The sequence below is a fragment of the Lutra lutra genome, chromosome 9, assembly GCF_902655055.1.
Source record: "Lutra lutra chromosome 9, mLutLut1.2, whole genome shotgun sequence".
In the NCBI taxonomy this organism is placed as follows: Eukaryota; Metazoa; Chordata; class Mammalia; order Carnivora; family Mustelidae; genus Lutra; species Lutra lutra.
In genome coordinates, this window is record NC_062286.1 from 130,072,289 (window position 1) to 130,358,881 (window position 286,593).

At 47.8% G+C, this 286,593-nt stretch overlaps 5 protein-coding genes and 1 long non-coding RNA gene across 10 annotated transcripts; 2 read left to right on the forward strand and 4 right to left on the reverse strand.

Moving 5' to 3' along the window:
* Window positions 1-52,805: 52,805 nt before the first annotated feature.
* On the reverse strand, window positions 52,806-56,878 carry LOC125109904 (thyrotropin-releasing hormone receptor-like). Its single transcript, XM_047746991.1, has 2 exons — window positions 56,147-56,878; window positions 52,806-53,120 (listed from the first exon to the last, which is right to left on the reverse strand). Exons 1-2 carry the CDS (start codon window positions 56,876-56,878, stop codon window positions 52,806-52,808), a joined length of 1,047 nt encoding a protein of 348 aa, XP_047602947.1.
* A 7,340-nt stretch (window positions 56,879-64,218) lies between these two features.
* OCSTAMP (osteoclast stimulatory transmembrane protein) lies at window positions 64,219-70,175 on the reverse strand. 3 transcript variants are annotated; one of them, XM_047747053.1, is made up of 4 exons: window positions 70,050-70,175; window positions 68,000-68,050; window positions 66,425-67,427; window positions 64,219-65,118 (listed from the first exon to the last, which is right to left on the reverse strand). In XM_047747053.1, exons 1-4 carry the CDS (start codon window positions 70,091-70,093, stop codon window positions 64,663-64,665), a joined length of 1,554 nt encoding a protein of 517 aa, XP_047603009.1. In that variant the 5' UTR covers window positions 70,094-70,175; the 3' UTR covers window positions 64,219-64,662. The 3 variants fall into 3 exon arrangements, 1 of the variants encoding a protein (XP_047603009.1); XR_007130391.1 differs by lacking the exons at window positions 64,219-65,118; window positions 70,050-70,175 and adding an exon at window positions 69,105-69,667 and having other exon boundaries at window positions 67,353-68,050; XR_007130390.1 differs by lacking the exons at window positions 64,219-65,118; window positions 70,050-70,175 and adding an exon at window positions 68,924-69,667 and having other exon boundaries at window positions 67,353-68,050.
* Window positions 70,176-77,244: 7,069 nt separating this feature from the next.
* Window positions 77,245-145,684, reverse strand: SLC13A3 (solute carrier family 13 member 3). 3 transcript variants are annotated; one of them, XM_047745666.1, is made up of 13 exons: window positions 145,515-145,684; window positions 118,910-119,175; window positions 117,808-117,971; window positions 111,060-111,126; window positions 107,876-108,058; window positions 105,381-105,506; window positions 101,695-101,790; window positions 100,614-100,718; window positions 96,613-96,710; window positions 91,633-91,745; window positions 83,992-84,153; window positions 81,469-81,606; window positions 77,245-78,353 (listed from the first exon to the last, which is right to left on the reverse strand). In XM_047745666.1, exons 1-13 carry the CDS (start codon window positions 145,623-145,625, stop codon window positions 78,177-78,179), a joined length of 1,806 nt encoding a protein of 601 aa, XP_047601622.1. In that variant the 5' UTR covers window positions 145,626-145,684; the 3' UTR covers window positions 77,245-78,176. The 3 variants fall into 3 exon arrangements, with proteins under 3 accessions (XP_047601622.1, XP_047601623.1, XP_047601624.1); XM_047745667.1 differs by lacking the exon at window positions 145,515-145,684 and adding an exon at window positions 137,568-137,588; XM_047745668.1 differs by lacking the exon at window positions 145,515-145,684 and adding an exon at window positions 125,876-125,896.
* A 10,413-nt stretch (window positions 145,685-156,097) lies between these two features.
* Window positions 156,098-158,810, reverse strand: TP53RK (TP53 regulating kinase). Its single transcript, XM_047746846.1, has 2 exons — window positions 158,469-158,810; window positions 156,098-156,687 (listed from the first exon to the last, which is right to left on the reverse strand). The coding sequence occupies exons 1-2, from the start codon at window positions 158,785-158,787 to the stop codon at window positions 156,209-156,211; spliced, it is 798 nt and encodes a 265-aa protein (XP_047602802.1). The 5' UTR covers window positions 158,788-158,810; the 3' UTR covers window positions 156,098-156,208.
* Window positions 158,811-165,647: 6,837 nt separating this feature from the next.
* Window positions 165,648-182,056, forward strand: SLC2A10 (solute carrier family 2 member 10). Its single transcript, XM_047746622.1, has 5 exons — window positions 165,648-165,764; window positions 173,381-174,640; window positions 175,337-175,459; window positions 177,694-177,829; window positions 179,894-182,056. Exons 1-5 carry the CDS (start codon window positions 165,761-165,763, stop codon window positions 179,970-179,972), a joined length of 1,602 nt encoding a protein of 533 aa, XP_047602578.1. The 5' UTR covers window positions 165,648-165,760; the 3' UTR covers window positions 179,973-182,056.
* Window positions 182,057-254,395: 72,339 nt separating this feature from the next.
* LOC125108233 (uncharacterized) lies at window positions 254,396-279,002 on the forward strand. The gene is made up of 3 exons (XR_007129843.1): window positions 254,396-254,490; window positions 271,364-271,474; window positions 278,835-279,002. It is a non-coding gene; the product is annotated as an uncharacterized LOC125108233 (long non-coding RNA).
* Window positions 279,003-286,593: the final 7,591 nt, after the last annotated feature.

Genomic DNA, 286,593 nt, shown 5'->3' on the forward strand with positions numbered 1-286,593 from the left:
GGGCATGCTCCTACTACAGACACCCAAGCCACATGGAACCCAGTCTCCTCAAACCCTCATGCCTGTTTCAAAGACAACAGCGCAAACATGATCATGGATCCCAAATTTGGGATACTTCTTTGACCAGAGAACTATTTTTAAAAGGTGATTTGTGGGCAGAACTGTGAAAGGACACTGCTCTGAGGCTTCCTCTTTCTTTAGTGTTAATACATAACTTACCGGCCATTCTAGGTAGAGTCTGAAAGCGAAAGGGAATGTTACAAAGGATGCCAGAGTAACTAAAGCAAACTAGGGCCCATAGTCACTGTGTGTAGAGCCAAATACTGGGTCTAAATTCTCTGATACTCAAAGCATTGAGAAGGGCATTTTCTTTTCCTCTATTCAGGGCTTTTAAAAGCAAAAGTGAGGTCTTCTTTGAAGTGAGGCAGTGATCCTGGATGATGGTGAGAGAGGGGACAAATATTCTAGGCTCAGTTAATTGACACATGGGGAGCAGGTAAAAGCCATCACAACACACACCCCAACTTCTCAGAGGAACCTGGGTCCCAGAGGTGTTAAGACATGAGCTCTTTGCATGGGCTTTAGTACAGAGGAGAAAAGAATATGCAAATGATTTTTTTACCCATCATTATTGTGCTAGAGTCCTCTTGCCATATCCCTCTTGTTAAAGAGGTAAATACTCTTCTCTGTCTATAGCCACACCTTCTAAAACACCTTTGACATAGGTCAGGATCCTGAAAAAGTAGAATCTGATATCTGAGATTTGCATGTAACAAGTTTTGGTGTTCTTTTGGGAACAAATGTGAAGAGTGAGAGAAAACTGGGTTGGGTCAAGGGAGAGACTGAACTACAGTGCTGTTGCAACAGAGGGTTCATCCAATCCTATAGGGAGTTTTAGGACTGACAAGACCCTTCGGAGTTCTGAATTGAGGCAAAGGAGCAGGACCTTTGTACCTCTGTCCTTACATGGCCTCTGGCTACAGCCAGGAGGGGTGTAACTTTGGGCCACATAGCGGTCTTCAGGCAAGGGCAATGTCCAAAGAGTGACTCGTCTGTGAGCCATAAGCTCACAGCGGGACAAGCAAGGGTCTTAGTCCTAAAGGGGTATCCGGGTGATGGTCCACGGCATCCACTATAACCTCCCTTCAAAGCTTAGCTTTCTCTCTTAGATTCAGATATGGATTTTTTTTAAAGCTGATTTTTGTTGTTTTTAAATTTTATTTTACTAAGACAACAGTGCAATGGATTGATACATGGATTGCTGAACTGCATAACCAATTTCAATGAGCAAACATGAATAAAGTAATAATTCAACAAGCACAAGTATTACAGAGGTTTTAACACCTGATTATGGAAGAGTCCTTTTAAAGATGTTTGTTGAACAGCAACAAGGAAACTGGGTAATAAAACAAACCTCAAATAATGAAGAAGTTTATGTCTAAATGGGGAGAGATGCTGTGATCTTAAACAGCAATGTAGAAACCACCAGCATTTCAAATCACACAGAAGTTCACACACACACACACACACAGTTCAATAGAGAGTTCAGATGTAGCAAAATATAATTTTCTTCCTAAGTTTTATAATAGAATCTTGAAAGAAATCACTGTTCATTAGCTGATGCCTAAAAAGGAAGGCGAGAATGTGACGGGGAATATTATTTCTGCTGTGAGTTGAAACTAAATTCAAAGAATGGAGAGTAGATCGCACGTAGGTAGGCTGTAATCAGCTTGTAATGTGAACTGGAAACCCAGAAGTGAGTTTAAAATCTCTATTTCTGAGAATCATTCATAAGAATCACGAATAACATCTGGGTATTTAGTTTCCTGGGTTAAAACCTGCTCCACGAAGGTGACCTTAGTAAGTTTCCATTTACAAGAGTTGAAGCATAAATTTGACTTCAAGACAGTATAACCTGAGTTGTGATCACTCATGTAAAATATAAGAAAATACTCTTTCCTTGAATCACATTTTCAAAAATATATATATTGATACATAATCAAATGCCAATCTATAAAGTTTTAGAAAAGAAAACATAAGAAATGACCACAGGGATGCCTGGGTGGCTCAGTCAGTTAAGTGTCTGCCTTCAGCTCAGGTCGTGATCCCAGGGTCCAGGGATGGAGCCCCATGAGGCTCCCTGCCCAGTGGGGACCCTGTTTCTCCCTCTGCCTTTCTGTCCCACCCCCGCTTGCACACCCTCAAATAAATAAATAATTTTGTTAAAGAAAAGAAATGACCCCAATCTCACCACTCTGTGAGAACTGAATTACCCTTTAGTTCTTACCTTAAAATTATCAACTGAACACTTAGTAAGATCTAACCGTTATCAGATGATAGCCACGTTAGTTTATTGTAGGCACAAGCCAATGCCCCGGTCCATTTAGCTGGCTCCCAGGACTTTGGCACTTAAGGTACCATACAGGACACACAGAGTGGCAGAATGAGAAGCTTAGCAACTCCTCCCCCCAGAAGCACTGGTAAAACTGAACAAAATTGTGAAACAGCCATTTCAGGACGCTGGTCGTTGATCAAGGGCATACAACAAATTGAGACGGTATTTCTCCAAGGAAACTACTGAACTATGGGTACGGACAGTGAGATTCTTGGTGTTTTATCCCAGCGGTCAGGCCAGAAGTCTCAGGGCAAGTTAGAAAATGAGACACTTTGCTGCTGGAGAGGACTGACTTAATTCCGAAACTCAGCTTTCGGAAACTGTAGCAATTTTGGTGCAACTGAGTGATGGAGGTCAATGTTGCAGTTAGCCTGACCTTGTGATCCTTGTTGAGGCCAGCAACAAACTAGCAAACTAGCCAAGATTTTAATCAGAAATCCAAGAAGGGGGCCCCTGGGTGGCTCAGCGGGTTAAAGCCTCTGCCTTCAGCTCAGTTCATGATCCCACAGTCCTGGGATCGGGTCACGTGTCGGACTCTCTGCTCAGCCTCTGCCTTCTTCTCTCTCTGCCTCTCTGCCTTCTTGTGATCTCTGTCTGTCAAATAAATAAATAAAATCTTAAAAAAAAAAAAGAAATCCAAGAAGGGAGATAGATATAATTAGCCCCGGTAAGTTCCCTATATCCCTGATGATCCAGAATTCTGGGCACGGGGTGTGCACACGCTTAGGAAAGGAGGAAACTTGACTATCTACCTTTTCCTGGTAGGCCTTACGCAGGCACAGAGGAGACATGGTGTACCACGGAAAATAAAATCTGGAGCCTACCTGTAAACAGACTGAACTTTGAATTCAATACCCAACCCTCACGTAGGTTCATTGGCAAAAGGTAGAAGACAGAGTGGCTGGAAATGTTGGATCACAATCTCTGATCCACCATTGGCTAACTACCAATCCACGCTGAAACAGGAACGGAGCCAGGTTTATGAATGAAATCAAGAATAATTGTTTAAAATGACGAGCAGGGGGCTCCCCGGTGGCTCAGTCGGTTAAGCATCCAACTCTTGATTTTGGCTCAGGTCATGATCTCAGGGTCAGGAGATCAAACCCCTTGCCAGGCTCTGTGCTCAGTGGGGAGTCTGCTTGAGATTCTCTCTCTCCCTCTGTCCCTTCCCCTCAAACAAATAAAGAAATCTAAAAACAAACAAACAAACAAATAAAATGATGAGCAGAGACAGCAGTGGTTGTATACCATGGGGGAGACAGACTCCGAAGAATTGGTTCCCACAAGGCACCACACAACAAAACCAGCAACAATATTGCCCTCGTGTGGTAGAAATCGGAATTCCAGAGTTGCGGCAGTATTTATCCTGTTAAGGAGGGAAAAAAAAATAGAGGCCACATAAAAAACCCAGATATTGTGGCTCACAGTGAGAAAAGCAGCCAACAGAAATTCTGAAATTTTGCAGGGGCCCAGATGCTGGACTTACAGACAAAGACTTCAAAAACGGTTTTTGTATTATGTTCAAAGAACTAAAGGAAACCACGGCAGGTATGACGACGATTCAAATAAAGATGATTATTACAGAGAAAGAATTTATGAAAACTGGAAGTTCTGGAGTTTAGAAGCACTGTAACTAAAAGGATTATTTCACTAGAGGGGCCCCACAGCAGATCTGAGCTGGCAGAAGAGAATTTGGCAGAAAGCAAACTTGAAGATGTGTCGATAGAAATTACCCAATTTGAAGAAGAGAAAGCACAAGAATGACTAAACATGAACAGAGCATCAAAGACCTATGGAGTGCCAGCAAGCATACCAGTATATGGGACACCTGGATGGCTCAGTTGGTTAAGCCTCTGCCTTCGGCTCAGGTCATGATCCCAGGGTCCTGGGTTTGAGTCCCGCATCGGGCTCGTTGCTCAGCAGGGAGCCTGCTTCTCTCCCTGCTTCTGCCTGCCACTCTGCCTGCTTGTGCTCTCTCTCTCTGACAAATAAACAAATAAAATATTAAAAAAAAAAAAAAGCAAACCAATATATGCCTAGTAGAAGTCTTGGAAGGAGAGGAGAGAGAGAAAGAGAAAGAAAAAGTATTTGAATAGTGGCCAGAAAGATCTCAAATCTGGGGAAAAACAGTAATCTACATATCCTAGAAGGTCAACAAATTCCAAACAGGGAGAGTAGAGAATTCCACAACTACATCCGTCAGGATCAAACTGTTGAGAGTCTGTGAGAAAACCTTTTTTTTTTTTCAAGATTTTATTTATTTATTTGGCACAGAGAGAGAGAGGGAGGGAGAGATCACAAGAGAAGCAGGCTCCCCACTGAGCAAGGAATCACGAAATCAGAAAGAGAAAAATGACCCATCATGTACAAGAGAACAACAGTATAAAAGGCAGCTGACTTCAAAAACAATGGAGGACAGAGGCAGCAGGATGATACTTCCAAAGTGCTGAGGGAAAGAGACCAAGCCTGTGCAGCAAGACTCCTATTATTTCTGGTAAATATTCAGATATGCTAGATTATTTTTCTCCCGTGCTTTTAATTATTTTTCTTTAATCCTGAGGCTTCTAGTTGTAAATAACAGTGCTTATATTTGCCTTAATTTTAATGTTCTTTTAAATCCAATCTGGATTTTCCTAAATTCTTCATGGACTTGCCATTTAACTATTTTGTCTTTGCCTTTATTATTCCATTTATCCCATCGACTATATTCATTCCCAGTAGTTCTACTTTATTTTTAAAATTATTTTTCTGATCCTGCTTCAAGTTAGCAATATTTTATCCATTATTTTTAAATTTTTATTATTTTATTTTTTTTAAGATTTTTTTTAAAAATTTATTTGACAGACAGAGATCACAAGTAGGCAGAGACACAGGCAGAGAGAGGAAGGGAAGCAGGCTCCCCACTGAGCAGAGAGTCCGATGCAGGGCTCAATCCCAGGACTCTGGGATCATGACCTGAGCCGAAGGCAGAGGCCTTAACCCACTGAGCCACCCAGGTGCCCTATCCATTATTTTTAAAATATTTTATTTATTTATTTGACAGAGTGAGAGCACAAGCAGGTGGAGTGGTGGAGGGAGAGAGAGAAACAGGCTCCTCCCTAAGCAGGGGCTCGATCTGAGGACCCTGGGATCATGACTAGAGCCAAAGGCAGACATTTAACTGATTGAGCCACCTGGGTCTCCCCGCTTATCCATCATTTTGAGACAAGAGTAGCATTACCCACAGTCTGGATGCAGGCAAGTAACAGGATGCTAATTACACTTTTTGTAGGTGGTAGAGTCTCAAATTTACCAAATGTTCCTCTAGCAACTGAATAAATCCAAATAAAAAAAAAACAGTAATAAAACTTTGTATCTGGATGCCTGGAACGGTCAGTCAGTTAAGCATCTGCCTTCAGCTCAGGTCATGATCCTAGGGTCCTGGGGTCAAGTCCCACATTGGGCTCCTCACTCAGCGGGGAGCCTGCTTCTCCTGTTCCCCCTGCTTGTGCTCTCTCTCACTCTCTCTGACAATTAAATAAAATCTTAAAAAAAAAAAAAAAACCTAAAAATCTTTGTATCTGTTTGGCAAAAATATAAAATATTTGTGGAACCTGAGGTTGGAAAAATCATGATAGCAATGATAAATACGTGTATGAGAGTTTAGAGTACAAACAGACTAGAACTTGAGTTTTGTGCTTTAATATGTGGCAAGTATACAACTGAGATCCCTCTTTAAAAAGGTCTAATTCTAGAACTTTAAATATAGTATTCCAGTGGTTAAGTCCACAAAGACCTACATACGAGGTAGTGGATCACTCCTTATATTAACAAATGGACACAATGTGAATTCCAGGTAGTAAATCAATGGGTAAGTCTAATGGGCACTCTAACTCTTAGCATTGATGTAACATTAAAATCAATGTGCTATATTTATATTACACCATGTATCAAATCACTAAGGTCTGTGTTAAACAAAAAATTTGAGAGTAAAATCCCAATTAACACTTTCTCTATTAAGTGTAAAAAATTTTTTTTCAAGATTTTATTTATTTGACAGAGAGAGACACAGTGAGAGAGAGAACACAAGCAGGGGAAGTGGGAGAGGGAGAAGCAGGCTTCCTGCTGAGCAGGGAACCCGATGTCAGGCTCGATGACCCAAGCTGAAGGCAAATGCTTAACAACCGAGCCACCCAGGCACCCCAAGTGTAAAATTTTTTTGAGTGTAGGGGCACCAGGGTGGCTCAGTCAGTTAGGGATCTGACTCTTGATTTCAGCTCAGGTCATGATCTCAGGGTCCCGGGATGGAGCCCCACATTGGGCTCTGTACTCAGTGGGGAGTCTGCTTGAGGATTCTCTCTCTCCCTCTCCTTCTGCTTCTCCCCCACACTCTCCCTCATAAATAAATAAATAAATAAGTTAGTTTTTGGAGTATAAAAATTTTAATGGATAGTTCTTTTTTTTTTTTAAAGGAAATGTTCTCTTTTTAAAAAAGATTTTATTTATTTGACAGACAGAGATCACAAGTAGGCAGAGAGGCAGGCAGAGAGAAAGGAGGAAGCAGGTTCCTGCTGAGCAGAGCCCAATGCGGGGCTCGAACCCAGGACCCCGAGATCATGACCCGAGCCACCCAGGTGCCCCAATGGGTAATTCTTACAGAAAAAAAACCTTAAAAGTTTAAAGAATAATGTCTGTGCCTTTTTAGTAAATACTGGTGCTGTTTTTAAATGAGACCTTCAAAATGCATAGTTGCACCACTCCCTCTTCACCCCCACACATTTCCAAACCTGCAATCACCATATCCTTGTATCTTACACACACACACACACACACACACACACACACACACACACACACACACATCTCATTGTGATTTATACTGTGATGTGAGAGTCTAATCTTCTTTTCTTCTCTTATTGTCTCCCCATCAGCCTGCCAACCAACACTGGATTTTTCTCCTGAATTTAACGAATGCAAGAGTGCTTTCAGACAGAGCTCACACTTGACCGCACAGCAAAGACTTTCCACTGGAAGGCAGAACCATTAGTGTGAGGACTGTGGAATGACAGTCATTTCTCCCCCTTTATGGGACATAAGAAAATTCATATGGTAGAGAAACCACACAAATAGGATGCATACACGAAGGCCTTTTTGGTACCATTCATCATTTTCTTTTCACCAAAATGTCCATGCATTTGAGCCACTCTTTGAAGGTCATGATTGTGGAAATACTTTTTACCAGAGCTTCAAAGTTTATACAACATCAGAAAAATCATACGGGACCCAAACTACAAAAATGTGATGCATGTAATAAGGCCTTTCTATTTTACTCTATTTACTCCTTTTTGAAAATCAGAGGGTTCACACGAGACGAAAACCCTTTCCGTGTGATGAATACAGAAGGGCCTTTAGCCAACCAGCGACCTTGAAATGACATAAAAGAATTCATAAACTTTGAATGCAAATGTATAGATACCTTGGACAAAGTTTCAAAGCGGACTGAACACTGGGCAGGTTCTACTGAACCAACACCAAACAAAGGTGATAAATGTGAAAAATGCTTTAAGTTTTACTCACAATCTAACAGACATCAGAGAACTCATACTGGACAGAAACCCTTCAAACAATCTATGTGGAGAAGTCCTGAGATGGCATTAAAAAAGTCACATTGGAGAGAAAGTTTTTCATTGTCAAGTGTGTGGATGATTTTAGCACTAACTATGATTGTACCCAGCATGAAAGAACTCATACTGGTGAAAAGCAATAGGGATGTAGCCAGTGTGACAAGACCTTCAGAATGGCATCTAATTTCAGCAGTCATAAAAGAACTCACTTAGAAGGGAAGCCTTTGTATTCAGTGTAAAAAACCTTTTGAAAGGTCTTACCTCGTTCAACGTCAGAAAACTCAAAGGAAATAGATTTTCTAAAATCATGATAATACTGCAAAGGTCTCTAGGTGCCACATCTTTACTAAACACCAGAGGATTCACCCAGAAAGACTCTATAAATAGCTAAATAGCTTTCCACACTGAATCCTCAACTTTTGTTCATCAGAATTCATACTGAAAAATCCTAGAATATAAAACTCATGTAGGAAATTTAAGAACCTTTTCCGCAAGGAAAGAGCATTTGTATGATTACAGATGTATTTTCTGTCTTCCTTTGACCATGATTCTTTGAAGATATCCACCATAAAAATGAGCAGATTCAGCCTAGAATTTGAAATAAGCCAAGACTTTATCATCTCCCCTATATTGAGATTAGGAAGCAAAGGAGAATACTGTAATCAGAAAAATACTTTATTGAGCTTTTTCATTGAAGATAATAAATTAGATCATGAAAACTTTTTAGAAATAGAGGCAATATGGTAAATGATAAAAAGATTGTGTGGAAAACTATACACCTAATCCAAGTAGACATAAATAAATTATGTGAACTCTGTTTCTGGGATTAAAACTATCCAAAGAAAATTCCTAGGGGCACGTGGGTGGCTCAGCTCATGATCTCAGGGTCCTGGGATCTGCCAGATTTCGGATCCACACTTAGTGGGGAGTCTGCTTGTCCCTTTCCCTCTGCCCCTTCCCTCACTCATGCTCTCTGTCTCGCAAACAAATAAATAAAATATTTTTTAGAACTTGCTCTAGGAGCCCTTGAGTGGCTTAGTCAGTTAAGTGTCTACCTTTGGCTCAGGTCATGATCCTGGGGTCCTGGGATTCAGCTCCGCATGGGTCTCCCTGCTCAGTGGGGGGGCTGCTTCTTCCTTTCCCTCCACTGCTCCCCCTGCTTGTGCTCTCTTGCTAAATAAGTAAAATCTTAAAAAAAAAAAATTGCTCTAGTGGGAAGAGTTCACCTGAGCTTTAGGAAGAACGGATTCAGATTCTAGTTCTGTTACAAAGAACTGGGAACCTACACCGGGTCACTATATATATATGTGTGTGTGTGTGTGTGTGTGTGTGTGTGTGTGTGTGTGTGTGTGTGTGCATATATATATATGCACACACACATACATACATATATGTATATTCTGGGGGGAAAAAGTAACATCAAGTAGTTTTGCTCTGCCTTCCAAACACCAGGACCAAGATCATAGTATGAGACGTGGAAGAACTATAGAGAAGTACAGAGAAGTATCCTTCCAGGTTGGTGGGTAAAATTCTAAGAATCAAACTCAATTTTTCAATGTTTCCAACTCCAGCATCTGGCCATTTCCTCTTCATCCCCTTCCTTCCTCACTTCCCATATTTTAATCATGCATTTAAAAATTGAAAGCCTATTCCTTTCAGGTATACATGTTCTTAGCTGCTGAAGTTATACCCATCAGTGGGTAAGACAGAAGAGAAGACAGAAAAATTCTACTCCCTCATGGAGTATGCATTCTGGTGAGGAAGACAAACCAACTACAAACTTACAGGTGGTCAGAAGGTTGGGACCATGGATTAATATTTGGCTTGTGACCATGTTACATAATCAGTTAATGCCTGCATTTGACAAGGTAGAGGGAGGTCACTCAATGAGAGCCAAACAGGACCATGTGCTACCCCTTTAGCTCAGAATGGGGAGAAACTGGTTGGATTAATTTCCAAAGCTGGGTTGGACAACAATGCCAGGTGGAATCGGCTGCACATTTTCTGAGATTTGAGACTCTGATTACTACTTCTGAGGGAGGGATGCTCAAGGCATGCGTTATCTTGTGAAATTCGGGGACAAAAATCATCTGAAGTATGCATCCCATATATGAGTAGAAGGACTGCTGAAAATGACAGGTCAATGGCCCATGTTCAGTGCAGTTTGGCAAAGTACAGGGAACCAAACATTGCTAATGAGGAATAAGAGTTTAAATATATCACATAAGCCACTGGGTGTATCATGTATTGTAACATCAGTAAATCATTGTATATGTAAGTATACATTTACCTGTGTCCAGAATTTATCATCACGTAGATCAGTGGCTGATGTCTGTAACATGACTGTGGTGGTGGGTACACAACCCTACACATATAATAACATTGTATAGAATTCACACACACACACACACACACACAGCAAACTGGGGGAATCTGAGAAGAATGGGGGAGTTTTATCAATGTTAATATCCTGGTTTTGATAATATACTATCATTTTGCTAGTATATTTGATAATATACTATCATTTTGCAAGATGTTATCATGGGAAACTGGGTAAATGGCATATGGAATCTCTATTATTTCTTACGATGGCATGCGAATCTACAATTATCTCAATAAAAACGTCGATTATTTTTTTTTAAGAAGTCAGACCCAAAAGAAAGTCTTTTTTCTTTTTTCCCTGTGGTCTCAGGTTACACCTGCAGAATCATGATATGTTTGCATCATGCTTATGAAAAAGAAAAAAAAAATGTGAAAGAGCCTAATGCCTTCATTTTAAAGAGGAGAAAACAGGTGCACCAAGTAAGTACTTACCCAAGCCCCTAAATCTGTTAATGTTAAGGAGCTTGTCATCATTTCTGCCTTTCTGTGTTTATAATGGAACATTTTGTGGCAACTGCCAAGCCCTCCAGCCCTGGGTTCAAACAACTTTGGGATCTAACCCATCAGGACCACAACAGTCCAGCCACGTGATCTTAGAAAAATAATGTTTGAACTTTATAATTAGAATGAGAACAATCGTACCAACACCAACAGGATTTCAAGATGCTGAAATAAAATAATTCATGCTAGTACAGGGGACAGATGGTGGGAGGCTCTTAAAAGAATGCCTCTTTATTGGCAGGTAAAGTGCCAGACCCCAGACCCGAAGGCTTTGTAATAGAAAGACATAAAAGGTACAGTTCTTGCTCTATGAACAAAGCCTAGAAAGAGAGAAAAATATAAAAAAATAACCACAGAAGCAGGGAGTGTGAGAACTATGTGGGTGTAGGGGATGTGGTGGTTGACGAGCCTGCCAAGTAAACTGGGGCCAGGTGCAAAGCTAGGTGTCTGAACTGCTCAGGGTTCTGCCCTGGAGGGTCGTGCCAAAGAGCCTAGTGGGAGGCTGGGAAGCTGAAGCCCCCTGGGGACCCTCACCGCTAGGAGGCCTGGGGCAAATGGCCTCTTTCTCAGAATCCTCCCTTTCCTCATCTCCAAGATAACAAAAGAATGGAATGGAATGGAATGGAATGGAATGGAATGGAATGGAATGGAATGGAATGGAATGGAATGGAATGGAATGGAATCTGTAAGTCCTAGATGGGTTTTGAGTGGGGGGAAACTCAAGGTACTGGCAAGACTGTGTTCTTTCTGGAGGCTTGAGGGAGGACTGGTTTCCTCACCCTTCCTTAGCCCTTGACCCCACTTTCATTACCTGATGCTCCCGCCTCCTTCTTACAAGGACCCTTTTTTTGAAAAAGATATTATTTTATTTATTTGACAGACAGATCTCAAGTAGGCAGAGAGGCAGGCAGAGAGAGAGGAGGAAGCAGGCTCCCCGCTGAGCAGAGAGCCCAATGCGGGGCTTGATCCCAGGACCCCGGAATCATGACCTGAGCCGAAGGCACAGGCCTTAACCCACTGAGCCACCCAGGCACTCTTACAAGGACCCTTTTGATTACATCAGCTCTACCTGGACATTCCAGGCTATGTGTACCCCATCGCCCCCTGAAGGCACCTAAATGCTTTGCCGCCTCCTTGCAGCTGCTTCATGTGAGTGGGGGGCACCAGGTGAGATTCCCCATCTCAAAGATTCAAGTGGGAAGTGCGTCACAAGCCCTCCTGTGGCGTGTGTAATATGACATCAGGACTGGGGTACGGTAGGCATGCATAAAGAGCACTTGGGAATTTTCAGCCTCAACCCTGACAGACGCTCTTGCCCTCCCTATTCCTTCTTGTTTCTACTAGACTCGGGACCAAAACTGCTGAGAGCTCTGCAGGCAGTTACTGGCCTTGATTGGGAAATGAGAAGATTCTGGGTGTGATGACCTGGGTTCTACATAAGTGGGCTCAGGTGGGTGCCAGGCTTGCTGGCTGTGTTGGGGCTGACGTCTCTGAGAGGGTGAGTTTGTGCTCTGTTCCACTAGGACGTGGAGGGGATTTTGTTCAGGGCAGATCTGGGAAGCAGAGCCACACACTTTGGAACATGGGCAGAGGCCCCATAAACCCCCAAATCCCAGCTACCGCAGCACCCCGTGTGGGCTCCTTGTAGAGCCCAGGAGAAGAGAGGAACCTGCATGTCAAGGTTGGGAGGCTGGTGTATATTCCTGGTTTCCTCTGTGTAGTCGAGGTGATAGTGATTTGGGGTGGGGATGGAGGTTGGGGTGTCTGGTTTCATATACTTCTACCCTCAATTTGAAGGTGTGACTTCTTGGGAGTCTGCTTTCTCCTGAGAAGAAGAGGAGGAGGAGGAGGAGAAAAATGGCCCTTTCATTTCTAAAGGTGATATCACAGGTGAATCACTTACTTCTTATTTTCTTCCTAAATTATGAGTTTACATGGCCTAAAAACACTTTGCTAATTGGGGCTACAGGGAGACTTTGTTCCAGATCTTGACCCTATCTTCTGGTTTTCTGGAACCTTGGGCATTCTTTAATTTGTAGATGTATCCCCCCAGTCTCTGCCTTTATCTTTACCTTGTGATCTCCCTGGGTCTCCTCATTGGTCTGTCTCTGGGTCCAAATTTCCCCTTTCGTAAAGGCCCACCCTAATCTCATTTTAACTTAATTACTTCTATAAAATCCTTATTTTATTTCTTTTGTTCTTTTTAAAAAGATTTTATTTATTTACTTGACACACAGAGATCACAAGTAGGCAGAGAGGTAGGCAGAGAGAGAGGAGGAAGCAGGCTCTCCGCTGAGCAGAGAGCCCGATGCGGGGCTCGATCCTAGGACCCTGGGATCATGACCTGAGCTGAAGGCAGAGGCTTAACTCACTGAGCCACCCAGGCACCCCAAAAAACCTTATTTTCAAATAAGATCACATTCTGAGGCACTGGGAATTAGAACTTCAAAGTAACTTTTTGGGAGGGAACTGTTAGGAATCCATAACAGACAGATATAAAAAGTTATCAAGCTGATTTCTTCTGGGAGAGAAGTTCTCATTTGTCTTGTGGTTACTGGTCATTTGACTTTTCAAATCCAAATTGATAACTGCCTTTGTTTTTGAAGGATACCTTTACTGGGTATAGAACTCTGGGTGTGTGACCTCAACTAAATGCTCAGTCACCCTGTTCTCCTGGGGCACTGGAATAGTCTGGAATCCTACATTCCTACCAAAGAAAGTAGGGTTTCTTAGTGACCTCTGAAGCTTCTGTCCAACTCAGAATCCCAAGACTGTTCTCCCAAGTCTGAACCGGTGCAGGCACACTTCCAGTGTCTGCCAAGGACCCAGGGGAAATTCTCCCACAGGTGCTTAGGGCTCCTTCTCCAGCACTCTGTCCTCCCAATCCCAGCTGTGTTAGAAGGAAGCTCCAAACTCTGACATCCTCTCCCCCCATCCAGAAAGACCACTGCTTGGATTCGATGTCCCTGCACTGTGGCTCTAGAAATACCATCAAGGAGAATGCCAGGATAACACGCTTTTCTTCTGTTAAGGGTCACAGCCTTGGATAGGTTGCTTTCCAGTGTGTAAGAATAGTGGCTTCTCTATCTAGCTTTGCAAGTTCTTTGACAGTGAGAGGGCAACTTGAAGTCATTACTCCATCATGGCTAGAACCAAAAATGCTCTCTCCTTTAAAGTACAGCCCAAATTGACTTCACTTTTGCAGGTATCCCTCGATGCCTCAGCTCCTATAATCACAATCCTTATCAGTCCACACTGCATGGCATGAACAAGTGATTGTATTAATCAGGGTTCTCCAATAGGAGATCTATATGACTTATTATGTAACTCGTGTGATTGTGAAGGCTGAGAATGTCCCAGATCTGCAGTCAGCAAGCTGGAGATGCAGGACAGCCGATGGTGTCAGTTCTAGCCCAAGTAAGAAAGCCCAAGAACCAGGAAAGTCAATGGGTAAGTTCCAGTCTGAAGTCTGTCAGGCTTGAGACTCAAGACTCTGTTGAAGACTGAAGACCGGCAAAGACCAATGTGCCAGCCCAACACTTAGCGCAAGGAGTATCCTCACTGTTCACCTGGGCGGGATTCTAAGGCTTCAGTCATAATCCCACGGATGGCAGCCTCCCCCGGCTGACTCCTCTGCCAAGCACATACACCAAATGTATTTCTTTTGTTGTTCTTTTTTTTCATGAGGATAGGCAATTTTGCCTCCCCAAACTCTTCAAGGACAAAGTAGACTTCTTACAGTTTCTACTTCCCATTATAGCTTGTGGCCACACATTTTTAAACATACTTGTATACTGTCTCCCTCTTATGCCCAACTTGAAAGATACCTACGGAGAGCCACATGGAAGCATTTATAAAGTATAAATTTTTATTTCAGGAGTCCGTCCAATTGAGAGATGTGGCTGTGACCTTTTCTCCGGAGCAGTGGGCTTACCTGAGCTCTGAAGAGAGACAATTGTATACGGATGTGATGCTGGATAACCTTGATTACCTAGTGTCTTTGGGTAAGGAGATCTTTCCTCATTAGCTTAAAACTGCCAGTGGGAGAATTTTTTCCTTCTGTGTGCATATCTACAAAGACCCTGAAAATGCTTGACTGAATTCCTCAGCAAAGGACTGGAGCTATGTGATGCTAGGAAAGGACACTTTCATCTTCTGATGAGTCAGGCTTTCTATTCTCCACCATCTTCCAAACCATTGAACTTTCCTTAAGTGCCATGCTTCTCAGGCTATTGTGTGCCTAAGAAACAGCTGGGGAATGGCTAAAAAAGGTAGATAGTCCTTTTTAAAAAAAAATACAAATAGTATTCTGGAGGTAGCCGAGAGATTTTTAAGTTGGTAATGAGACTCCTTATCACCAAAAGTGTGGGTCTAAATTCTGCAAGAATCACAGCATGATCAAAGTCCTTTATTTCTCTTAGGACACTGGACTTATAAGGCAGAAGTGGTATCCGCTTTGAGGCAAGGGGAGGACCTTTGGATGGTGGAAAAAGAGGTGACAAGTGCTCCATGCCCAGGTAACTGACCGGCACCAAGCAGGTGGAAGCCATTATGGCTCACACCCCAACTGGTCCGAGTAACCTGGACCCCCAAGGTGACAGGAGAGGAACTCTTCCACAGGCTTCCAAAGAACTCTCATGTCTCCCCACCCCATCCGCCATGTTCATCACTCTCCCTGAAATCCTTTGTTCAGTCTTAGAACGCCAAATGGTGTGGTGGTAAAATAATGAAGCTTAAGTTACCACGTGAAGCGACAGAAGGATAAAGAGCTGAACTGGTCAAGTAACTTATCAGTGACTGGAATGAATGAATGGCTTAGCTGGGGAAAGTGTCATGAAAAGCCCTTTTCCCCCCAAGAAAGAGTTCGGGAGTAGGATTTTTTTTCTCTCTCTCTAGATTAAGATAATTGTTTAATCAGATGTACCGTAACCAGAAAAACGATCAAATCCACCTTCTGATGAAGAGTGAGGACATGCCCCCCACCCCGCCCTGCTGCCCCTGACTCCAGTACAGAAACCAGAAACTGCCAGATTGCAAGATCATCTAGGAATTTCAGACAAATGGGCTTGGTTTCAGGGCACGACACAGAAGGCAGCTCACTAACAGGCTCCTGAAAGTGAAGGGACAGAAAGTTAAAAGCTGAGACAGATGATGAGGATTTGGCTTGGAACATGATTAGATCTGAAGATTGGAGTAAGATCCGCAAATGCACATAAGATGTTGTTGGCATTTTTGGGAAATGGGTCTGAAGCCCACTCAGAGCTTTTATAAGATTGTTCCCAAGAATTCTAAGTAACACTGGGACTTCTTATTCTTTTTTTTTTTTTAAACTTAGCAGTTTATTTTTTTTAAAGATTTTATTTATTTATTTGACAGAGAGCGATCACAAGTAGGCAGAAACAGAGAGAGAGAGGGAAACAGGCTCCCCGCTGAGTAGAGAGCCCGATGAGGGGCTCGATTCCAGGACCCTGAGATCATGACCTGAGCCAAAGGCAGAGGCTTAACCTGCTGAGCCACCTAGGTGTCCTGGGCCTTCTTATTCTTAAAAAATGTAATGACCTGGCCCAAACTCCTCTCCCACCCCAAACTAGTTCATCGATCCACAGCAGTCTTCTCCAAACTCTGATTCCGCTGATGTATTTGTCTTTCTTTCTTACCTGTTCATGTTCTGTGCACTTCCAATAGTTTTCTCTCAGGTTGTAGTCCCTTTAAGATTGACTCCAGTATTATTTCCTACTCTCCACTGCCTGGTTTTAGAAAAGCAATCTGTTTGCTTTCTGTTTTGTTTTTACCACTTACATACACCTATGCCTATTTAAGAAAAACAGTTCAGACTGTTTAGGGCTGGCAGTCAGGTAGAGAATTCAGTCAATCCCATTGTTCACTTTATAGCCAATGATCACTGTTGCTATATTCAAGAATCCCCCATTATGTTGCATTTCCTTCCTCTGTAACCTGTGATCTCTTTCTTCTTCCTACCCACAGCCAGTCTGCTATATTTCCTATGCTAAATTTGCACATATTAGTTATAAAATACAGTTTCAAATATAAAGCATTTTAATTTAAATGGCATGCTGTGAAAAATCTTATTTTCCATTTATCTCTGTCTCTGAGGTCTTTACAAGTTATATATACAGACACATATGTGTGTCTGTCTCTTGTAGTGCAATATGGTGTTTTATACTATGGGTCCACCATATTTAACTTAGGAATCTTTTTCTCTAACAATAGGTAAGTCTCTACAACTCTTTCTGACCATATTTTATCAGATTTATCCCTGAGTATTTAATATTTTTTGATGCTATTGTAAACAGTGTTTTTAAAATCTTTTTCAGTATGGATTTTATTGAAGTTATAGGATCAAAGAAACTCCTACACGTAACTCAAAGAATTAAACAATACTCTTAGGCTGACTCTGTCATCTTCCTTTTCTCTATCTACCCCTGATTTATTCTTCCCAGAGAAACCACTTAACTCCAATAAGAAACAGCTGAAAGGGATGTCTGCTGGCTCAGTTAGTGGAGCATGAGACTCTTGATCTTGGGGGCATGAGTTCGAGCCCCACGTTGGGTACAGAGATTACTTAGAAATCTTGGGGTAGGGGAGCCTGGGTGGCTCAGTGGGTTAAAGCCTCTGCCTTCAGCTCAGGTCATGGTCCCAGGCTAGGGATGAAGCCCCGCATGGCATCAGGCTCTCTGCTCATCGGGGAGTCTGCTTCCCCCTCTCTCTCTGCCTGCTTCTCTGCCTACTTGTGATCTCTGTCTGTCAAATAATTAAAATCTTAAAAAAAAAAATCTTGGGGGGAAAAAAAGCTGAGTAATCTTTTTTTTTTTTTTAGATCTATTTTTTACTGTTTTTTCCTTATCTAGTTTAGATCTTGACTGACTCCGCCCACTGTACATACATTCCTCTCCTATCCCCACGACATTCTGTATGATCATTTCTTGTTACATGGGTATTCAGTGTTTACATAACTGTGCCTGACTTTATATGACTAGCCTCCCTCACGGTTGAGGCAAGCAGTCTTGAACAACTTAGTAGTTTTTCCTGGGTTTCATAACACCTTCAGCTTTTTTCAGTTCTTCTCTAAAGGTCCTCAATCCATCTTTCAAAATTCTGGAAAAACTAAAAAGCCTCTGTTATACTACATATATCAGGTGTCTGTCTAGTAATTCTCTGTGAGCCCTCACTCCTGGACTCTCCATTTCTAAACCGTCTGTTGATTTCATGCAATTCTCTCCACCCATCTCCCTCTTCAACATCGCTGTATTTTTTTTTTAGCAGCTTTATGGACACTCTTCATGTAATAAAACAATTTTCCCCCTCAACAACAGTTAGCATCTCTCCTCTTGCCACTATATAAGGACATCCCTTCCTTTCCATTTATCTTCTCTCCACCTCACCCTTCAGACACGGCTGTTCATCAAGCTTAATTTTACATTATCATCCCTGATAACATCTGCATCCTATTCTGTAATAACCATACTCCCTTCAAATATGAAAACCATAAACAGCATTTACACCATTACGGTTACATTATGGTCACTGAATGGCTATGATTGGATGTCTTTGTCTTTGGCTCCAAAATTTTTATGTACATAATACTCAGAGGGAAACACTGAAGTGAAGTCTACTTTCTTACAGCATATTTAAGTAGGGTTCACTTTTTTCTACTTTTACCATCTATTCAAAATCCTGCAGAATTTTTATTTCTACTTGAAGGATGCCTTTCTTGCAGTTTCAGTGATTCTTTGTTTGCTTAGGGTAAGAAACCTGCATTGCCTTTGCATCTTTGTCAAAAAATCAGTTGTCTACTCTTAATCGCATGAAACAAACAGAGGTTTACAAGGGGGTGGGGGGGGAAGGATAGCGTGGCTGGGTTATGGACATTGGGGAGGGTATGTGCTATGGTGAGTGCTATGAAATGTGTAAGCCTGACGATTCACAGACCTGTACCCCTGGGGTAAAAAATACATTATATGTTAATAAAAAAATCAGTTGTCTATATTCATGTTCATGTTATTCCCTTACTACCCTTCTAGTGGCTGTAGAATCTGCAGTTAGATTACCTCTTTCATTCCTGACATTAGTAATTTGTCTTTTTTTTTTTTTTTTCTGATGAGTCTGGTTAAGTTGGTCAATTTTCTTTTCCTTTTAAAAAATATTAAGTAATCTCTACACCTATGGCTCAAACTCATCACTCCAAGATCAAGAGTTGTATGCCCCATGGGGCACCTGGGTGGCTCAGTGGGTTAAAGCCTCTGCCTTCAACTCAGGACATGATCCCAGGGTCCTGGGATTGAGCCCCAAATTGGGCTCTTTGCTCAGCAGGGAGCCTGTTTCCCACCCCTCACCTCCTGGCCTCTCTGCCTACTTGTGATCTCTGTCAAATAAATAAATAAAATCTTAAAAAAAAAAAAAAAGAGTCACATGCCCCTTCTTTTTGTTTTACTGTTTTTGTCTGTATTGGTTTCTTGTTTTCTATTTCATTGATTTCTTCTTTGATTTTTTTTTTTTTTTTAATCTGACAGAGAGAGAGAGAGAGATCACAGGTAGGCAGAGAGGCAGGCAGAGAGAGGAGGAAGCAGGCTCACCGCCGAGCAGAGAGCCCGATGCGGGGCTCAATCCCAGGACCCTGAGATCATGACCTGAGCCGAAGGCAGAAGCTTAACCCACTGAGCCACCCAGGTGCCCCTTCTTCTTTGATTTTTATTATTTCCTTCTACTTTGGTTTAATTTACTCTTTTTAAAATTTTTTTTAAAAATATTTATTTACTTATTTATTTATTTGACAGAGAGAGCACAGGTAGGCAGAACGGCAGGGAGAGGGAGAAGCAGGTTCTCCACTGAGCAGGGAGCCTGTTGCGGGGCTCGATCCCAGGACTCTGGGATCATTACCCAAACTGACGGCAGCCACCCAACCGAGTCACCCAGGTGCCCCTCTTTTTAAAATTTTCTTAAAGCGAAAGCTGAAGTCATGGATTTGAGACCTTCTTCTAATATAGGTACTTAGTCCTATGAATTTTACCCAAATACTGCTTTAGAGGTATCTCACAAATTCTTATATACCGTGTCTTCATTTTCCTTCAGTACAAATACTTAATTTCTCTTTTCATTTGTTTGAGTAGTTAGAAGTATATTACTTAGTTTGAAAGTACCGGGGAATTTTGCAAGGATATTTCTGTTAAGTTCTAGTTTAATTCTATTGTAGTGAGAGAACGTACTATGCATAGCTTGAGTCTTTTTAAGTTTGTTGAGACTTGTTTTTATGGCCAGCATGTGGTCCAACTTGGGAAATATTTCCTTGTGCACTTGAGAATGTATATTCTGTTGACGGGGGTGTTCCATAAACAGCAATTAGATCTAGTTGGTTGACAGTGTTGTCCAAACCTATCCTATATTTGCTGGTATTCTGCTTACTCCTTTAATCAATTGTTGAGACAGGGTTTTGAAATCTCTAATTATAATTTTGAGTTTCTCTACTTCCCCTTGATGTTCTTTTTGCATCCTGTATTTTGAAACTCTGTAGGTACATAAACATTTAAGGTTGCTTTGCTCTTCATCGACTACTTTATCATTATGAAATATTTTTATTCCTGGACATTTTTATTGCTCTGAGATGGGTTTTGTCTGCTACTGGTATAGCCAGCTACTCAAGCTTTCTTTTGATTGGTAGCAGGGTGTACATATTTTCCATCCTTTTCCTTTTAAACTATTTGTGCCATTAAATATTTAAAGTGAGTTTCTTTAGAGAATATATAATTCAGTTTTCCTTATCCAATCTTGATAATCTCTACTTTTTTTAAATAGGGGTGTTTATCCCAGTAGATTTGAGTGAGAGAGGAGGGAAGATTTTGTCCCTTCATGATAGCTGGCGAAGTCTGGTGACATTTTTGGTGGAGACAATTGAGGATGGGAGTGTGCTACTGGCCTTTAGGGAGTAGAGGCTAGAAATGCTTTTAAATATCCAATGTGCTCAAGACAGTCTGTACACCAAGAATTATCTGGTGTAAATTGTCAGTAATGCCAGTTTGAGAAACCTGGTTTATTGCCATTTACAGTTTGTTTGTATTTTTTTTTAAAGATTTGTTTATTAGAGAGTGTGAGTGCGAGCTTGTGCACACACACACACACCTCAGAGGGGTAGTGGTGGGGAGGAGCAGAGGGAGAAGGAGAGAGAATCCCAAGCAATTGCCCCACTGAGCTCAGAGCCCAACATGGGCCTTGATCTCACAACCTGGAGATCATGATCTCAGCTGAAATCAAGAGTGGGATGCTTGACCGACTGAGCCACCCAGGCATCCCAACTGCCATTTATATTTAATGTGATTTAAAAAAAATTTTTTTTTTTTTTTAAGATTTTGTTGAGAGAGAGAATGAGCAGGGGGAAGGGGCAGAGGGCGAGGGAGAAGCAGACTCCACAGCCAAGGAGGGAGCCAGACATGGGGCTCAATCCTCGGACCCTGGGATCATGACCCGAGCCGAAGGCAGACGCTTCACTGACTGAGCCACCCAGGTGCCTCATTTAATGTGATTCACATATGTTCAAACATATCTTGTTACTGATTTGTTGCTTCTGCTCTTTATTGCCCTTTGTCCCCTTTATTGCCCTCTTCTGAGTTGAGTATTTTTTCAGAATTCTACTTTATCATCTTTGTTGGCCCATTAGCTATAACTCCTTGCTCTATGTTAGTAGTTGCATTAGAGTTTGAGTTTATGGTATCCATCTTTTTTTTTTTTAAAGATTTTATTTATTTGTCAGAGAGAGGGAGAGAGAGCAAGCACAGGCAGACAGAATGGCAGGCAGAGGCAGAGGGAGAAGCAGGCTCCCTGATGAGCAAGGAGCCCGATGTGGGACTCGATCCCAGGACGCTGGGATCATGACCTGAGCCGAAGGCAGCTGCTTAACCAACTGAGCCACCCAGGCGTCCCAATGGTATCCATCTTTAATACAGTAGTTCTACTTCCATTTATCTCCATCAGCCTTTATGCTGTTGGGACACATTTTACTTTTAGTTTGTCATAAGCCCCACAATATGCTGTTGTTTGTGTTAATCAGCCATACTTTTTTAGAGAGACTTAATAATTTAAAAAAACTTACATATTTACCACGTAGTTACAATTTCTGATGTTCTTTGTTTCTTTGTGTAGATCCAAATGTCCAGCTGGTATTCTTTTCTTTAAAATTTTTAAAATTTAAACTTTTAACTTGTCGTGTAGTTCACTGGAAATGAATTCTTTCAGCTTCTGCATTTCTGGAATTTTTTTTCTTTTTTTGTCTACATTTTGGAAAGGTTTTTGCTGGGCCTAAGAATTCTGGTTGAGGGGCACCTGGGTGGCTCAGTCGGTTAAGCATCTGCCTTCGGCTCTGGTCATGATCTCGGGGCCCTGGGATCCAGCCCCATGTGAAATTCCCTGTTCAGCATGGAGCCCCATCTGAGACTCACCAACACTCAGCAGGGAGTCTGCTTCTTCCTCTCCCTCTGCTCCCTGCTCACGTTCTCTCAAATAAATAACATCTTAAAAAAAATTCTGGTTGATAGGGTTTGTTTTCCTCCTAGGATATTAATTTTTGCATCTATATAATTTTTTAAAGATTTTATTTATTTATTTGAGAGAGAGAGAGAGAGAGAGAGAGATCACAAGTAGGCAGAGAGGCAGGCAGAGAGAGAGGGGGAAGCAGGCTCCCCGCTGAGCAGAGAGCCTGATGTGGGGCTTGATCCCAGGACCCTGAGATCATAACCTGAGCCGAAGGCAGAGGCTTAATCCGCTGAGCCACCCAGGTGCCCCTATATAATTTTTTTTTTTTGCTTGAAGTGTTCCCAGTGGGAAGTCTGAGGCCCTTCTTATCTTTGTTCAATGTGCAGAACGTCTTTTTCAACTTTTCTTAAAAAATAGTTTTCTCTTCATTGCTGATTTTGAGCAGTTTGATTGTCATGCACCTTGGTGCACTTCCCTTCATGTGTCTTGTGTTTGGGTTTGCGGGGCTTCTTAGATCTGTGGGTTTATTGTTTTCATTTTGTTTGGAAAGGTTTTGGTCATTTTTCTTTTTAATTTTTTTTTCTAGTCTTTCCTTCTCCTTCTCCCAGAGATTCCAGCCGTGCATGTACTAAAGCCGTCTGAAGTTTGCTAAATCCTCTCAACCTCACCAAGGGACGGTGAGACTTCTCTTTCAATCCTCCTCCAGTTTTTGAGTTCTACATTCCATTTCTTTAGCTCATCTCCTCTGAGTTCTCCAACCAGGCTCTCCACGTTATTGTTTTGTCTTTGGTTGGGCAATTTTGGTTTTGACTGTACAATTTTGCTATAAACGTGAACTATTAAGTTTGTTTGTTTTATTATTTAAAGATTTTATTTATTTATTTGACAGAGCAAGACAGCGAGAGAGGGAACATAATCAGGGGAAGTGGGAGAGGGAGAAGCAGGCTTCCTGCTGAGCAGGGAGCCTGATGCGGGGCTCCATCCCAGGATCATGGGATCATGACTTGAGAGCTGAAGGCAGACGCTTAATAGTCATCCCTATTAAGTTTATTTAAACATTATATGTTCAAAGCAATTATTTCTACTTTGTTCTTTTTAATTACAACTTGATTCTGTCTTATGTTATAATGACATTTATCCTTTAGAAAATATTACTCATCTATTTTTCAACTATTCCTCTGTATTCATACATTTTCAATCACTTCAGTAGCCTCTCAAGATCTAGAATGAGTGGGATAACAGAAACCCATGCTAGTTCTCTGTATTATCAGTGGTAAAAAATTTTGAATTTCTTAACCTATATAATACTTCCTATGTTCTATAGAAATGCTCAAATTTTTTTCCTAGCTATTAACTGATCTTAATTTAGATTTCTTTATTATATAAAAAAAAGGTTAGTACTTATAACCCCAAAGTTTGACAAAAAAGGTAAGCTGGACAGAACAGGGGGTTATCAAAATACAATGATGTGCTCAACCAGTATAAAGCTTGAGTATGGTGTGTGTGTGTGTGTGTGTGTGTGTGTGTGTGTGTGTGTGTGTATCACAAAATGCGACTCCTCTTACTTTGAAGAATCTAAGCCTAGAATATATTTCAAAAAATTAGCAAGACATATATATAAGCTATTCTTGGCAATAACCAAAATACAAGTAGAATAACTCAAATATCCAAGTAGAACACTGGCCCAGTCAATAACGACCGTAAATTCACACAGTAAAATATATAATATATGAAAAATATATATATCGGTATTACTGATATATAAGAATATATATACTGATATGTATCAGTAAAATTGATAAACCAGATTTTTATTTACTGACATAAAGACCCCCAGTTTTATTGTTTAAAGGAAAACATTTAAAGTATAATCACTTCCACAACTTGCTAGATCTATACAGAGCTATTTTAAAGAACCTTAATGAAAATCAATCTTTGGTCCCTGTTTAGAATTTCATGTGATGCTTTTTAGATTCTTCAAGCTTATTCTGTTTTGGTAATTAAAATTTTAACTACTTTTTAACTCTTATTTGATTTTTCTTTACAGTCACAAATACAAGCATTTCAAGTTTACAGAAATTTTTCATGGGCCGCATGTTGATCACTTAAAGTCTTGTACTGGTACACGTCTCTCATTCCTCCACCCCAACATCCCGTCCTACCTCTCTGAAGTCCCCAGTCACTGAGATGTCCTCTCCTCCTGTACCCCATATACTAATGGTCTTGATGTTTGTTGTCACGCCTGGATTTAATTTTATCTTCCTCCTATTGTTTTCCTACTAGCATGTCAGCCAGCATTGGTGAATTACGATGCCCTTAATGAATCTGAGAGTATCATCAGACAAACCTCTCACCATGCTAAATATAAGAAAATTTGTATTTTTGTCCAGCGTTATGAATGTGAGGACTGCAGCATGGCTTTCAACCATATCTCCCATCTCACTGGACATCAGAGAATTCACAAGGTAGAGAAAGCCCATAGACCGGGTCAAACCACAAAGGCCTTTAGGCATGGCCCATCATTTACAACACTCCAAAGCATTTATATTCTAGATAAATACTTGGAGTGTAACCAGTGTGGCAAAACCTTTACCAGCGCTTCGAAGTTTATTCAACACCAGAACGTGCACAGCGGACTGAAGCCATATAGATGTGGTGTGTGTCAGAAGGCCTTCAGGTTTCTCTCCTCCTTTCAGACCCACCAGAGATTTCACGCCGGAAAGAGACCCTCCCTGATTCTCCATCACAAGCCTCCCACTCAAAAGAAACTCTTCACCTGTAAGTCTTGTGGGAGGGCCTTTGACACTTTCTCAGAAAAGATGCAACACCAAAAGATTCATGTTAGGAAGAAATATTACACATGTAATGACTGTAAAAAGGACTTCAGTCCATACTCGAAATTTATCCTACATCAAAGAGTTCATACTGGAGAGAGACCGTATACATGTAATGAATGTGGAAAATCCTACAAAAGCAGCTCAAATCTTAAAAAGCATCAGAAAATTCATACTGGAGAGAGGCCCTTTTCATGTAAAGAGTGTAAAAAGACCTTTACCCAGCACATAGATCTTCAACGTCATCAACACGTCCATACTGGAGAGAAACATTACATGTGCAGCAGTTGCAAAAAGACCTTTGTCCGTTTCTCAGATCTAACTGAACATCGAAGGACTCATACCGGAGAGAGGCCATACCAGTGTGATGTTTGTAAAAAAACTTTTAAATATCACTCAAACCTTAGCAAACATCAGAAAATTCATTCTGAAGAGAAGCCTTTCACGTGTGACGAATGCCAAAAGACCTTTCGCTATTGCTCAGACTTTCAACGACATAAAAACATTCACACCAAGGAGAAAGTCTATCAGTGCGATGAATGTCAGAAGGTTTTTAACAATAATTCAAATCTTAATAAACACAAGAAAATCCATACCGGAGAGAAACCTTTTGTATGTGATCAATGTGGAAAGGCTTTTAGCTTAAACTCAAAACTTACTCGACATCAGAAAACTCATGATAAAAAGAAACCTTAAAAATCCAGAAGATGCAGAAAGGCATTCAGAAAGCACTTACCTTTGGTTAGAATTTGAAATTGAACCCAAAGAGATCAATGCGGAAAGGTTTTTAGTCAAAGCCCAATTCTGTTTAAAATATTTGCGAAACAGAGATACGTATATGGTGAAGAAACAGGGAGATGTGATTAGAAATGTCTTTTATATGTTGCATTGACTGGATTCTTTGAGCAAAAATGACTAAATGCGTTCCACTGGAACTTGAAATTGGATAAGGCTGTTCCTATCGTGAGAAGTAGGCTAAGAGATGGACCGAAAAGAACAATTGTGTTGTCGTCTCTTCATATTCTATTTTCACTGGATGAATAAAAAGCCTCTTTTCAACGGAGGCAGGTCTCTAAAGATGTCAAATTTTGTAGGGAGATGAGGCAACGCGAATCCAAGCAAAAATAAGGAAAACAAAAGCCTTCTCTTTGGAATTAGAACTATTAGAAAAGAAGAAAATTTGCTAGGGGACAGTGAACAACGAAAAACTAATCATGATTAAAGAAGCTAAAGGATGAAGAGTTAAGAGGTAGACAGGAGAAACCTGGAGGACACTGGTTGTGGGGTGGGGGATGGGTGATGGCTTCTGCTATTAGTCCAAATGGATAGGACTCTAGAACACCCAGCTTCCCTGAACAGTCAGCACCATCCTTAGATGTATCTAGAAAATCAAAGGAAGGGGACAAATGCACCAATTCTAGTTAGATTCAGGACACAGAGAGTCTATGACTCGTAGTGTTGTTTGAAATAAGTTGATTTCCTGTATGCTTTACTGAATAAATGCTAAGTCTTCTTGTATATGCAAACACTGGTGTGTAATGTTGAATCCCTTTAGACCTTGGGTCAGAAATCTAATTACACTTCTCTGAATCTGTTCCTATCACCATTGGTGGCAAATTTGCCACGTTCAGCCAAGTGGGACAGGTGTGGTCTAACAAGTCTGTTTAAGGACTGGCCCCAATCCACAGAAAGTGATGGGAAGACAACATTCAGTTTCTTCTTTGGGGGAATCATGCTCACTTCTCTCTCCTTCCCAGCTATTATGGTGGCTGCCACAGAGCTAAACCATTGTGATCCCTAGATGTGTCCCCTCCTTGTCTCACGTGTTTATCTCTAAGAAAGTGACCTATATATAGCTTACCTTTTTGCAAATAAGACCCTTTATAGTTTTATAGGTTAAGTTATATATAAGCTGGAAATGCAACTGAATTAAGTTTTAAAATGAGTACAGAAATGTTACAGAAGCAGTGGTTATTAAGATAAAGAGAAAAAAAATTGTGCACTGGACTCCTTACTCTTAATTTTGGTTCTTAAAAATCTGGGGTAGAGTTGAAATTAAACAGGAACTTTGTGGGTTCCAAATCTATTAAGATTTCCAACATAGCTCCTACCAGGATCAAATTGCTAATTCTAAGATCTGTATTAGAGGGGCGCCTGGGTGGCTCAGTGGGTTAAGCCTCTGCCTTCGGCTCTGGTCATGATCTCAGGGTCCTGGGATCAAGCCCCACATCGGGCTCTCTGCTCAGCAAGGAGCCTGCTTCCCCCTCTCTCTCTGCCTGCCTCTCTGTGATCTTGGTCTGTAAAATAAACTCTTTGGAACAACAACAACAAAAAAAAACTTAAAAAAAAATAAAATCTGTATTAGAAGAAAAGAAAGCTTAATAGAACAGACTAGAACAGCTTGTTCTGATAAGTCTAGTACTCCAAATCTGCCATCTCTAGACTCAATAGAAACCTAGATCTCAATAAAAAAAATTCTTAACATATATTCTTTGGGTCTGTTGCCATGTTTCCTAGGGGCTACCACTAATTATAAGCCACAATTCTGCAATTATATGAAAAGGAAAAAATATGGGACGCCTGGGTGGCTCAGTTGGTTAAGCAGCTGCCTTCGGCTCAGGTCATGATCCCAGCGTCCTGGGATCGAGTCCCACATCGGGCTCCTTGCTCAGCAGGGAGCCTGCTTCTCCCTCTGCCTCTGCCTGCCACTCTGTCTGCCTGTGCTCGCTCTCTCCCTCTCTCTCTCTGACAAATAAATAAATAAAATCTTTAAAAAAAAGAAAAGAAAAGAAAAGGAAAAAATAAAACACTAGCCATTATGCAAAAGTTACCCTATTCAAGACATTACAGAGTTCCAAGCACAAATTTTTTTTTTCTGTTTATTTCCAATTGGATTTTAGTATCAAAACCATGGGATATTTACATCATTTAAGTAACTAGAGTTACGATAAAAAAGGGAGAGAGAAGATATAAATGCTTATATTTAGTTTAAAATGTCATCTGAACACTAACAGTGTATATATAACTAATGTTTTTGTTTTTAGTCACTAAATCCTTATTTACATTGAGTTTTCATTTCATGCATTTGAGGATATAATCTAGGTTTGTGGGTTGACTTGGGTTTAAGTACTAACCCCCAAGTGCTGGGGGTTTCTCCATTATGCTCCCACAACTACCACACTCATGACACTTCTGAGACCAGCTGTAGAGGGTTTCACATTCCACACCACGTAACTCTGTGATACGAGCCCAGTGTCCTATAATTTAACTCAATTCTGATGCTATTTACCTGAATATAGTGTCAGATCCTAAGGGTTATAGGCTCAGTCCCACAAGACTGACCCCTCCATGCCAATCACAAATCCAGGTGTCACCTGTGCTGACCCATCAGCTATAAATCAGAGGTCCGTGGCCCCCTTCTAGAGTTTGATTAATTTGGTAGAGCAGATCACAAAACCCAGGAAAAGTTTACCTGCTGCTTACCAGTTTATTACCACCCCCCCCCCAAAACCATAAAGGTTACAGATGGGCATCCTACTGGACAAGAGGTGTATATGCGAGAAGGGGTATGGGGCTTCCATGTCCTTTCTGGGTGGGGGGTCCCACTCTTCCAGAACCCCCAGACCTGGAAGGTCTCCAATCCCCAAACGATTGTGATTTTTAAGGAGGCTTCACTCTGTAGGCAGATGGATCATTAACTCCATTTTCAGCCCCCCTCCCCTCGCTGGAGAATGGGGGGTGAGGCTGAAAATTCCAAGCTTTACCCATGGCTTAGTCTTTCTGGTGACTATCCCCCAACCAGGAGCCCACCAAGAGTCCCCTCATTAAAAGAAAAGATCCCACTGTCAGCTCTAAGACTCTAAGGGATTTAGGAGCTCTGTGCCAGGAACTGGGAGCAGAAATCGATATATATCTTTTCTATTCTCTCCAACACTGGTATCAGCAAATGCGACCTTATCTGGGGATAAAACCTTGGCAGATATAACCAAGATGAGGTCAAAAGCCAATCAAGGATGTCCTCATGAGAGTAAATGCAAAATAATTGCTATTGGATGATGTTTTAACTTTATGAAAGATTGAATTATCTCTGTGAAGACCATTCAAATGCCACAGAACGCAAAACTGAAGCACACAGCACAGTGTCATCTGTGTGCATGATACAAGCAACATTGGATATTTGCATGAAATCAGTGGCTACCTCTCAGTTTGGGGATTTTGGGTGGGGGAGGTGTAAAGCAATTTAAAAACTACCAAACTAGATGATCATGGGCTATAAGAGTATTAGTGTAATACCCTCATCGACAGGAAATCTGCCAGCTCCTCAGTCTGTCTCTACTATACATTTTGAGGAAATAACCACAGGACGGGGCTGTGGTTCAACTGGTGGACATAAAGCCTTTGCGAGGTAGACTTGGGTCCCAACTCCATCTGTCTCCTGACCATTACTGAAGTCCCTACTCTGACATACGGCAGTGTTTGGGAACTCAAAGAATGAGCATTATATCGGAGCCAACATCTAATGGCCCTTGGGAGTCTGAGTATTTCCATTTCTCCAGGGCACGGCTACCGCTGGTAAATAACCAGAGCTCCCTCTGGAAAGGCCTGGGGGAAGACTCACACTGTGCTCCTATGGGTACACTGCAGGCCCTTATTCAACGGTCCTCCCTGAAGCTACTTGGGTCTAGGAATGGACTTAGGTTTGGGAACTGAGGAAGGTGCCATGAGTCTCCACTATAATCACTCATCAGGTTTCTGTCCAGGAGACCCAGACATTTTCCATTTATATATCAAGCTAGACCTTAGAAGGCTGCCTGCCCATTCTTGGGTCTCCATGGTCCATTAGCCATCACTAGCAGGCCCAATTCCTCTGATGACCATTCTGCCCTAAGGCATGTTATGAACACCATCCTCTGTGTCTCTAAGGGTTGGGTGCTGACACACTACAGGATCCTACTATCTCCATCCTGACAATCTGTTTCCTGGGGCCACTTCTGGCACCAAATAGGGAATCAGTCCTGTGAGGAAGCCATGCATTCAAAAGGAATGAAAGAAAATGGGATGAAGAGATTCTTTACAGGTGTGGGAAGAGCTGGGGGAAGCTGACAAGGATGGTTGGGGGCACACAGGGCCAGCAACAGGGGGAAGTGTCCACCAACCCTAACCTGAAGAGGACAGGGTTGTGTGATGACTTTGTAATGCGTCATGTTGGCTTGGATGAGCTAGACTCCCTAGACTTCCCTTCCCTGTACATCTCCTGGGACATCTCGGGCACCCCAAGAATATAGTTTTAAAGTGAAAGATAATAAAATCCATTCTCAATAGCAACCAAGGCTTTGAAAGAACTATGAGTAAGTTTCAAGAAAAAAGTCTCAAGAAAAAGAGCAACACACACATACACGCATACACACATGTAAATTTACACACATGTATACATTCGTGCACACCTGTGGGAGTATACATATGCCAATTTTATATGCCAATTTTACCACTTGAATAAACCGCTTCATCTTCCCTGGGGCAGAATGTACAATGCGGCAGAGTCGCTCAGAATGGGCTTCGGGAAAAATCCCATTCATGGAAATGAGGATTTGAAGGAAAAACATCTCCTACTAATTTAACAGCAATCCTCCCTAACTGCATATATATATCCAACGTAATTCTAATTGGCATTACAGCGGCCTTTTTTTTTCCCTCTCAGAATTTGGTAATCGAATTTAAAGAACACTTCCATGAACATATGTGTTAGAAAAAAAAAAAGAAACAGAAACCCGTCAGTGGACATCTTCAAACCACTGATAGAACAGAAGTGGACAGATACCAGGGAACGCCAGTACCCGGGAGACCAGCTCTTTCTGGATTTGAACACCATCAGCGTTCTCTTTACCACTCAGCTCGGCTTAGCTCTGCATTTTTTTCCCTACCGCAATTGCTCCTTTCTTGACTTGGTTGCAGGAAGCTTCAAGATCACTTATTAGCTGTCCTGCATCTGTCTCCCATCACGAAGGTCCCACAAGGGCTTTCGTGAGCTTGGCTTTATCAAATGCTTACCTGTGGCATTCTCCCCCAGTGGGGCCTGGAGGCTGGAGGACCGACAAGTTCTCTCCGTTTGTGTCTCTGCACGTAAAGGAATCAGAGTCTGTCACTAAGAGGCAAAGGAGTCAGGGAAGACAAAACCAACCTGTCTAATCTGAGCGTTGAAAACACCGTAAATTGAGAGATCATGAATTAATTATGGTAGGAACAACTGAAGATGCTGATTTGGAATGAGATAAGCTTACATCCTCACACCTCGTCACATACCCTGTCAAGTAACAGTGTGAAGACTTGACTAGTTTCACTTAAATAATGTTTCATCATTTTTTAAAAGATTTATTTATTTATTTATTTATCTGAGAGAGAGGGAGAGAGCGTGAGTGGAGAGAGGTCAGTGGGAGAAGCAGACTCCCTGCCGAGCAGGGAGCCCAATGCGGGACTCTATCCTGGGGTTCCAGGATCATGACCTGAGCCCAAGGCAGTCGCTTAACCAACTGAGCCACCCAGGTGCCCAAATGTTTCATTATTTTAAAAGGGAGGCACCCTGGGCGTAAAGTCTGAATTGCGGCATGTTTTTGTAACTCACACCGGATGTTCCACCATGAGGATTAAACACACTTGACTTCTCTCCCGTGTGAATTCTCTGATGTTGTAATAAGGGCTGATATATGGCAGAAAAATGTCTCACATTAATTGCGTTGATAAGATTTCACTCGTCTGTGCATTTTTATAAGGCTTTAGCATTCTGTAAATTATTTGATGTGTTGCTTTGCGGGTCATTATTTCTTTGGAATTTACCCCTTATAAGTCTTCTGATGTAAAAGGAAGTTTGGCTTGTGGTACAATGTCCTCTTGCATTTATTACATCCGTAGGGTTTTTCCCCGTGTGTGTTCTCTGATGGTGAGCAAGGGCTGATGTCCTGCAGCAGGTTCTCCCACATTTAACACATGGCGTACAATCTCTTCCACATAGCTTTCTGATGTCCAACAAGGTGTTTTTGCTGATGGCATCCCATGTTCGTAACACTCAAAGATATTCTCCTTTGTGTGTGTTTTCTTATGTTCATTGTGGTCTAACTTCACCAGAAATGTTCCACATTTATTAAACACTGTTTCTCTTCTAAGTTCTCTGATGTATAGTGAGGGGATTTTTCGTGGTAGAGAAAGGTCCCACAGTCATTACTTATGTCCGCTCTCTCTCCTCTGTGAGTTATCTGATATGCAATGAGGCCCAATTTAGTATATAGAAATTTTCCACATTGACTGCATTCATAGTGTTTCTCCCCTGTATGACTTCTCTGATTTCAACTAGGGTGGGCTTCTTAGAAAAGGTTTTATGGGGCGCCTGGGTGGCTCAGTGGGTTAAAGCCTCTGCCTTCAGCTCAGGTCGTGATCCCAGGGTCCTGGGATAGAGCCCTGCATCGGGTTCTCTGCTCCGCAGGGAGCCTGTTTCCTCCTCTCTCTCTGCCTAGTTGTGATTTCTCTCTGTCAAATAAATAAAATATTTTTTAAAAAGAAGAAGAGGTTTTGCTACAGCCACTGTATTCATTTGATTTCCTTTCTGCACACACCCTCTTCTGTGTAATGAGCTACCCTTCTGAAGAAGGTTTTCCTACATGTATGAGAGTCTAGAGGTTGTTTCAAAGTCTGAATGTTCTGGTGTAGAATAAAGTCTTTCATTTTGATTTCTGGTTTTCCTAACCGGATCATATGTGTGGCTTGTTTTTGTTTTTGTTTGTTTGTTTTTAATTCCAGAATGACTTTTCTCATGCTTAGAATAGTGTGGTGGTTTCCTATATCCACTGTGTTCATCAGGAATCTTTCAAAAATAGCTTTTCAGGGGCACCTGGGTGGCTCAGTTGCTTGGGTGTCTGCCTTCCGCTTGGGTCATGATCTCGGGGTCCTGGGTTCAAGTTCCATATCGGGCTCCTTGCTTAGCCTCTCCCTCTGCCCCTCCCCACCACTTGTATTCTCTTTCCCTCTGTCTCAAATAAGTAAGTAAATAATAAAAACAAACACTTTAAAAATTTTTTTAAAATAGCTTTTCATCACAACAATTACTTCTGAAGTAGTTTTTTTTTGTTTTTTTTTTTTTGAAGATTTTATTTATTTGACAGAGATCACAAGTAGGCAGAGACAGAGAGAGGGGGAAAGCAGGCTCCCCGCCGAGCAGAGAGCCCAATGCGGGGCTCGATGCCAGGACCCTTGGATCATGACCTGAGCCGAAGGCAGAGGCTTTAACCCACTGAGCCACCCAGGCACCCCCTGAATTAGTTTTCAAACTGGTTCCACAGGGATCATATTTGTAGGATATTTTTCTTGAGGGAACGATATTCATGCTCAGATTAAATGTTTTCCCAAATACATTACTTCTTTCTACAATTAGTGTTTCATTGTTGAGGCATAAAATTTGCCTCAAATGCTGCTTTGGATTTCCTTGTCTTTCTCTAAGACATCACCAACTTCTAGGAAAGAGCACAATTAACAGTAACCTGTAAGCCCTTACACACCGGCTAGGAAATGAGAGTTCCGCCTGGCTTGCAGTGAGGGATTCGACCTCAGGCCCAGCCTCCCAGAAGTAAGGACATTTCAAGGGCAAAATCTACTCTGTGGTTGATTTAAGGGAAAACGAAACCAAAAACCAAAACAAAACCAAGCTCCCACTCAACGCCCCCCAGCCTGTTTAATAGGCTGAAGGGAAGAGGAAACTACCTTTGACACTGAACAAGTAAGACGGTCCCAGGGAACAGTGAGCACAGAGCGAACTGTGGGGGAGGCTGACAGAGGCCTGAGTAAGACAGACAGGCGTCAAGGAAGCACTTAGAGAAGACAGGGAGACAGGGCGACAGGGAGACCCGGAGACCCGGAGAGACAGTCAGTAGAGCAGAGCAACAAAAAACAGGCGTGAATCTGAAATTCTGGCAGTGGCACGGGAACTCTGGAATTTGCACAAACAAAATTTGCACAGAGGCTGAGCAGGGTGGGGACTACGGTGAGGCAGGCATGACTTCTAAAGCACCTGCATGACCCTGAGAGCAAGAGGCTTTTTACACTGGTGTCTGAGATGCCTTGTTTGCCTCATCGTAGTCCCTACCCTCGTGGGGCCGAGAATGGAAAATGAAACCCCAATTTCTCCGTTAAAGGATGGAGCAGAAAATGGAAGGTAATTAGTCAGATCGTGTACGTCAAGCTAGATTTCTTTTTCTTTTTCTTTTTCTTTTTGAGGCAGGGTGGAGAGGCAGAGGGACAGAATCTTAAGCAGACCCTGCGCTGAGCGTGGAGCCCAATGTGGGGCTCGATCTCATGACCCTGAGATCATGACCTGAGCTGAGATCAAGAGTTGGAAGCTTCACCAATGGGGCCACCTGGGCGTCCCAAGATTTCTTTCTCTTAAGATGGATCTATGAATGTCTGAATGTACAACAAGTCTATGACAATGGTCGCTTGGGGGGGGCGTTGGAGGGGTCAGGCAGGCAACAGAGAATGCCACAGAAATAATGCGCAAGGTACGGTGAAGGAGGGACTGGGTTCTGGGGGTAGGTAACTTAGTGGTGATAATCTTTATAAACTTTTCAATTAAAGAGAAGAGGACATTTATTCAGGGATGATGTTTTATGTATCTGTAGCATGATAATGATTTCATTCTCAATTACCTCCCAAGGTCTGGGGCCTATAAAAAGAGATTCCTGAGAAACATTACAAAGATGTCCACTATGATCAGTAATGCCCTTGGAACTCTCCTTTCTCCTGGTTTCCACCTGCTCAGTGATCAGTTACTCACCTGGATAGTTCTGACCTGAGAATTCCTTCACTATCCACGGTTTTTCTCCTTGCCCCAGTTTGAAGATCATGTCTGGTTTGCTAACATGATACCCTGTTAATGGGAAATAACACAGAACTTGGACCAAGCTCTTTGGACTTCAGGGACTCCGAAGCATGCAAAGAGAACCGTTTCAGACGCTGCATGACGAGGATACCCAGCCATGTGTCAATAAAGCCAGAACATTTGGAAGAAGAGCAGGAAGGGCGGGGGTACACACATACACACTTCTACTGCCTAAATCATCTTTCTTCCTGAGGCTCAAGGCTAAATAATTAATTTCAACATGTTTCTGGGACACAGAGCAAACTCATGTTCTCGGGAGTTAAACAGGGAAGCTGTACTCACCTAGTGAGACCAGCTCCCTGTAGTTTTCCAGAATCACATCCCTGTACAGGAGCCCCCGAGCAGGATGCAGATGCTGCCTCTCCTCCTGGGGGAAGTCCACAGTCAGGTGCTTGAATGAAACCGATGTCTGAAAAAATATATTTAATCCAAGGTGAACAGAAGCCCATGGGATCCTTGGGGTGCTCCCTACCCTTCACTTTGGAGACCACTGTTGTGAATAATGGAAATCCACAGATATTTGTTAGCAAGAGCTAGAGTTTTATGATATAATTTGTATTTTAGAAGCAATGTTCTAGAGTGCAGGGGTCAGCAAACTAGTCTGTGGGCCAAATCCAGCCCATTGGGAGCCAAATTTGGCCATGCCCATTGGTCGACACATTACCAACCTGCCTTCACACCACAGCAACTATGTTGCGTGGATGTCACAGAGACCACGTGGCCCTCTGAAACAATGTTTGCTGTCCCCAACCCTAGAAAAATGGCAAATGGTTTAAAGGTCAAATTAGAAGGGAAGAAAGCTAGGACCACACTGTGAGTCATGTCCATGGGTAATGCTAGTGGGGGTGGGAAAGAGGGAAGACACCCTTCAGGATGAGGAGCAAGGGGCGTTGACCACTACCTGGTTGTAGGAAATGTAACATCCAGATTATTTTGCTGAGATTAGGAAGACAAAACCAGGAAAGAACTAACCATAGAAAGCTACTGCACTGCTATTTAGGATGCAATGCTCGGGTCTGTGGAGCATACAAGTAGAGATGTCCAGCTGGCAGGTGGATATTTGGTTCTGAGCTCAGAAGACAGAAAAGACAAGAGTGGTGAGCAAAAGTCACAGAGGAAGGCACAAATAACACAGAAAACCTCTATGAACCAACATGGAGTGATTTTGGGGCTATATTGTTAAGTGAAGACAGCAAAGAGTGGAAGAATATCTATAGTATGCTGCCTTTAATATAAGAAAGAAGGGGATGGGGCGCCTAGGTGGCTCAGTGGGTTAAAGCCTCTCCCTTTGGCTCGGGTGATGGTCCCAGGGTCCTGGGATGGAGCCCTGCATCGGGCTCTCTGCTCAGCGAGGAACCTGCTTCTCCCTCTCTATCTGCCTGCCTCTCTGACTACTTGTGATCTCTGTCAGATAAATAAATAAATAAATAATCTTTTAAAAAAAAGAAAGAAAGAAGGGGATATAAGAAAATGTACAGCTGACCCTTGCACAACGTGGGAATTAGGGGCACTCATCCCCTGCACAATCGAAAATCCAAGTGTAACTTTGGACACCCCCCTCCAGAACTTAACTACCAAGAGCCCACTGTTGATCCTGATTCTTACTGATGACATAAACAGCTTATTAACACACACTTCGTATATGTATTTTATACTGTATCCTTGAATAAAGTAAACTAAGCTAGAGAAAAGAAAATGTTATTAAGAAACATAAGGAAGAGAAAATACATTTACAGTACTGTGCTGTATTTATAAAAAAAAAAAATCTGCCTATAAGTGGGTCCACCCAGTTCAAACCCATGTTGTTCCAAGGTCAACTGTACATGAAGCCACTCGTGTGTAAGAAAGAAACATAGAAAGATAAGCCAAAAACCACAAGATAAGGTAACCAGTTGGTTTCCTTCTGGAGATAGGTGAGAACCGATGGGGAGAAGGATAGGGGGAGGTGACACTTTTCTAAGTATATCTTTCCATATAGTTCTGATTCTTACAACTATGGTAATGTCAAACATCCCCCCCCCCAAGAATAAGCAGAATCAACCAGGATATGGAAGAATACAAAATACAGAATATTCTAATATAGATTTAAAATCCCATATAAACAGTAACTGATGAGCCTAACTGTAATAAAATTAAGTAACTACAGTGAAGGGGATGAGAAAGAAAATAAGCCGCCTTGGATAAGAGGGTTTTGATTACATTGCGTACGGCTGAAGAACTGTACACGGTGACACTGTAGTTGGGAAAGTCATTTTCCACATGGGGTGCAGATCAGCGATTCTTTTTTTTTATATAGATTTTATTTATTTATTTGATAGAGAGAGAGAGAGCACAAGTAGGCAGAGCAGCAGGCAGAGGGAGAGGGAGAAGCAGGCTCTCCGCTGAGCAGGGAGCCTGATACAGGCCTCAATCTTAGGACCCTGCAATCAAGACCTGAGCCAAGGGCAGTTGCTTAACTGACTGAGCCACCCAGGCACCTCGTGGATTAATGATTCTTTAACAACCTCACGTATAAACTTGAATGAACAAATAAGTTAATATAATGTAGATTGTGACAGCCAGGTTTCTCTCTGTCAGACAAAGAGGTTATAAATAAGAAAAAGAAAAGGCTGGAGTGACCCCAACAAAACAACTGGCCAGTGAAGTGTTAAAGTCAGGAGAAACATAGAAAGACTGTCCAAGATTGCAAGGGGCTAAGGGGATGTGACAACTAAATGCGAGGCGGGGGGGTCCCTCAGTTGGATCCCTGAGCTGAAAAGGAAATTCCTGGGACAACTGGCAAAATTTCAGTGAGAGGGAAAGGAGCAGTGTATTAATGTAAATTCCCTGGTTTTGATTGCTGTGTTGTGGTTTTCAAAGATCAGGAGAAGCACAGTGAAGGGTATGTATACTTTGTGTATGATTTTTCTAATTCTTTTGTGAGTCTAAAACTATTTCAAAATAAAGCAGCAAGAAATGGAGTGTCTTTTCTCTGCTTCTGTAGATACTCATATACTATTTACACCTTAGGATCGCTGTGTGCATTACTTCAGTCTTTCCTTCTCTGGCTTGATCTTTATACGGATCTTTATACAGATACACATATCAGACATTTTTTTTTTAAGCGCAGAGCTTGAACTCATGACCCTGAGACCAAAACCCAAGCTGAGATCAAGAGTCAGACATTTAACCAACTGAACCACCCAGGTGCCCCCCATCAGAAATTTTTAAAATTTTTTTATTTTTTTAAAAGATTTTACTTATTTATTTGACAGAGAGACACAGTGAGAGAGGGAACACAAGCAGAGGGAGAGGGAGAAGCAGGCTCTCTGCTGAGCAGGGAGCCTGATGCGGGGCTCGATCCCAGGACCCTGTAATCATGACCTGAGCCGAAGGCAGACTTAACGACTGAACCACCCAGGATCCCCTGATCAGATAATTTAATCACGCCTTTCCTCCTGTCATCATGGACTTGTTTCCTACACATAAACTAGAAGTAGTCACATTATCCATATTATTTCTTCCAGGAATTACTTCTTCCAAAGAAGTTATAAACTTCCTGAGGATAAGCAGTATCTTATAATTATCGTTATAACATTGGACATAGAGGGTCTTCATGACTACAAGGAATAACTGGCAAAATACTTAGAAGCAAAAGGCCGGTGAGAGAGTGAGGCAGACAGGCGGGAAGCCATCACTAGGGAGTCCTTCACTCACTAATGCAGACCCAGTTGCACTGAGCAGTGTAATGCCCAAAGTAAGAGCACTGAATCTGTTCACTCCATGAGAAATGGAATGCTGTGTTAACAAAAGGAAAAGAAACCCAATTTTCCTGGCGACTCAGGTCAACTCTGTAAGCCCCTGGGTAAGGGGGATAATTATCCATTCAGAGCAGAGGATCGTTCCCAGATTCACACAAGAAAGACCACGCACAAAATAATGACCAACTCTGCTCTCAGTCACATGGGGCAACAGACACTGGACAGAGAGAGGAGGAGAGTGTGCCCACACCTGTCGAGGCTAGCAGTGTTACCCGTAAGATAGGCACCCAGGTAGGGCCCAGACCCTACAGGTCAGGCAGAGGGAGAGGCCCTACAATGCTCAGTGAGCTCACAGCCCAGGGGACAAGCGCCCAGGTGCAGGATGGGGCTGCTTGAGGGTAAGGTCACTGTGAGGATAAAAAGGGTCCAGAGTCAGGGAGCCGGCCAAGTAGTGGAAACCGGTTAACGCAGGAGTGTGGAACTGGGGGCGTGCCCGGGGATGCAAATTATCATCCCTCTGCAGTGGTTCTGGGCATGGGTGACGCCTCCCACTAGGGGCGCTCTGCTCACCCGTGGAGGTGTCTGTGGCTGGCAAAGTTCTCTGGGAGGCTGTTGGTATTTGCTGGAGGAAGAGGGACAACGGCTGTTAGGCCTCCTGCTGGACAGCGCCATACAGGAAAGAAATGCTCCAAGTCTTGTACCACTGTCTCTGATCCTAAACATCTTACCGATGGAAAATCGATTTATAATGATCTGAGCATAGGGGAGCCTGGGTGACTCAGCCAGCTGAGCTAGGAATCCTGATTTCAGCTCAGGTCATGATCTCAGGGTTGCGGGATCGAGCTCCAAGTCTGCTTGATTCTCTCTCCCTCTGCCCCTCCCTCGCTCACGCTGAATAAATAAATAAATAAAACCTTAAAAAACAACAACAACGATCTGAGCATATTACCTTACTCCATTTTACATTTGAACATACAGGATTTTTACACATGTTTTTATGTACTCAAGTTTTTCCTGCCACACAGTCCTGGGTACCTGGAGGGAACACTGTATTTAGTTCTGGCTGGAACTTCAGGGATTTCCACTTCTTTTGAAAAATATCACTAATGGCCATCCTGCTCACGGGACTTGAATCATGAAACATCACACCCATGTCTGTGGGAATTTTTAACTGTCACATTCACAGTGACTCTCCCTATAGGTATAAATGTCAGACTACCTCTCTGATTTAGTATAGTTGTATCTGAGCGTTCTTTATTAAAATACATACTAACTCCTTTTTTTTAAGATTTTATTTATTTATTTGACAGACAGAGATCACAAGTAGGCAGAGAGGCAGGCAGAGAGAGAGGGGGAAGCAGGCTCCCTGCTGAGCAGAGAGCCTGATGTGGGGCTTGATCCCAGGACCCTGGGATCATGACCTGAGCTGAAGGCAGGGGCTTAACCCACTGAGCCACCCAGGCGCCCCATACTACATATCCTTTTAAAATTAATTAATTAATTCAGTTAATTCACTTTTCTTCCTCTATACCAGAGAATTTTATTGACATTTAAAAATCATGTAAATAGGTCCTATTACTTATGATTTCCAAAATTAAGTTGAAGGGAAGATGGGTTTTAGCTAGGATGTCTAGGAAACAGAGCTAAGGTGCTGTCTCTTATTTGCGGGGGAGAGGGGGGCTCCAGCCAAAGCAGTGAGGGTGGAAAGAAAGGATGTAAACAACGAGGGGTGACAGGCGGTTCCATTCCACCCACTACTTCCCTACAAGCCCCAGAGAGGCAGCAGGTCTCTGATCAGGACCATTCAGCCAATGCGTGCAACCTCTCCACAGGGACCACTTGGATACTACGTGGGGAAGTGATAGGGGAGAGGGCTTAGTGGTCCGCTTTCTTTCATTCCCCACTTTCCTTCAGTCAAGGTTCACCCCAAGGTGAGTTAACATGCCCACACTTCCGGGTTGCACTGTCTGTCTGGTTCCATGATGTCGTCCCCCAGGAAGCCACATACCCCAACTCATGTGTTGTTTTATCCAGGTCTGCAGGAGGGGCAGCCCAGCACGGGTGGGGTACTGATGCAGAGATAAAGGAGGTGGGTGAACATGAGGTCTGTGTCCTAAGAGCCATTACAGAAAGTATCCTAGGTCTGATGGCGGTGAGAACCCCCCTCACCATGCTTTGTGCTGTCTGTGTAATGTCTACTTCACCAGCTTCCGAGCTCCCCGAGGACAGGGACAGGATCTCTTTTCTGTGTCAAGAGCATCGTGCATAGTGTTTGGCATGCACTGGCTTGATAAATATATAGCTGTTGAATGGAAGGTTCACAGCAGTAGGAATTTAAAAAAAAGAAAACTGGTCATGATACAAATAGCCTTATTGGTCATACCAAGGATGGAAAGAGCCTGGGAGTGGTGTGGAACCACAGGTCATTTCTGTATTAAGAGACAGGACTAGACTGGCATCTTAGGGGGCTCACTCAGCATGAACAACAGTCTTCAAGTAGGGAGGGGAAGGAGGCTGGCAAACGGAGATAGTTATGATAATCCAGGAGAGAAAAACTGAGCCAGGGGAAGTGGGGATAGAGGACAAAGAACAAATTCAAGGGGCGCCTGGGTGGCTCAGTCAGTTAAGCATCTGCCTCTGGCTCAGGTCATAATCCTGGGGCCCTGGGATCAAGTCCCATGTCGGGGGTGGGGGGGGAATCCCTGCTCAGCGGGGAGCCTGCTTCTCCTTCTACCCTCCCCTCTGCTCATTCTCTCTCTCCCTCTAATAAATAAACAGAATCTTAAAAAAAAAAAAAGAAAGAAAGAAAATTCAAGAAACGTTTACAAGACATTGCCAAGACTTGATAAGTGGATATGGGAGGTGAGGAAAAGGAGAGCTTGAGCCGGGCCTCATTATCTGGCTTGTCTAACAGGCCAGATAGTAGCGGCATTGATAGAGAATGAAGAGGAAGAAGCAAACTGAAAAGACTGGAAACAGTATTTCCATTTTGAACATGAGGACTCCAGAGGCCTTCTGGACGAGCTTACAGATGCTCAGTGAGTCTCAAGCTGAGGTTCTTGGAGGCAGAGAAAGACTTCAGAGCATAAAGAGCTGCATGTCAAAACCACAACAAGGATGAAAAAAACCCAGGAAGAAGAATGGCCTAATAGTGTAGGGAAGAAGAATCTATAAAAGATACAAAAAGAGCCAAGAAGAGAACCATGTGGGTGATACCAGAAATCATCAGAAATGCATGTTAGGGAGGGGATGGTCATACTGTCAAATGCAACAGGGAGTTCAGTAAAGCACGGACTGGAAAACACCCACCGGGTTTGGAAATATTTAGGCTACTGCTAACTTTTTCCAGAACAGATCCACGGGGGTGGTGGGACAGACCCAAGATTGCATGAAATGAGCTCAAATGAGACCAGCAAGTGAGGAAGTTTTACCCACAGGACAGAACACCAAATTATTCCCTCTACAATCTGTTTTGAAAGTAGAGCTGAGAACAATAGAGGACACTATTTGAGAAATGGGCGATCCATTTATCCCTGGATTGTGGAGGATCATCTAGATGGTGTCTACTCAGAGGACAATGAATTGCTCCAATCCAATCACTGAGCTTTGCCTGGGTATCGAAGTCAGGGAAACCCACTGTATTTCTTTCACAGATGTTCTTGGCAAGACTGGCTCCTGTGTCATTTAGTCAAACTTCACCTAGGAAAATGTTTAGATATAAATGACAGGAAAACTTAAATAGCTAAAGTAAGACCTATATCATATTGTCTGGACCTTTCTGAGTAAATCTGTAGGAACACATGAGTGCTGTATATTTATGCCAACTTTTTCAGGAGTGATCTGATACTCTTTTCTCTGATGCTTTATTTGACATATTTCTACTATTTCATTTGAATGCACACATTACTATAAATGTCTTTGAAATCCATTGTAAAATGTGGGAAGTCAATACCTAAAAATCTTACCTGGGATTTGTTCATTTTTGGATACTCTTGAGAAAGGGCCAGGAGTAGGGCTATCAGAGCTGGGTAAGGAAAAAGAGGAATAGAATCATGAGAAGTCTGGCTAATCAATAGTTCTTAAGATCACCTATCAAGAAAATGGTTTTAGGGGCACCTGGGTGGCTCAGTGGGTTAAAGCCTCTGCCATCGGCTTAGGTCATGATCCCAGGGTCCTGGGATTGAGCCCCACCTTGGGCTCTCTGCTCAGCAGGGAGCCTGCTTCCCTTCCCCTCTCTCTGCCTGCCTCTCTGCCTACTTGTGATCTCTGTCTGTCAAATAAATGAATAAAGTCTTAAAAAAAAAAAAAAGAAAATGGTTTTTAGACCAATCGGGTGAGGGAATATCCAGTCGTCCATTTATAATTCTGAAGCGATCACTGAGAACTTTTCTTACTGAGTGAATATAAATAATTTTTTTAATGGAAACTTAGGCCTTGGAAAAAAAATAAAAATAATCTGAGCACAGTAATATATTGGATCAGTAAAATTCAGTATATACAAAGTTTAGAACACTATTCCAGGATTAAAAGTAATATTAGGATTTCAATACTCATTGGTATGGGAAATGCTGAAATTATATCATTTACCTATTTTCCTACTAGTATTTTTTAGCCACTTGAGAGCAGAGAATCCAGGAGAAGCTCAGAGAGGACTGCGAGTGCTTTAAGATGTTTGTCTTTTTGTCTGGCCTCCCTCAGATGCAGTTCCACCAGAGGATCATTTGCTAAGAAACTTGTTTTAACTTAAATGTGCCAGAGGACAGAGCCCTGACCTGGAAACCAACACATGAATTCAGTTCTTGTTTATCACCAGCAAACTGCATAACTGGCGAAGATATTTACCTCCTGAGTCCTAATTTTAAAATAAGGCAAAATTACATAGTTTTAAAAGAAAACGTTCTCCTGACCTCTGCTGTGTGATTCTAGAAGGGGGAATATTCGATGAATTCCAGGTGCTGTGGTAGACTTGGTTTGAGTAGCTCAGAATAGACAGAAAGAGTAGCCACTATAGGGAATGGCACACATGAACTTGGAAAGTGATGAGAAATCATTTCCTTAGCTATGGCTGGTGCCCCTTCCCTCCAACCCACAACCCCACAAATCTGGGAAGTGTCTTTTCCTGTCCCATTTGCACTCTGCCCTTTCCCTTCAATTGCAAGCTCACGGTCGTTCTTTTGAAAGTTGGACTTTCAAGTTCAAAGCCTTGCTGAGCTACAATATCCATACTGTAGCTAACTATGACTATGATATTATCACCCAGACTTTGCTCACCCTGGAGAGGAAAATTCTGGCCAGTTCCTTTCAAAGACTCTTCTGCTTCCACACTGAAATCCTAGGGAGAGATTTTCATTCAGGGATACATTCTTCCAGGTGGGATTTCTGTTCCTGGTGACTGCTGCTTTTTACTCACTCGACGGTTTTGTTTCAATCTGAGCCTGAAGCCATATTTCCATTAGCTGGAACCTATGCTTGGAGTCCCCAAAGGTCAAGTGCCTGGTGAACTGGACGTTTTCTAGAATCTGATCAGGGCTGCTGAAAAGGGAGAGACTACTTCAGGAGCAGGAAGAGCCTAGAAACCTCAATTATGCCTTGCGACCTAAGGAAAGCAAGTCAAAAGGTCTGTCCAAATATATGGCATAATTGCTTCTTAAGGCACATACAGGACAAGTCACTGTGCCAGAGAAAACCCAATGGGAGCAGGTAGAGGGGAAGGCATATTACAAAGATCATGAGACCAGGAGTAAAACAGACCTAGTTTGAAATCTCAACCCATTCACTTAGCTTTCTGCAAATGAGGTTTTTAAATGTGCTCCAACAGCGGAAGTAATGCTGACCCCACAAGCTGGTTGGGAAGATTGAGTGAAACGTCTAAAAATCTTTGCAAAAGGATAGCAGGGAATACTTATCCAGAACATACTATATATTCGACTTGACCTTCCGATCATTTTACCTTGGAACAACCCTTGCGTGGCAAATAGGATTACTATGCTCATTTTACAAGCAGAGAAAACAGGATTAGTCTAATAACGTGCCCAGGGATGCAGTGCTATTTTGTGACAGGACCTGATCTGAACCCAAACATCACGCTCTTAAAGCCTAATGCAATGCTGCGGACATCTCCGCCCCGACCCTCAAGTCCCTCACTGAACTCTCTCGTCCAGTCAGTTCTGCACCCTGGCACTTCCCCTCAACTGTAGCTCGCATCCTCCCAACAAATACTTAATGTAAAATAACTTACATAATAATAATAGTGTTTATTTCTCATAAGGAATATTTGTTCCCTTTCCTGCTGCCCTCTAGCACTTTTCGACTCCGCCCGGCAGGCTGCACGTCCAAGTGCATCCACGAAAGTTCTGCAATCAGACTTGTGCCATTTGGACGCACAAACCTTACACCCTCACAAAGCACCTTCTTCAGGCAAAAAAAAGGCTGCAGAGAGCGCCAGCCCTCAGGCCGGCGGGTCTGGAGGCCAGCCTGGCTCTCGCCCCTCTTCTCCCGGACCAGCTCCACCCCACCCTTCCTTCCGACCCCAGAAGGCCCGGAGCCCCCTGCCAGTCCTTCCTCTAACTCGCGGTTGCCCCCGCCGCTGCGCTTCCACTTTGCACCAAATACCGGTGGGCGCGGACCCCGAGCAACTGCACACTGCAGTACACGCCCCCGGAAGAACCTTGAGAACCGAACTGAGCGCCCAGGTAGAGCGCGGCACATGCGCAGAAGCAGCCTCCGGGCCGCCCTTCCCAGGGTTCCCCAAGGGGCGGTGCCGCCTTTTGGAACTACATTCCCCATCAGGCGCCGCGGCCCCGCCGCGGGATGAGGAATGCTTCGAGGAGTGTCTGCTTTGATGACCGCGTCTGATGGATCGCTGTGAATCACTAATACGAAAAGAAAAGTTGCCTGTTAACTTCATCGAAGACTATAGCTAAGAAGCGAAGTTTACAGACTATGAAATGTCCACCAACTGTTAATGATCCCCAAATCTTCATCTTCGTCCCAAACTTCTCTTATGAGCACCAGAGTCGTTTATCTTATTCTTTCTGTTTTCCCCTCTGAGCATCAGAAAACACAGTGGGCAATAACCCTGAGAACTCTCTAAATGTGAGAAAGCCTTCTTTACATCTGAGATCTCGTAGGGGAGCACTCAAAAGAATGTAACCAGTGGGGCGCCTGGGTGGCTCAGTCATTAAGCGTCTGCCTTCAGCTTGGGTCATGATCCAGGGTCATGATCCCAGTGTCCTGGGATGGAGACCCATATCGGGCTCTCTGCTTGGCCGGAAGCCTGCTTCTCCCCCCTCCCACTCCTCCGCTTGTGTTCCCTCTCTCGCTGTGTCTCTGTCAAATAAATAAATAAGAATGTAACTACTACAGAAAAGCCTTTACCTATGTGGGTAGATCTATATAATAAATAAAATATCAAAAAAAAAAAAAAAAAAGAATGTAACCACTACAAGAAAGCCTTTACCTGTTCGGGTAGATCTATAAAAACATGTTGAATGTGTGAAAGCATTGTGGAATTCAAACATTACCTACCCAAGAATTCATGCTGAAAGGAAATTTATCAGTGGGGAGTGTAGTAATAAAAAGATGTATGATATGCTCTTAAATAAGATAGGCAATCACATATATAAAGCATAATTTTATCTTTTATAGAGACATGTTTAAAGATGCACATTTAAGTAGGTATTAATTTAGATAAAATTTAGAAAGATATGCTCCAAAATTAACAATGTAATCCATGGATATGAGATTATTTAGGAGGAAGAGGGACTTTCCTTTGTGCATACATATAATTTTTCTTTTCTTTTTTTTTTTTTTTTAGATTTTATTTATTTATTTGACAGACAGAGATCACAAGTAGGCAAAGAGGCAGGCAGAGAGAGAGGAAGGGAAGCAGGCTCTCTGCTGAGCACAAAGCCCGATGCGGGACTCGATCCCTGGACCCTGGGATCATGACCTGAGCTGAAGGAAGAGGCCTTAACCCACTGAGCCACCCAGAGGTCCCATTCTTTCTTTTTTTTTTTTTTAAGATCTTATTTATTTGACAGAGAGAGACACAGCGAGAGAGGGAACACAAGCACGGGGAGTGGGAGAGGGAGAAGCAGGCTTCCCGCAGAGCAGGGAGCCTGACGGTGGCGGGGGGGGGGGGGGGGGGGGGGGGGGGGGGGGGGGGGGGGGGGGGCCTCGATCCCAGGACCCTGGCATCATGACCTGAGCCAAAGACAGATACTTAATGACCAGGCACCCCCTATATAAGTTTTCTATGTATAAGTAAAATGGATGATTTTTCCATTTTGGGTATGAAAGACAGACAAAATGAAAAGGAAATATAAAGGCATTCTTGGCCTACTAATTTGAAAGTCAAATATGTGAGAGAGAATGGAATACACACACGCATATAAATAGATCTTCATTGAGATAAGCGCTGGAATTGAAAATATTAAATGTTCACCACTTATACGTACAGGTTGATAAGGAATTTTTATTTGTGACATTAAGTGTTTTTGTTTTCAAAAATTTCCTTAATGTCTCAGTAACTTCTGTCTGTCCTCAAATCATTCTTTCAGCCATCTTGGTGCCTGTATAAGCTTGTGTAAAAAAGGTACCACCACAGAGTATCTTCAACAACAGAAATGTATTGTCTCTCAGTTCTGGAAGCTAGAAGTCTGAAATCAAGGTGTCAGCAGTGTTGGTTTTTACCCTGGGCACTGTGAGGGAAATCTCTTCCATGCTTCTCTCCAAGCTGTGTCTTGGCTTGTAGATGGCATTCTTTCTGTGTTTTCCTGACCTTCCCCCTTCACGTGTCTGTCTCTGGGTCCAAATTCTCCCACTTCATTTTTTTTGTAAAGACATAGTCATATTTGATTAAGGTTCACCCAAGTGACTTCATCTTAGCTTAGTCATCTGTTAAAAACCCTGTTTCCAATAAGGTCGTATTGACAGATACTGGAGGTTAAAAACTTCAACATCTTTTAATGGGATATAATGACCATCCAGCAGTTTTTCTGACAGCTCTAGTAGAATGAAATGAAATATGACCTCGTATTTACTTTGATGTGTGTATGGGCATCTCTCTTGAGTCTTATTTGGGCAATACGACACCAGTGGGTCTTGGGAGAGTAGAAATCCATGAACTGAATTTCTGGCATCGTGGCATCTTGGGCTGATTCTGGCATGTGGGTAGCGCTCCAGCTATGAAAGATTTGTTGCAGGAATGGTTTAAAAAAGAAAGGGGAAAATATTGCAAGGAGGAGGAAAACAGGGAAAGTGATGAGAAGGGGATAGGGTCTGAGTTCTATGGCTTCTCGTGTCCTCAGCTCTAGGGACTCAGCCAGCATAGAGCTCAGCGCCTAGTCCCCAGAGATGATTAATTAGCCAGGATAGTCGAGGGGGAGGAGGAGAAGAAAAGGGGAGAGGATCCAAGGGATCCGGAGGAAAGCTGAGAGATTGGGAGGGTAGGGAAGGGGGAAGGAGAGAGAGCGGGATAGAGCGGGGCTGGAGGAGAGGAAGACAGTATGTCCCAAAGTTGGTCCGGGAAGCAGATATTGGATCATACAGGTTTCTCTATGGCCACTAAGTGGCAGTATTAGCAAGGACTGCTAATTAGCAATGACCACGGTCACTGACTACCAGAGTGAACTTCCTTGCTGCTGTTATCTTGGTTATCTCATCTTCGAGGACATCTGTTGGTTTTCTTGGTCCTCCTCACATCCATACTACCTTCTTCTGAGAACAGTACTTCAATTTTCCTCGGTGGAACTACCACACTTCTATTAAGGTATGCCACATACACTTGCATAGGCACACTGCACAAACCCAGAGGAATCATACACTTAGATTTCTGAGTTGTACCTGCTGAAATTGAGCAGTGCCAAACCTAACAACTGTCAATGGCAGCCATTGAACGATGGTCCAGTGAGTTGCCTGTCCCATTCCTGGCCTCAGTGGAGCAGAGTCTTTCTGATATGGAAGACCTGAAGCCCTTGCCCATTAATTGCTGTTATGTAGATCTCTGGAGTTATCCTGATTCTGGTTCTTACCAACTCCAGCAAATTCCTTTTGAATGTAGCTATTCAGAAATACTTTGTGTTGCCAACAAAGAAACCCAATAAGTCACAATCCACTCCTCAGGCTTTCCTCAGACTGGAAGCCAAATCACAGGAAAGGGTCTTGAGTGTTAAAATGAAAGCTGGTCTTTGTTCCTTATCCAGCATTTATTCACCCAGCAATGACTTCTGGAGACCTGCTGTGTGCCAGGCACTGTTCTAGGCTCTGGGAAACAACAGTGAAAAGCCTGACACGGCCCCTGCCTTCATAAGATCTGCTTATTTAGAATCTGGTGAGGAAGACCACAATTTTTATTAGCCACAACTAGCTATAGCATTGCAAAGAGCTATAGAATTCCAAATTGTAAGGAGTGCTGGGAGGGAAAGGAATGGAACGCTGTGTGGAAGATATTTTTAAGTAAATAGCATTTATTTTAGGCTTGCGAAGTGCAAGCACTTTCCATGCCTCCGAACGATCACCAGAACAATGCTGCAGTTTAAATCCCACTGTAGGTCCTATTTCACAGATGTGAAAACAAAACCTACACAAATAGAAAGATATAATATTAATAATTTGTAAATACAAATATAAATAAGGGTTTTGCCAGGACCCGGGACTTTACATACTAAAAGTGAGGGCAGTCCTGGGCAAACACAGACCAGCTGTCGTTCTAAGGAATAACTCGGCTAAGGTCACACTTTAGGGAGCGGTGGGCTGACTACTGACTCCAGATCTAATTTGACTCCAAAGTTCACATACATAGTGACCATCCCAAGGGTGCCCTCGGATGTGAGCAGTCTCTGGAGAAACGGGGGCGAGCTGGAGAGGCTAAGGGCAGGTCAGCGGGAGGGGGAGGCAATGGTCCAGCAAGAGATGGGAATGGAGATGAAAGGAGGCTTTCTCCCATCAGTAAGTGCATGGATAGGAAGGGAGAAGGGAGAAGAAGTGGGATGACTCAAGGGTTTTGGCTCAGGAGTGGGGAGGATGTGATCTGGGGGGAGAAGGACAATGATTCAGATTGGCCCTAGTGGGTGTATCATCGAGGTGGAAACGGTGGTGTACAGCTGGAGAAGAGTCTCAGAATTGGGGAATCCTCTTGGCTTAGCTTGTCAGAGCCCAGAGACCAGCTGGAAATGAAAGCCTCCGGATCAGCCAGGCTTTCTGGGTTGCAAGCAACAGACACTGACTCAGACCAGCATAACCAAAAAGATGGACGTTTTAATGAGGATTTCGGGAGACTCCTTGAACCAAGTTAGAATACAGGACGGAAATAGGGCAGACTGGGTGGCAGGAATGAACTACATCTTGGGGGATGCCACTGCCACCACTGCCCCCAGACAGCGGATGTCATGCTGCTGTGGCTGCTTCCACTGCCGCTGAACAATGGACACCACCCTTGCTGTTGCTAGCATAAATAAAATACTCCTGCCTTCCTCCTCCCCCCTTCCCCCTCCCCCGTGCATTTGTATCAGTTGCTGAAGATTCAAGTTCTGGGCCTCTGATTAACTGAATCCAATTCACATGGCCCACGCGCATCCCAGGCAGCAGAGGAAAAGAAAAGCAAGTGTCTGATTTTTCAGATTTCCTTAGTGGGAGAAGGCATCCTGCCTTCTTCTTCTTCTTCTTTTTTTTTTTTTTTTTTAAGATTTTATTTATTTATTTGACAGAGATCACAAGTAGGCAGAGAGGCAGGCAGAGAGAGAGAGAGGAGGAAGCAGGCTCCCTGCTGAGCAGAGAGCCTGATACGGGGCTCCATCCCAGGACCCTGGGATCATGACCTGAGCCGAAGGCAGAGGCTTTAACCCACTGAGCCATCCAGGCACCCCGGCATCCTGCCTTCTAGCAAGATTTACACATGGGTGATTTCCCATGTCCAGAAAGGATATTCAGAAATCAAGGAATCAAAGTGAATGAATGATAATAAAATGTCTAATGCAATTTCTGCAGCTGTCATATGCACCCATGCCATTGTATAAATGAGGTTCAAAGAAAAGTCCTGTAATGTGCAGAGTTGTCCAGAAGTGGCCCCCAAAAGTTCTCACAGGGTTGCCTGGGCATTGAGCCCTCTGTGTCATGGAGGGGGAGTGCCTCCTTCTTAGTTTCCGTGAGACTGGGGGCTCTCTCCACAGCAGAAGAGGCTGTACCTTTGCATGGTTCCCAGTGTCCCCAAAGGCAGGTGCAGTGCCCAGACAACCCCTGCGAAGCACAGGCATCCCCAACCTCTTCTGCCTGGTGCCCAGGCAGTTTGTTGCTTCCCTTCATTGATGAGGCTGCTTTCACATGCTCCCCCATAAAAAGGGAGAGTGACAGGTGTGGGATCCCACCCCTGGAACACAGACTACACCACAGTCCAGTAAATCACTCGTGTCCTCGTTCCCTTCTGTGAGATAACAGTGGGATGGGGCACCTGTGCATTTTCTTCTCACCCTGACCCTCAACTTGAACTTTACTACCAACACAATCAATCTTACTTTAACCCATTCTGTGAGATGTCTGAATTTCTCCTGAGTCTGACGAGTGGAGACCCCAAAGGGACCACCTTGCCCTAGCAATTCTTTGCCAAGGTCTTAGAGCAGTTGGGGCTACCTAGAAAACCCTTGTCCGCCCCACCCTAGTTTCCATTTTGGCCCTGTCTCCCTATCTGCCAATGCTATCTTCTTTGTTCTTTGTTCTTCGGTACTTTAATGCCTTCTCTCTCTCTTTTTTAGAAGGTTTTATTTATTTATTGAGAGCTAGAGAGCGCGAGCAGAAGCAGAAGGAGCTGGGGAGTGGCAGAAGGAGAGGGAGAAGCAAGGAGTCTGATGTAGGACTCAATCCTAGGAACTTGATCCCAGGACCCTGAGATCATGACCTAGCAGAAGGCAGATGCTTAACCAACTGAACCAGCCAGGCGCCCTAAATCCTTCTTCTTAGAGGAAAGGCTTTTAAGAACTTCCCATTCACACTGAAGTTTCAGGTTAACTCCTTCTCCCAAGGAAATGTGCATATCTGGGAAAGACAGTGCTTAACCACTTCAAATAAGCACAACGGTGGATTGGTGATATTTGTAGAGAAAAAAATATAAGAATTTTTTTGTGGTGGGGGGGGAGGGAATGTCCTAGACTCCTTTCAATGAAAACATGGAGACCCTGCCTGCAGGTAAGGCTGGTTCCAGGAGTCTTTTTGCGGTCCTCCCTCCCTGCACTATGAGGTTGGGTGGTCCTAGAAGCCTGGACCCAGGCCACAGGTCCAGAGGGCTCACATCTAGTTTAGACAAGGCAAGTGCGTCCAGCACCCACCTGCCTTCCTCATCGGTTGCATCAGCCAGGATCCCAGTGCTGGGCTGGACGTGTCGTCCCTCCCTCCCCCGTTAGAATGGGAGCTCCTGAGAGTGGGGGCCCTGTCGGCATCACCTCTGTAGTATCTGAAATGCCCCGCAGGCTGCCCTGTATGTAGCAGGGTCTCAACAGAGTCACATGTCACCATCAGCATCCGGGGGGAGGCACCATCTGGTGCTGATGCTGGCAAGACAAAAAAACAAAAAAAAACAAAAAAAACCACTCCCCGAATCTTTAGGAAGAGTGCACCCAGATTCCCAAGAGATCCCTGGTGAATGCCCCTGACCTACTCAATCTGCAAAGGTGCATCCCAGGCTGCCCTTAGGCCACAGGGTGCTTTTGTGTAAAATATAAAGAGGTTCTCCCTCTTAGATTTGTATAGTTATTAAGCTGGAAAATTGTTTTACCAAATATACAGGTCTAGGCTGTGATGTTAATGGTGACCCCCTAGGGTTGTGCAGTGCACAACCTGCACACCTCTACTAAACAGCCCTGGACACCACTCCCTCTTCAGTAGAGATAAAGTAGTGGGCCTTGCCCTCAGGGGCCAGGATCCCCCTCCGGGTCTGGACATCGTGCTCCCTGGTTGCTTCTAAGAGCCCGGCCTGATCTGGGAACAATCTTTGATGACACTGTAGTACACAGGGGTGGCCTCCTGGGGCGGGAGCTGGGGACCGGCCCGCTGGCACTGAAACAGACTGTGGAAGGCCTCCCAGAAGCGCTGGGACATAAGGGCGTAGATGACGGGGTTGACTGCGCTGTTCAGGTAGACGCAAAGGCGGCAGAAGAGCAGGAAGCCAGGGCTGAGGTAGGGCGGGCTCAGGAAGGAATTCACCACCACCAGGGTGCGGTAAGGCAGCCACAGCAGAGCGAAAACCAGCACCAACACAGCCAGCATCTTGGTGACCTACCAGGTAAGACAGGAAATAGAGGGACGTGTGGGTGGGCACCGAGGGAGAATCCCGGGTTCCCTGCCTCTCTGCGGGCTTGGGAGGGGAAGAGGCCAAAAGAGCATCTGGGCCTTTGCGATTGGTGCCCTCATGCATCCCCCCGCCCCCCTCCATGATGCCTGTCCCATCCCCAGCTAGGACACTGCTGTGCCTCCTTCCAGACCCCACTCAAGCCATTTTCAGTAAGGGACACTCCCCCCAATACCCCCAATCCACCCTTGAAGCCCTTGGATGGGTCGCCGTTTTTAGTAGCAGTAAATTCTCGAATCCACTGCCTTTATGGGGGGGGGGGGACTTGAAGATTAAAGGAGTGAATACAGATAAAGAAAGCAGAACGGGGCCTGGCAGCCACTAAGTGGGATTGGAGCTGCGAACACAACCTCTACTACTACCATGACAAGTGCACAGAGTTCAGAGCCAGGAACAGCCAGGTTACGGTCCTGGTTCTACTCCTAACCAGCTGTTTAACTGGGACATACCTCTCTGTCCAGCTCAACCCCTTCTCCGCAACATCCCTGACCACGAACTCGCTGGTGGTGCTTTCAATGCCCCCCACTCCCCACTCCCCCTCCAGACTCTCCTTCCTGGCTTTGCCTTTGACTGCCAGTCTTGTCCCCCTCCCCCACCTCTCAGCACCCCCCCTTCATTCTTGGCCAGCACTTCCCTAACAGTGGAGCTGAAGCAAAGCCTCCTAGAGGTGGTACCCCAGGGAAGAGGTTTCAAAAGATGCTCTAAATTCCAGAATGGAAAGACCACCAGGGAGCATCAGTCAATGGGAGACAGTGACACACCCAGGCCCGCCCACACCCACCCCTGGAGTCCTCAGTGACTCTTCCCAAGACCAAATCTTGGGTGGCAAAAGGTCACTTACTAGAGCTTAAATTGCTCCAGCACTCTGGGCGCGCCGCACTGGTTCTGCCTAGAAACCCCTGGATACATGGAATCGGCTCTCAGGAATACTGGAGAGATGACTTTCTCATCAAGGAGGAAGCTAGCTTGGAATGTTCCTGCCTAAGATTGCTTCTCAGAGTCCAGGAGTATAAGTGACTCCTCCAAAGAGGCCTCGGCCCGCCTCAATCTATAAGCTTCAGTGCTGTAATATTCTCCAGGAACCAGAAACCTTAGGAATTCCCAAATCAGTCTTGACTCCTGATTTCACTAAATTCAGATTTAACTCTATTCCATTTTAGGTTCATTTGGGTGATTCCTACTAGATAGCAGGGGGCGGGCTTTGGAGCCAGTCTGCCTTGGGTTCAGACCTTGGTTCTGGCACTTACCGTTCCTGTCACCTGGAACAACTCCTCTGTGACTCAGTTTCCTCATCTGTCAAACTGAGATGATAACCGCACATACATCTTGGAGTAGTTACAGACACTCAATATACTAACTTGTATAAGACCAGTGCCTGGCACAGAGCAGATTCTTGATAATCATTGACTACTACTATCAGCAGTAGTATTTTCCACTTTGTTCTCCTAGACATTCTGCTTTCATTCAGTGCCTCTCGCCTGTTGCTGTTGTACACGGCATTCTGCAAGGGCTCTCTTGGGCTTCAAAGAATGCTGTCTTTAGACTGCCCACAGTAAAAAAAAACACTGATGCTCAAAAAAAAAAAAAAAAACAGTAATAAGAGGTACCCTACACTGAATACTTATTAAGTGCCAGGTTCATAATACCCACTACCATCCACGGAGGTGGATGGGCACTATAATGACAATGACTTTACAGAGTTGAAAATCAAGGCTCAGAGAGGTGAAGTGACTTACCCAAGGCCACACAGCAAGATGTTAACAAAGCTGGGCCCTAGAAAGACCCAGGTCGGGAAGACTATTTTCACTAGCCGAAGTTTCACCTAAAGCACAGGCCAGGTGGGGGCTTGAACCCAACCCTTTTAGGCTGAGCCGGAGAGTGGTAAACAGAGAAGTAAATAAGTGGTGGGAAGGTGGGAGGGGCATTTGTCTGGAGGGGAAGGTGATGCTGGGCGTACAGCCAGAGAGTTCCTGTTCCATACTGGCTCAGCCTGGGTCCAGTCCCCTTTCCTCTAAAACCCACCTTGAGCTAACATGCTTGCAAGGAGGAGCTGTTTGAGGCAGCTGGAAGAGCCCCCCAACAGTGCACCCACCCCAGGAGGAAGGGAGATGGTGCAGATGGTCCTTGCCTGTCTCAGCAGTGACTCAGCAGGGGCGAGGTGTCCTCCTCCCTCCCCCGCCCGCTGAAGGTGTGGGTGGCAGGCTGAGGATAAAGACCAGCTGGGCTCTGGGAGCCCTCCTTCCACCTGCATTCCTTGAATCCCCTTGCAAGACCACACTGCTGGAGTGTGGGTGGAGGATATAAGGAGTCCTGGACACTTCCCTCCATGTGTCACCTTTTCACTCCCTTGTCCCCTCTGAGCCTGTTCCTTTATCCATTAAGATAGGCGTGAGACCTCCTGGATGGGTTCAATAGCAGGAATGATCAAAGGACCAGGCATACCACGGAAAGTGCTCCCTAAGGGCTGGGTCTCTCTTGACCGCATCCCAACCCATCCCCCTCTTATGCTGGCTGGTTCTCAGAGATCATGCAGGCAGTTTTAGGGTCAGATAGGGTAAAGGCTTAGGAAAGTCACTTCCCCTCTCTGAGTCTCAGTCTCCAGATCATTAGGAGAGTACCACCCTGGGTGTGGCCACTGGTCGTGAATGTTTAAAAAAAACAACCAGTCTTAACTGAACATTTAGTTTGTGACATGGCTTCACAGAGGCTAAAGGCTTCACATGGTTAATCCCATTTCTCAGGACACTCCAATGTGGTGGGCGCTGTCATTACCCCATATAGCGGAGGAGGAAACTGAGGCTCAGAAAGGCAAAGTGGTAGCTCCAAAATCAAGCCTAGTAAGTGGCAGGACAGGGATTGACACTTGAGGAGTTTGACTCCAAAAGGGCCCAAGCTTCCCTCTGTCCATCTGCTGGCAGGGCATAGCGGTCCCAATGAAGACTGAGGTCCCCACCTGCTTCCGGGAGTTGAGGGCGCCTCTCTTGCCCCTGGAGGAGTAGCGCTGGTGGCCAGAGGGGCGACCCTGGTGCGCTGAGCCCGAGTGTCCCCGGTCTTCAGACGGCAGCGGCCCCACAAAGAGGATGCGCGCTATGAGCAGGTAGAACGCGGTGGCCAGGCCCAAGGGCAGCGCATAGAAGAGCGCAAAGTCCAGGAAGTAGATGGGCAGGTATAGAGAGCGTGACACGCGGTAGCCACACTGCACCTGCACGCCGTCGGCGTACGCCGTCTCGCTTGTGTCCACCAGGAAGAGCCAGAGGACGCAGTAGGCGCTGATGCCCAGCCACACCGATGCGGCGATGCGCTTGGCCCTTGCCACCGTGCACAGAGTTTGGGCGCGCAGCGGGTGGCAGATGGCGAGGTAGCGCTCCACGGTGAACGCGGTGATGGAGCCTGTGGACGCGTTGATGCCCACGTACTGCAGGTAGGTGATGCCCAGGCAGCCTGCGTGGCCGAAGATCCAAACCCGGGTGGACGCCCCCTCCGCTATGGTGGGCACTCCCGCCGCCAGGAGCACCAGCAGGTCAGCGGCAGCCAGGCTCACCAAATAACAGTTGGTGGGTGTGACCATTTGGCGGCTCCGGAGCACCACCAGGACCACCATGGCGCTGCCTGCCACGCCGACAGCGCACACGAGGGGCACCAGGGTCAAGGTCACCACCAGTACAGCCAGCGGAGGCCGGGGCATGGTGCCCAGGCCCGAAGCGTTCGCGCGCTCAGGGTGCTGGGTGCGGTTCTCCATGCGCGTGGCTCCGAAGGCTCTGAAGGCAGTGGCGAGCTGGGGGAATTACCCCAGCTGCAAAGGTGCCCTCCGGGGATCTGGAGACGCTCTCCGTGCCGGAAGTTGGGGGTCCGGCAGCTGCCTCCTGCCGAACAGGTTTCTCCAGCTCCGTGCAGGGTCTCACTGTCGCCGCTCAGGACGCTGGGGACTTGGAGGAATCAGGAGCAGGAACCGGGAGATAGGCGCGTGCTGCTCAGTTTCCAAGACGCCTTTTAAGTCTAAGTTGGCGCGATATTACCCGGGGTGAAGTTTACTGCAGGGGCGCGTTGCAGACTGGAGCGTGGCGCTCCCGGAGTGCACGGGGATCCCAGATGCCGCCCCCTACGGACCGACTGCTGGCGTCCTCTCAGGTCTTACCTCCGCTCTCTAAGTTCGCGGGGCTCAGGACTCTGATCTGAGGCGTCCGGTCAAGGAAGCGCGGTGAGGTGTGGGGTCTCCGCCTCGCTAGCTTTTCCCTTTGCTCTGCTTTCGGGGACCACCCCAGGCGGGCTCCTCCGCGGAGTTAGCGTGTTACTCCACTGATACCGCTTGGCTGATTCTGGTTGACCGGGTCCTGCACCCGTTCTTTCCCACTGGCTCTTGCACGGCACCCTGGGCACTTGGGGTCGGGGTGGGGGGATGCAGGGTGAGGTGGGGAAGGGATGCTAAAGGCAGCAGTGGTATGGGCGCCCTGCTCGCATGCCTCTTTCTCTCCTCTGCAGGGGCGGCTCCGCGGGGCAGTGGGGGAGGAGTCGGCCAGCCGCCGGCTTCTGTACTCAATCCAGAAATCCTATCTTGCTTTCACTGGCAAAAACCTCAGCCCTGCTATTGACAAATGGCTAGCGGAGCCGAGGGCCAGAGCTGCGGGGAAACGGAAGATATCTTCCCATCTAGACTTGGGTTGGTCCTGTCTCCTAAACTCTCGTCTCCTTGCTACTTTCCACATTCTCTTGCTAACCTTTGTCAGTCTTCTTTTCTTCCTCCTGCAGAAGATCTGGAAATTGGACATTCTTGGCGGGTGTGCCCCGCCCCCAGAAGGATCTCTCCCATCCTAAGACTGTGCCGGGGGCACTTGCCAGTCAGGGGCAAGACTGTGCCTTGTGAATCTTTCTAGCTCCGAGTCTGATAACAGAGGAGACACATCATAGTAGTTGAGTGAAGGAAAGAACTTGTTTCTTCACTAAAGAAAGCTTCTAGAGAAGGTGGGACCCACTGAGCTTCATAAAAAGCATAAGAGCTGCTTTCTAGGGAGCCCAGCTCTGTACCTGAACAGAGCAGACCCCGTGGAGTTGTTTGCTGCTTCCGGTCCATCGATTATGCTCTATAAAAATGATTTTTCATCTGTGAGATGGGCTAATAATAATAGAACCCATCTCAGAGTGTCCTTGGGAGGCTTACATGAGGGACAAAGGAAAAAATCCATGCCAAGCGCTTAGCTGTGCTCCACTGGGCAGGGGGGAATGTATCAGTGATGACAGATGATTAACATGTTTCCTTCCCACACCCCCCCTTATGGATGAGCCCAAACTCTCAGTCTACAGATCTGATAAATGGCCAAGAAATGAATGATGGGGAACTTGGCAGGGCCGTATCTTGGGGGCACCAGCCAGGGTCCAGGATGTCCCCGATTGTCAGTCTTCATAATGAACGATGATAGTGTATATGAAGCAGCTTTTGCCTGGTGAGGCTCTGTGTGCTTTACACGGACTAATTCATTTTATACTGGCAACATCCTCTGGGGAACATTATTACTAGATTCCCAGCTTTACAGATGAAGACACCGAGGCCTAGAGCAGTGAAACGATTTGCTCAAGGATACATAGGTTAGTATGGTGGGAGGCTACCAGCAGTTTAGCCCAGTAGTGTGGCCATGGAGTCCCCATTCTTACACATCCCACGCACATACTATATGACCTCTCTGCCCTATACTGTTCTCTGGGATCTCCAGCAAGAACAATAGCAAAGCAGCCTACTCAGAGCCAAACACCCTGCTATATTCACTACCTTTACTTCCCCCAGCCCTGGCTAGGCAGGTACTATTAGTCCCATTTTATAGATGAGGAAACTGAGGTCCAGAGAGGAAGGATTTCCAATGCGATGCAGTCAGGGACCAAGCAGGAAACAGAACTCCAAAACTCTCCTTGTCCCCACCCCAACCCCAGCCGTCCCTTACTCAGCTCTTTCCAAGGAACCAAATGTCAGTTAAGCCCCAGGGTTCTTCCTCCCCTGTCCAGGGAGAGGCGGTCCTCCCTGAGCGTGGTCCAGAGCAATCCTTTTAGCCATATTAACTGCAAAGTAGCTCCATGGGCTTCTCTCCCTCTAAGCCTGCCAGCTCAGCTCTCTCTCCTGCCTAACTGAGCTGTTCAGTTGCCAGCAGCAAAGGGCAATACTTGGCAGTGAACTAAGTACATCTCAAGTGGCATTCTTTATTTTCCCATACCCTACCTCATCTCTAGTCTTCTTCATCTTACTAAAGGCATCTTAGTAATGCCACTGGTTGCTAAAACATCCACCCAGTTGTTCAAACCAAATATTCAGGAATTATGTCTCTTCCTCACTGCTGACATCCCATACTTACAGAAGTTCCTCAGTTCTACCCCAAAATGTACCTCAAATTAATGCACCTTTCACCATATGCCCTGGACCAGCACTTTCCTCCATCCCGAACCTCTTGATAGGACAACTGCAGTTGCTTCCCTGGTTCTCTGCTCCATTCTTGCTCCTGACTCTATGGCCCATTCCTCATACACTATCAAGTGATCTCTTAAAAATGCAAGCCACTCTCCTGCTGACAGCCTTCAATGGCATTGCTTTGCACTTAAAATGAATTCCAACTCCTTCTGCAAGCCCTAGAATGCCCTGTAGGATGCGGCCCCTCCCCACCTCTCCCTCTTACTCACGATGCCTCAGACAGAGCCCCCAACCTTCTGTCTGGCTAACAATGGCGCAATGGTTGGATAGTGTCCCCTCAAAGGAAGCAGGATGGGTGACTTTGGCCCCAGGTCTCCTGGGAGTCATCGCAGGTGTACCCGGGAGCCCTCTGCTGCCAGACGGTGGCCATGCTATCACCAGGAGGAAACCCTTTCCCTCTCCGGTCATCACTGCGGGAGGAAGCCCCCCTGAGGACTGGGCATTGGGTCTGTGGGCGGGCAGCTTCATGGAGCACTTCCAACAGCTGGCTTCCTCCAGATGGCGAGTGAAGGGACAGGCTGGGGTGCCACCAAGTCACCCAGTCCTCAGCCAGAGAGCTGAGATTTGCCTATCACTCTGGCTGACTCAAACAACATTGCCACGCTATAGAGATTATTGGCATTGCTCCTTCCCCTGCTTCCTGGAGGAGCATCCCAAGAATGCAAGCAGTAGATCGCGTCCTCCACCGGGTCCTCCCCAGCTGACCTCAGAGTGGCTCCTACTCTTTGAAAGCCGAAGGCTCCTCCTGGCTCCTCAAGCTGCCCGCAGCAGAGCGTGTTTTCCAAGCGCTCCAGGGAGGTGGCCCATGTGCTCTTTTGCAATGTGACTTCCAGTCAAGAGGTGGGGTCCTTGAGTCTGGGCGGGTTCTGTGAGTCCTTTGGTGGAGGTGATGCTGACCAGGTCCAGGGGTGACTCCTAAGTGGCCTGGCGGCATCTGCTTCCCATTTCTCAGAGCCCCAGGTTGCTGGGGGACATTCAAGCTGCTCTGTCCAGACCACGTAAGGAGCACTGTGGCCCCCAACACTGAGTGGAGAGGCCGTTGTGGATGGCCAGTGCAGTTGAGCCTTCAAAGGTCCCCAGCCCCGGTCCCCCTCTGCCTGCACTGATACAAGAGACTGCACACGAGAACCACCCGGCAAAGCCCAGTCAACCCATGGAACGGTGCAAAATAGTAATAAGAGGTCACCCTCCAATCCTTCTATGTGGGCGTCTCCAACATGGCAGCTTGCTTCATCCAAGCATGCAAGCTGAGATGGTAAGAGAGCCCGTTACCAAGATGGGAGTAGCAGTTTCAGGAACCTGATCACAGAAATGACACCCCCTCATTTTCGCATAGTCTGTGAGCTGGGAGGACGTTCAAGGGGAGACTCACACAAGGGTATGGATGTCAGGATCCAGTGGGAGTCATTGGGGGCCATCTTGGATGTCTGTCTGTCAAACCAGCTAGCATGCACCTAAAGGCTACAACCTCATAAATAAGTTAATAAGTAAGTTCCCACATAATTCAGGAAGTTCTACATCTAGTCAAGGAAGCTGTTTGATGTACACCAAGAAGCATGGCCAAGGATGTCCACGGCAGCATTGTTTACCATAACAAAAATCGGAAACCACCTGAACATCTATCTATCTACCAGAGGGGGGAAATTCTAAACAATTCATGACATATCAATGCTGTCCAACAATTAGAAAGAACGAGGTAGCGCGGAGACATATCGCTGAATGAAGAGACAGGCAGCGGAACTGTACATTTCACATTGCATCACCCAGAACAACACACAGCTTTACACATGTCTATGTTCTATTTACACATACTTACATGTGTAGACAGATATCCAAAGGGCACCCACCCAGCAGATAACAGCGGTTGTGTCTGTGGGCTAGGGAGGCAGATACGTGTGCAGTGGTCAAAGGAGACATTACTCTTATTTGTTAAGACCATAGGCTCTGGAAGCCAGACCACCTGGATTTAAGTTCTGGCTCTGCAGCTGATTGGCTGTGTGACCTCAGGCAAAACACTTAACCTCTCTGAATCTCCATTTTGTCACTCTAAAAGGAGAAGCATAATACCATCTATCTCATATACTTTTGTGAGGTTTATTTTTTTTTAAAGATTTGTTTATTTCTCATATAGTGAGAAATAGAGTACAAGCAGGGGGAGGGGCAGAGGGGGAAAGAGAGAGAGAGAGAGACTCTCAAGCAGACTCTAATGCTGGGCTCGATCCCAGAACCCTGAGATCATGACCTGAGCTGAAACCAAGAGTCAGGTGCTTAAACGACTGCCACACCCAGATGCCTCCTTCTGTGAGGTTTCAATAACATGATGTACATAGAGCTTTCCACGGAGTTTGGGGCACATCTAAAGGTGCGTAGAGCCAGCCCGCACCAGCTCCCGAGAGCCAGTTGTGGGCATCTCTGCCCCGCTCCCAGCGCCCTCCCAGCACATCACAAGCACCCAACAAACACTAGCTATTATTATCTTCTCTGCTCTAATTTTTGTAAGGACGAGGATTCACGGGTTCCTTGTGCAATTTAAGAAAATGTGTGGGTGACTCACCATCTAAACAAGCCACAGGGCAGCTTTGTGGGAACGGGAGCTGGAGTGGGACTGGGTGTCAGGTGAGGCCGATGATGGCCCTCAGGGAGGGGCGCAAACACCCTTTGCGGAGTGGGCGGAGAGGTGGTGGGACTGTGGGTCAGCTCCCTGCGGCTCGTGACTCACAGGCACGGGCTGCTCAAGTTGAAACACTTGCCTGGGAATATATGTCCTCCTGCTCTGTGGCTTTCCCTTTGGCCACCAATCTGGCCCACAGCAGGCTGCTTCCAGTACCTAACCATTCCCTTCTGCAAGCCCCAGATCTTCAGGAAGGAGCCGAGGACAGAGAGCACTCAGTCCTACCTCCAGGGACCTGGACTTGGATCGGATTTTTCCTGAGGGTTTACTCGGTACCAGGCACTGCTTCAGGTACCAGAAATACTGTGGAGGACCAGACACAGAGTGTGGAGCTCACACTCTTGCGGGACGATATATGAAACTGACAGCAAGTAACAAAGAGATAGCTAAAATCTAGAAATGCATACATAAGCTAATAAAGGATATGGATAAGAGTATTTACAGAGGCGAGATAACAATTCGAAATGATAGATTGGGGTCAGCAAACATTTTAGTTAAAGAGCCAGATAGTAAATATTTCAGATTTTAGGGGGCCGCGCAGTCCCTGTCTCAAATCTGCCATCAGCGGAAGCAGCCAGAGACAATACTTAAACTAACGGGTGTGGGGCAACGTTCCAATAAAGTTCTGCTCACAAAACCAGGCAGCAGGCCAGATTTGGCTCACAGATTGTAGCTTGTCCGCTCCTGTGATGGAATGAAACTGTCTGGGATGGGACCATATGAGGTGGAGTGGTCAGGGAACGCTTCTCTGAGGTGACAGTTGAGCTAATCCCCGAAGGACGCATGCCAAGACTTGAAAGAAGTGTGTTCCAGGATGTGGGGACAGCAAGAGCAGTGTCCTGAGGTACAAACCAGCCCGGAGTGTCTGAGGAGTTTAAACCCATGCAGCCCGGGCATAGTGAGGGAGGGAGAGATTGGCTTGAGCTGGGCTTTGTGACCCACGGCACATCATTGTCCATCAGGGTCCTGGCAGGAAAGAGATGGGAGTCTTAAAGGGGAAATGAAAGAGAGTTTAATGAAGGTGCAGAGGGGTAGGCTTGGTAAAGGGAAGGACGGTGAGGATCTCAGAGACGAACACGAAGCTGTACCGTTCCAGAACCCAGAGGCATCTACAACCACCGTGGGGGGCGGGCACCCAGCTAGACCGCAGCTGTGGCTGCCCGTGATGGAGGGTGGCCTCTGCCAAGTAGCCCAGAGGGGCTGCAGGAGCAAATATCCTGACATCTCTCTCCTCTCCCACTTTGAAGATTTTATTTATTTATTTGTCAGAGAAAGAGAGAGAGAGAGAGCGAGTGCACACAAGCAGGGGGAGCGGCAGGCACAGCAGGCAGAGGGAGAAGCAGGGTCCCTGACAAGCAAGGAGCCCGATACGGGACTCAATCCCAGGACCCTGAGATCATGACCTAAGCCGAAGGCAGTGGCCTAACCAACTGAGCCACCCAAGCGTCCCTCCTCTCGCACTTTGGATCGCTAGCCAGTACCTCCCATTGGCTGAGCCCAACTAGAACTCAGAGGCCGGGGGGGCCAGGGTGATACAGTTCACGGAGGTAAGAATTCCTGGGCTAGAGCAGGGCAGAGAATGATCTGGAGGGGACAACAGGGAATACCAAGCCCACAGGGCAGAGAGCTGCGGTTTTACTAGAATTTCGATGGGGAGGCAGTTGCTGGATAAAATATGGACGGCTTTGTCCCATTTGAATTTCAGATAAGCGACAAATACGGGTTTAGAATAAGTTTGTTTAGTATAAGAATGTCCCAAGGGTGTACTTAGACTAAATCCGTATTTGTTATTTATCTGAAATTCAAACGGAATCGGGTGTCATGTATTTTTATTTGCTAACTCTTGGCAACCCTGGATGGGAAAGCCCCAGCGGAATTTGAAACAAAAGAGTAACATAATCGAATTTAGGATTTAATAAATACTCCGTTTATAAAATCAAGAAAATTTTAGATGGCTAAATGTAAGAGGATTTTGGGGGATGTATGAGTAAGTTCCAGGAGCATTTAGATACATTCACTAAGTAAAGTTTCCATACACTAGGGAAAGCAGTGTATGCAGAAGAGAGCCCAGGCTGACCCCCAGCTTCCTGGGGGGAGGGGGGAACCTCGGGCTGTCTCTGCCCTTGCTGGTCTTCACTGTGCAGAGGCCTTTACTGCTTCTTCAAGCCTGCTGTGCCCAGTATCACATTCCTTCCTTTCCACAGCCACACATGGAAAGTAGGTCACGTGGGTGGTTTTTAGGTCAGTCACTATGCAGGTGTAGAAACGGGGGCTCAGAGAGGTGAAGTCATTTACCCGAGGTCACATAGAAGGCAGCAGGAGGACCAAGGTCTGTGCGGCTCCCAGACTCTTAACCCTCTGCCGCGTGCTCTCGGTTCCTTCCAGTGGCCAGCGTGTGGTTGGCCTGTCTATCCAAGCTGGGTGCGTGCTGGTAGACCGGGGTCTGAGAGCTGGAAGGAGGCCCCAGGGGCAGCCGCTGGCCTCCGTGCCTCTCATATCTGCGCTGGAGCCGGGCGTGCAGGTGGTGGACTCTCCTTGCCTCCTGGGCAGAGAAGAAGGAGGCGGCGATGGTGTGCCGCAGGCGCCGGGCATAGGTCTCCAGCAGGACGGTGGCTCCAGCCACCAGCTGCAGGGCCCCGGCAGTCAGGCAGGCAGTAGTGTGGGGGCTCTGGGCGGGCAGCAGCGGGCAGCCCGGGGAGGTGAAGCGGAGCTCCCACTGGAAGGAGTTGTGAGCGGAGAGGTAGAGGCTCTCCGGAGGTGGCTGGTTGAAGAGGAAGAAGATGAAACCAAGGACTGTGTATGTGGCCTTCAAAGAGGAGAAAAAGGCCAGGTCAACAGACGGACACTGCGGCCATTCCCTGTCCCCCACCCCCTGAGGCCGCCTGCCCCCTCTGCAAAACGGGCACAGAAGTAGCCCAGCCTCCGGCCTCCTGGGCACTGATGAGCCGCACACGACATCAGGAACCAGAAGCAGACTTTCTGGCAAACAAAAAGCACGGTGCAAATGCTATTTTTATTATCACGTTTGGAACAGAACGCTTTAGAGAAAACAAATGGGTGCTGTGGGTATTTTCTCTTTGCTAAGCCCTTAGCGAATACTTTAGATGTCTTTCTCATCACATATGCACGCTCCTCTGAGGTTGAGCCCAGAATGCCTCACTGAAAAGATGGGCAGCCTAAAGTCACACAACGATGTGTCCAGGCCAGGGGGGTCTGTCCCAGCCAAGGCAGGTCCCAATATCCCGCTTCTAAGAATTAGGCTCTGCTCTTCCCTCAGGGTGTACAGTAGCAGGTGTGGGGAGGCAGGGAGGTCAGAGGTTGACCATTCAAACTTTGGAGCTAGACCTTTTCGGTTGGATCCTTGGTTCTGGCCAGGGCCCGCTTCTCCACCGGGCTCCGCTCAAGGGGGCTCATGGAAGTATTTTATTTTCTTTTAAAATCAGAATAAAGAAACAAACTTAAAAGTTGAAGAATACGTTTCATACAGTCCCTGATGCAACTATCAGCTTCCGTCAACTTCTCTGGCACAGCCACGGGCCTCTATGTAGACAAAAGACACGGCTGTGTTCTAAGAAAACTCAGTTTACGAAACTAGGAAGCCCGCGGGGTTTGGCGCAGGGGCCACAGTTGGCAAACTCCTGATCTAGATCTTTCGTAAGCCCTCTTCCCCTCTGATGCATTCAGCCGTGAGTTGTTCAGCGTGGTGACGTGACTGGACCTCTCCTGGGTGCTTTCACAGGGGACCACATGTTAAGACTCACAATAAGCCGGGAGGCTGAGGAGGGGCCGTCCAGTTCATACAAGTGGGGAAAATGAAGCTAGGACACCTTGCCACTTAGGAAAAGAGTGACCTGGGGGGTCAAATTCTTTTCAAGCCATTGGGTATCTAGGTCCTCATCTGCCACAGGGGTGAGAATGGGAACCACTGCACTGATAGGTACTGGGAACGAAATGAGCCTGTCTGCCAATGCCCCAGGGTTCCCCTAGCTTCTCCAAGGACTGGGACTTAGAGGCAAATAATATTAAATTGCAAATTAAGCGGTTAACACACCCCGCCCCTTACTACAAGGAAATGACTCTACTCCCGGCACCGGCACTGGCACTGCACTTACGTCATACTCAACCGTGAGCGTGATGGGCACGGCAGGCAGTTTCTGAGCCCAGTCCACGGCCGCCTGAGCCAGCAGAAAGGCCACGTGGTCTGTGGCCACCATCACAGCTGTGACCATCAGGAACAGCGAGAGCAGCCCCAACCTCAGGAGACAACTCAGCAGCTCCCCCTGGGACAGCCTCGGCCGGGCGGCCCAGAGCAGCCAGGCTGGTGGGGAGGCCACCAAGTACGTGGCCTGGGTCTCCGCCAGCTGCCAAGCCAGCTGCCGGGTCACGTAGTTGTTGTCAAACCGCAGATCGGTCAGGTAGCGATGGAGATACCAGCCCGAGTCCACCAGGAGGCCCATCATAAAGAGCCCGGCAACCACCTGCTGGGTCCCGAACACGGCTGCCCGAGCCAGGGACTCCAGGCTGGAGAAGTCCTCCAGCACCTGCCGGGTGACCCTGAGCATATGAAGCCGGAACACAGAGCCATTGCCCTGGGCCTGCAGGGTCAAGCCGTGGCTGCCCACGTGCCTGGCAGGGCCCAGAGCCCTGGACGCTGCGTGAAGCTGTCGAGTGGTATTGAGAAGACTCTCCAGGGAGCCCTCTGTGACGCATCTCAGCACCTGTCCCGCTGCACCCATGTTGGCTAAGACGTTGGGCACCACGGCGACACCCAGGGTGGCTGTGCTCCAGGAGAGAAGCAGGCGGCGGCCCTGCTCCGTGCCCAGGGTAGGGATGTTGAGTGCAAACAGGCAGCGGGCCGGGGGCACCAGGCCCAGCACTAGGAAGACCAGGAGGCCCCAGACGGTGGCCACTGTGGCGGAGGGTCCCGGAGGGTAAAGCAGCGAGGACACCAGCCAGTGGTGGGTCAGACCCGCGGCAGCGACAGCCAGGGAACTGCACAGCAGGAGCTGGGTCAGCAGGTGGCCACAGCTGGTTGGGACCGGCTGAGAGAAGGCGACCCAGGCAGCCTGCAGGGGGTGGAGGGCCTTGGAGAGCAGCAAGTGCCAGGACTTGCACCTGCACACAAGGAGATGGGGGGGGCACTTTCAGGAGGATGAGGGGTTGGATGTTGGCTCAATGCCCCTGATCCTCAAAACCCTTCCGTTGCTAACGGGCTGCTTAGCCCCAGCGGTTGGCACTCTTCCCCCGTGGGTCAGCCCCAGCAGCTCACCCCAAACCCACAGGACCCAAGCTGAGCTAGTCAGAAGCTGCCCCAGGATCAGCCTCCCTGGGCTCATTAGGAAAGAGCCCAGTTCCGGGGGATGTGAGGATGGATGTTGGGCCTGCCTGTGTCCATATTTCCAGGTTTGGGAGGATGCCTCGCCCCGGAGAATGAAAGAATTGTGGAGAGAGGGAGAAGTACAGACGAGGGAGAATAAGAAAGAGACAAAATTTGGGAGAGAGAGAGACACCGTTTCCCCTGAATTCACAGTCTTGGCTGGCTTCCTGTGTGACCCTGGACATTCCTTCTCTGTGGACCTCAGGGTCTCCTCTCTGATTCAGAGGCGTGGGGAGTGGATCTGCTGAACACTCAGGAACTTTTCTAGTCTGTTGTCCTTGTATTTATTAAACAACTACTATATGCTCACCATTGGAGAAACAGGAACGAATGGGAACGAGAATCCCTGTCCTCCTTGAACCTGCGTGAAAGAGGGATGGCAGAGGAATTAGTGAGAAGAGGTTGGGTTCTGGATACGTTCTGTTGGAGGAGCCAACACAACAGTCAGTCTGATTGGCTGCGGGAGTGAGAGGAAGTGGGAGGTCAAGGATGACCTTGAGGTTTGGTGCATGTGCCACTGAGTCCCCCCAGGTGTCATCCGAGATGGGAAATAAATGACATGTAAAATCATTGATTTATAGATGACGTTAAAGCCACGGGGCAGGAGGAGACTCCTTGGGACACTGTGTTGGTGGGGAGGAGAGACACTGGAGGGCAGAGCCCTCGCCCCAGGCTGGGAGTCAAGAAGGAGGCTGGGGAAGCCAGGCCAGTACAATGCTCCAGCAAGAGGGGAGCGGCCACGTATGTCAAAGGCTGCTGAAGGTCAACGAGCTGAGGACCAAGCAATGACTATTGGATTTACTCACGGGGAGGTCCCCTGGGGACTGCCCAAGGGCAGCTTGGTGGCACCTCGGGCCAAAACCTAACTAGAGGGGGCCCGGGAGAGATTGGAAGGAGTAGAATGTGAGACATGAGTGAGCCAAGTCATGTTTGCAGTAAAGGTGTGCAGACAGGGTGCCACGGCCACTGGTCGGGTGGGACCCTAAATTTGCAGGTGGGAAAGCCAATCAAGAGGGGGGTGCGGATGAAGGGGAGGCCCCCTGGAGTGATCTTTCATGCAGAGGCAGCGGGTAAGATGGGCAGCGCAAAAGGGGGGAGTGTGATGGGCAAAGTGTGGGTGCCTATGTCTCCCACGATGCACGACAGAGCCGTGGTTTTTCTGACGCACGACAGAGCCATGGTGAAGGCACAGGCTCCAGACCGCCTGGGTTCAAATCTCTGCTTCACCACTCACCATCTGTGCGACCTTGGTCAAGTTGCTTAATCTCTCTGTACCTCAGTTTTCTTGTTTCTGTAAGACATGTAACTCCTGTCTGTAACAGGAGGGAATAGAAGAAGCCCCTCGGAGGGTTGCTCTATGTCTGGGAGAGAATGAGGAGCAGGTCAGAGGTTATCTGTCACGAAAGCGTCAATACCTCAAGGGGAGGGATGTGGTCTCTTTTGCTCACTGATGTAGCCCAAGTGCTTGGAAGAGAGTCCGGCATGTAGCTCCCTAAATACTTGTAGGCTGTGGTAGGATTGCTTCTGTTTGCTCAGGGCGGCGGGAAAGCGAGGTCGGCAGATGGAGAGCGAGCTGGAGGAAGCAGTAGAACCTTGAAGAGGGAGGAGAGGTTGGAAAATAGTTGTGCAGGAGGTTGGAAGAGTTCATGAACCAGGCCAATGCCATCCGAGCTGGGCAGCACCAAGGACCCATTTGTGATCAGAGATGATGAATTATGGCCTTTCTGGCCCCTGAGGGCATTTTTGTTTAGGATGGAAACCTCTACCTATTGTATAATGAGTATTTGGGACACGGTAGCCGTTAAAAGAATAGCAAAGAATACAGCGGATAGGGGAAGGGAAACCATCTGTAAGCCATACTGGAGGCCAAGGCTGTGGGGAGTGTTGGGAATGACAGGGAAAGCCACTGCCATCTGCTAAGTGCTTACTCTGAACCCAGTATGATGGCAAGCCCTGTGTGTGCATTTTCTCATTCAATTTTTTTTTTTAAGATTTTTAAAATTTGTTATAGAGAGAGAGAGCACAAGCAGGGGGAGCGGCAGGGAGAGGGAGAAGCGACCTCCCCTGCAGAGCAGGGAGCCTGATGTGGGGCTCGATCCCTAGACCTTGGGATCGTGACCCGAGCTGAAGGGAGATGCTTAATGACTGAACCACCCAGGCGTCCCTCGGTTCAACTATCTTGTAGGCATTGTTACTACTCTCATTCACAGATGGGGAAACTGAGGCTCAAAGAGGTGGCGTTTACCCAAGGTCACATAGCTGGGGAATGGCAGAGTTTGAGGCTAGGCTCATACCCATGGTGGCTGACCACTGACCGCTTTCTTGCCTGTGGTCCCAGGGTCCAGGGTCTACAGACCTACCTGGTCCTGGCGAGGTGCTCAGCTGTCTCCCACAGGGCCCTCATGTTTCCTGAATGGCCGTGGATCTGGATCAGAGCAGGCAGGCTCGAGCAGTGCTGGCAGGTGGAGAGGAAGTGAGGCAAACTGTATTCTCTAGAACTTGGGGAAAACCCTGTTGCTTCTGCTTTTTGGCCCTTAATTAAGCCCTCCTGGTGGCTTTGCCCTGCCCCCCTGGGCCCACCTCCCGGGGGTTGGGCAAGCTGCCTCACCACCTTCCGGCGGCAGGCAGGGGTGGGTGGGAGTGTGGGAGGAAAGAGCCTTTTCCAAGCAGTTAATCTGTGATCCTGAGAGCAGGAAGGGAGAATGTTCCCATTTCACAGAGGAAGAAACTGAGGCTCATAAAGCCCTCCTGCTTATTAGTGGTAGTGTCAGGGCTAGAACTCTGCTTGGCTTCCCCTCACTCTCCCCTTCCACAGTTGTGTGCCCCAAGAGGAGGCTGATCCCCAACTCTGAGCGGTGGGAATGCACAGGAGATCATTGGACCTCCGCTCTTTCAAGCATAGTGGCTCTGGTCCCCTCTCTAGCTGGCTTTTTGTCATTAGCTCTGTCCCTCCTTACCTGTGTGACCTTGAGGAGGCGAGCCCATCAGTTTCCTCCTTTTAAAAGAGAGGAATGATAATAACAGTTAACATTTATGGCACACTTGACCAGTATCAGACATGCTTCTCAACAGCTCTGTTTGAATTCCCTGAATGTTTATTTCCAACAACCGTTTGTGGTAGGTATTGCTACTTCCACTCTTCAGTGCAGAAAACTGAGACCCAGAGAATTAACTAGAGCCATGATTTATAGCCAACAGTCGTGCCCCAAAGTGGACTGGTCAGTCGCTGGGCTCTACTGGTGCGGAGGGAAGGGTTCACAAGGCTCGTGTTACCTTCCCATGCATCTGGCACTGCAAACAGCAGGCGCTTAATAAGTGTGAGGTCCCTGCGTGCGCGCTCTGATGCAGTCATCGCCTGGCAGGGAACACCTCTGGGCTGTTGGAAAGCCGGTCCCTATCTGGAAGCAGACACTACACCCCAGCATCTCTGTGCTCTCTCACTGCCAGTAAGCTGCCTCCTCCGGGAGCCTTCTGCTGTGCTCCCAGGCCTCCACCCTGCAGGACGGATGGCCCAGCAAGGAAGGGAACACTTAGGTGGTGTTCCAGACTCCCCATCCTTTCCCTTTTAAGGACATGTTGCCTGGGTCACTTGCTCAGGCCTGAAGGAGGGTATTCTGTGGCCCAGAGAGGGGAAGTGACATTCTCACAGTCACACAATCCAATGAGACACACCTATGACCCTCAGAGGGCCTGATATCCTTTCCCAGATCCCAAACCCCTCCAGGAAGCCAGGTCAGACACCGAGTCTGCAGAGAACTGAGCACCCAGAGTAGACGGGGAGCAGGAAACCTGGGCGCCTGCAGAGGCCAGCCAGTTAAGGCAAAGAGCAGAGCAGACCACACAGAAACAGCATGAAGTGCCACGTGGAGACCCCCTCGAAAAGGACAGCTTCTACTCTGCTCTGGGTGAGAGTTGAAGCCCCTCGAAAAGAGGTCCAACATTACCAGACCTTCCAGTTTTTCCAAAGATGCCAATCATTCCCTTTTTAATGTAAAAGTTGCCAAGTTTTTAAAGCCCCCATTTTAAAAAAAGACCTCTGGGCAGGCCAATCGGAACAAGTCTGTGGGCCAAAGCCAGTACGAGGCCAACTTCCAGCCTCTGCGGGAATCCTTGGTAGGGCTGGTGCTAGGGAGCTGGCTAGCTGCCCCTCTGAACCTCGGGGGCTCTGGGCCGGGGGGAGTACATCTGTACGTGAACGCCAGCTTTGCCACTTACTATGCTGTGTGACCTTGGACGAGACACTGTCCTTCTCTGAACTTGTGTGGGCTCTGCTCTCACGAAAAGACTAATACCTGCCTCTTAGGATTGTTTGAGGATTCAGTGGAATAAGTTAGGTAGAGCACCCAGTAACTACATAAATACCCCTGCTCCGCTTTCTCCCACCCGGGCTGACAGCTCTGCCTAAGGGAGCCGCTGGTAGCTCAGGCCTGAGCCTCTGGTGAATGTGTAAGATTTGGGAGTTCAGTGGCACAGGAAGGGAAAGGGCAGAAGATTATTTTTGGCTTTTCTCAGCACATTTAGACAGTTGCCTCTGCCTACACAAAGCTGGCCTGGCTTCAAATCCACCACATCCGGAAGGGTCTTCTGAATCATCCAAAATAGCATCAGCTTTTTGAGGGGAATTTCTGGGTGGAGGATTCAGAACCATAAGACAGCATAGGAAGAGGAAGTGGTAAGCCTTCAGATCTAGGATCAGCTTCAGATAATGTTGGAGTCATTGAATTTTACAGCCTGTGGGCACAGAATATTGCCACCATCCACTCAGCCTGGGAATATGGAGAGGTGGCTAAAACCTTGCCAAAAAGATAATGCTATCCAGTAGAAACAGAATATGAGCTATATATATTAAATACGAGCTATATAATTAAAAATTTTCTAGTAGCTGACTAAAAAAGGAAGTTTATTTTTATAAAATTTTTATTCAACTTTCAGTAAGAGTTTTATTCAGCCTGATATATCCCAAACATTATCCACTCAAAACATAATCAATATAAAATTTATTAAGGGGATATAGTACCTTCATTTTTTTGTACTCAGTTTTAAAAACCTGGTGTTTTTAAAACGGAAGAGAGTCAGTGTAAGGCATTAAAGAGGGGTGGAGACTGTGGCAAACAAGAGTGTTCACCTATCAGTTTGCGTTTTCCCACCACCACTACTCAACTACAAACAATTGTTGCCAGGTAATGATAGGGACCCCTGTTGCCAGACTTTCTGGTCTTTTCTTTTCCAAGAGAAGCACAAATCAAGGTTTTGGTGTTTTTAAGTCTTTTTTTAAAAGATTTTATTTGACAGAGAGAGAGATCGCAAGTAGGCAGAGAGGCAGGTAGAGAGAGAGAGGGAAGCGGGCTCCCCACTGAGTAGAGAGCCTGATGTGGGACTCCATCCCAGGACCCTGAGACCATGACCTGAGTCGAAGGCAGAGGCTCAACCCGCTGGGTCACCCAGGCACCCCAACAAATCGAGGTTTTAATGTGAAATTTTCTGAATTTAAAAATATTAGAAATCAATTAATAGTTTATTTTTTTTATTAAAGATTTTTATTTATTTGACAGAGATCACAAGTAGGCAGAGAGGCAGGCAGAGAGAGGAGGAGGAGGCAGGCTCCCCACTGAGCAGAGAGCCTGATGTGAGGCTCCATCCCAGGGCCCTGGGATCATGACCTGAGCTGAAGGCAGAGGCTTTAACCACTGAGCCACCCAGGCGCCTCCAATTAATAGTTTAAAACTCATGAAAGGTAGCCCCCAAATCCTGACTGTGCCCTGGATGCTAACCGGGGACCACTAGGTTACAAACTCCAGCTGGGTCTAAACCTTCCCTGCCATGTTTCCTCACTTTGCCCCTCTAGACCCAGTCTCAACTCTTCTCCTCCCCTGACCCCTGGGGTTAGACCTGGCTCGGCAGCCTCAAAGGACTCTCCTACATTCTGGCTTCTGTGGATGCGATGGTTAGTTTTCTGTGTCAATGTGGCTGGGTTGCAACCTCCAGCTGTTTGGTCAAACATTATTCTGGACGTTTCTGTGAGGGTGTTTTTGAATGAGAGTTTCATTTAGATTAATGGAGTTTGAGTGAATCAGATTGTTGCCTCATTATGTGGTGGGCCTCATCCAATCAGTTGAGGGTGCAGATAGAACAAAAGATTGACTTCCCCTGAGCAAGAGGGAATACTGCCAGCAGATTGCCTTTGGACTCTTGCCTGGGTATACATATGTATATATTCCATCCTGCTCGTTCTGTTTCTCTGGAGAACCCTTACTGATAAGTTTGGGTTTGGTCATGGAGTGTGCCAGCAAGAGAGCTGAGGGAAGGTGTAGAGAAAAAGGGCAATTTCCCTCTTTCAAATCATCAAAGGCTGTCTGTGCCCCAGGAGTAAAGGTGCCAGCCCCATGTGGGCTTCTGTCCCTCAAAGCCTCGGCTGGGAGGTTCTCCTCCCTCCCACCACCGAGGACTCACATGGTTTCCCGCATGGTTTCCCTCATGGTTTCCCTGGCCCTCTGCCTGCACCTTGGACCTAGACCATTACTAAGAGGTCCTCAGATTGACTAGTCTGTGTGCTTACTATTGCCTTCTGAGACCCTGACTGTGCACTCTTATCTCTCCAAAGTCCAAAATCTAAAGGACCTGCTAAGATCTGTTATGGGTAGAGCCAGGAGTCCAAAGTGGTTCATAGAACTCCTCTTTCAGTGGCTTTTATTCACCTTGTTTTTCATCTATCATCAGTGCTTCCGTCCTGCTGCCCACTTGACTCTATAATTTCCTGATCTATGTGCCAGAATACGTACCTGTGTATCCAAACCTTCCACGTGCCTGTTGTTCGTCACTTCTGCGGGTTGCTGTTTCCCACAGTGCGCTGCCCCATGTTTCACTTCAGTACCATCACCCCACCCCCCGCCATGAAGGTCACCTAGGTGGCCTCCAGCTCCTAGGTACTGCCAACAGCAGTGGCCCGAATATCCTCCTACATCACCTCCGTTGGGACCATGGGACAATGGGATATGAACCCAGAAGTAGGAAAAGTGGGCCACAGGGAATGCAGGTAGCAAGTTCCCCGAATTACTGCCGTGTCGCTTGCCGGGCTGATGGTAGGAGGTTATAGTTATAGTCTCCTCCCGTTCCACCATCACTTCTTGTCCCCTTGCTTAGTTTCCGTTGGTCGGATTGGCGTGTTGTGGCATCTTGGTGGAACTTGCATTTGTCTGATTACGGGTAGGTTCAAGCATCTTTTTACTGAGCTCTGGCCATCTCAACACCCTGCTTCAAAATGGCACAGCCATATCTCACCCTCACCCTGCTCGCAGGTGTCACGGTGGGAGTCTTCCAAAGACAGTGGCCAAGCCTCTTTCCCTCTCCGTATGCGGATGCTACTCTCCTCACGAAGGAGTGGAACCTAGTTCCCTCCCCTTGGACCAGGCCAACTTTTGACTTGATTTGATCAATAGAGTGTGACAGGGTTGAATTCTTAAACTCCCAAGCCCAGACCTTCAGGAATCATGTAGCTTCTGTTTTTTGCCCTTCTGAGAAGCCCACTGTCGGGCTCAGAGGTCTGGGCTGACAGGTTCCATGGTCTGGTCTGGAGGCTCCATGGTCATCGTGACATTTAAACTCCAGCGGAACTCCTGGCTGAGTGGCCCTGGCCACACCATGTAGAGCAGAGAAAAAACCATCCCTGCAGAGCTCTGTCTAAATGCAGAAACATGGTGCGCTGGGGTGGCTCAGTGGGTAAGATGTCTGACTCTCGATTTCAGCTCAGGTCATGATCTCAGGGTCGTGAGATCGAGCCCTGTCAGGCTCTGCGCTGGGCGTGGAGCCTGCTAAAGAGCCTCTCTCCCTCCTCTCCCTCTCCCTCTGTATCCCCTCCCCTGCTCAAAGTCTCTCTCTCAAAAAAATTTTAAAATGCAGAAACATAGGCCAATAAGTTGCTGTGTTCTATATAGCCACAGGAACTCAAACAGGTGTTTTGCTTTGTGTTTGTTCTTTCTGACTTCTGGGTGTTCCTCTTGTATTCCAGACCAGAGTCTCATGTATATTTCCAATGAAATACCACCCCTGCCACCCACCTTCCTCCCAAGCCACCATGAGCCCATGACTGACTCCTTCTGGTCTCAGTCTAATGCCACCTCCTCAGAGAATTCCTCCCTGACCACCCTGGTTGAAGTGGCTTCTGAGTCAGTTTGTCACATTGTCCAGTTTCATCTTTTTCTTAGCCCATATCATGACCCAGAGTCATCTTATTTACCTGTCCTCTGCCTGTTTCCTCAGCCAGCACGTAAGTTCCATGTGGACGGGGTCAGTGAATGAGCACATAGTCAGGTTTTAAATAAATATTGTTGAATGAATAAGAAGTGAGCGAAGAAATGAATAGGACAGACTCCGGATCAGAGAGCAAGATTGCTTTCTTATAAATTCTGGTATAGACTCATTTATTGAATATTTACTGAACACCTGGTATGGGCCAGAAACCATTCTAGGTACCAGAGTTATGGCACTCAACAAAATAAAGTTTGTATTCTGACAAGCTGGTATTCTAGAGGGAGAGAAAGTTAATAAAGAATAGAATACAAATCTAGGGACCTGGCTAAACACTCAGAAGAAGAGCAGAGTAAGGAGATGGAGAGTAGTGACGGCAAGATTTTACACCAGATGGTCAGGGAAGAGCCTCTGGGGAGGTGACATTTAGGGAGGTGACATTTGAGCACAGACCTGAATAAAGTGAGGAAACAAGCACATAATTGGAAGTGAAGTGTTCTTGGTAGAGGAAACAGCATGTGCAAAGGCCCTGAGGCAAGGTGGTTTAAGCACATGGCTGGAGTGGAGAGGAGAGAGCAGTAAAGAAGTCAAGTCAGGGAGGTCAATTCCATGGAACCCCCAACTCAGGAATTTGGGGCCCTAAAGCTCTCTTATGCCCAGAAGGCAAATAATCTATAGGCCCAGTGTTGATTAACACTCTTTATTTTATTACATTTTCAATCAGAAGTATTTGAAATCATGATTCATCTGGTTACAAGTCCCATGGGTTTCTCTGTGAATGGACTTCTCCCGTCCCCTGTTCTCCAAGAGAGCATCTCCCAAGCCCTCTGGGCTGCAACTGTGACTTGATTACTAAAGTACTCACATGGAAAGAGGTAGAGCCCATCCTCCAATGTGGGGGCCTCTCCTCTCTCATCCCCGCTGCTCCCAGGGAAACATCCATGACTCACTCGTGCCGTACTGAGTCTCTGGCTGCTGCTTGGGGATCATGGTCCCTCAGATGTGTAGGAAGGGAGACACGAGGCTTCCAGAAGCCCCATGGGCACCTGTCTGGTGCCAGGCTAGCGCTGGGCCAATCCCTTCACTTCTTGAGTGCCCGTTGGGCCTGATACTGTGCCCTTCACTGGGGATACCCACGTGCTTCTGCTGGAAACGAGGAGGGATCAAATCATCTAGAAAACCCCCCACCAGCCACTGGCTCAGGAGAATCTCGGTTGACCTCTGCAGAAGAGGGTAGGATATTTTGCCTGCCTGAGAAATTTTACCCTGGCCTTTGATGAGGCCCCAGTGTATCTTCTTTTTTTTTTTTTCTCATTCCTGAAAAACGTGGCCTTTGCTAATTAAACACATTTACCCCTCTGGGGATGGATAAGAAAGGAAAGACCAGCTGCTGGAATCAGGAGTAGCGGGCAGTGACAAAGGGCAGTGACAAAGGCCCCCGTGGGCCACACGTAGGAGAGTCCTCTCTGGAAGGACAGTAGGGCTTGGCCTGACCCCAGAATTACAGTGAAACTGATTCAGATTAGAAAGAAAAATCCTAAAAAGCTTGGGTAGAGATGTCAGTTGGGGGTTTCTAGAATGCCCCTGGTGTGCCAGGGCCCCCAGAAGCACAGCAAGGGGGGTTGGCGCAGCCTCCCTGTCCTCAAGAGGCCATCTGTCCCTCCCCTGTCTCCAGGGACTGAAAGGTGTACTGGCAGGGCTCACGTTCAAACAACGGGCACAGAATGGGCACCGACTGAGCAGGACACACCACGGCTGTGAACACCTGGAACACTGCGGCCCCAAAAGCCTTCCTCTCTGAGGAAGGTGACCTTTAAAGGCAAGATGACCTCTCCGGAGGGTAACCTAAGGTAGGCCGTGGGGGGTGTTAGTGGTGCCCATAGGAATCAATGCCCCCCCATTCCAACAGTTTAAGACAAATGCCATATTCCAGATTTGCTTCCTGTTGCTGGGATAGGGCTCTCTTGCATTCTAGCCATATAACAGCTCAGAAATAAAGGCACTTATTTCTCTGGCAGCGGATCTGGGAGATGTCTGGGCCCTGACCTCCATGAAAGAGAAAGAGACCGTGTCCTAGATAATGAGCCTGTGGGCCCAAGTGGACCACTGGAGGTCACCCTTGCTTGCTGCATACTGAATCACAGAAAAGAACTGCTCAAGATCATCCTTGTAGAGTCCTAGCAGCAGGTGATGGCAGAAGCCTTCTGAGAGGGCCCAGCTCGAAGAGAGTCCTGGAGGGGAACTCAAAGGGTCCGAAATGTGTTGTTGGCCAAGGCGGATGGCAGTGCCGTGATGTTGGCTGAGTGGATGTCGGCCCAGTCTGGGAAGACACCCAGCTGGAAGATGGTCTGTGCCCAAGTATTCATGGCCAAGCTGAGCAGTAGGACACCCATGAGGTTCATCAGGAGGCCTGTCCGTACCTGAAACAGAGCCCAGATGAAGAGAGGGATCAGCTCAGAGCCCATTGTACAGGTGGGAAAACCCACACTCAGAGTCAGGAACGCATTCACTCAAGATCTCCCAGCTGGGAAGTGATGGTGCCAGGACAGGGATCCAGGCTGCTGGATGCCCAAGACCCTCCCACCCTGACGCTACCCTAGCCAGCCCCTCAGGTGCCATCCCTATGACACCCTCGAAGGGTGATTATTATTACTTCCACTTTACAGAAGAGGAACATGGGGCTCAGAGAAGTTGGCTTATCCATATCACACAGCTTGAAAATAATCTGGTTTGATCAATAACACACATATACACTCACACACAACACACACACACACTCATACATGCTCACACCTATCCACCTTCCATGTCTACTGAAGGCTATACTTCTTTGTTGGGAAGAATCTGTCTCAAGGACATTTTGACCTTTTTAAGTAGCTAGAACAAGTCTGCCCACTTGCTTTTTCCCCCGAGCTAACCTCTTGTGCCATTCATTCCAACCCGGGGCTGAAAATCTCTGTTTCTCATCCAGGATTTCCCGTCGTTCAACTTTAGCATTACTCAGCTGTGAACTGTGCGGTGAGGGAGTCATTCACTCTCTTTTCAGTCTCCCTCTTTAAAATCTATTCCTCCCAGAGAAAGGCTCCCTTAGGTGCTATCGTGCCCTTACTGCTTCTCTCTTCCTTGCCAATTGCCCTCTTGAGCAAGCAGGGCTTCAGAACTTTCTCTAGGCAAATCGTTTTCAGGGTGAATGTAATTATCTTGCTTTTTTGTCTTTGCCTTTATTTTTAGACTTACCTTCTATGGCATGCAGTACCAGTTTTCCATATCCAGATGTGTCAGAAATTCTTCTCTTAAAATAGTCTTACTTAAAGTGTTTTTAAAAATGTAAGTTGAGGGGCAACTGGGTGGCTCGGTCGGTTAAGTGTCTGCCTTTGGCTCGGGTCATGATTCCAGAGTCCTGAGACCAAGCCCCACATCGGGCTCCCTGCTCAGCAAGGAGCCTGCTTCTCCCTCTCCCTCTCCCTCTGCCTGCTGCTCCCCCTACTTGTGCTCTCTGTCAAATAAATAAATAAAAATCTTAAAAAAAAAAAAAAACAAGTTGATTTAGGAGAACCGTTATATACATATTGCACAGATGGCTCACGGAAAGGGCATCAGTGGTGAAGGGAGTGACAAGGTGACAAGGTCCAATGGCGTTATGTTGTCCTGCCTCTGCTCTCGGAAGGTCTTCAAGCCCTGGCAACATTGGAGAATTGGAAGGGGACTGGCCAAATCTTGGGGTGGCTGGGAGGAGGGCTAGGCTCCTGGGAGCCTGGCTCCAAGTGCCTGCTCTGTCCCACATTCATCACGGTGGACAACCTAGGCCATCCCTCTCAGGAGCAGAGCCTGCAGGTGGGCACGCGGCTCCAGACAGGTGGGCGGCTCTGACAGGTGTGCCCCTTTGTGCCCCCTTGTGCCCCTCGGATGTCTCTCCATTTCTCTCATGGTCTCCTCGTTCTCAGGGATGGCTGTTAGGTCTGGTCTCTGCCCTCTGGCCCCTTTCCCTAAGCCTCTCTGTTTCACACTCTGCCCCCCTCCACCCTGCCGCCAGAGTGACCTCAGAAAGGCAGGAGTCAAACCTCGTCCCCACAAAGTCGGGAAGCAGAAGTGACAACATTCTAGAAAGGCTCCCTCATGGCTGTTTTCCTGCCGGTCCCGTTTACTCATCTTCCATACTTGGCCTCTGAAATAGTTGAAGAAGCTCTGTTCCCATTTCAAGGGGGAAGCAAGAAAGTGAATCATTCTCTGAGTTCTGTCCTAACCCCCAAACACCTGATAACATCCAAGAAGAGCCAGATCCCAGACACATGCCAGGACATCAGCTCCCAGCAAAGCCCCCGCTGATGCTGGCCTCCGGGCCACACCTCCAGTGATTTGCGGAAGAGCATCTAGGGTCCCCGACTCTCCCTCTGATGGGACCCAACGGAGGATTCTTAAAGGCACAAAGATGTTCCAATGTAAACTCCAACCCCAAGCAACGATGAGACTCGTTCTCTTGTCTCTGAGTCTCTCTGTCACTCCATCTGTGATTCTGTCTGCCACTCGTGCTATTCAATAAACTCTGTTTTCACTTTCTCTGGCTCACGTTTGATTTCTGTCCTGCATGAAGCCAGGGGTCCCTTGGCTGGTCCTGTGGGAAGTTCCCCTGGGTTCCCGGACCCAACCTGCCTGCATCAACGACCCCACTCAAATCCCTCCAGAGTCCTCCACTGTGGGCTGCGTAAGGTTCGGTCTGTGCCCTGCCCCTCGGCACGCCTCCCCCAGCCCTCTGGCCTCATCCTCCCAACTGGGCTCCAGACACCCCAGCCTCCTCCTTCTCTCTTGTTTGCTCTATGACCTCTTTCTGACCCTTGCCTAGCCCCTCTCCTCCCTTCCCCTCCTAGCCCCTCTCCTCCCTTCCCCTCTCCTTGCCTAGCCCCTCTCCTCCCTTCCCCTCCCGGTTTATCCTGCCGGAGTCTCTGCGTCTGGAGAGACTGGACCCGGAATTGGTTTAAGCATATCACCCTCCTCCCTTGTACCAGTTTAGGATTTGCATTCCCTGAGTGTTCCCAGGCTGCCAGTGGAGGGGAAGTGGCAGCGGGAGGCGGGAGGGAGGGAAGGAGGAGAGGGGTCAGCAGGGGAGCGAGGGGAGAGGAAACACACTGGTGGATCTCCCTACCACCCCCGCCAAGACACCACCCTGGCTTCGGCCTTGCCCCCCGGGGGTGCAGCCTGCTTCCCCTCTCTCCTACAGATTCCAGGCACGGAGCAGTTGGATGAACAAGTAAGAAAAGAGAGCAGTGGCCCGAGAGAGAAGGAAGTCCCTTGTCCCCGAAGCAGACTCTGGAAAGTCATCATTCAGACAGTGTTTCCTGAAATTGTCTAAGCATAAGAATCGACCCAGAGTGTTTGCTGAAATGAACCTAGATATTCCTGGTCCCACTCCAGATGACTTATTCAGAGACTGGAGGGGCAGGTGGAGGAGCGGGAGCCCGGGTCCCCGCCACGGCGTCTCGCCCAGCCCCTGCCGGCCACCCCCATCTCAGGCCTCTGCTAGGATGAACCCCGACTCACCATGTCTTTGACCAGCAGGTGTCCGGAGGCGAAGGCAATGGAGTTGGGGGGCGTCGAGACCGGGAGCATGAAGGCGTAGGAGCAGCCAACCGTGCCGGGGATCATCAAATACAGGGGGTGCACTCTCAGACGGATGGCCTGGTCCAGGTGCAGTGGGGCGAGGGGACGACCACGACAGGGCGGCAGAGAGGAGCCACCACAACAGATGGAGATGGTCGAAAGCCACAAACACAGAGACGGAAAGAGACGTTATGACAAAGGTGTAGCAGCAGAGACCAATCACAGCGGACAAGGAGACGGGTTTAGAGACACACAGACAGACATGCAGCCAGAAACGCAGATCCACGGACAAGAGCAGAGACAGACAAGAAGAGAACCCAAACCAAGGGACACACGGAAAAGATATTCCCCCAGGTTAGTGACATTCTGGGGGCTGCAAGCTTGGGCTGGGGAGATTTTTCTAGAACCTTCCCCACACTGAGAGCACATCGTCAGACTGGGAGGACTTGCTAAGACCCAGCTTGCTGGCCCCACTTCCCCCAGAGTTTCTGATTCAGCAGGTCTGGGGCGGCCCAAGGAGCCTGCATTCCTCACAAGTTTCTAGCTGAGGTTGCTGCCAAGAACCACAGCTCTAACACACCCGGTCCCCTGCCTGGTCCTTCCCTCAGCCGAACAGTCCCCACAGCCAGACCCTAGCCACCTTTAGTGGGGGCCTCATCAGTTTTTGGAGGCACAGAGAGGTCGAGATAGCATCGACTGATAAGAATTTCCCAACTTCTAAGACTCAAATGCGTCTGTGTGTTGGCCTCATTCTGTGGCTGGCTCGTCACCTTGCCCAAACGACATATTCATCTACAATGCCTGTTGGTCTCCTCTCTACTATCGTATTTAAGATAGGGCATTTTTTGGCCCCTCGAGGGAATTTTGATAACCCAAAGCATATACATTTTTCTCAAAAAGGGCTAAATTCACCCCCTGACATGCAAAACGTTTTTGGTTTGGGTGATAAGGACCGTTTAGGACACTGTGTCATTCACTAGTGTCTTCTCCAGCAAAAGTTGCCCCAACAGATCTGGCTGGGTCCACCCTTCTCCTCCCCGTCACCCCACTGCACCCCCATCTCTCTCAATCATCGGATCCCTCAGATCCGGGGGAGTCTACGGGTGGGGGTGTGAAATGGCGAGCTCACTCTGGAGGACAATTTCCCCACATCTAACAGAATTAGAGAAGCACATGCTTTTCAATCCAGGCGTCATGTCTATGCATGGATTTAGATGGAATCAAAGGTTCCCAGACAAGGAAAGGTCAAGGGTGCCATTGTGGGATCACAACAAAAGCTGGAAGCGACCTATGTGTCCCTCTGTAGAGATCTTCGATAGACCCACCGCTATCCACTCGCACCAGAATATCCTCCAGTCACTGAAAAAGGGTGAAGTACATCTCTGTGTGTAACACAGTGTGAGCACCATTACAAATTCATGCAAAAATAAGCCAACTAAAACCCAAAACAAGGCAGCTCAGAGACGTGTGTCTGGTCTATCACCAGCAACACATGAAGCGTGTAGTCGCCACACTGATTTAATAAGATCAGTTCTGGAGTCTATTAAGAGAATCATATGGCTTGGTCTTCTTTAATCTATTTAAATAGAAAACTCTGCTGATTGCTTGTAGCGTTCACCGGTTTTGAAATTCCGAACACAAACTCGATTTGATCATGACACATCGTTCTAGTCCCATGGTCCTGGATTTATTTTGCTATTTGCATCTTTGTTTACGTGGGAGATGGGGTTGTGACTTCCCCCACTGCCTTGGCTGTCCTTCTTTGGTTTTGGTGTCTGGGTTTTGTTCACCTTATCCCTGGATTGAACGACTTTCTCCATTATTCTGTGCTCTGAAGTACTGTGAGTAAGGTGGGAGCTAGTTGTCTTTGCAGGCTTGCTAGTTCTCTCCTAGTTGACCCTCCGAGGACAGGCTGGTGATTTTTAGGGCAGCGGTTCTCAACGGGGGACGGTTTTGTTTCCCCTACCAGGGGACATTTGCCAATGTCTGGAGACATTTTTGATTGTCACGATTTAGGTCAGTGCTACTGCTACCTCATGGATAGAGGCAACCATGCTGCTGAGCGGTTCACCACCTACAGGACAGCCCCCCACACAACAGACCATTCTTTGGCCCCAAATGCCAACAGTGCTGAGAAACCCTTCTTTTGAGGGAGCTTAGAACTTCGCCTACCGTTAGAATTTCTTCTGTGGTTATTTGTCTGCTCAGATTTCCTACTTCGTCTTAACTCACATTTGAAAATTTATATTTTCCTAGAAAAGTCTCTAAGGAAGAAAAGTTGGTACGCTTCTTAAGTATTTACTCTGTGCCTTTCTTAAAGAAGAAAAAAGAATCAGGGTCTGACACCTGCATGCATTTTGGAAGAGAACAAAGGCCTCTGTAGCTGGGATGGAGCTCCTCGTGGCAGGGGACAGATTTCTGAAGTTACCCCCAACACACACACTCCTGCCCCAAGACTCTCACCAGCTCTGCCAGCACTGGCAGGAAGATGATGATCGTGGCCGTGTTGCTGGCAAACTCAGTGAAGAAGGCGATGACGACGGTGATGAGCAGCACAGCCAGGGCGGGGGGCACGTTCTCCAGGGGGTGCAGCTGCCCACCGATCCATGCAGACAGCCCTGACTCCTGCGGGGCATGTGGAACATCTGTTCACACCCTCGCGCAGCCACAGCCACCATCCCCGAGGGCTGGGTCTGGGAGGGAGGTTAGGATGGACCCCCGTGGTGACAACAGTGACTACCATGGACACTGAGACTCAGAGAGGGTCAGCGACAGGTCCAAGTCTACACCTTCCAGCCGACAGACATCAGTCTCTCTGCTTCTTGAGCTGCTCTCTACTCCAACTCTAGGACCTAACTCCTGGATCCCCAAATAATCCATTTGTCTCTAGCCCCCTGCTAAGCTCCAACTGAAGTGAGAGGGGAAAACAGGACCCTCCGTGGATGGTGATGAATGACAAAAATATTAACACGATCATGTATGCAAAACATTCATTAGTAGTCTGATCATTATGTAATGATATATGCAAGATATCCCATCTACCATCTATAAAACCTGTATCAGATATATGTTAAACGCAGCCCTAACAAAATAATTACCCAATAGAGATATTTGTGAGTAATAAGGCCAATCATTACGATGATAACATAATATTGTATTATTACTCATTTTAGCATAAGAATCATCATCCCTGAGGCTTTACAGTTTGCTTGGTACCTGCACGCCATCTCCTTGTAAACCCCTCCCAGCCTTCCTGGAAGGTAGACATTTGTCTCTGTGTCGCAGACAAGGAAACTGAGCCTGGTGAGTTTTTGTGACTTGCCTACGGTCCCCAAAAGTCATAATCTGAGATGTCTTTCACATTCAAGGGCATGTACTCCTCTCTCTCTCTTTCTCTCTCTTTTTTTTTTTTTTAAGATTGTATGTATTTATTTGAGAAAGAGAAAGAGCGAGCAAGAAAGAGAGAATGCAAGCATGGGTGGGGGGCAGGGGGAGGTGGAGAGGCAGAAGGAGAAGCAGACTCTCCGCTGAGTGTGGAGCCCAGCATGGGGCTCGATCCCAGGACCCCGGGATCATGACCTGAGCTGAAGGCAGATGCTTAACCGACTGAGCCACCCGGGCTCCCCAGGGCTATGTAATTCTGTAAGCAAACATGGTCCTGCAAAGTTCCCTATCACTTGGGCACCATCCTCTGGACACAGCAGTCTGTCATGAAGAATGGTGATGGCCAGAGCCGATAACACCCTCCAGGACAGAGAGAGGACAGGTTAGATCGTCCCCTCCCTGGCTCCGGACTCCAACTCTGCCCTCAGTGTTGCAGAATTACCATCGTGCCCTCTCCGCTGACTTCTGCAGGAGTTACTCTACGTAGGAGTATTTAAATCAAGTGTGTGCTTACCATAGCCGTTTTAGCAACCCAGTATCCTTTGATATCATACACTTGGGTTTTTCAAAGAAACTGTATACATTTCTTTTATACTTGATGGAAAATTTACTGCTTATCTAGAACTTAAAATTTCATAATGGATTCTAGAACACAGCATACTGTTTTTATGTTTTTACATAAATAAAATACTACACTTGGGGGCACCTGGGTGGCTCAGTGGGTTAAAGCCTCTGCCTTCGCCTCAGGTCATGATCCCAGGGTCCTGGGATCGAGACCTGCATCAGCCTCGCTGCTTGGCAGGAAGGCCGCCTCCCTCCCCCACTACCCCCTGCTTATGTTCCCTCTCTCGCTGTGCCTCCCTCTGTCAAATAAATAAATAAAATCTTAAAAAAAAATACCACACTTGTGCCCAGAATTGACTTAAAAGTTATCTCCAAGGAATGAATAATAAATGCTTAAAGATATTTTTCCCTAGAAGATTCTTTGTAAAATTTAGATGCTGCTTTTTGTCTGATAGCCTAGAAATGATGGCACATAGCAGAGTCAATGCCCCAGACCTTCCCTGACCAGGGAACCCTTCAAGGGGAAAACGGGGCCACTGGTTTTTCCCAGAGGCCACAGGTCTGGCTAAGAGACTGATGGCAGTTGTGTGTGATTTAAGGGAGAGAGGCTGGAGAGAAGGAATATTAATGACTTGGATGAATGAGAAGCCAACTCTGGGTGGCAGGCTTCCAACCAACGTCCCAACACACTCGGGTCCTTGGCTCAGCTTCTGCAACCACAGGGAGGTCTGGCAGCTTCAGGGGAGAGAACCCCTGGATGCCTGGGGTTCTCTTGGGGACTCCCAAGGGCTTCCCCTGCCCTTTCCCATTCCCTTAGGTATTAGAAACCCCATTTCCTTAGAAACACATGGTCCCACATTGTTCCAGGGACTCTAGAACCAGCAACAGGCAAGGTGAGACGCCATGTGGCCAGAGGATGAAGAGAAAGGGCCCCAAAGTCAGCTTAGGATTATTCCTCATGTTAATCCTTCCTAGCTGTGTCATCCTGGACAAGTAACTTAACCTCTCTGTGCCTCAGTTTCCTCATTTGTAAATGCAAATATAACAGTGCCTATCTCAGAAGGTTATTATTGGGAGAAAAGGAGCAAATCTACAAAAGCAGCTGGAAAATGACCCAGTACGTGGTGAACCCCCAACATGTGCCAGCCATCATTACAAGTCAAGATGCCAGAGTTGGAAAAACACTCAGAAATTGCCCAGTGTGTTGGTTGTCAAACTGTGTTTCTTATGGCCCTCAAAGATGTCAAGAAATGCCTGAGGCCCCACTGCAGGATGGGAGGGGAGAGGCTTGACAACTTTAAGAGCCTCATCAAACACAGTAGGCTCGGCTGTGTGTATACAACTCTGTAATAATTCCTAGGGAGAGAGCCAGTGAATTTGGTTCAAGGAAAGAAAAACGAGAGGACTTCATGTGCATGTGTGAACATTCAGACCACCGTACTGCTTATAAGCTCTGTGACTTTGGACAAATTGAGGAACATCTCTGTTCCTTGGTTTCTTCGGGGAGTTGTGGTCAGGATGAAACAAATGCATGCAAAACATAGTAAGCACGGAACAGGATTCACTATTCTTATCTGACAAGCACTTCATATAGAGTTTACTCTGCACTGGGCACTATTCTAAAGACTTGGCTAATATAACTTATTTTATCCCTGTAACAACTCCATGAGGTGAGTTGTAAAATTATCTCCCATTTTATGGCTGAAGAAACTGAGGCAAAAGAGGTGGTGGCTGGCCTGAATAAATGAAATGACTTGTCCTAGGGTTAGAATTTTGAGCTTATAATCTAGCTCTTACTTCATTAGGCTACCTTTCCAATAAAATGATAATGGCAATCATCATCACCATCATCATCACCACCATAATCACCATCACCATCATCATCACCACCATAATCACCATCACCATAACCATCATCATCTTCATCATCACCATCACCACCATCACCACCATCACCACCTTCATCATCACCATCATCATCATCACCATCACCACCATCACCATCATCACCTTCATTATCATCACCATCATCATCATCACCACTATGATCACCACCATCACCATCATCACCATCACCACCATCACCATCACCATCATCACCACCACCACCACCATCACCACCGTCACCATCACCATCACCACCACCACCACCACCATCATCACCATCATCATCATCACCACCACCACCACCATCCTCACTGAGGTCACTCTCCAGCAGGAAATGAGGGATGGGGAAAATAGATATGTTTCTACTTGCCTACAGGCCTTGCTCCCTTCTGACTTACTCTCAAGTTCCTATAACCTGAATACATATTCATAGAAAAGTTTATTTGTATGGTGATTAAATGGGATATATGTGAAGGTGCAGAAGAAGACCAATTTTTCAACCCCTGATATAGGAAAACTATAATAACAATAACAGTAGTGAGGTTGAAGGTGGCTCTGGTTTTAGCACTGGTGTGTATCTGCCCTGTGCTGGGCACGTTCCATGCCTCACATCATCAACACTCCAAACAGCCCATCTCACAGGTCATGTCCAACAAATGTTCATTGAGCATGTTGCGAACAAGGACTCTTCTCGATGTTGGAATAGGAATGACTAAGACAGATGTAATGTAAGCCCTCACAGAGCTTACATTCTGGTAAGAGAGACACCAACAAGCAAACACATGATCAGGAAATTTGGGGGAAGGAAACAGGAAGGAAAAAATGGGAGAGTGGCTACAGGGGAAGCTACTTAGACATGGTGCCAGGGAGGACCCCTGAGTTGGTGACCTTGGAGCTGACCTGAAGGGCCAGGGCTCAAGATCTTGGGGAAGAGCATTAGGCAGAAAGAAAGAAGATGCAAAGGTCCAGGGGTGCAAATGAGTCTAGTGTGGCTGACATTAAGGGGCCAGTAGGATTGGAGGGGAGCCAATGAGGGAAGAGAGGTAGGCACCGATACCAAGGAGGTAGGCAGGGTCCAGGCCATGCTGGGCCCTGTGTATAGGCCAAGGAAGCCTTTAGACTCAAGTCTAAATATATGGGGAGTCATGGGCAGTTTTATAGGGAGAGAAAATGCACTGAGGACACTAAGTGGGTTTAAGTGAGTTGCCAAGCTCAGAAAAAGCCCTGGGAACAGCTTCCAGCCCTTCCGAACCAGCACTGGGGAGTCCACATATTCAGCCTCATGCTGGACCCCATCCAAGGACCTGGAAGCCCCAGGAGGCCTGGCAGTGGCCTGGGGAGGGCACTGGGCAGAGGCCAGGAAGCAGGGTGTGCCATGAGCGCTCTGGTCCCTCCTGGGGCAGGCTGTGCTGGCCTGGGGAGGGACCGGTACCAGCAGGGGTTGGGTGAGGAGGGCAGCTGCCTGACAAAGCCCTTGTTGAACAGAAACCCCAGCAGCGGTGTAGGGCTGGGCCAGGAGCCAGACCGGCTTCCCAGCGTGCCCAGCTGTCCTGCTGCCTAGCCTCCACTGAGAGCTGAGACTTTTCCCACCACATCCTGAACTCAGAGAAGCCTCTGGGGTATAGAACCATCTCCTCTATCCCCTGCCTCAGGGACAAGCAAGGTTCACACCACCTGGATAAGTGGCACCCTCTCCACTGAGCTGCTCAGGCAAGACTCTCCATGTCATCCCTGATTCTGATTTCCCTTCCCCCCCGCCCATTGCCTCCAGATTCAATTATAATAACCAACCACATCGGCTGTGTTCCAAGTGCTCCACATGCATTGGCTCATTTCATAACTGTAACAAGTCTATGACTTGACACCATGAGCATTCCTGTTTTGCAGATGAGAAAACCAAACCACACAGCAAAGAGGTCCAAGACCCACAACTCCAACCCAGACAGTCTGGTTCGACAGCCCGTGCTTTTTACCATTGCATTGTGCGGCCTCTTCAGGACCTGGATAATAGGTCATTTCCTTTGGGAAGCCTTCCCTGATACATCCCCATTAGAAGGCAGGAGTGAGAAAAGTCAGACGGGCAGGAGTTCAAATCCCAGCTCTGCTACCTATGAGCTGTGTTACTTAGGATCAGTCAATTAACCTCTCTGGTCCTTGGGATTCTTAAAATGGAGACAAAGAGAGTATTGTTGCTCAACCATCCTTTTGCTCCCTTTGAAGTCTATACTATTGGACTTGTATGTGTTATTTGTTGAGGGAAAAATGAGTAAAATAAAAATATATGTCCTAAAAAGGAGTCACTGTGTCAAGAACCTGAATGTGCCACCCAGATCACTTTCAGTGAAGGCTTTGTGGGTGACCTGATATAATGGCTTAGCACTCCAAACTCTGAAGGCCTGCTTGTCCCAGCGCAGGGAGCCAGGGCCCGTGAACAGCAGCGGGCCTCCACTGTCAGCCCGAGGGGCTGTCTCAGACCTTGTCTTGCCCAAGGTCACACTCACTCATGGGGCAGCTCAAAAGCAGGGATGCCGGGGGATGGCCTGGCCATCTCAGCCCAGGCCGGATGTCTCCGAAGGGCCAGCTCAGCTCCTTGCTCCCTGTGGGGTTGGTGGAGGTGTCGTGGGGTCTGCTCACGGTTGTGCTGCCCCACCCTGCCCTCCCCCTGTCCACAGCTGGGAACCTCGGGGGCACCACCTAACACCCCTCTTCACTTGCCTGCATTGCAGAGTCTGCTCCTTGGAGGGGGAACCCACAAGAGCCACAGGACGAGGGTTTAGAGAGAGTGCCCGGGGAGTTCTGCGTGCTCCCCATGTGCGAGGTGTTATGCCAGCTGTTACGTTCTCTAATTACTTTCAACAAGCCCGAAGAGTAGAAACATTGATCCAGTTCATAGATGAGAAAGCTGGTGCCCAGTGAGGTTTAGAAACTTGCCCCAAGTGCCCCAGCGAGGAGTGGTAGAGCTGGGATTTGAATCCAGACTCTTGGACTCTCAAGCCTGGGGCTCTTACTAGCATACACTTTGCGGATGTCTTATATCCTATCCACGTCGGAACCTGAAAATTAGAACTGAATTAAAGAAAGAAAGCGATCTGAGAGGGAATCTCAGGTCTCCTTTACCTTAATTACAGATTAACCCTTAATCGACTGTGGTTTTAAATGCCTTGGCTTACAAGGAGAGGTGGAGCCCAGCATCGTGAACTGGGGCGTTCAAATCCTGTCTCTGACAATCTCCTGGCTTCACAAACATAGGCAAGCTATTCAGCTTCGAGTTACCTCCAGTTACCTCCGTTCCCTCATCTTTGAAGTGCGGACGCAACCGCATCTACTTCATTGTGTGGACAAGAAGAATCGAACCCCCATTTGCAAAGCACTTCACGTGATGCCTGCACTTGGGAAGTTCTTGAAAACGAGCCGTTAGAAGGCTGGACTCTGAGAGCTGACGACTGGAGTTGGAACCCCAGCTCCTGAGCAGAGTGCAATCATACAACCTTCAGGGAATTGCTTAACTAACTTCTCCTTGCCTCAGTTTTCCTATCTGTAAAATGGGGACACAAATACTACCCAGCCCCTATGGTCAACGTGAGCATTTGAAGGGGTAACAGCGAGGCTGCCCCTGCTCTGAGCAGGGCCTTCTGACCCTGCACCTGCACTGCGCAGCCTCCTGAAATTCTGTGCTCTGCTCCCCTCGCTCTAGTACCAGCCCTGCCTCTGAGCTCGCAGAGCTGTCTAGAACAGTATTCATAATCATACTAACTAATATGAACAACTTCTAACATTTATATCATGATGGTTACCAGCATAGGCCGTGGCATTAAACTACCGGGATTCGAATCCCACGTGCATAGCTGTGTGACCTTAGGCAAATCACTTTACTTCTCTGTGCCTCAGTTTCTTAGTCTGTAGAATGGGGATAACAATGGCATTCTTGCCAAGCCTTCCCAATAGGCTTATTGGGAAGTTTAAATGAGGTAATGCATGTAAAGCATGAGGAACAGTGCCTGGCCCCAGGGGGAGACCAAGGCGGGGTTATTCCTCTGTGCCCAGGGGACACTGCCAGCCATGAGAGTAGGAGTAGTTGGTAGTACTGTGCTCATCGTGGGCTCCTAGAGCATCTGGATCAGACCTTGCTCCTTTCCTCCACGGCACCAGGTGCTGAGGTTGGAGCCATGATGATCCCAGTGTGGCAGCTGGGGAATCTGGTGGCCGGCCGTGTGCTCTGACCTGGGCAGCCAGGACAGGGGGACCCCTCCCCAGGCTTGCAGCTCTTACCTCACAGCCTTTGGCCATGGCGAAGCCCCCTCCTAGGAGAAGAATGATGTTCCAAGGCACCGTGTCCTGAACCTTTTTCCACGTCAGCAAGGGTTCTGTCTCTTCATTGGAAGCTGGGTGGAGAGAAGGCACTTAGCCTGAAGAGGGGACACGGGTACCCCCCAGGGGCAGAGGAGGACCCAAAACACACCCAGGACACTCATTCTGGGGAAGGGTCACCAGCCCCTGCAGCCCCATCTTTGTGGGGACATCTGAGGGGTGGGTCTCCCGGAAGCCACAGTCTGGCTCCAGCATCTGATGTTGGAGCTTCAGGGGAAAACCCCTCGAGCATCACGAGGGGCTTCCACTCCACTCAGAATGAAAATAATTGTCATGGCTCCCAGAGTGTGAGAACCTCCTGGAACCGGGCACCCCACCTCCGCGCAGGACATCCTTTCAATATCCCAAAACCCCTTCTGGGGCAGCTTTCATCCTCATTTATAATAGAAAAGGCTCTCTTTGTCATTGAATGTGTACAGAGAGGGAAAAAGTGGAAGGAAATTCAGGAAAAGAGAAACACGGAGTGTCTTTGGTTCATGGGATTGTGGGAGGATTTTATTTCCTCAAAAGCAACAGTATCTGCAAGTAACGGTTAGAATGGGATGCAGCAAATGTCCATAAGGGGGGAGGGGGTGGACACTCCAGGCTCTGCCAGCCTCTGTGGAACCAGGAGACCACATAGGGTGGGAGCAGCTACAGAAAGGACATACGTGAGCAGACATGGCTCCCAGGGTACCCTGCTGACCAAGGTGGGGTTGCATTTGGCCTGAGGGCTGGTTTTCTACCCCCGTGTTTGGGAGCATAGGCCTGGAGACAGACCCTGCTTGGGTGTTGGCTCACAGCATGCCCTTGAACGTGACCTTGCCTGTCTGAGCCCCCATATCCTCAGCCGACCTGTGGCGCAGAAACATCCCCTGGAGGGTCCCCTGAACACTGATGAGGGGACGAGAGCTGGTGGTGGAGAAGGACATGGTCCTGTTCGGCTCAGAGCCAGATCCCCGCGTCACTACCTGGCACCCGGCCTGTACTCCAAAATGCTTGTCTGCTAATGTGATGTAAGATGTGTCGCCCGATGCCTGTAGCAGGGTGAATGCGCTTGAAATGGAACCATCCCTGCAGGCGGCCATCAGGGAGGCCGAGAGGACAGGTCTGGCTCATGCCCAGTGGCGCTCTCCTCCCCAGGACAATTCCTGGTCACACAACCACTGACACTTTGTTTCTCCTTCTCAGCTTTTTCCAAATTTCGTTTTCTAAGATGAAAGCTGGAAGACGTCGGATGGCTCAGCTCTCCGCCTTTAGGCAAGAAAGTATTATTTCATTAAAGAGGCCAGGCAAGGTCTGAAAAAGTAAAGGGACTTGCCGCACATAGGAGAAGGCCCTGACCGTGGGTTTAACATCAGGCAGATTAAATGAGCAACGTGGTGAGCACTGATGACGCCACCTGCCCCATGACAGGCACGGATTGTGCCCTCACTTGGATTGTCTTCACGATGTTCCCATCCGACCACGCCCTTGCGGCTGTTTCCTAAAAGCACAGCGTCTCACTATGGGAATCTCATACTTCTAGCCCTGCTTTGTGCCAACGAGCTGTCTGAAGCAGTGGCTGGAAAGCACAGGCTCTGAAGTTGAACTAGATTCGAATCCAAGCTCTGCCCTTCGGCTGTGGGGTGTAAGCTAGTGACTACTTCCCTGAGCCTCGGTGTCCTTATCTGTAAAAGGGAGTAATTGTAGTTCCTCAGAGACCCACTGGGGAGAGGAAACGGGCCCCTGGGGGCAAAGGGATCAGCTCTGGGTGTGGGCCAGAGCAAGCCCTTGGTTATTCATCTCACAAATATATATTGAGGACCTACCAAGTGTCAAGCACTCCTCTAGGCACTGTGGATTCAGAAGTGGCCAAAACAGACACAATCCCTCCTCCTGGAGAACTTAACGTTTCCAATAAGGGAGGCAGGGGAGAAACCAATAAATATATAATGTCAGGAAATATAATGTGTTGGGAAGGAAAGAAAATAGGGTAGAAGGGTGGAGAGTGACAAGGCAGGGATGCTTTTCTGGGTAGTGTAGTCAGGGAAGGCTTCTCTGGGGAGGTGACATTGGATGGAGTCTGCGTACAGTGATGGGAGTGAGCCACAGGACATCAGGAGGAAGAGCTTGGTGGACAGAGAGGAAATGGAAGTTATCACTGTCCTCGTCCCCACCATCCCGCCACAGACACACTGCCCACTAAAGAGGAAGCATTGCCTCGATACTTGGTGAGTGACATAAAGGGACAGAAATGCAAGTGTGACTTCCACCCAGAGAAGAACAGAAGACAGAGAGTACAGTAAGAAAATCAAGGTTGGCCTGGATGCCTGGGTTTTACCCCTGTCTCTGTTTAGCTAGCTGTGTGACCTTGATCAAGTCACTTTCTCTCCGTGGAAACTGGCCACTCTCTCAGGCTCCGTGTAAGTCCTGCTGGCTGAGTGCGAGAACGCATCATTTCAGCCCCGACCTCGCGGGCCCATGGATGGCCGAAGGACAGGTGGTGCTCCCGGAGGCCACCCTCTCCCCATCCATCAGGCAACACCTGAAACTCCAGCCCAAAGAGCTCTCGGCTGAAGTGGCGAGCTGCACCCCACGGGCAGACCAGACCCAGCTCCCAGATGTGTTCTCGCGCGCCTGCTGCTGGCCCACACAGGGTTTCTCAATTCAGATTCGTGGCCACCACTTAAAATCAGTGAGATTGCATACAATTTTTTTTGTTTGTTTCTCTTGAAAAACCAGCAAATCTGGCAAAACTAGCCTTGCTCTCCTGCACGGTGACACTCGGTGGAAACTGAGTCACAGCTGCCCTTTTGTATACAGGCTTTTGGCTTGCCAGTTTTCCACAGACCCCACGACGCGAGGGGGTTGCCTTGATGCGAAGGCTCTTGCCAGTCACGAGCCCTCTCAGCTGCTGTTTTCCTCGAACAGACATTGTTCTGTTTCCACAAGGCAAAAGGAAAGCCGGGTGGGGAGGGTCGTGTGTCACAAAACACATTTTCCTGCGCCCAGTCTGCTGCACCCAACACTCTTCCTTCCCTGTGGGCATTTGAGTTTGCAACTTCTGTTCTACGAAACTACTCAAGCCAGGGATGAAGAATGTCTAAGGGACATGTTCGTTCTCGAAGTGGGAAAGCAACCTAGGAACAGACAGCCTAGGAACTCACCAGGGTCACCCAGCAAGTCAGTAACACAGCTGGGATACCGGACACGGACAGCACAGGCCCTCCCCACAGCCCCGGTGGAGAGGAAACCCCCGGCTTTCCAGGTGACGGAACCACGGACAGGACTCGATCAAGGGCAGCCGATCCCCAGGCTGGCCGGGCATCTACAAGGTGGCCTGGTGGGAGGGCTGCCCAAATACCACGCCAGACCAAGCAGATTCTCCCTCTCAGCAGTACCATGGGAAGTAGAGAGACAGCAGGTGCACAGACATATAGCAAAAGATCAAGGGACAGAGGGCAAGGGAGGCTGTTGGGCTACAGGGGGGGCCGGGAGCTGGCCGGAAGTGATGGGGTAGCGGGCAGCCACTGTGGGAGGTGAGCCAGGAGAAGGTGGGCATTACAACAGAGAGGACACGCTAAGGGAGCCCAAGTTCTAAAAAAAAAAGCAGCAACTATAAAGAGGCCAAAGCTTAGAAGTGGTAGAAAGTATGGAGAGGCTGGGACATGGTCCCCGGTGCACGTGATGAAGGCCAGCGGGAAGCCAGACAGAGGAGCAGAGATAGGTCCTGCCCGGGCTACGGAGTCTTTGCCCACAGCTCCTTGGACCTAGGGTTCACTCAATGGCCATAACCGCTCCTGGAGCCCTGTGATACCGTCTCCCTGCTGACCCTCGTGTTCTGCCCCATGCTCAGACCCCCTCCTCCACTGCAGAGCTAACCTGCCTGTGACTTGAGATGAGGATCCCATTTCTGACTCCTGGTATGGAGCTCATCCCACTGTCCCAGCTGGAGCACAGGCTCTGTCCCCAGGAGTAGGGGGCCATGCCTTGTCCTGACAGACACCTGCTGGGAGCCCAGTGGGGGCACAAGCTGGCCATTGAAGGCCAGACTGCAGAGGTGTGGTTGGGAGGGCTCAGTGATCCTTTTAAACTGACCTGGGATGCCGCCCCTAGGCTGTTTGTGCCTCGGTCCCCACTGCTTCCTATCAGGTTCAACCTGGCTGGAGATTTGCACGTCTGACCCTTTAGGCACTGGAGTCAGAATTGCAACTCCTGTCTTGGACCCAGGGGCCACACGGTTTTTCTATAAAAGCATTAGCTGGTAAATATTTTGGGTTTTGTGAGCCAAGGGGCAAAACTGAGGCTAGCATGTAGGTACTGATGTGACTATATAAATAAATGCCCACAAATTTCTTATTGAAGAAATACACTTTATTTGTGGACACGGAAATCTGAGATTCATGGACTGTTCCTGTATCATGAGATATTTCTCTTTTGATTCTTTTCAACCATTAAAAAATGTAAAAGCGGGGCACCTGGGTGGCTCAGTGGGTTAGAGCCTCTGCCTTCGGCTCAGGTCATGATCCCAGGGTCCTGGGATCGAGCCCCACATCGGGCTCTCTGCTCAGCGGGGAGCCTGCTTCCTCCTCTCTCTCTCTCTGCCTGCCTCTCTGCCTACTTGTGATCTCTGTCTGTCAAATAAATAAATAAAATCTTTTAAAAAAAAGTGTAAAAGCTACCCTTTGCTCACGGGCGGTACCAGGAGACAGCCAGCTGGATTTGGCCGACTCTGGTTGCTAACCCCAGCCCGGACTGTCACCTCCGGCAGCCCCAAGTGCCCAGACCAGGTAAGGCCTCAGACAGAGAAAAGGGAAGAAGCGGGACCACGTGGTTAGTGTGGTGGGGTTCGGGTCCCAGGCGTGGGCCCTGAGTCACAGCCTCACCGAGCCCACTGAGACCCCAGCCTTGACACCTTACCTTTAAAGTCAAACCACCACTTGAAAGAGGGCCTTTGGGATGGGAAGACGAACAAGATGATGACAATGGCCACTCCGGTAACAGCATCAGAAACAAACCTATAACGACAAGGCCCCAAAGCACATGACCCAGGGCATCGCAGCTGGCCGGCTGCAGGTTTGGCAGATTTGCAAATGAGGATTTGTTGGGTGGGAATTAGGCGCTTGCTGGGAAGAGGGCATTGTTGGAGGTCACGGGATACCAGAATATTATCCTGCCTGCACTCAGCCTGGATCCAACAGGCCAGATGCTGAAGTCCTCTCTGCCCACGGCTCCCTGAGGCTCTTTGAGGTCACTGGAGACAAAGGCTTATCCTCCTCGGAAGACACACGGAACCACAGAGGGAAGAATTCTGAGTGCCACCAGATATGGGATCTGTGGAACTCCCGCGGATCGCCAGAACCAGGGCTGCTCTAAGAGTCTGTCTGCATTTGTTCAACTTCTGCTTGCCTTCCTCCTGGGATGGGCAGCTTACTACTCAGAGATGCAGCCCATTTGCACCAGCACAACGCAGACGGAGGCCGCCTCACAGCCCCTCAAAATCTAATTACCGCCTCTCAAGGATCCACTGTGTGCCTTGTGGACACATTAAGCTCACAGAAGTCTCAGTAACAGCCTTCTGGGGCAGACAGCTTCCATCTCAGATGAGGATTCTGAGTCTCAATGAGCAGAAGCAACTTGCTCAAGGCCAGGCCACGGTCCATGCAGGAGACGGGCACTGAACCCAGATTTGTCTGGCTCCCAGCTTAATGAAGCATAGAGCCAGATGTCCACAAAAGCCCTTTCAGCCCACACACTGGGGAAGAAGAGCATTCAAAAGGCCAAGACACTGGAAAAGATGGTCAGTATCACCGTATCAGAGAAACAGAAACCCCAGGCTAACGGATTATCGTTTGTCTGCTAACAGGCAAGACTTGAAAGGGCGATGATAGTACTTAATGGGGACATTGGAAAACATACTGGTGGTGTGAAAAGAAACTGGTTTAACCCTCGGGAGGGCAGCTGGCCACATGTTTCCATCCTTTACACGTGAATGCCTCTCGATTCAGTTATTGTACTTCTAGGAAGGTATCCTCAGGAAAACCGGGCTCTTGTACACAGATTATATGTAATATAGGGATATCCCTGTAAAACAGGGATATTCCACATGGATCAGAAGGAAGAAATGGGAGCTTTTTAGTACAGACATGTGTAAATAACTTGTGTACAATAATATCTATATAATAGTATATTGAGAATGAAATACCCTGCATCTGTTTTTTAAAGATAAAAGATAATATCAATCTTTACGGCATTGACATAGAAGTACAACCAAGATATTTTGTAAATCAAAAGAAAAGTTTTTATTTGGAGTATCAGACACAATCCAAAAGGAATTGATTAAATAGATTAAGATGCTATCATTCTGTAGAATACTATGGAGCGTTTAAAAAGAATGAAGTAGGTCAGGAATAGTAAGTTGTCCGTGATTATTATCATACTGTCTAATTTTTGTAACATGTATATATATATGTGTGTGTGTGTGTATGTATCTATCAGATCTGTTAGACAACAAACTTCTAATTGTGACTTTTACTATTTCAATTCAGCATTATTTGAATTTTTTATGAGTATGCATAACTTTTCTAATTAAACAAAAAAGAAAAAGGCAGATTATAAATAGTGTCTACTGTCATCACATTTCTGTTAAAAAAATCTTCTGTTTAGATAGGTTTCTTTTTAGCTAGTTTACGTGTATTTTTACAGTTAGCTTTATTGAAATATAATTAACATGCAATAAAATGCACCCACTTAAAGGATATGGGTTACATTTTGGCTAGTGTAGACAGGCCTGTAATCACCCATGGGACTGAGATGTAGGACAGTTCCCGGACAGGCATTTTTAAGTCAGGAAAGATGTGTCATCAGAATTGGAAACTGAGTTTCTAGGTGATTTTCACTTTCTTTGTCTTGTTGGAATGTTTACAACACCCACTTTTCACTTGAAAAAAAAAATAAGTTATCTTCATTTTGGAAAAATAAGACAATGGTAGTAAGAGCCACTCCTCTTGGCTCCATGAAATGACGTTGCTTCTTTCTCATAGTAACCTGCATGAGATCAGAACCTTACATCGTCCCTTTTACTGGGGGGAGACTGAGGCTCCAAGAGTCACTGTGCTCTGAGAGTACAGAACTGTATGTGTCTCCCATTATATTTCTACTGGATGGAGCTGATGGAAATCACCAGATCTCACTGAAGCCAGAGGACGTATTTCCCATCTAATCATGTTCTGGCACACCAGAATCTGACATGGTCACCCACTTGCTCTTTCTTAAAAGGCTCCCCAATCTTGGTCTTCGGTCATTTGTTGCTCCCTATCTTCTGCCTACCTCACAGCCTGCTTCTTCCATTTCTCCCCTCTACCCAGCTCCCAGATGTATGGGGAGTCTTCCGCACTCTCCCTTGCAATATTTGAAAGACCTATTTGACTTGACAAGTCTAATGCAAGCCCAGAATCGAATTGTTGATAACCACCCACTGCCCAGCCTCCTAAAGAATGTTCTTCTCCAACCAACCACCATCCATGCAGGTGCTCCGTCCCTCGTGCCCCCAAATCTACCGGGTAGCAGGTGCTATCATTTCTAACTTTCAAACAGACCTTGACGGCTGCCTGTCCAATGCTACCACTCTGACGCATGCCAGCAAGGCCTTTCCCCTAGACCATTGGGCTCAGTGAATGCTCTTGACTTTGCAGGCCATATGGTCTGTGTCCTGCCTCAATTTTGATGTTGCAATAGGAAAGCAGCTATAGATGATTCATAAATGAACAGGTGTGGCTGAGTTCCCATGAAACTTTATTTGCAGACACGGACTTTTGAATTTCATATAATTTTCATGTGTCACAAATATTATTTGTCTTTTGATTTTTAGCCATTTAAAAAGATCAAAGCCAATCAAAAACAAGTGCTGGGCCAGATTTGGCCCAGGAGTCTTAGGTTACCAGCCCTGTCCTAGATGACAGGGGGCCATCTAGATGGTGTTAGAGCTCCTACCTGTTTCCCCCAATCTATCCCCTAATAAGTAGAGCTAATATTTTATTGAGTTCTTCCCATGTGCTCTTCTAATCACTCGACATGAACTAACTAACTGATCCTTGGACCAATCCAGAGACAATACCATTTAACAGATGAGAAAACAGAGGCACAGAGCCTCCCACACAGAAAAGAGCAAATGTTTTACGTGTCCAACAAGACTCTCCAGGATCTGGGTCTCTCCTGCCCTTTCGGCCATGTCTTCCTGACCCTCCTCCCTTCCTGCAGAGCCTCGGTCACACTGGGCTTCTTTTGGTTCTCCAAAGGTGCTAAATTGAGTTCCTGCCTCCTGCTCTCAGGAGACCTTGGAGCAGATCTCCAGTGCTTCTCTCTACTTTTCTCAGCTTTACTTCCTCCCAGAATCACCCGAAGTCTATGCCTCCGCCCGTTCTTCCATAATATATCCCTCTTGCTCTTTCTTTCTTTGCACTCATTACCAATCTGCAGGGTTTTGTTGTTGAACTAATTGCTTTTGTCTGTGTCCCCAGCATCTAGCACAATGTGGAGCACCTAAGAGGCATTCAGTAAATGTTGACCGATTGAACGATAAAACTAATAGTGAATGAATGAATGAACGGATGGATGGATGGATGGATGAACGAATGATGTGCTCAGGGGTGTACCATTTGCAACTGCAAGAGCTGGCATGAACCTAGTTTTGCTTCATTCCAAAGGCAAAGCTCCTAACACATGAGAACCCAAAATGTTTTATCATCTGAACCTAAACTTTTTTGAGGATAAAGGAAGGAGCTATTTATAGCCCCACGGGACCAAGGGTGTATACCCAGCCCAGCCCCTCCAGCTTCACGGCCTCTCCAGCTCCAGATGGCCCATCCCAAAATTTTCCCTATTGGGCTCCACCCCCCCACCCCCAGTTCCCCGAGTCTCACCCAGGGGTGAAGAAGCTGGCCCAGCCAGGGATGAACTTCGGATCCCGGGAGAAGAGGAGGATGGCGAACATGCAGAAAAGGGTGAACACGGCCTGTTCAGCAAACCTGTGGCACAGACAGGCAGGCCGTGCTGATGGTGGGCTCTGGGGGGGACCACAGCGTGAGAAGGCCTGGGGCAGTTGCCTCCTGGCTGTGACCCTGCCCAGGGCCTGCCTCTGAGAAGCTTCGAGAAGTAATCTACTCCCCAGAGTGAGGAGAAGGGGATCCTGGAGTGTAAGGGATTCCTGTCCAGGGGTTGCCACATTCCTCCAGGCTCCTTCTGGAGCATCGGTCACCACCTTCCCCCCAGGTTATTTATATCATGCCCACCTGGAATTTCCCAAGGTCTTAAGGAGAATCACCAGAGAGAAAGAAAAAGCAAAGCAGAGGCGCAGTCAGAAAAGCAGGAATAAAAGGAAGCAGCCAGACAGACACAGAGGTAGGCAAGAGAGAGAGGAAGAGTTGTACATGCAGAAGAAGATGGTGCACAGAGGGGGAAGACAGACAGGGAGAGGGGCAGACACACAGAATCCCCAAATGTTGGAGTAAATATCTACCCAATGTGCCCATTCCACAGACTGGGGAGCAGAGCCCAGAGAGGGTTGGTGCTTTGCCCAGGTCTACATAGATAGGAGTTAGTGGCAAGGCCAGCTCTTGGGTGCAGACCTCCTGACTCCTAGTATCTTCACCAAATGGGAACTGTACACTGAAAAAGTCCCGAGAGCTGCCCAAGGTAGTGCTAGGTATCCCGTGTGCCAAGGGGGAAAGAGTGCATTAGCTGGAAGGACAGGAGTTCCCACACACACACACCAACTCTACCCTGAGGGGCTTCCTGGTCCTCAGGGTGTTTCCCCCAGCATCAGGCCAAGAGGCTGACTGTGTAAGTCACCCCCCTACCCTCCATCTCCAGGCTTCTAGGCTGTCGTCCTGAAATTCCCCCTGACATCAGCCTCCAGGGGTCCAAGGGTCAGGCCAGGAGATAGGTCTCCTGAAAGTCTATGCTGGGCTCTCTCTCCACCCCAGGAACCCCCGTACCACGCACTTGATGGGCCCCAGGTTCTGGAATTCCTCCCGAATCACAGCGCGAGCCCTGTCTTCTGCATCAGTCTTGATCTCAGATTTCTTCTTCCTCCATCCCCTGAAACAGACAGGAGGGAGGTGAGGAGGGGCCGCTGCAAATATGACTAACTCCTTAACTCCTCCCCCGGACCCCCACCACCTGGCCAAGCCTCATTATCTCTGTTCTGGAGACTTCTACAGTCTGCTGCTGAGTGGCTCCCTGACTGTGTCTTCCCTTTCGAAAATCTGTTCTTCCCACCAAAAGCCTTGGTGGTCTTTTAAAAACATGAGTCTGATCCTAAGACCCCCAGGCTTATAATTCTTTAGAGGGTCAAACAGGTACCTGAATAAACTAATAGAACAAAATAGGAGGTCCAGAAATAGACTGGAGACTTAGTCTATGATCAAGTCAGTGTCTCAGACTAGTGTGGAAAAGATGAGCTATTCAGTCGGTCATGTCGAACATATAGATCAATGGGATGGAGTTGGGAATCCAGAAATAAATCCAGACTTCCCTGTTCAGTTGGGTTTTGGCAAGGGTACCGAGATCATTCAAAGCAGGAAGGAACAGTCTTTTAACCTATGATGGTAGGACAACTGGATAGCTACATGCAAAAGAATGAATGGGAACCCCTACCTCAAACCATATAAAATTTTTTTTTTAACTCAAAATGGATCAGACCTAAATATAAGGGCTTGATGTATAAAACTCTTAGAAGAAAACACAGGGGTGAATTTTTCTGACCTTGGATTAGGCAACTATTTCTTAGAATCAAAATCTCAAGCAACTAAAGATAGATAAATCAAACTTTGTCACATTTTAAAACTTTTGTGTGTCCATAAATAGCACTGGACAGCTACGTAGCCATCGGGAACCAAAAAAATGAAGCTGGATCCAAACCTCACATCATATCCTAAGGACAAACTCCAAACAGGTAAAAGATCTCAGTGGAAAAACAAAACAAAACAAAAAACCCTAGATAAAAATATGCTATATTTTTTTTTACAACTCCTGTAATGGGAAAATCTTTTTAACTGTACTTGAAAATTCAGAAGCCCTGTGAGAAGGATTGAGACTAAGCACTAATCTTATATATATATAAAAAGTACTAGAAATCAATAAGACCAAGATCAATACTCCATTTGAAAAATGTACAAAGGATATAAACACAGTTTAACAAGCTACAAGAAAAAAACACCAGTGGCTTTTATGTAGATAGGGGAGATTTCATGTTGCCCCTCAGTATGAAAAGTTGCTCCAAATGACTTTTAGTAAAATGAATGCAAATTATTTTTCTCTTCTCAGATTGGCAAAAAATCCACTGCTGCAGGGAAGCAGACACTCAGATCCATTATAAAGGGGAGAACAAATTCATACAAGTCCTAGGGAGGATTATCAAATATCTATTAAAAGGAAAAGGGGTTTATTCTCTGACCCCAGTGGAAATTTACCTTACAAAAATATGTGCAAATATATGAATTCATATCTGTCTGGGAAACTAGTCACTAGAAAATATACTCTACCTGCCTGTATTTATTTCAGGGAACTCTCAAGATTACACAGGAAACCTGTTTTGGGGGAAGTATTGGGTGAATGGGTAAATGAAAGCATGGTTGGGAAGAAGAATTCTCACTGTATACTTTTTGCATCATTTTGATTTTTAAACCAAGTATATGTGTTGCTTATCCAAATTAAAATAATGACAACAACAAAAGAATATATTTAAAAAAAAATCCTCACAATGACTCTTGTGTATAAAGATCAAATTCCGCTAAGACCCTCAATGATCTAGCCCAGGGTTTTTCAACCTTGGAACTATTAACCTATTGGGGCAGGATCTTTCTCTGTTGTGGGCCGGGATCATTCCTTGCTGCAGGAGGCTGAATGTTTAGAAGCATCCCTGACATTCACTCTTTAGATGACAGTAGTAATTCCTCAGTTGTGACAACCACCATGTCTACAGATACTGCTGAACATCCCCTGGGACAAAATCATTCCCAGGTGAAAACTCTTGCCTCATTCCCTGGCCTCATCTCCCACAAATCTCCCTTATCCCCTGAACTTGGTCACTTGAACCTTTCAGAAGGTTTCAGAAGGCAGAACAACCCTTGCTACCTCCAGCCTCAGGACCTTTGCACTTACTGTTCTATCTGCTTAGAATGCTCTTCATCATGCCCATTTCCTCTGCTCTCTTTACTGACTTAAGTCTATTCACTCTTCAGATCCCAGTTCAAAAGTCCCTTCCCCAAGGAAGCTCTCCTGACCTCCCATTTAGGTGGGAGCCCTCTAGGGCACATCATCAAATCTCACTGTCTTTTCCTTCACAGCACTTGCAAATGGCATTGGCCTGAAACGTCTCTGTTACCCAGAAACACATCTGTCACTGAACTTCCCTCCACCTGCATTTCCTCCATCCTCTCGTGGCTGAGATCTGCAGAAGCTTATTAGATTGAAACAGGTAGACTGGAAGACAGGCTCTATTTCCGGCTCAGTCCTGGGCAGTTGACACACTGTGTCTTGTTCAGCATTCACTTTAGCTGTAGCTACTTTTTAGCCCCAACCTGCAAGGGAGGGCATGAAGCCCCTTGGAGGGAGGTTACCAAATTGCTCAAGATCACATGGAAGCGTGATTTGAATTCTGGCCCGTCTGAGTCCAAGGTCAGGACTTGCTTCTCTGGGTGAATGTGGGCTTTGAACCCTGAGTTTCTGCTCTGAGGAATTCTGGAAAGCATGTGAGTCAAGCAACACCATGATCAGAGCCTTTCTAGTCTCAACATCTCTTTGGTCCAGAGTAACTTTGACTGGTTTCATTTTACAGATGAGCAAATGAAGGTCCAGAGAGAGGTGAGGGGATGACAGCCCTGGGCTGTCACTCCTATGTTAGGACGTCCCCAACTCCAGGTGTTTGTAACCTACCTTCACAAACACCCCCATATCCACATACCTGGCTCATATTTGCTTCATACTTTCCTCCAAATAGATGCATCATTCTAATTTAAGAAATGTATGTAAACAGAAAACTTTATATCGCCCCATAAATGGAAAACAAGAATCACTTGCCATGAAAAAAACTAATCGTAAAAATAAAAACACAAAAGCAAAGTAATTATCACACTCTGATTAGACACCATTGTTGGCTCACATCTCTGGAACTGACGCTTGCTCTGTGTTTAAAAAGCTGATTTGGGGAAGTTGGAGGGGTAGTACGGCTCTTCTACTACCCAACTGAGACTTGCTGTATTCTATGAGAGTTGATAAAGGATTCTTTTTCTCACTCTCTTCATCAATGTTATTTAATAGCTTGTCCTCATTGCCACCCCCAGTAACCTCCTGTACCAGCACCCCATCCAATGGGAGACAGTGTTTTTCCCTCTCCTCTGGTAGGAATGTTTATCTTACTCAAAGGACAGGGCTGTCAGTAATTACCAGTGATGGGTGATATTAACGGAGGGCCTGGGCGTCTCAGGGAGGTCCCACCACCCATAACGCTCACATCCCTGGGAGGTGAGGTCTACTCTAGTCACCGCGTGAGAAGGTAACATGAAATTATCAGGGCAATCCTTGGGTTCTGTAGGAGGAAACTCCATTTGAGAAGAAAACGCTCTACCCAACGAGGAGGAAGCCAAATTCCCGTTGGGCTCAAAGCTCAAAGTAAGCATGAGGGGTACCTCAGGGTCATTCCCCCGTACAGGAAGGAGATCCACAGCCAGCCCACCAACAGGAACAGCACCATGAGAGGGAAGGCGAAAATGAACCAGGAGCCGAAATTCACCACATCGCACTGTGGGAAGAAACTGGAGAAGGGGTGGGGGGCGGAGATGAGAGCCAGCCAAGGTCAGCCATGCCCATGTATACTGTATACATACAGGGAGCTATTTCTTAGCTAGAACACCGAGGTTTATATACAGAAACTAGTGTGTACTTAATATTAGCAGTGGGATTGAAGGCATTTCAAGTTTTTTCCCTACATTTTTCTGAATGTTCTGTAATGTACCTACATAATCAGAGTAAAGTAATAAAATGTATTTGGGGAGTGAAGGCCAAGGGGGGGCACTCAGGACAGCCATTCCCCCACCTCCCCACGCTCCTGGCTAGAGAATCAGAACCCGTATCACTTGGCATTCATTTTAAATCCCCCTCTTTCTAGACCAGAAGGTCCAAGCTTGGGCAATTAAATATTGCGTGTGGTTTGCATATGATTTACATGTAATTGACTCAAAATCCTTTGCATTTGATATTTTTACTTATACCTCCAGCATTTTTTCCTTAATATCTTTTCAAGTTGGAACAAAGTCCTGCTTGCATCAGGGTGGGCAGGCAGCCTGAAAACCCTCTAATAGCACCTGCCCCTCTCTCTGCCCCATTCCTCCCTATCCCCCAACTTGGCATCTGCCCGGAAAGCCCCAGAGCCTACATCTTTTCTGTTCAGCCATGCTCCAGCTTCACCCTCCTGGCCAAGTGGCCCTTTGCTGGCACTACCTTCAAACTGAGGACACTAAGGGGCCAAACCCAGGTTGTCCCCATGTCTCAAGCAAGACCATCTTGGGTTCTGGTTTTTCAGTCCTTCAGCAAAAAACACAACAAAGATGAAAGGACAATAAAGGTGTGCAGTGGGCTTAAGTCAGTTGGGGAAATACTGATGCCTGGCCCCCATCCGCGTCTCCTGAATCAGGATCTCTGCCCCAGAGACCCCGGGCAGATTTTTCTCACCCTCCCGGCTGACTCTAACATGCTCCCATGACTGAGGATCACTGGCTTTTCGCATCAACTTGGAAAATCAAAAGATTTTAGAACCTGAGAATACAGTGGGGGGGTTAAGATTTCAAAATCGGCTCAGGAGATAAGACTCAGATGTACTTAGAATTTCTCATGAAAATCACTTTGATTAAAAGTGATAGCGAGGGGCACCTGGGTGACTCAGAGGGTTAAGCCTCTGCCTTTGGCTCAGGTCATGATCTCAGGGTCCTGAGATCGAGCCCCATATCGGGCTCTCTGCTCAGCAGGGAGCGTGCTTCCCCCCTCTCTCTGCCTGCCTCTCTGCTTACTTGTGATCTCTCTCTCTGTCAAATAAATAAATAAAATCTTAAAAAAAAAAAAGTGATAGCGAACCAGCTCTCGGGATGACCAGCTTTCCTCCATCATCCTAGGAAGTCCTCCATTCTTTGGTTGACTAACAGGTAAAGAAGTTGGCCAGCACCTGGGGCCATATTGCATAGTAAATACTCCTGTTGCATTTGTTTGCCCAGTGCTTACATACGCATTCGTGTGGACTAAGTGCACATATGGTACATTTTCACTGCAAAGGAATCTTAGAATCCCCACCTCTCAGAATCCTGGCAACTGAAAATCTTAGGAACAGAATCTTGAAATACTGGAATTGTTTATATCTTCAAACTAAGAGGTTTGGGATAATGGAATTGACAAGTCATGCTGTCCGAGAGTCTTTCCCTTTTATTCTTCTGCCCTGATGGACGGACTCCCAGACACTGTTTGAACAGCATCAACACTGGGGAGACTTGAGCTCCTGGCAGAGCCCACCCCACAGCTGGCCTAGGCACCTGGTTGCAAAGCTTCTCCGGGACCTCACAGCCACAGACCAAAGCTGCTATCTGGGGTTTGTTTTTAGAGATGTCACATCATGGCATCCTTTGCTCCCAGCTCTCTACTGACTCCCCATCTCACCACACTGGCAGGAAAAGCTGGGGTCCTGACACCTTACCTTATCTCCTCCCACACTTCCTTTGCCTTCGGTGCCCCAGCCTCTCTGGTCTTTGTGCTGCTCGCCGTTGAACAGGCTATCCCCTATCCGGAATGCTCTTCCCTCCTGTGCTCGCACAGCTTCTAGGTCTCAGATGCCACCCTATTAGAGAGGTCCCCACATCCTTGACCAGCCTATATAAAATAGCACCCACTCCTGTCCTTTCCACATCACGATGTTTTGTTTCATTTGGTAACTTATCACACCAACATATTATATAACCCGTTTCCTTTATGGCTTTTCTCCCCCACCAAAATGGAACTTTGCTGGGTTTATACCCTGCTGGGGCCCCAGAGCCTGGCCAAGGGAAGGTATCCAGTAAGGGTTTCCCCAGCGTGGAAGGGAGAGGGTGAGGGGTGGGAGGAGGACGAAGCCCAGGGCTGGGTGGAGCACACCTGCTTTTACCTTTTGAGCTGGCCTAGCAGGATGAGGTTGGGGGCCGTGCCCGTGAGGGTGGCAGTGCCCCCAATGCTGGCCGAGTAGGGGATGGAGATGAGGAAGCCCTTCCAGATGTTTCTGCGATATTCCTCCTCCTTCTCGCAGTCTGCTAGAAGGTCCAATGGAGCCTCGGCCTCAGGGCAGTCTTTGCTTTAAATAAACCCAGAGAGAAGCCGTTCAGAACACATTCAGAATTCCTGGCCTCATGGGGAAACACACCAGGTGGGCTGGGAGAACTAAGGGGTCTTCCTGGAAGGCAGCTCAGCGCCAGCATCGAAAGCCTCTAAAGATGTGCAAACTTTCAGTTCAGGGGCTCTGGGCAGGTGCCTCGGGCGTGGGTGTGAGTTTGCATCCGACTAACTATGGTTTTTATTGAAAACAACCTGAATCCCCATCAAAAAGGGCTTGGCTGGATAAAAATGATCCTCTTTTTAGAGGGAACACCAACACGGCTATTAAAAAACGATGATCTAGGGGCACCTGGGTGGCTCAGTGGGTTAAAGCCTCTGCCTTCGGCTCAGGTCATGATCCCAGGGTCTTGGGATTGAGCCCCGCATCGGGCTCTCTGCTTCGGCGGGGAGCCTGCCTCCCCCTCTCTCTCTGCCTGCCTCTCTGCCTGCTTGTGATCTCTATCAAATAAATAAATAAAATCTTAAAAAAAAACAAAAACAAAATGATGATCTAGACAGATGTTCATTAAGATGAGAGAGGCCCATTAGGTAAAGGGAAAAAGGGTCAGTAACTGTGCTACTTAATTTTTTTATTTAAAAAATATTCACATATTTTATGAACAGATGAGTATGAAGAAAAACTTAGAATGGTACACATAAAGTTGTTTTGGTGCCTTTCTTGGGGGTGGAAATATGGATTTTTTTTTCCTTCTTTTTTTTTTTCTTTGTATTTTCTGGGTCTTTCTGGGGCAGTTTAAAGAGTATGGGGGAAGAATGAAATTAAGAATTAAGTCTATAATTAAAAGCTAATGACATTGCTGTAAATTTATTGAGGTGAAAAAATGTTCCCTACATTCCATTAAGAGAGACAGCAGGTTACATAAGAGCATATACAGCATTATCAAAGTTTTTATTTTACAAATGCATTTATGTACACAGAGAGGTATCCAGAAATTGTCTAGAATAGTATTCACTTAACTGTTTTGGGAGTGAGATGCTGGGTACATTTTTCTTTTTATTTAAGAGTATTCTTTTAAATTGTGCAATTATAAAATTTTTGTAAGTGAATGAAATTAAGAATTGGCCCTGTATAACAAATTAATTTTTTTTTTTTAGGGAATCAAAGATACTTCAAATATCTTCTGGCCTTAATTGCTCCATGAGCAGCCCCTTATCTGGAAGGCAACTGGGATATGATTTGGGGTCTAAAAGGAAGACAAGGACTGAAGTCACTGCCTGACTTCTCTGGCAGGAAATGTGGGCTCCCCTAGACCCGAGGCCCCAACCAGACTGAGCATCACAATGAGGATGAGAGAGCAGAAGGGGCCTGAGGGCTCATCTAGTGCAAGCCCCTCTTTGTTTAGTTGGGGAAACTGAGGCCCAGAGAGGAGACTTTCATTCCAATGGACATAGAATCTCCAACCAATGGCTGGGGTTTGCATTCAGTGGACATGGAGTTCTAGAGAATGAGGACTGGGTCTTTTCCACTAGATTCAGCACAAGCTCTGTGTGGCCAGATGGCCCAAATAGAGTTCTGTGTTGTGCAGTAGTGAGTGGCTGAGCCAATCCCAGACACCATATCTCAAAACCGGACTAAAAGCACCCAGATAGAGTGCCAGGAAGGAGCAGAGACCGTGGAATAAGACAATCAGACATAAGATCATGTCCTTCCTCTGCTAAAAGCCTTCACTGGATCCCATGTCATTCAAAGTCAAAGCTACCTCATTGGCTTCTGAGGTCCCTCATGCTCTGTCCCTCCACCACCACCTTGTACCATACAAGCAATTTCTCTGACCCCAATTCCTCCCATCCACTCACTCAACTCCAACCATACTGGCTTCCTGGCTGCTCTGGACTCTCAGGACCTTTGCACCTGCTGGCTCCTCTGCAGAAAACACCCTTCCCAAAGATCCCCCCAGACCCTTTACCTCCTAAACACCTACAGGTGTTTGCTTAAGGGGGACCTTCTTAGACAGGCTTTTCCTGACCACTGATTTTAAAACTGCCTTCTCACACCCCACAGGCCCCTTCCTTAGCCTTCTTTCCTGCTCTGTTCTCCTGCATAGCTCTCACCAACCATCAGACATATGGTGAATTTTACTCTGTTTGTTTTCTTGTCACTGAGACGTAAACTCCACACGGGCTGGATTTTTGTGGGTTGCTGCACCCGTGGCAGTGCCTGGCTCATCGCAAGCTATGTGTAAGTATTTGCTGAATGAATAAAACAGAACTGATGCTCCAGCAATGCCTTGAGCAGGTGACTTGACTTGCTGCTGTTTCATCACCCAAGGGAACAATGCCCTGAAAAACCAGCACTCCCACCTGGGCAAGTAGGGCCCGGCATGCCCCCTGCCGCTCAACATTATCTCATCACACCTCAAAATCACCCTCTGGGGTGGGTTCCGATATCGTGTCCAGTTGGTGGGGGAAACTAACAGAGGCTCAGAGCGACCGAGTGACTTGTCCAAATCACACAGCCGGTAAGCGGCAGAGCCAGATTCAAAGTCAGGTCTGCAGGGCTCCAAACCCCAAGATCTTAACCAGCTACCAAATACAACGGACACCAGCCACTAAACGTGGAGTCAGTGTGAAGATGCTTCCTAAGCCACACAAGTGTGAAGGGCTATGATGGTCCCCTTAGGATGCTGTTGTCTTTAGAGGCTCTGGATGCCTGTCTGCGTGCCTTCTCCTCCTTGACTGTCATGCAGTTTGAGCACTCCTGTTCCTCTGGACCCTCCTTTCAGGTCCCTTAACAGAGGGACTTCATGTGCTCCCCTGCCCTTGCTATCCACATGTGCATTTTTTAAGAAGGCTGGGTACGTCCATGCCCAAGCCAAAGGGATGGGTGGTAGACACCTGGGCATTAGGTCATTTGGAGAAAAATCTGGGGGTTGGGGAGGATTGCTTGCAGAACTGGATTCTTGTTCGTCATCTCCTTGGGTCAAGCACTGACTCCTCCATCAATGATACCAGGAACTCACTCTTCTGGGCTGGCCAGAAATTGCATCTCCGTGGGCACGGGGTGCAGGCCATTCTTGCGCACAGCAGCTAGGAGGAAAGAGCATAATGTCTTTAGTGTAACGTAACGGGATGGAGGGGAGTGTTCCTATCTTCGGGTTTAGATAAATCCCTTCATCTCGCTGCACCTCAGCTCCTTCATTCAGAAAATGGAAGTAACAATTCTCCTAGGGTTGTCAGGAGGATCAAGGGGTTAACCCATTTGCTACCAAAGGAATGCTGGCATTCCCCCTCTCCCCCCCGGCCCGCACAACCAAAACTGTATGTGGAAACTTAATCCCCAGTGTGATGGTATTAGGAGGTGGGGAAATTTGGGAGGTGATTGGATCAGAAGTGCAGAGCCCTCATGAATGGGATTTGTGCCCTTATATAAAAAGATGCCTCACACATCAGGGAAATACAAATGAAAACCACAACGAGATACCACCTCACGCCAGTCAGAATGGCTAAAATTAATAAGTCAGGAAAGGACAGATGCTGGCGAGGATGTGGAGAAAGGGGAACCCTCCTACACTGTTGGTGGGAATGCAAGCTGGTGCAACCACTCTGGAAAACAGCATGGAGATTCCTCAGAAAGTTGACAATAGAGCTACCCTATGACCCAGCAATTGCACTACTGGGTATTTACCCTAAAGATACAAACATAGTGATCCGAAGGGGCACGTGCACCCAAATGTTTATAGCAGCAATGTCCACAATAGCCAAACTATGGAAAGAACCTAGATGTCCATCAACGGATGAATGGATAAAGAAGACATGGTGTATATATATATACAATGGAATACTATGCAGTCATCAAAAGAAATGAAATCTTGCCATTTGCGACGTCGTGGATGGAACTAGAGGGTATTATGCTGAGAGAAATAAGTCAATCGGAGAAAGACAATTATCATATGATCTCTCTGATATGAGGAAGTTGAGAGGCAATGTGGGGGGTTTGGGGGGTAGGAAAAGAATAAATGAAACAAGATGGAATCAGGAGGGATACAAACCATAAGAGACTCTTAATCTCACAAAACAAAATGAGGGTTGCCGGGGGTAGAGGGGTGGGGAGAGGATGGTGGGGTTATGGACATTGGGGAAGGTATGTGCTATGGTGAGTGCTATGAAGTGTGTAAACCTGGTGATTCACAGACCTGTACCCCTGGGGCTAATAATACATTATATGTTAATTTTTAAAAATGTGTATTACCAAAAAAAAAAAAAAAGCCTCACAAAGCTTCCTTACCCTGCCTACCATGGGTGGACACAGCAAGAAGGCCATCTATGAGCCGAGAAACAGTTCCTCACCAGACAGCAAATTTGCTGGCACCTTGATCTTGGAATTCCCAGACTCTAGAACTATAAAATACAAATGCCCAATCTATGCCATGTTTGTTACAGCAGACTGAATGCATTAAGGCACCATTCAAAGCAGGGACTGGCAAATTTCTTCGGTAAGAGACCAGATAGTAAATTAGTCTTTGGGGCCTAGGGTCTCCGTCCTACTCGACTCTGCCATGAAAACAGCCAGAGCCAACAGAGAAATGAATACGTGCGGCTAAGCCTTTATTCTTGGACACTGAAATCTGAATTTCATATAATTTTCACGTGTCACAACATATCCTTCTTTTGATTTATTCAACCATTTAAAAATATAAAAACTATGCTTAGCTCACAGGCGGCACAAAAAAGCACGCAGCTGGCTAGATTCGGTGGGCCACCGTTTGCCAGAATCGCCACTGAAAGAATTTAACAGGTCTCTGAACACCGGCAAGGATTTCGTCAATATGGGTTCCTCTCGAGAAAGAAGAAAGCGACCCCGTGACGTCTGGAACTGGCTGGACCCCGATAGGCCGTGTTGTTCTCTTTCTGGACCTAAATGATTTTACACGTCACCAACATCAGACAGAGCTGCTCTGCGAGAGACTGAAAAATTGAGACATAGCAAGGACCCATCATAATCTTGTCTTAGCCCAAAGCCACTTGCCACCCACACATTGCCAATTGAGTGGCTGCTACCACTCTCCTGCCAGTTGAGTGGCTGCTACCTCTTTACTCGTAGAATTAATTGCCCCTGATTTCTGACATCATTCGACCTAGAGCAAGCTTCCTCAGTCCCCCACAAATGCCTCAGCCCAAAGCCCAAAGCCCGTGAGAGGTCCTTTCTAACAACTGACTGAGGTCATCGTGGCCGCCAGGGGCGAGTGTCCTCTCTCTGGGCAAATAATAATAAACCCCACCTGTGTAACCCCAGGTGTGTGTTTGGGAGGAAGGGTCCGGACACCAGCCACAACTCTTTCCCTGTCTCAGCAGGTGGCTTGGGGAGGAAGTCTGTCCCCTCTCCACTCTGGGCTGCTCCTTCCCTGTTGGTACCTAGAGGGAGCGGGAGCCATGGTTGCCCTCTGGTCCGCTGACCACCTGCAGAGGTCGGAGGGTTAAATGCAGACCAGCTCCCTGTGGTGATAAGACCCTACACGTTGGTGTAGCTGAAGTTTCCTTCAAGCCCGAGTTGAGGAGGGATTTATGACCTGTCTTCCTGATGGACTCCCACCTCTTTGGGGGTTGTATCAGTCATTCCCGTAACCTTAAACAACCTCCACTTTGGGGGGGAGGGGTCTTGTTCACTCAGAACACCGTCCGGCACATGGTAGGTGTTCAGTCAATATGTGGAATTAATGAATCTATGAATGAATGGATCAGTTATGCCACTGTTCTAAAACTCAGCTTCCTTGTACATAAAATGGGGGGAGGGGGCGCCTGCATGGCTCAGTTTCCTCCTCCGTAAAATGGGCACGATGACAAGGCCACCCCTGCAGAGCTGTAGTAGGAGGATTTAACGAGAACACATATGCGGCACTGGAGAAGCCACCACCCATGGCACCTCAGTCCCTCGGGCAGTGCAGGGAGCCGGGCTGGCTGAAGAGACGGAAGGGAAACATCAGGAAGGCTCTCCAAGACGGAGGGCCCTCCCCTACCTCCCACTGGGTCTTGTCCAGCGAGCCCTACCCGGTCCCAGGCTCCATTCTGCTCTGGCATGGTGCTTACAAGCCCAGATTCTAGATTCAGACAGAGCTCAGCAACTAACCACGTTGCTTTGGGCAAATCCTTTTGCCTCCCAGAGCCTCAGTGTCCTCATCTATACAATGGGGATCACCTACTTCCTAGCACCGTTATGAAGATTAAATGAACTGACGGGTGTGAAAAATAGAGCACTGCACCTGGCATACGGTGGGTCTTCAGGACTTAGAGCTCACATTGTCATCATTGTTGCTGTGGCTGTCCCTTATGGACTCAGAGCCCCCAGGAGCCTCCCCACTAACAGTCCCCACTCTCCCCACACCTGTCTTCACGTCCTCCCATCAGGACGGAGCACAGAGACTGCATGCAAGGACACATCTCTCTCTTGCACTGGAATTAGCCTTGTTTTTAGGTCTTAGGGCTGATCATTGATCAATCCCTGCTCTCTGATCCCACCGCTTGCAAAAGTAGCCAAGTCCCTTTCCCTTCCTGGGTCTCAGATTTTTCATCTTTATAATGAGGGAAATGGCTTCAAACTTTTTTTTCCTTTTTTTTTTTTTTTGGGTCTCTAGACTCTTTGAAAAAGACTCTTAGGTACAACACAGAATCCCAGAGGTTAAGAGTTCAGGTCTGAAGTCAGCCAGCCTAGATTCAACATACCAGAGCCGCTGTTTTGAAACTGTGACCTTGGAGTGACCTTGGAGGCTACTTTATCCTCTTTTTTTTTTTTTCCTTTTCTAATTTCTCCGTCAGTTTCCAATCTTCTGAGTGAGGTCAATGCTGGCTCCTCCTGCGGATGTAAGGCCCTGTGACGAGGCCCGCGTGAAGGACATGCTCAGCAAACATCTGTGATTACCACACAGAAACCCAGTGGATAAAACGGGGCAAGTGGGGAAGCTGGGGTAGACGTGGGAGAAGGCGCAGATTCTTCGTGGCTTGTCACCGCTCCAGGGGGACAGTGACAGGGTTCTCTGGAAGCCCCAAGACTCTGGGGAAACAGTCTGAAAACGACCGAAGCCAACTCTGGCTTGTGGGCTCAATCCGGCCCACGGCCACACGACCGAGAATGATTTTTACGGTTTTAAATGGCCGGAGAAGGTCAGTAGAGGCAGAATACTTCATGGTATAAAAATTACATGCAATTTTAATTCCAGAACCCATGAACTACATCTCATAGGCGCCCAGCCGTGCCCACTTACTTACATCTCCTTGTGCATGCTTTCTCTCTGCAAGGGCACAGTTTGAGCAGAGGTGATGGTGTGGCCAAGAAAGTCTAAAATATTTCCCATCTGGTCACTTACAGAAACCGTTTTCTGACCCCGGCTTTAGAACATCTCCCCCCCCCTACCAAAAAAAGAACATCTCTTCCCTCCCATGTGGAAGACTTTGGCCTTGCGTAGGTCCTGGCTCTGCTGCTTTACCAACGATGTAAATGATTCTGGTCCTATCACTTTCCCTCGTTGAACCTCACCTGTAAAGTACTTACCATCATTTCTAGCTTTCAGGGCTGACATGAAAATAAAATCAGCAAGAGCCCTGACTGCAAGGTAGGCAAATACACGTACCCCAATATGCGAGATTAACTTAGACGGTATGTGGATTGATATTCAGATTTTTTAACATATATACTAATTTTAACACATATTCAAAAAAACAGAACTAGCATTCAAAGCCCGTGGTTTCATAAAGCATGTTTGTTGTGTTATTTGGGGTAAATGATCCAGAGCTCCTGGGGCACATCTGCCATCTATCCCTCAACATGTGGCTTCCCAGGTAGCATCTCTGGCTCCCACATCCTGTTCATGTTCCAGCCAGCAGGAGTAGAGGGCAGGAAGGGCGGGACCCAGAAGCGGCTCACACCACTCCTACTCATATACCACTGACCACACCTCGTCACAGGACCACATCTAATTGCAAGGGAAGCGGGGAAATTCAGCTTTTCCTCTCCAAAGCCATGTGCCCATGTGGGGGTTCTGTTACTAAAAGGACAAAGAAAGACTCAATATTGGGGATAAACTAGAGATTTCTGCCCACATAGGAACCAACTGAAAGCTTCCTTTTTAAATACATCTATATAAATAGGGGTGCCTGGGTGGCTGAGTCAGTTAAGTGTCCTACTCTTGGTTTTGGCTCCGGTGGTGATCCTCAGGGTCATGAGATCAAGGCCCGCTTGGGCTCCGTGTTGAACGTAGAGCCTGCTTGAGATTCTGCCTCCCTGTCTCTCTGTCCCTCCTCCTGTTCGCCTGTGTGCACGCTCGCTCTTTCTCAAACATACATACGTAAATGCATTTATGTAAATAAAAAGAAAGATGTTTTAAAGTAGACAGACTGTGGAGGCCTCTGCTCTGCCACCATAAGGGAAAGTTGGGGAATCACAGAGATGCCAGTGAAAAGTCCTGATGTCTTCTTGCCTCTGAATCAATCCTGGAAATGCCTTTCTCTGCCTTCTTGATGTCTGAGGAAAACCCTTGTTTTTCAAGCCACCTGCAGACAGACCCTCCTTGTCTACATTCCCATGAACGCAGCCAGTCCCATGGGTAAGAGAGAGTGCTGCAAAGTTGGGCCATTCATCTGCTGTGTGACTTGGGGAAGTCACTTCCCCTCTCTGAGCCCTTGCTTAGTCATCCAAGAATGCCAGTTGTATTTTGTTTGGTTTAGAACAGTTTCTGAGGTTCAGGAGAAGCAAATCCTTCAGCTGATTGTCGCTGTACTTGTACGAGGCCCCTCTTTTGTTCTCTTTCTTTCTTTTTTTAGTCCCTTTGGTTCCCATTCCTACTCCCATCCTTCGCAGAGCAACCACACTGATGCGTTTAATCTGTAGATTTTGGTTTGATTACGTTCTTGCAAAATGGTCACCTGCGTGAATTTTGAGTTCACATCATGGTATTGTCTTCTAGATCTCACTTTGGATTTTTTCCCCCAATCATGACTATGTTTTGTGAGACCCATTTCTAGAACTATGTTCCTCTAATTCTTTACTCCTAAAGCAGCACGGTGCTCAACAGTGCACACTTGACCTTCCCCTTGACTGGTGATGGCTCTCATGCAGCTACTTACCACACCACAGAGAATGCACGTGAACACTTTCACACCCATCTCCTCGTGGACCTCTGTCAGAATGCCTTTGGCATTTGTATCCAGGAGCCAAACTGCCGAGTTACAGTGGATGTGCACTTTTTTTTTTTAAGGGCATGCGCACATTTAATTTGATTAAATATTTGCAGATTTCCCTTAAGAAAGGCTGACCCAGTACATCGCTCTCTGGCAGAACACAAGGGTTTCCGTGGCCCCACGCCTGCTGACATACAGCATTGTCCAGTTTTATTATCTTTGCCAAGCTCACTGAAGTAAATCTCATTTCAATTTGCCTTTCTCTGGTATTAGTGACATTGAACATCTCTTCAAATGCTCTAAAACCCAGTGAAAGTGTAATATCTACTTCATGAGGCTGTTCTGAGAGGTCAAAGAGATAATGCAGGCAAAGTGTTGAACTCATCACTCAGTACATAGTCAACACTCAATAAATGCAAATCTTTTAAAAACCAAGGTATCAAGATTTGACTTAGCTAATTCTCAGTTATTATTATTTAAGCACTTGGCACATGGGAGATGCTGATGTGTATTCCCTTCACTTCCTCTGAATCCTTTGGACGTCCTGCTCCCACTTCTCCACATTGGTGGGGCTGCCCCAGTCCCTTTGCACAGCCTCACCTGCATTCTCGTCACTCTGCCAGTTGAGGTCCTTCTCAGCCTCATTCTGGCTGAAGAGGCTTTTCAGGATGGCGCTGGCAATGGGCAGCATCATGGCGGTGGAAGCCGTGTTGCTCAGCCACATGGACAAGAAGGAGGTGGTCACCATCATCCCCAGAATGAGCCTGGGAACAGAGAGAGTTAGAGGTACATCCAGAACGGGGGCCCAGAAGGTCCTCTTGTCCCACTTTGCCACCCCTGGGGAATCCAGCCCACTGGTTTCACAGACGGAAAGTTAAGACCCAGAGAGGATAAGCCAGTGACCGAGCGGAGACCAGATTCACTCACCAGTCTTATTTCAGGTCTAAGGAAACAGATTCCACACATTTAAGTGAACTGGCCACAGGTACCCAAGGTAAAATAGTCCAAAGATACCCCAACCCTGAAATTTTCTCTCCCTTGCCCCACACCACAGTCCTTGATGGCAACAAATGGCAAAGAAAAAAAAAAAGATTTAAAGAACAGTGAAACCCTATTTTAAAGGCCACTTAATCCTCTTAGAATGAAAGTTCAAATCGTCAGGGAGCCCGAGTCCCTGCAGGAATGGCCCCAGCCTCCCTTTCTCTCCAGGGCCATCTTGCCACCCACTCCCCACCCGCCTGGGCTATTAAATAGCAAACTAGAATGATAATGACCAGGATTTCTCACACTTTACAGGTCCAAGCTATTACAGCTTCATTTTACAGGCAAAGAGAGAGAAGTTAAGTCATTTCCTTGAGCAGGAAAGGTGGGGTTTGGTCCCAGCAGTCTGAGTCACCGTGCGAAGAGGCCCTCTCTAGAACTACAGGACACTAGTCCCTGGGGGCTAAGCCTGGGATAAGAATTTTACCTGGCTCCCCAGGTGATTCTTATGTACTTTTAAGAACTGCCCAAGAGGCTGGCACTGTGTCTGGCACACAGAAGGGGCTCACAACATATCCAGGGAAAGAATGAGTAAATGGAAGGCGGGACATGATGAGCTTGTGGGCCTGGGGGACAGGACCAGGAAGAGTGAGTTTGGGCTCCAAGAGACGCTTCCCCTCTGCCTCCTCACCTTTGGGCTGGACTCATGACCTGGCCTTACCTGGCTGGCTGGACCCCAACGAGCATGAGGACCTTGAGGGCGATCCTTCGGTGCAGGTTCCACTCCTCAATGGCACTGGCCATGATCAGCCCGCTGAGGAAGAGGAAGTTGGTGTCCAGGAAGTACTGGGGGCAGACCTTGTTGGAGGGCAGGATGCCCAAGAAGGGAAAGAGGATGATGGGCAGCAGGGCCGTCACTGAGAGGGGCAGGGCCTCTGTGCACCAGTACACCGCCATGAGCAGGATGACAAATAGGCAGCTGCCTTCCTGCGGGGGAAGAGGGGGGGAGATGCAGCTCAGAAGGGTCGGTGGAGCTCTGGGTGACAGTGGGAGAAGAGATCCTGGGGCAGTGCTCTTCAAGGCATGTTCCACAAGGAAGCTGGGGAAAGGGTGAGTGCCCAAAGCGTTGACCTTGAGGAGATGACATTCACCTGTCTGACCCGCATTTTGCTTGACTCTGCAATGGCGAAGCTACACTGTCCATTTTATAGGACTGTTTGAGGACTACATGAAATGTGCCCTTGGTTTACAAGTAGACCCTGTGATGAGCATGAGGCGGAAAATAGTTTACTTGATAGAGGATTGCAGAAAGTTCTGGAAGGGCAACTGAGAAGCAAAACAGAAGGAAGCCAATACAGACAGTGTATTCATGAGATTATCCTTGTGGGCAGTTGGGGCTCAATCCTGATGGGGGACTCTAGAATTGATCTCCTGGGAAACAAGGAAGCTGGCTTTTTACCTGCCAACTCTTGGCCATTACTGGTTGAAGGCTGTTCCTGGGAGCATTAACCACCCCCCACCGAACTTCTGGCCTGCCCCGAGTACAGTGAGCCAACATCCTGGTGCTGAGCATCTGAGGTTCAGCAGGAGGCTACTGGCAGGCGTAGGATGGTGAGTGCCAATGGAGACATGGGGATACCACCAGCAGCGGCTGCCACATCCACACGCAGCACTTAACACAATGCTCAACACAGAGCGCACACTGTGTAGACAGGAATGATTAAAAGCGGTATGTATGGGGCTATTAAATACTGGGAACTGTGTAATCCTCACAAAATCCCAGAGGAGTGAGTGTCCCCATTTTATGGAGTAGTCAACTGAGATGCAAGGAGGTCACTAGCAAGACAATGACTGTGCAGAGCAAGTTAATCTGCCTCCAGAGCCATCGCTCTTCATCGAACCCCCGCCCCCAGCTGTCACCAGCGGAATACCAGAACCTATGATACATTGACAGTGCAATGTAAAGATCCAGAACAGCTCAGTGGTTGCCAGGACTCGAGCAGGAGGTGTGTGTGTTGGGGAAGAGGAGCTGCAAAGGAGTTCAAGGGAACGTTTTGGGGTGATGGAAATGTTCTAGAAACAAGAGTGCAGCGATGATGATGCCTTCATTTCTGATTCATCAGTGTTTCATTGGATCCATCATCAATAAGGTCTTATTATTATTCATATGGTCACTGTTAGAATAAAATACTTACTGTCCTGACCTTGTTTTCTTATGTTCTCTCAAGGCCATGACCTTGCATGTTCCAGGAGACACAGACTGTTCCTTGAATTTGACTTTAGTAGGTTTGGTTGACTTTACTCAGTGTGCACAGGACATTGAACTGAATTCCATCCTAACAAGAACCGTCCTAATACAACACACCCTCAGCTACACAGTCAGGCATCATCTACACGCAGACACTAGGAAGAGTTAATCCATTAACAGAGGGGTAAGGGCAGGATCCCGCGGACCGATGACTTTGGCAACAATCTAAGCAGAGATTACCAGTGACTAGGGTCCGAGGGAGTGGTGGAGGTAGTGAGAGGTGGTCTAATTCGGGGTCTATTTCCAAGGGAAAGCCTGACGGCTTTGCCGAGGATCTGTTGGGACGTGTAAGGCAGAGAGAGCAACCAGGAGGGATTCCAAGTATTGGCCTCAGGAGGGGGAAGAATGAGGTTGCCATTTACTGAGCCGGGGCGACTGTGGGATATACCCACACCGATCTGCGTAGCTCAAAAACACATCCTGTTTTCTCAACAACCTGGCTGGGAGTTGAAACCAGGAAAATGAGTGAGACGTAGCCACTGCCCTTTAGCCAGGGAATCTGACCATGCCAATAATAGAACAGTCCTCTGCGGCTAGTTCTTCCCAAACTCAAGTGACCCTCGCAGACTCTGCCTACCAAGTCTCCCACAAGCAGAGTATGTTGGTGAATGTTTAACAACTGGAAAGCTCTGTGTGTGTGTATGTGTAGAAATTCTTTTTTTTTTTAAGATTTTATTTATTTGTTAGAGGGAGAGCACAAGCAGGGGGAGGGGTAGAGGGAGAAGCAGGCTGCCTGCTGAGCAGGAAGCTCGATGTGGAACTTGATCCCAGGACCCCCGGGGATCGTGACCTGTGTCAAAGGCAAAGATAAGCTTAACCTCTTAACTGAATGAGCCACCCAAGTGCCCCTGTGTGTAGAAATTCTTGATTACTATTTTGTTTAGCTAAGAAATCACTCATGTCCATTGACAAATGAATTTAGTTTTACTATGAATGTTGGTTTATATTTTTATTTACATTGATTAAGACAAGAGGGAAACAAGGAAAGTAAGTCAGAAATTCACTTGTTCACCAATGATGTGAGCGCCTTCTTTACTGAATCAAATGATAGTTTTCAAATACTGGAAAAATACGCCCTCATTTTGGGGGGTTATTCACAATGTAACTGCTGTAGACACAACACATTTTATGTTTAATCTGCACTGTTAACATTTTTTATCACTTTCTTAAATTTAAACAAGAAAGGGGCTCCTGGATGGCTCAGTCGGTTAAGTGTCCAACTCTTGATTTTGACTCAGATCATGATCTCAGGGTTGCAAGATGGAGCCCCACATCGGGATTGCACTGAACATGGAGCCTGCTTAGGATTGTCTTTCTCCCTCTGCCCCTTCCTCAACCCTTTATCTCAAAAAAAAAAAAAAATCTAGACAAGCAACCAAACAATAAGCTAAGCCCTGATTTGCGGTGTTTGCCAACTTCTAGGTGTAAATACTTCCACGTGGTTGATTTCAAGCTATCAAGTGGCATCATGAACACAGAGTTGGCACGAGATGGGCAGTACACACTCCTGCACAGCATTTCCTCCATACATACTGATATAAATAGAGCGGATACAGATAATCTCAAGATCCTAGATAATCATAAAATAATAAGCAACTGGTGAGCTTTGAGTATCTATTACCTTTGTTTTAATATATTGAATCACATGTTTGTATAATTTCATTTTAAATATCTCTGTTTACAACTGGCTAGCAAAATTTATGAAAACTTGACAATCAGATCTCGAGAGCTAGGATACACACTCCAGTACCCTGTTGCAAGCGTCCAGACAGAACATCCATGCAAACCATTCCCCAACCCCCCAAAGAATCTGGGTCACATTCTGTTGTAAACCTGACATTCTTCAACCTGTGCTTGTGTATCATGTTCCATAATGCAACTTTCTTTTAAAAATATACAATTATTTTCTGCCAAATCTTGCTTCTGGTTCAGGAAAATATGCCACATCTATCTTGTTTTCTATATACTACCTGCCAGACCAAGTTATCCTGGTTTAGAAGATAGAAGTCTGTCTTAGCTTAGGCTGCTATCACTGAAAACCATGGGCTTAATGGTTGAAACAACAGACATTTACTTCCTATAATCCCAGAAGCTGGGAAATTGAAGATCAAGGTGCCAACAGATTTGGGTTCTGGTGACAGCTCTCCTCCCAGCTTACAAATACCATCTTCTCACTATGTCCTCCTCACCTGGTCCTTACTCAGTGTATACATGGGGAAAGCTCGTTTTCTCCAAAGGCTATACTCCCATCATGGGGTCCCACCCTCATAAACTGATCTAATCTTACAGTTTCAAAAGGACAGTAAAGGGGTTGTACGAACAACTTGATACCAATAAATTTGATGACTTAGAGGAAACAGAAAAACTCCTCGGAAAACATAACTTATTCAACTATCAGAAAAAGAAAGAAAAGCTGAATATTTCAGTGTCTATTAAAGAAACAGAATCAGGGCGCCTGGGTGGCTCAGTTGGTTAAGCAACTGCCTTCAGCTCAGGTCATGATCCTGGAGTTCTGGGATCAAGTCCCACATTGGGCTCTCAGCTCCATGAGCAGTCTGCTTCTCCCTCTGACCTTCTCCCCTTTCATGCTCTCTCTCACTGTCTCTCTCTCAAATAAATAAATAAAATCTTAAAAAAAAAAAAAAAGAAATAGAATCAATCATCAAAAGCCATCCTGCAAAAAAAGAACCTCTAAGGCCTGCTAACTTCAATGGTAATTCTACCAAACATTTAAGGAATAAATAATACATATTCTACACAAGCTCTTCCAGGGAATGGAGAAAGAGGGAATACTTCCCAATTCATTCATGAGGTCAGGGTAACCCTGTGACTGACTTATCCTGAAGAAGGCATCAAAAGGAATAATAATGGTTGAGCATTGCTGGGACATGCAAAGTCATCTGGAAAACCAGTTTCCTTGTCTCTCCTGCCTCTCATCCCTATGCAAAAGAAATACAGGCACAAGGACAACCAAAACCACCAGTTTCTCATGTATTAACTCATCCAGTGACAGGTACTATCACTATCACTACTTCATCTAAGTTATAGGGGAAGGATGTCCCCCATCAAATACATGTTAGAGCAACAGCAGGAGAGAAAAATAAACATGACCTTTCAAAAACTAGCTTTATGAGCTATAATTTACATACAATCAATTGCATCCATTAATAAGTACACAGTTTGAGGTTTGACAAATGTACACACCCATGTCACATCCCAATCAAGAAAGTGAATGTCACCCCAGAAAGTTCCCTTTTTGCCCCTTCCAGGTCAAATCTCAGGCCCCTTCTAAAACATTGCTGTGATTTCCATCACTAGAGATCAATTTTGCCTGTCCTTGGACTTAAATGGAATCATATAGGATGTACTTTTGTACTTTTTTGTTCGGGACAACGCCTGCGAGATTCATGCACGTGGTTGTGTATATCTACAGTTCATTCTTTGTTTGTGCTGAGTAGTATTCCCTCCTGTGACTGTACCACCGTTTGTCTGTGCCTCCTCCTGCTGATGGACATTTGGATTGTTTCCAGTTTGGAGCAATTATGACTAAAGCTGCTGTGAACATCCAAATGCCTCTGCTTTGGGGGTGACACCTGTAAGTCCTTTTGTACCTTATATGACACATTATATAATGGGGGTGGGGGAAGGATGTTACTGATAAATTCTGGCTGTAAGGGGTTGCCTTTCAAAGGCTCCGAGTCCCAGGCCTGTTTTCTTGCTCTCCCTCTTCCTCTCCTTCCCTCTCCTGTTCTCTCTCTGTTTCACTCTCTCTTCCCTCTATTCACTCCCACTCTCTCTCTCTTCCCTCCCTTGGTGTTCTTGCCAAGATGTCAACATCAGTCCTTTGAGGAGGAAAAACTCCACGTATGGCCCATGTCAGCTGGGGAGGTGACCCGAGGCAAATGGAAGGAATTGGGAAGTTGATCCTTGGCTGGCAGGGGGGCTTTGCCAGTAAGTGGGTCAAGAGTGTGTTTCATTACCTTGCTGGGTTAGTTAGGGATGGGAGCCGGGCCAAGGTGACCCCAAATAGCTTCCCTGCCCTGGCTGGGCTTCCTGTGGGCAAATGGATCCAGAACTGCCAGCTGGATGCCGGACATCTGGTGGGGAATTAATAAGTATTACTGCCCCTCACCCCCCACCTCTGCCAGACCTTGAGAACAGAACTGATCCCCAGAGAGCCAAGTCTCTTGGGAGGCTTGGAGGCAAGGAACTGGGGCCCATGCACAATAAGTGGTGGGCTCTCAGAGATCAAGCAGGCTGAGCCAGTTCCCACCTCCAGGCCTTTGCACCTGCTGTCCCCTCTGCCTGCCCCCTCGACCCTGATCTCGATCCAGCTGGCTCCTGCTTGCTGTTTGGCCCTCATCTCAAAGGTCGCCTCTTTGGGGAGTGACCTGACCATGTGATCTGACCATGTGATCAATTGTGGTCTGATTTCCATTGTCTGGCCTTGTTTTTGTCAAGCAGTTCTCAATAGCTCAAGTATTTCTTGTTTGTTGCTTTATTATTTCCTTCCCCCCACCAGACCATAAGCTCCATACAAACATGACCCTTGTCTTTATTTGTTCACCTCTGCCTCCAGGGCCTCAGTGGATATTTGTTGAATGAATAAATACATGATGTAAATCAGGCAGCACAAACTCAAGTACGGGGGACCATTTAATGAGTGAAGCGGGTTGGCTGAAGAAAAAGATCACATCGCTTTCTCCCATCTGATTGGCACTTTGAGCAGTGCCATTATTTTAGTAGCAGGGAAATGCCCAGGCTTGATAATAAATCACAGTTGGGACTGGGCCTCCAAGTCAGGAATGCAATAGGGAGGAGTGGGAACTGTGGCGAAAAAGGGGAGGGTATTGGCCCCTCTAAGAACAGCAACTCCTGCTCAGCTTCTAGTTGTTGCCATGAGAACATGAGCCCCACAATGCCTGATTTCTGATTTTTCAAAAAGCATCTCGACACTGTGCTTTTATTGGAACATCTCACAGTTTTGAAAGATTTGCTCATTAAGAAGAAAATGTCGGCAAAAAACCCACATCGTCAAACACTACCAAACCCATGATCATTGGGTTATGATCTTTAGTCTAAATGGTTTTAATCAGTGTAAAAGTCCAGAAAAGTACTCACACAAACACAATTCTGAATCTAATTCAGGTTGTTCACAGATTACTAGGGATTGTGGGATGCTCTATTTAAATCTCTGCTCCATTTTTAAATTCTTATTTTACAGGTATAGAAACTGAGGTCTGCAGAGGGGCAGTGATATCTTGAGGACGACACAGAGCATGAGAGCTGATCTCCCTGCACTCAGGCCTGGTTACCATTTAAATGGTGGGCCAGGGGGGACCCACAATTTGACCCCAGCCCCCAGCACATCTGCCTCACCTCTGCCTCCCGGGTGAACTCAGACCAGCCACCTGGCCCCGTGGAGGAGGGTCGGTCTGCCTGTCAGCAAATGGAGACTTCCCTTGATCCCTCAAGGGCAGATTAGGGTAGAAGCATGGAGTCACATGATCCCAGGGCCCTGTTCCTTTGAATTTTAACTTCAGGAGTTTAGAGGTAGGGGCAGGTGTCTGGTCCTGCCGAGACTCATTTTCTAGGTCATCTCAGAGTCAGCAATTTGCCTCTTTGCCACTTGGTTCTGTCTCAAGACTCCGCTTCAGGAGATGGGATCTTGCTGGGGGAACCCAGGGTAGATGGAATCACGGCTTCCGGTGAAATTTCTCGCAGCTGCCCAGGCCCTCACCTCTGCCACTGAAAGCTGGTACCATTCGGCTGAAACCTCCAGGAGTGGATAAGCCTAAAGGAGGCTGCTCCCCAAGGAGACAGGTGTCAGAAGCTCTTGCTAGTCCTATCAAGGTTGACACAGAGGCCAGATTTGGGACGAACTTGATATGGAGGGGGTTGAGCGATACTGAAATGGAAAGGAAAAAAGTGCCAAGGGAATCTCCAGGACTGGGCTGTCTGCATACAGAGCTCCCGGTCACACATAGCCATATACGTGCAAATTCATTAAAATGGAATGAAATTTGGAATTCCAGGTTCTCGGTCAAGAGAGCCACATTTCAAGTGCTCAGTAGCTCCTTGAGACTAGTGTCTACCCTCTCTGGATAGAGCAGATACAACACTTCATCATCACAGAATGTTCTGGTGGACGGAGCTGCTCATTTGGCTTAAGGGCCCAGAAGTCAGGGTGTGGTGGCTCTGTTTCGGAATCCAAAGGCAGGCCACTGAGTGAACACTCTGAGCGTGAGATCTGTTCACTTGCAAACTGAGAAGAAGAGAATGAGGGGCGCCTGGGTGGCTCAGTTGTTAAGCCTCTGCCTTCCGCTCAGGTCATGATCCCAGGGTCCTGGGATCGAGCCCTGCATTGGGCTCCCTGCTCGGCGGGAAGCCTGCTTCTCCTTCTCCCACTCTCCATGCTTGTGCTCCCTCTCCCACTGTGTCTCTCTGTCAAATAAATAACTAAAATCTCTTAAAAAAAAAAAAAAAAGGAAAAGAACACAGTGACCCTGGGATGTTACCTCACCGAGGACCCCATTAGAACGAGTGTGCTCAAGAGCACTTTGAACATGCACTTGACAGGCAGGCTGTTGAGGGAATGAGATTATGAATACACATCTATTTCTTCATTATTATGCCCTACTTTCCAAATTTCAACCACAAATACAATATTTTTTCCTTAACGAAGACATTCTCTGAATATACAAGAAATCTATCTGTACAACTCCAGGGTTGCACTTTCCTTCTCTAAGGATTACTAGATAGTTCATGGTCATAGAGCAGACATTTGAGGCCAGCCTGCTTTCTTCCTCCTCATAGCTCACCTGAAGTTTTGTTTTTTTGTTTTTTTTTTTTTATTTGACAGAGAGAAATCACAAGTAAGCAGAGAGGCAGGCAGAGAGTGAGGAGGAAGCAGGCTCCCTGCTGAGCAGAAAGCCCGATGTGGGGCTCGAACCCAGGACCTGGGATCATGACCTGAGCCGAAGGCAGCGGCCCAACCCACTGAGCCACCCAGGCACCCCTCACCTGAAGTTTTTGCCCCCATATCCGTAAGATTTTTTGTTTAACCCTCCAGTCTATTAACGCCACCATGGAATATATATATATCTCAATGTTGACGGGTCTCTAAGTTTTTTTCTGGGAAACAGAAAATCTGCATATGTTCTAATTTAGTTTCAAAGAAGTCTTCTGCTATTAAAGATTCGAATGGAGACAGTCCCCAACTTTCAATGGTTTGACTTAATGATTTTTCTCCATGAGAATGGCGCAAAAGCAACACGGCAGAAACCATGCTTCAAATTTTGAATTGTGATCTTTTCCCAGGCCAGAGATACTCGGTGTGATGCCCTCTCATGACCTCTCTCGATACTGGGCAGCAGCCTCGGGCACAACTTGCGATCAGCCCCTCAACCACAGGTGCGCACGCAACCATCGTGCCCCGTGCAACCATTCTGCTTTCCACCACAACACTGCACTAGAGGACTCTGCCCCACTGCCGGCTAATGTGAGCGTCCCGAGCACTGTTTAAGGCTGGTGAGGCTGAGCTGTGACGTTCGGTAGGTTAGGTGCCATAAATGCACTGGTGACTCACGAAATGTCCAACTCACCCTGGATTTGTCGGGATGTGACCCTGTCAGAAGTGGAAGAAGAGCTGTACTGTTTTCTGTTCTATTTGTTCTGTTCCTTCATCTTGAGCAACACCAATTACACAGAAATTGGATCTCCTTTGCCATCCATGCTGATCATTTCCCCCTCATCCTTTCTTACTTTCTTTCCCATCTCATTTTGCTCTATCTCCGTCAGCCTGTACAGCATGTCCTAGAGCACATCTCTGATTATGTTTTTATTTTATATTTTATGGTTTTTTTCTGATTATATTTTTGATCTTTCTCCATCTTGCTACTTCTAATGTGGCTTCTCTAATAGAGCAGCTTTGTTTCTTCCACCGGCTTCCAGAACACTGTTTTTTTGTTTGTTTGTTTTTGTTTTTTCACGTCCTTCTGCTTTCCACGGTCTCTTCTTTGGCCCTTTTATTTCACATCTTGAGATTTATTTTAGGAAGGCCATCATTTCTTGAATTTTTTTTCATATTTCACAGAGAAATGTCTGTCCAATAGTTTCTCCTAGTTGATAACACAGATCTTCTTTGTCTACTTTGTAGTTGATATTCTCTGACTTCTTATTTCTCATATTGCCTTTTCACAGGTCCCATGCGGGCTCCTCATCACAGAACAGGGGCCATCCTTCTCAGGCGAGTTCTTTGTGAGAGACCAGTGCAGGGAGAAGGACGGGAGGGGAAGTTGAGACAGCAGAGGGGTCTAAGCATCAGCACTGCTGATTTTCCCAGAGCCCTGTCTCACCGGCACTGCCCTGAACTATGTCTCCACTCTAACCAGTGGGCCCAGTACGGAGACTAAGTGTGAAGACACAAGAACACCACGATGCTTTGGTTTCTCTATGAGCTTCGCATCTCTTTGGCTGAGAGACCGAGAACCATTCCAACCATACGGTGGGTCACTATCCGTCCTTGCCCTTCTGCCTGCCACCTAAACACCTGCTTTGGGCCAAGGAGCTTTGAGCCTCCTCATCCAGCTCGTCCGAACTCAGTATTGTCACATGTGTCTCGGGGACTCGCACGCCTCGGGCTTGGCCAGCATTTCAAAGGGCTCAGAGAGTAGAAAAATCCTTTGGGAGAGTCTGTGCCCAGCCCAGGAATGGCAGAGGCTTGTGTCACTCCTGGTCTCATGCCGTGTGGTCCAAACCCCACCACCGGCATCCGCGCCATCTGCACACCCCTGGGGAGGCGTTGTGGTCTGGCATCTTTCCTCAGGATGGCGCGTGCCTCTCCTGTTGCTGCTCTCTGTCGCTGTTTTCAGACTGCTTCAGAAAGGTGAATGGAATAGAAAAGTCTGGATCTCATCAACTTAAACCACGAGTGCCTTCCACCGAGGGATTTTGTATCAGAAAGGACTATCTTGCCTTTTGTTTGCCTGTCTTTGCACGCACAGGGGCAGTAGTGTGGGTGCTGGAACAAGGCAGCCCTGAATTAGAAATGCAATCCTTCCACACTCAGGCTGTGTGATCCCGGTATTCAGCTGGCCTTGGCCTCGGTTTCCTCATCTGCAGGAGGCACATCATAACAGCACTTGCCTCGCAGAGTGATGTTTTTTGTGTGTGATAACGAGTGTCCCCAGTGAGAGTTATGTGAGAATATGCCATTAATTATGAGCTGTCATTATGTTTTATGCAAGTTCAATTTCTGGAAGTTAGACTTCAAAAAGACTGTTCTTAATTCTTTAAAAAAAAAAAAAATCTTAAAATACGCAAGCTAGAATGAACCCGAGATCATTTAATCCAGTGGTTCTCCACAGGGGATGATTTTGTCCCCTGGAGGACATTTGTCTGGGGACTCTGGGGTTATCATGATGGGGAGACTACTACTGGTGTCTAGTGGGTAGAGGCCAGGACGCTGCTAAACCACTCACAGTGCACAGGATGGCCCCACAACAAAGGATTATTTGTTCCTAGTGGCATTAACGTCGATAGAAACCCTGGTCTATGCTAACCCCTCATACAACGGTTGTCCGAGAAGGAAAGTGGCTTGCCTGGGGTCACACAGCGAGTAAGAGGTGAGGACTTGTCTTACCTTGTTTCATTGAAAGACTGTTGTGCCTGGAGCTTTACCAGGCAGAGGAGATGGGAGCAGGGCTGGACAGGGGTGAGGCAAGTACCCCTCGCTGACAGTGAGCCCAGCTTCAACTCTGCTCCCTGGCTGCCTCTCCAGGCTCCCGCTAGTCCTGGCCCTGGGTGGGAGCAAGAATGCGGACCGGGGGTGTTGGGGTTGGCCACCACAGTCCCTGACCCTGACCTACTCATGCCAATCCAACCTAGGCATTTCTTACAGGAAGGCTTATAATCCCTCCCACCGAGGAAATTCCAGCTTCTCAGGTTAGCTAGTCTGTTACTACAGGGAGTAAAGTCTGCAGACAAAATGCACAGAGATGAGGGGAGAAAGAAGAAAATGCCATGTCAGGAGGTTAATTTTTGAGCTGGGGAATGATTTCCAGACAGACACAAGGCCACTTTTTTCCACTGCCCCCTTGCTTGCCCCCTTCACTCAGCAAATGTCCTCTGAGGCCAGGGGCAGGCGCTGTGCAGAAACTGTATCCTCCCCTCCCCTGCCTACATCCCCCCTACACCCCATCTCCCCACTGAATCACAGCAGACATTTTCGTCGGGACACTGCGGCATGGCCAGGCTCTCAGCGGGCACTGGTGGTGGCTCCATGCCAGGCAGAGAGCGGGTTGGCCAGCCCTTCAGGGAGCAGGCCTGGGGCCAGCTGCCCACGGTGGTGTCCTCCAGCTGCCCACGAAAGGCCCCCTCCCCAGGGGTGTGCAGGGCTGAGTGTGGGAAGCCCTGAACACTAGCCAGGCAGAAGCCGTGCCTTAAACCTCTCTGTATTCTCTCATGACCTCCAGTCCAGCACCTACGCCTCGAACAGAAACCCCGGAGCCACCGAGCGCCGGAAGCTTCGTGGCTCAGGCGCTCGCTCCTAGTGGGAAAGACCTCAAGCAGGCTGCCTCCCCTCTCAGAGCCCCGCTTTTCTCACCCATAACAGGAGAGGAATGATGTCACTGTCACCAGGGTGGGACAACACGTGGAAGATGGCCAGTCCCCGGGAGGCAGAAGCGGTTGGGATCAGCAGAACAAGCAGTGGCCAGGGAGCTAGGACATGGGGGCTGAAATCTGGGCCTGACCCCCAAAACCAGAAGACCCTCTGAGTTATGCTGCTGGCATCCTGAGCCAGAGGGCCTGGGTTCAAATCCTGCCTCCACTGCTTCCTGGAGGAAATGACTTAACTCCACACCTCGGTCTCATCTGGAAAATGGGGCTGATGCTGATGACAAGAATTTCAACCCCTGAGTTACTGCTACAAGGATTAAGTACATTCATGCAGCCAGAGTGCCGGGAGCGATGCCCAGCGGAGTCAGCGATTTACAAAGCGTTACCCACTACCTACAAGCTCTGTGCTTCGAGACGCTTTCATGCCCTCTTTGCTTTTCTTTTTACTTTCTTGGCCTTTGAAATGGGACACTTCATCCTGAGGATTGTGAGGTACTTCAGGTCTGCCATGTAAGGATGAAGGCAGTGATTCTAGAGGGCACACAGATATGGACCCCAAAGGGAAGGGAGTGTGGTGCACACACACGACAGGGCCCAGGAAAGGGCCTGGCCTAGCAAGAGGGGAGAGAACCTGAGACGCCCACAGGCACCTGGGCATGAGGCCTCCACTTAAAAAGGGGGCGTCCAGGGGCACCTGGGTGGCTCAGTGGGTTAAAGCCTCTGCCTTTGGCTCAGGTATGATCCCAGGGTCCTGGGATCGAGCTCTGCATTGGGCTCTCTGCGCAGCCGGGAGCCTGCTTCCCGTCCTCTCTCTCTCTGCCTGCCTCTCTGCCTTCTTGTGATCTCTGTCTGTCAAATAAACCAAATCTTTAAAAAGAAAGGGGGGGGGGGTCCAGTAGATCCAGCCGACACTCAGGGGCACAGAGCTACCGGGAAGGCCACGGTCCTAGCAGAAAATCCTGGGCTACCCTTCAACAAGCTGTGAGCTCTAGACTGACAGGCATCCCTCTGAGCTGCTGGGTCCCCAGAAAACCAGGAGGCATGTTACACCAGCCTGCGAGAACTGGGAAGGAGATCAAAGGGAATGTGCCCATGGCCCTTCCGTGAAAGCCTGTAGGCTTGGGGCATGTCCCCGCTGTCCCCTCCCGCCCCCACTCTCTCCATCAATTCTCCCTTATTGCCTCAGAGCGACACCACAGCTACTCAACGGGGCTGCATGCACTGAGCCCTGCGACAGGCCAGGTGGCTTCCCATGGATTTCCTGGTTCAACACTACCCATAGCTCCAGGAGGCCGCACAGCAGCTGTCCCCCATCTGCCGGGGCTCAGAGAGCTCGACAGACTTGTCCCAGGTCACGTTGCCTTGGTGTGAGCGGTGGATGGGAAGGATAAAGTGACCCTTTCCTGAGGGCCTCGCCCGGCCAGCTACCAGGCACGCCTCGGACATGCGGTAATGCACCTGCTTAGCACATGTCCCCATCGAGAAAGGAGAAAGCAGACACAGAGAGGGACTGCGGCTCTTTCGTCCATGTGTACGCTTCTAGCCAGGGATAAAGTGTGATTCCCACTGTGTGGTCTGAGCCCAGGGTCCTGGGCCAGGCTCAGCGATGAGGATAACCGTGACCGTAACAGCCGGCCCGTACTGAGTGCTCACCTGGGCGGGTGCTGGGCTGAGCTCCCTACACAGATTGTGACTTTTGTTCCACACACATGCTCTGGAAGGTTCTATTAAAGAAAATGAAAGGACACTCCACAGAGCAGTACTTTACAAGCCCTCTCACATCCCCTATGGGTCTGCTCAGTCTTGAGGGTCAGCAGAGCTGAGGTGCGGGTGCCCATTCTCTGGAGGAGGAGACTGAGACATAGAAAGTTAAACTGGAAACTAGCCCAGGGTGACCCAGAGGGAAACAGTGGAGGCAGCCCAGAAGTCCGGTCTCTGATTTCCTACCAGGGCTCCTCCCTACCTTCTCCCGTGCCTGAAAATACCTGAGGAAGCAGTTAAGAGCCACCTGTGTCCATCTGGGCTCACGACTCAAGGGGTAAAAGAGGAAAAAGTGGAGGGAGGGCTCTCTTCAGGAGACCTCTGAGGCCACCTCATCCTCCACCCATTCCTCTGGACTGGATTGGTTAGACTCCTGGACTCATTAGCCGATATTCTAACAAGTTCAAGTTCTCAGAGCCATTCATTAAAAGTGTTCCTGGGGCAGCTCACATATCACGGCTGTCCAAGCCTCAATAATCATTCATGAGCCAGGACAGGCGGGTGGGGTGGGTGCGAGCCCCACTGGACCCATGAGGCCCCAGCGGACTGACTCAGCCCAAGGAGGACAGAACACGTTGTTCTGAAAAGAGAGCCACCCACTGTGTAACCCAGGACAGGTCCTTTTCTTCCCCAGGCCTCAGTCTCCCCATCTGTCCAGAGGGCACTTCAGTTCCCAACATGGGGCAGGGGTACACCTAAAGCCCCCCTCAGGGTTTCTCTACTTCCTCCTGCTCCTCAGAGCCCCTCCCATGTCTTTGGGGGCCTCTACCAACAGGAGCCCTTTCTCTGGCTGAAAGTAAAATCAGGCCTTAAAGGCACTGGGGGAGGGTGTGACTCTAAATCCCAGCTAGGCCCTTGAACTTAGTTTCTCCATGATTAGGGGGCCAGGGGTCTGTCTCCTGGGAAGGGTTGTCTTAAGGCCCTGGGAAGATCATTTGATGAACACTTGCCACTCGCCTACCTCAGTACCTTTGCACCTGCTCTTCCCTTGCTCTTCCTTTATATGTGCTTGGCTTTGATCAACTATCTTCTCCTTTAGGTATTTGTTCAAGTGTTCCCTCCTCAATGAAACCTCCTGACGCTACAGTTGCACTACCTCCATTACCAGCTCCCCACTCCCCTTCCCTTTCATTCTCATCATTCTCATCATCGTCTGCCATAGACCTCTCACCTCTCATACCATAGACCTTACTTGTTTATCTGTTGGGTTTTTTTTCCCAATGTCTCCCTCTCTAGAATATTATTAGTTCCATAAGTATAAAGACTTGTGACTACTTGGTTCACTGCCATGTACCTTTGGAATAGTACCTGGCGTTGAGTAGGTGCTCAGTTAATAGTTTTGGACTGAATGTGTTAATCACTTGTGGACAGCACCTGGCACACAGGAAATAGCCGTTTTTATTCCACATTCATTCTGGACACATTTATGAAACACCTACTATGTGCCAGGTGTCAGAAGATACGTTGGTGAACGAACAAGATGGTCAGGGTCCCTACTTGTACTTTGCGATCTATAGGGCACTTTACTGTTTACAAAGCCCTTGGCTTCCCTGGCTCCTCACCATGGCCCCCTGAGATAGGCAGACCCATCAGACTGAGGAAACTGAGTCAGGCACATGCTCTGCTCCCACTCACGGAGCAAGTTCTTGGCCAGGCTAGCATCTATCCTAGGTCAGCTGAGGCCATATCCTGTGCACCCACTACTCTGCCTAACCTCCCTCAGGCACTGGGAGTCTTCCCTGCCCCTACCATGTTCAATTCTCTACTGTTTCCCATCACCCCACCCGCACTCTGATCCAGCTGGCCCTGCTCTGGACATCCTGGGAGCCCCTGGGACACATGTTGAGGGAAGCTGGCCCCTGCTGCTGAGGCTGACCTGGGAGGTTTCCAAGCCCCTTCTGACCGTCTGCTGCTCACATCCCTCCCTTCTCAGGCCTCTGGGGTTCCAGGTTTTGGGCCAAGAATAAGGGGTCTTTCTCTGATAAGCATTATCTCATTTAATCTTCTCAGCAGCCCCTAGGAGAAGAGCTTATTCCGTTCTATAAGGCAGGAAACAGAGGCTCAGAAGACCCGAAAACCCACATACTGAGTAGGAAGGAGACCAAGAGGACCCAGGAGCAGGCCTCATCCTCCATAAAGCATTTCCAGATGCCTGGATCCACAGGCTCATTTGTAATGCAAATATTACTATTACTTATAATAAAATAACATTAATAGCAACCGTTTCCCTAGCACCTCTTACGTTCCAGGCACAGCTCAAAGTATAGGTAGGAGCCAATCTTCACAACACCCTTATGAGGAAGGTCCTATCAGTGTCCTCATTTTCCAGAGGAGGAACTGAGGCACAGGGAGGCTAAGTCACTTGCCCAAGATCACACAGCCAGGAAGAGGGGGAGAGCAAGATGAGTCCAGGAAGTCTGGTGTCTGCGTTCCCACTGTCACGATGCTCCCTCCTACTTCAGAAAATGATTCGGGGAGGGACGTCACAGTCCAGGGATTCTGGACAGACCACTTTTCCAGAAGCAGAAAGCCAAAGTCTGGAGGCAAAAGGCCGGAAGCAGGAACTGGAGCCAGGCCTCCCAGGCTGAGGACACAGGTAGGTTTAGCAGCGGTGAGAAGGCGCTCTCAGAACGGTCTCAGTCTCCAGCCCCCAACAAGAGGTGGGAGATGCCCTGTGAGCCGGGGGCCGCACCAGGCCTCTGCCAGGCTCCCTGGGCCTAGACACCCCATGTTCTCGCCCCAGACACCAGCGCCCCTCAGCCTCATTTCCCAGCAAACTGCCTTCAAGTCTAGGTTTGGGTTCTGCTGGCAAATACCCCACTCGGACACCACTGAGTTTTGCCAAGTTCCAGCCCTTCACAGAAAAGGGGGTCGCAGAGAGGGAGGGGAGGAGGAATGTTCCTTCACTCTCCCCTGCCCAGCCAGGCCTCCGGAGCCAGCTGCGGGGTAGAGCAGCTCGTCAGGAGAGAAAGGTGCAGGCAGCCTGTGAACTTATGGGGACATGGGGACAATCGGGGCTGTGGGTGGCAGCAAACAAGGGCTTCTCTTGTTTCTCCCAACCAAGGGAAAGGTGTCGCCTGCTGTGAGCCCCAGGGCCGAGGGGACAAAGGGTCAGCTCCACCCAGGGTAGCCAGGAGCCACCCTCTGAGCCGGGCTGGGAGACCAGGGTATTCTGTCTGGACTGACAGGCCCTCCATTTCCGAATCCCCTCCAGCCCGTGAGGGCCCCTCCAGCCAGGCCCTGTGCCACAGGCAAACACTTCCTCTTACGGACCGTTTCCCCGGCAGAAAATGGGATTTGACAGTGCCTGCTGCCCAGGCTGGTTGGGGGATCAAAACATCGAACACGTTCAAGGCAGGCTTCTGGAGCTCCACACAGCCACCGTTTGGGGCCTGAGGTCTTTGTCGCGGGGGACTGTCCCCTTGCACGGTAGGGTGCTTTGCAGTACCCTTGGCCTCCACCCACCAACTCCATCGCCCTGTGACAACCAGTAATGTGTCCAGACTTTGCCAATTGTCCCAATTGTCTCCTGGGGAGCAAAATGCTTGAGAATCACTGATTTGAAGCATTTCCCAGAGCCTAGAACATAGTAGGTGATCTGTCCATGAAGTTAGGCAACATCTATCAAGACCTTTACCAATATCATCAGTTATTAGCACATCTGTTTATAGATGAGAAAACAGAGGCACAGAGAGGTTAAAGTAACTGGCCTAAGATGACACAGCATATTAAAAAGCCAGGATTTGAACCCAGACAGCCAAACCCCAGCTCCCATCTATCATGCTTGACCACCCACATTAGTTCCTGTCTTCAGCGAGCTCCCCGAGATTTCCAAACTCCTACTCGGGTCAGGATGACATTATCTCTCTTCTAAGCAGCTTTTCCTAACGCCTCTGACAATACCCGACCCCAACACTTCCTTCCGCCTTTGCCTCCACTGAACCATGAAGGAGTGTGGGCCTTCGATAAGGCAGACCAAGGGTCAAATGCCAGCCCCACTACTCATTCAATGACCTTGAGGTGCTAGGCAAGTGGCTTCCCTTTTCAGCCTTGACCTTTCCATCTATAAAACAGATCTATCATCCCTGCATCACACATTGTGGCTAAGAACACAGACTCCAGAGCTAGAATGCCAGGGTCTGAATCCCAGCTCTGCCGCTTCCAAGCCTTGGGCATTTGGACCAGTGACTAAACCATTCTGTGCCTCAGTGTTCCCATCTGTGAATGTGGACAGTAACAGCACCTGCCCCGCAGAGCCATGGTGAGCAAATTGAGCTAGCAAGCCTGAGCGCTTTGAATGGTGCCTGGCACATCATACGTACTGGGAGGTGTTGGCTATGACTCTTAGGAGCCTCTTGGGGAGCAGAGAAGGGGGCATGAATAAGGCATGTGGCCCAGGACATCAACAATCTTGAATTCACTTCCTATAGCCTCCCAGGGACTCCAGCACATTCCCGTAAGACAGCTTAATATGCTTGAAATCAAATCCCCATCTTGGCCCCGACTGCTGGTAAGGACCCACGCGGGAGAGTGGAGCAAAAGGGACAGAGGGACAAGACAGACGCTGGGCCTGTGGCCCCCTCAGGCCTTTTCCTACTTCTTTATCAGCTGGGGATCGCTGTTCTGTCCCCTGTGTCAGTGCTTCCCTCCACCCAACAACACAGGCTCCTCCCCATTGGTTGCCCCTCACCTGTAAATTTCAGGGACAAGTAGCAGAGCCAAGAGCCTGGTACCCCCAGTATGCAGATAAGAGCAACAGCCAGGCTCCTTTATCGAGCATCTCCTGTGCGTCAGACCCTTTCAAGTCTTCCCAGCAGGTAGGTTTCAGGATGCCCACTTTGCAGGTGAGAAAATCAAGGCTCAGGGGAGGGAAGTAACTTGCCAGGAGGTGCTTTGAGCTGTGGTCTTGTGTGTCTCTTCTCCGATGCATCTCAGCTGGAGAGAGGGGCTCGGGAGCATGTGTGTAACTCGTTCCAGGCCCCAGCCAGGTCTGGCTTTGCTAAGGTGCTGACTTTGTGTCTTCAAGGTCTGGGCGGGGGGCCGGGAGGGGGACGGGGGGGTGTCCGAAAATCCTGCTTATCGGTCCAGAGGGCCAGAGGGTGCTGTCCTGTTGAGTCTGGTCAGGAAATGATCTCGCTCCCTGCTGCATCACCAGGAATCACATTGGCCTGTTTACACACCTGGCAGGAGCTCCAGGCAAGTGGAAAGTTGGCTGGGCCTCAGAGGAGCGGCGCCGAGGCCAAGGGGCCTGTGTGGGCAATGGGTCAGACCTGGCCAGAGAGCGTGTAGGGGCACAGATGAAGGTTCTCGGACCGTCTGGCTGGGAGAGGCTGAAGAAGTCTCTCCAGGCCCTCTCTGGGCCTCAGTCCTCCCAACTGAAAAAGGGAGAACTGGAAGTACGATTCCATCTCAAACCTTCCACAAAGGGGCAGCAGTCTGGGTTTTTGAAAATGCATGTCTTCTAAATCAGGGCCACCTGAGTTCAAGTCCAAATTCATTCACTCACTTGTTTACTGAGTGCCTATCACGTGTCAGACACTGTCCTAGGCACAGGAAGGGGGGCTATGGGGAACAAGCGATGCCCTGACATTGCCCACTGCCTACTTGGGGAGGCAGACAGTAAACAAATAATGGCCATTTCAGATTGGGATGAATTCCATGAAGGAAATAAAACAAGAGGCTGGTTTAGAGAGTATTTGGTGGGGTAAGGAGGACAAGTATTCTTGAGAAGGGGTAGTCAGGGAGGACTCCTCAGAAGAGGTACAATTAGGGCTAAGACTTCAATGACCAGAAGGATCCAGCTGTGGAAGATCAGCAGCAAGAGCAGCCCAGGCAGAGAGAACAGCAAATCCAAAGGCCCTGAGGCAGGAAGAAGGTTGGTAGACTTGAAGAACTGAAAGAAGACCTGTGAGGCTCGATCATAGTGAAAGAAGAGTATGGAAGACTGAATCAAGCGTGTGTTCTAATTTCTGAATTTGATGCTCTGACATCCTGGAACCTTGATAACTCTGGAAGGTCAGCCGCTACCAGGGCTAGCTAGTTCCTAGAGATAGTAAACAACTCAAGGTATTTTTCCAATGTAAACCACCAATCCAGAGCCCACACCTCCAACTACCTCTTTTATTGGGCTCTTTCACTCCAGGCCACAATCCATCCTCCTGCCTCAATCACTGAGAGCCAGGTACCAGACACCTAGGGACAGCCTCTGTCCTAGAGCTCATGGAAATTATTTGCACCAGCCAACCCTATGACTGCTTACCCTGACCTGCCAGATAGTGATAAAGACCATCACAAAAGGTAAGGCAGGGAAGTGAACAGAGTGTAAAAGATTTTTTTTTTACCTCTCTGTTAGATAGGGTGGTCAGGGAGGCCTTTGAGGAGGGTGGTCTTTAAGCATTGATGAATGAAGTGAGAAAGCAAGCCTTGCAGATATTTGGGGAAACAGCAGTTCAGACAGAGGGAACGGCAAGTGCAAAGATCCTGAGGTGAGAGCAATTTTGAGATATATAAGAAAGAGGCAAGGTCAGTATGGGAGCAGAGGGAGCAACGGGGCCAGAGCTCCCAGTAAGTGGTCAATAAATATTCGCTGTTAATAATCTTCATTGAGGGCCAACTGTGATCTGAAGAGAAGCAAGGGAGCTTGACTTCAGATTTCCCTTACCCTTTATCTAGAAGTTAGGCTCAGGGATTAAATATTGCTAGATAAAACATGATGGCCAGAAGCCTGACATGGGGGATCAGTGGACAAAGATAGAGGGGTGAAGGTGCTCCCCCCCCAACCCTGCCACTCCCTCACAGTGAGGCCTCAGGCAACTCACTTCCTTCTCTGGACCTTGATTCCCTCATCGTGGAAGTTGAACTAGAAGGAGCCTTCAGTTCTAAGCACTGTGACGGGCTCCAATAGTAGCAGCTGACATTAATTGAGTGCTTACTATGGGACAGCACTTGGCAAAGTGCCTTAGGCATACGAACGCACTTCAGTAGGATTAGACCCAATCTCCAGATGAGTAAACTGAGGCTTAGGACTGGCCATTTCAACGTAGCTCATTCCACCGAACACCACAAGCATCTCTCCTTTCCGCCCGCAGTTGGCTTCAAAGATCCCTCCAGGGAAAAAAAAGAAAATGTGTAAAGGATAGACTGCAAAAGAAACAAAATTTATGTGCCGCTAAGACATAGCTTTTGCCAATTTTGCCAATAAACCTATTCTTGATCACAAAATCCCGCAAGGAAAGGCCTATGAATAAATCCTTTTTACCAGACGGGGGACCGTTTCAGAGAGCTTCATGAAAACATTGTGGATTCTTTCTCCCTCTCATTCCTTCCAGATCAAAGCCTCAGTTTGATACTACCTTGTCTTTTACACCTCTCTTGAGCATTTGCCTCCCTAGACAACACAGAAAGGGAAGACCTCAGGCCCTTGGCTTCAAGCAGGCAACAGTGTGTGGCCAGAATCAACCAACACTGGATATTTGTTTATTGCTGCTTTTCTTCTATTAGTCATTTGTGATCCTGGTTTTCATACATGGTCTTTGTATTAAATTTTCTCATTAAGTCATTGTATTTAAGTGTTTTGAAAAGGAGGGGAGGGTAGCAAGGTAGTAATGATGTAAAAAAGGGGGAGGGTATGATAGGAATATAATTAAGTAATATTGAGCAGAGTAAGGGGATCTGGTAAAAATGTTGTGGGCAGTATTTGGATGATGGAAACTAAACAGACTGTAGTCCATTTTAGGGGTTCCCTGTCTGAGCTCTTTGGGTTCAATGAGATAATACACGTTTAAAACACTAGGAAGGTACTCGATCCACAAGGCTGGATCTGGGGGGGTTTCTGGGAAGCCCCTTTTAAAAGAAGACTCAGGGTCTCCAAGAACCCTGGCCACCCTGTCTTCCAAAACCCAGGACCAAGAGAAGTGACCAACACAGTGTTAGTAACTGTGTGACTTCGGGAACATTACCTAACTTCTCTGTGCTTTTTTCTCCTCATCTGTAATAATGGGGATAATCATTATTCCCTTTTCTTAAGGCTGATGTGAAAAGTAAATAAACTAAAATTTGAAAACCATGTAAGACAATATAGGCTAAATGGGAAAACAATTTTTAACAGGTATTATTATTATTATTATTATAAACTCACACTACGTTTGGCACCATACAGGACAATTTCCATATGTTTTCCTAATTAAATCTCATAAAACCCTTGGGAAAGGTGTGAGTCCTCGCTTCACAAATGGAAGAACAGAGGCTCAGAAATGCAAAGCTGCCCATCTCAGAGTCTCAGAGCCAAGACCCAAATGCAGGCCTTCTCAGCGCTATGGCCCATGCTCTACCCATCCTTTGATTTCTCTGGGTCTCCGTCGCCCAGGTACAGCACAGGAGAGGTGAAGCACACCTTTGGCACTGAATTTAAAAGTAGGAAGTTATGGCACAGGCACTATATATGATTTCACAGGGCCCGAATGATAACCAGGGAAAAAGATGATCTTGTGATCATGTTATCAGTGAAGGAACTGGAGATCAGAGAAGTAAAATGCCTTACCCAAGGTCCCAGAGCAAGTATGTGAAATGAGAATCCAGTTCTGATTCCAAAGACTCAAAACTGGGAATGAAATGATCACTTTCCTCATCACCCACCTAAATCCCACCCACCCAAGAACTAAGCAAAAGCAAAAAAGTGCGCCTCTGACCATCTAGGTGTACTACCGTCCCCTTAAAAGATCCGCTACCCCAGAACCAGTCTGCTGCTAGCAGCAAATTAGGAAAGGGGCTCTTTCTCAGGCAGATCCAGCACTGCAACAGGATACACAGTTGGGCAGATGGAGTGCAGGTTGGTTCAATCTCCTCTTGCCAACTCAAGCCGCCTTGTGCAGTCCACAGCCTGAGCAACACCCTGTAGCATTCCCACCTAGACTATTCCCCCAATCCCTCTTCTTCAAAGCATCCTTAGAGTCATCTATAAGTACCCATTGCAAGAACTCATCTTGGCCACATGGTCAGTCTGGTTACATTTGCTTTCAGCGGGTGTGGGTGCAAGGTGGGAAAGGGGGCAAGACTTCCCTGCAAACAGTTAGTGAGCTGGTGCTCATTTACAAGCTGCTTTGACAGTCTCATCTATCTCTACTAGCTGCCCAAGGCCAGTCCCTTAACTTCCATCTCCCAGGATGGCTATTGTTGGAAAACTTGGAGATGATCCCTCCAGCAGCATCCGGACTTCCTACTGGTGTCCAGCACCCTTGTAGCAAGAGCTGGAATCTCCAGTGGCACTGGAAATTGCAATCACTGCATTCTAGAAATACATCCCACTCCTTTTCATCTCTGTTGATAGCATTCTGCTCCAAGCCAGGAAGACATAATGTAAGAATTGTCCCCCTCCACCCACCTCCATCACTTCTATCTGCTCTTTGAATTAACCCCGATCTCCCCACAGACTGGCTCACCAGTCGCCAGGGGACAGGTGCACGAGGGCCAACCCTGCTGACCACACAGATTCCTAGAACATCAGAGACATCACCAAGCTGGAAAGCCAGGACCCAATGAGGGACAAATGGCAAATGCCCAGGCAGCTCCATTGTCTTTCCTGATCTGACACCTGGAAAGATTTGGGGAACCCATACGTATGAAATAATTTCAATTGGTGGTTCCAGAATTTCTGTATGAGAGAGGCTTAGAAGTGACAATTTGATATTGTGAGTGGGAGAGGACACTGAGGATACCTGCCTTGAAGCTACATTTGCATGGCAAAACATAAATTTTTGTTAGCTCACCGGGCTTTGTTCAGGAGGTTATCACAGGGTTGATACTGGTTAAGATTACCCAAAAAATTGGAAGCTTCATTTGCATAGCACACCCACTCTTTGCTTTAAATGTATGTCCCAGGTCAATAAAAACAGCAACGTTTTCTGTTCAATGTTCTCTAAGGATGCTGCGAGATGCCGCGATTCACATCGTAAATCAGATTTAGAAACATGTCCATTGTTAATATCCAAGGATATAATAATTTTATATATATATATATAATTATATGTATAAATAAAATACAGGGTGAGGCTTTGAGTATGCTGATAGAGATTTCTGAGGGAGGTTTAAGATCCCCTAAGAAGGGGCACCTGGGTGGCTCAGTGGGTTAAGCCTCTGCCTTTGGCTCAGGTCATGATCTCAGAGTCCTGGAATTGAGCCCTGCATCAGGCTCTCTGCTCAGCAGGGAGCCTGCTTCCCTCTCTCTCTGCCTGCCTCTCTGCCTACTTGTGATCTCTCTTTCTGTCAAATAAATAAATAAAATCTTTTTTAAAAAATCCCCCAAGGGGGCACCTGGGTGGCTCAGTGGGTTAAAGCCTCTGCCTTCAGCTCAGGTCATGATCCCAGGGTCCTGGGATCGGGCCCCACATCTGGCTCTCTGCTTAGTGGGGAGCCTGCTTCCTCCTCTCTCTCTGCCTACTTGTGATCTCTGTTTGTCAAATGAATAAATAAAATCTTAAAAAAAAAAATCTCCCAAGAAGCCAGACCTGAAGGAGCCCACACTCATCAGCCACTTAAATGAGGCAGTGACATCCAGGGCCACATAAAGGGTCCCCACCGGGATCTGCAGGGAACCAGGAGAGGTTCTTAGTTATAACCAAGGAAAGAGTATCAAGTGCGATGATTCTAAGTTCGATCCCTGCATCCTGACTCCGAACCGGCTATGTGACCCTGGACGAGTCACGTAACCTCCCTGACGTCCATTTCCTCCCCTGGTCAGTAGGGAGGCTCATGGCAGCTGTCTCCCTGGTTCTGTGCACATTATACAGGATGAGGCCGAGGTTCTTCACATGGTGCCTGGCACATAGTAAGAGTTAAGCATTCAGTAAAACACCTTACTCATCAGGCTCACCACCATCGCAGAAAGCTTGAGGCACGTTTCCGGGGCCCACTGGGGTTCGCGTGGAAGTGGATTCACAGTGACAGTAATGAAACTTAAGCTTCAGAGCCCCTCCCAAGCCCTGAAATGAATTTTCTATTTGTAAATCTGTGTACTTTTTCTTGAAAAGCACCTCTCAAATACTACATGCTTCAGGCCCTATAACACTTGGATCTGCCCCTGATCTAGCAGATCTTGCTAGAGGGTGAGCAGAGAAAAGCTTGTGAAAGGCCCTGCTGAAGAGAGAGATGCTGTAAGTTCTGTCTTTTCTTGTCTGGGGCTCCACCCAGGACCTCACAGACCCACCCAGCCTCCACCCGTGATACTCCACAAAATGAGGCAACTCCCTCGCTCAACCCTTCACCTCGATTCTCAAACACCAGCACATGACGGCCTCACACCACAGACAAGGAAAGTGAGACCCAAAGAAGAAAGGAGGTTGGTCCAAGGTCCTGAGGTCAGCACCCGGCTGGGAATGGGATGGTTTTGAAAAGTGACCTTATCCTTATTCTGGCATTTCTTGTTTCTCTCTTCTCTTCAAAGTCAAAAAAGTCTAAGAGCCTGGATCATTCCACACCAGAAAACTTGTTTGTACGTTAGCCCTGGGTCTCTTTGGCACCAGCTGGTATCACCTTCTTACTCCTTGTGCCCAATGAGGGACCCTTCCTCCAGGCAGCCCTCTCTGAATCCCAGTTCCCCTGGTCTCTGCTGGTGGGTGCTGGATAACGTACCACTACACTACACCCTCTCTCTGCTTTTCTTTTTTATGAACATTGACTATCACATTGATAAGTAGTAGAGCAACTTCCTGGAGGTGAAAGCCTTGTCCTATGCCCTCCCATGATGCCCCAGGTGGGCTGGGCACCCGTGAGGGACCCAATAGGGACCTGTGACACCATCTTCTCCCAGCCCCCTTTGGTGTTGACTTTTACCAGGACATTCCTGACCTCAATCTGCAGCCTTTGGTCGAGGGATTTACTTTGAGAGTGTAGAAACAGCTCAAATTCTGGATTCTGACAAGCCAGGATCCTACTCAGCTGCTTGCTGTGTGATTCTGGACAAGTCACTTCATCTCTCTGAGCCTCCCTTGTCTTCTCTGGAAAATGAGATGAATAACCTTCACCCCTCCCCCCCCATCCTGGAGCCTGGAAAGGATGAAATAAAATGATGTCCACAGGGCAAAGCTTCATGGCCTGGCTCCTGGTGACGGTTCCTCAAACCTTGGCTGTTCCCATTAGACCGAGGGCCTGGAATAAAACCGGCCAGTATGTCGTCCAGACAGTGTGTCGTAGGCACTAACTGTGTACAGCTTAGTTCTAAACGATTTGCGTATATTGCCTCATTTAATATTTACCACAGCCCAATGGGTTGACAGTCCCATTTCCTCCATTTTCACATTCAAGCGAAATGAAGTTCAGAGTTCTGTGACTTGCCCCGATGGGCGTTCGTTACGCGTTGCTTGTGATTATCAAGTGAATGTTGCACGCAGCGCCCAGCGCATGGTTAGAGCTCATCGAAGAGGATAAAATCCCTCCAAGATTAGTGAGGACATCCCGGGCTCCAAGACGCCGCTGGGAAAGGGTTAGAGGGGGCAGGGTACAGGGGAGAGGGCTGAGGGTCGAGGGTCGGTCTGGGACCTCAGCAGCCTCCCGCTTCGGAGGCGGGGGAAGAGAGGGTCCTGCTCTCAGCGCGGCCCTTCAGGTGGCAGAACGGTGGGGGGCGCCCGGGAGGAGGAGGCGTTACCTTGGGCGGGAGGGCGAAGACCACCGGCAGCAGCGCGAGCGGCGCGAACAGCAGCACCAGCAGCCGCCGCGCGCTCCACACCTTCTTGGCCACTGTCGCCAGCGCTGCCATCTGCGCGATCGGCCGGCGGAGCGGGCCGGCCCGGGACTGCCCGCGCCTGGCCTCCTGCGCCGGCTTAAAGCCAGGGGGAGGGTCCGGGGAGGGGACTGCGCTCGGGGACCCGCCCTCTCCCTGCTCCTCCCGAAGGAAAAGGGTGGTGCCTACGCCCCCGGGATTGCGGGGCGGGGGTGGAGAAGGCCGGGAGAGTTAGGGAGCCTAAGGCACAAGAACAAGGAACGGACTCCAGTCCTTGGGTTTAACCCGTGGCCACCCGCTGAACCTTTCCTCGCTGCTCTTGACTTGCCCCGGGGAAGGATGGGTAATGACAATGGGAGGATTGTTAGCTTCACCTGGGTTCGAGTCCTGACTGCGCGTTCTAGCCTTGAGCGACGTTCTGGCCCTGAGCGAAGGCCTTGGAGCGTCAGTTTACTCATCCACAAAGTGGGGGTGATGATGATGGGCTCTACCAGACCAGGGGTCTGTTGGGCAGTTTAAATGGAATGGCGCACTTATGCGCAGCACAGTGCCTGGCACTGAGCGAGCGCTCCCTGGGAGTCGCCATTGCTGTTGATTTTGTTCCTCCTTCCTTCCAGGGTGGGCGAGTCACCCGCAGGCAGGGGCCTGGAGGTATCTATTCCTTCCTCCTGGGTGAACGCACAGGAGTATAGCTGCTGAGTGATAGGGTAGTTGCATCCTTAGTTTTTAAAGAAACTGCCAAGCTGTTCTCCAGAGTGTCTGTACGTTTTACATTTCCATTAAAAACGAATAAGTGATCCAATTTTTCCACGTCTTTGCCAGCATTTAGTGTTCTCCCTATTTTTGATTTTAGCCATTCTGATAGAGGTGTGGCAGTATCTCACTGTGGCTTGAATATTTATCTTCCTGGTGACTGATGATGTCGAATGTTTTTCATGTGCTTATTTGCCATCTGCATATCCTCTTCCAGAATCATCTTTTCCTGCTGTTTGCTCGCTTTCTAATTGGACTGTTTGTTTTATGCTGTTGAGTTCTGAGAGTGATTTTTATATTCTAGACACAAAATGTGGATTGCAAATATTTTCCCCCAGGCTATAGTTTGTCTTTTCATCCCTTCAACAAAGCCTTTCACAGAGCAAACATGGTAAGGGGTGACAGGAGACAAGGATCCTCATATTAGCCTGGGAGGACAGAAGTCCCAGCCCCCTCCAGCACTTGAGCTATCATCACCCTGGGAAGGAAGCTGGGACACACTGTGACAGCCTGGTGAGGATAGAAGTCAAGTCTCCCCACTCAGCCTATGCTGGTGGGGGCAAGGTCACAGTTTTCTTCCTTGGTGTTCAGCTGGAGTAGAGAAGGCTTGTCTGAAAATGGTCTCGCTAGGCTGATTTTTCCTGGTGCTTCTGCTATAGAGTGCAGGCTTATGTCAGGGCTTTCTGGAACCTCTTGTTGGCATTTCCGGTTGCCTGCTTCTTCCATGTCAAAGATACAGTAGGCAAAAAGAAAACCCAATAGACTCGTCAGTGGGTTGTTCCTTGGGTCCCAAGTTGCTGCCTTCATCTCTTCCCTTTCTAGAGTCTTCTTGTTTGTTCGATGTGTACTGTACAGGATTTTCAGTTGGCCTCAGCAAGACGTATAGAGAAAATTATGTCAACTCCATCTTTCCAGAGGTGGAAGCCCCTCTGTTCTTATTTTATTATTTCCCATGTGGGTCGTGCTGGCCATGATTCCCTTAAACCCCTAGGGCAAGTTATTTCCCAATGGGAAATAAGCTGTGATGGAACATTCTCCAGCGTCCTTTCAATCTGGGCACCTGACCTTGAGCCAGACCAATAACCGGCTTCATCAAAGGTTCCAGCCAGGTTAGTGGGGGGTGACCTCGGATGGAGAATGAGGCCCTGCAGGGAGCACTTTGGACATTCGAAGCCTGGGTGTGGGTGGATAGTTTTCCAAACCGAAGAAGGTATTCCTGGGGATTTGGCCAACTGACATCAGAGAAGCACAGATTCCCCAAAGCATGAGCGGAGGCAGTTGGGATCAGGGTATATTGCGCCCAGGACCCCTGGACTGGCTTCCTTGTTCTGGAAGGAGCTAAGAGATTAAGAGGGTAGTATTTAGTATTGGAGCAGAAGTTTCAGTCCTGTGGCTCAAATGGATTAATAATAATAAAATAACAAGCACATATACCGCACTCCAATGTGGGAGGCACTGTCTTCAGCACTTTACATGTTTTAAGTCATTTAATTTGTACAATAATCTGTTTTCATTACCTTTTTGAGTCTGTCACCCTGCACAGACAAAGCCACATTCCAATTCTGGCCGGACCGCTCGACTTCTTGTGCAACCATAGACAAGAGCTCGAACTCCAATGGGCCTGTTTCCTTATCTGAAATGGACACAAGAGTACGTAGCTCACAGGGATGCTGGGAGCATTCATGAGTGAGGCTGGAGCCCAGTACTTGCACATAGTTAAGTACTCAGCAATTGACAACAATTATGGTCATTCCACCAGTGGCAGATTTTATTTTCCCGGGATAGGATCAATATCTATCTTCCATCATACGTGGGCTTCCATATGCTCCTCTTAAATGTGGACTGACACTCTTCCCGCTGAGAGCGGGGTGGGGGGGCTGTCCCCACCTCTTAAAAGCGGGGGAGGGCTTGTGCTGCACCAACCAACAGAACACAGCAGGACTGATGTTCTGGGATCTCGAGGGCTCAGCCATAAAGGCAGTACGCCTTCTGCTTGGTTCCCTCACTCTTGGGACTCTCATCTCCGGAACCCAACCACCATATTTGAATTTCAGACTAAACCAGGCCCAAAGCCCACAAGAAAGCAAGGCTTTTAACAAGCCACCGGCAAGAACTAATCAGCCTAAGAGCAAATGAGCCTTCAGATGATTCCAGCCCCCAGCCTGTGGGTCCTCTAGCTGATGTCCCAGACATGGTGGAACAGAAACCAAACAGCCCCAAGCTGCCTGGTCCGAATGTCTGACCCACAGGATCGTGATCACAACAAAGAGTTGTTATATGTCATTAAGCTTTGGAGCAATTTGTTACACGGCAATGGAGAACTATGACCACTGCTATTATTTTTCTCACCCAGAGTAAGCACTTAGGGGCGTAGGAGAAGGAGTCAAACTCGGAGGAAGTCGGTGGTGGAGATCAGCCAGGACATGCATGGGCTGAATCCTCCGAGAAGAGCTCCTTATAGGAAGGGCTGTCCACACAACACGAGGCCCCTAGTTGGCTGACTTAGCATCTTTGCGTCCTACAGGAAGAGTGGTGCCGCCCAGGCTGGACCCACTAACTCCCTTTATTTGTTTCTTCCCCCTTTACACTGAGAGAGAAGTAGAATGTGGGAAGACATTCTTAAAGAACTTCCATAGTTGATGGATGGTTTGACTATTTATTTTCATACACTCCTAGGCTTGCCTGTTAGACAAGATGAAGAAACTGAGGCTCAGAGAGATTAAGACATTTGCCCAAGGTCACACAGCTAGTGCATGATAGAGCTAAAATTCCCGTGATACACACCACCCTTCCTCTTCCCCATTTTTATAATTACTATTATTTTTAAACATTGTATTTATTACTTGAGAGAGAGCGCATGCGCGAGCAGGGGAAGGGTCAGAGGGAGAGGGAGAAAAGACTCTAAAGCAGACTCCGTGCTGAGTATGGAGCCTGATACAGGGCTCGATCTCACAACCCTGAGATCATGTCCTGAGCCAAAACCAAGAGTCAGACACTTAACTGACTGAGCCACCCAGGCTCCTATTTTTAAAGCAAAATAACAACTTATGTAAAGTGTGCATACATACTGGTTATATGATACTGATTATAGCCACCAGTCCAGGTTTTCCTTTCTAAAGATTTTATTTATTTATTTGAGAGACAGCGAGAGAGCACGAGTGGGTGGAGGGACAGAGGGAGAGGGAGAAGCAGACTCGCCGCTGAGCAGGGAGCCTGATGTGGGGCTCGATCCCAGGACCCTGAGATCATGACCCCGAGCCAAAGGCAGATGTTTCACTGACTGAGACACCCAGGCACCCCTCCCGGCCCAGGTTTTAAGGGCTTTCTATGTGCCAAGCACTGTGCTGAGCACTTACATGAATGACCAAGCCATGCCTAGTTCTTTGACCCTAAGTCCTACCTGATTTCCCCTTGATTGCTGTATCCTCCTTCTTTGTGACTTTCCTTCTGCTCCCTGAACATGCTGAGTTCTTGGCATGGACCACTCCCTCTGTCTGGATGTCCTTCCCACCCCCACCCCCAACACATACCCTGCCCGCCATCCCATCTCAGTGGCCTGCCTCTTCCTTCTCTCACTCAGGTCTCAACTCAAACATCACCTCTTTCAAGGACCCTCCCCCAACTACCTCATCCACTGGAACATGACCTTCCTCAACTCTGCATCCCGCACTCTGTATAAAATCCCCCAAGGGCTTTCCTTCACAGTGTGGGTCATTGTTTGAAGTGATTCCCCACTTGATTAAACTCCATGAGAACAAGGGAGTCCCAACTATTCCCTGCCATACTCCCAGTGCCTAGAACAGTACCTGGGACACAGCAGATGTCCAGTAAGTCCTGAAAGACAGAACATGCCTTAAATCATTGGACTTTATCATGAACATCAACCAAAATCATATCATTCATTCATGAGTATTAACTGAGCACCTACCATTATCTGGTATCATTCTGGGTGCTAGGGCTATCGCAGTGACCAACCAAGACAAAAGTCTCTGGTCTCGTAGAGCTTTCATTTTATTAGCTCTATAACAAGATAAATGAGTGGGATATATCCCATATCCCATAGGCCTTAGTGCTAGGAAGAAAAATAAAGCCCGGGTAGGGGAGAGTAGTTTTCCACTCCCCCTGCACGGAAGGGGAGAACTCAGTGCCTCCCGTCCTGCCCCCTGGGGCTGAGCCCTGAACCACTGTCAGCATCTCTCAGTGTGACATTTTGGTCAGGCCACTAGAGCTCCAAGAGCAATATTGGCTTTGAAGCCAGTCCTGGCAGGTGGGCCTCAGACTGGGGTTGGGATTAGTTACCCCTTTTAGTTCCCTGGCTGGGTTTGAGTCACTCAGCCTCGCAGGGCCTTTCCTCTCTATGAGGGAGGGGGCAGGCTCAGAGTCCCCCGACCTGGGATTGCATCTAACTCTGGGTTCTGGGCCATCCCCTAACCTTCTGTAACCCAGGCGGGAGAATGGAGGTTTACAAACATGAGGAGGCCTTTGATCGGCACCAAACCCCCAGGGTTCTCAATGTTTTTTGTTCCAAGCTGCAGGCCAGGACCATAGTCCGCTTTGCCTCCAGCAGGGAAGACTGTGGGTAGGTGGTGTGTGTGTGTGTGTGTGTGTGTGTGTGTGTGTGTTTGCGGTAGTGGGAGGAAGGCTCCATGATTTTTTTTCCCACAAGCAGACTGTTGCTCGCATGCACAAGGGGATTCAGTTCAGCTCAGCCAGTGTTTACAGAGCACCTCCTACCTTCCAGGCACCCTTCTACACAGGGACCAGTCCGACCTTCCCTGAGGTGAAGCCATTTGCATCAAATAAACGCCTGGACAAACAGAGGCTCTGTCCAAAGGGAATAAAGAGGGTTGCCTAGCAAAAGCCACTAGAGCCAGGCCCTGTCTGGCACAATCTCTATCATTTATAAGCTGATGACTGGGCAAGTCGCTCAGCATCTCTGAGACTCAACTTCCTCATCCATAAAATGGGTACAGTAACTGCTGTTTCCGCCCTCTCAGCATCTATCCCCTCCTTCTCAAGGACACCTTGATTTTCATTAGGGCTGTCGGAACAGCATCACCTGGGACTTGTCAGAAACGCAGATGCTCAGCTCAGGCCCAGACCTTTGGCTTTGGAAACACTGGGGTTGGGGCAGGCAGTGTGGGGGAAGTGCACTTGTGTATCTTGGGCTTCTAAGTGGAGCAAATGATGCTTTATTATCACTGCCTGTTTGTTGGTTCTAAAAATAGCGTTAATAGGTTCTATAATAATAAAAACAAATTGCTAGTGGTTGCGATGTGCCAGGCAGAGAATGGCCTCACCCACACTCCTGTCCTTCCAGGGGTGGCCCGCCAATGACTATGTAATGGGAGATTAGGAGGGCCCGTTCATCTCAGCCCAATTTGGGCTGCGATGCGAGCATCTCTGCACGGCCACTGTAGGCCAGGAGCTCCCCGTGGGCTCAGCTGAGGCTGTGGTTGGGTCTGCTTCCTGGTGGCCCTTCTCCCCCTGCCCTCCCCTACCTTCTTCCCTTCCCTTCTGTGAAGGATGACCCCCAAGCGCACACCTTAGTAAATATCCCAAGGGCTACACTGCATCTCAGAGACTGCTTCCTGGGCATTCAGACCCATGACAACGCTCACTCCACGCGTAGGCATCACTGTCGGCCCTTCTTATAGATGAGAACACTGAGGCTCCGAGAGGTGCTGTGCGGGGCTCCCATGTCATGCGGCCGGTGAGCAAGGAGACATGGGATGGGAAGCCATGGGTCTCTGCTTAGGGAAGTGGCATAAACCAGCTTTACAAGGGTGCCTCTGGCTGCTGAGTGACGAAGAATATGGGAGGGGGGCAGGGCAGAAGCAGGGGGAGCAGCGGGGAGACCACGGATGACAGCAGCACCTGGAGAGGGGAAGGGGCTCCAGAGGGGAGCTGGGCTTCCTCATCACTGTAGCTTCTTCAGGATCCAGCACAGAGCCAGATGCAGCCAAGGTGCTCTGTACATACCCAGTGAATGAGTGAGTGCAGAAGCGAGAGAATGGATACAAAAATTAAGGCAGGAGGGAACTAGACACCCCCAAGCAGCCTGAGTGATTAGCACGGGGCCCACTGTATAGGGCTTCCTAGCTAAGGTGCTGAGTGGATAAATGAGCCAAGTTCCAGGTAGGGAGAGAGGAGGAGAAGAGCACAGGAGAGGAAGGGGAAGGAGGGAGGGGGAGGGCGCCAGTTACTGTCATTGTCGCTGCGAAGAAGCTTCCCTCCCCTTCCATCCTCCTCCTTCCCTCCTCTTGTCCCCTCCCTTCTCTGTCCCTCTTTCTCTCTCCTCCCTCCCTTGAGAGGATGGAAGGGGAGGGAAGCTTCTTCCCACCGACAATGCCAGTCACTGGCGACCTCTGCTGGCAAACAGAGCCACTCCTCTGGGCTCGAAGAAGGCAATTCCGTCCTTTGGAGGGGCAGCACCCTGAATTCAGGACACAGGTGGAAAGTTCTAGTGCCCTTGTCAGCTGGGTTCTCACAGCCAGGGGCCTCCGGGTTAGGACCAGGAAGAGGTAAGTGAGGCTCTCACTAGGGCACACATTTAAGGGGGCACCTAAAAACTCAGTCATCAAGACACATATTTTAATGTAATATTTAAAAAACCAACTCAGCTAACTGTGGCCCACAAGCCTGGCTTTGTAAAGAAACTGCATTGGAACCAGGATCAGGATCAGGGCTGACTTTCTCGGTCACGGCCGAGATGATACCCACATGCCTTCACTGGGGCTGCTCCCAGATCCTCAAGCCAGCAAGAACATGCCTGCCTGTGCAGGGCACAAAGTGCCAGCTGTCTGCACGAGGACTTTGAGGAATCTGGAATTGCTGAGGGTTGCTGGGCCCTTTGTGAGATCCTAAACCAGGGACAGAATCCACTGCTCGCCTCGGAATGACTGACAATTCCTTATTTCTCATCATGGCCCTGGGCTGAGTACACAGACAGATCTTCTCCCAGAACATGTATGATTTCTCCAGGAGCCCCCACTCCCTCAGTGCTTGCAAAGATCACTTTAACTCCTCTACTGCTGAGGCTGCTTCCACGTCACACGCGCCAAGAGGGCCAAGCAGTTTGCGGCCCACGCTCTGAGGCCTCCACCGCAGGCCACCACCGTCACTGAACTGGTCAGCTAGCTGTGAAGCCTTCTCCCTCGTTTCTCGATTCCCCTTTTGCCCCCTAAGCCCTTTTCCTATCAATGTAATCCTTTCAAAACATAAGTGAGATGTCTCCCTGTTTAAAATCCTCCAGGTCACCCTGAGAATAAAACCCAGGCTGCTTACCCGGCCTTGCGCGTTCTGGTCCTTCCTCACCTCTCCGATCTCACTTCCTGTTCCTCCTCCGCTCTGCTCGCTGCAAACCGGCCACCCTTCCAACACCAGTTTGTTCCCTAGGGGAGTAAAGCCAGCCGCATGTCCCCTCTGTAGCTCCAGTGCCTGGCACACACTGAGCCCTAGGAACGTGTGGGCCAATTACAGCTGCACAGGTGTTCTCCCCCCGAGGCAGATATGAGCCTTATTAGCCTTACAGTACTCGTGAGGCAAAGGGAATGAGCTCTCTCATTGACTGAAATAATCGAAAAAATTACTCCCAGCCCCAAGGGCCCCTTGAGTTTGTTGAAAATGTTATATAATGTTATGTTGTATAATGAAAATGTTACATAGTGCCAATTATTATATATTAGATATATATTGTGCCTATTATAATATAAAGATAAAAATATAAGCAATAAATATTATAACATATATATATAATATAAAAATCTTAATAGTATCATATCCAGCATTTCTTTTTTTTTAATATTTTATTTATTTATTTGACAGACAGAGATCACAAGTAGGCAGAGAGGCAGGCAGAGAGAGAGAGGAGGAAGCAGGCTCCCTGCTGAGCAGAGAGCCCGATGCGGGGCTCGATTCCAGGACCCTGAGATCATGACCTGAGCCGAAGGCAGAGGCTTTAACCCACTGAGCCACCCAGGCGCCCCCAGCATTTCATTTCTTAAATTATCAGTGAAGAGCACATGGGCTTGGGAGCAGGGTCCAAGTACTCTCTGCTACCTGTGACATCTTAGACAAGTTCTCCCCTTCCTCAGCCCATGTCTCCACCCACAAACTGAGGATAATACCCAACTTAAGAGTTGTTTGAGATCCACTATGAACACTCCCGGCACGGTATCTGATGAACAGTTAATAGGCAGTGACATGAACGCTCGTCTCTACTAGTCACCACTACCCAGGAAGGGAAGTTTTCACTCAGCCCTGGGCATCTGCCACAGCATAGGGCTACCAAGGTGAAGGAAACAGAGTCCAGGATCCATGGGAATGCTCACTCCCCGCGCACCCCAGAATCCCACAGGACACTGGTCACACAGAAGGCACTCAAAGTCTTTATTTGCTAGCTAGAGCTGACAAGGAGGAAAGGTCCTTTACTGTACTTCCCCACAGCCACACACCTTGGGGAAGAAACAGAGGCCTGGCAGGGTTGTTTTTCGTTTTTTTTTTAAGATCTTATTTATCAGATAGAGATCACAAGTAGGCAGGCAGAAAGGCAGGCAGAGAGAGAGGGAAGCAGGCTCCCTGCTGAGCAGAGAGCCCGATGAGGGGCTCCATCCCAGGACCCTGAGATCATGACCTGAGGCCAAGGCAGAGGTTTAACCTGCTGAGCCACCCAGGCGCCCCCTACCTGGCAAGGTTTCAAGCATCAGCTAGTTAGTGGCATTTTGCATCTTGGCTCAGTCCTCCTGCCGCTTCCCTTGAACCAGCTGTACCACACTTCAGTCCTTCCCAAGTCACGCCACATCTTTTGTTCCGTGTACTTATTACCTGTGATATAAACCAGCTCGCTTCTTTACCTATATAAACTAAAAGGAACTTTATATCGATCACTGGTCTTCATTAGGAGGTAACCAAAAAAATGCAGAACGAAACTAAAAACAATTCTGTATAAAGTTACATAAATTTCAGCTGCCTGAAAGCTATGAACCTGCTTTTTTTAACAAGACTGACAACCAGTATTTTTCCTCTTTTTGTACTACGACCCTCTAAGAAGAAATATATTTACATCAAAAGTCGGTATATACCTTGTCTATATACCTTTGAAATAATTTTTTTTTAATTAACATCTAAAGTATTATTTGTTTCAGGGATACAGGTCTGTGGTGCATCAGTCTTACACAATCCACAGCGCTCACCATAGCACATGCCCTCCCCAGTGTGCATCACCCCGCCACCCCGTCTCTCCCACCCCTGCTCCCCTCCAGCAACCCTCAGTTTGCTTCCTGAGACTCAATCTCTTAGGTCTGTCTCCCTCTCTGGTATCATCTTGTGAAACAAATTTTTTAAAACAGTACTTACACGTCATGCACTCTGATACTCCCTAGTCTAGGACTCTACTTCATTTTTAAAATGCGGGTGGCATCCCACTACATTGATTTCCAGAGGACTATGCCATGTACCCAACAAAAAATGCTGGATTGGAGGGCTGGTAGAGACATCCATCACCAACTGAGGCTTTGTCCTCGTCTCACCCGAAGGACTGAAAAGGAAATAACGTTGTCCCTGTGTGGTTCAATGTTCTGCAATGCCATGCCTACGTACCCAGCATACATGTGGCACAGCCGGAGGAAGCCTGTCCTAGATCTCTTCCAGATACCCAATTCTGCCTACAGCATGTCTTCTGTACACAGTAAGTTGTTGAGAACAGTCAACTGCAGATGATAATGACACTTAACAAGCATGATCACAGACAGAGCTTAAAAGCATCTCAACACCTTTATTTAAGTCTAATCTCATACTCAGAGCACTCCTTCAAGTTCACTTTGACATAAATGGCCCAAGCGTCCACACTTGTCAAGCAGGCTCTTCTACCCGACCATGGACCTCTTTCTTCCTCTCAGGCGCACTTCATCTAATTTTTTTAGCACCGGCCTGGACTTTTTGGAGAAGGTGGAGTAGCTCTTCAGAAAGGCTTCAAACACAGTCTCCGTATTGGGATGGGTACTGAGGAAGGCTTTCTCTAGCACGTAGAGATCAACTCCCTTATCTTCAGGAAGTGCTGAAACGAAACTGAGTCCAAAGTCTATAAGCACGATGTTCAGCTGCTCCACGGGGGGTTTCAGGAGCATGTTGGAAGTGGTGAGATCACCATGAATGAGGTCTTCATCGTGCATTCGAGCCAAAACCTGCCCGACTGTCCTGGCTAAGCCAAGGAGGCTTTGAGGAGTTTTTTCAGTCTCCATAGTAGACTGAATATAATCTCGAACAGTCACTGAGCCTTCAATTTCTTCCATGTATAAGCAGTTGGATGCATAGTCTACGAAAAAGACAACGGGAGCACATATCCCTGCAATCAAGGCAGAAATGGTTATTGGATTAGATTCTTTCTTAATGTTAAGTTTAATTTTCAAAGATTGAGCCAGACTTGTACAGTGCACATCTGCTTATTTCAGGGGAAAAAAAAAAAAAAAAGATTTAGGAAAGCTGCAGAATAGTACAATGTAAGTCATCTGGAAGTTTCCCCTGTTCATGCCCTGCAGGATTGTGCCTTAAGCCACCCCACAGCTAAGTTTAGTAGTGCCAAAGTGACTTCCTCCTTTCCACTCTTCATGATTGGATTTCATTTGTCATACTTATTCCCTAAACAAAACAAAACAAAACAAAAGAGCCAGAAGGGTAAGCTTAGTCAGAGTACGTTCTACCTCAAAAGGACACAAACAGGCCAAACAGTGTTGGCTGAGAGATTCACCTTTGCAGTCAGAAAGGATGGGTTCAAATCCTGCCTCCCTTCCTTATTAGTAGTATAACCTAAAAGTCACATCAATTCTCTAAGCTTCTGTTTCTGATTCTAGAACATGAGAATGATCCTTCCAAGAATTCAAAGAATTCATCACATTCAAAGATTCAGTGAGTATTTATTTGACAATCAGGCCCAGCACACTATTCTAGACGCTGGAGACTTATCAGTGAGGATACAGCACGAACCAAAGCAGCTATGATCCCTCCTTAATGGAGGGATCATCCTAGAGAGGGTGAAAACAGAAAACAGGAACACACAATTAACTTCATTAAATCCACCCAAGGGCAGAGATATGTCTGTTTGTCCTTACTGAATTTCCTCCAGCTCTCCCACTACCTAACAATGTTCTGGTGTAAAGCAGCTGCCTAAAGAATATTAATGAAAGAAAGGATATGTAAAAGTCAAAAGCCAGTGTTTCTGAGTCAGAGCTTATGGGCTGAGAGCCTGACAGCCTGACTGGGTCACTCACTAGCTGTGTAACCTTGGGCAGGTACTTCCCCTCTCTGAGCCTCAGTTTCCCATCTGAGGACAAGACGTACTGTGATGGAGTACAACGGTTTTAATGAAAAAGTAACAAACGATTTAATGAAACCTAAAAAGGGCCGAGCTCTATGTACCAGCCATACATCCAAACATACTGTGACTCCCATGTACAGGTGAAGAAACGGAGGGCGAGGTTAAGTAATTCGTTGAAAGCCTGCATAAGAACCAGTGGTGTCGGTATTTGAACACAGAGAGCCTCCTTCCACCGCAAGTTATTTGTAATTACATCTAAAAAAGTAATGAATGAGGGCGCCTGGGTGGCTCAGTCGGTTAAGCAGCTGCCTTCTGATGGGCTGGGGATCCCAGGATCTTAAGATCGAGTCCCGCGTGGGACTCCCTGCTCAGCGGAGAGCCTGCTTCTCCCTCTCCCTCTGCCTGCCGCTCTGCCTGCTTGTACTCTCTTTCTACCTCTCTGCCAAATAAAATCTCTTAAAAAAAAAAAAAAAAGTAATGAATGAAGAGATAATGATCGAACACTGAGAGAGTACAAACGGGGAAACCAAGGCTCGGGGCAGGTCAACAGCATGCTCCCCGTCGAGCAACAGTGGCAGACCCAGGAACTGAACCAGGAGCAATGGCTCCAGCACAAATTGTTCCCCCTGCTAGAAAACGCAGGTCCTCAAGAACGAAAGAATGAATAACGAGAGAGATGAAAGGATGGCATTTCGCAGCAGAAGTTCACGCAGAGGATAAAAAAGGAGACTGAGGCAAAACGGGGCGCGGCGCTCGGGGGAGACCCTCGCCCGTCCCCGGGGCCCTCAGGCCTCCGGGCGCGGCCACCTCACCTGCGCGGCGGCAGCGGAGCAGCGCCCGGGCCTCCTGCACGGTTCGCCGCCGGCCGAGCCGCGCCTCCAGCGCGGGATGCCGGTAGCCCTTAGGGAAGCGGTGCTTCACCACGGCCGCGCGGCCTTGGAAGTGGCCGCGGAACACGCGCGCCTCGGCGCCCTGCTTCACCAGCTCCAGGCCGCTCAAGAACCGGCTGCTCCGCTCCCGAGCTGCGGCTAGCGCCTCGGCTTCCGGCGCCGGGTCCTCGTTCCTCCCGGCGACAGCAGCAGCCCCGGAGGCCGCCATGATGGAGCCCCGGCGCCGCCGCAGGGCGCCCATCGGGTCTCTCCGGAAACTCCCGGCGATGTTCGGTTCGCTCCGTAAGCCTTCGGACCTCTTCGGCCACTCCAATGCCGGCACTTCCGCCTGTGGAAATGGCCCCGCCTCCCACATCTTCGGCTATCTCCGTAAGTCCTCGGCAACTCTCGGTCAGAAACTCTTCTGTGCCCTCCTCGGCTCTCTCCTGCCGGGTTGAGTCTGAGGGTTGGCCTTGCAGGTGGCCCCGCCTCCCAGTTCTTTGCCTCCTTCCGGAACTAGTTTACTAATGGACTCTTAAGAGCGTGCTAGTTTGGATGGTAAATTATATGGTCACCCTATGGGTGTTAGAGTGGCGGCGGGGCGTGGGTAGTGGTACAGTCTTAAATAAGGTGGTTAAGAAGGCTTCTGCGAGAAGAGAAGGCTTCTGTGGACGGGTGACGTTTGAGCCCTGTGAGTGGGTGCTTGGAAGAAGAGTATTCCAGGCAGAAGGACTAGCAAGTGCAAAGGCCCTGGGGAAGAAGTGTGCCTGGCATATTTGGGGAAAAGCAAGTCTCTGTGCTTTAGTTTCTCATCTAAAAATAAGATTGTAGGGGCGCCTGGGTGGCTCAGTGGGTTAAAGCCTCTGCCTCCGGCTCGGGTCATGATCTCAGGGTCCTAGGATCGAGCCCCGCATCGGGCTCTCTGCTCAGCAGGAGCCTGCTTCCTCCTCTCTCTCTCTGCCTGCCTCTCTGCCTACTTGTGATCTCTCTGTCTGTCAAATAAATAAATAACTCTTTAAAAGAAAATAAGATTGTAAATAATATCCACCAGGGAGGTTTTGTGAGGATTAAATGAGGAACTAGGGGTAAAACACATAGAACTATGCCAGGCATATGAGAAGCATTCCGTAGATGAAAGCTGTTATTCTTTATGGAGGGCTTAATACAACAGCTATTAAAAGTAGGCTCCCAGCATCCAACCAGTCTTCAGGGGGACGGGCCTCCCTATAGTGCGGTGCCCCAGGGGACACCAGAGCCACAGTGCACTGTAGAAGACCCTCCCTTCCCCCATTCTTGGCTGCCAGTGCTCAGAGACAGGAGCAAGGCTGTTTGTGTGGCTTACAGCAAGAACCCTGACTTGTACCACCACTGAACAGCTGGGTGTTTGGGGACTGCGTTAGTTAGGCTGCAGGATAAGCTGCTATGAAAAGTGACCTAAAATAGTGGCTTAGTTATGAGAGATCTTTCTTTCTTACGTAAAAGTATGGACCTGTCATCCTCAACTTGGTTGCTCCCTTCTCGGAATCTATTCCAGTTGCCCCTGCCCCCTTGCTGGCAAGAAGAGGGATGAGAGTTGGGACAGTCGGCTAAGAACTCAATCCAGAGTTCCACAGGTCACTTCCACTCACATCCTATTGGCCGGAACTCAGTCACATGGCCCATGAAGCTAAGAAGGAAGCTGGAAAACCTATTCTTTTTTTTTTAAGCCTTTTATTATTTTTTTTAAAGATTTAATTAACTTATTTGTTTGACAGAGAGATCACAAGTAGGCAGAGAGGCAGGCAGAGAGAGAGGGAGAAGCAGGCTCCGTGCTGAGCAAAGAACCCAATGCGGGGCTCGATCCCAGGACCCTGAGATCATGCCCTGAGCCAAAGGCAGAGGCTTTAACCCACTGAGCCACCCACCTGAGCCAAAGGCAGAGGCTTTAACCCACTGAGCTACCCAGGCGCCCCTGGAAAACCTATTCTTTAGCAGGGCTGAATGAACTCAGCTACAACTTCGGGAAAATATCACTAAAAGGAAGTAGGGGAGGAATTATAATGGGACAATTAGTGGACTGCCACAGTTTTGATATTTTAAGCGGCAAGTAGCAGTTTTGTCAATTAAATAGCTTATTTAGGATAAACAATAAGTTCATTTATTATCCAACAGAACAAAACTTTAAGAAGTAAGGGGTCCCGAGTGTTCTCTTCAGTCACTTTGTGATTTTCAGGACCCAAGGTCTTTCCATCTTTTTATCTTTATGTCTGTATTCATCCCCTTCATCAGCCTCAGCTTTGGCCCCTATGCTTGTCATCTTATGGTCACAAGACGGCCACCAAAGTTCCACACGTGTTATGAGAACACAAAAACATCTGGCCAAAGAGGAGAGGGGCTACATCCTATACACTTCTCTTTATTTGGGAGAAAACCCCTTGCTGGAAGTCCCTCATCTCCCACCCACCAGGCTTCCTCCACAGGACATTGGCCACGAATGGTCCATGCGTCTTTGCTTTAGCTGCTGAGGCAGCTGGAAAAGTGAGAATCTGGCATTTTGGGCCTGTACAGACACCTGTTCTGGAAGCAAGGAGGAAGGGAGCCAGGCATTGCCACTGGGGAGGCAGCCTCAAGTCCCTGATGCACTGTGTGATGGAGAAACGAGCATCACGTCTTTAAGGTTCAGATTTCGAGTTTTACCATGAGAATTGTTTATTAAGGTGAAATATTAAGATGTTGCTTGTGAGGGTGCCTGGGGGATGGATGGCACTCTTCGTATGCTCATTTTCCTCCCCCCATCATTGGGACCCTGTTTGAAATACTGAAGAAAGGCCCTTTCGTCCAGGGGTTGCTATGACACCAGCCCTCAGCTCTGCAGCCCCTGCATTCCATTCATACCCAGGGCATGCCACCTTCTCAGGCATCAGACCCTTTGTGTGGGCACAATGTGGTTTCCAGCAGCTTTCATCAGCCCAGACTACTCAGAGCTCACCCAGAACCAGTTCTATTTACAACGCCTAGTTTCCCAAGTTTGTGGCTTCATTATCATAATTGTTAGTGACCACATAGCCATCTCCTTGGTTACCAAATTTGTCTGAACCCCTCCTTTGGAAAATCCTCTGTGCAAACATATTTACAAGTCCCAGGCTCGCTGTGGCCAGACTGGTTCTTGCTTCTATCATAGGAAAACCTAGTTTAAAACCTTTCAATGGCTCCCCATTGCGCTTAGGATTAAAGACCCACGAGGTCCTACATGGGACCCTTCTGTCTCTCTTCTAGGCTCATCTCCGGCCAAGCTCCCATTTGCTCTCTGATCTTCAAACACCTTTGCCTTCTCATAGTCTCTCATTCTTACCAGGTTCCTTCTTTTGTTAGGGCCTTTGCATCTGCTATTTCCCAAAAGAGAAGTGCTCTTCCCTCCCTTTGTTGCCTCGACCCATCCAGACATTTTTGCAGGCTCAGCTCAAGGGTCACTTCCTCAGGGAGGCCATCCTTGACTTCTCAGAGGAGAGAAACCCAGCTTTGATGAGTTCTGACATCTCTTTTTGGCATCGTCACGGACTTTCCTTTTTTGTATGTTTGTATGACCTTTAAGGAGTGGCACTTCCTGAAGGCCACGCTCTGTTCTTGCCTTTTGGGCCTCTCCATTGGGCAGCAGGCGACGTGGCAGGCGGCTTTGCCAGAGAGGGTGAGTGACAGATCAGAAGAGAGTGAGCGAGATGGAAATCACCATCTTTTATAACCTAATCTCTGAGATGACATCCTTCACTTTTGCTGTATTAGAAACAAGTTGGTCAGTCCTGCCCACCTTCTTGGGAAGCCATTTTTGAAGACGCTTACTGAAAGGACCCATTAGATCATTTCCGTTCTCACTTGTGAAGAGGGACGCTCTATTCTGTAGGAGGGACAGAGCCCGACAGCAATCCTGCATATCCTCATGAATTTAAAGTGAGCCACAGAGATGGAGAACATCTAGGGACTTTGTCCCCTTTCTAACATACAGCTTCGGTAGGTTATCTCATGGAAATGGAACAGCGCAGGTCTTGCTGTACTAGGCTCCCATATCACCAATCTATCATAGCCACACTAACTCAGAAACCAAGGGGTAAGCAACTGCCCTGGCCCACTGTTCCAACCTGGGATCCTCTAGGGGCTGGACAGATCAGAAACATAGCTCCTGGCTGTGTCTGCCAACACTGTTGTCAAATGAATGCAGATTAACTCCTCCTCCTTGAGAGAGAAGCCAGTAACTCAAAGAGGCCAGGGTTTGGGAAAGAGAAAGGGAGAGATTTATTTGGGATGCAGGCAGCCAGTGGGATGGTTGGTGACAGGTTCAAACCTTAACAACTGACCTCTCCTCCCACAAGACAGACACCTGGGTTTTATAAGGAGAGGACCAGGGGGCTACTGCAAGACACCTGGCAGGGAGTGTGTGATCATGAGTGGGGGCTGGTATGTGTTCAGTACATGATCACGGGCAGAGAAGGGAATGTGGTCTTCTAGACACTCCTTTGCTATTGGAGCTTTTCTGGCCTGGCGATTGGAATGTTCCTGTCATTGCAAAACATCTTCATCAGTACAAGAAAGTGCAATGAGGAATAAGAACAATGGGTTTCAGTTAGAGCATGAATTAAGGGGTCTTGTCTATTTCTGGCTTTAAACTCTTGGGGTCTATAGTTGAGTAAGGACTCACAGACATCCAGGTGACAATTCTGGAGGAGGAATTGTCATGTGACAATGGCCACGAGGCCTTCTTGGGCTCTTCTCCATTCCGGAAAGGCAACAGAGTGGGATGGAGAAGAGCCTGATTTCCTCATAAGTGGACTTGACTCCCCACCCAGCTACATCCTGGTGTGTGTCCTTGAGCACAACAGATCTTATTATGCAAGCCCCTTACTTCACCTCCCTTTGTCTCAGTTTCCTCATTCATAAAACAGGAGCAAATGGTAATAGTTACTATCTCATGAAGCAGTTGTGAGGGTTAACAGTGAGCTAATACATGCAAAGTACTTAAAGTGTATAATTATCACTTAATAATCTATTGTTCCTATTATTATTGCTGCATAACAATTTACTCCAGAACTTTGCACCTGAAAAGCACCCATTGATTATACTCCTGGAATTTGTGGGTCAGGAATCCAGACTGGAAACAGAAGGGACATCTTGTCTCTGCACCACAGTGTCTGGAGCCTCAGCTGGAAAGATATGACAGCTAGGAGCTGGAATTATCTGAAGGCGTGTTCTGGAAACAGGGCTGGATGACTTCAAGACGAGGACCACCCACTGGCGTGTCCCCTCATGGCCCCTCTGTGCCTTGGGCTTCTTCACAGCATGGCAGTATTTAGGTAGTTGGACTTTTTAGAGGTTCAGGGTTCCCAGTGCCAATGTCCCAGTGCCCCAGCCTCCGGAGTCACGCAGTGCCAACTCTGTGCCACCTAATGGTTGAAGCCTTCGCAAGCCCACTTAGATTTCAAGGGAGGGAACAAAAGATTTTGGAGCCCTGTTTTCAAACTGCCCTACTGCGGATCTGGGTGTGTTGTTTTCAGAACTGTACAAGGGTCCCCTGGCTCAGAAGGTCTTGGTGGTGCTTCTTTGCCAAGAGGCCTATGTGTGTCTGTGGCACACAATCCCCGCTGGGTGAGAGCATGACTCACGATGCCCATGACTAGTGTGTCCATGTGAACATGCCACGAGAAGCTGGACAAGCCTGTGGCCATGTGAATGCAGGCCTTAACAGTGCATTTTTGCCTGAGGAGAATTAGTGGGGTGTCCCCAGTCTGGTTCCTTTCTAGAGCTCATATATGGAATTGCTCACCTATGTTCACAGGGATGCCTAATGAGAACTTAACTGTCACACACCCAGAACAGAACTCTGCCCCAATCCTCTCCTCTCCCAGGGGGTAGTCCTTGAGTCTGTTTGCCATCGGATCTACTTTCCTCCACCCTCACTGCTATTTCCTTTTTCCAAATCAACCTCTCTCTCTCACCTCCCAACAGCCTCTTCCTCTTGGGTTCCCCTAGTTCTGCTCTTGCTCTCTATAACCTACTAGAACTCTCCCGTTATTTCTTGTGTCCATGGGAATAAAATCCACATTCCCGGCCCTGGTTTCCCAAGGTCTTAAAAGATCTGGCCCTTGCCAACCCCTCCCTGCACTTTTCCCACCAAACCTTGTGCTCCAGACACCATGGCTTCACATCCCTTCTTCTTTATATACTCCACAAGCTCCTTCCACCACGGCAGGGCGCCGCCTTTGCCTTCGCTCTTCTCTCCGCCTGGAACCTCAGGTCTCAGCTCAAACATCCCCCCCCCCCCCCAGAGAGCAGCCTTTCCAGACCCCCAGCTGGGGCAGCGACCTGTGCCTATACACCCCAGTGGCCTGATTTTCTTCTCTGCCTCGCCTTCACCACTAGTCAGATATTTCTTTTCTTTTTCTTTTTTTTTTTAAGATTTTATTTATTTATTTGACAGACAGAGATCACAAGTATGCAGAGAGGTAGGCAGAGAGAGAGGAAGGGAAGCAGGCTCCTAGCTGAGCAGAAAGCCCCATGCAGGACTCTATCCCAGGACCCCCAGATCATGACTGAAGGCAGAGGCTTTAACCCACTGAGCCACCCTAGGCGCCCACTAGTCAGATATTTCTATGCTTCCCCTGGCTAGAAGGCAAACTCCACAAGAACAACAAAGAATCTGTTTGTCCTTCCAGCCCATCACCTAGCACAGCGCCTGTGGGTCCTCCAGTGGTGTCCCAACCCAACTGTCCAATGAATGCACCGTGGTCCAGGGGAGCGTGTCTGGGTGGCTAAAGCGGGTATATGAGTGTCATGGTTGGTCAGCAAACGTGTGATTGTGTGTGAGTGAGTGAGTGAGTGAGTGTGTGTGTGTGTGTGTGTGTGTGTGTGTACACAGGCTGGAGAGGCCAGCAGTGACAGAGGGTGCTCTTTCCCGTGGGGAGCACAGCAGAGGGCAGCGTGTGGGGATCCCCACAAAAGGGATGACAGTGGACCGGGGCCAAGAGGACGTTAGTGGGTGGGGACCCCCAGCCAGGCCCGGGGCGGTCCCTGGCTCCCCTTGTCCCGCCTCCCTGCACAGGGGGCCCGGGCTGGCCTACGTGGCGGCGGCGCTACCGGCGGGCGGGCTGGGAGGAGGGACGGAGGCGGGAGGCGGGCCGGAAAGTTTGTTGGCGGCCGAGGCGGGGACTCCGGCGGGGGGATGCGCGCCGGCCCCAGCGCCCCCAGCTCGCGCGGGAGTCGTGCTCGCCATGGGTAAGTGGAGCTCGGGGGCTGCCCGCGGGGGAGCCCCTGCGACCCCAGCCGCGCGCCGGCCCTCGCCCCCGCCCCGCCAGTCGGGTGGGGACAGCGGGCCCTGGCTTGGCGCTGGGAGGGGACGCGAGCGCACTTCCTTCCCTGCTCCTTTCTGCCCAGAAAAAAGTGAGCCGGGAGTGCTCTGGACTTGACACTGAGCGCGAACTCCGGGCAGGCCCCCTCCCGACCAATTCAAGTCTTGCAGCCTCTCCCCGCCTCCCCCCTGCGGGGGAAAATGCTCCTATTGGGCAGATAAAGGAACAGAAGCTCCGAAAGGAGCAACTTGATGAATCCGTTTGCTGCACACTTCTGTTGCCAGGCCTCGGGAGGCTGCCGTGAACAACACCGACAAAACCTCTGCTTTGGACGTATTGGATGTGGGGAGACTGAAGATTAGAATCCACAACTGGGAGGGGAGGTGGCGGGGAGAATAGGGTATTGCTTTGTTGCTACAGGGCACTGGGATTTCCATTTCTCTCTCTGGATCCTGAGCCTCATCCAGTCATCAGTCGTTCATCCTTCTGCTGCGTGGCAGGGGTTGGGGACTCAGTGGTGAACAAAGCTGATGACAGTCCTGTCTTCCGTGGGGCTGACATTCCAGTTGAGAAGCTGGAAAGGAGTAAATGAATGAAGTAATCTCCAAGAGCGATAAGATGCTGTGGAACACAAAAAAACGAGGTGGTGTGAAAATGTTGAGGGAAGCAGTTTCTTTAGCTAGGTGGGTCCTGAACGTCTCCCAGGGTAGGAGGCACTGTGGTGGAGGCATCACTCATAAGTAAGTGTGCTACAGTCTAGAGAAAGAGCAACAAGGGGGCAGGGATAGCACATGCAAAGGCCCTGAGGCACCAGTGGGCTGGTGTGGTCCAGCCAGTGCGACTGGAGCACAGTGGGCAAGGGGAAAAGGGTGGGAGGGAGGTCAGAGAGTTAGGCAAGGGCTAGACTGTGTAGAACTTTGTAGGCCATGGCGAGAAGTTTGGGTGTTATTCCAAATGACATAGGAAGCTGGAGAAGAGGTTTAAGCTGGGGTGGGACATGACCTGAATTGTGTTTTAGAAATTCAGTCTGGATTATTCTGTGGAGAATCCTAATAGCTAACAGTGGCTACAAGGTAGGTAGGCATATAAGGTAGATACTACTATTATCCACATTTGTAGATGGGGACACTCAGAGAGGTTGATGAGCTGCCCAAGGTCACACAGCTATGGAGTAGAAAAGCTGGGATAGAAGCCCAGCACTCTGGCTCCAGTCTGCATTCCCAACCACTGTACCACCCAGCCTCTCATGCAGAGTCATGGTACAACTGGTCACCAACTCCAGCTCGGACTCCAAAGTAAATGCTTGTAACCCTCAAGGTGCACTGCCCCAGAGCCTGAGGGAAACACAGGCCCAGAGAGGTCCTCCGAAGAACACTAGCTTGACCTTGGACCCTCGCACCTGCCCCTGCGATCCCTTTGCTGCCTCCTAAATTAATCCAGTGGCTGTTGACTGAGCATCTCCTGAGGACAGAGTTGGGGCTGAGTGGAAGCGGGGGAGGGAGGTACAGACTAACTGGTACTAGGTTCTGTCCTCCCCATCATCCCAGCTGCTTTCCTAGGCTCCCTTTCTCCGGGATTGGGCCCCGGGTGTAGACCTGGATTCCAGCCCCCATCCTACCACTTCCAGGTGCATGGTCTAGTCTACTTCTCTGACTCTCAGCTTCCTTATCTATGAAACAACCCTCCATAAAAGACGCTATCACAAGGCCGCGGTGAGAATGATGGGAGCAAATGATCAGAAAGGGCTGGGCTCACCACCTACACATGGCAAATGGTCTGCGCATGCGAGCTTTTCTTTTTTCTTTCTTTCTTTCTTTCTTTTTTTTTTTAACCACATCTAGTGTGGGGACCCTGGAGTCAGTCCCGTCCCTGCTCTGTCACTTACAAAGTGTCACCTTGGACAGTGTCTTCTCCTCTCTGTGCCTCAGTTACTTCATCCATAAAATGGGAATGACAGCCATGCCTGGGTCATAGGTTTGCTGTAAGAATTAAGTCAGCTGATGCAGATATGGCTTCCCGTAGGAGAGGCAGGCTGGCTGTGGTGAGTGCTCTGGGAGTATTAGCCATGCTAGGATGTTTGGAACCCAGCCCTCTGGCTGAGGATAGTAGCAGAGTTCAGTGTCACTCTCGTTTCTCCCGGGAACCTGAGGGAGAGCCGTCGCAGCTCTCTGGCAGGGAAGGGACCCAATGCCTTGTGACTTCTGGTGGGGAGACTGTTCTGGTGTCACCAACAAGAGGCTCCCTGGGACTTGCAGCCGGTGATACATCCAAACCTCCGAAACCTGACTTCTTTCCCTTTCCCCTGCTCCCTGATTCTCTCCCTGGGAAGCTCTGTCCTCTGCAGTGAGGGGCTTAGAGGATTAAGCGATTTTCTCCAGTGTGAGACAGCTTCACATACAACCTTTTGTTGGTTTGTTTAGAGAGGGAGTGTGTGTGTGTGTGTGTGTGTGTGTGCGCGCGTGTGCGCGCGCGCGCGCGCGCGCACACACGCCCCATGTGTGGGCCGGGGGAGGGGCAGAGGGAAGGGAGAGAGGAATCTTAAGCAGGCTCCAAGCTCAATGCAGAGCCTGTTGTGGGGCTGGATCTCACAACCCTGAGATCATGACCAGGAGTCAGACATTTAATTGACAGAGCCACCCAGGTGCCCTAGACAGATAATTAATAGAAAGGGGGAGCAGTTCCCAAACCCTGGCTGGGCCCTATTTTGGGGGCCAGGATTCACTCTACTTCCTGTGGAGTTTGGCCCCTTCCAGGCCCTAGACCTCTCCAAAGAGACCCCTCTCTCAAGAGCCAGGACCCTTCCTCTCTGGCTTCCCTAAACCCCCAGAGCCCCTTCATCCAATCTTCTGTTTATTCAACAAGTATTTACTGAGCACCAGGAAGTGTCCTCAGCATGGGGGAGACAGCTAAGGACAAAAAAAAATTCCTGTTCCTTTGGGGTCAACTTTCTGGTTGGAGAGAACAATAAATATGTGAAACATATAGTTCTTCAGACGTGAGAAGTACCTTGGAGGAAAACCAGCAGGGATGGGCATTAGAAGTGCTGGGTGTGATGAGGAGGTTGGTCTTTTAAGTAGAGGGCCAGAGAAGGCCTCCCTAGAAGGTGATGTTTGAGCCAAGACCAGAGGGAAAGAGAGGAGGAGTGGAGGGGGAGGGCTCTCCTGGCAGAGGTGACAGCTGGTGAAAGGCCTAGAGTTGAGTCACACAGGAATGAGGAGGAACAGCAAGGAAGGCGGCAGGGCAGAGGAGAGAGAGAGAAGGAGGGTGGCATGCAGGCAGGTCCCGCAGAGCCTTGAAGGCCACTATAAGGACTTCGGGTCTTTCAGACTGAAGTGGGAACCCCAGGGGCTCTGAGCAGAATGACTCAGGCTTTCACAGGACCTCTGTGGCTGTCACACAGCATTCTGCTAGGTTCAAGTGTATATGATATGGCCCCTGGGAGGCCACGTGCTGACACCTCCCTAGTCCCCCAGCTCAGTCCTCGGTTCATGAGGCAGAAACCTTACTGAGCCCCTCTGGGGCATCAGGACAGGGCTGGGGCTCAGGAGGCACAGACAGGAAGTCTCCATCACTGCCCCGCCCGGTTTAATGAGGAAGACACGGCAACAAACTTGAGATGGTGTCAGCCAATGAAGGGGGGAGGCAGAGTTGGTGAGAAGGGAAAAGTGTGGCTTGGAGGAATTAGCCAGGGCCACCCTTGGTTTACCTTAAGCAAAAAAAGAGAGAAGAGGAGGGGAGAGGAAGGGAGGGGAGGGAAGAGGAGAGGAGAGGAGAGAAAGGAAGCAGAGAGGAGAGGAGAGAAGAGAAGAAGAGAGAAAAGAAAAGAAAAAAGTAGGACGAAAAGAAAAGGGATATTTCTTAGTCACTGAGAAGTCCATGGATTCAGGAGCTGAGGCTCAGGCAGTGTTGTCAGGGACCCCCAAGGGAGAAGATGGCCCCAAGCAGCTCCAGGCAGGTAAACTACCAGCTTAGTGCCTTTGGTGAGCAAACACACTGACCCAAAGTCAGCCACATGGCTTTCATTGCTTCCCAGGACCTGGGAACCTGCTGGTTGGCCAGATCTGGGTCAGGGACATGGCCCTGGAGCTAGGCAGTGGGGGTGGAGGTGGGGGCGGTCATTTGTACCCAAACCAGGAGACTGAGAGACAAAGCACAGGGAAAGGCAGTGCCCCAACAGAGGGCGGGGGATGCCAAAGAACAGAGATGTACAACTCCAGGACCTTCGGGGAGGTGACCGCGAGCTGGGACTGGGGAGGATGAGTGGGTCTGGGGGGGACACAGGCGGTGCAGGGGAGGGCAGAGGGACATGAAAATGGATGGTGTGTGCTGGGAATAATGGGGGGGGGATGGGGGAGGGGGAGGGGATGTGGGGACAGAGTTGGGGGAGGGGAAGGGACTGAGGAGCTGGGCTGGGACCCCAGCTCAGGTAGGGCCTGGGAGGACATGCGAAGGAGTTAGGACTTAGCAGAGGCCATGGGAGCCAGGAAAGCCTAAGGAAGGGAATGTGCTTCCCTGGTCTTTCTAATGACCCTGACTCCTTGGGGGCTGCCCTTCAGCGCTGCGTGGGGCACTGTTGGTTCACTGTTGGGGTTGTTACAAAGATGAGTTGAGAGACTAAAGTCTTTGCGTAGGGGAGCTGCGCCATAAATGACGCCAGTTATTATTACTCTTTTATTTCACTATTCTTAACCACTGTGACCTGAATCTGCCCTAGTGCATTTTCCAGCAGGACCTGTGGACAGTCAACTTGGCCTCTGAGCCCCTTGGCAGGGTTTCCATTCAGCTCCAGAGGAACTGAGGAAATGGCAAACAAATTCTGTTTTCACTTAATTGCCTCACATAGCTTAGAGGAACCTTCCCTTCTGGCAGCAAGCTCCAGGAACCCAGGAAGATGAGGCAAAGGGAGGTGAAGACAGGGCAGGACCCCCCATCATCTTCCTAGGGTGCTCGTTGATGGTCATGAACAGGAAGCACATGGCCAGCCAGGGAAAGGAGGGGGTGAGTTCCCAGGAGGGCGGGGTGGGAGGGAGAAGGGTGAGCAGAAATGGGCACTGAGCCTTCCACCCATGAAACTCCTCCCTCTACACAAAAATCGCCTAACAGACACGGGGAGAGGTAGCAGTGCTCAAAGCAGTGCCTGGTTCAGAGAAAACACTCAGTGAATCTGACTGCAGTATTAAGAATGTTCTTGTCAGGCCCAGGATGGGTGTGAGTGAGATAGATAGTGCTGGATTAATCTAGATGCTTCTAGAAGTATGTAAGTGCAAGTATGTGAATTAAGCATTAAGAATAATCTGTACCTGCATTGCCAGTGTGGGGGCTGTGAGCCACATGTGGCTGTTTCTACATTTCAATTAATGAAAATTAAATACAATTTTAAAATTCAGTTCCTTCATCACATGAGCCCATGTTAAGTGCTCAGGAGCCATATGTGCTGGTGGCTATGCCCTTTGCCCAGTTCAAGCCTCCCAACACTTGCCTCCATCCACTGAGAATGAAATTCATTATTTTCTTCATGACCTAAAAAGTTCCATGTGACCTGGCCCCTGCCTACTTCTGCCTCATTATATCCTATGGTTCTGGCCACCCTGACCTCCTCACTGAAAACACAGTGATTAAAAGCCAGCACTCTCCAGCTGCATCAGTCACGCACTTGCTGTGTGACCATAAGAAAGTTTCTTAACTTCTCTGAACCTTGGAGGATGATGCTAATAATGTGTTTTAGGGTTGTTATAAAAAGGAAATGGGTAGGGACACCTGGGTGGCTTAGTCAGTTGAATGTCTGCCTTTGGCTCAGGTCATGATCCCAGGGTTCTAGGATGGAATCCCGCATCAGGCTGCTTGCTCAGCAGGGAGCCTGCCTCTTCCTCTGCCTGCCACTCCCCCTACTTGTGCGCTTGGCTTCCTGTATCTCTCTGTATCTCTCTCAGACAAATAAATAAAATCTTTAAAAAAAAAAAAGAATTAAATGAGTAAATGTGTGTAAAGTTCTTAAAATAGAACCTGGCACTTCATAAGTGTCCTGTATGCACTGGCTATTAATGTTAGTGGTTATTGTTCAAACATACAAAAAACTGTCTTGCCTCAGGGCCTTTGTTTTTGCTGTTCCTTCTGTCTAGAATGTTCTTCTCCCAGGTTTTACATGGCTTTCACCCTCACTCAATTCAGATCTCTGCTCAGATCTTCTCTCTTTGAGAGGTCTTAATTGACTACCCTATTTAACACAGAACTTCTCCTTCCTTTTCAGTCCACTTTCCCTGCTTTTTAAAATGACATCTATTACCACCTGAAGTTATATATATATTTACTTATTGTCTGCCTTTTTCTACTAGAATATCAGGCACTTGGCAACACCACTGTATTGCCAGCCCCAAGAACACTGACATGTTGTAGATGCCAGATAAGTAAGGTTTTGAATGACTGGATGGGCGGATGCATGGAAGGATGGGCAAGTGTGTGGATGGATACACAGGGGATGGAATACAAAGACTGGTGGCTGAATGGCTGTATTTTGGGTAGATGCATCAGTAAACAGATGGATGGTGAATTTAAGAGTATTTGAATGGACGAATGGATGGATGAGTATGTGCTAGCTAGAGCCAATGGATGGATAATGAAGGGATGGATGGGTGAAGAGATGGAGTGGATGGAGGGTAGATGGAGGACAAGTGATGGATGCATGAATGTGTACATGGGCCGGTGGAATGGCCAGATAAATGGATGGAGTGGATGGATGGATGGATGGATGGATGGAGGGAGGGATGGAGGGATGGAGGGAGGGATGAAGGAGATGGATGGAGGGATGGAGGGAGGGAATGGATGGAGGGATAGAGGGATGAAGGAGGTAGATGCAGGGATGGAGGGATGGATGGAGGGATGAAGGAAGAAGTGGATGGGTAGATGGATGGAGGGATGGAGGGAGGGATGGATGGAGGGATGGAGGGATAGATAGAGGGATGGAGGGATGAAGGAGATGGATGGAGGGATAGAAGGAGGGATGGAGGGATGAAGGAGATGGATGGAGGGATGGAGGAGATGGATGAAGAATTAAGAGGATGGCTAGATGATGGGTGAATGGATGGATCCATGGATGCATGCTGGAGTAGATGGAAGAGTGAATGAGTGGATGGAGTGGGTCGGTGAACAGGTGAAGTGATGGACAGACAGAGGGATGAAGGGAGAAGTGGATGGTTGGATGGATGGATCAGTGGGTAGAGAGGTGAATGTGTGGATGGAGTGGGTCGGTGAACAGGTGAAGTGATGGACAGACAGAGGGATGAAGGGAGAAGTGGATGGATGGATGGATGGATGGATCAGTGGGTAGAGAGATGAATGACAGTAGATGGGTGGAGGGGCGGGTGGATGAAGGAAGGAGTGGATGGATGGATGAGAGATGGATAGATCAATAGATGAATCAACAGGGGAACAGAGGGGGTAGCTGGATGGATACAGGAGGGCTTGACAGATGGAGGGGAAGTTCAGGGATGGATGCTTTGGCAAGGAACCATCCTGAACTCTGTTCCTGTCGCTTTTGTTTTCTAGGCCGTCCCCAACTGCTCCTGCCCCTGTGTGCCTCTGTGTCTCTGCTGGGTGGCCTGACCTTTGGTTACGAACTGGCGGTCATATCAGGCGCCCTGCTGCCCCTGCAGCTTGACTTCGGGCTATCCTGCTTCGAGCAGGAGCTCCTGGTGGGCAGCCTGCTCCTGGGGGCTCTCCTGGCCTCCCTGGTGGGGGGCGTCCTCATCGATCACTATGGCAGGAAACAAGCCATCCTTGGCAGTAACGCAGTGCTCCTGGCAGGTAGCCTGAGCCTGGGCCTGGCTGGGTCCCTGGCCTGGCTGGTCCTGGGCCGCCTGGTGGCTGGCTTTGCCATCTCCCTCTCCTCCATGGCCTGCTGTATTTATGTGGCGGAGCTGGTGGGGCCACGGCAGCGGGGAGTGCTGGTGTCCCTCTACGAGGCTGGCATCACCCTGGGGATCCTGCTGTCCTATGCACTCAACTACGCCCTGGCTGGTGTCCCCGGGGGGTGGAGGCATATGTTCGGCTGGGCTGCAGCTCCTGCTCTGCTGCAGTCCCTCAGCCTCTTCTGTCTCCCTGCTGGTATCATTGAGGCTGCACCCTGCAGGGACCTCATTCCTCTCCAGGGAGGTGAGGCCCCCAAGCTGGCGAGGCCGAGCTACTCCCTTCTGGACCTCTTCAGGGCCCGGGATAACATGCGAGGCCGGACTGTGGTGGGCTTGGGACTGGTGATCTTCCAGCAGCTAACTGGGCAGCCCAACGTGCTATGCTACGCCTCCACCATCTTCCACTCGGTCGGCTTCCGTGGGGCCTCCTCCGCCGTGCTGGCTTCTGTGGGGCTCGGCGCCGTGAAGGTGGTGGCTACCCTGACGGCACTGGGGCTGGTGGACCGAGCGGGCCGCAGGGCGCTGTTACTGGCTGGCTGTGCCCTCATGGCCCTGTCGGTCAGTGGCATCGGCCTCGTGAGCTTGGCCGTGCCCATGGACTCCGGCCCAGGCTGCCTGGCCGCGCCCAACGCCAGCGGGCCGTCTGGCCTCCCTGGAGACTCGAGCCTGCCCCAGAGTCCTGTCACTCCAAACCCCCCACCAACGACCCGCCAGAACCCAGGGGAGCCAGGCTTGCCAGCCTCTAAGAAAATCAAGACCCCCACAGCCCCTCCGTGGCCTGCCTCGGGCACCGCTACCCCCACGTCCCCCTCCGGCCCAGAGCGTGCCGCACTGCACTGGGCCGCGCTGGTCTGCATGATGGTCTTCGTGAGCGCCTTCTCCTTCGGGTTTGGACCAGGTAGGCGGGTGTTCTCTGGCAGTGACTGCAGCCCCCCCCCCCCCCCCGCCCAGCGGGAAGGTCAGGGACCCTGTCGGTCAGGGTCTCAGAGGGACACTGGAGGTGGCTTGACCGAAATGCCAGGGAAGCTTACGCTTTAGGGCTCCTTGCTGATGCGGACACTCCTTCCACGGGCCTAATTTTCTGTTTGTAGGCTATTGTTTTGTTTTCTTATAAAGGGTCCCTAATTATTTAAGTTTCAGGCTTCATGAAACTTCAGTTTGCCCCTGGGTAGAACACCCAACGGGTTTACTCGAAAGGGGTTCTGGGGGCACCTGGGTGGCTCAGTCGGTTACGTGTCTCCTTTCTACTCAGGTCATAATCTCAGGGTCCTGGCATTGAGCCCCACGTTGGGCTCTCTGCTCAGCAGGGAGTCTGCTTCTCCCTCTCCTGCTGCCTGCTGCTGCTCCTGCTTGTGCTCTCTCTCTCTCTCTCTCTCTCTCTGTCAAATAAATAAAATCTTAAAAAAGAAGGGAGGGAGGGAGGGAAGGAGGAAAGGTTTCTTGCAGCGGTGTGGGAGAGGCCGGGGGAGGACTGGGTGTCCTGGGGCCTGAGATTCTGATGAGTCACATTATTGGGGGGCTGCCCGCTGGACCATGGGTGCCAGGCCCCGGTTCCCGCCCCAGCCCATGAGTCCTCCCTCCTTTCCTGTCCTAGTGACCTGGCTCGTCCTCAGCGAGATCTATCCCGTGGAGATCCGAGGCAGAGCCTTCGCCTTCTGCAACAGCTTCAACTGGGCGACCAATCTCCTTGTCAGCCTCTCCTTCCTCGACCTCATCGGTGAGTCCTTTGACCTAAGTCCATGGTCCAGGTCCTTCTATTCCAGGAACAGTGGCCTGGGTGGGCTCTTGTTGGCTCAGCAAGGTTGCATGGCCATTTGCAGCTATAAGGCCACAAGATTCTGATACCCAGGCCTGGGCCATGTACCAGCCCCTGGAGTCAAGGTGGTCGGGGGTCAGCTTCACCCAACCATGTGGACAGATGTGGGGGAGATGGTTCCTTGAAGGAAAAGTGGGGTGCTAGTATCAGCAAAGTGGGGACAGAGGCTGGCAGACAAAGACAAGGGAAGACATGACCCTCGAGGCTTCTAACCCTGATAATTCCAGGCCGCATCAATGAGGGGGCCGACTTGATTGACAGCTGGGAGTCTAAGTTGAAGGAGGGGAGGAGCCTCCGTCTGGAAGCCGGCTCTGATTGGTGTGGTAGGGGACAAAGTCCCGGTGGGGGGGATGGGGGAGTCTGGAGGCCAGAGTGTGGGCCTCGGGTACCCTCTCCCACAGCACACGCGTTTGCACAGACGCGCACGCGCGCACACACACAGACGTCCATTGTTTTTATTGTAGCCCGAAAGCCCTCACATTAAATAAAGCAGGGGAGTTTTTGAAAATTTCCTTCTTGTAGCCGCAGAACGATTCTGTAAAGAAAACTGTGCAGAATGTAAAATTCTCCAGGCCCCACAGTGGGCGGTAGTCCCTACCCACACTGGTGAGAATGTGGCTGAGACCGAGGTACTGGGCCGCCACCTTTTCGCCACCTTTTTTATTCTAAACCGGCTCAGACTCGTGCCCACCTGCCGGCAGGACATTTCTAGTTTGGGTGACACTCTTATCTCATATCTAGTCTGGGTGACACTTTTATCTCATATCTAGTTTGGGTGACACTCTCTCTTCCTACCTCGCATTCAAACCTCATCTGAGCCATGGTGGGGTGCGGTGGGAATTATCTCGGCCCAGAACACCAGAAAGGGTCTCTGAATCGTTAAGATGCTCCTGGCCCAAGGAGCGAACGTGGGAGAGGCTCCTTCCCTATGAGCCCCAAGGCACAGTTCTTAGGGCTCAGTTATACTCCCATTTTCTGCAGCCAAGCATTTCCTCCTCAAAGGCACAGCACCGCCCCCCAGCGCCCGCCCCATCGTGGGCTGGCTGTGGGCTGTGGGAAAGCCTGGTACAAGATCATGTCCACTGTGCTGGTCTCCCAGCACCCCCAACCCCGTCTTAGGGAAGCCAAGCTTCTTCCTGTTGCCTCAGTCTTCAAGCATCCCCTTTATGTGGAGTAAATGAGGAAGAGAGGGAGAGAGGGAGGGGGAAGGAGGGAAGGAAAGGAGGAAGATGAGGGAGGGAGGAAGGAAGGGGAGGGAGGAAGGGAAGGATGGAGAGAAGGAGGGAAGGAAAGAGAGAGGGAGGGAGGGGGTTACTAGAATTGTATCATACCCTTCCCATCCCCATTTCACACATGAGGCAGTACGTCTTTCCCAAGCCCAGCCGGGCAGTGAGACACTAGAACCGAGCCCCGCTCACTCCCAGTCCAGCTCTCTCCCTGCTGGTTTGAGGATTAAGTGGAGACCTGCCTGGTCAGGGGAGGGTCCTCAGAGGCCATGACCTCTACAGGTGAGAATGGCCATGCCTCTGAAAGGTTATCTGTGCTTCTGCCTCAGCAAAGCCCTTCTCTGCCCTGGGCTGCCAGATTTCACAGGAGCCGGGGTCGTCCTGGGCCCTCACCCGAGGCTCCTGGAAGAGGCGAGGGCTTGGGAGCCAGCTGGGAGTCAGACACAGGCTACATGGGCTGAAACTCCATTCCCTGGACGGTCACTTCATTCACCCAATAACTAAATTTGTAGAATTTCAGAGGATGGTTTTAGTTTCGGGGCTGGGCTTGGCCAAGGCGGGTCCTGTAGCTATGCTGCTGCTGAAGTGAATGCCATTTTCCCCCGTTCATGGTTTCAGATTATGACCTCAGTCTGGTGAGTGTCTGAGAGGTGGGTGCTGGTCTTTCCCATACCGTCCTGATGCCCACATCTGTGTTTGCGGGTCTGAGCCCTGGCCCTTTGCCTGCCTCTGGGATAGCCAGTCTGGCTCCTGCTTTAAGGCGCTTATCTGACAGCTTGTTGTCGTAATTCTGCACATCGAACATGTGGAGAATGTGCTTTGGGTGATCTGATTGGCGTTGCTCACCCTGGAACCAGCCATTAGGCCCAAGCTGCGCCCCTACTGACGCTTCCGCCCTCCTGTTCCCAGGCGCCATCGGCTTGTCCTGGACCTTCCTGCTCTATGGGCTGACCGCTGTCCTCGGCCTGGGCTTCATCTATGCATTTGTCCCTGAAACAAAAGGCCAGTCCTTGGCAGAGATAGACCAGCAGTTCCAGAAGAGAAGGTAAGAGGACACAGGGCTCGGCAAGGACTCACAGCATATCCTGAGCAAATCCGTTCAGGGTTTACTCCACGTACTTTCCCTTTGCAAGGGAGTGTTTTTCTCCCCCTCCTGACCATGTTAGTTGCCTGGACACTGTCCGTTTTGTCTTGTCTTTGTACGGGAGCTGTTTTCCTGGAGTTGTGTCTTCCTAAAGCACAGTCTCGTTGGACTTCAAGTCCCAGCTCATGGGAATTTCAAAACCATGCAGTTACGGAATCGCATGAGGTCAGAGTAGCAGGATCTTAGAGTCTTGGAAGCTTAGAGAAAATAGTATAACCGTGGCCTTTTAAAGTCACACACGTGGAACTGTGGGCTTAATCTACTCATTCAGCTGGTGTTTATTAAGTCCTTACTACGTGCCAGGCCATGTGTGGATCTTGGGAAATGTGGCCAGGTAAGATGGGCAAGGTCCTTGTCCTCATGGAGCTTCCATTCTGGTGGAGAAGGGGGACAGAAAACAAACAAGCCAACAAATGCAGCAACAAGAGCATTTGGCTAGTGATATGTATCTGAAGAAAATGAAATGAAATGTATCTGAAGAAAATGAAATAGAGAAATATGTTGAGAAGGCCTGACTGTAAGAGTGGGGAACAGTGGGGGTTGTGGCTAAATTAGAGTGGGAGGCCAGAGAGGAGAGGCCTCACTGAGAAGGTGCAATTTCAGTTCGTGAGAAGGAGACAGCCATGTAAAGATGAGGGGGAGGAGAATTCCAGGTGGGGGGAACAGCAGGTGCAAAGGCCCTGAGGTTGGGAGTGTATTCCTGCATATGCAAAGAACAGCAAGAAAGCCAGTGTGGCTGGAACAGAGGGAGGGAGGCTGGCCAGGAGGGGTAAAAGATCAGATCAGCCAAGTTGGTAGGAGCTCAGTCATGTAAGGTCTTTAGATCATAGAGAGGAGTTGAGAATCTTAGTATCATGGGGTCTTGGGCTATTCAAATAAGAGAAGACTAGGAACGTCAGAAGACACCTAAAAACACTACCATCCTACATACCCTTGGCAAATGCCCCTGGTTCCTTCTTGTAGTAAGGGGAGTTGTCAGCACCTAACTGCCCGTTCTATTCCTAGGAGGCCCTAAATGACTGAAAAAATAAATCATTCTAAGCGGGAGTCGGAACTTGCCTCCTGCACTGCCCGCCAAGTCCCTCCCCCACCCCCCAGCCCCTGAAGGGATGCAGAACTGGTCCAGTGTAAAAGCCTTTAACCTGCTCCATTCCACCCCAGAGGGAATCTCAGCCTGTGGAACAGCCCAGTGTGTTGGCTGACCCCTCCGCAGGCCCCTTGGCGACCCAACCCTATTGGTTAGGAAATAGATCTGGTTGCTCAGGATAGTCTCGATGTGGGGGGTCCAGGGCTGGGGTGGCAGCTATGCTTCGAGAGGTCATCCAGGGTCCCAGGCTCCTCCTCTCTGGGTGCTCTGTCGTCTCTTTGATAATGACCTTTCCCACATGGCCTATGACGGAGAGCCACCACGGGCCTACAAGAGGGAAGGGAGAAAGGGGAGACAAAGCCTGGAAAAGGCACCTGTCATTTCCACCCGCATCCTTTGGACAGAACCTGGCTATACCTACGTGCAGGGGAGGCTAAGAAACAGGCGCTTTCATCTGGGGAGCCCTGTGCTCCACTAAAATTCAAGGGTACTGTTACTAGGCTTAAGGGGGGATACAGATACCAGGAGCCATCTGGAATCTCTGCCATCCTGGCTTTCTTGGGAGAAGATTCCAGAACCCCTCCTCTGGGATGAGGCGCTGAGGAGGCAGAAAGACAGGTAGAAGCCACCTTTGGGGGAAAGCAGGAGGTAATTGAGGGGAGTGTCAGGCTGGACCTGGGGACTCGGGGTCTCATGGCAGAGCCTGGGCCGACCTGTGGGGCAAGGAAGCTGAGTCTGCCATGACTTTAGGAGGAGACAGAAAATTAAGGGGACTTTGCTAAGGTCTGGCAGTCATCACTTCAGTCCCTATAGTTCAGATATGAGTCCCTGAGTTCAGAGGCCGCAGAGACAGAGACATTCTACTCTCTGCTTGACAGGTTCGCCCTGAGCTTTGGCTCCAGGCGGAGCTCCACCCGCATTCCGTACACCCGCATTGAGGTCTCTGCAGCCTCTTGAAGAGCCTATCTGCCTGGAAGATGCTGGAACCATGGCTTTAGCAGATAATCTCCAGCTTCCTGCTTGCCTGGCCCCTGGAGCACGAGTTCTCAGAGGTCCTGTAAGTCATCCCTGCTCCAGAGGAGGTCTTTGGGCCCAGGTGAAAGAGGAGAAAGTTTGAGAACCCAAATGTCTTCCTTTTGACTCTCAGGCTCTGAGGGGTCCTGAGGATCTGCCTTCTTGCCTCAGTGTCCCTGAGTCTCTGCACATCCCTGCAGTACTTATAATGACAACATCTCATGGAGGCTGTTGCTTTCTCAAAGAACCTCTAAGATCCCAGACCTGGAAGGAAGTCTCCTCTGGCCTCACCCCCAAATCCAGATGAGGAGACTACATTCTCTGCTCTGTTTTCCCATCTGGCTGGGACTTTCTGGTGAGGGGAAGTCTGCTTTTGTCATTCACCAGCAACTCAGACTGGTGGAGGGAGAAGATGCATGAGTTCCAACCTTGCTTCTCTGGTGTCATGGTTGTATGACCATAGGCCTCAGTTTTTCCCATATGTACAATGGGCGACCTGGACCAAGGAGTTCTTAAGATCACTTCCTCTGCCAATGAGCTAGAATTCTAAGTGCTGCTAAGATAGCGCGTATTCAGCATAGCCCCTCCTCCTAAGTGGCGGGCCATCTCTTTAGTGAAGTCAGTTTTAATTAGGGGAGCCAGCTGTAAATAGAATTCCAGAATCGTGGGCACTAAAACCCAAGAGCTTCCACGGTGCATGAAGCCAGCTCCAGGAGCTGTTTCCAGGATGTGCAGGAAAGCTTTGCAGAACGGAGGTGGGTTTGGAGGCCAACAAGGCCGGCTGTTGGCATTGCCTGTCTCCTGGCAGCTGTTGACCTTGGCTTGCTAACAGTTCTCACTAGCCTCGGTTCCCGCATCTGCAGAATGGGGATGATTAGGCCCCCAGTGGGGGTACTTAACCCCTGTCTTCCTGCAGGAGTGTCTGCAGCTGGTCCTATTCAGCTAGTCAGGGCCTGGCAGGGGAGCGGGGGTGGGGGGGCTATGTTTCTGCTCACCGTGTTACTCAGGTCCCCATCTGTGGGACATTGTTCAGGTTCAGCCCCTGACAGGTGAGTCAGATGGAGACTGAGCAAGAAGCTCAGGCTGGAAGTCACCAGAGGGAGGGCCTGGCAGGAGTGAGGTGCCAGATGCTGAGGAAAATGAAGAGCTAAAGCAGACTGGGGAGCCAGGGTGGGATGATGCTTCGTCGTCCATACCTGCTCCATACCCACAGGACTCTCGACTTCTCTCCTCTGGTTCTAGATGCTTCCCTTGCACCCAGTGATGTGCAAGAGGCCCCTCCCATTACTTGTGAGAGCCCCTTCTTACATTTTCGGGACTTTGGTCAGCTGGCTGTTAAACAGCCATTTAAAGATAACTTTAAATTAAATGATGGAATATTTCAATAAATTATATTAAAAGCCAAAGTAATAAATACTAAAACCTCATCACTTCCTTACTTTGCTACATGTTACTGTCATCTGGGCTCTTGAGGCGACGTGCATGTAGTCTGTCTTAGGAGAAACACAGGGGAGATTCTCCGCATCTCCCGATTCTGGGTACGAGGCGTCATGCCCACGGGGGTGACGTGGCACCACGGGGATGGGGGAACCCTACAAGGCAGCTTGACTTATTGTTTCCTTGATGTTCCAGCCTTAAGCGTGTGATGGATAAAATGTTAATAATGTAAATTAACCTTGCGCGTGTGTCGGTCAAGTCTGTAGCTAAGACTTGGCGAGTGGCCCTAAAAATTGAGGGAATAGTCTTTCACTTTCGAATGCTATTACCCAAAGCAACATACAGGTGGCTCACATCATCTATGAAGGTGTTCTGACCCACATCTTCCTTGGTTTACTTTCGTCTGACTCATTAACGTCAACCACGCCTTCCGGTCGAAACTACGCCCGCTCTGCAGAGACGAGACGGGAGGGGCTCCTTTGCTGAGTCGGATTGCTGTCCCGCATTTATTCCTGGTCTGTTTTTGTCAAGTGATGGCAAAATTGCAGTGATAGTTGGTTTTGGATACAAGAATTTGGCAATAAATAAATTCATCTGCAAGAATGAGTTGGCTGTATAGAATGTATAAAGGATATTTACGACAGTGTTATTATTTGTAAATCTGTAAATTTTGTGCAATAAACAGATAAAATCTATACACACACTTACCAGCACGCTACTCCTTTTATCTGACCCCTGGACCTTCAGATCCAAATGTCTCTACAAAGACCCCCCCAGGCCTCTCTCAGTTCTCCTTTCCTGTCAGCCTAGAGAATGCTTAGACTAATCTTAGAATGGTCAGGGTTATACACTCAGTGGTCAGACAGGGAATGTAAGTGACTAGAGCTCCGTGGTAAGACAGCAGGGAGGAGTGAGGTCTGTGGAAAACGGCAAACACAGGCCCTCTGTAAAAGGGAGAGCTGACCAATTCCAGCTGGCGCCTGCCATGCCCATCGTGGCCTGACCATCTGTATTTCCAAGAAAATCCAGAAATTCAGACCTTGGTGCAAAATTTCCTGATTTATTCATAACAGCAATTGATTCTTTTTTTTTTTATATTTTATTTATTTATTCGACAGAGAGAGAGATCACAAGTAGGCAGAGTAGCAGGCAGAGAGAGAGAGAGAGAGGAGGGGAAGCAGGCTTCCTGCCGAGCAGAGAGCCCGATGCGGGGCTCGATCCCAGGACCCTGGGATCATGACCTGAGCCAAAGGCAGAGGCTTAACCCACTGAGCCACCCAGGTGCCCCACAGCAATTGATTCTTAAGTGAAAAATAGCTTTTAAGCTCAACAGAACACGCCTGTGGCTGAATCATGGCCTTCCGTTTATGCCTCAGCTCTTGATAACTTTCCCTCTGAGGCATTCCTCTCCTCTGCATTCCTGAAGCCCCCAGCTTAATCTCTGTAAAGAGTCATGGCTTTGGAAATCAATGCCAAGCACATCGAGTAGCCCAGCAGCATGAATTGAATAAGTCGGAGGAGGTGTTCTTGAACATAGAGGATGGCATCATGGAAGGAAGAAAGGGTTCTTATCTCAAACATACAGAACTGGCACAGTTAGGTGTGGAACTGGGTAATGGCTCATCTGTGTATCAGGGATGATACTATTAACTATTTAGAGATGACATATAACAATCACGAGTTAGAGCAGGGCCCAGTGGTGCCCACAAATGGTTCAGTCCCAGCAGCCCCCCCGGGAGTGTCTAGCCCAGGGGGAGGAAGATGGAGAGGGCAGGAACCAGGTGGCCAGACATAATTGGGGGAGCGTCAAAGAAACCTAAAAATGTGTGGTACCTACTAGGTGCCCAGTAGTCTTTAACACTAACCAGAGAAGACGCATGGTCTGTTCCATGATCTCCAGGGAGGGTGATGGGAAGTTCTCTTTCTCCCAGATAATCTTAGAATCACTTCAGGAAAGCATTTCCAAAACCTCAGTATTATGTGCAGCCTTTTCACATGCGTGCCCATCAGAGTACCTTCCTGCTCTTTGCCAAATGGCACTACACAGACTCCTTACTGAATAATTTTCTTTAAAGTGACTTGCTTTTCAGGATACCTGGGTGGTACAGTTAGTTAAGCATCTGCCTTTGGCTCAGGTCATGATCCCAGCATCTTGGGATCGAGTCCCCTGTTGGGTCCCTTGCCCGGTGGGGAGCCTGCTTCTCTCTCTGCCTGCTATTTCCCCGGCTTGGGTGCTCTCTCTCTCTAACAAATAAATAAATAAAATCTTACAAAAAGAAAAAGTGATTTGCTTTTCAACTTAAATGTATTTTAAGAGGAAATTTTATTAATTTATTTTTGGGTGGGAGGGATAGATGGCTCAATCAGTTAAGCAACTGACTCATGGTTTTGGCTTGGGTCATGATCTCTCTCTAAAATAAATAAATAAATCTTAAGAAAGAAAGATCTGGGGGACGAGCATCCCAGGCAGATGACCTCACATGTGCAAAGGCTCTGAGGTAAGACTGAGCTTCTCATATTGGAGGGACCTCTAGGAGTGACTGGAGGGTGGAGCGAGGAGGAAGAGGTCAGCAAGGGTTGGATCCTGAAGACTTTCCTGACCATAGAAAGCATTTCAGACGCCTCTTTCCTTCCTTCCTCCCCTCCTCCCTCCCTTCCTTTCTTCCTGATTTTAAGTGAACTCTCCATGTGGAGCTCAAACTCACAACCCCAAGATCAAGAGTCGCAGACTCTGCTGACTGAGCCAGCCAGGTGCCCCCATTTTTTCTAAATGGACTGGGAGGCCACTGGAGGATTTTGAACAGTGGATTGACAGGATCTGACTTAATGCTATAAAATACCTACTGTTGGTGAAGTTGGTGACTATAGAAAATGAGTATCAATTACAGAAATAAGAAATCATAAAAATACTATAAAAGCAGGGCGCCTGGGTGGCTCAGTGGGTTAAGCCTCTGCCTTCGGCTCAGGTCATGATCTCAGGGTCCTGGGATGGAGCCCCGCATTGGGCTCTCTGCTCAGTGGGGAGTCTGCTTCCCCCTCTCTCTCTACCTCTCTCTCTGCCTGCTTGTGATCTCTCTCTGTCAAATAAATAAAAATTTGTGAATCTGAAAGAAATTTTTCTATAACATCAGTAATAAAAAAAACAAGTTTCAAGACACCATGCCCAAGAAAAGAATTTCTTTTAAAGATTTTATTTATTTATTTGACAGAGAGAGACGCAGTGAGAGAGGGAACACAAGCAGGGGGAGTGGGAGAGGGAGAAGCAGGCTGCCCACGGAGCAGGGAGCCGGACTTAGGAGTTGACCCCAGGATCATGACCTGAGCAGAAGGCAGACACCCAAAGACTGAGCCACCCAGGCACCCCTCAAGGAAAGATTTTATTATCTTTTTATTATCTCTAGAGAAAAGGAATTTATGAAATTGTCCTAAGAAAAAAGTCTATACCAAAAATATAGTAAAACAAGAAGGATTGGGCAGATAATAGCAACAGTATTGAAAACTCATTGTTTTTCCTAATTTGGGGATGTTTGTCGTATTTGCTAGGTTTTTTTTAACATGCCAGATTTATGGTGATTTCTTTTCTTTAAATAAATACTCACTTCCAAACTTAGTTTTGTGACCATAGTTTACAAAACTACTATGTGTTTGTTTGTTTATTTGTTTATTTAAGTGAGAGTCCCTGAAATTGAATCAGCCAGGGTCTGGAGAGGAGCTGTGAGCCACAGCCCGAGAGCCGCCCCCAGGATCCCCCAGAAATGCCCAAAGCCTGGAGCTCAGCAGTGACAGTCATGGAGAAGCTCTGGTGACCATCTTTTTTGGCTTACAAGGCTGGGTGGGAGATTTCCTCCAAAATATCATCACATGCAAATGTCAGGGCACCTGAATCTTCGTCTCTCCCTGTAGGAGAATCCCTTACATTTCCCTCTAGCAAATTCTTCCCACATTTCCATGCCCAGCCCTTGCTCCTGGGGCCAGGGTGTGAGCTAGGATTAATAGGTACGTCTTGAATATATGGTTGTGATATTGCCTTCTCAATTATTTGCCCTCTTTAGGACTAGGGTTGGGGAATGTCCAGAAGAATCCAGAATTTATTTCTAGGCTCATTAAAAGAGATGGTTAAAAAAAAAAAAAAAAAGAAGATAAAAATCAACCTAGATTGTTGGGGCTGCTTGGGCCACATTCTTCCAGTAGCTGGGAAGCTCTCACACGGAAACTGAAACTGAGAGGGGCGCCTGGGCGGCTCAGTGGGTTAAGCGTCTGCCTTCAGCTCAGGTCATGATCCCGGGGTCCTGGGATGGAGCCCCGAAGTGGGCTCCCTGCTCAGCTGGTAGCTTGCTTCTCCCTCTCCCCCTGCACCTCCCTCTGCCCCTCCCCACCCCACCCCGCTCCTGCTCTCCCTCTCTCTCTCATAAATAACTAAATGAAACTGAAACTGAACAGGCTTAAATTACAAGGGAATTTCTGCTCAGAAATTTACAGGTAAGTCTAGCTTGACACCTTCCAGCATTTTATTAGTTCTGATTGGGTTAAATGTCCAATCGGAGCCAGTCCTGGTGGGCCAGGAGATGGGGATGCAAATTAGTTTAAATCAAGCAGGAGCTGGCCATGGGGTCCTGTTACTATCCTAGAGTGGCACTTACAAGGTATCACACACCAGGTGGCTTAAAACAACAGAAATTTCTGGAGGCTGGAGGTCTGCATCAAGTGTCAGCAGGGCCACATTCTCTCTGAAGGATCTCAGGAAAAATCCTGCCTTGCCTCTTCCAGCTTCTGGTGGTTGCCCACGACCGATTCTTGGCGGTCCTGGGGTCATCACTGCGTCCCTCCCATGCCTCCCCCCCTCTCCGTAAGGCCTCCTTCCTGCTATGTCTCCTTTTAATTTCCCTCTTCTTAGAAGGAACTTGTCACTGGACCCAGAGCCCGCCCAGATGCTGCATGACCTCATCTTAACTTGATTACATCAGCAAAGACCTTATTTCCAAATAAAGTCACATTCACAGGTTCTGGGTGGATGTCAATTTTGAGGGGACACTATTCAACCCAGTGGAGGAGCTCATCACCCTAAACCCTACAGCTGAGAGGGGAGGAGGTGACACCTCAAAGGAAAATCAGGGTACCCTGAGAAGAGGACTAGATGCTGGTTATCACTCGCACACTTTTCCCTACAACATGTCAGCCATGTGTGTGTCCAGCTCTGCTTGCACACCCCCACAGACGGGGGGATCACTACTGAATCAGGCAGTTTGTTGCACAGGTGGGTGATCTTCAGGGGGTCACCCTGCCCTGATGTGCACCACAGGTTTTATTTACTGTCTTGGTTATTATTTGATCAAGGATCGTAGGTTTCCCCGGCACAAAGCCGATCGGAAAGGAGTTGCAGGAGGGAGGGGTGGAGGGGCAAATGGGTTACATAAAGAGATGACCAGGTCAAGAGGGAGGGCCCAAAAAGGGCACAATGTGTGAAGCAGGAGACCCCGATTTGAGGTCTGCCTCCATTACTTGCTGGTTTTATGATCTTGGGCAAGTCATTTTGCCTCTGTGAACCTCAGTTTCCTCAGCTATAAAATCGAGATGGCGGAAGGCCCTACATCAAAGGTTTATTGGAGAAATAGAAATACCAGGTGGGAAATCACTTTCTCAGCTGTGAAGGTCTGTGCGCCCACACGGAGTGGAGATCCTCCAAAGCGTTCTCCTCAGAAGCAGACAGGGCTTTCTGTCCCACCCCAGGGCTGCCCCCAGATCCCACTCTGACCCAGGGCCAGACTCCGTTTCCATCGTTGTTCATTTTCACTCTCCAGCACGAATACTTTCTCATCAGTGGCTTAGGAGGAGGAGGGAATTTCGACATGAGACACAGAATTTTCACAGAGCCATGCTTTGAAATTGTTTCCAGACCCTCACATGCTGGGTTCCGGCCAGAATACAGAAGAATGATCACGGATGGTTGGGTACATGGTTTTGGAGTTTTTCCACCTCATGAAATTCTGAAGTGGAAAAGCTGACATTTTGCTTTTAATTGATCCTCCCAAGAACGTGAAGAGTTCCCGAGTAGGTTATTAGGTTGAAAGCTTCATATTCCAAATAAAGTTAAATAACTTTAATCAAATGTTCTTAAGAATTGTTTTATTTAATGTTATAAAGGGTGGCATACCAAAATATTACACAGAAAGTCATGTTCGTATGAGTCTTTTTTTATTATGATAGTTGAGCATCTCTAACAGGTTAGCACATAACAATATTGCCTATAAAGTCAATACCTTCCACAATCTGTATTTCCTACTGGATTTGGCACTACAAAGTGACTTCTTTCAGATTTGGGGTGTGGTGTAGTCCCAGCTCTCTGGACTTGACAGACTGGATTGGTGGTTACTGAGATATGATCCCAAAAGCTCTCTCTGCCACATTGCTATTCTTGCAATAATAAATACATTTATTTTTAAGTTAATCAATACAACGTCAGTATCTAAAGAGATAGAGTTTTGTAAGCCCCCAGTTTTTATAGAAGGCAAATAACATGTGTTGTGTGCTTCACTGATGAGAGGGATGGATACCCGCCCAGTTACAGAACTACCAGTGTCACAGAGTTTTAGGGACGCCAGAAATAACTATAAAGTGGGCATTCATCTCTTCAACTTTCCAAAAGCCAGTGCCACATCTAAGGCCAAATGTCCACTCCCCGTCTGAACGCCTCGGCCACTGCTGTGTACACAAACTTTCTACTCTGCTTGGCCAACCATCACAATATGAACAAGGTTTATCTCTCTAGGGAGTAGAACAAGAGGCAATTTTAATTTGGTTAATATGCTTTTCTGTGTTTTCAACAATTTCAAAAATAACCATATCAAAATTTGTAATAAAAGTTTAAAGAAACTCAATAAAACGTATTACAAACAATAAGGTCAAAGTGAAGGCTTTGGCAGGTTCCATTATTGTTCCGCAATACTCACTCCCTGCCCCCTGCCTCACGGGGTGGGGGCGTGGCGTGAGTCTGATCACGTGACTTGCTCTAGCCAATAATGTGTGGGCTGAAGTCACAAGGTGCCAGTGCCCAGCCTAGACATTAAGAGGCTTTGGAGGGGTGTTTTCTTTTCTCTCCTCTGGGACCTCCCACATCCCTCTTGCTCCAGGCCATCCAGCTGGATTGCAGAATGTGTAACCTGTTTCAGACCTGAACCTAACCTGCAGCGTGAAGCAAGGCTGTACCAGCCAACTCAAACCATTCGAAAGCAAAAAAGAAATGTTAGTTTAAGATTTGGGGATTGTTTGTTATGCAGTGTCAGCTAATCCAGAGCCCAGTCAGGTAGGAAGTGTTTTTACCTCACTCACTGAGTTTACCCTTGCTGTGCCCAAAAGCCCTAAAATAAAATAACAGTACAGGGGTGGCTTTCAAAAATAGAAAATTCTGAGAGAAAAATACAAACCACCCACACCCTACCCCTCAAGGATAGCCCCTAACAGCATCTTGCTGTCCATCCATCTAGCCGCCTATCTCTGATGACAGATGAAGTCAGATTAGGAAGATGGGTAAAAGGCAGCCTCGTCCGTTGAATTGTTCCGTTGGAAACCTTGGGGGTTCTGATGGAAACCTTGGAGGCATCCCTGAGTACTCTTTTTTGTTCTCATGTTCAGTCTGTCAGCAAATCCTGCAGGCTCTGCAAACTCAGCCTTTCTCATTATCCCTCCATCACCATTGATGGTGATACAGGATACCCACCACCACCATGACCATCTCTCACCTATAGGATCGTACTAGCCTTATAACCAGCTCCCTGGTTCAGTCCTTGCCTTATCTAGACTCCTTGGAGCAGCCACAAGGATCCTTCCAGAACCTAAAATTCAGTCCACGTCATTCTTCTGAACTGATGACCTCATGGCTGCCCCCCTTACTCAGAGGAGCACATACCATGACCTTGTTGGCCCTCCCTGGATTGCTCACCCTTTCCTCTCTGGCCTCAGTTTCTCTCAATCTCCCCCTTGCTGGGTCAGTTCCAGCCTTCACTGTTCCCCCAACACATCTGACCTGCTTGACTGCCTGTCCTTAACTCTTCTTGTACCTTTTGGTGGGAATGTACATAGGGCAGGACCTTGTATGGCCCACCCCCTTGCTTTCCTATGTCTGTGAGTCTGAAGTCATCTCCTTAGGAATGCCACCCCTGGCTATGCTAGCTAACACATCACACTCACACACGCATGAGCACACAAACACTCACACACGCACTGAGACTTCACATTCCCACATCCCTGCTTTATTGCCCCTCCTTGGCCCTGGGCCCTCTCCGAGATACTGTATATCTGAATTCCCGCTCACTTGTTAATTTGTTAACCATATCCCCTGCTAGAATAGAAGTTCTATGAGGAACTTGCCAGGCATGTAAGTAGACATTTAATGAATATTTTTATTGAATGAATGAATAAATAAGTGAATGTAAAGTGTGTAGAATGTTTCAGATATATAGTAAAGGGGAATAGCTCCACAGAGATTTAAAAAAAAAAAAAAGATGTTTCCTTCCTCTTACATTGTAGAGGTCGTAAAAAGTTGATAAAACTTTTTAAGATGGGAGACGCCTGGGTGGCTCAGTGGGTTGGGTGCCTGCCTTTGGCTCAGGTCATGATCCCAGGGTCCTGGGATCGAGTTCCGCATCCGGCTCCTTGCTCTGTGGGGAGCCTGCTTCTCCCTCTGCCTCTTCTGCCCGGAGCTTCTGCTCTCTCTTCTGCTCTCTCTCTGACAAATAAATAAAAATAAAATCTTTTTTAAAAAAGATGGAATGCAAATGTATAAAGTCATAAAGGCCACAGGTAGAATAAGCAAGAATGTAACAAATAAAAACAAGGAGGTTAAAGGAAGAAGGAGCAGGGGAGGGGATGTATGTGAACAAAATTCTGCATCTCTTACCATTGGAAATTGTTTAGAGTGGGTAATTTAAGAAACAGTACTTTAGATTTTTTTTTTAAGATTTCATTTATTTATTTAAAGGAGAGAATAAGCAGGGAGATGGACAAAGAGAGAGGGAGAAGCAGGTTCCCCACTGAGCAAGGAGCCCAACTCGAGCTCGATCCTACGACCCCAAGATCATGACCTGAGCTGAAGGCAGATGCTTAACCGAATGAGTCACCCGGGTGTCCCCACACTTAGTTCTTAAAGCAGAGGCCTCAATGCTGTAAAAACTGGCCCTCAATCATATTCCGTATGGCCCAGACATTGCTTTTAAAATTTTCGAGTTAGTTGCCAATTTTTGAAATTTGGGACATTTTATACACGACTTTTTATCTTGAAAACGATCTGGCCACTCTGGGCCTGCATTCTGAAATCAAGCCACCAGATGGCGCAGAGTATCAGCCCCTCCCTTTGGATGCGGCTTGAATCTTTGGTTTGCTATAGACTCTCCCCGCTTTTCTCTCCTGGTATAAACATATAATGGTAAGACTCAAAAAAAAAAAAAAAATAGTTGGGGTGCCTGGGTGACTCAGTGGGTTAAAGCCTCTGCCTTCGGCTCAGGTCATGATCTCAGGGTCCTGGGATGGAGCCCCGCATTGGGCTGTCTGCTCGGCAGGGAGCCTGCTTTCTCCTCTCTCTCTGCCTGCCTCTCTGCCTGCCTCTCTGCCTACTTGTGATCTCTGTCTGTCAAATAAATAAATAAAAATCTTTAAAAAAATAGAAACAAAAAATTCTAACAGTAGTTTTCTCAAATCAGTGAGGCCTAGGAGTGTTGCAAAGATAGGAAAGGAGAGTAGCTCATTTAGAATCTTCTACCCTCTTAGGGCGTTGATATGAGTTAGGTACATGTGCCTTTGTATAATGAAGGCATCAGTTAGGTTAAAAAAATTCACTTCAAATATATTTTTCACCTTAGAAAAATTGCAAAACGCTGAAAAATGTAAAGATCAAGGATAAAAATTGTCCTACCCATTACTAACAACACTTTGTTGTATATTTATCTTATCTTTTGTCTTTTATAAATCGAGCTAGTTAGAAATGCAGACAGACATCTGGATAGGTGGATATTTTCACTGAGATCACACTGTATATAAAACGTTGTGACATTTACCATTCTAGATCGTTGACTATTTCACATGAGGCTGAATTCATACCCATATTGCCTTTGCCAATGTTAAAAACTGTATCAGCAATTTCTCCCAGCATCTGGCTTTTTCTTTACTTCTGAGTGTGTAGAAAATTGAATTATGTGCTTACCAAGTCAACATTCCAGTTTTCCTGGCAAAGACTGATTCTGCCAGTGGAAACAGAGTGTTTTCATTTTCCTTCTCTCTCCCTGTCGTTCCATGCTTTTCTGGTTTCTCTGTGTGCATATTTTCCCTCTGGATTTGGCACTGTGAGGTTGCTAAATTCTTCCAGATTTGGGGTCCAATGTCATCCTAAATCTCTGGGTTTGATGGGCCGAGTCGGTGGTTTCTGACATATGAAGCCAAAAACTTTCTCTGAGGCCGCCTCTCAATCAGATCGACATCTCGGGAGGTGGGTGAACTTGGCAGTTATGTTGCATTTGGACACCCAAGTCCATTGCCTTCTCCTGGAAGTTTACCTGCGCAGTGCTGGTAAGTCCCCAAGATCCTTGATGGTTGAAACCAGATCAGGTCGCTTCTGGCGGGAGATATAACAGCTTTGCTCCAAAACAGCCCTCTTTATCAACATCCTCTGATCCGAACAGCATTTAAGGCTTTCTGACAGCCCCTCACCAGTGGCCATACTGACTTCTCTGATCCTGTGGTGGGTTAATTTTTGAAGATAATCACAATGTGACCCGCAAGCCAGCCCCTGAGATTTCCAGCCTTCCGGGGCCACCCCTTCGGTAGCCTGACCTGAAGCCTCATTCTAGACGATGTGGGAAGGCCGGAGTTCCCAGCGCCCACCGTCATTGTATTTTTGCCTTGCAAATCCGGGGCACTGGAAGAGTGGAGGTCCGAAGGTGCCTCGCAGCCCTGCTTTCCCTCCCGCTGCCGGCCCACACGCACTCCTGGGTCCTGGTCGGTATGATCTGTCAGGCAGTTCCCGTAGCTTTCCTGCTCACTTCTAGATAATGATAGATGGCAGTATGATGATGAGAAGTCTCGTCCCCCATTCACTTCGAAGCGTACCAACGATCTAAATTCAGCAATTAACATGTCACCTCGTGTCAAAGTTTCTAATTTTATTCATGTTCCACCTCTCCCCTACCCCACTCTCACTTCTTATCCTCCCCACCGCCATCGGACTCCGGAGGTGAAGGCCTCACCTGGCCGGTGTTGTTAAGGATGAGGCATTGTGCTTTCTGGACTCAGGGGGTGTTTGCAGCTGATCCTTCTACTATTAGGGTGAGAGAGAGAAAGAGAGAGAGAGAGAGTGTGTGTGTGTGTGTGGTTCTTGACAACTCCGCCCACTGGGAACATCTGAATGAGCTTCCTGAGATGCAGGGACTGTCTCCTGTGGTTGGCCACTTTCCATTTGGCCCCTAGACCCTTGGCCCCCTGGGGTCTAGCACCTTCCCCTGTATTCTTCCCATTTCCAGGTAGACCTCTCACTGGGAATCCCAAGTGACCCCAGTCCAGCTGCTTCCATGGGATTCAGAACCAGTTCCTGGAAGAGACTCATGCCTTCGACCCTCTCTAGAGCTACTTCCTCCTGGGGCTGGCAGTCACGCACCATTCCGCAGAGGCTAAGCAGCCACCATCTCAGACTCCGAGAATTTTCTAGGCCTGGATCTGGCACTAGTTTGTTCAGGAGACTGGGGGTGCACAGTAAGGTCCAAAGCAGTGTTTCCCCAAGTCAGCCCTCTCTTTCAGCTTCTCCGACCTCCTCTAGGTAGGCCCTGAGCTAAGGGTCCCGAAGTCAATTTTGACCATCCCCTTTGCAATTCCCGCACAGATGGAGGGAAGGGCACCTGCTGCCCATCGTGTTACTCCTGGCCTCTGGGGTTTCCGCGCAGCTGAAGGCAGAAGGAGTCCCATCCTCACCCCCCACTGCCTTCATCTCTCCTTTCAACACTTTGGACATTCGGGTCCCCCTTCCCCTCTCCGCTCTGCCTCGCAGCTTCGACAGCTGTCATCTCCAGCCGGCTTCAACTCCAGTATGGAACACAGCTCCATTTCCTTTTCACTCTCTGGCCCCTTTGGGATGGTACCGCTCCTACAAGGCGGAGTCCACAGACTCTTTGGGAAGGATGGAGTGGCAGAACCGAGGACCTGTTGCTTAGATAGGGCTCACTCCTATTCACCCTCACTGCCTTCCTGGCTACCATGATTGGCTCAAGCGTGGGGGCGTGGCCAAAGCCAAGCCAATCGGAGCCAACAATATTGTATCCTGTGGATGACAGCTAAGGCTGCAGAGGGTCTCGTTTTTTTCCACTGGATTCCTAAGGGATTAGGATATATTGTCAAGGAGAACCTGGTTGAGAACGAGGCCAAGATCTCCGGCAGAGGGAAGATAAAGAACATTTTTTTTAAAAGATTTTATTTATTTATTTATTTGACAGAGATCACAAGCAGGCAGAGAGGCAGGCAGAGAGAGAGGGAGGAGGAAGCAGGCTCCCTGCTGAGCAGAGAGCCCAACATGGGGCTCGATCCTAGGACCCTGGGATCATGACCTGAGCTGAAGGCAGAGGCTTTAACCCACTGAGCCACCCAGGCGCCCCAATAAAGAACATTTTAGATATGAGTCAATAAATTTCTTTTCGTTCATTTAAGCCAGTTCATGTTATTTTTTTCTCTCACTTGCAAACAAGAGAACTGGGTGATGCAAAGAGAGGAGAATCGTACCCCAGGAGGAAAGGTGATTAAGCATTTCATCTGCAACATGCCTAGTCTTTTTTTTTTTTAATGATTTTCAAAGAGTTTTATTTATTTATTCGAGAGAGAGAGAGAGCAGGGGGTGGAGGAGAGGGAGAGGGACAAGGAGCTCCATATTAAGCGTGGAGCCCCACGCAAGGCTGAATCCCGCGACCCCGAGATCAAGACGGCAACGGAAACCCAAAGTTGGCCACTTAACCCACTGAGCCACCCAGGCACCCATGAAACATGCCTCCTCTTAAATATTTCCTTAGCTTAACTCCCATCAAGAATTTCATGAAGTCATCTAGTCAGCAAATATCGCAGAAGCACCTCAGTTTCCCCGACACCCCCAAGTCACCGTTACTCAGATTTTATCAGTAAAGAAATTCAGGTTTCAGCAAGGTCACGAAGCCCGTGCAATGTCATCCACTGGGGCTTGCCACCAGCAGTGTCTGACTCCGAAGTCCTTGTTTTCCCATCAGGCCGCACCAACTGCTCTGAGAGGTGCTGCCTGCCATTAGCAAGCCATGCCTGGTTGCTTATTGGAGAGCATCCCAGGAATGAGCTCCTCCATCAGCAGGGCACAGACTGTGCCACCCCCAGGGGGTTGGCAAGGCCTGTCAAGGCAGGGGTGGGCGGCAGCCTCGCTGCCACCTAGAGGGCCTTGAAATCATGCCTTTGTGGACCAGTGAGTCTGATTTTTCCCAGAGTCTTTCATGTGACTTAACACAATGCCTCGCATCCAGGAGGTGTTCAATTAGAATTTCGGTGAAGGAAATAGTGGGGAAAATGTCTGCTCTGCCACTAGCGCCAGGGTTGTGACTCCCGTGGTGCAGATTGTCCCTGGAAAAGGACTGCATACACATGCAATTCTGTGTCTAAGCATTTATCCCACAGATACATTTGCACATAGACTCCCCATCAGGGCTGCATCACAAGGTTGGGCAGGTTATGCACCGCTCAACATGGAGAGGCACTTTTCGCATCATGGGAGACAGAGTAAGAGGGAGATAGCTTTCTTTCTTTCTTTCTTTTTAAGATTTTATTTATTTATTTGACAGACAGAGATCACAAGTAGGCAGAGAGGCAGGCAGGGGGGGGTGGGGGAAGCAGGCTCCTGTCTGAGTCTCTGGGATCATGAGCTGAGCGGAAGGCAGAGGCTTTAACCCACTGAGCCACCCAGGCGCCCCGGGAGATAGCTTTTCACTCTCTGCTTTTGTGTGCTGTGTAAATTTTTTGTTTTTGTTTTTGGCATAGTCATATATAATAACAGTCCAAAGAAAAACTTCATATCAACTATGTGATGCTGTTTAAATTTCTTAATACATTGCTTGTCACATCAGCCATTCTTATTATCATTGTTACTATTTTTTTAAAAGATTTATTTATTTGAGAGAGAAAAACACACACACACACGCACGCACGCACGCATGCACGCGCGCACGCATGCACGCGCGCACGCGCCAGTTGGGGGGAGGGGCAGAGAGAGGAAGATAAGCAGACTCCCCGCTGAGCGAGGAACCCCATACAGAGCTCCATCCCAGGACCCTGAGCTCATGACCTGAGCTGAAACCAAGAGTCAGAGGCTTAACCAACTGACCCACAGAGGTGTTGGGCATTGCTAACTATTTTTAAAGAAAACCTCAGATGTTATTACACCACACAGACACATGAGGGCGCTCCAGGCATCTTTTGAAAGATTTCAGAGCTGGGTGGTTGGAGGCTTTAACTTTCAGAGTGCAGGGGTAGGGGAGAAAATCCTGGGAGTCTCCTACAAGAAGGGCCATTCTTGGCTCCATGTTGGTCCCGTGGGCCAGCCGTGTCCGTGAAATACCAGGGCCGATTTCCCGATGGCTTCCCTAGTTCCCTAGTGGAAATCAGGGAGAGAGTCCGCTGTCCCGTAGGTGGTGGGGTGGAGAGCTGGCGTTGCCGGAGCAGCCCTGGGGAGCGACTCCTACCCGCGGACCCTTGTGTTCTTATCTATGCAACAGGACTGATGAAACCCACCTCGCTGGGCTGATGTGAGGATGGAACACGGACTCTGAGAAACAAAGAGAAGCCTGAACTAGTCTCTCTATAGTGAAAAACTGGAAAGGAAAAAGAAATACGGAAAGAAAGGGTGGGGGGAGCTCAAAACAATTACCCAAAGTGAAGTCGCTTTTATAAGGTCAGATTTTAAAACTCACATCTCTCTCTCTCTCACGCACACACACACACCCCACAACCCATCAGTACTAGGTAGAGACAGAGACAGGGATGGTGGGATTTATTTTAAAGTAGTCATTAATGTGGTCTGATAGTGGACTCAAGTTTAATGATTTTCTATGATCTCTTCTGCTATCAATTCTGGAGGTGCTTCTCTGTGACTTGGGTATAACCTTATTTAAAGATAACACATAAAATCCTTCTCTGGGGCCCATCGCAGACTGTGTCTCTGCTTGGCCGCTGCCCTCTCTTTCTTCCTGGCTAAGAGAGCTCCCATTTTGTTCCAGCATAGAGCAGATGGCCGTGTGCTCAGTAGAGAGATGATTTACCCCCAGTCCCAGGAGGTGAGTTGAAATTGGTTTAAATTATTCCCTTTTGCTAACGATTGGTTTATTATTGGCCATGTATGCCTTGGTTCTGGCCAATGAGAAGTAACTGGATATTTCCTGGAGGCTTCCAGGAGCGATTTTGTTGTGTGATAAGACAGAGATATTTGAGAAAATTCTTTTCTATCTGTCCTTTCTTTGGACAGTGTCAGAATATATGGAGTTACAACAGCCATCTTGAGACCATGAGGAAAAGACCAAGAGAACTGTGGAGGTCTGGATCCTCATCTCATGTTTGACATAATAGAGATGCTGAATTCACCAACCCTGGGACCATCTGATTCAGGAACTTCTTGTTATATGATATGCTTTCTAGAAAACTTCACAGTTTAAATTTCTTGTGGATGATGTGATGGGCAGGTGATGATACAAACTTCCTTATGAACAGAATGAGGCAATGCAAATGCCTTCTTGGGCAGAATGCAAGCATTTGCATTTCTAACAAGCCCGGAGAACCCCATTTTGCACAACATTTGTCTCAGCTGTTTCTTAGGCTGGAACAGGACCCTGCAGGTTAAGTAAAACTCAGGAGTAGGGCAGATGTGTTTCAAATCTCATCTCAGTCCCATGCTGGCTGTGTGACTCAGGGCCAGTGAGTCAGTCTCTTTGGACTCCAGCTTCCTGGTCTGTAAATTAGGGATGATAAAGGAACTCCTGGCTTTCCCCCTCACACATGTTTCTCCACTGGACACCTCCCCCCTCCCCATTTCTGTATGTGACAGGTACATTCTTCTAGAAGCTCAGCCCTGAGTACATCATGAATCATCTTTGTGGGCTCTCGTTCACCCATACCTCACACCTGATGGGTTGGAAAAACCTGTTGGTTCCACCCTCAAGGTGCATCCAGAATCAGACCCCTGCTCCTCACCTCCATTGTGGTCACCTTGGCCCAGGCTAACATCATTTCCCTCCTGGACCATGGAAGAAGCATCCCTGTTCCTGCTCAGGAACCCCCTTGGCTCCCACCTCACTCACAGTAAGAGCTGAACTTACTCTGAACTAGCCTGAAATCGCCCCACAATCAAGATAGAGAACAATTGCGTCACCTCCCAAATTATCTGCCCCTTTGCCAACTCCCCTTCCTCCCGCATCTATTGGCCATCTGTTCTCTGCCCTTGAAGTTTTGCCTTTTCTCAAATGTCATAGAAATGAATTGTGCAGTCAATAGCCTTGGAGACTGGCTGCTTTCTCTCGGTGTAATGCTTCTGAGATTCATCCGTGCTGTTGCTTCCCTTGGTTTTGTATCATTGAATTTTGGTCTCCCCTGTGCCGCTGTGTGTCTATGCTGGTGAGGGCATCTGGCTCATTTCCGGTTTGGGGTAATTATGAGTAAGTTGCTCTTAAAGTTCACGTGTAGGGGGTTTTTTTGCATAAACAGAGCCTTTCATTTTTCTAGGTTTGACACCCAGAGTGGGATCACTGGGTCATATGGTGAGCGTGCGTTTGGGCTTGGAAGAGCCCTCTGGAAGGTTCTCCAGTGTGGCTGCTCCCCTCTGCCTTGCCACCTGTGTTGTAGGAGACCAGAGGCTGCTCTGCATCCCCACACCTAAGATCATCTCACCATTGCCTCTCTCCTCCCGAGCCTAGAACCTGGCACACAGTAGGTGCTCAATAATTATGCACATAGTAGGCGCTCAGCAAGTGTTTGCTGAATGAATACATGGGTGACTGGAAGCAATCACACTGGATGGTTATCAGGGGTCAGTGGATACAGTTTGTAAAGCGCGTGGCCCAGTGCCCGGCCCTGAAATGCACTCAGGACCTGAAGGGTCACTGGAAACATCAGGGGCCCCCTCCTCAGGGGCAGAATCCCCAGCTCCAGAGGACAAGGTCCTGCTGCTCACCCACCTCCTCTGTTTTGATCTCTGGTGCCCTGAGCTCCAGGCTCTGGAGCTAAAAAGATCTTCTCTCCCCAGGATCTGAGGAGGTAAGATCCCCCTCCCCCCTAGCAGAAGCCCCCGAGAATCTGCAAACACCTCCATGAGCTGATGCTGTGGTCTCTCCCCTCCAGCCAAGGGAGAACCTAGGGAGACTTGGATCCCACTGTATTTTCCTTGCCTCCACACTGCAGGATGGAAAGTCCACAGGCTGAGGAGTGGAGCGCGTCTGTTTTCCTAGCTGGCCCTGTCCCCTTGAGGGGCACAGCGAAGCCCCCTCTCTGCTGCAGGTCCTTCCGGTCGGGCCAGGCTGCTCGGCCTCCCTCACGGCGCCCACAGGGACCTGTGTGCAGAATCTTCTCACCACTTCTGCTTTTTCACAATGACCCTGACCCTTTCTGCTATTGTTTTTCTAGGTTAATTGAACACGTTCTCCTCTCCTAGCTGTGGAGGCCTGTAGACAGGGCCAAGCACAACAGACCCAGCGCGAAGGGGGCCTGGGAGACCTGCCCCACCTCTGCAGCCTGGGGCCTGTTCAGGCAGAGCTGGGGGACAGGCGTGGGGACCAGGAATGTGAGCTAACCTCACGTGCGTGTGGGCTGCAGCCAGCTGGGGTGGGGACACAGGCAGAGAGGAGGGAGTCACAGGCTCCCTTTCCATCACTCTCTGTTCTTCCTCCCCTCCCAGACCCCATTTTCTTATCAGAGCAAACAATCCCTAAATGATTCTTCAATCATTCACGTAGGTATTTTCTGAGCATCTAACAGCAGAGTGTCAGGAGGGGAGAGGTGGGGGGGGGTCTCATAATACAAACGGAGAGTGCAGTGGTTCTCACCCAGGGACAGATGTGCCCCCTGGGGGGAGGGATCTGGAGACCCTTTGTTGTCACGGGTCGCCATAACCAGGGGGCAAGGTGCTGCCGGCATCTAGGGGGGAGGCCGGGGATGCTGCGAACCTTCCTACAGGGCAGAGGGCAGCCCCCCAACAACAAGCAGTATCTGGCCCAGAACGTCAGTAGTGTTGAGGCCGGTGGACCCTCATTTACCACCATCCCATTGTGCGGATGAGAATACTGAGGTCCAGAATAGTTAAGTACTATGTCCAGGGACAACAGGCAGGAGGGGTCAGAGCTATTTCAACCCAGAAAGCCGGACCCTGCTCTCCTCCTGTGGGGGCGGGAGCTGGGAGGGAGGGGCTCATTCAGAGCGGAGGAGAGGAGGACCAGGAGGTGGGTGGTGGAGTTCTGGGGGTGTTTCAGAAAGGACGAGGACAGGGGAATTTGGAAAGATTCCCAGGGGCCTGGGGGCAGTCTGTCATGATCCCGCCTCTCATCCACGTCGAATACAGGGAAAACCTGCTTCCATACTTTGGCGAGGCCCTTTCCCTCCCACCCCCAAGTGCTCCCCCACCCCCAAATGCTCCACTTGGGGCCTCTCCCGGGAGGTGCCCTGCAGTACCAGACAACGAGCAGCAGAGGGCGCGAGAGTTCCTTCGCTGCCTTTCCATCGCGCTCTTGCTCCGTGTAAATAGGTGTGCCTCAAGGAAAATGCGGAAAATACAAAAAAGCAGAACAAAGAAATCGACACTGCCCATGTTCCCACCTCCAGGGACAGCTAAAATTTTAAACAGTGAGCGTTTTCTTCCTGTCTTTTTCGCAGGCAAAGCTGTTTATGCTTTCTGTTTTGTTTTGTTAGTTTTCCAACACAGGTGGACTCAATATGATATTGTAGCCTGGCTTTTCACGGAATGTTCTATCAGAAGACTTTTGCGTGGTCTGACAAGCTCTTCAAATCCTCCGCAGTCGCTGAGTGATGGCTGTGGAGCAGGTGTTTTATGTCACCATGTACCAAGCTGGGTTGTGGGGTGGGGGGTGTCTCCCCTTGTCTGGGGAGACAGACAATACCCAGGGTCATTTCAAATCTGGAGCTTGCCATGGTGGCGGCGGGGTGGGGGGGCACCAAGGTGATATGTTGGGGAGCTCCTGGGTGGTGGCCCCAGGGGACAGTCTTTCAGAGGAAGGGACATCCAGACTGGGACCTGGATGATGACAAGGAGTCAGCTTGATGAAGAAGGAGCTGCCGATGGGGGTTTCCACCGGGAACATGCCTGGTGTGTTGAAGGATTGGCTGGGAGGGGATCCTGGGCTGGAGAATGGTGAAGGGAGAAGAGTGAGCTGCAGCCAGGCCAGGCCAGCTTGTGGACAACAGCGGCGGGGATGTTGGTCTTCATTTTAAGAGCAGTGGGGGCCGCTCCAGGGGCTTTAAAGACAGCAGTGATGTCTCTCCATCTTCTCTTAGGCCAAAGGAACTGCAGAAGGAGAAAGGGATTGGAGCAGTCCTCCAAGAGGTGACCTTGGCTTGGGCCAGGTCGGGGCAGTGGACAGGGATGTGATCAGACTTAGGATGTGGTTTGGAGAAAGATCCCTGGGGCTTGGTGAGGGATGGGAGGTGAGGGACAGCAAGGGATGCCGCTGGGTTTCTTCTCTGTACCTCTAGGGAAGGAAGGTGCCCTTGCTCACCCCTTCCCTCCCTGCCTCCCGGAGCTCACCAGCCTGTGCCCAAGGGGGGCATTCTGCTTTTCTGCTGACACAGTAAGAGAATAAAGAGTAATGTGCTAAAAGAGAAAAATAAAGATTCAGTGAAAGGAATCCCTTGCATTCCACTTCTAAAAATTATTATCTATGTGTTCTTTCAGATTGCAAAAATAATGACCAGTCATTGCAGCAACATTTGTAAAATACAGATCGGCACAAAGCAGGGGACAGTAGGTCCCCATGATACCACCATACAGAGACCCTCGGGGGGCATTCTCAGGTCTTTCTTTATACCAATATCTTTATCAGTATCTGTATCCATGCCTGGGTTTATTCATTCAACAGATTTATTTTTGAGCACCTACTGTGCACAAGCCCCTTTTCCTGCTAAGGCTGTAGCAAGAAATAAAAATGTGGAAACCTCTGCCCTTGTAGAACTGATGTTCTAGGGGGTAATAAGCAAATAGCAGGTAGGTTACAGAGTCTATTATAAGGTGGTAGGTGCTGGGGTGGGGGGAAGCAGGGAACAAGGAGGAGGGAGCTACATGCGAGGGGTGGAGGGGTTGGAATTTTAAATGGAGTTATTGGGGAAGGTGTCATTGAGCCAGTGACATGAATTGGTGGAGGGAGCTGGCAGGAGGATGACCTGGGGAGGGAGGAGCACATAAGTGCAAAGGCCCTGAGGAGGGAGATCCTGGAGAGATTCGGGAAGAGCAAGGTCACTATGGCCAGAGCACAGCGAGCAGGCCAGGTGGACAGTGGAGGTCAGGATAGGGAGGAAAAGGGTGAAGCCAGCATTGAAAGGGTCACAGCTTTACTCTGAGTCTGTGGGAAGCCACAGCAGACCTTTTATTTCTCTGTAAACATTTTATTATAAACCAGGTAAAGGCGGACAGGGTGAGGAGGAGGCAGGGAATGTTAGGCAGTCAGGGAAGGCTTCCTGGAGGAGGTGACATTTAAGCTGGGATTTAATGGATCAGGAGGAGGCGGCCATGGGAAGAATTGGGTTTAACCCTTATATTTAAACTGCAGTCGTCCTCCTTCCCATGCTCACTGCACTTCTCGATTTCCCCATTTATTTTACTTATTGTCTCTTCACCTTGGAATGTCAGCTCCCTGAGGGCTGTTTTGTTCGCCAGGGAACACTAAGAGCTAAAACAGGGTCTGGCCGCAGTAGAAGTAGGGGCGTCATGAATCTTTGCTGGATAAAGGAATGCTGCACTCGGGTGCAGCCTGAGGTCTCTTGTCTGCAGTGAGTTCCCAGCAGCCCCCTGGCGATCAGTCAGAACAGACAAAGGAGATCAACCCAACTGCCACAGGGATTCAACGACAGGAGTCTTAGGAGTTGTCCAACAGCGGTGAGGTTCCAGCTGAAACCCAATCCACCGGCTTCTGGATCAGACGGAGTTTGCCTTAAACCCAAGTTAAACCCATGACATAAGCTAGGAGACCTTGGGCAAGTCAATTAGCCTCTCTGAGCCTGTTTCTGCATCTGGAAAGTGGGGGTGGATAATAGGTGCCTCCCAGCGTTGTCGAGAGGATTAACAAGGTAACATAGCTAAGAGTTCCGAAGATCACGGGATAAACAGGGAGCAGGGCTGTTGAGGTCCATCTTTAGAAAAACTCCCTGTGGGTCCAGTGTAGGCAGGATGGCAGCTGAGGTCAACATGCAGCTACGAGGAGACCGGGGTGCTGGGGGAAAGGAGCAGTGTCCCTTCAGAGCCTTTGCGCTTGCTGTCCCCTTCCCTGTCGCACAGCTCTCCTCTTCCGACGCCTGGATTCGGGTCTCACGTCGAAGGTCAGCTCCTTGAAGAGGTGGGCCCTGGCCAGCCTGTCTAAAGTCCCTCCTTGCCCCTCCTGCCATCCTCCTTTCCACCCTCTTGTGGGTCAGTTCCATAGCCCCCATCACACCTGCCATGTGTCCTGGTGAATGTCTGTCTCGCCCTCACTGGCTACACGCCCCCCAACTGACTGGAACTCCATGAGAATGGGATCTCCCGTTGGACCACAGCAGGAACTTAGTGGTAGAATGAATGAGTGAATGAATGAATGAATTAGAGTGAGGGGGAGAAGCCGCGGTACAAGGGAAGGGGACTGGAGGGCGGCCAAGAGGTTGCACTCCCGAGACAGAGTCCAGAGTTTCAGACTGCGGAGGATGGAAGTGTGGGAGCAGATCCCCAGGAAATACCACGCCTCCGTGCAATATTACAGGGTCTTAAGCGTCGCCTTAATGTGATTTTTGCATAGTGGGAGTAATAAAATGTAGGCGATGTCTGCTCAGAACACACTCCCCGATTCAATTTCCACTCTGCTCCTGAGTGTTTTGTTAACTTGTCTGGTCCCCGTGGGTTGAGAACTAGCTTCGCGGCGTGCTAGCATCTGCAGCAGCTCACTGCTGGGAGAGGTGAGCTGCTGCAGAACTTTCCAGGTCTTTGACAGCAACCCGCGACAAGAATGACAATTTACACGGTGCCCCGATACAGACGCGAGCGCACAGACACAAACGCGCACACACACGGGTTACAGGAAACTATACTTACCCTTCAGGCAACACACTCCATTTTTTTTTTTCTATTTCACTATTTGAAGTGTGGGCAAAACCCACCAGCTTGATTGCGTGATCCATTTAATGGGTCACAGCTTGAAAATCAGCAGGACCAATGCCTTCGATGAACAGATGCAGAAACTGAGAAAGACCCAAGGTGCGCCGGCAATCTAGCAAATTGGGCAAAGCCAGGGTGAAGGAATTTCCATTTCCCTTCCGTGTAGACATCTGGGAGCCTGGGAGTCTAGGGGACAGTAGAATGGGGGAATTCCAGCCTCGGCGATAAGGATTTTGTTACAGTGTCCTATTTGCTCCTTGAAACCTTCCCTTCACCCCCACCCTATAAAGCCCCCCTCTACTGCCCGATTGTCTTTACGCTATTTATCACTAGCTGACAAGATCGTATGTATTACTTTGGTGGTTTTTTTTTGGGGGGGGGGGTCTGTCCCATCCCTACTGTGTCAAAAACGTAATCTGCATGGACACAAGGACTTACCTGTACTGTGCTCCGCTGTGTCCCCAGCACCCGGAAAAGTATCTGGCACACAGTAGGTGCTCAATACATCTTTACTAAATGAACAGAGCCACGGAGCAGCTGGCATCCAGGTTTTGATGAAAGCAAGACTCGGACCACGCCCAGCTCGCGCAAATAGGCATTTATGAAGCACCGGACAAGCCCGCCCAGAAGCCCCGCAGACTTCCACATCCTTGTCGTTTTTGAGCCTCAGAAAACGCTTTGCAGAAAATGCTCCACTGGGGCAAAGGCAACAGCATTCCAGCAACAGGATTTGTCCAGCATCCACGGAGGTCAGGACGCGGGCCATTTCCGGAGCAAAGCTAGGGGGAGAGCCCTCCGAGGGCAGCATGCTGTTCCCCAGATCTGCTCTGCTCAGCAGAACTCTGCAAGGATGGAAGGCGCTGCTCCGGGTTGTCCGCTACCCTAGCCTCTAGCCACATGTGGCTTTGGAGCCGTTGAAACATAGCTAGTGTGACTGAGGAATGGAATTACCCATTTTATTGAATTTTGGTCAATTTACACTGGAATTGAAATAGCAACTATGTGACTCGTGGCCATTCTCTCATACAGCACAGCCCTCTGTTAAGCATCGCTGCTCGTGCGAGAGCTGGGAGCAGCTCTCCAATGTTTTCTCCAGTCCCCTTATCTCGAGTAGCCCTGAAGTCACCGAGGACAGTGCATTTCTTTCTTTTTTTTTTTTTTAAGATTTTATTTATTTGTCAGAGACAGAAAGAGAGCGAGTGCACAAGCAGAGGGGCAGGCAGAGGTGGAGAGAGAAGCCGGCTTCCTGCCGAGCAAGGAGCCCGATGCGGGACTCGATCCCAGGACCCTGGGATCATGACCTGAGCCGAAGGCAGAGGCTTTAACCCACTGAGCCACCCAGGAGTCCCATCTTTTTTTTTTTTTTTAAAGATTTTATTTATTTATTTGACAGAGAGAGACACAGCGAGAGAGGGAACACAAGCAGGGGGAGTGGGAGAGGGAGAAGTAGGTTTCCTGCTGACCAGGGAGCCCAATGTGGGGCTCGATCCCAGGACCCTAGGATCATGACCCGAGCAAAGACCTTTAAAGACTGACCCGCCCAGGCGCCCCGAGGACAGCGCATTTCTAACACCCTCTGCTCATCATCAGTCATGACTTTTACCAATGGCCGCTTCTGTCTCAAGCCAGTCAGCAAAGCCTCTGGCATTAACCAAACAGAAAGCCCATGGAGACGTAGAAGGTAGAAGTCGCTGCCTGTGGGGTGTGGTCTCTCTGATTGCTTGATGGGGGCTCATCCCCAAGGGGAAAGTTCCTGATTCAAACAACTGGCCACCACGAGAAAGTGGAGATGGAAATAAACAAATACATTTATGTCCTCCTGTCTCTGCAGAAGTAGCAGAAACATGGAATAAATTTGCATGTAATTTTGGTTGGGATGGGTCTGAGAGTGATAATGGTGTGTGTGGGGGTGGAGGGGTCGGTGGGTTGTAGCTCAGCCCTGCTTCCCTGAACAACTCAGTTTTGAAGTTGAAGGCCAGGGGAGGGCCATAGGAGAAACCATCACAGGCAGAGGTAATCATAAGTGCAAAGGTCCAGGGGTGCCCTTGGTCGGTTTGAGGAATAGATCAAAGACCAATGTGGAAAAGAAATGAAGATCAAGGACTTCTGCCTGTGTTGCCACAGCAAGGTTTTCGGATTTTGTTCTCCCACCAGATTCTCCCACCTTTTGCTTGAGATGCTGGCAAGTACTGGGTTAAGCAAGGCTCTGAAGAAGCCAGAGATTTCCATTTGAAATAAAATTCTTTGTATATGCTTTCTGCTATCGGATCCAGTTTACTATTGATATTCTCTTTAAGAAAATAACAATAATTTCCATTAGACGGAGGCCAGAATGCCCCGTGAAGCCTAGTGTGGTCTGCCAATTGATTCACAGAATGAAATCTTATCTAAAATCTTTTTATTTTATGCTATTAAGGACACAGGAGGGAGCAGCTGAGTAAAATTTTTCCCTGCCAGGTTAATGCACGGGGTCAGTTGGAAGTGGCCCTGGGGCTGTCTTAAAAAGATTGTCACTTGTGATTTCCCACTATTTTGTTTCCCGTTACCAGTAACTGAAACATTTTTTTCTTCCCTTCAGGTGAAGTTAATGGATTGACACCTCCTTATCCGCGCCTCGGATCTTTACTGGCAACTCTTTCGGGACGCTGGCATCTGCCCCCACCAGGGGCCCTCAGGTGGAGTAGGGTGGGCAGCGTAGTTTGTACTCCTCCAGCCAGCAGGTGGTATGGGGGGGGTGAAGGGAATTAGGGGATGCCCACCATCCCAGGACCACGGGCCACAGGGCTCAGAGCCCTTGGGAGTGGCCTCTCTCAGCTGACTGTGGGAGAAGCCAGGGAAGGCAGGTGGGAAGGGGTGCTCCTTCTTCCAGGAGTCAGCCCCCGGGCCGCTGTGGCATGGAGCAAGGAGAAAAAACCCGTAAGTTCTACCTGATCCAAAAAGAGGAGACATCCTCCCTCCTCTCTCCTTCTCTCTTCCTCTAAGGATAATAAAGGGCTTTGATTTCTGTTATCCAAATTATGTACCCTCACTAGAGAACATACAGAAAGTGCTGCGAGCCACCGCCCCCTTGACCTCACTGTTCTAGCCCCACCAGCCTCCTCGCTATCTTTCACAGATTTCTGTACTGCGGTCCCCGGCACACATCCCGAAACTTCTTCTCCCAGATAGGCTCACTTCCTCCTCTCTTTCCAGTCTTTGCTCAGCTGTCACCTTCTCAATGAGGCCTTCTTGTCACTGTACCTGAACTTGCAACCCTGCCCCCAAACCTGGCACTCCCTATCCCCGCCCCCCTTTATCTGGTTCTCCCGGCAATCTCCAACCTGCTCTACATCTTACTTATTGGGGTGTTTACTGTCTCCACCACCGAGGAGTTTTGCAATTTTTTATTTACTGCTTTTTCTTTAGTGCAGAGAATAGGGCGGGGTACACAATAGATGCTCAATAAATATTTATCAATGAATGAAAGAAGGCAGTAGGAAAAGTCACCCACCCTTTTCCTTCATGTTCAACTACTGGTGGTATCTTGGGGCATTTGCTGCTGCTTCTTCTTCTTCGTCTTCTTTTTAAAGATTTTATTTATTTATTTGACACAGAGAGAGATCACAAGTAAGCAGAGTGGGGGGGGCAGGCTCCCCACTGAGCAGAGAGCCTGATGTGAGGCTCGATCCCAGGACCCTGAGATCATGACCTGATTCGAAGGCAGAGGCTTAACCCACTGAGTCACCCCGGCACCCCCTTCTTCTTTTAATATGCAATCTTTTGCTTTCACTTCTATAGCACTGTCGTTCCATACACAGGGGGTACATTATAAAGATAGAATCCTTGAGAGAGAAACCGTAAAAATGCCCACAAAGCCTGCTAAATTGCTCTCAAACAGCTTTGTCTACACCTAGGGTAGCAGGCTTACATCTGGGAGGCATGTTGCATGGAAATGGTGTATCTTGGGGCGACAGAGTATCATGCTAATTCAGGAAGGTGACACCCGAAGACGGTCCCCCAGACTCTCACCCTGCTCCACACTCAGTCAGTGGCAAGTCATCATTAAATTAGAGGAACTGCCTGAATGATTTGAATGATTTTTTTCTCTTTCCTTTTTTGATGTTTTTGATCAAGAGAATACAGGTGAATTTACATGCATGAGACGGGCATACACCCAACGTCCTGTATACAGCTCCGATCATACCAGATAAGATCATTTTTTAAAAAGATTTTATTATTTATTTAGAGAGAGAAAGAAAGAGAGGAGAGAGAGTGCATGCGAGCAATAGCAGGGAGAGGGAGAAACAGGCTCCCCACCGACAAGGTGGGGCTCAATCCGGGACTCCAGGATCATGACCGGAGCCGAAGACAGACACTTAACTGACTCAGGCACCCAGGCGCCCCCAGATATGATCTTTTTTATTTTGTGATATGATCGTTTTTGAATGCTACTTTTTGTCTTAGTGGTATTGTGTTCATTTTCTATGTTTTGACAAACTCTCCACAAATACCTTCTCTAAAAACAACACACTGCCATCAGGATATGCTCCCATCCTGTACCCTACCCAGCCTATCCCGTATTCTTGGACATGAGGATTGTTCCTGATTTTTCCCAACAATAAATAACACAGAAATGAACAGCTTTGTGGACAACTTTCTTACTGAATTTCAGATTCTTTCCTTGGGTCAAAATCAGGGAGATTTCTACAACTGGGAGCCCAGGGAATCTCTGTCAGAAATCTGACTCAGTAAGGAGCTGCAAGGAAGATAATTTTGTCCTGGAAGTGGGGCTCGGGGCTGACCCTGGCCACAGTGCCCTCTAGTAAAAAAAAAAAAAAAAAAAAAAAAAAAAAAGAAAGAAAGAAAGAAAAAGTTAAAAAAAAAAAAGAGAGAGAAACTGAAAATAGAGCTTCCTTATGACCCTGCAATTGCACTACTGGGTATTTACCCCAAAGATACAGATGTAGTGAAAAGAGGGGACATCTGTACCCCAATCTTTATAGCACAAATGGCCACAATCAACAAACTGTGGAAAGAACCAAGATGACCTTCAACAGATGAATGGATAAGGAAGATGTGGTCCATATATACTATGGAGTATTATGCCTCCATCAGAAAGGATGAACACCCAACTTTTGTAGCAACATGGAAGGGACTGGAGGAGATTATGCTGAATAAGTCAAGCAGAGAGAGTCAATTATCACATGGTGTCCCTTAGTGTAGCATAAGGAATTACACGGAGAACATCAGGAGGTGGAGAGGAGAAGTGAGTTGGGGGAAATTGGAGAGGGAGACAAACCATGAGAGTCTGTACACTCTGAGAAACAAACAGAGGGTTTTGGAGGGGAGGGGGTGAGAGGGTGGGTGAGCTTGGTGGTGGGTATTAAGGAGGATATGTACTGCATGGAGCACTGGGTGTGGTGCATAAACAATGAATTCTGGAACACCGAAATTTAAAAATTAAATAAAATTTGTTTTAAAATTTAAAAAAAAAAAAAAAAGGACATTGCAAGGAGAAAGGACGACAGGATGAATTGGAAGGAGCGGCAACATGACCACTAGGGGGCATCGGGTGTGAATATGGGCTAAAGAGAGTCAGTATTATCGAAAATATAGATCGGAGCAATAAAGGAGGAGAAAGAGTAATAATATTATGCAAAATAATAGCATCTAAATGTACTGGATACCCAGGACATTCCAGGCCCTGTACTATCACCATATGACCATCATCTCTAAGCCTTCAACAACCCTGTGAGGGAGGGATCCGGATCCTCCCTTATTATTGTTTAAGAAGTGGGAATTGAGGCTCAGAGACGCTAACCGATGCACCTAGCATCATACAGCCGGTGGGCAAGACAGCCAGCATTCAAATTCAGGCTGTCGGGCACCAAGGCTCACATCTATGGGTATATCACCTCAAAAATCACCACCCAGGTCCAAAGAATCCAAAGTTGTAGCCCGGAAGGCGCACGCTGTCCTCCATCTGAGGGACAAGAGTAGGTTGGCAACATAGGAGTAAATGGTACAGAAACACTGAGAGGTGACACAGAGGCTGCTATCCGCTTGGACAAAGGTGGACGCCTTGGTCGTTATGGTAACTGCCAGGTGTGGCCATGGCATGGGGTCTTGGTTCCTCCACTTTGCTGACTGCCTGGGATGCCCGCCTAGAAGACTCTGCCACCGAGTCCTCCGCTGGGTGCGATCGCTGACGGCCAATGGGGAGCTCTAGCAGGAGGGGCGGGGAGATGGGCGGGGTCGGGAAGTGTACGCCCTGGCCCCGCCCAGCCCTCACCTGCACAGGCTGCTCTCCAGGTTCCAGTTCTTCTCTTCCTCCCCACCCCACCCAGCCTAAGTCTGGGGCACTATTCTTTCTGGTCTTCCCCTCCCTTGCCCACACTTTGGAAACCGAAAACTCTATTCAAACGACCCCATTGCATCGTGTCCTCTCTCGTCCTTGGACTCTGACTACTTGCAGACGCCTGGTCATTCACATTTACTCCTCCTTCGGCGTTCTAAGCCAAGATTGCAAACTGGTGGCCCCTATGGGTTGAATCTGGCCGCCACGCATGCTGAATTAATTGATCCATTCAGGGCTGAAACATACTTTCAAATTAGTTTGCAACCCTTACCTACTAGGAGGGATCACATGAAGTAGGTGCTAAGTTTAGATCTGGCTCCACGGGGCCTGCCCTGGTGGCCGCTGTCAGCCAGCACCCAGGAGCGGCCGCATCCACTGCCTTTTAAAAAGGTGGACTGAGCCACCCATCCCACCTTTCCTATTTCCATTACCTGCCTGGCTCCTTTAGGCAATGAGTTTATGACCTGGACCTGTAAAGTCGTTCAGACATTCCCTGCCTTTAATTTAACCAGAATCCAGAACTCGGGCTCTGGGGAATAGCTCCGGGGGCAATCGGTATCAGAGAAAAGCAAAGGCAGTGATGGCCCAGGAGCTTGGCGGTTGTGTGGGCTCCTGGGGAAGCAGGCAGGCCGCGGTATAGATCTGCCTGAGTGGGAGTCATTGTGCTTTGATCGTGGGTGAAGCTAGTTAGGCTTGGGAATAGTGTCCTCAGTAATTAGCTGGCGGTAAGAGCTGAGCAGGAACCTGAAAGCCTCTCACTGAAGTGTCTCTCTGTGATATTGAGTTCAGACGGAACCAGTCAGAAAGCTCTAGATGAAATGGCCACCTTTGCCTTCCTCTCTGGAGGCCTCCATTGGAGTTCTGGGAGCAGGTAATAGGGAGGAGATCAAGGCTCTTGACCTTCTAATGAGATCATGCTGCCAGTTTCCCCCGGATTTGCTTATCAAGTTTACCAGCTTATACTCACCAAGTGCAAGGTTTGGCCTAGAAAGCTCCCTTCTTTGTCAATAAGCCAAGAAAGCTATTTGGAAGGTTCTCAACACCCTTTCTCCAAATCTCAGCACAAGACACAGAGCTTGGAGTGAGCGTGCAGAGTATCTGTGTTCACTCTGGGGATTACACTGCACGCCTGGCCCCCCAGGGCTGGTCCTCGTTGCACCCATTGTATTCTCACCTGGAAAGTTCAGGGAAGGTTTGATTTTGCAAGCCTCCTGGGGGGACACTTTTTCAACCTTGGGGTCTGCAAGGAGGTACAGTGATCATTAGCATCGACATTGGTTCTGGGGCTGTGACAGACATCAGACCTAGCCCATTCTGTAGAGCTGGGGGCGCTAGTCATTTCATAAACCTTTCTGAGCCGGTTTGACTCATCTGTAAAGGGAATGCTGGTCATTGTAGCCCACTCCTGCCTGCTCAGAGTATGGCTGAGACCAGCACAGCAGCCCCCGTGGGAACTTAAAGAAAGGCAGACTCTCGGGGCACCTGGGTGGCTCAGTGGGTTAAAGCCTCTGCCTTCAGCTTGGGTCATGGTCCCAGGGTCCTGGGATGGAGCCCCACATCAGGTTCTCTGCTCAGCGGGGAGCCTGCTTCCTCCTCTCTCTGCCTGCCTCTCTGCCTACTTGTGGTCTCTGTCTGTCAAATGAATAGATAAAATCTTAAAAAAAAAAAAAAAAAAGAAAGAAAGAAAGAAAGGCAGACTCTCGGACCTCACCCTAGACCTGGTGACCCCAAATACATATTTTCACAAGATCTTCAAATGATTCGTGTGTATGTTACAGTTTGAGAAGTACTGATCAGATTCCTAGGGCTTGAGGAGTCCATTCAAAACATTGACCCAGTACATACTTATGGAGCACTTACTATGTGCCAGGCTCTGTCACAAATGCTGGAAGTACAGCGGCAAATGTGATAGATCAGCCTTGGCTGTGATGGACTCTACCCTCTGGTGGGAAAAGGCAGGAGAAGAGGCAAGACAATTATGTAAAATCTGGGGTCTGCTCGTGATAAGCCCAGAGGAGAAAAATAAAGTGGTGCTCCCAGATGGGAACTGGCAGGGATAATTATGACAGTAGGGTGAGAGACAATTTGGTGACCTGATGGAGATGAGGAAAGGCATGTTCCAGGTGATCTAACAAGCACACACAGACACCCAGAAGCAGAAGCAGATCTGTCCTTGCAGTCTGCACAAAGGGGCGGACAGAGTGAAGGGAGAGAGGAGATGGCTGGGACAGAGGTGAGGGTAGGGGCAGATGATGGGCAACTGTACACGTCACCGAGGACCATCGATTCTCCTCCAGCGAGCAGGGATCCCCCAGGATGGGTAGCATAAGAGGCAGCGGCATATGGTAAATATTCAACTAGGGGCAATGACCATTGCGGTTGTAACCGTTGCTGTTATTCAGAATGTGCAAACAGGTTGGACTCACCCTTGAGGTTTCAGCTTCGATGTTCCTTTTCCAGAAAGCCTTTCTTGACTGCCCAGGCTGGAGGGGGAACCGCCTTCTGAGTGTCTGCAGCCTTCTGAAAGCTCTTGGGTGGGGCTGGGTGTGGAGACCTGGGGGGTCCTCTTCACGGTCGTATCTCAGAGCCCAGTGCTGGACTTGGCACCTAATAGGTGCTCAATAAATACTTACCATTGAAGGAATGAACAGACACAAAGACTCAGGGTGTGAAAGGGCGGGCATGCTCAGGAAGGGTGAGAATGTGGCTGGGGAGGAGTGGCGGGTATTGTTCGAAACAAACATTTGAGCGTTGCCCATTCAAGGCACCCCTGGAGCCTGACGCACAGGAGAAGGATGGGACCACAGCCCAGGCCGTCTCTGGTCACACACAGCTGGGTGAGGTGACCCAGAGGTCACGGGAACTCTGTGCCACAAGATGCTAGTATTTTGTGCCAAACCTGGCAAGGCTCCTGCCCTCCAGACTCAGGGCCACCAGATGCACCCTAGGCCCAGGCTTCTCCACAAAGCTTTCCCCAAAACAATGATGCGTGGGCCCTATTGGCTGGGGGATGGCCCCACCAGGCAGCACTAGGATAAAAAAACAGCACGCATGCTCTCTGACCGAGCAATCCACTCCCAGCGCCAGAGCCCAGAGCGGCGGTTCTCAGCCAGGACAGTCCTGCTCCCCAGGGTACACTGGAAATGCTTGGAGATGTTTTTGAGATTGTCACAACGGGGGACGTGCTCCCGGCTTCGAAGGGTGGAGGCCAACAATGCTATTAACCATCCTATGCCATGTCGCTGTGGCCCTCATGACAGAGAATTATCTGGTCCAAATGTCAACAGTCCTGATCGCCCCCTAAGGAGCCCTTTTTAGACAGTTTTCTAATTGCTCTCTGAATGAAAGTTGATGGCCACAACCACACTGCCTGTACCGCAGGTCTGTTCCTGGGCTGTGAGGAGAGCTGCACTTTCTACCCAAGAACAAGACTTGTAAGTGTCCCTCGCAGGTGAACAGATGAGCAGAACGGAGCTAATTCAGGCACTGGGATAGTGCTCAGCCTTGGAAAGGAAGGAATTCCTGACCCAAGCTATGACACGGAGGAACCACAAGGACGTAGAGCAGAAAGGTGGCTGCCAGGGGCTGGGCCGGGCAGGGAAAAACGGGGAGTCATCGTTTCATGGGGACAGAGTTTCAGTTATGCAAGAGGAGAAGAGCTCTGGGGATGGAACGTGGAGATGATCCCACAATAACGTGAAAGTGCTAAAGGCCGCTGAACTGTGCACATAAAAATGGCCACGAGGGTAAGTTTTACGTTATGTGTATTTTATCCCAATTTTTAAAAAAAAGAGTAATATTTTCCAGTCACCCCCCCCCCCCAAGAACCAACTCTTCCCTCCTCCTCTGAAAATGCATAGTAGAGACGCCCTTGCACAGGTCACGTGTGTTTCGATGTTGCCGGCAGCAGGGCTGGAGCGGGCAGGTGGTGGATGCCCCTCCCAGGAGGCATCTGTCTCTCTCTCTCTCTCCGGAGAATTGTGCCCATCTGGCCATGCGGGGCGGAGGTGCTGATGGAAAGATGCTCGAGGTCATCACTCAGAGACAGCCTCACGGATGCCCCACAGCCACACTCTCTGGGATTTCAAGAAATCCATAAGCAGCAAGATTGGTTCTTTCCTTCCTCAGTCAATGACGCAAAGCCAGTCTCAAACTGACCCCTGACCCCTAGATAATCCATGTATCCTGCCTGCCTGCGACCCCCCAAAAACCCAAGATTCACTGAGGCCCGCAAGCTTGCACTTTATTTTCTTTGCTCTCACTTGTAAATTCTGCTTTTGTTCCTTGAAATAGTCTAGGAACATGTGTCTTCCTTGGGTAAGAACTAGATGGCACGCAAATAACTAAGTCTCTGAGTTATTCTTTCACAGTTAGTAAAATGTGCAGACGCACCCCATGGAAGATATTGAGAAAGCTACAATGTCCCACTGTGCACAGGGCAATGTGGAGTCTAAAAAACACAGTGCGATGCCATTGTATAGGAGTTAAAAATAGATACATACTAAGTCATTATAGGTGTCTTGCAAAACACTCCTACAAACAGATGGAGACGCTCAAACATATGGGCGGGGGAGTGAGGCGTGGACATCAAAGGAACTAGAGAGACTGGTACACAAGATGTAAACCTTGCATAGCTCAGGAAGGTGATGTGGCAAGCTCAGCCCTCTGCACCTGGGGTGGAAACCAAAACAAATAAACAAAAATAAAGACGAGGGAACATAGTCTATTGCATAGGGCCCCATGTATGATTTTAAAACTCATACATACATAGCAACACTTGTATATCTGAGGCAGAGTCCTGAACAATAAAGGAGATACAGAAAGCATATCTGAGCAGCTGGCGGTGAGGGCAGGTGGAAGTGGAGGAAGGAATAAGGAATAAAGGAGGAGACACACCCGTGAACAGATCAGTCAAGGGTTGGGACTTTTCTGGAGCAATTGTGATAATATGTCATTAACCAAGGAGGTTGGCTAACCTGCCCAAGTCCCAAAAACCCCCACCCAAATAGGCATATAGCACCATGCCTGATTCCCCTGTATATGTTAAGACTCCATTGTTAAAGTGGGTCATTTAGTGCTAGGATGATGTCGTTGAAAGGAGAAATAAGGGAATAAAGCACTGCACTAAAAAAATGCATCTCATATACCCATTTATGTAAAATTTTATCTGAGGAGGAAATTCAGCAAAAGGATTGAGAAAGAAAAAGCAAGTGCAAAAGAGAAAGACAGAAAAGGGCAGCCAGACTGATATTCAAATCCTTACATCACATTCCAAATTCCCAGGGAAGGACTCTGATTGGTCCAGTGTGGACCCAAGGCCACCTTTGGACCAATCAGCTGTGACCAGGAAGCAGAGCCATTGGATATAAATACATCTGTTCCTGTTTTATCTTTGTAGCTGAGGGGATGAGAGAAAAAGTGCAGAAACCTGGGAGCTGGGGTAGCCAGTCACATAAAGCAAGTTTTCCACTACTTTTTTTTTCCCTCTGAATTCCTAGAAACTTTGAGACGAAAGGTTAGGGGCCGTAGTGGAGCATGAACCAAGTAAAATGTGGAGGGAGCTTAGGAATTAACAGATGAATGAGTTGGGGAAGGGATATGCAAAGGTTCTGTGGTAAGGAAGGCACAGCTTGGAAGCATCCGGGATCTCTGGATAATTCTAGTGATTGTAAGTGGCTGCACCGGGAGGAAAATAATGAGACAACGGAGTCGAGGCATGGGCGGGGCTGGAGCGTAAAGCACATTGGTCTCCCTTGGTGGGTGAGGAGGTCAGCGAGTTTATGGGCGGATCCCAGAGGGTCTTGGGGGCCATTGGAAGGACTTGGCTTTTCCAGGAATGTGAGACAGAAGTCACTGGTGGGTTTTGAGTGGTGGTGAGACAGAGTCTGACTTAGGTTCTAACAGGAAGGAGGTACCACTGATATCCGCGCCCCGACCCCCCTCAGGCTCTGTCAGGCCATGAAGCAAACAGGTTTCTCGCTCTCTTATCCTGAGGAGTTTCCAGGATGAGGATTTCAGCCCCTCACCCCAAATTACAGTGAGGCCATCAGTCCCCCATCTTAATCAGATCTCTCCCACCCTATTAAGCAATTTGGGGCTGTTTCTAGAGAAGATTTTAAATCTTCTTTCTAAATCTCTGGCTACCTCGTTTAGACCTGGTGTTTAGGCGGAATGCAATTAACACATTCCAAACCTGGTTTCGTCTGAAATCCAATCAATTGTAACTCATTTTCAAATCGCGCTGCCTTCTCTAATTGTGAGCTTAGGCCTCCACAGAATAGCCACTTAAGTCAATTATTGCCTCGCCTGTATGAAAATTGTGCTATTTGTGTCGGCAGCTCCCCCACATTACTGATGAGCTTCCTTGAGCTAATGGAATAATGAAAACACAAAACAGATTTACGGTGCTTAATAAGAGAAAGAGATAATGAAGGCAAATTAAAATGGAAGCTCAGATCTGCATGGAGAACAGGTAATGCAGTTTCTCCTTCTAAATTAACGCTCGAATTCTCAAATGCTGATGGAAGAGAGGAGGGGGAGGAACTGAACATTCTTTGAGACACGAGCCTGCTTCTGGAGATTGGTTTTGGAGACTGTGGTCCTCTATCCCACTTCCTGGGCTTTAGTCACGGGCACTGTCGGGTCCTAACCCCACAGGTGTACCAAGCCTCTCCCCGCCCCTTCCGACCCCCATTTACTGGAGTAGACTTGCTTTCCACCAGCCACCATGTTCTGCTCATTAAATGAACCACTTAATCCCCCCTCCCCCACCCAAATGATGTAAGCTTGGCAGTGTCATTATGCTCATTTTACAGAAGAGGAAATCAGAGTTAATAACCTGCCCAAGGTTTAAAGCTGCACATGGATCTACACCAGTGTGTCTCAACTTCCCCACTGTTTTATCTGGGGCCGGGTTACTCCTTGCAGTGCGGGGGTGTCCTGCGCCCTCTAGGACATCCAGTAATGTTCTTAGGCTCCACCTGCTAGATGCCGGTAGTGCCCTGGCCCTGCAGTCATGGCAGCTAGTGTAGACCTCTGGTTTGAACTCAAGTGATCTGACTTCAGTCTGTGCCTTTAGCATCTGCCTCTCAGAGCTGATGGCTGCATGGTGCATCTGGGGAACTTGGGCCCCACGTAAGGGGCCCCTAATCTCGCCAAAGGTTTTGTGCCCTAAACATGGCATGAGTGATTGGGCCTTCCTGTCCTGAAGGGACACTGGACATCTCCTTAGGGGAGGACTGTGGACTGGTAAGAATGGCCTCCCATGACTCAGGCTACCCCAGACTACAGGATATTTGCACAGGACTTGGATGGGAACACCCGGAACTGAATTTGGCTTTCCCTCTATGGCATGTGGCTTGGAGACCAAAGGAAACTGTTAAAAAAAATAACACAGAACAAAAAAATTACCTGAGTCTGTGGACTATTAATAATCTGAGAACAACACTCAGTAAGAAGAATACCTAGCACAGAAGTTGGCACAGAGTAGGTGCTTAGTAAATGCTCAGTCCTTTCCTTGTTCCTTTCCACCCTTCAGCTTAGTGCTGGCCTGGCCAAGAGTCTGTTTGAAGTAGCTCCCACCCACCCCCACCAAATGCCACAGACCACTGTCCGTTAGTGGATTATCTTTCTTTTCTGAGCCCAGTGCTTCGCTGTGTGACCTTCAGCAGGTTGCTTGACCTCTCTGAGCCTCCACTTCCTAGGGGTTTGGGCAGGATCTGTGGATGCCCTTCTAGCTCCAAAATGCTAGGCACGTCCAACTCCTCTTCCTCTGTCAACCACTTCTCTCCTCATTTCCTCCCCCCCACCCCCACGTCTCTGTCCTCATTCCTTCTGTGTATACTGTTCTCCATATGTTTCTTGCACACAGCTGCAAACTGCAGACTGGATGATGATTTCCTAGGGCTGGGGGAGCAGGACAGAATTAAGAATACCCCCTCCTTTTCTGAGGGCTTCAGGCTACATACCAGGGCACTCCGCTTTGCCTATCCAAGAACCTTCTCGCACAGGTAGATCTGAGCTGATGTCTGGTCGACAAGCTAAATATTTATGGAGCTCCTAGGATTTCCCGCCACATTAAGCCCACTGCTTATCTCTCGTCTGCATACAGCCCTTGTCTGTTCACCTTCGGTCAGACAGGTCCCAGAATCCTCTGGGCTTCAGGCACCGTCTCTCAGGAGGGTGATGAAACCGTGTCCACCTCTAATCACTTCCAGGAATAATAATAGTTCCTTACCTTGTATAGGGTTTCTCAAAGCCGTTTGCCCATGTCATCTGACTAGCTTCTCACAATAACCCCATGACTTAGACTTCATTTTGAGTTCTGTTATCGCGAGTGCTAAGCCACCTGTTCCAGGCTTCAGACCCAGGGTGGGGCAGAGCCACGGCATCCTCTGTGGCCTCCCTGGAGGTCTGCTCCCTGGAGGCCAGCCTGTCTGTGGGCCTCAGGACAAGAGTATCATTGGAGGCCCACATACCAAATGTCCAATACGCAGAAGTCATGAGCAAAGCTGAGCATGGTTTTTCTCCTCTGACCTTGGCTAAATATATCTGGAAGGCCAGGTTTGAATTTAGAGATCTCGGACTCCTCAGAGTTTTGCACTGGAATGTGCTAGAAGCCATACTGTGCATGGCCTTTTTAGTTTCATGGAGTCAATAAATTTTCTTTATGCTTACACCGGCTTAAGCTTCTGTCCCTATGACTAGAAGTCCTGATAATAAGTGGCTGTGGAAGACAGACCAGGGGATAGGAAGGCAGCTCAGCAGTCCCCTTGTGAACCGTGAAGGTCAGAGACCCACAGTAATTTATAACATTTTATTTTTTTTTTAATTTTTATTTATTTATTTATTTGACAGAGAGAGAGCATGAATAGGCAGAGAGGAAGGCAGAGGGAGAGGGAGACGCAGGCTCCCCGCTCAACGGAAAGCCTGATGCAGGGCTCCATCCCAGGACCCTGGGATCATGACCTGAGCCAAAGGCAACCACTTAACCGACTGAGCCACCCAGGTGCCCCAATTCATAAACTTTTAAATAAAGGAATAGTAATACAAAGTTGAATGAAAGAAGGGAACCAGGGAAATATATAAATGCTTACACAACACACAGACACGCCACACCTTTTTAAGGTAAGAAACAGTACAGAAATACCTTGAAATTGTCAGCTGTAACTTACTCTCATCCAGTGTCTCTCACCCAGGGTCGCATCTCCTAGGGACCTGATCTCTTTCCTTTGCAAATGAGGAAGTAGAGGCTCAGAGAGTGGAAGCGACCTGCTCAAGGTCTCATAGCTAGGGAGAGGAAGAACCTTCATCAAATCACCAAGTAGTTATTGATCACATATCAGGCCCAAGAGCTTGTGCTTAGTATTGGGATGCTGCAGGGCAGGGGCATCAAACCATGGCCCACTGCCTGTTTTTGCAAATAAAGTTTTATTGAAACAGAGCCTTGTCCATGTGTTTCTGTGTTAATCTGTGGCTGCTTTTGTGCTGGGTGGCAGTGCTGAACAGCTGCAGTGAAGTCCACGTATTATGAGAGGGTTGGGCTCAGCCTTGGGCTCTGACTGTCTATGAGGCAATAGACGAAGTCCTGAAGTTTTCACCATCCTCCCTGGAAGACCCAAGGACGCCTGGGTCAGAGGGGCAGGCGCCCGGCTCATCTCTCCCCTTGGAAGGGGTCAGGGCAGAAATCTTGACTTCAGAATCTTTATTGGAAAATAAACACCATTAATGTACAAGAAATTTCATCAAGGGTCCAGTCAAAACATCCCCGTGTGGGATTGATGCCATCCTAATCCGCTCCAGATGTCCCCGGGTCTCAGTGCCCCGGTGATCTGAAGGAGGGAAGCAGGCCCTGGGGGGAGACACGTGGCAGGTTTGAAACTCCAAGAGCCATCTTCCCAGCCCAATTTCTCTATGTGTGGGCAAGTGTGGGGGATCCCTTCACCCGGCCCTGCTCAGCTTCACCAGACCCCGTCCGTCTCTGCCCTCAGTGGTCTCTACAGCCCCCTCCTCTCGAATTTATGGAGTCAACCCAAGGAAATGCACAGCCTAGGGTGTCATGATCCCACTGGCAATGGGAGCTGAGGGTGAGTTCCTGCTAGCCCCCCTGCCCATCCAGCCGGAGGAGCTGGAGGCCAGGTCGAGGCCAAAGGCAGGCCATGTATGGAGAGGATCACAGAAGGAGCTGGTGAGAATTGCCAGAGGCCAGAGAGGGAGACACACGCTGGGGATCAAAAAGGCAGCCCCAGAAATTGCTCCATGGATTCTTTTTTTTTGAAGGTGACTGTTCAAAAACTTGCCCTTAAGGGTGCCTGGGTGGCTTCGTGGGTTAAGCCTCTGCCTTTGGCTCAGGTCATGATCCCGGCATCCTGGGATGGAGCCCCCGCATCGGGCTCTCTGCTCAGCAGGGAGCCTGCTTCTCCCTCTCTCTGCCTGCCTCTCTGCCTACTTGATCTTTCTCTACATGATCTCTCTCTCTCTGTCAAATAAATAAATAAAATCTTTAAAAAACAAACAAACAAACAAAAACATGCCTTTATATTTAATTACCTGAGCTGACCCCTGGCGGTCACCTCCCTTCCTGCCACACCTCTGTCACCACCGGGCTGCAGCTATACCAGCTATACCGCCTGCTACTGTTCCCGGAGGTGGGTTCCACTGCCTGGAGCGCCCTTCCCTGCAACATGGGCACTCCCGTTCCCTTTATTCAGGTGTCATTCCCCAGAGCTGCTTTCCCTGACCCTCCCATCCTGATGTTCTGGCCCTTTCCTCGTTGCATAGCTCTTCACAGCTCTTGTCACTACCTGCTGGTAGCTTGTACATGCCTGTGTCTCTCTCCCTAGATGTGTGTGCCGCATGGGGACTTGGGCTCAGTCGAGGCTGTGGCTCCAGCACTCAGAACAGGGCCCCACACTTGCCGGGCTCTCGGTCAACATCTACTGACCGCCTGCTGTCCTGATACGCTCTCCATGTGAACATGTCTCAGCAGTCCGTGTGGATTATTTCAATAATCCGTCAGATGAGATTTGTGCCCCTGGGAGAGTTGAGGCTCCCCCTCCCCCAGCTGCCCCCACTCCCTGTGCCCCCTACTCTATGCCCCCAGAGTCAGGAGCGGGTGCCTGGGCCCCTCTGGTGAGGCAGGTGTGTCTGACGTGCTTCCCGAAGCCAAAAAGGACCTGAGAGCCGGGAGCGTGTCTCACGCCCTCCAGCCTTCCTTCCTCACACCCACGGGGCTGCCAGGGTTTGTGTGGGGTCGCTGGAGGGGGCCCAATGACAATTAAAGCAGTCATACCGGCCAGCTGGCCTGGAGCCCTATTTGAGCCTCACAACAGCCCCAGACAGAAGGCTGCGTACATCATTACCCCCCTAGCAGAATAGGAAACTGAGGCACAGAGAGGTTGGATTCTTGCCCGGGGTCCCTCAGCTGGCAAGTTACTTCTTCCTGTGTTGACCCTCTTCTGGGCTCTGGGATGCCGGCTTCAAGGGGCCAGGCCTTCCCGTCTCTTGCTTCCTGCAGGGTAGCCAAAGCTGGCCACACCAGCGATGCCCAACACACATCTGGGGAATAAATCGATGTTCAAGGCCCATTTTACAGGTGAGAACATCAAGGAGCAGCAGAGCAAGGGACTTGCTCGGGTCCACACGAGCATGGCCCTTGGCTGCCATAACGAAGGACCACAAATCTGGGGGCACAAAACAGCAGAAATGCATTCTCTCTCGGTTCTGGAGGCCAGAACTGTGACATCACGCTGTCGGCAGGGCTGTGCTCCCTCCCGAGGCTCTAGGCGAGGGTGCTTCTTCCCTCCCGCAGCATCTGTGCTCCCAGCATTCCTGGGCTTGAAACGTCATCCCTCTGTGTCCACAAGCCTTCTTCCCCATGTCCCTGTGTCCCTCTCCTTCTTGTAAGGACACCGGTCACAGGATTAAGATGCACCCCGCCTCCAAGATTACTTCACCTCAGGATCCCTAACTAATGACACCTGCAAAGAGCAGATTCCCAAATACAGTCAAACTCTGAGTTTCCAGGTGGACATGAACTTAGGGGACACTATTCAGCCACTACAGTGGCAGAGCTGGAAAGAACCCAGGTCTCCTCCAGCCACAGCCCCTCGGGGCTTCAGGAACTCTGCGTTGGGAGGTGGGGTGGGCTCCCTACGGCTGTGGCTGTCAGTCTCCCGTGACCTTGTCAGGAGAGAAAGGGAGAAAATAAACTCTGGGGTTAAAGAAAGCAGTGAGATGATCCCACCTGACCCCCATAATCCCCTCTCTGGGCTCAGCTTTCCATCATCACTAGAAGGTTCTTTTTTTTTTTCCTTCTTCTACAGAGTTTCCCCAGAGAAGCAACCCTTCCAAATTTAATAAACCTCTCCCCCCTCAGCTTTCCCTGAAATCATGTAATAATAGCAGGATGATTTTCAAATGTCTTTCTTGACCCCATGATTGATGAATCCCACTGAGAACAAAGGGGGAGGCAGGAGAGATGGTGAGTGGATGAGGATGTGGCTGTTTGTGTGTTTGAATCTGTGTATGGATACCTGTAGGTGAGAGTGTAAGCCGCTAGCATGTGTGCACGGGAGTGCCAGGCCAGGAATCTGGGACTGCGCAGGAGTGAAAGTGTGCATGGCGTGGTGGATGGGTGAAGGAGCACCTGTGAGTAATCAGAATCTTGTGTGAGAGTGTGTGTGTGCGTGTGCGTTTATGACACATGCGTGCTTATGTGCACGTGAGCGAGGATGTGGGAAACTATCCTGGAGCATATGGGCCCAGCAGAGGATGTGAGCATGCACGTATGAGGACACACGTGACCACGTGTGAGTGTGTGTGTTTACCTGACCACAGGCTGATGTGTGTGAATGTCTGACTGTGTGTATGTGGGCTCTGGGAGTTTGAGCTTATGGGTACGTGATTAAGAACGTGCATAACTCTTCACGATTGGGGGAAATACTCATCGATACTGAATTGTATACTTTTTTTAAAAGATTTTATTTATTTGGTAGACAGAGATTACAAGTAGTCAGAGAGGCAGGCAGGGAGAGAGGAGGAAGCAGGCTCCCCGCTGAGCAGAGAGCCCGAAGCGGGGCTCGATCCCAGGACCCTGAGATCATGACCTGAGCTGAAGGCAGAGGCTTTAACCCACTGAGCCACCCAGGCACCGCCTGAATTGTATACTTAAAAGTCCCTAAGAGACTAGAGCTTTAATGTCCTCACCATAACAACAACAAGAAAGGGATAATTATGTGGGGTGAAAAATGTGTTAACTAACCTTATTGTGATAAGCATGTCACAATACATACATGATCAAATGGTCACATCGTATGCCTTAAACTCACACAATGTTATATGAAAATCTTATCTTAATAAAGCTGGAAAGAATTCACCAGACCAAAAAAGAATGTATGTAACTCTGAGCATCATGTTGATATTCATAGTAATACCCAATCCCCTGAACAGTCTGCTCACTTCCCATTTCCTCTCTGACCTCATCCTGTACCACTCTACCTCCTCATTCTCTCTCCTTCAGCCACACCAGGCTCCTGAACACAGCAGGGTCACACCTGCCTCAGGACCTCTGCACTTGCTGCTTCTCAATGCTTGGATGTTCTTCCTCCAGAAACCTCCATGGCTCCCTCCCTCCCCTTTTCCTGGCTCTGCTCAACAGTCACTTTACCAGAATCTCCTGCTGTGATCACCACGTTCATGCACCAGCACTTTCAATCCTCTGGCCCTGGAGTAGGATGGGGTGGGTGGGGGTGGCAGGGTGGAGGAGGTAACAGAAGAACACACCAGAAAGAGGGAGTGGAGAGGCGGCCAAAGGTGGACCATGAGTTGGTGACTATAGAAAAATTTCACTGTCTTGACAAGACACCCCAGATCACATAAAATTCTGTGTTGTCAATTTTTGGAAGGGAAATCTCTTAGAATGTTTGCCTGGAGGGGAGTTTAGAAATCATCCAGCTTCATGCTTCTTAAGTGATTTGTGGTCATGAACTAGCATTAATCCTCTTTGGATAACAAGTGACAAAACTATAAAACCTCAAACTGGCTTATGCCAAAAAAGCAAATCTGTTGGCTTATGTATATTGTAACATCCAGAAGTAGAATGGCTTCAAGCTTGGCTGGACCCAGGGGCTTCCCTCTGTTATCAGGACCTGTCCCTCTCCATTCCTCAGAGCTATTTTATTTTGTGCTGGCTTCCGACCCCAGAGGCCCTCTTTGCATGGTGGCCTCAAGTGACTTTGGACTTCCAACCAGTTAGCTTAGCAACCCAAGTTTGTATCACTGCAGCAAGAATTTGAGGCTGGCTCAGGTCTGCTGCTCCCGCCACAAAGATGGCTCAAGGCATAGGGCGTAGCGAGCATGGTATTTTTGCCTTTCACCAAATAACACCAAATGTTTTTACCAAATCACCTAACCCTGACTTTTCTCTGGGACAGCACCTTCTCCTGGACTCACAGTCCACAAGCCAACAGGGCAACCAGTGCTCCTAGACACCGTGATTGGTTCAGGAAAATCACACGGATCTTGTTCTTCTCAGGCTACTATAACCGTTGACAGAGTGATTTACAGAATACACCTTTGTCTCTCACAGTTTGGAGGTTGGGACATCCAAGATCAAGGTGCAGGCAGGTCCAGTAGCTGATGAAGGCCCTGCTTCCTGGTCACAGACAGCCATCTTCTCATTGTGTCTTCACCAGGCAGAGAGCACCCAGAGGAAGCCAGCTCTCTCCTGGAGTCTCTTTCTAGAAGGACACCATCCCATTCACAAGGGCTTCACCTTCATGACCTAATCACCTCCAAAGGCCCCACCTCCTAACTCCCTTACATAGGGGATTAGGACTTTCACATCCTAATCTGGGTAAACACAAATGTTTAATTCCCAAACACATGAATTTAGCCAAGCTAAGCAGGCCAATTCAAGGGCATCCAATGGCTTTCGCTTAGGCAGGGGTCACGGAGTTGGCTTCTTTCTCCCTCCAGATGTGGCCTCATGGGGGTGTCGGGCTGTGGCTCCATCAGGCACCTCGACATCCCATTGGGTCATCCCATCTTGGAATCCACCCCGGGGAGGCAGCATCCAGAAGTGAAATCATCTGAGCTCTTGCAACAAGGCTGAGGCTGAAGCCAGCCCACCCTCCTGGACTTTCTAGTTACAAAATCCAATAGATTTGGGGGGAAATGGGGAGCTCACATTGAATGGGTACAGAGGTTCTGTTTGGGATGGCGGCAATGTTCTGGAAATGGGTGGTGGTCATGGATGTTCAATACTGTGAAATGTACTCAATGCCACTGAACAGTACAGTTAAAAATAGAGAAAATGGTGAATTTTATGTTATATGAATTCTACTGCAGTAAAAATACCAATAAGTTCCCTTGTTGTTTAAATCTGTTTGAATCACATTTTCGCCTCTGACCACCACAAGGCCACAACGTGCTGCTGTTCCATGCTTTCGGTATGGGGAACCATATCTGTCCTGTGCCCCATCCTCAGTGGCTTCCACTGGCAACTGATGAAGCAGCTGGCTGAAGGTTTGGGCAGGTTCCCCGAGCTCATCTTTGCGGGGTGTCACAGGTGTGTACTGACAGGGGCTCTTGTTGGAGAGCTCAAGTCCAAAGGTGTGACTCAGGGGTTGGTGGCATTTGGGCAAGCCACAGGGGGGCATAGCAGCTTCCGCACAAATCCCAATAGATTCATTCCACAAACAGCCCGTCCCGAGATCCACACTCCTTCCCCTCCCTGGCCCCCTGGGGCTGGTGAGACCCACCCGACCTGCTGGGCTGGAGGAACCTCCAAAGATTTCCCACCCCAAGGGAGTGATTCTCTCCTCTCCTATGAGAAAGTGGACCAAGATGGGGCCAGACAGTTGTCCCACTCACCCACTCTGCTCGGCCCCAAGTTCCTTCCCAACCAGATTGTTATACCCTGGGGCAATTATGTATGATTTCCTGATGACGGTGAAGGATGTTGTTGGATCCCAAGGCCCCAGTGGGACAAGCAGTTGGGGCCTTCCTTCCCTCTCTCCTCACCTTGTCTGGCTCCTTTCCTCAGCCTCCCCACCTCCAAATCGTTACTAAAGTAACAAGCAGCATTTCCAGTCCGGCTGCAACACCTCTGATGGGTTACTGTTACCATTCTCACCAGAGGACTTGCCCTCCCTGCTCAGCGCTAGGATGGATCTGTCTCAGACAGCCCCTTCTCAATCTCTAGAGCTCTACCTCCTCTGTTCATTCATTCATTCACTCATTCACTCAGGCCACACCAACCTACCTGTCCTCATTTCTGACCTTTTTCTGCTTTGATCTCAGCGGCCCCATCACGTTCATCTCTTTCTGTTTCTCTGACATGCCCCGCCCCCTTTCCCCAGGCTGATCCCCGACCTTTGCACTGGCTATGCTCTCAGCCTGGCACACCCTTTCTTCAGAGCCTCCCATGGATGGCTTCTCCTCTGCCTTCAGGTCTACGTCAGATATCACGTCAGAGGAACCTTGCTTGACATCCTCCCCCCCGTCTAAGGTAGCCTTCACCCCACCTGGCATCAGCATTATAGGCTGATTTTCTTTATTAACTGGTGTACTTGCTTATGATCTGTCCACCCCAACCAGAGGAAATGGGGGCGTGGAGGATGTGGTCACTTCGTTTCTGGAGATCAGAGGCAGCTTTGGCCTCAAGTCAACTTGCTTAGTTTATCATCTGCCTCCCAGAAATGCCAGATTCTTGACAGGACAAGCATCGCTAGGTTCCCCCATGACACCCCCAGCTCCAGAACAGTGAGGGAAGGGCGTAATTAGTGCTCAATAGAGATCTGTTTGAATCAATGAACACATGAACAAAAACATGATTTCTAGAGCAGTCCTTGTCAACCAAGGGTGATTTTGCCCACCAGGAGACATCTGGCCAAGTCTGTGGAGATATTCTTTATTATTATTATTATTATTATTATTATTATTATTATTGTCATGACTGGGATGTGGGTAATACTAGCATCTATTAGGTGGAGAACAAAGATTCTGCTACACATTCTACAATGCACAGGGTAGCTCCCCACAACAAACGATCACCTGATCTAAAATGTCAGTAATGCTGAGGCTGAGAAACCCTGGTTCTACCATTCTGCAATGTCAGGACTCTGAGTCTGTGCCTCTGTGATTTTGGGGATTCCCCCCCCCCTCCACCGGCTGCAAAATGGTTGCCATGACTCCAAGCATCACATACACTATTCCAAGAAAAATAAATTCTCTCTCTCTTTTTTCTTCCTCTTTCTCTCTCTGTCTCTCAGAGGAAGATCTTTCATTATATGGCCCATGACACATACTGGGCCACATGTTCACCCCTAGTCTAATCACTGTCTAAGGAATACTGAGATGTTATGATTGGCTTAGACCAACTGACTCATCTCATGGGACTGGACCCAGGGCCTTGGAACAAAATTAGGGTTATAGGAGTGACAAAGTAGGGGAAATGGCTGTCGGGTAGTTAACTCAACCAACAGTGTTACTGAAAATTATTTCATTTTTCACTTCTTATTGCTCCTATCACCAAAACCAAAACCAGCCAAGCAAGTAAAAAAATGCTTTGCTCTTTCTTCCAGGTGCTTCCCACCCAGAACACCACCTTTGCTGACCTGGCCTCATTCCTCAGCTTGCTGGAGAGAGGAGGGCAACTCTTTCCACCACCAGACTGCATTGTATACAAGTTTGCTTTTGAAGCCTGCTCAATCAGACACCCCTTCCAGGGCCCTTTCAACAAAGCCAGGCCCCCACTTCCCCCCAGAAGACCCTTGCTGGTAAGACAAATGTAAACCGCTGGTGGCATCGGCACAGACATCCAAGTTCACCAAAGAGGCCTGACCTCAGAAAGGCAGGTGGGGGTTAAGCAGTGAGCCAGCCACAGATGCCAGACAGCTGTGCACATCTTTGGAGCAGAGATGAAAAACAGATACTTAATGTATCTGGTTAGAAATGTGGATTTTCTGGTTTGGTTATGCCTGTCATTTTGAATGTGTCTCTTCTATTATTTACAGCATTTGTGCACCTGACCTTGTCAGTTTCACCCCGAGAAGCGACTCCGTGAGCCACCCTCAGAGGCTGGCTCAGAGGCTCAGGGGGCCTCCCTGCCCAGCCTCCACATGAGAGGACCAAGTCTGCATGAAGATGCTGAGGCAGGGAAAGGTTCAGGAAGCTGCAGATGACATTTCTCAACCCAGGGCAGAGCTGAAGCAAACTGATTCCTTTTTTTTTTTTTTTTAAGATTTTATTCGTTTATTTGACAGAGATCACAAGTAGGCAGAGAAGCAGGCAGAGAGAGAGGGGGAAGCAGACTCCCTGTTGAGCAGAGAACCTGATGTGGGGCTTGATCCCAGGACCCTGAGACCATGATCTGAGCTGAAGGCAGAGGCTTAACCCACTGAGCCCCCCCGGCACCCCCACAAACTGATTTTTTGATTCTACCCTCCTCTGCCCACACCCCCAAACCTGCTGATAGCCCCAACATCCAACCATTACCCAGTGCCATGCTCTCAAGGTTATCCTTGGTTCCTTTTCTCCTCTCATAACGGCGCATCCTTTCCATCAGGAAGTCCTGCTGGCTCTTAATAAAACATATGTCCCAAACCCAACCCCTTCTCAGCACCTCCACAACCATCCACCTGGTCCGAGCCCTGGACATCTCCTACTTACCACACTGATCTCCTGCTTTGGCTCTTGCCCGCTTTGCAAGCCAGTGACCAGAGAGATCTTTTAAAAGAAGCAGCCAGAGCAGGTCCCAACCCTGTTTAAAATCCGTTCATGAACAAGTATTGAATTTTGAATAAAATCTGAATTCCTGGCTGTGGCCTCCAACCCTGCACCGTTGGTCCCTGGAAACCTCCGCGCCAGCCACAGCTCCTGTCTGCACCCTAATTGCTGTAGACTTGGTCCCACCTTACAGCATAGAGCTGGCTCCTGTCCCGAACGTTCTGCCCTCCGACCGGCCCTGCCATGTCCTGCATGGGCCTCACTCCTTGTCCTTCACAGCTGTACTCAAATAAATGAATATTGCCTTTTCTCCAGATAGATAGATGGGTGATTCACGGGGAGACAGAGTGATGATGAGAGCTAGCTGGCTACCAGTTTGGAGATACAGGTATATGTACAAAATTGACAAACTTGAAAAAAAAAAAAAATATATATATATATATATCTCCACAAGGATGTTAATTGTGTTATTCACCTCCCCCATGTCCTTAATTACATCTGAACACTTTGGGGCTTCATCTCTGGGTGGACTGGAGGGCAGAACTTCCTGCTCACCTGCAACACAGGTATTTTGAACAAGAACTCTGAGGTCGTGCTGTCCAGGTTCAAGTCCTGGCTGGCCATGTGCCCTTACGGAAGATATCTAAATACCTCTTTATCTCAATTCCCTTATCTTTAAATGGGGACAATAATGGGTCTCCCCTCCAAGCTGTTGTGAGAACCAAACAAATATGTGTAAAGAGGACCCTGAGATCATGACCTGAACTGAAACCAAGAGTTGGACGCTTAACCCACCGAGCCACCCAGGCGCCCCATTTTTGATGACTTTTTCCGCTGCAAGTTTCCATTGTTAGATTCATTAGAATTAAAGCTCTTTTTTTTTAAATTTTATTTATATATTTGACAGAGAGAGAGAGATCACAAGCAGGGAGGGAGGCAGGCAGAGAGAGGAGGAAGCAGGCTCTCCGCAGAGGAGAGAGCCCGATGCGGGGCTCGATCCCAGGACACTGGGATCATGACCTGAGCCGAAGGAAGAGGCTTTAACCCACTGAGCCACCCAGGTGCCCCTTAAAGGCTCTTTTTGGTGGGAGTTTCTCTTGTTCATGCAACTTCCCTCCTTGTCCTTTTCAAAGCTCTTCACCTTGAATTTTAATTTGTTGGGCCCCAGAGCCCAAGCACTTCCCAATTTTCCATGCTGCCTGTGGGACTCAAAACTCGTGCCTGCAAATCCTGTGTGACCAAGATTTATGTCCACGTCCATAGCTCATGTGTGCCCATTGTCAAGATGGGGTAATTCCTCTTGATGGATTTCTTTAAAAGAAGAGCCTTTTGAAGGCAAAGAAAAAGAGACTGACTGAGAGGTATAGTGGACATCTGTTGTTTGCATCTGCCTAGAATCCATACCTTCTTCTGGCCACGGAACCCCACTTTCACCTGGGGACTCCCCAGCACCCCCAGTCCTAGGCTGTGAGGACCCATCTCCCTCACTGCAAATTTTGGCCAATCGGAATAGCTCACACTCCCGGCCACAGAGGTGGGTTCAGGAGTTTGGCCAATCGGAATAGCTCATACTCCCGGCCACAGCGATGGGTTCAGCAGTGGCAATTGACTGAGGTCATCTGATAACATTCTAAGCCAGGACATTAGCTGGAACATTTTGGGGAGAGGTGTCATCTTTCTGCTGAAATTTCTAAGCTTGGAGAGTAAGTCATGGCATGGCCGGAGGCCACCTTTGCTACGAGATGGGGAAAGCCTGCTTGAAAGAGGAAGCAGAGTTGAGAAAGAGAGAGAGAGAGTCAAAAATTCATTATGACATCATCTTTGGAGCTACTGGATTCAGCTATGCCTAAACCCTGCTACCTCTGTGGTGGTGGTGGTGGTTGTTTTCAGATACATGACCTAATATAGTCCTGGTTTTTAAATAAGACAGCTTGAGTTGGATTTCCATCACAACCAGCTGAAAAGCATCCCGAGTAATACAGTGAGTGGTAGGTAATTTACCCAGATGCCTATTGAGAAGAAAATATCCCTATTAGTCATCTGTTGGCCTTTGGGTAACCTCACAGCCTTTCCTTCACCCACTCTGTTCCAGCTACCCTAGCCTCCTGGCTGTTCCTGGAGCGTACCAGCTTGTCCCACCACAGGGCCTTTGCACTGGCTATTTCTTCTGCCTGGAGGGGTCTTCTGCCTGATCCTTACACAACTGTTTCCTCCTCATGCTTTAGGACTCTGCTCAAACTCTGACTCCTCAGAGGGACCACCTCGGGAAACCTATCCAGATGGTGTCCCCATCACCAGCTTTTCAGGCTGGCTCAGCACATCTGTGTCATGCTGTCCTGTCTATTCAATTCCTTACTTGGTTACTACTTGTCTCTCCCTGGAATTAAGCTGTTTTCACCACCATAGCCCCAATGTTCAGAACAGTGCCTGGTTTGTGGAAGATTTTCAATAAATATGTTTGAAATAATGAATGAAGGAAGGTTGAGAGGGAGGGAGGAGGTAGAAAGAAAGGAAGGAAGGAGAGCAGAGGGAGGGAAAAGAGGAAATGAGGGGGGAAGGGGAAAGGATGGGAGGTTAGTTTCACACAAATGCTCCAGACTAAGAGCCTCTCCCTTTTTCCCACATGCTCAGACTTGGTCCAGAACCAAACTCAGAAACAAGAGCCTTTAAAATCCCATTTCAGAATGTCTCTCTGGCCTGCCACTTAATTAAATGACCCCATAATGAAATTTCTCCCCACTGAGTCCATATTTAATAATTAATTGACCTCTTCAGCCCAGCCACACTCAGAGCCTCATCAATTATGCATCTCTTCCTTCTGCACTCAACACACACCTTCTAGAAAACAGGGCCCAAACAGGAGAGGCTCTGAGTGGTTGGAGGCAACAGGGGGGTCCCTCCAAGGGGTAAAGGTCCCCCACAGTGTTGACCTGCTGGGGACAGATAGGGAGGGATCGGAGAGGGGCAGACTCAGTCTTGGGCCTGAATCTCATACTATCTGTGGGTCGCTTTAAGAAGAAAACAAAATCATTAATACAAAATCAGGCACAAAAGTAAATATTTACATAGAAAAAAAGCAGCCAATTACTTTCTTAGAGGCTGACACAAACCACAAAATCCAGCAAAAAAAAAATAATAATAATATTTTTATTAACCGCCTGGCACACTTTAAGAGTCATTAATTCAGCAAGTCTTTAAGATTAGTCACTTCACAAGAAAATTTGAAATGCTTTGAAACGTCGTAGTTCATGTAGGAAAGATACGTGGGGCCATTTCCCCTTTTGACCACAGACATCTTGATGATCCCTTCTTCTTCTTCTTCTTTTTTTTTTTTTTTGTTAAGATTGTATTTATTTATTTGACAGAGAGAGACACAGCAAGAGAGGGAACACAAGCAAGGGGAGTGGGAGAGGGAGAAGCAGGCTTGCTGCCGCTGCCGAGCAGGGAGCCTGATGCGGGGCTTGATCCCAGGACCCTGGGATCATGACCTGAGCCTGAGCAGAAGGCAGCCGCTTAACGACTGAGCCATCCAGGCGCCCCTTGATGATCTCTTCTTATAAATATCATTTCCCACAGGGAGAAAAGAAAATGCAACTAATTCTTTCTTCTAAATTGTTGATCAGGAAAAAAAATTAGTTTCAAAAAGTTTCCTTTAGCTTTGTATGGCATGCTAGGTACAGTCACACACTGTATCAGTTTGCTAAGATGATCGTAACAAAACCCCACAGAGGGGCTTCGATAACAGAAAGTGATTTCCTCCCAGATCTGCAGGTAGAAGTCCAAGATCAAGGTGTCAGCATGCTGGTTCTCCTGAGGCTTCTCTCCCTGACATGTAGATGGCAGCCTTCTCCCGGTGCCTCACGCAGTATTCCCATGTGCGTCTGTGCCCTTATCTCCTCTTCTTAAAAGAACACACTAATGACCTCATTCTAACTTAGTCACCTCTTTAAAGACCCTTTCTCCAAATCGAGTCACATTCTGAAGTCTTGGGGTCTAAGACTTCAACATAGGACCTTAGAGAGGGACACCATTCAGCCCATAACACAAGCATTTGTAGAAGGGCTCTTGAATTTGGGAAAAGTTCTATCAAGGGTCTTTCCTACATGAGCTAAAATATTTCAAGGCCTTTCAAGTTTTCTCCATACAGTAACTAATCTCAAATTCTCACTAATTGATGACTTTCATCAACTAGTTTGTCGGTGATGTCCATCCATGCACAATAATGATGACTCTGGGGTCACAGTGGGCAGAAGGAGTTTTCTGGGAGTTCTCACACCTGGAGAACACGCAGTGACTTAACCATGCCCAGAGATGGCTGTGAGCCACCTGACATCTCTCAGATGGCCAACCAAATGCAATCCCAACCAAAGTTCCCTTCAGCCAGACCCCTAGAATCCCTAAGATCCCTAGGAGAGAGACAATATGGTCTTAAGGTATAGTAGTCAAAGTATCATAATTGTGCAGATGTTACAAGCATGCAGCCCTGTGACTGTGGTATTAGGGTTCCTCGCAGGGATTTGGGAGGTGCCCAGGCAAGCATGGGGCAAGTTGGAGCATCAATTTCACAGGAAGTCTGCCTCCAGGTGCGTCTAGGTCATGAGCTTCTCTTCCCCAATCTCTAATAGGGTTCCGGTCAGCCCAGAGTGCAAAAAGAGAACAAAGCAAATGGGTCTTTGTTCTGTAATGGGGGGTGTATTCATTTCCTGGAGTCACTGTAACAAATTACCAAGTACTTGGTGCCTTAAAACAATGGGAATGTACTCTCACAGTTCTGGAGGCTAGAAGTTCAAAATCAAGGTGTTGGCAGGTCCACACTCATTCCTAAAGGGGAGAATCCTTCTTTGCCTCTTCCCTGGCTTTGGGCAGTGCCCCCCAGTCTCTGCCTGCGTCTTCCCCATCCTTCTTCCCTGTGTCTCTGTGAGTCTTCTCTTCTCTCTCTCAGGGGGACACCGATCACAGATTTAGGGCCCACCCTAGTCCAGGATGATGTCATCTTGAGATCCTTATCTTAATTACACCTGCTAAGGCCCTTATACCAGTGCTGGTGAGAGGACTTGGACATATCTTTTTGGAGGGACACTGGTCAATCCCCTATAGGAAGGGTCATGGTCTTAGGAGAGCAAACCTAAGCCTCATTGGTTTCATTGGAAAGGAAAGGTCACCTATTGCCAACTGAAATCCCCACAGCATAGCTCTGCTTCAGGGTCAGCCCGATTTCCAGCGCTTCCATCCAGCACCAGTAGGTGAAGGTTCTGGAAGCCAATGGTCCGGAAGCAGATTTTTCTCCAACACAGCAGAATGGTCCAAACCTCAACCACACTCTCAATTTTCACGACCATGTCCATGCTCACAAGCCATTTAATTAAGGTTTTACTATTCACCTAGGGCTTCTTTCAAATGGTTTTTATTTTTTAAAAGTCAGCCTCATCCAAAGCAATAATATCTATGAAACAATCCCCATAAAGGGTTTTGACATGCCTCTTCTGTTTTCTCTTTCCCCGTACACACTCAAATGATCAGAGGGTATTGATCTCTTGCTTTGGGGAGTGGGGAGGCGGGCAGGTCTCAAAGCCCTGGTCAATTAATCCTCACAGCAACCCTGCCAAGAGCAAACTTCTTATTATCCCATTTTACAGCTAAGAAAACCAAGGTACAGAAAAGACATGTAACTCCGGGCAGCTAATACAGGAAAAAGATGGGCTGCCAGTAGGGAAAGGGACGAGAAAAGAGAGATAACAGACCAACAGTCTGGTTCTCGGTGTCTAAGGGTGAGTTGGGGAGGGTAGGAGTGGGGAGAAGAGGGAGAAAGTGGAGTCTCTGAGCCCGGATATGGAGAGGGAGAGGAGGCGGCTCCTGGAAGGCACACTGCAGAAGTCTTAACCCTGCCCAACACTGCTTCCCTTTCAGTATCATGATACAAGTGATACAAGTTGTTCAACATGAGACTTGAAGAAATGGAGACTCAGTAGGAGATGATGGGAATTATAGGGCAGCTCCTTCCATCTGGTGGCTCTGCCCTAATAAGCCCAAGGCTGTTAACCCCTTTTGTACCATAGCACCCCTTTGGCAGGGCCACCAGCGTGGGCCTAATGCAGGACTTGAATCCACGACCCTGAGATCAAACCCAGAGCTGAGATCAAGAGTTGGAGGCTTAACCTACTGAGCCACCTAGGTGCCTCATGCAGAATAATGTTTTTAAATTTAAAAAATAAACTATATAGGATCATAAAGGACATCATTTATATTGAAACATGGTTATTAAACTATGTCTTTCAATTTATCACATAGCAATACATATGATTTATTAACCCATTAAAAAAAAAAAAAAGACAAAGTGGCAGGTCTAGTAACAACCATAATTTCCAAGTAATGGTGAGTATAAATCCAGGGTCAGTAAACTATGGACTGCAGGCCAAACTGGGCAAGGCCTGCCACCTATCTGTGTAAATAAAGTTTTATTGGCACACAGCCACACTCATTTGGTTACAGAATGTCTAGGCTGTTTTGTGCTCCAATGGCCAGGTTGAATAGTTATGACAGAGACCATATGGCCTACCTTATTTACTATCTGCATATTTACAGAACAAGTTTGCTATAAACCATGTTTCTGATACACCTGCAACAACAAACATATAATAGGAAAACATTTGTAATTTCTCCTGGGGAAAAATGTTACAGGCTTTGCTACTACTATTGTGGCTTGCTGACTACATTCATAATTGAAGGACATGACGGCTTCCAGCCAGAGGTACGTGAAAATAGATGCAATTTTTTAAACATTCAAATTCAGGGACCCTCCCCCCAAAAGATCAATGGCTAGAAGGCCACAGATCGGGGCGCCTGGGTGGCTCAGTGGGTTAAGCCGCTGCCTTCGGCTCAGGTCATGATCCCAGGTCCTGGGTTCGAGCCCCACATGGGGCTTTCTGCTCAGCAGGGAGCCTGCTTCCTCCTCTCTCTCTGCCTGCCTCTATGCTTACTTGTGATTTCTCTCTGTCAAATAAATAAATAAAATCTTTAAAAAAAAAAAAAAAAGAAGGCCACAGATCTCTTGGGGGGGAGGCATTGGACTGATTCCAAATTAGGAAGTCCAGCTTAGGAAGTTCTAGGGCCTCAGAGGTCCCTCCCACCCTCCACATCCTCTACAACCACAGCCCAAGAGGGAGGTGAGCAAGTGTGGAAGACTGTAGGAGGTGTCATGGCCCAGGCCTGAAGGTGGTGTCCAATCCCTTCTACCACATTCTCTTAGAACTCAGTCACTGGGGCCCACTCAGGTGTAAGGAATGAATGCTGGGAAGTACAGCTCAGCAGTGTGTTTAACACAGATATTGGGGAGAACTAGCAACAAACAAATACACAGTGTGTCGGATGGTGATAAGAGCCATGGAGACAAAGAAGCCAAATCAAATGAACAGGGAATTCTAGCAGGAACTGTGATTTTAAATAGTAAAGTCAAGGAAGGCCCCACTGAGAAGGCAACATGGAACAAAGATCTGCAGTTTGCAAGCATGTGAGTTGCTGGGGAACAGTGTTGTGGGCGGTGGGACTAGCATGTGCAAAGGCTCTGTGTTAAGGGCAACTGTGATGATTTTTAATCCTCACTGGGAGTTAGCTGCACTACATATTTTAATTGTTTGTCTGTTTCTTGTTTGTCTCCCCAACTGGAATGCCAGCCTCATGCAGAAGAGATTTTTGTCTGTTTCACTTACTGCCATTTCCCATGAACCTGGAGCAGGGCCTGGCACATAGTAGGCACTTTATTGTGATATGCTGCTTGAATGTGGCTGTCTAGCCACATACCAGGGAAACTGAGTATGAAAAGACGGTAGAGTGTCATGCTGGAGCAAGGCCACTCAGACCCTTAAGCCACTGGAGGGATCAAATGTTTATTCTTGGGAAAAGAGAATTATTGAAGGGTTGATATTTTTTTTAGCAGCCATGGATGAGCTCAGGTTTTCATTTTGAAAAGATCACTCTGGCGGCTGCCGGTGAAAACCTGGCAAAGTGTCTGATGCTGGGCACACAGATTCTGGTCCCCTGGCCTCTGGGGCAGCCATGTGAAGGGGTGTTTGAGAGGTGAAGATGGAACCAGGAGGACCCCTGATCCTGGATTTGCTGAAAAGAGCCTCATATTGGACCTTTGGAAATTAAGCCTTAATGAGCTCTCAGTCCCAAAGACCAAGGAGGGAGCAGGAGATGTGAAGAGGAGACTCACCACCCCTTTGTACCCGGGGCCACATTGCTGGTCCACCTCTGTCTGCAGGGCCCTAGGGAACCACAATTATACAAATCAGTCCTGTAAACATCTTAGGAAAAACACAGTTTGCCTCTCGATCGGTCTTTTATTTATTTTTAAAGATTTTATTTATTCATCCGACAGACAGAGATCACAAGTAGGCAGAGGGAGACGAAGGGAAGCAGGCTCCCTGCGGAGCAGAAAGCCCAATGCGGGGCTCGATCCCAGGACACTGGGATCGTGACCTGAGCCAAAGGCAGAGGCTCTAACCCACTGAGCCACCCAGGCGCCCCTTGATCGGTCTTTTAGAGGATGAAGAGTGCTCCAAGAGACGGATGCCGTCAATATAGACATGAATATTAGGACAGAAGTTCAAAACGCTGCCACAGCATTTCCCATACGTACTTGACCCAGCAAAAAATGGAAGTGGAGGGGTCGCTGATTACCACCAAGTGTCTCTTGGGGACATCCCCGAACTGGGAGTTCCTGGCAAGCTACCACCTGCTGGTTGTCCTCGGTGCCAGGCTGATCCCACCTGGCTCCTCTCCATCCGTGAGTGAGGTCCCAGGAGCTGAGATGCTCCTTGGGGCTCTAAGTTCCTGTAGGGAGGAGACTCTGGGTGCGACAAAGGAGTTAGGGGTTCCTCTTCCTCACCCTGCCTTCTCAGTCACCCACTTTCTCCTGCGATCTCACTACCCGCCCCCACTCCGCGTCCTCCCCCCCTCCCTAGGTGGGGAGGCCGTGGTAATGACCCATCCCCGACAGCTGCGCGCGGGCTAAGCCGCCTCTCCCTCCGGGCCCCTGCCCTCCTCCCCGACGCCTCCCGAGACAGGTTCGCACCTGCTCGGGGCCATTTCTCATCAATTAGGCCTTGGCAGCGCTTGAATGGGGCCCGGCGAGGGCGCGGCCCGCGGCCCCTCCCCGCGCCGCCCGGGGCCTTTCCCGGCGGCCCGGAGCACACAGATGGCAGCCCGCGCGCAGCTGCCCGCCGGGCTCGCGGGGGCCACAATCCGCCAAGTGTTCGCAGCCCCCAGGTTGGGCAGGGGGCCGGGCACACCTGCGCCGCGCAGATGGTGCCACCAGCGGCAGCAGGCACCGGGGCCCCTCCGGGGACCGGGAGGTGGGGGGACGAGAGCGGGGCCCCGCACCGGGTGGCGGTTCCTTTCGGGGCTTGGAATCCGGGGAAGGGGCCACCGAGAAAATGGCATCACCGGGGGGGGGGGGGGGGGGGGGGGTGGCACCAAGCCACGCCCTCGCTGCGCCCGCACGCCCCCGCGCCCCGGGCCAAGTGGCCTCTCCAGGCCCCCTTGCTGCAAAAGAGTGTGTCCTTTTGTCCCTTTCGGTAACCTAAATGCCCAGCACCAGGGGATTGAGGAGGAAATGTGTGCTCCACTTCTGCCGCGCTCAGACAAGCAGCCGTGGGAAAAATACGCTACAGAGGAAAGTCAAGTCCCAAAGCAATATATTCAGCATAATCCTACTCTGGGGTCCAAGGTGGAATTCGGGCTCCATCGCTTGGGAGCTCTGCAAGCTTGGTCGGGTCACTTTGTCTTCTCCAAACTCGGTTCTCTTATCTCTAGCATGGCCTCCTAACAGGGCTGCGGCAAGAGTTAAATGAGCTTGTGCCTTCAAAATGCCTCGCATAAGACCTGGCACACAGCAAGCACTTAATAAAATAGTTCTTATTTCTTATTATAAAAATAGCACCTACTCCTGCTTAAGGACTCACATTTTATCAAATTATATAAGATTTAAAGTTAGTGACCCATCTTTCTCTCCACCTGAGTTAACCATTAGCCACAGTTTTGTGTCTTGCCCCCTGATTCTTCCCAAAGTGTATGTACCTGCATAGACTCCAAAATCAAATGAGAGGCAGATTAATTTAGGGCTTGAAATCCTGGACTGGAAGGGTGCTTGGGTGACTCAGTCCATTAAGCGGTTGCCTTCAGCTCAGGTCATGATCCCAGGACTCTGCTTCGGGCTCCCTACTCAGCGGAGAGCCTGCTTCTCCTTCTTCCTCTGCCTGCCACTCTGCCTACTTGTGCTCTCTCTCTCTCTATCTCTCTGTGAAATAAATAAATAAAGTCTTTAAAAAAATATATCCTAGACTCAGGGGGGCCAGACTGACGGCACGCAAAATACCCAACTCTGTTGTTACCCTGCTGTGTGTCCTGGGAAAATGACTTAACTTCTCTGGGCCCTAGTTTCCTCATCTATAACCTTGCAGGAAGGTTGTGAGGTACACTGACTGAGCTAATGCACACAAAACAGTTTGGACAATGCAAACAGAATTATTAGTTTTGTTGCAGATAGTATTTTGTAACTTTTTTCCTTAATATTTCTTAGATGCATTTCTGTGCCAGAAAAGTCAAGTAATCGTATTTCTTTCCACAGCTGTAGAATGTGCCTTCTCCCATGGACCACTGCAGATTTAAGCAGTCCCTCTCTGAGAGACTTTGGGGTTGGCTTCCCCAGGCTACAGTGATCGCCACTGAATGCCCATCTTTGTGCCCTGCTGTGGGATCTTCTGTAGAGCCGGGTCCTAGAGGTGATGTTGTGGGCTAAGTCTCCAGGATGTTTGGCTGTCCCAAGGCTGGGACTAGGGTGAGGCGACTAAAAGAATCAGGCGCAAAATTTAAGAAGACACTTTAAAAAAAAAAAGAAGACACTTTAAAAAAGAAGATCAAGGGGGATCATATTTTTTTAATGCAATTTTTTTAAAAATAAAAAATAACGCTAAAAACAGTCCACAAGAAACAAAAGATCACAATTTTACCCAGGGGATCAGCAGCACCATCCTGAACTCTTCTGGATCCTGTGGCCAAAGGAAACACGTGCCTCTATATGCACCATTTTTTATATTCTTTAATGGCAACTTTTTAAAAAAGATTTTATTTATTTGTCAGAGAGACAGAGAACAAGCAGGGGGAACAGCGGGCAGAGGGAGAAGCAGGCTCCATGCTGAGCAAGGAGCCCGATGCGGGGCTCGATCCCAGGACCCTGGGATCATGACCTGAGCCAAAAGCAGAGGCTTACCCGACTGAGCCACCCAGGCGTCCCATTACAGGAATCTTTTTTCTAGAACATTCATTGAAAAAATATACTGAAAAGTTGAAAACTAGGTGTATCAAACTCCTACCATTATTTTATGTTTAAACATTTTGTGTTCCAGAATATGTATCAATTTTACTCTCCTGACTGTAATGGAAGCAAACTCATCAAAATAGTCTCACAATCTACTTCTGCAAAGAAATGACCCATGAAAAAAAATTACATAGAACATATATTTCAGGGATGCATATTTTTTCCTTTGGCCTCAGGCTCCAGTATGGCTTAACAAGGCACTGAACTCTTCAATTTGCCTTTCCAAAGAATTACAACAATTGACCTTCCCACAGACTGCAGACTGGGTTTTTCCAGCATCTTTTGGGATTAAGGGGCTTTCAGTGGGGGGAGTCATTCGGGAGCTGGTGTGCCTACCTGGGCTGGCTTTCTGTCCTCCCTTCCTCACGAGCCACACTCAGAAGGCTCTGCAGAAGCCTGGGCCAGCTCAGGTTACCCAGGCTCTGACTGAGGCCTTATCTCGGATCTGCAAAGCCCCTGTCAGGCCAGTTGGTTCTTAGGGAAAACTTTCAGCTCTGGGATAGACAAACTTGAAACACCCTGGAGATGCCTTGGGTCAACAAAAGCAGCTCCTGAGTTGCCTAGAAGTGGGATCCCACTGAAATGATCTCATTTGTGTTCCCGGGCCTGCTGTATGGCCCACAGGAGTGGCTCTGCTCCTCTACCTACTGGTTCCCTCGGTGGATGGGTCGCGGCCCTCACTCCAGTGCTGGGAGTCTGTCACAGTCCCTGGAGCTCAGAGGGGCAGACAGGAGTTTCCAAGTTTCCAAACTCTTAAACAAAGAGTTTCCAAGACCCTTTCATGTCTGTTATCATCTCAGCACATTGTCCCGAGAGAGTTGGGAGCGCTTGGGTCCTCACAGACTTGGATGTCAGCAGGCATCTCAGTCTTACGTCCCAAGCAGGCATAGTCGTAGAAGTCAGAAGGATAATGTCTACCACAGCAGGACTGTTTGAGGTGTTTTTTTATACTACCTCATTCGTTCGGTCCTCGTTGGGTCCCTCTGAAGGGCTTTTCAGCACCATTTTCCAGATGATATGACTGAGGCCCATGGGGGCTTCATCCCCTTGCCTTAGCTCCTGCCTATGGTAAGGGACAGGCTGGGATGTGAACCCCGAGTCTGCTCCCAATGGCGACCCTGTGAAGTTCTGTCCCTCCCATTCTCCCACTCCCAGAACCCGGCACCACCAAACCAAAACAGAAAACAGAAACCAAAAGACCCAGGCCCCATTTCTACTCACTCTTACCCAGTTTTTGGCACAACTGATTTCTCAACACCCAAGTAACAGACACCCTGCACATGTGGGCTCCCCGGGAGCCGTCAGTGTCACAAGAAACGGGGGGCTCATCCTTTCATCTCGAGGTAAGAGGGGATGATCGAATGGGAAATGGGGAACGAGACAGGAAAGAAACGCAGCAAACACAGCGAGTCCTATCAGGCCAGCGACCACAGGGGTGACCACATCTTCCCCTATGCTCAGTCCTGAGGAACGGTGCCCCCCACACTCAGCTATCCTGCCCACAGGCAGGGGGACCTGGGCTATTTACACACTAACATCCGAGAGTCCCTATTTGGGAGCTGCTGGGGTAAGGCCTTCCACACTTTCAGGGAAAGGGGGTCCCAGGTACATAGGCAGACACCAGCAGTTCTAGAAGTTCCTAGAGCACCCAGGGACCATTTTCCTTGTCCCTCCCCTCCTCATCATCCCTTCTGTCCTTGTACACACAATGTGAGGGACTGGATGTTTGTGTTCTCCCAGAATTTGTATGTTGAAATCTAATCCCCACTGCGATGGTGCTCACAGGGGCAGCCTTTGGGAGGTGGGTCATCAGGATGCAGCCTTCGTGAAGGGGATTAGCGCCCCTCTAAAAAGGGCCCCGAGACCTCTCTCGCTCTCTGTCTTTGCAAGGTGCAGATAGGAGACATGGGCAGTTTGAAATGCACACAGGGTTTTCACCAGAACCTGACCATGCTAGCCTCAAACTAACAGCCTCTGGGACCATGAGAAAGACATTTCTGTTGTTCAAAAGCCACAAGGCAGGTCACATTGTGTCACAGGTGCCTGATCGGACTAGGATGTGAGAGAAGTCAGAGAAGAGAGGAAGTCAATAGAATGTGTCAGCAAGCAGGTTACCACCAGGGACACTGGGAGGTGGCACAGAACCCGTGCCTCCTGTAGGGAGAGGAAGCAGAGCTATATATCCTCCAGACCCCTTCCCCCTGTCATCGGGTGAGGCCAAGCATGCTTCTGGGGCCAGAAAAGTTGCAGACAGCGAGTTGTGGGTGTTTGCAGCAAAAGTTCTTTGGTGAAAGGCCATCAGTTCAAGAGGATGTAGATGGGGCTCCAACAGTGGCTGCTCTAAAGAGCTTACTCATCAGAAGGAAAACCAGATGCCCGCCACCATTCATTAAACACCTACTGTTTGCCCGACATCACACTGAGTGATTTCCTTGTAGATTTCACTGCAAAACTTGCTCATGTAGCGTCATATACAGACGAGGAAGGCAACGTGCAGAGAGGGTAGAAGTTTGCCTAAAACTACATTCCCAGTGGAACAGGGCGGATTCAGGATTAAAACCAGGTCCACTCGATTTGCCAGACCCAATACTTTCCCCCTTGTGCAATTTCTCTGGACTTCTCTGCATCTCTGGGATTCGTGATTCTCACCGGTCTGGCCCATCGGGTGATGCGTACCACAGCTATTACGACTGCTGAAGTGAATAAAATGCTAATCCTCATCAATAGATTAAACTGAGGAATTGTTAAACCAGAGATCTGCCTGCAATAAAAGCAATTGGGTTGTTTCTTTGTAATTTGACTGCTCACATGAGCCCAGGAACCTGCCTTATAGCTTTACAAATCTGTGATAATTTCCTTCAACTTTTCCATTTTATTGCTGCCATTAAAATCCCGTTGTGTTCTTAAAACAGAAAAAAAAATGATTAAAACAGATGTGGCTCTTAAAGTTACAATATGAATTTTACAACCCCAGGTTTTATGGTACTGAGAGAAATTTCAGCCACCAGGGTCAGAGGCAAGAAAAATGGGACCGGATTTCTGAAATGGGCTGAGGGAGGGGAGAGGGGTTCAGAATGACAAAGACAGCCCACAGAGCTAATTTCCTGACGTTTACTTCTCTCTCCAACCTTCGGGACCCACTGCAGAATGTCACCCTGGCAGCATGTTCTCCATTCCCAAAGCAAAGAGTCCCCACAGCCACTCAGGTTTGACTAAGCCAATTTCCCTCGCTCCAGCCTCCCTTCCCACCCCTCCCCTCAAAGCATACTTTCCAATTAAAAAGTCAGCCCTGGTCTTTGTTTTGTATTTTCTTGAAGCAGGATTTTATTGTACAAAGAGCACGGAGATCTAAGTTCTGGTCCCAGATCTTCAACCAAGGCATCTTTGGATTTGGGCAAATCACTGAACTAGGTGTTTCAGTTCTCCATCCACAAAGCCAAGCCAACCTCTGGGTTCTCAGTGGCCCTGTGACTCCGTCACCTCATCTGCAAGAGCTCAGTGCCTGGTGCAAAGGACATGGAATAGTTGTTGCCTGAAAGAAGAAATGAATTCTTAAATTTATCTCTATCCTTCCCTTTAGAAAAATGGAGGTGTTACTGACTTCTACTACAAATAAAAAAAGAAAATGACCATGAGATGAATTTCCCCTTTTTTTAAAAAAAGTAAGTGATCGGACTGGCAAAGATTTAAAGTCAGTGCTGGCAAAAATGTGGGGAAATAGGAATTCTTCTCTACTGCTGGTGGGAATGTAAAATGATACAAATAATCATCACCAAGAGGCTAAATGGGCATATCCTTCAATCAGCAGTTTTGATCCTGGGAGTTTATCCTAAGGAAATAATCAGGAAAACGTGAGGAAATGCCCACAGCATAAAGTTCAGGGAAGAGAAAACATAATATATATATATAGGTATAGATATAGATATATAAAGTATCATTCCAATTTGATATTTTTTTAAAAAATAGCTGCATCAGGGGAATGCCTGGGTGGCTTAGTCAAGAAGCGTCTGCCTTTGGCTCCGGACATGATCCCCGGGTCCTAGAATCGAGCCCCGCATAAGTCTGATCAGCAAAGAGCCTGCTTCTCCTTCTGCCTGCCGTTCCCCCTGCTTGTGCTCTCTCTCTCTCTGGCAAATAAATAATTTAAATTAAATTTAAAAATAAATAGGGGCGCCTGGGTGGCTCAGTGGATTAAGCCTCTGCCTTCAACTCTGGTCGTGGTCTCAGGGTCCAGGGATAGAGCCCTGCATCGGGCTCTCTGCTTCCTCTCTCTCTGCCTGCCTCTCTGCCTACTTGTGATCTCTCTCTCATTCTGTCAAATAAATAAATAAAATATTTAAAAATTTTTTTAAAATAAATAAAAATAGCTGTATATAAACTAATTAAAAGAAAACCCCCAAAATGTTAAATAGAAGAATTTCTGGTTGGTGAGATTGTTTCTGTTTTCTTCGTTATATACTTGAATGTTGGCTTCATTTGGCTCTTCCTTCCCGTCCTTGCTGGAATATCACCACATCATTGGGTTGGTCCTTGACCAGCTTACTGGAAACAGCAGACCCTGGCCCTATAACTCCCATCCCTCTCTTCCCCTTACCTTGTTTTGTTTTCTTCACTGCTGGACATTGGGCTGTACCTATGTTTCCTCGCATTCATCGTCTGTGCCACATAACTTAATGTCAAGTCCATGGGGATGGTCTTCCCAGCATCTAAGCAGGACCTAACATAAAGGAGGCACAAAACCGTGAATGACAACTTGAAAGGATGGACGGCATATGCAAATACATACTGAAGGTTAATCTACTGCAGAGTTGGTTATAATAGGGAAATTTTGAAAACTAACCATCTAATGGTAGGAAACTGGCTAAATGTAACACAATCTATCTTGACAGTCAAGTCCACATAACACTTTCCTCACATTTTTAAACATATAAGTGTGTAAGCATGTTTGTGTGCATATGATTGTATCTTTTTCCCTGACAACAAAAGCAATAATGCTATTTGCAACAAACCAATCGACAGAGATTATCTTGGGGGAAAAAAAAAAGAGAGAGAAAACTTCACACTTACCCCGAAAGTCAACTCACACCTTAAGCTTCAGTCATTGAGTAACTATCTTTCGATATACTTTTTTTTTTCTCATGCTGATACAAACAAATGTCAACATATGGTCACGTAAATACGATCCCTGCCCTTTCTCAGATTTGATTCAGCAACATACATTACGGATGCCTCTGCAGGTGGACGTACAACTTGTTAAATTATCACTCTATGTCCACTAGGACATTCAGACTGTTTCCAGGGTGTTACCTGTACAATGGATACCAAGTAAGTATCCTTGCTCATATGTCCTGAAACAGTGGGAATTATATTTACACAGGATAGATTTCCAGTGTAGGATCAATTTCTAAATGTGGCCTTTCTAGGTTAAAGTTTTCAAGCATTTTTAATTTAATAAAGCTGTCATAATACTTTTAATTTAATAACACTTTCATAGGGGCGCCTGGGTGGCTCAGTGGGTTAAGCCGCTGCCTTCGGCTCAGGTCATGATCTCGGGGTCCTGGGATCGAGTCCCGCATCGGGCTCTCTGCTCGACAGGGAGCCTGCTTCCCTCTCTCTCTCTCTCTCTCTCTCTCTGCCTGCCTGCCTCTCTGTCTACTTGTGATCTCTCTCTGTCAAATAAATAATAAATAAAATCTTTAAAAAAAATAAAAAAAAATAACACTTTCATAATATTCTTAGGTTAATAATACTCTTTTTTTGAGTGAGAAAGAGTGAGAGAGTGTGAGCACCAGTGTGGGGGGAGGGATAGAGGGAGAGAAAGCAGGCTTTCTTGCCCAGCGTGGAGCCCAACAAGGGACTCAATCTCATGACCCCAAGATCATGACCCTGAGCCGAAATAAGGAGTTGGAGGCTTGACAGACTGAGTCACCCAGGCGCCCCTAATTAATAATAATTTTTAATAATAGTTCAAAAACCACCATAGCAATTCACATTCCACTAGGAAACAGTGGATAATTTCTTCACATCTTTATTGGCCCTGGGTATTATTCATCTTTTCACCTTTTGTCAACAAAGGAGTATAAACTAGTGTGTTACTATTTAGATTTTCTTGACTGTGAGCAAGGTTGCAAATATTTTCATGTATTTTGGTCCTTCTGTGAATACCCTTTGTCCATTATTGCTATAGAAATGTTTTATCTTTTCTTGTTGATTTCTAGAAGCTCTTTGTAGATTAGAAATATTTATCTTTTGGGCACCTGGGTGGCTCAGTGGCTCTGCCTTCGGCTCAGATCATGATCTCAGGGTCCTGGGATCGAGCCCCGCATCAGGATCTCCACTCAGCGAGGATCCTGCTTCCCCCTCTCTCTGTCTCTGCCTGCCTCTCTGCCTACTTGTGATCTCTGTCTGTCAAATAAATAAATTTAAAAAAAGAAATATTGTATCTTTGTTCTGTCATTTTGTTGCAAGTTTCCTACCATGCTATCCTGAATATATATAGTCTCTGAAGTATTATCCAAATGTTTCTGTTACTTTTCTACTTTTAGATATTTGATCCATCTGGAATATTTTGTATATAATATGAGGTAGAGTCCAACCTACCTTCCTTGTAAATGGGCAGCCACTGAAGACAATATCGTTTTTCTTTTTTTTTTTAAGTTTGTTTTTTTTTTTAAGATTTTATTTATTTGACAGAGATCACAAGTAGGCAGAGAGGCAGGCAGGGCGGGGGTGGGGGGGGGAAGCAGCCTCCCTGCTGAGCCAAGAGCCCGATGTGGGGCTCGATCCCAGGACCCTTAGATCAAGAGCTGAGCCAAAGGCAGAGGCTTAACCCACTAAGCCACCCAGGCACCCCTTTTAAGATTTTTTGTTGTTGTTCATTTGAGAGAGAGAAAGCTAGTGAGAGCACAAGCAGTGGGGAGGGTCAGAGGGAGAGAAAGCAGACTTCCTGCTGAGACCTGAGCCAAAGGCAGATACTTAACTAACTGAGCCACCTAGGCCCCCAAGGCTGTATCATTTTTCAATAAAACATCCTGTTTCTACCGAATTTAAATGTCACCTTTAAGTAAACAAATAAATAAATGTATAAATACATATAAATAAATATATGTATTCCCATATATACTTTGATTAAGAGTATAAATGCCCTCTGTATACCCAGATTGATTTCTGGAGTTTCTATAATGTCCTACTAATCTATTTGTTTATACTCATGTTTTTCCTTCTTTAGCTTTCTGGAAATATAGCAACTAGGGTCCCAGCAGGAAACACGTGGCCCAGTCAAGCAGAACTATATGGCAGGGTTTAGTAAAGAGACTATTTGCAAAGGGATAGGCAGGGTTTATGGAAGTTAACAAGGGGTAGCATGGTAGGGGACTAGGACAGGGGTGCTATTATTGTCCCTAGACCTGCAAAAGACCTGGGGTGGGGGGGGAGAGAAGAAGGCAGGCACTAGCTCACACTTGCTGGCAAGAGCCCATTGTCAGCATTTCCTTCCAGCTACATGAGACTTCATATGGGTAACTTGAAATCACCCATAGTGGGAATATTTACACTGAGGAAACCGGCAAATGCTAAACATCAGGTCTTCCTGCCCCTAGAGCCTGTTGTTAACATTTACAAGCACAGTGCTGGGAGGAAGGGTGCACTAGGATTGGGAGAAGGAATGGACATCTTGAATAGGACACAGTCTGCCCACCGTAGCCCAGCAGGGAAGGAGGGGAATAATAAGCTCCTTTGATCTTTTCCTACCCTCCTTCCCTTGCAAGTACCTCCTTGCAAACACAGCCAGAGGGGTCAGCTTTCAGGGGAATCAGGGAGGGTAGAGAGCATCAGATCCAGATGGAAATATCCAGCCCAGGACCCTCTGACCATCTGGGAGGACAGACTGTCCCATCCCCACCCTAAGTCCTGATTTTCAAAAATTCCTTAGAGATGTTTCTACATTCCCACCCCACCCCCCACCCCAAACAAACCTTGTTGAGATAAGGATTGGAATTTTATATAATTTAAAGATTAATTTGGGAAGGCTTGGTGCTGTGAAATTAAATCTTCCTACTTCAGAACACAGGATATCTGTCCACACTTGCCATTCAGTTAGGCTTCTGTTTCTTCTACTTCAATTAAATCTTAGGGTCGTTTCCATATATCCATATTTTTATTGTTAAATCCCATTGTATTTTACCGTTTTGATCACTGATATGAATGAAATATTTTTCTACATTTATTTTCTAACCTGTTATTCCTAATAAAACTATTGAAGGCTTTATCTTTAGAGCATAGTCAAGCAATTTATAAATCAATCACTTACAAATACTCATGTGAAGGATATTTTTTAAATAGCCTCTTGAGTTTTCTAATCTTACAGTTGTATCATCTGCTGAAAAAGAGATAATTTTGCCTCTTTGAATATTGACACAACTTATTTCATTTCTGAGTATAATCGCATTAGCTAGAAACTCTGAAATAAGTGTAGACAGTAACTACTCTGCCTTATTTTTCATTCTGCTGGGCCTGATTCATGTTTCACGGTATCACAGTATGGCTACTGTGAGTTTGTAGGAATTATTTTCATTCTATTCATGTAGTTTCTTTCTATCCTCAGTTCTACTTGGAGTTTTTTCTAGCAACAGCTGTGGAATTTTATCAAGTGCCATTCCAGCATATTTATATAAGCCCTGGTTTTCCTCACTTAATTTACGGAGGTAATGATGTAATGAATTACACTGTCAGATCTTCTAATGATGAACCACTTCTGCCCCCTGAAACCCCTGAAACAGACATTATTTGCAGATGATCTATTATTCTTTAATGTGTCACTGAATTATATTTGCTGACTTTTTTTTGAGAATTTCAGCATCCCTATGCATAAGTAAATATGACCTAGAGTTTTTCTAATTGTGCTGGGAATGACAAACCTGGTTATTAAGGTTCTTTTCTGCTTCGATAAATGACTTGAGGAATTTGGCATCAATTTCTGCAGAAACATTTTGGTAAATTTTTAACAACTTCACTTTTTCCTGTGGTTAGTCATCTTTTAACATCTCTTACCTCTTCTTGAGTCAATTTTGATTCTTTTCTCTAGATTCTCCATGTTTTTGCTACGAAGTCCCCCAGCTATTTTATTATAATTATTTTACTTTCTCATGTCTTTATATTTCTCTCTCACACCCAGTGCATAGTATTTTCTTTGTTTTTCCTCAAGAAGGCTCACAAGGGATTTTGTAGTTCATTTTTCCCACATAAAGAACCAGCATTTGGCCTCGTGCTCTATCAAAGGAGTGGGGTTCTGTGAGACAGGAAGGAACTTGGGGTACAAAGGGCAGTGCAGCCACTTGCCAACTGGGGGACCCCAAGAAATCATTTCAGCTTGGTGAGCCTTGGGTTCCTAGTCTGAAGAAGAATATGCCTCAGTCCCAAGGCAGTGATGAAGATAAAATGGGAAACAAAGAAACAAAAACCTATAAAGAACTCAGCACAATTCCTAACGCACAGTAAGACCTTGACAGCAATAGTAATAGTCTCCAGAAAATTCTCCAGAGAAATAGAACCAAAAGGAGATAGAGGAGTGTGTGTGTGTGTGTGTGTGTGTGTGTGTGAGAGAGAGAGAGAGAGAGAGAGAGAGAGAGAATATAAGGAGTTGGCTCATGTGATCATGGAGACTGACCTGTCCCAGGATCTCAGGGGGAGACAGCAAGCGGCAGGCCCAGGAGATCGGTTAGCAAGATTGGCAAGAAAAAGCCACCCTACCTGCTCAAATGCCACCGCCCCCACCCCCCAGCTGAACACAGGAGAGTCAGTAGGGCCAATCAACATAGTTGAGTCTCCTGGTCCCAGTCATTGGTTCAGGGAAGGACACGTGACACGAGATATGGAATGAGACTCAATCCTTAGGATTTGTTTGAAATTATTGAGGGAAAAAAGATCTCTTTCCACTGGATTGGCTAAACTGGCAGAACAGAAGCATGGAGCCACTGGAGGTCGTCTTGCCATCCCAAAGCCTGCTTGAGAATGAAGCCAATAAAGAAGGATGTGGGTCAGAAAGAGAGTGAGAGCAAGTCCTTGGGGTCTTCATTGAGCACCTGGATTCAGCCATGCCTGAAGCCTTTACTTTTGTACTCACCCATTGTATGAACAAGTGTTAGTTTTAGTTGAGTTCCTGTCATCTACAACTAAAAGAAACCTGAATAACTGAGGGGTAACCTATGAATTTATTAGCAGTTGATTTTTTGACCCAAGAAATCCCTTCTCTCTGTTTCTACAGACTACAATGCTTCCACCATTGTGTCCCTAATCCCAGGGTATGGAAATTGCCTCTTCTCTTCTCTGTCTCCCCCAGAAGGCTGCAGCTACTTGAACCCAGAAACCTGTTTTTTTTGTTGCTTTTTTTTTTTTCATTTCTATGTCCTCTAAGCCCAGTCTAGAGTCCAGAACCAATGGTTACTAGGAATCCACAGTATGGTAAGCCCACTCCTTAGCATTAATGTTTCCCACCACCTTAGGAAGTAAGTAATGTTGGGGTGCCTGGGTGGCTCAGAGGGTTGGGCCTCTGCCTTCAGCTCGGGTCATGATCCCAGGGTCCTGGAATCGAGCCCCACATTGGGCTCTCTGCTCAGCGGGGAGCCTGCTTCCCCACCTCTCTATCCCTGCCTCTCTGCCTACTGGTGATCTCCGTCAAATAAATAAATAAAATCTTTAAAAAAAAAAAAAAAAGGAAGTAAGTAATGTCATCCCCAAGTAACAGGGAAACTGAGTCACAGAGTAGACTCTTTCTTAGCTATTTAGTAGGTGACAGACCTCGGATTTCAACCCAGGCCTTTCTGATTTCAAAGCATCATTTGGCGAATGTTTGTTGAATGAATGAATAACCCCACAGGCTGACCTTGACATTAATCCTCATGAAATTTAAGCTTGTTAGGTTTCATCCATAGATCCTGACATTGGAGAACCTTCAGGATTTTTCTAAAATGTGCCGTAGAGTTTGTAGTCTCTAGGACAGCTGTTCTACAGCTGAATTGGTACCTCCTTTTCAACAAGTCTTCAGGGACCCCAATTTGCAGTTCCCTCAATTGCTGTTCTGAACAGCTGCCTCTTACCCCTCCATTCCCTCAGCCCTGGCCTGTCTTCCAGCTAAAGCAGCTCTCAACAAGTTGTGTTTTGTTTCCTTTCTTTTTTTTTTTTTTTTTTTTTTTTTTTGGTCGGGGGGAGTCTACTTCCCAAATCCCTAAGACATTAATCCCTAGGACTCCGGAAGACCTCAGTCACTTCTCTGTGGCCACTTTCAATGCTCCTGTCCTGAGTCGTCTGCTCCCTGGCTCCTGTTTGATGCCACTCTTTCTTAGGTTCCTTGTGACACACTGAGTTTGCTTCTGTCCCTACACAAGGCCATGTCATCTCCCGCAGCAAGGTCTTTGCAGACGCCCTGAAGTTCTCCCGCTTGGCCTAAAGCCCTTGACTTTGTGCAGAGTAGCCAAATACAACTCCATAGGGAATTCGCCAAGTGCTCCCAGACGGGAACACCAGTCTCCCATTTTACCTGTCCTTTATATTCTGTACATACTACCCAACACACCCCTAATTACCAACAAGGGTACCCTGTACCCTTCTAGGCTCTACACACCATGGGGACCAGGACATTGTCCCTGCTGGTTCTTAGCTGCTTCCCCACCCCTGGAACAGGGCGTGACATACCCTAGGAACTCTTCAGAGCTGAGGCCACCCTTCCTGTCTGTACGAAGCTCCCTGCCTAACTTCTGCTCTTTCTCCCGTGAAAATCTCATCTCCTCAAAGTCAATACAAACAAGGGTAATAAAAACAGAGGCTTATCATGTGCCCATCACGTGTTCAGCACTTCTCACAAACCCTATAAAGTGGAGTACAATGATTGTCTCCATTTTACCAACAAGGAAACTGAGGCCCAGAGAGATTAAGTCAGTTATTCAAGGTCACCCAGCTGGTAAGGGATGGAGCCAGACAGTCTGACCCCAGAAAAACCTCATATAACCACTAAACTATATAATAATAACTTCCCAACATTTTTGACTGTGACTCATAGTAAAAAATACTTTTTATATCATGACCTAGTTCACACATATGCACTCACCCACAAAAGACTGAAACAAAAGTTTCACAAGGCAATCCTTACTTTTATTATGTACCCCGCATCCTAGTCCCTTAAAAACAAATGATGGCCATTTAAAACAAACAAACAAATTAATTAATTAATGATGGCCACGACCCAAGGTAATTTATTGGTTATACATTTTCAGTTAATTAGAATTAGGTACATGCCAAATTTAAATATGCAATGCAGCTTTTTATTGGGTTTTAAATTAAAATACTTGGCGCCTTGGTTTTAGCCAACAAAGCCTGTGTCAGACCTCTATCCTACTGAACTAAAAGTAAATAAATTTGTGTTGTTTTAAGCCACAAAACTTGTGGTCATTCGTTACAGCAGCAACAGGACACTCATACAGATACTCAAGAAACTGCTAACATCGGGTGCCTCTGGGAAGGGAGACTAGTTAGTTAAGGGATAGCAGTTGGACAGTATTAGGTGAGAAGTGTGTACTGTTTGAATTTTTAACTATGTTAATTAATGTATTATTTTAACAGAAAATTTTTTCAAGTTTGGGGGTTCCCTTCAAGCCTTCCCTAAACTCAGTCTAGAAGCCTGTGATCCACTCAATCCCACCGGCAACATCAGATAATTGTCTCAGCATGAACCTCCTTTTTTCCCCAGCTAACTCAGTTCGACCTCCTTCTAGGAAAAACTTTCTCAGCAGAGCCTCTATCCACGTGGTTTAGATAGGTCTGAGCTCCAGGGTGGGCATGTGATCCAGGCTGAGCCAATCAGAGCATTCTCCACCCAGCCACAGTGATAGGTTCCAGGGTGAACACATGACCTCACCCTAGCCAATGAGGATATTTCCTCTCCCTGAGGCTGGCGAATGGTCGAGAGATGGGCGTGTGATGCAAGAAGAATCTCTAGGATGAAAGAATCAGAGTTAATCTTAAACTCGGGAGTTTTGTTTTAAGTACCAGCAAAAGGAGATGTTGAACTAGCGGCTGTAAACCTGGGGCTGCTGGGTCTATCTTTGCCACCAGTTTGGGGAAAGCCCATCGGAGAATGAAATTAAGACAGAGGAAATCAGAGCCAAGGGACAAAAAGTGACTACCGTTGCAGTGATAGGACACCTGGATCCAGCTGTGCCTGATGCTACATATACATCCATAGGCCAGTAAAATCCCTTTTATGACTTAGGTCAATTTGATTTTTCTCTTTTGGTCTCTTAAAGCCAAAACAAAACACTGATATACTCCTTACTTGCAAATGGGGAAACAGAGACCCAGAGGAGGAACCTGACTTGTCCAAGTGCCCACAGGGAGTCTGTGGCATAACTGGAGAGAGAGTTTGTTACTGACTTTCTTTTGTTGCTTTTGCCACCAGGCCACAGTTCACTTCCTCCAACCCCTCCATCACCGCCATCCCCACGCTCCTAGACCTCACACATAGCTCATCCTAGAATCTGATCTGATCTTGGACCAGATCTCCTTTCCCGACCTAAGGAAAACAACTGAGACATGCCCCCCTCCATGTGAAACAGGAAAGCTTTTATGAGATGCCCCAAATCTCCATATTCGGGGTGGGGGGAGCGACCTGGAGACCATCCCCCAAACCTACACAGCTCATACCCAGCATGGATGTGAGATCCCAGTCTTGGATTTTGGTGCAAAAATCACACTTGGGGCGTTGTGAAAATGTGTAAAACCACCAGGTGACGGACCTGGATGACTCCTGAACTGGCAGGAGTGAGCCCAAGGACAGGGGACGGTTTGCTGGTCCCTCGCGGGCTGCTGTGTTCATTTCTCGAGAAAGTCAGGGATAAGGAAGGCTCCTATGGAAAAAGGAAGACTTTCAAGTGTGATAGGGCCGGAAGGGTTCCTTTATTTAAAAAAAAAAAAAAGTACCGCTCACGCACTGACCAATCAGAACAGACGCAGAGAACAAGTCAACCAATCAGAACCATCACCAGGCAAAATCACCGCCTCCCTGAGGAAAGCTCCAGGTAGAACCTTCCAGCTCTCACCAAGCCTGCGCAGTTGAAGCTTCAAGTCGTCGTAGCCCCGCTGCGTGAGCGTCTCCTCGGCGTCGAGGCAGGCTGTGGCCCTCTCAGGCGTTAGCCGGCATCGTCCTCACTCCCTGCAAGGCTTTGATGTAAGTGCCATGTTACTTTCCCTTAACGGCCCGGGTCGCTGAGGCTCCGAGAGGTTGGTTAATTTGCTGGTGGAGAGCAAGGTTGGGCTTCAGCTCCAGGTTCCAAAGCCCCAGACTGTCCTGGCTCTGTAAATTTTCAGGGCCCGGTGCAAAAAGAAAATGCGAGAACCCTTGTTAAAAAAATTATTAAGAGGGGCGCCTGGGTGGCTCAGTCAGTTAAGCGTCTGCCTTGGGCTCAGGTCGCGGTCCCAGAGTTCGGGGATCGAGCCCCGCCCACATCGGGCTCCGTGCTCGGCAGAGTGGGCTTCTCCCTCTTCTCTGACCCTCCTCCCTGCTTGTGCGATCTCTCTCTCTGAAATTTAAAAAAAAAAAAAAAAAAAATTAAGAATTCCAAGATGGTGACTCCATTGCATTATTAACCCAAGTCCGGGACCGACTGCGGGCAGGCCCCATGGGACTGGGCAGGTCACACATGTGTAAAGTTGAGCCATGGTTGGGAATGGCGTCCAGGAACAGCCACACCCCACCTTCGCACTCCACACTCGCACTGGAAGGAGCACCCGGAGGGAGGAAGAGAAGTGAGGAATGGACGCGTTTTGTCCCTAGCCTGAGGACAGCTGGGAAGAGATCTCAGCATAACAATAGAAGAGTTGGAAGCCCAGGGCTTCACTTTTTTCCCCCCCCAGTGTTGTCTTCCTAAGGAGACTCTCAGACCTTGTTTTCCTAATTCACCTCCCCTCGTGGACTTTGGATACCACAGATGTACTGTATATCTGTGTTTTGCCCATAAACAGAATAAGACTTTTCTTGCCTTCAGGAACCAGTTTTCAGTCCCTTGGGGGCAAAGCTCCCTCCTACCCCGTGTTGAGTAGGCTTGGTCAAGATGAAAAAAAAAAAAATCATAGGCTTTTTATGTCTGAGGCAAAGATATACACTCACACCTAACAGAGATAACAAAGTTATCTGTGTATTAAAATTTCACGGTGGGGAATGATTAAGAAGAAAATGTTGGAAAACGCCTTAAGATAGAAGTTAGAAGCTCTTCAGCAGTAATTTTGAGAAGATTGGGAAAACGGTCTAGCCTGGTGGTTTGGATTTGTCCAGAAAGACCTACCTGACATTGGGGTGGGGGAGTTTGCAAATATCATGTGAGTGATGGGTGGTCTCAGGGGCACTGTGGGTGGGAAAGGGGGGCTTCTTTCCCTCTGGCCCTGAACCTCAGCAGGCAGCCCATGACCCATGGGCTAAGGGTCTCAGAGTGGCCCACTGGCATGCTTATTTGTCTTGCCACACATTTTTTTTTTTTAAGAATTTGAACTCCTTGCTAATATTTTAAAATTGGGAGATTTTACATAAAATAGGGATTTATGGCTCTTTATGAAAAATCAGAAGATCTGAAGACAGGGGACCCTATTTGTGCATATTAACAACAGTTGGCCGGGGTTGATGTGTGAATGCCTCGTTCAGAAATGTGTAACCTCTTCAGTTTGCCACAGTCCACACCCCTCCTTAATGTTTCTCAGTGCTGAACTCAAGTATCTATTCCATTTGTGAATTTGTACATTACATTTTTTATATGACCAGTGTATTTTATTTTATTTAATTGAGAAGAAGAGATTTTATTTAAAAGAGATTTAATTGTCAGAGCGAGAACACAAGCAGGGGAAATGGGAGGCAGAGAGAGAAACAAGTACCCTGCTGAGCAAGGAGGCTGATGCAGGGCTCGATCCCAGGACCCTGGGATCATGACCTGAGCCTAAGTCAGATGCTCAACTACCTGAGCCACCCAGGCACCCCTGTATTTCATTTATTTACACTTCCTGTTTGGCCCCTGGGGCAGAACAGAAGAAAGGAAGGAAGGGACAATAGGATGGAAGGCAATTTCATTCCCATCCTTATTTCTGCTTATTAAAGAGTCTTCAGCAATCAATAGTAACTTTTATCAAGCACTGATCATGTGCCCAATTCTGTATGAGGCACTGAGCTGTGCTAACATAATTCTCCCCATATCTCTATGGAGTGTATATAATATCATTATCTTCCTTTTCCTGATTAGCAAACCTGAGCTCAGAAAGGTGAAGTAACTCACCCAAGGTCACACAGCAAGGTAGTGGCACATTCTAGTTACTCTTCCTGTATAACAAACCACCCCAAACTTAGTGACGTAATAGAACCACTATTCTGTTGTCCTCATGTATACTGTGGTTCAGAAATTCAGAAAGAACACAGCAGGGATTGCTTATCTGTGCTCCACGATGTCAGGGGCCTCATCCGGGAAGACTTGAAGGCTGGGGACGAGTTGGTGGCTAGGACTGAAACCACTGACTCCCATGTCTGACACTGGGGCACAGATGGCTCAAGTTCTCTACTCACTTGCCCACCAACTACATCCCCTACCCATGGCCTCCCCTTCTGGCCACAGCCTCCCCACATGGCTTGGGCTTCCTCACATAATGGCAGCCCCAGGGAAGTAGAGCTTCTTACCCGATGGCTCAGGATTCTAGCAGGAATGCTCCAGCAAAGGAGAACAACATGACCTAAACTTGGAAGCCTGTAGCTTTACTTCCGCCATGTTCTGTTGGTTATAAGCAAGTCACAAGCTTGAAGATCCAAAAGAAGGGACCGTAGACCCTAACTCTGGATGGAAGGAGGGTCAAGGCTACCTTGTAGCAGGACATGTGAAATGGAAGTTATTGTTGCCGCCATTTTGGAAAAACGTAGTCTACCACCAGGCAGAACCAGGCCACAGACTCAGGCCAGTGGCTCCAGAGACAGTGTTCTTAACCACTCCACGACACCTTACTAGGAGGTAGTGAGAATCAGGTGAGAGAAAACATGGAAGCCGCTCAGGACAGAGCAGGGCACAGTAAATGCCAAGCTCCGCAAAGGTTGCTTTCCTGATGTTGTTCACTCTCTTCGACTTGCCCCTGCACGAGTGTTACTTCACCTGTGTTGCACCTGACCACGCACTTCCGGTGACCCGACATCCACTGGTCGAACTGAGGAGAAAGACTGAAGTTAGTCACCTCCTCACAATCTCATCTCTGGATGAGAATTTCTGAGACCTCGGCCTGGAGATGGCTGCGCCGTGTGTCTGAAAACCCAGGCAGGGCCAGAGAGCTTTGCCCCCGCCGCAGGCAGGTTACCCAGGGAACTGAGGTTCAGAGTTGAAGAGTTCAAACCCAGCACAGTTCCTGAATGTTCCTGGGCCCCAAAGAGTAACCCGAGAAATTGTTTGTATCAGCGAGGAATGACTTAACTTTTGGCAAATCCTAGAAAACAGCCTCTCTTCCTGTTTCTAGGGGCCTTCCAAAGAAAAGAAACAGTTTAGGTTTTGTTCAGCTCTGTGGTTGACTGTAGAATCCCACCCATGCGGCATGGGGGTCCTGTGGGCGAGGTCTCTGCTCCCAGGAGCAGCGGGAGGGAACATTCGGGGAGTGCAAACCAGACTGTTTGGTTTTCTCTGGCCAAGGGGGCCTTCTGAGTCAGCTGCAGAGACCACCGTGGGGTGGAAGGGTCTTAAGCACTGATCGCAGAGTCTCCACTCCAAACGGTATCTTCTGACCCAGCCAGGCTGGTCTCCTCCCCACCCCCAGTCCACCTCACCTCGTTCACTTTCCACCACCTTGCCTTTGCACACGCTGAGCCAATTTCCCGGAATGCCCTCCCACGACTAAACAAACCCGTCTGAACTCTCGGTACCCAGGTGGCACTCGGTCTACCCTGCGAACCCTTCCCTGGAAACCACAGTCTGGCAAAAGTGTTTCTTTCCCTCCCTCAACTCGTTACGCAGTGTAATTCTTCATTCTCTAATCCAATGGATCATTTTTTAGGGAAACCGTTCTCAAGGCTTGCAGCCTCCTGACCCCTTGACATTCTTAGAAATTAGAGAGGAGCCCAAAGAACTTTTGCGGACATGGGCTGTATCTATTGATTTTTGCCATACTAGAAATCAAAACAAATTTCAAAAATACTTACTAATTTATGTGAACAAAAGCAACAACAGACCCATTTCATGTTCCTGTCAGGGGGATGACATCATCGTATGTCATGTCACTTCTGGAAAACTCCGCTGCACACTTGTGAGAGAATGGAAAAGGCAAATAATATCTTGGTATTGCTTTATCAAAACAAAAATAGTTTCAGCCTTGTGGTCTCCCTGAAGGGCCTGGGGGGAGCCCAGGGTCACTGAAGCCCTTTGAGGGTCACTGTCTTAGAGTATTTTGAGGCGCTAAGATCTTTTTCCCTCTTTCTTTCTACACACAAGCCTTCTCATCTCTTATCTATCATTGGGGTAACTTCAGTATTTATTTTGCTGGTCCTGGTTACCATTTAAAAGAAATTAAATAGGTAAGGGTTGGAAAGGAAAAGAAAGGGAAGAACACGCCAGGGTACCAAGCACAGATTCTTAGGAAAGACTGCGTATCAGCATAAATATTTCTGTCATGCATTGTCCAAGATACAAGCAGGGACATGGCTCTAGGTATAGTTGTGAGTACAAATGTGGGTATGTGTCTGTTACCATAGATGGTGGTCACAAAGTTTTGAAAAATAGTCTATTACAAGACTTTTTGTGGCGGTTCCTCAGTGGAAGGCAGTGTTTAGCCCTGTGTCGGTCATTTTCCCCTAGTGTAATGGGAAATGGTGTTTTGGTTGCACACTGTGCCTGGATTATTAAATAACACTTTGTCACATACTGATAACATGAATAACCCCTGTTCAGTTATCTTTCAGCCATTCTGATTACAGCCAGGAGAGTGTCTCACTGGGGGTTAGGATGTCTTTAAAGCTTGCTAACATTTGCTAATGGCCCTTTGTAACCAAAACAGATATAGCTTCCAGCCTGGAGCTCTCAGCAGGCCACAGCATCTAGGAGGGATTGAACAACATTGTTCTGGTTTCATTAAAAATACATGTATACATACACATTTATATAATTTATAGTTACTGCCTATGTGTTACAGTGAGGCTGGTTTTCCTTTCTTTCTTTTTTTTTAAGATTTATTGTTTTGACAGAGCATAAGTAAGCAGAGTGGCAGGCAGAGGGAGAGAGAGATGCTGAGCAGGGAGCCTGATGCAGGGCTTGATCCCAGGACCCTGGAATCATAACCTGAGCTGAAGGCAACGGTTTAACCAACTGAGCCACCCAGGCACCCGGGCTAAGAGATTTTTTTTTTTTAAAGATTTTATTTATTGACAGAGATCACAAGTAGGCAAAGAGGTAGGCAGAGAGAGATGGGGGAGCAGGCTCCCTGCTGAGCAGAGAGCCCGATGTGGGACTCGATCCCAGGACCCTGAGATCATGACCTGAGCCAAAGGCAGAGGCTTAACCCACTGAGCCACCCAGGTGCCCTGGTTTTCCATTTTGAATAGAGATGTAACCTTTCTTATCTAAGTGCATTTATTGCAGTTATAAAAGAAATCAACTTAAATACTTTAAGAAAGTAATTTTGCAGATGGTGTGCATATCAGGCAAAAAGTTTTCAGTCATGGGCTGCCTGGGTGGCTCAGTGGATTAAAGCCTCTGCCTTCAGCTCAGGTCATGGTCCCAGGGTCCTGGGATCGAGCCCCACATCGAGCTCTCTGCTCGGCGGGGAGCCTGCTTCCTCCTCTCTCTCTGCCCGCCTCTCTGCTTACTTGTGATCTCTGTCTGTCAAATAAATAAAATCTTTAAAAAATAATAATAAAATCATTGGATTAAAATCGTGGATTTTAAATCATGAATTTTAAATCATTGTCACTTTCATTGCTCCCAACCAACCAATGATCTTAGTTTCAAATTCAGATTCCCCCCAAGGGAGGATTATTGGCGAGGCTTCTACTTCAGGCCATCTTAGAAGGTGAGCAACACCCAGAAGGAATGGCAAGGACCAAGATCATGAGCTGAGAGTGACCCCATAGTATTGAAGGAGCTGCTGGGAGCCCAGGGTGCCTGGAGCCAAGGGAGCCAGAGAAGGGGTCCGAATTGGGCAGAAATGGCCACTGAGGTCTTGTTCTCCATGATCAGAATTTCTGCTTTTACTCTGAGGGAGATGGGAAGCAGCTGGAGGATTCTGCATAGAAAACAGGATGTTCTGTCCTAGGTCTTAGTAGGCTCACTTAGGAAACTTTTGAAAATAGATCATGGCAGGGGAACTAGTGAGTGTCCCGTACAGTGAGCCACGTGCAAGGTGATAATTGGCTTGGGTCAGACCAGGAGCTCCATTGGGCCATACAAAGCCTGAAATAGTAGATGTTGTGAAGACAGGAGGGGGTTGACTCTGGAATGCAGGGGGAAGTCTGGGTTGGAGGTAAACACTAGGAGCTGTTGCTGTAAGGATGGCATTCAAAGCCCAAAATTTGTTTACTGAATGACTAAACTTGCTGAGGGAAGACAAACTTTCCACTGAAAAGGAAATTTGAACTCTAAAAACTCAGCTTCTCAAGAAATGGAGGAAGTGTTTCAGCCCGGTAGAGAACGTAGAACCCACAAGATCACCCCATCGGACCCCAGCTGAAGGGTAGAGATAGCACACAGGTTCCGGCGCGTTGCTATGGACTGATTGTGTCCCCTCCCACCACCCAATTCAAATGTGGAAATCCTTATCCCCAGGGTGATGGCCTTAGAAAATGGGCCTTTGGGAGTAGACTGGGATTCGTGCCCTTTGAAAAGATACCTCACAGAGCTCGCTAGTGGCCTCTGCCACATGAGACCACAGAGAAAAGACACCAGCTATGACCCAGGAGGCCAGCTGTCACCAGACCCCACCACATCCGTGGGCACCATGACCGTGAATTCCCAGTCTCCAGAATGGTGAGAAACAAGTTTCCGCTGTTCATAAGCCTCCCTGTCTCTGGAATTTTGTTACAGCAGCTTAAACTGACTGAGACCAGGATCCGAGCTGGGGCAAGCCACCAGCCCTGGCTCCAAAATGACACCAGGCGTGTCTCTCAGAATTACAACTGAATCAAAGGCGTCTCCTTCTTCTCTAAAGTATTTCCCCAAGACTCTGCCTGCTTCTGGCCTTCCCATCCTGCTGTCAGTCTTTCTCACCAAGGATGCAGGTCCGAAGAGCTCACCTCTCGTGGCTGATGGTTTAATGGCCACAAATTCTTTCCATCTAGCATGCACACCGCCTTGCCATATGACTACTACTTCTCGCATCCAAAGGTTCCATGTATTTCTCTACCCCTTTGAATTGGGGGCTTGACTCTGTGACTTGATTTAACCGATACAGTGCTGTGGGAGCACCATGTGTGAGTTCCAGAGCTTGCGTGCTAAGAGGACTTGAAGCTTCTGCCTTAGCCGTCTGGGAACCTTGAGGCCATCTTGTCAGGCTGTTGGGCTCTTGGGGGATGAGACACTCTAGGAAGGAGACCTACATGCCCCAGCCAACAGCCAGCCAGACATGGGAGGGAGGCTTTCAGCTTTCAGTTCCAGCCAGACTCCCGGCTCTATACAGGCACACTGGGGCCCCAGCAATTCAGTAGAGAAGCTGCCTCCCCAGCCTACAGAACCACGAGAAGGAAGAAATCATCGTTGCTTTATGCCAGTAAGAATTGGAGTGATTTGTTACACGGCCCTGGGTAACACACCGCTCCTGGCCTCATCTTCCTCATCTGTGAAAGGGACTAACAGTCCCCATCTAGAAGACTTATTCTGCATATTAGCCAACTTCCTGGATGTGGAAATGCTTGTAGTCTGAAAAAAAAAAAATCAAGTGTGTGTTTATTGTTAATAAACCTAAAGATGTTGGTAAAACAATATCTAGGACCCCCTGGAGAGGTGACCTGAAAGTATTTTGGCATAGAAGAGAAAGATAATAGCTAACAAAAATAGTGTTTGGGCACCTGCCAGGCACTGTTCTAAGCCCCTTGCATGTATTAACTCATTTATGCTCAGAGTAAGCACGTGTATGAGATTGGAGCCATGTTTTTACAGATAAGGAAACAGTTCCAGAGAGTTTACAAGCTTGCCCAGGGTCACCCAGGTAACACATGGTCTAGCCCAGATGATCCGGCTCCCAAGCCCTCAAGAGAAAGGGAGGCAGCATCTCTAAGAGAAGCATATCCGGGGAGACATTTTAGAGAGCGCATGAGCAGAAACGGCTGTTTCTCCACCATTCAAATGGGGATCAGCCTCCTTGCGACTTCGGTTCAGGAGGGTTTTATGGCAGGGTTTCAAAAGCCTTGGTCTGTTTGCAGAGAATGGGCTTTTTCTAGACCAAGAAGAGATTTCCACAAGCTAGGGAAGAGAAGAGAGAGTTCCATGGGTTCTAGAGCCCCTGCCATCCTGCTCCCTGGCAACGCTGGGGGGGATATGATAGGATCTCACAGGAGGCTCCCACCCCTCTCCACACCTGTCATTGTGGCCCTGCAGCCCAGCCACAGTCCCCTGCCCCAGGCATGAAGGGATCATCCCAGCCGATCATCCCAGCCGGCAGTACCTCAAGGGGCCCTGTGGGCTGGGCCAGTAGACCCCTCATGTGTAACTGGTGTGTACCAGTGACCAGTACTGCCTCACACCGCAGACTCCCACATCTCCAGACAGCCCAGATATGTGGGCCTGATTAGCCCCAGCCATACTCCAGGCTCAGGACTCAGATGGGAGCTGAGGCGTATTTAGGGAGCATTTGAAATCGGCTTACAGCAGGCAGGCAGAGTTGCCTGATAAATACAGGATGCCCAGTTAAATCTGAATTTCAGATAAGTAGCAAATAATTTCTCAGTAGAAGTCCCAAATATCGCTAAGAAGAAATTAGCTGAGCAAAGCTTTTGGGGGCTGTTTTTAGTCTGTCTGTCCCCTGACCGCCCTCCTCCCCACCCAGTATTTGGGCCGTACTTACACTAAACAGTTATTTCTCTAAAATTCACATACAACTGGGCATCTGGCATTTATTTATGTTTGCGAAATCTGACCATCCTAACTCCCAAGATGTTTACCATAACCGCACACCGCCACGTGCATTTTTTGAGACCGAACCAACTGTTCTAATATTTGGTTAACATTTTCTTTAAACCCATATACTGTTCCATTGAGGTAAAGTTAGTCTTAAAAGGAACTTCATGTTGCTAACAATAATGGAACTATCATTTTAAGATATCAGCTGTCTCAAACAGAAGTAACTAAGAAAATGATATTCAGCAGGGGTCCAGCAGTGTTATTAAATCTAGCTAAGTACCTTTGCCTCCCTGAGGCCTTTCCCCTCTGTTCCCAAAAAAGATGAGTCCGTGTTAGAGAGGTGTTAAGGACACACTAGCCCCCCAGGGAGACCTGGGATTTAAGAGAATTAAGGAAGGAATACATTTCTCTCCATGTGAGGCAGTGTTGTATAGAGCCAAGCCCACATTCCAGAACCTGCTCTCACCTATAATCATTTTGGCTTCACACACTCTGGGAAATGCTGATGGATAGAACATAAAGGCATGTGACACTTGTTGCTCACCTGAGTTTGCGTCTAGAGATTGGAATCCATGGCCTATGACTCACAAAGTTCAAAAATAATGAAATATCTGGGCATTTCAGGTGCATGACCCCACTCACCCCTCCCGACCAGCACGAAAGCCTTCTTCCTTCTCTGTTCTTCTAATGCAGCAGCAGAGATGTCCTGCCCCCAAACCACCCAGTCCATCGGTAGCAGGAGCTGTGTTCTAGGGACTTTGCTTCCATTGTCTCCCTCCCTGCATACACACTTCTCCCAAGCTGCCATGAACCAGGCCAAGAAGGAAAGATCTGAATAACTTAAATCTTTTAGGCTGTTTTGCCCTTTTCTCCTCCTAATCATCCACACACCGCCCACCCCCCCCACCCCAGCCCTGCTCCCAAGTTATACAAGACTTGGAAAACTCAAAACGTCCAATTCGAAGGCAATAAAAATTTCCAAATTTCCCCCAGCAGTCAAGAGATTTTGATCTGAGTGTTTCCCACAATTTGAAATAATTTGCTTTATGAGATGCCCCAAATTCTTCTTTCTCCTGACGAGTTACCAAAAGCCAATCCATCTCTCAGGAGGGATGAGTTTTAGCCCAAAGAGAAAACACTTGTGTAATTTCACAAACACCATCCAAATTAAGCAGAGATGTTCCAACTTTTCTCTCTTTTTTAAAAAATTCAATCAATACTTCTTAATTTGTAATTTTATTTATGATTAGAACAACTTGAAGCCTCCCTAACCCTTGAGGAAAAAACCCTACATCTTTAACCCATTTGTTGAAACATACATACACATTTCTTTCTGGTCTTGTTTAACCATTATCCACGCATGTCATTTGTTGGGGGCAACAATATAGTTACAGTTTCATGATTTGCTTTTCTACGCTTTTAAAAATATCGTATACGCCATGGGTTGGCAAACTTTCTCTGTAAAGGGCCTAATATTTTAGGTTTTGTAAGCCTCCCAGTCTCTGGCAACTAGTCAAGGCTTCTGGTGTAGCACAATAGTGAGTGAGTGGGTGTGTCTGAGTTCCATTGAAATCTTTCTGCAAGAACAGGTGGCCCTCCCACCACAGTTCACTAACTCCTGGGCACACTTTTTTTTTTTTGTAAAGTGGTGGGGAGGGGCTGAGGGGGGAGGGAGAGAGAAAATCTCAAGCAGGCTGCACACCCAGCATAAAGCCCGTTCCTGAGCTGGGCTGGGGGGACAGGGGTGGGACTCGATCTCAGGACTCCGAGATCACTACCTGAGCCAAAATCAAGAATTGGATGCTTAGTTATGCAGGTTAGTCAGGTGGTTAGGAGATGAGGGTTGGTACCAGGAGCTCCTGAGTTCCAAAATGGGCTGTTGCTGTAGGAGGGATAAGATTGAGGTGTGCAAATCATGGAACATCCCTCTGCCCAGGTTTCTCCTGTACAAAATGGGAAGATAAGAACTGGGTCAAGGTGTCGATGGGATTAAAGCATTTCCTGGGTGTAACACCCTCAGCCCAGTCCTTGGCGCCCAGCACTGTCCTCCGGAGCCGTGACCGCTGTAAAGACCGGCTCCCATGGGCCAGGCTTCTTGTTTGTCTTCCATCCGTCTGCATGTTGGTCCGTTGAGTAAATACACTTTAATCTGCTTTGTTATTTTTCCCAGACTGTCTACTTTAAAAATCATTCAACACCCTAGAAGAGTTGAGGATGAAGTAGGGGGAAGCTGATTTTCATTTTTGGACGAAATGTCTGAGTTACTGTGTGTGGTGGTGGTGGTGGTGGTGTGTGTTGTTTAAAGACACAATCAACAGTGAAATATTCGTGCTTAGGAAGAATTTTCCTCCCTCCCCCCATCAAGGAGGCATCTAGTAAAAACTGGAAATGCATCACAGAATTCTCTGGGAGGGGGCTGGGTTAGGTAGGCTCTTCACTGGAATTAAGAGAAATTAAAGAAACTTAATAAAATCGCAATGGGATCCTTCGAACCAAACAAAGGAATTTGTTATAGGGAACCAGAGATGTCCTGTGGGTTACAGAGTGCAAACAGGCAGGCGGGTCTCAGCAGGTATGAGACCAGAATGAAAAGCTACTGGGGCCGAGACAGTGGCACCCGTCATTCTGGGCAACATGGTCTGTCCTCTCTGCAGTTCCCTGCAGAAACAGGCACATCTTGATTTTGTCCTTTGAATCTTTTCTTTGTGCAGCCCCTTTCCTCACATCGAGGACTTGAACCTTATTGTCAGAGGGCAGAGACGAGGCGTTCCTTGACAGGAGGAGAGAGAAGCAAGCAGCCTTGTCCTAAATTTCCCACCTTTGGTTTTGGCCAGGAGAGGGGGGCCTTGAGTCAGACAGGTGTGGGGAAGCCTGGAGAGAGAGAAGCTCCTATGTCAATGCCCCAGTTAAGACTCTGGAAATGGTCGGTGTCAGAATTCTCAACACAGTGAATCAGACATGGACTCTTAATTTCTCAAAATTGATAGCTGTAGCCTCCTTGATAGAGGTTTAGTGATTTTAATTAACTCAGCAGTCTACTGGATCAACAAAAATTACTAACCACTTACTATACACCAGGTACAGAGCTGGACACAACAGTGAACGGCACTGCGAGACTCACAGCAGTCACTCAGCACCTAGGGAGAGAATCAAAGAAGGAAACGAGAAACTACCATGCAGTAGTATGAGTGTGAATATGTGGAAAGTGCAGGGTTCTGGAGAAGTACAGAAGAGAGATCCAGCCCACACTTGAGAGTCGGGAAAGCCTCTAGCTATACATGGACAATAAACAAGAGTGAATCATATCAAAGGGAAAATTATTCTTGAGGAACTTTTTAGTTGCAATTGACAGAAACTTTGGTCATATTGCTTTAAGCAAGCAGGGAAATACATTGGCCAGCATAACTGAAATACATTTGGCCCATGTGAATGGAAAGTACTTAAATAGTTATCTTCAGGTACGGCTCGATCCAGATGCTCAAGTGATACCAGAAAGCTGTCTCTATCTCTTGGATCTGCCTTCCTCTAGGTGGCTTCATTTTCAAGCAGGGTCCCTTCACATGGTGGCCAAGACGTCCATAAGCATCTCCAGGCTGACCTCCTGTCCACTCCAAACCCCAACAGAAAGACACCTGACCAGCACACACAAGTCCTGAGGTTGACTCTAGTTTGGCCAGGTGTGGATCCTGGTTCTTGCCTGTAGGTTGGTCACACCTACCCAAGTGATGTGAACAGAATCTGGGGAAGGTGAGTCCCCAAGGACACTGAGATGCTTTTGCCAGAAGAGGGTATTATGCTGGGCTAGAAAATATAACTGATCTCTGCAGAAAGAAGGAAGGACAGGAACATTCCAGATAGAGGCCCTGAAGATCGAAGACAATCTGTGATGCTTTGAAGGAATGAGGGAAAACTCAGGATGTGATGTACTATATCTGATCACACAAGTGTGCGACGTGAGTCTGGGAGGCCAGGTCAGCGAAGCCAGGTCCCAAAGGCAGGTCCCAGCATTCGACCTAAATCTCAAGAGCAGTGGGAAGCCACTGCAAGGTTTGAAGAAGGGGAATGAAGAGTCAAACTGCCCTCACATTTGATGAGTTAAGAGCCTTGTGAGAAGTGGGGAGAGAGCAGGAAGCATTGCTTTTCTTTCTTTCTTTTTTTTTTTTTTAAGATTTTTTTTTAATTTATTTGACAGAGAGAGATCACAAGTAGGCAGAGAGACTGGCAGAGAGAGAGGAAGGGAAGCAGGCTCCCTGCCGAGCAGAGAGCCCGATGTGGGGCTTGATCCCAGGATGCTGGGATCATAACCTGAGCTGAAGGCAGAGGCTTTAACCCACTGAGCCACCCAGGCGCACTGGAAGCATTGCTTTTCAAAGCCAAATCTTGAAAAGACCCCCGTTAGAGCAAACCAAGAAATTTGGTGATTCCATTTTACAGTGAAAGCTGTTCTGATGATCTCTACTCCTCGAAGTGGCATAAAAACCCAGAGATGCTTTTCCAGGACAAGAGGACCCTTTGCTCTCACGTTCTTTGCAAAGATTTGTTCAAGCGATTTCATTCCTCAGTTGAAAGAAATGTTTGCTCCTACCAAGGGCCACTACCCATGATGTGCCTGCAGTTTTTAAAAATGTGCTTCTAGAAGCCCCAGGGCCTCATCAAATGGGCAGTGTCAGGTAGGCCACAGCTGTCCTCCACAGGGGGACAAATCCCACCTTGGGAGGAGCCCTCTGGGGCTAGCCTCAGTTCCGCTCATAAGACAGTGTCTGCAAGTCTGTTTCTACGCGTAGTTAAATAGCACAGAAAGTACAACTGGATTTGTCCCCGGTTTTCCCATCAGGGACACTATAAAGTAGAGGCGGAAGTTAATTGAGTTCAGAGTTCACTGTGTCATGTCAGGGAATTGAGACTTTGGCAAGCAGCTCGTGCACAGCATGTGTGCTGGGGGTAAGGTTTGCACACGACCTCCCTGGGGAAGAAGAGTTTTCTTGCACCAGGAGTGCAGTCCTTAGAAAACAGGCTTCTGGGGCTCCAAAGGGGCTTTCACCTACCTTACAGGATCAACGTCTCATTTTGCTTCTAGGGACTTCCTTGCAATAGGGCACGTTCATCATATTCAAGAAAAGGTCATAAAACCCCCTTGCCTCCCGGAAAACAAGGGCCGTAAAGTCCAGGGGTGGCGAACAGGGACCCCAGAGCCAGACTGCCAGATCACTCTTCGGCTGGAGCCACAGCATGGATCATTTTCCCCTCAGGGCCTTGATTTTCTCATCTGTGAAATGGCACATGTAATCACACCTTCTTCAGAAATGCAACGTGAACACGTTAAGATATAGCAAGTACTTAGAACGTTGCCTGGTTCGGGGCAAGTGCTGTTGGATCGTTGGCTGTTCGTTGAGAGCACTTCTGTGCTAGGGCTCGGCACTTAGTTCTTTATGGGCCTCATTTCATTGCATCATTAAAAAAAAATAATAAAGATAAAAATGCTGCAGGTTAGCAAAGTCAGATTTACCGTGAACCTGGGGAAGCTGGAACGTCAGGGCCCTCCCCTGCTTGCTGGCTTCCATAGCCCTGGGAGGGGACCCTTGAAATAAACTCTCGAGGGCATGTGTTGGGCTATGGGCAAAAGTAAAACCTGTTTCCATCCCTATTCTTAAGAAGGACTCACCAAGTCTAAGCTTCAGGCTCTGTAAACCTTGGCCTTCTCCTGGAGGTTAGGATTCTTACTTCCTTCTGACTGATGAGAAGATGGGCTAAGGGAGGTAAGGTGACTTGCCCAAGGTCACACTGCTAGAGAGGACCAGAGCAGAGAGGGCAGTGCAAGTCCATCTGGCATTCACTGCCTGCCTACACATGTGGCCAAACTCAGCCATGGAGCCCCCCCGCCAGCCAGGCCTCCGTTTCCCCACCAGGGTCTGGCCCAGATGGCCCTCCCAGAGTGTGGCTGCGGCAGGCCCAAATGAAACATTTTCTGGGTGAATGGATGAATGATTTCCTAATCTCTTTATCCCATATTCAGTCCAAGGACAATGGCTTCTCTTCCCGCATTGTGGGTGTCTTAGGGACCACAGCGGCGTTAATCTGGTGTGACCTCCCCCCGACCCCCCCATCCTCGCCAGCCCCCAGCCTAGGAAAAGGTGTGGCAGTGACCCAAGCTAGGACAAGTGGGCTCTCCGTCTTTGGGATCTGAGCTCAGAGTGACACACATGAGTTCAGTCCTGCCTCCTTCCAGAGAGTCCTTGGTCCCGCCCGTTTCTCTCCCTAGTTCTGTAGCCCTCCTGACATCTAGGAGCATGTAACATCCATTACGTGAAATCTTTTACTCACAATCACCAAGAGTAGGGTCCCAGGGCTTAAATTCAACGTTTGCAATCAAGTGACGCCTGACCTTTCCCAGCACTTGACCCCTCACCCTGTCCACACATCTGTAAAAGTGATAATTCAGATTTTGTGGGGGAGGGGGGCAGGGGCACAAGTGATTTAAACATTCTGCAGTCCCAACACCTTCTGAGGTGTGAGTCTCGCCCACAACGTCTCCCCCCAAAGGTCACCCAGCTTCTGCCTAAACCTTTCTACGAGTTCATTTCATCATTTTCTTAGAACGTTTCGTCCTATTGCACTACAATCTATGTTCCTCCTCCTTGCTCCTGCATTATCTGGCCAGTTAACAAACAGGAATCAAATGTTTGTCTTGCTTGCCTTTCCTTGTGTGGATTCTGTTTCAGAATGGGAAATGCTCGGGATGGGGATGCCAAGGATCTGTATTTCTCTCCTGGCTTCTTCCTCCTACTATTCCTCCACATTTTCTTCCCTCTCTTCTTTCTCTTGGGGAAAATTCACTAGTGTACCCACCAGAATCCAGGTAAGTCCCATATTAGGCAATGCAGCTATTATGATAGCTAGTCCAAAGTCCTTGCCTTAAGCCCAAACCTCCCCTAAACGAAGCAGCAATTCCCCATTCTCATTTACTTTATGTGTCCACATGAAGACTTGCACATAAAATGTTAATGGCAGCATTATTTGTGAGAGCCCAAAAGTGGAACCAAGTGTCCACCATCTGGTGAATGGATAAACAAAATGTGATATATCCATACAGTAGAATACGACTTAGTAATAAAAAAGGAACTCATGTTCCGTGCAACAACACAGATGAATCTAAAATGATGCTGAACCAGAGAAGCCGAATACAAAAGAGAAGACATTGCAGGCCTCTGTCTATCTGAAACTCTAGAAAAGACAGAGCCACTCTGTAGTGACAGCAGACCATGGTTTCCTGGGGCCAGGGAGGGCCAGGGACACAAGAGACATCTGGGGGGTGATGTGAAGGCTTTATTCTTGCTTGTGGTGGTAGTTACACAGATATAGGCATTTGTCAAAACTCATCAAGCTATGCCTTAAAATATGCACATTATACCGTATTAAAGTTGATCTTTTTTTTTTTTTTTTTTAAACCTGCCCCAACAAGCTCTCAGTCTGATTAGACTCTTATCTGAGCATCATTCAATGACATGGTAAGTTCTGAGTATTTTTAAAGGTTAAAAGTTGGGGCGCCTGGGTGGCTCAGTGGGTTAAGCCGCTGCCTTCGGCTCAGGTCATGATCCCAGGTCCTGGGTTCGAGCCCCACATCGGGCTTTCTGCTCAGCAGGGAGCCTGCTCCCTCCTCTCTCTCTGCCTGCCTCTCTGCTTACTTGTGATTTCTCTCTGTTAAATAAATAAATAAAATCTTTAAAAAAAAAAATAAAGGTTAAAAGTTTTTTTTAACTTCAAGATTACCTTTTTAACTCTGAAGTTATCCAATAAAATAAAATAATTTATTTAACAAAGTCAAGTATTCAGAAGTGTGTGGAGCAACGGGAGTTGTCACAAGCTGCTGGTGGAAAACCTGGTGTACAAAATGCAGCAAATTCCTGGGTGCCTTGAGACAGGTGACCCCAGGACACTTCCATGAAGTTGTTCACTGCAGTGTTGTTTGTAATGGGGAGATATTACTGCGGGCAGGGGAGAACTCAGAATGTCCCACAGAATGGAAACTGTATACTGCTATCTGCAAGTGAACACAATGGCATAGAAGAAGGGCCATCAGGATAGAGACATCTCAAAATCATTGTGGTAAGTATACAAAGCAATTTTCAGGAAGGTACCTATTAATGCCATTTATAATGGCTTTTATTTTTGTTTTTTAAAATTATGTATTTATTTGAGGGAGAGTGAGAATGAGAGAGATCACAGAGGGAGAGGGAGAAGCAGACTTGCTGCTGAGCAGGGAGCCCAATATGGGGCTCGATCCCAGGACCTCGAGATCATGACCTGAGCCAAAGGTAGATGCTCAGCCAACTGAAACACTCAGTCACCCCTATAAAGTTTTTTTAAAACATGCACTATAATGCTGTACTTTCTGTATAGATGCATATATAAGTGGTAAAATTACAAAAACAGGAATACTCATAAGTAAATGTTACTCATAAGTACTCAGAAATAATACAAGTAAATATTTATGAATACTCCTAAGTAAAATACTCATTAATAAAAATTACCTTATGGGATAGTGTTGAGGTTAGTTAGGAGCATGGACTCTGGAAATAGACAGCTGAGCTGTTGCTTCCTACTCTATGATACGCTTCATTTTTTTTTTTTTAAGTTTTGTTTTTCAAGTAATTTACTCAAGAGTAATGTATTTCAAGCAGTTTTTCCCTCTTCCATTACTAAAACTGAAAGTTGGTCTCCTATCCTTTCTTTCTTTCATCATTTGAAAGATGCTATTCCACTCCGTTCTGTGCTCTGTAGATTCTCATGGGTGTCAGTGATCAAGTCATTGCCCCTGTGTGTAATATGCTGTTTTCCTCCTGCTGCTCTCAGGATTTGCTCTTCAATGTGACTCCTGTATGGCCCTTGTCATCTTGATTCTTGGTGTTCCTTGAGCACCCTGAATCCGTGAATTTGTGTCTTTCATCAAATTGGAGACATGGTCAGCCAGTTTCTTCAAAATTGTTTCCGCTGTCTCATTCCAGCTCTTTTTTCCTTTGCCCTGTGTCTCCCAGGAGATCAGTTTCAAAGTGTGGTTTGAATCACCTGCAGGGTGAGGAGGTGTAGGGAAGGCTTAAAAATGCAGATTCTTGGGCCCTGCTCCAGACTTTAAATTGATCTCTAGGACTGAGACCCAGAGAATGGAGACGAGTCCCCTCGTGTGATTTTTATGCACCGCAGAATTTGAGAATGACCACACAGTATTTACAGGGATTTGAGGAGAGAACCCTATCTTAATCATCTTTCAGACACTCCTGACTTGTTCCATCGTGGTTCACCCCACAGCTTATACACAGATAGCCATTCAACATACATGCTCACTTTCATGTGATATTTATGCTAATATATGGGATGTATCCATAATTCAAAAGGCATTTCTTATGCCAGTCCTTATCCCATCAATAGGTCTTAAAGTTGAGGTGGTTGTAGTTCATACCAAGTTAATTAGGACTCAGATTTCTGGTTACAGAAACATAACCTTAATGGGCTTGACCACAACAAAGGAAATTTGTGAGCCTGTGCGACTGAAAAGTCCAGTGCTTGTGTCCGCTTTAGTCACAGCCAAGTACAGGGCACTAATAACTCATCACGAGCACCTCTCCTCGCCGGCTCTCGCCTCTCCTCGCCGGCTCTCGCCTCTCCTCGCCGGCTCTCGCCTCTCCTCGCCGGCTCTCGCCTCTCCTCGCCGGCTCTCGCCTCTCCTCGCCGGCTCTCGCCTCTCCTCTCCGGCTCTCGCCTCTCCTCTCCGGCTCTCGCCTCTCCTCTCCGGCTCTCGCCTGGCCTCTCCGGCTCTCACCTCTTCTTTCCTTTAGGTTCGTTTTTTTCACATCGAGATCTCTTCCCATTTTGAGATAAACACTGTTGTCGACAGTTCTGGGCTCACTCGGTCCTCATTCTTTTGTTCCCAAATGGAGCAACACTTCCCCCAACAACTCCAAACAAAGCCCCCCAAAAGACAGACTGGCCTGATTGGATGCGTGTGTGCCCATTCTTGGACCAAGGCCGCTGGCTGGGGAGGTGGACGACTGTGATTGGCCCTCCTGAGTCACATGGTCAGCCCCGCAGTAGAAGAGGCAGGGCCATGAAATTGATGGCCCCTATGTGGGGGGAACGAATGGATGCTGAGCACACAAGGTGACAGATGTCTCCTTCCACAGTTTTCAACATAATGGATATGAACTCCTGTCGATGCCTTTCAACTGAGAAACTTTAGAATCACATTTGTAAAATGGGCCCCCTCCTTGCACCAGGGAGGTTAGAGCAAATTCCATAAACCAGTCATTCTCAACCCTGGCTGTAAATCAAAATCCCCTTTGGCATGCTTCCTAAAACTACAGATGCCTGGACCCCTCCCCAGGCCTAAAGAAGCAGAATCCCAGTGGGTATGACCAGACACATTGTATACAATTTGATGTGCTGAATGGTAATAGTTTTTCCCAGCCGGCATACAACCCCTTTCCCCTAGAAACTGCAGTTTTCCTTCCAAACCCCTTTCACCAAAATTAGTCCAAGGATTGTGGGGGATGTACCCAGTACCAAGAGGGAGCACATGACACAGGCCTGGTCAAACAGAGAATTTGGCCCCTCTGTCCACAGTCTTCTGTTCGAGGATGGACATTTGATGCAACATAAGCCAGTGAGACTCAGTCACAGAGTTTCATTGGAAATCTTGAGAAAGAGAAGTCCATCCTTTCTTTCCACTGGAAGCACAAGCCTGCAGGGGCTCGGGGCCATGACACAGGGAGAATTCACCTGAGAGTAAACCCTTCAGTAGGCAAAATCAAGCTGAAGAGGGAAAGGGATGATTCTAGAGATTCTTGGGGCAGCCGTCCAAGAAAGCCAACATGCAGAAGATCCCGACAACTGAGAGCATCACAGAGAAATGAGGCCAGAGTCCTAAAGGCATGTCACTGCCTCCCCTGCACTCTAGGAGTTAGGAGTGCTTCTAATCTCGCTTGGGAGAGAATTCAGTCTGGGTTGCATTTTTCTATTGCCTGTGAACAGAATACACCTGGGTTCTCCATTCATGTTCCAAAGCTTGCTTATTCATTCAGCAGCTCTTTATTGAGAGTCTACTACATGTCAGCACTATCTTAGACACTGGGGATACAGGAGGAATCAAAACACCCCGGGCTCCCGTTCCTCATGGAGATTGGAGCTTGGAGGGTTGACAGGCAATTGACAACATTCATTTGCATACATGCGTACATAATTGGGGATGGGGTTGAGGGTGTTCCCGGGTGTGGGAGGGGCCAGTGCAAAAGTTCAGACTTGGCAGTATTTTCAAGGAACAGCAAGGAAGCTGCTGTGGCCTAGAGAAAGGGAGGGAGGGAGAGTGGGGTATGAATAAAGTCAAGGTCCTCACAGGGGCCAGACGGAGGGGTCTGTGGGACTCTCATCAGGACTTTGGCTTTTTCCCCGAGTGAGGATGAGGCCATGGCAGGATTCTGAGGAGAGGAGGGTCATGGTTTTGTTTTTTTGTTTTTTTTTTTTTTTAAAGATTTTATTTATTTATTTGACAGCGATCACAGGTAGGCAGAGAGGCAGGCAGAGAGAGAGGAAGGGAAGCAGGCTCCCTCCTGAGCAGAGAGCGGGATGCGTGGCTCGATCCAAGGACCCCCGGGATCACGACCTGAGCCGAAGGCAGGGGCTTTAGCCTAATGAGCCACCCAGGCGCCCCGGGTCATGGTTTTCGTAGCCTTGGGCAAGTCAGCTCCCTGAGCCTTGTTTGCCTCATGTATGAAATGAGGATGAATTCTGTTCTGCAAACACCACAGTAATAATTTGCAGGCAAGATCCACCCACGAATGCTCACCCATGAACGCTTACGGGGAAACAAGATACTTGCATCGCTTCCGAGTATCACCCCCACCCTCAGCTCTTTATGAATTACAAAGGGGAACCTAGTCACTTTGTGGTGGAGAAGCCCAGCACACAACCACCTTGACCAGTGATCAAGGTTAACATCATCAGTAGTAAGATCTATCAACATCGCAGAGTCTCTGATAAGGTGTCCTGAGGGTGCAAACGGCTTCCCGTAGATTTCTTGCCAAAAGTTCACAACCTTAATCTGTTCACCAGAACAGAACCCAAAAGGAAAGACAAAACTGACCACTACTGACTGCAAGTGTCGGAGCCATGAAGAACCAAAACGATGGAGAAAGCGTCACAGATCGGAGGAGATGAAGAGACAAAACATCTAAATGCAATGTGGCTTCCCAGATTGCATTTAGGGACAGAAAAAGGACAAGAGTGGGAACGTTGGTGACATTTGAATAAGGTCTATAGTTTAGTTACTACCATTGCACCAATGTTCGTTTCTTGAGATTAGAGATCGATACTGTACTATGGCATGTAAATTGTTAACATGAAGAAAAATGTTAACGTTAAGGGAAGCTGGGTGAAGAGTACGTGGGAACTCTCTATACCATTTCTGCAGTTTTTCCGAAAGTCCGGAATTATTTCAGAATGCAAAATTTAATTTTGGAGTGTGTAATAGTTCTTTGCGTAGAGAGATGGTATGTGGACTGAACGCAGAGAGTCACAGTCTGGTGCCAGGTGAGCGTTCTGTAAATGCGAGGGATTCTTACTGCTCGCTCCTTTACATCTGCTGTCAAATACTTGCTCACACAGCGCCAACATGCTCGCCATTGCTTGGTGGCTTTTGCTGTCTCCTGCACTCAGCAGTGCCTTCTCTGTTTGCCACTGAGTGAATAGAACTCCTCACATCGGTCCTCATAAAGGAAGAGTTTCAACAAAAGCAAAAACGTGCCTTCTGGCTGCCTGCATCACTCCGATCATGAAATAGAAACCAGAGGCTCCTGAGGGCTGAGTGCATGGGACTGACCACCCCGCCCCCTCCTCCCCCCCAGCAGATGGCATCATTTATTTGAAAGGTCCAAGAGGAGAAGGAAGAAAGCATCCACTCAGACTGAGCCGCCAAAGTGTTGATGGCAAAGAGGCCACCTTTGGTCTTATCCTGGATCACATTCTACCCTCAATCAGTGGTCTCCAAACTTCTGATTGGGCAAAATATTTTGAAACAGCTCCCCGCTATTTATTTTCCACTTAAATGTTATACACATACCACTGTATTGACATATTCTGTGAATGGTAGAGCATACAAAACATGTAAAGAGGAAGTGATGAAAATAATTATTTTGAAAAAATTCTTCAATGACAAATTATTACTACTTGAAATGGAAAACAATGTGATTAAATACCCTTCATTATTTTTTAATTCTTAGTTTATAATTATAGGGTACAGTGCATCTCCATACTTGAATGGCTTTCATAAATGGGAAAGTAACCTCATAAAGATGTCTTCCAACTCGCTGTAGTTATTTAAAAAAAAAGATTCTTTTCATCTTCTAATGTCACACACCCATTTTGCAAAGGTTTTGGTTGAAATTTTTGTCTAGTTACCTCTATCTTTCCTGAGGTGAAGCTATTGCCCTTGAAAACTAATTGAAAAATACTGAGTTTTTACACTTTTAACCCATGAATTTAAATCCCACCGAAATGCTAATTTGTGGTGATTTTAATTATATTAGGAAATTCTGTTTCCAAGTCTTCAAATGGTGTGCAGTTTTGAGCATTTCTATAAGAGTTGTACATCATTTGAATAACGTAAATATGTCAACAATAATCCCTTACAAAAAGATTTTCAGACATCTGTTTTCAAAATGTTCTTTCCATTGTTCAGTTTTCTTTTAAAAACAATCGTTTTTTCTTTCCTTTTTTAACTGCCACCTTTACCTTAAAGGCCTGGATTAAGTATGTGGCTGACCAAGTTCCTTGAGGGGGAGGAATGTGAACTCTGCCCTCTTCCTGTGCTTGACTTACTCCTCTTATCTGCTTCCCTAAGGAATCTCATTGGCCACTTGTCCATTGCCATTTGGGAAGGGTTGATTCAACTAACTTGAGTGGTCACAAAGCCCACATCTGGTCCTCCTTTGGCTGTGCTCTCTCCACAGGGGAGCCTTCAGCAAGCCTAAGGGTATGTGGGCACCCAAGGTCCATCCTCTGTCTCCAAGACTATGTACCCTTGCGCTATCTGAGCTTCTATCCCACAGGTATCCTCCCCAGAGCTGACTGCCTCACCAGAGCACACACCCTACAGTCCCCGGGGGGGGGGGGGGGGGAGCTAGGACAGAGCTTGGACACACTGGCTAGCAAGTGCAAACGTGTGCACAGAGCCCCTCATGGCAGGATGGAGCTGGAGGTAGAAAGAAAAGGAAGGTGGGCTAGGGGTTGGGTAATTTTCCAACCAGAACACGGAGAAGTCCAAGAATTCTAAAGCTGAGTCCCTGAACCAGGCACTCTACGTCAACATGAAGGTATATTTGTAAAAGCAGGAGGCTAGAACACATTTGATTTAAATTTTTTATATTTAGACATAGAGCAAGTGGGCTGCTTTGTATTATTGTCCTGGGTCCCACAAATTGATAGGGGCAGTTGATGGGGGAAATTGGTGTCCCTCCACCATCTCTTTTACATGGGCAGCCCCTGGAAGGCCATTTGATGAGGCTCCCCTTCTCCCATAGAGTTAGGTAGTATCTCACTGGAGCTCACATTTTAAGAGTCTCCAGTCAGCTGCTAGCCCGCAGCAAGACGGTTCACCAGCATTGAGGCTTTCCCAGTTAGAGACCACTGTGCCCACCAATTCTGGGAAAGGGGGACTGGCATAGATCTCAAAGTCCAGACCCACCAATATGAGATTATTCGCTTTGGGGAATTGAGAAAGAGAAAAGTTCTTAGATCCTCCCCAAACCTAAAAACCCATTCTCAAGGCCCACCTAATGACTTCAATGGCCAACTTGTAGGATATTCCAAAAAATATGGAGGGAAAGTGAAAAGTTGTCCAAGAATGGAGAGTGCATCCAAATAATTTCTCAGTAGCTTTTGTTGCTTTCTTTTCTTTTCTTTCCTTTTCAATTCTTTCTTTCCTTCTTTCTTTCTTTTTTTAAGATTTTATTTATTTATTTGACACAGAGAGAGACATGGCAAGAGAAAGAACACAGGCAGGGAGAGAAGCAGGCAGAGGGAGAGGGAGAAACAGGTTCTCCACTGAAAAAGGAGTCCGATGCAGGGCTCGATCCCAGGACCCTGGGATCATGACCTGAGCTGAAGGCAGATGCTTAACCAACTGAGGCACCCAGGTGCCCCGCTTTTGTTACTTTCTAAGTAGCATAACTTAATTGACTTAGCTTCATGCATCACAGAAGTAAACGAATGGGTGAAAATGGGTTGCAGCCAACCCCTCGGCATTGGAAATTGCCACCTCTTACCTTTGGATATCTCCAGCACCCTAAGAAACCCAAGACTATCTCACAGTTGAGGGGGTACCACTGCCAACTGGAATATTAAGGGTTAGCAAAACAAAATTTCTTTCTTATTATTTTAGATCAAAATGATACTTAGAAGTTCTTGTGCTGTCTTCTAGGTCCCAATGGGTGATCTGCCCTACTCTACCTAGGCAATGCTGCCCTCAATCACGAATTCCAATTAGAGGTAACCGAAAAGCCTCAGAGCCAACTTTCTGCTAAAACAGAGACCAAGCAATTAAGGTTTCTCAAAAAAAAAAAAAAAAAAAAAAAAAGAAGAAGAAGAAGAAGAAAATTCATTAATACATTTTAGTCACAGGGCACCTGGGTGGCTCACTTGGTTAAGTGACTGCCTTTGGCTCAGGTCATGATCCTGGAGCCCCAAGATTAAGCCCCACATCAGGCTCCCAGCTCAGCAGGGAGTCTGCTTCTCCCTCTGACCCTCTCTCCTTTCATGCTGTCTCTCAAATAAATAAAATCTTTTTTTAATGCATTTTAGTCACATAGCTGAAAGAGAAATATAAAGATTTTCAACTCCTGGTAATGAACCTGGAGAAACAGAGGCAGGATCACAGCAGATGGAGAAATGGCTTAGAAGTCAAAGAATACAAGTTTCTACTTAAAAATATGTAGCTTCTGAGGCTCTAATGCATAGCACTGTGGTCATAGTTAACAATACTGCATACTTAGAAGTTGGTGAAAGAGCAGGTCTTACATGATCTCTATGTAAAGAGATGGTAGTCACGGGATGTGATGCAGGCCTTAGCTAAGACTAGAGTGTAATCATATTGTGATACATGAGTATCAAATCAACACACTGCGCACCTTAAGCTTATACAGTGTTGCATGTCAGTTACACCTCAGTAAATCTGGGGGTAGGGGAGGTCAGAAGCCTGGGATCTAATTCAGTTCAACCTCTACCTAACTGTGTGATTGCCTCACTTCCCTCATTTGTAAAATCAAAGGGTTGGACCTGATGCTCTCCATGTTGAAAAGCTTAGCTATGCCTCAAACGAAGAGCTACAAACTCAAATTTCTGTAGAGATCGGGGTAAAGAGAAATGAATGAAGAAGGCCAGGTGTGAGACAGCAGGGAGCAGTGGACACTCCCCAGCTCCATCAGCCAATGCCATTTTAGGCAGGAATGTTTGCCTCGTGTCAGCAGATGTTCCAGTTGTTGTTTTTTCCAGGAGAAGCCAGGAATCCAGATGTTAAGTGAAATGTGTTTATTATTAATGATGGCACTTAATTTAAACGCAAAACTCTTTTTTTGGAAACAGGGCAGGGGACCGACAGAATCCGCCCTGAAGTCAGTTGCTTAGAACACTTTCCACACCTGGAGACATCTCAACTTCATGGGCAGCGTTAGTGGGAAAGTAGCTTATTTCTGCCCTGTCCTAACACCCTTCGTGTTTGCCTGGGCTGAGGTTTATTCGCCTGGGAAGTGGCTCTCTCTAACAGAAACATTTGTTTGAACTGTTGGGGTAAATCATCCATTTGCTGAGGGGCAAAGGACAGCCAGACTTCCCCCTCCCCGACAAACATTTCACTAGACCAGCTTACGAAAGCATTTGCAGATTTGTTTTTCTTTCTGTTAACCGGGCCACAGTCATCTTGGGATGGGAAGATGTCCATCTGTCCGATGGGATGCAAGCTTACATCCCAGTGCTGCAGAGCCAGCCCCTGCTGGCGAGACCCTAATGATCACAGTGGAAGTCCCACTCAGTGCTAACACGTGGTGTCCATGGGAAGACCACTTCTCCTCTCTTGCTCTGTCTCCCACCCATCTTTATTATCTGAGTCCACTTCTTGGTCCACATCTCCCTGTTTTTGGAAGGTTATCAGGTGAATTCTTATCCTCTTTGCTTCACTTGATTTCATGCAAATGATTGAAGCCTAAGTGCACATTTCGAAGGGGAGTCTTTTTTTAATTTGATCCTTCAATCTTAACTTTGCCCTCCAAGCATGCCAGAGATACCCAGAGCCTCAATTTTTAATATAATTTTACGAAAGAATTATGGAGAAGAATGGAATCCAAATGATGGACTTGCTTTTTTTTTTTTTTTTTAAATAATCAAGCAGGAATTAATTTTTCAAAATAATTGTCTAGAGGTGATTCAATTTCACACACTCTTTAAATATGTATTTGTCAGTGCTCTATGGCTTAAAGGGACAATTTAAAATTGGTGTATATAGTAGGCTCTGAATCATAAATAAAAATTCCTGCAGTTAGGCTTTGTCATTTTTGCTACAAAACTCCATTTTGAAAAAGAAATTCTAACTTCTTGATAAATCCCCTTTCTTCCCTTCCCCCCATTCCAGTGTCTAAATAATTTTATCAGTGGAAAGACAGGATTGCTTTTTAATAATTGTCACCTAGAGATGTTATGACAGGCAGAATTTTAAGATGATCTCCATGATCCCCACTCCCTGGTGTTGATGGGTGGAAAAAAATCCCCTAGTCAGGGAGCTTGGTGGGAAGGACTTGAGACTTGCTTCTAACCACTGGAATTTGGCTAAGGTGATGTGATCTCACTCCTTTAATAATTACATTAGGTGGCAACTGATCGATGTCATTCCTGTGATTATGTGTGTGTGTGTGTGTGTTTGTATGAAAGAGAGAGACACTGTCTGGCTAGCATGCACTAGAGTAAGAGAGTATGGCCTTGAAGAAGCAAATTTATGTGTGAACTGCCTATGTAGAGTGTGAGCTCCCAATGGTGAGTGTGAACTGCCTATGGTGAGTATGAACTATAGTAAGTGTGAATTGCCTGTGGTGAGTGTGAACTGCATGTGATGAGTGTGAGCTCCCAGTGGTGAGTATGAATTGCCTATGGTGAGTGTGAATTCCCAGTGCTGAGTGTGAACTGCTTTGGTGAGTGTGAATTCCCAATGGTGAGTGTGAACTGCTTTGGTAAGTGTGAATTCCCAATGGTGAGTGTGAACTGCCTACCAGGAGGACCGCATGGCAAGAAACTGCTGGCTGCCTCTGGGATGGAGGACAGGCTCCAGCCAATGGCCTTTAAGGACCTGGGTCCTCAATCACACAGCCTCAGGGAAATAAACTGTGTAAACAGTCTGACTGAGGGTTGAAGGGGTCCTTCCCCAGTTGTTAAGTCTGCAGGTGAAAATGCAACCTGGCCACACCTTGACCGTAGCATGCTGAGACATTGTGCAAAGAACCCAGCTCAGCTGTGCCTGTACTCCTGACCCACACAAACTTTAAGTCAGTAAATGTGTCCTGTTAGTTTGTGATCATTTGTTATACAGCAATAAAAAGCTAATGCAAAATTTGTTTGTGAGGACTTTTGTAAAATGGTCTAATCACAGAATTCTAATGGTGAAAGAGACATTTAGTCTGACCCCTTCATTTTCCAGAGGAGCAACTGGGAATCAGATACAGCAATGGTCACGCGCCAAGTTGGTGACAAAGCCAGGAACCTGGAATCCTTACTCCTGGGGAATGGATTTTATCAAAAATCATATACCTAAAACCAGAATCATGAGAGCTGGCATTTTATTACATGCAGGTCTATGCTATACAATTTGTATAAACTATTTCTTCTAACCTAAAATCTTTTATTTTTTTTCATTTCTCTTTTAAAATGATTGATTTCACAATTTATTTTTAATTACCCCAGCACTATATTAATATATTACTATCTTTAAAAAAAATCAAAGAATACAAATAAAGTAAAATTTCCCTTGATTTTTCTTCCATCCTTCCTCTAAACCAATCCCCCTTCCATCTGAGGAACCACTGGTATTGGTTCTGTGTGTACATTCCCAGAGTATATTTAGCAGATGTTTCTTTTTTCTTTTCTTTTCTTTAAAAGATTTTATTTATTTATTTGACAGAGAGAGACACAGCAAGAGAGGGAACACAAGCAAGGGGACTGTCCCTTGTCTATTAATTGGGTTTCTGATATCTTTGCTGGACAGTTTTAAACCTTTTGCAGTCAAATTCACCAGTGTCTTCATTATAGATTTTGTCTTTTTGTTTGCTTGTTTATTTTCATTATTGCTGTTCATATTGCTCAAAGATTCTGCCCTGCCCTGATTCTGTAGAAATAGTCCTGTTCTTTTTTCTAGCACCTTTATGCTTTCTTTTTCTTTTCTCTTTTCTTTTTTTTAAAGATTTTTTCTTTTTTTTTTTTTAGGTTTTATTTATTTATTTGACAGAGATCACAAGTAAGCAGAGAGGCAGGCAGAGAGGAGAGAAGGGGAAGCAGGCTCCCTGCTGAGCAGAGAGCCAGATGTGGGGCTTGATCCCAGGACCCCGAGATCATGACCTAAGCCGAAGGCAGAGGCTTAACCCACTGAGCCACCCAGGTGCCCCAAGATTTTATTTCTTTATTTGACAGAGACAGACACAGCAAGAGACAGAACACAAGCAGGGGGAGTGGGAGAGGAAGAAACAGGCTGCCCGCGAAGCAGGGAGACTGACCTCGAGATCCATGTGGGGCTCTATCCCAGGACCCCACAAGAGCTGAAGGTAGATGCTTAATGACTGAGCCACCCAGGTGCCCTTTCTTTTTTTTCTTTTAATGTGTGCCTTTTATTATCCATGGAATTTGTTTTAATGACTGGAGAGGGGTAAGAGTTAGCCTTTCCAATGGAGAACCAGTGGTTCTGATGGCATCAAGTAATCCACACCTTCCTCACTGAGCGGCACACATTTGCATAAGTATGGGTTTGTTTCTAAGCTCCATATTTTATTACATTGGTCTATTTATCTGTTTATGCCAACACCTCTCCGTTTTAATTATTATGGCTCCACTATCTGTTTTGATATCCAATAAGCCAATTTGTATTCATTTTCAAGATGTTCTAGTCAGACATTTCCTGTTTCAGTTGAATTATGGAATCAGCTTAGCACATTGAAAAAATTGCAATGCAAGCGTCTGCATGTCTTTACATATCTGTGCATACAAATGTCTGTGCATCTGTATGTTTACATGTGTACGTGTATACATGTCTGCGTGTGTGAGTATCTGCTTCTGGGTATGGCTATGTGTCTAAGTGTCAGTATGTACTCGTGACTGTAGCTCTGTCCACTGAGGGAACCTGAGAGCAGAGACAGAACAGCAGCCACAGGAGGCACACTTGGTGCTCAGCTCTTGGTTTCTAGAAATTCTTTTCCACTAAAAGGAACTATAGATTTTTGGAGAAATGCCTAATTCCAGGACTGAGTCAAGACAAGTCGAAGATGAACCTGAACATCTTGTTGCGTGAGGAAGGAAGGAAATGTTCAAAGAATAATGAGGCAATGTCAAAGGGGCACAGAAACCAGGACGCCCACTGACCGCATCTGGGACAGTCTGGACATGAAAATAAGTAAGAGAGTAACAAGTGAAACATCCTGCATAAAAGAGTATGAATAAATAAGTTAATAAATTGGAAGTTTGATGAGAAACAGGCTATGTAGGTAGTCTCAAAGTATATCCTCACATAATACTTATTAATTAAAAAGGAAAGAAGAGTAACTTGATAGTGGAGAAGCTTGGCGGACACCACCTTAATTAAGTACTGGAGTTAATAGCACCGTTAATGGGACAAATTGAAAGCAGGTGCTGTAAAGAACACATCATCACTTCTGCGGTATTCTTGCCAAAGAGAACCTGAATCGAATCATGAGAAAACATCAGAGTCCTCTAAGTGAGGGACATTCTGCAAATAACTGATACTTTAATAGCAAAATATTGACACCGTATTATAGTATCTAGAGTTATATACTATATATCTCATGTACATAGTATATTTAGTATATAGTATTATATATACTATGCTTTGGAACATACTGTTTTCTTTTAAAATATATTTTTATATGTAAGTTTTTTAATTTTTTTTAAAGATTTTTTTTATTTATTTGACAGAGATCACAGTAGGCAGAGAGGCAGGCAGATAGAGAGGAGGAAGCAGGCTCCCTGATGAGCAGAGAGCCCGATGCAGGGCTCGATCCCAGGACCCTGGGATCATGAGCTGAGCCGAAGGCAGAGGCTTTAACCCACTGAGCCACCCAGGCGCCCCCTTATTTAATTTTTTTTAAGTAGGCTCCATACCCAACATGGAACCCAACACGGGCCCAAACTCATGACCCTGAGATCAGGACCCGAGCTGAGATCAAGAGTCAGACGCTCAACCGACTGAGCCACCCAGGTGCCATATATATATAAAATCTTTTGGTATCGATCTTTGCAGATCTTTTTAATATATAAATGCTTCCCAGTGGTTCTCTGAGTATTTACAACATGTGTATATACAAATATATTCTTCTTAAAACGTATAAATGTACTATTTATGACATTCTACCAATGACATTTCTTATATGCATAGATTCACCTCCTTAGGTAGTCAAAAATATGGATATACCAGGTTAGCCATTTCTTTCTGATTTGCCAGTTAGTTCTTCCCTTTTTACTCTTATAACCAACACTCAAAAACATCTTCTTGCCCATGCTAACTGTAGAGTATTTATGTGTTTCTGTAGAAAGGAGATGGGTAACAGAATTCTTGGGTGATACTTTCTTTTTTAATAGGTACTTCCAAATTTTTCTCCTAAGTGGCAAACACCAATTTGAGCTTACAAGCAATATTTCGCAAGAGAAATCATGATGCACACGAAACTCAATAACCTATAGAGTATAATGTTGACTGTGGCGGAGTCCCTCACTATCTGTTCTCCCTTTCTACCATAGTAATAGAATATTTAACTTGCCATTGTCTGCTGAGATAAAGTCTACATTTTGCAAGCTCCCATGCAACTAGGCATGGTCATATCATTTAAAAAAAAAAAGATTTTTAAAATTTATTTCAGAGAGAGAGTACGTACAAGTGGGGGTGGGGGGGAAGAGGGAGAAGCAGACCCCCAGCTGTGAAGGAGCCTGTTGTGGGGCTTGACCCCAGGACCCTGAGATCATGACCTGAGCTGAAGGCAGACGCTTAACTGAGTGAGCCAGGTACTCCAGGCATGGTCATATCATTAAGTTCTGACCAGCAGGGTGTGAATGAAGATGATGTGTTCAACTTCTGGGCAGTTCCCTTACAAGAAAGTATTGAGCCTTACAGCTCTTCCTCCCCTTCCTACTGGCTGGAATGCGGATGCAATGACCGGAGTTAGGGCAACCATTTTGGATTATAAAATGGAAGCCAATTGTTGATGATGGAGAGCAACAAAACAAGGATCCTGTGTCCCAGATGATTGTGGAGCCACCAAGCCAGCCATCCACTGAGTACCCAGACTTTTAAGTGAGGAAAAAAAAAAAAAAAGACATCCACTTTGGAGGGATGTCTTTTGGTCACAGCAGCCAAGCTGATATCCTAAATAATAGAGTCACTGAATGCTGAAAGAGGTGAGGTGAGGTGAGGAAAGCAATCTGGTGAGGAAAGCAATCATTTCAAATTGGGGAGGTCAGAAAAAATTATTTTTTTGATCTTTCCAACAATTCAGTGAGGAGGAAAGTTTCTATATTGGTATTTAGCACCATTAATGTTGTCAATTGTTAAAAATGCTTATTGTACAACTATTGTATTCCTCTGGGGATTTTTTTTTTTTTTTTACACTGTTGGAGAGGCAGGCCAAGGGATCACCTCTGTTGAAGGAGCTGGGGGAAAAAAAATGCTGTCCAAACCAACTGGGGGTTTGGCAATGAATACACATTTGTTCACCAATTAGCATTTGTTTAGATTCCACTGTTTTGAAAAATTAAGTGGTTCAGTATTTTAAATTTGTTTCTAAGCCCAGTGTAACAAATGACCTTTCTTCTCCTTAGGTTACTGAAAAGAATTTTCTTGTGTTTGTGGCTAATTCCTCAATGGCAGAGGCCCAGATGGGGGACAGGAGGGATGCTAAGGTCAAAAATAAACACGGGATGAGAGA

What these genes read in the sequence shown, in the direction of transcription:
- LOC125109904 (XM_047746991.1), bottom strand. Translation starts at nt 56,878, where the DNA reads ATGCCCCGGCCTCCGCTGGCTGTACTGGTGGTGACCTTGACCCTGGTG. An exon ending in CCCTCAACTCCCGGAAGCAG is followed by an intron (nt 53,121 to 56,146) that starts GTGGGGACCTCA and finishes CTTACCTGGTAG; the next exon opens with GTCACCAAGATGCTGGCTGT.
- OCSTAMP (XM_047747053.1), bottom strand. Translation starts at nt 70,093, where the DNA reads ATGAGGGCCCTGTGGGAGACAGCTGAGCACCTCGCCAGGACCAG. An exon ending in TCGTTCCTGTTTCTCCAATG is followed by an intron (nt 67,428 to 67,999) that starts GTGAGCATATAG and finishes CCTTGTGTGCAG; the next exon opens with GTGCAAGTCCTGGCACTTGC. An exon ending in CGCTCACGGTTGAGTATGAC is followed by an intron (nt 65,119 to 66,424) that starts GTAAGTGCAGTG and finishes TCCTCTTTGAAG; the next exon opens with GCCACATACACAGTCCTTGG.
- SLC13A3 (XM_047745666.1), bottom strand. Translation starts at nt 145,625, where the DNA reads ATGGCAGCGCTGGCGACAGTGGCCAAGAAGGTGTGGAGCGCGCGGCGG. An exon ending in GTGGTGGTTTGACTTTAAAG is followed by an intron (nt 91,746 to 96,612) that starts GTAAGGTGTCAA and finishes CTCTCCACCCAG; the next exon opens with CTTCCAATGAAGAGACAGAA. An exon ending in TGCCAGTGCTGGCAGAGCTG is followed by an intron (nt 81,607 to 83,991) that starts GTGAGAGTCTTG and finishes CACCTGGACCAG; the next exon opens with GCCATCCGTCTGAGAGTGCA.
- TP53RK (XM_047746846.1), bottom strand. Translation starts at nt 158,787, where the DNA reads ATGGGCGCCCTGCGGCGGCGCCGGGGCTCCATCATGGCGGCCTCCGGG. An exon ending in GCTCCGCTGCCGCCGCGCAG is followed by an intron (nt 156,688 to 158,468) that starts GTGAGGTGGCCG and finishes CCTTGATTGCAG; the next exon opens with GGATATGTGCTCCCGTTGTC.
- SLC2A10 (XM_047746622.1), top strand. An exon ending in CTCCTTCCTCGACCTCATCG is followed by an intron (nt 175,460 to 177,693) that starts GTGAGTCCTTTG and finishes TCCTGTTCCCAG; the next exon opens with GCGCCATCGGCTTGTCCTGG. An exon ending in CAGCAGTTCCAGAAGAGAAG is followed by an intron (nt 177,830 to 179,893) that starts GTAAGAGGACAC and finishes TCTGCTTGACAG; the next exon opens with GTTCGCCCTGAGCTTTGGCT.